Below are 239,756 nucleotides of genomic sequence, written 5' to 3'. Positions count from 1 at the left end.
AGCATTGTTGGGAGAAGGGATGATGTAACGAAAACCAAATGCTGGAAAAACTCAACAAGTCTGGCAGTATATGTGGAGAGAAAGCGGAGTCAAATGAATTTCTCTTTGCAGATGCTGCTCGACCTGCTGGCTAACTCCAGCACTTTCTGTTTGGGATTTCCAGCATCCGCAGTTCCTTTGTTTTAAGAAGTGAGTGTGTCGTGATGCCTGGGTTGCTTCTCTGACCTCCCGCCGAGAGGGTGCGCTCCGCCGCTGTTGGTCGCTCCGCTCTGTGGAGCCGCGGCGCAGGTCAGGCCGGAGTAAGCGGATCCTGGTTGTCACTGGTGGCACCAAGTCCGCGCCGTTGCTCAGTGCCGGTGGCTGGGCCATGTTGGTGTCCCGAGAACGGCCGCGCGGTTACCGTGAGGCCGCTGTTAGATAGTCCGGGCTGACCATCAGCTTCAGACCGCAGTGGCTGTAACTCCAGGCCGGGGCTTGCTCTTTGTGGGTGAGTATTGGCAGTGAGCAGTGGCTGAATCCTGGATGGAGCCAGATCAAAGAAAAATGAACTTATTTAAAGGAGATAATCATTTATTGGGGGATGTTGCGGTAACATTTTCAGTTACAGGGTAGCTGGACAGAAGAGGGTAACTCTACTGTTTAGGCCTTCAGAATTGTTTGATCCTGGTTTAGTTTGTGTCGGTTTGTGAAATCTGCATCATCATCTGTAATTTCTGACGTCGATGTTTGTGGATATTTCTCCAATCAAGATATACAATAACCAGAATGGCCAATGATGCGAATTGGGAAATAATCTTAATAATTTTAGCCATCTCGAACTGTCTTTGAACTTGTCTTAAACATATTGGGGAGCAAAGTTAGTTCTCTCTTCACCAAACACACACGCACACACACACGCAATAAATGATGTACACATTGAAATAAAATTTTCCTTCCATTTTATTTTCAAGTCTAAAGTAGCAGGCGCTTCTACATATGTTTGAAAGGCCATTGTCAGAAAATAAATTCCCAAGTTCTTAACAAAAAGTATCAAGGATTTCATTACTGCCAAAGGGGTGCCATTAAGGAGATTGGCTAACAGACTGAGCCAGGCAGGAGTTCGCAAGAACACAGCATGCCTGGCAGCATCAGGAGGTGGAGAAGTCGATGTTTCGGGTGTACCCTTCTCAGGATTTACATCTGAAACATCGACTTCTCCACCTCCTGATGCTGTCTGGCTTGTTGTGTTCTTCCAGCCTCCTACCTGTCTACTTTGGATGCATAGAATCCCTGCAGTGTGGAAACAGGCCCTTTGGCCCAACAAGTCCACACCGACCCACTCAAGAGTATCCCACCCAAATCCATTCCCCGACTTCATTACTCTACATCTACTCCTAACTAATGGACCTAACCTCCACATTCCTAGACACTATGGGCAATTTAGCATGCCCAATTCACCTAACCTGCAATTTTTAGATTCCAGCATCTGCAGTTTTTTTTTGTCTCTAACAGACTGAGCCACCATAATTTTAGGAGCAGAAGTAGGCCATTTGGTCCATCAAGTCTACCCCATTCAATAAGATCATGATTGATCTGTTAATTCTCAATCTTGGTATCATATTTATTTCTGAGGCACGCTTCTGATTGCATATCTGCAACATAATTCAGCCTGCCTATTTCTACCTTTATTCTGCCTCAGCACATCTGTAAATCCCATACCATGTCTTTGATGCTTTAGATTTGATTTTATCTAATCTAACGCACTGCTGCCCAACCTCAATGTTCTTCCCTTCCTGTAGGTAATCCAAAACTTTGCTTGCCATCTCCTTATTTGCACCAAGTCCTGGTCACCAATGACCACTGTGCTCAATGATATAGATTGACCTAATGCCTTGATGATAAAACTAATCCTTGATTTTAAATTCCACAGCCCCAATAATTTTGCCTCTCCCTGCCTCTAATTTCTTTCACTTGCACAAACTTTTGAGATAATTACCCCTTCCTAATTCTGGCCTCTTGAGCAATCCTGATTTTAACTGTTCTGATGTTCAGCTACCAATGCTCTTAAAATTAGAAGTCCTATATCCTCCCGCCCTCCTACACAAAATGTCTTCTCCCATCTCTCTATTCCTTAACATACTCCTCTTTGATCATGTTTTGACATCATCTTGAGTATTGCCATGTAAGGTTTAGTGTCATTTTTCTTCACAGTATAATACTCCTATGAAGTGCCTAAGTAAGTTTAATTATTTTAAAAGTATTATATAGGTTGTTAACTTATCCATCCAGAAATTCTCGAAGACCTATCTGCCAGTTAGGAACAGAGGATCAGGAGTATGCTATTCAGTCCATCGAAAGCCTGCTTCATCATTCAATTAGATCATGGTTGATCATTACCTCAGGATTATCTTCATATCCATTAATGTCATTAGAATCCAGAAACCTGTTGATTTCTGTCATGAGTATGTTTAATAATTAAGCTTCCACAGCACTCGGGAAGAGGATTGGTAAGATTCACTACCCTCTACGTTAAATTCTTACTCTTCTTAATCTTAAATGGCCAATTTGTTGTTTTGAGGTTATAATCTGTGGTTTTAGACTCACCATTCAAGAGAAGCGTCTTATCTATGCACCCTGTACAAACTTAGAGAAATTTACTGTGCATTTCAGTAAGATCACACACCTCTTATTCTTTTAAATGCGAGGGATTGCAGAAATAGTCTCCTTAGTCACTCATTGGAAAATTCTGCTATCCTAAGGATTAATCTGGGAAGTATATTCCTCTTTGGATAAGGGAACCAAAACTACACAAAGTAATCCAGATGAGGTCTTAGTAAGATTTATACAACTCCAGCAAGACATTTTTACTCTAGTAATCAAGTTCATTGTTATGAAGCTACATGTAATTTGCCTTCTAATGGCTTGCTCGACCTGCACGGTAGCATTTAATAACTCCTGAACAAGGATCCCAGCAATTTCCCGCTAAACCGTGTGGCTGTACGTACTGATTGCAGCATTGACTTCCCGTTCTGTGTGAGGAGCTCAGAGACCTATGCAGACAGTAAGAAAATTAGAGGGAATACTGATACCCAGATACGTACTTGCCAACCTCTCACCATTTTAGAAATATTCTGCCATTATACGCTTATTCACATTATTTTCTATCTGGTATGTCCTAGCCTAATTAGTTGTAATGATCAGTTCTTTGCTAATTTCTTTGCCTTTGTTACTCTATATGTTAGTCCATTCCTTATCTTGACAATTTGTGAATACATTTTTTTCCTGATACAAATTCTACATGTTTTACTTAGTCCCCTTGAACTAGTGTCCCTCATCTAACTTATCCAACTTATTTGAAATAATATTTAAATTTAACTTAATTTGTTTATGTACTTTTATAAGATTAATTCGCAGCATCTGTTAGACTAGTTTCTCCCTAGCCACTCATTCAGTATTCAGATCATGTGAGTTCTCTTTATTGATAAAAAATAGGGAAAGCGCTCAACTGAAGTCATACACTAGCTTCTGACTAATAAATACTATTACATTCATAGATGGAGAAACTCATTCATACTGTTGTTTTTCACAGTAAGATGCATATTCTTACAGTCCTTGAATACAGTGTTATGACTTGATTGGGAATAGTGTTCCAATAATTATATCCCACTGTACCATAATCATCACAAAACATATAAAAATCCCAATGATTTGATTTATTATTGTCACATGCACTGAGAAACAGTGAAAAGTAATGTATTGCATGCTAACCAGATTAATCTCATATTACATCAGGGTAATAGAACAGAATGCAAAATCAGTATTACAGCTACAGAGAAGATGCAGAGAAAGATCTACTGTAATATATGAGAGATCCATTCTTAGGTCTGATAACAGCAAGGAAGAAGCTGTTCATAAATCTGTTGATACATGTTTTCAAACTTTTGTATCTTCTGCCTGATGGAAGAGGGTGGAAAAGAGTATAATTGGTTTCCCGAAGCAGCAAGAAGTATGGATGGAGTCATTGGAAGGAAGGCTGCTTTCCTTGATGGACTGGGCTGTATTCACAAAACTGTAATTTCTTGCTGTCTTGGGCAGAGCGGTTGCTACACCAAGCTGTGATGCATCCAGAAGGATAGTTCCTATGATGCATCTATAAAAAGTCATTGAGGATATGCTGAATTTCCTTAGCCTTCTGAGTATATAGAGACATTGACGTACTTCTTGACTGTAAAGTCAACATGGATGGACAAAGTTAGATAGTTGGTGATGTTTACACCTAGGAGCTTGAAGCACTCGACCACCTCTACTTCAGCACCATTGATATAGACAGGGGCATATCCTCCACTCTCCTACTGAAGTTGATGACCAGCTCCCTTGTTTTTGCTGACATTGAGGGAGAGATTGTTGTCTTTATACCATGCTGCTAAGCTATCTATCTACTTCCTGTAGTCTGTCTCCTTGTTGTAATCCTCTAAATAAATGGCAGTTCCTTGACCAAATGGAAACTCTTAGTGACGAACAGCTTGGTTGGTGTCATCAGAAATTTCGTCAGAGCTGAATTTGGCCACACAGATCTAAATGTACAAGGTGTATGGAAAAGCGCTGAATATGCTTGTGGATCACCAGTTTTGAGGTTTATTGTGGAGGGGTTGTTGTTGCCTTTCCTTCCTGATTGCAGCCTGCGGGTCGGGAAGTTGAGGATCCAGTTGCAGAGAGGGGAACAGAGTCCTAGGTCTTAGAGTTAGGAGATGAGATTTGATGGAATTATGATGTTGAAAGCGAAGCTGAAGTCAATAAACAGGAGGAGAAAGTGAGGACTGCAGATGCTGGAGATCAGAGCTGAAAATGTGTTGCTGGAAAAGCGCAGCAGGTCAGGCAGCATCCAAGAAGCAGGAGAGTCGACGTTTCGGGCATGAGCCCTTCTTCAGGAATTCGTCAATAAACAGGAGTCAGACATAGGTGTCCTTGTTAACCAGATGTTCAGCGGTGAGTGTAGGGCCAAGGGGATAGGACGTGCTGTGAACCTGTTGTGACAATAGATGAATTAGAACAGATCAAGGCAATCTGGAAAGTTGGATTGATGTGTGCCATTACTAACCTCTTGAAGTATTTCATAATGATGGATGTCAGAGTCGCTGAGTAGTAGACGAGACCACCAAAACACAATTTGTCTGAGTGACTGTTACTCGAAATGAAAGTAAACTACTCTAGGTTCCTTCAGTGGCATAAAAAAAACTATTTTCATTGTATCTCACTTGAATTTAGTATGAGTAGTAAGAAAAAATATACACCTTCTAACTCCCAAACAAAAACTGAAAATGTTGGAAAAACTCAGCAAGTCTGCTAGCATCTAGGAGGAGAGAAACATCATTACATTTCAAATCCGTAATGACTTTTCTTCAGAACACACATAGCCATGATTAAGACAGACAAAAGACAAATGGTTTATGATGTAGTCCATGGGTGGGAAAGAATCTTGCGGGGTAAACAAATTTCAAAAGTCTAACCACAAGCTGTAAAGTCCTTTTTCAGTCCTTTTGATTTTTGCAGTGGTGAGCTGCAATTGTTGGTATGGTGACAGTATCCCTGGGATTCCATGATTGATCAGCTGAACTTAGATCTCGTCTTGCAAAATTATTCCTTTTCATCGTTGACATTTTCTATCTTTTTTGGAGAGAGAGAAATGCTGTCTGCAGGCTCTTGATGTTTCACTTTCTGCTGCTCTTGACACAGCTTTTTTAACACTCTTCAACTCAACCAATGAGCTGTTGCCAGGTAGAATTTCTTTAAATTGAAAGATTCTTGATTCTTTGGCTCAATGGTTAGCACTGCTGCCTTAGAGTGCCAGAAAAACGTGTTCGATTCCAGCCTTGGGCGATTTTCTGTGTGGAGTTTGCACGTTCTTCCCATGTCTGTGTGGGTTTCCTCTGGGTGCTTTGGTTTCCCCCTACAATCCAAAGATGTGCAGGTTAAGTGAATTGGCCATGCTGAATTGCCCATAGTGTCCAGGGATGTGTAGGTATGTTAGTTAGGAGTACATGTAGAGTAATAGGTTAGAGAAATGGGTCTGGGTGGGTTACTCTTCGGAGGGTCAGTGTGGACTGGGACCAAATGGTCTGTTTCAGCACTGTGGGGATTATGATTAACTTCTTCATGGAATACTTGATTTTCAAGTTGCAAATCTTTTCTTTTCTAAAAGTTATTAAAGCACTCCAAACCCCACATCTGTTTATTGTCCCAAAAAAATTAAAAAATTATGATATCTCATAACTGAAAAAATACTGACTCTGTAGTCCCCATCCTTTTGCTTATTATAGCCTTCTGATTAACTCAACTGATATCAGAATGCCACTAAACTTGAAAAATCATTTAACCTTTGTTACAAGTACATCATCTGCCTTATGCTCCCTACAACCCTTTTTATGTGGGCCTCAAAATTAAAGTGATGAGATCAAAAGCCTGCACTAACCAAGCTGTTCGTCACTAAGAGTTTCCATTTGGTCAAGGAACTGCCATTTATTTAGAGGATTAATAACTCATGTCAGAATCATGACCTTAATGTTGACTAACCACTTGCTGCCCCCTTTTTCCCCCACTTGTGGGACATGGGTATCACTGGTAGAGCCAGCATTTATTGCCTGCCCTTATTTGCCCTTGAGAAGACTGTGACAAGATGCCTTGTTGAATTGTTGCTGTCCATGTCCTGTAGGTGTACCCATAATGCCGTTAGGAAGGGAATCCCACAATTTGACCCCATGAACATGACGAAGAATGATATATTTCCAAGTCAGGATGGTGAGTGAATTAAAAGAGAACTTGCAGGTGGTGTTTTTCCGATAAAACTGCTGCCCTTCCAGATGGAAGTGGTCATGGGTTTGGAAGGTGCTGTCTAAGGATTTTGGGCGAATTTCTTCATGCATCTTTTAGACAGTGTTGCGCCTGAGCGTTGGTGATGAAGTGGCTGAATGTTTGTGGATGTTGTGCGCATTAAGCTTCTTGAGTGTGGTTGAAACTGCACTCATCCAGGCAAGTGCTGAATCTTGCATCACATTCCTGATTTGTGTCATGTGGACAGGTTTTGGGGTATTAGGAGATGAGCTACTCACTGCAATATTCCGAGAGTCATAGAGTTCTATGGCACGGAGCCCATCCCTTCAGCCTAAAGTGGGGCATGCCGACCAAAATGTCTATCCACCCTAACCCCATTTCCCTGCACTTGGCCCATATCCTTCTAAATCTTTCCTATCCGTGTATTTGTCTAAATACCTTTTTAAATGTTGGTAATGTACTTGCTTTGATTACTTCTGCTGGCAGCTCATTCCATATGTGTACCATCCTTGTAAAAAAGTTGCCCTTCACATTCCCTTTTATTCTTTCCCCTCGAACCTTAAACTGATACCCTCTAGACAATAGGTGCAGGAGGAGGTGCACCACCATTCAATATAATCATGGCTGATCATCCTTAATCAGTATCCTGCCTTATCTCCATAACCTTTGATTCCACTATCCTTGAGAGCTCTATCCAACTCTTTGTTAAATGAATCCAGAGACTGGGCCTCCACTGCCCTCTGGGGCAGAGCATTCTACACAGCCACCACTCTCTGGGTGAAGAAGTTTCTCCTCATCTCTGTCCTAAATGGTCTACCCCGTATTTTTAAGCTGTGTCCTCTGGTTCGGCACTCACCCATCAGCAGAAACATGTTTCCTACCTCCAGAGTGTCCAATACTTTAATAATCTTATATGTCTCAATCAGATCCCCTCTCAGTCTTCTAAACTCAAGGGTATACAAGCCCAGTCGCTCCAGTCTTTCAGCGTAAGGTAGTCCTGCCATTCCAGGAATTGACCTTGTGAACCTACGCTGCACTCCCTCAATAGCCAGAATGTCTTTCCTCAAATTTGGAGACCAGAACTGCACACAATAGTTCTTGATTCCCCAACCCTGGGAAAAAGACTGAGTGTATTCACCCTATCCTTGCATCTCATTATCTAATACATTGTATAAGATCCCTGCTCAGCCTCCAGCCCGAAAGAAAACAGTCTTAGCTTGTCCAACTGTTCCTATAACTCAGGCAACATTCTTGGCAACTGAGTCCAGGCAACATTCTTGTAAATTCCTTCTGCACTCTTTCCAGTAATATCCTTCCTATAGCAAGGTGACCAGACTGAACACAGTACTCCAAGTGCAGCCACACCACCATTCTGTACAACTGCAACATAACTTCCCAACTTCTATACTCAGTGTCCTGTCTGATGAAGGCCACTGTGCCAAAAGTCATCTTCACTGCTCTGTCTGCCTGTGACTCCACTTTCAGAGAACCGTGCACCAGAACTTCAAGATCCCTGGGTTCCACTACACTCCTTGAGGCCCTACCATTCACCATGAAACTCCGACCTTGATTTGACTTCCCAAAATGCAAGACCTCACACTTCACAAAATTAAACTCTATTTGCCATTTCTCGACCCACTTCCCCAGCAGATCAAGGTCCTGCTGCAGTTTCTGATAACCTTCCTCACTGTCCGTGATACCATGTATTTGAGTGTCATCTGCAAACTTACTAATCATGCATTGTACGTTCTCATCCAAATCATTGATATAGGTAACAAACAGCAATGGGCCCAGCACTGACTCCTGAGGTACACCACTATTCATAGGCCTCCAGTCTGACAAGCATCCTTCCACTATTAACTTCTGTTTCCTACCATCAAGCCAATTGTGTATCCAATTTGCCAGCTCCCCCTGGATTCCATGCGATTTAACTTCCCAGAGCAGCTTACCATATGGAACCTGGCACGGTGACTCAGTGGTTAGCACTGCTGCCTCACTGCAGCAGGGACCCGGGTTGGATTCCTGCCTTGAACAACTGTCTATGTGGGGCTTGCACATTCTCCCTGTGCCTGCGTGGGTTTCCTCCAGGTGCTCCGGTTTCCTTTCACAATCCAAAGATGTCCAGGTTAGGTGAATTGGCCAAGCTAAATTTCCCATATTGTTCAGGGATGTAGAGATGTATTAGTCAGGGGTAAATGTAGGGTAATAGGATAGGCAGATGGGTCTGGGTGGGTTACTCTTGGGAGGGTTGATGTGGGCTTGTTGGGCCGAGTGGCCTGTTTCCACACTGTAGGGATTCTATGAACTTATCCAAAGACTTTCTGAATTCACGTAGTCTATGTCTACCGCCCTTCCCTCATTAACCTTCCTCGTCACTTCATCAAAGAACTCTAACAAATTTGTGAGGCATGATCTCCCTTGCACAAAGCCATGCTGACTACTCCTAATCAAACCCTGTCTGTCCAAATGCATGTATATCTTTTCCCTCAGAATCTTTTCAAGAAACTTACTTGGCCTCTGACCTGCCGTGGAGCCATTGTATTTATATGGCTCGTCTAGTTTCATTTCATGCTGTTGATTTGAACAGATCAACACCATGCACAGTCAAGCATTGCACTCCTATTCCTGTTGAACAGTTTGTACCAATCCCCTGAAAAAATTGGAATTGTATACAATGACCCTCCTTGTTGCATGCCTCAAACATCCTTTCTATATGCCAAACCTAACTTGCAGAGTTGTATGTATTGAAACATTTTATATGTAATGTTTTCTACTGATGAATTAATTGATGAAACTCTGGAGATGCACACGCTAATTATTGTTGTACAAAAATTTTGTTAGTCCAGTTAGGAAAATAATATTTTTCTAGCATTCACATTGCATTGATAGCTCACATGGTAACAAACATGTCATTGCTACTCATCAAGACAGATTTAAGAACTTTTTTGTAGCACTTGTATAACTCACCAGGATATCCAATTGAACTTCATGTTTAACAGATAACTTTTTTGTGCAGAACCCATTATAGGGGCAAATATAGCAGCTAATTCATATTCAGCATTATCCTGCAGATAGAAAATGTAAGGAAAAATAGTTTTTTTAAGGTGATTCAGGGATAAATGTTGTCTTGGGCATCAGGAAAAGTTCTTGTACTCTAAATTTTATATTCATTACACAAATGTTTGGGACCTCAGCCAAAAGACATTTCTGATAATCCTGCTTTCTTATGTCCAATTATGTTGCACTAATGGTTTTGAATCCACAGCACATTGAACTGAGCTGACATTTAGGTTGCTTTCTGGGATTCAGGGCATTGAGTAATGTTAAGCCTTTAGCATGATTCAGACGGCTGTTGCTTCATATTTTTCAGGAGATTGTGGAAGAGATGTCTGTCATGAATCTTCTTTTAATTTTTGCTTTGTTCATCCAAGAACGGTCAAGTTGAACTCTTGGAATGTTAGATTTCAAAACTGCCTCAAGATTTAAGGCGAGCAATAAGATTCTTGTTTTAATGTTCGTAAAGCTGACGTGATTTGTAATTTGTTTAAGTGGAACTAATATTATAACCAATAAAATGCATCCTTTCTTTTTGACCCATCTCATGCAGTCTACTCAGTTGGATTGTAAATCTCTGTGGTTCTGATGCACTTCTTGTATTCTTTGCTTTAAAATAGTAACCCATCGATTAAAAAAATCACTTTTGGATTATTACAAGCATTCCTAACTTCCAGAAAGATCTGAATTGAAATATGCAGAATAGATATACATTAGTCAGTAGTCAATCTACACCGGATGAACATTAAAAGCAATCACCAACCACTGATGCAACAGCCTACTATGTTCCTACATCGAGACTTCCCCTTACATGTTTGTTTTATTATTTTTGTATTTCTTCTTGCAGGATGTTAACCTTTGCTTCATGATATCTATTTCCTCTTGGCAGTAAAAGACTCAAGGTTCAAGTTCCACTCCTGAACCTAAGCTCCTCATTGTTGCATCTGCTTTTGCTATACTGGTGGGAGTCATATGCTGTTACAGGTACTGTCTTCTGGATGTGATGTTAAAACTTTTAACAACTTCTAGTGTGAGACATGGAAAAATATTTAGTGTGTAGATTGACTGCAATCTTATATTACAATTTTGACTATGCCTGAAAGCGCTAATTAGCTTTGAACTGCTTCCAGATGCAGGATGATGTAAGTGTCCTATAAATGTAAGTTCTTTTCTTATCATTGAATTTTTTTTTATTCTGAACACATTAGTCTGACTAACATATCTAAGGTAAACTCAATGCCCTGGTTTTAAGATTGATCAGTGTCACCACAGTATTTTTAAGCATGGTCTATTTTTCTTTATTTCCCAATCTAGTTTACTGAGCTTATCAACTCTAAATTTTCAACTCTAAATGTACATTTGTCACATAAATTACCTGAATTTTCTGCAGGGTTTTTTCGATCTCTTCAGCAGAAGATTATCAGAAACAGTGAATTTGCAGAAATAGCAACAAGAATCTACTTGTTAAGTCATTCAGTGAATTACTAACTCTTGAGCTTCTCCTTAAACTTAGTCAGCCCAGTGATGTGTCTTAATTAACAGCAGCAGAACAACCCATTTGGCTTAACGGATCTGTGCTCAAACTAAGACTTCCCTCAATGCACTTCATCAAATACTATCTGCCTAATTTGAAAAGAAACTTTATTTTCTAATTGCATGTCTGTTGTAGCTTGAAACTAGGAAGTTTAGTTATAATGGAGTGTAGAGTGTGCTGTAAAACTGTTACCTATTGTTACTACAGATCTCTTATTGGAAACAGACAACACAATACAGCAGTAATAGTTGACATGCTGCATGTTCACTCTTGCAATGCCCTCCCTTTTGGTCATTTTGTGTATGTAGTTGTCACTGTTCACATTTACTGGTCTCCAAGTCTCAATAATTCCTACCAGTACCTCAGCTCCCAAATAACTGGGCATTTCTCTATGAGAAGAAAACATATACTCCAGATCAAGTAAATGGAGAGTCTATAGGTGTAGATTTCCTGCAGTAGGTCCTTTAATCTTGCAAGATTTGTTTGAGAGATACTGGGGAAATGTGAATTGAAACAAAAAGGCGGACACTCACGTACCTCCATTTGGTTAGGAAAAGTCTTGTGAAAGGAGACCACTATGGAAATGTGCATTAGGAAGAAAGATCATCTTGTCAGAAATGTCAGGGTCCAAGAAAGACAAGCACAAGGCTGGAAGAACACAGCAAGCCAAGCAGCATCAGATGTTGAAGAAGTCAACATTTTGGGTGTAACCTTTCTTCAGAATTACTTTGGGGTCTTGAAGAAGGGTTACACCTGAAATGTTGACTTCTTCAACATCTGATGCTGCTTGGCTTGCTGTGTTCTTCTAGCCTCCTGCTTGTCTACCTTGGATTCCAGTATCTGCAATTTTTTTTGTCTCTAACCAAGGTTCAAGAAAGGCACATGTTTGTATGATTTGTTCAGTTATGTATTATAATTGTGACATTAATGCTGTGCTTTCAATTATCAGATTTAGTCCTGGAAAACATTGAAAGGAATTGGAAGCAAAATGTCGATCATGGGCTTAAAGAAGAAACAACCCAAAACTTTCAAAGTTAAGGTTATCACCATGGATGCAGAGATGGAATTTAGCTGTGAGGTAGGAGAGAAAGTTTGTTTTTGTCTTGTAGAAAGAAGGAAACTTGAATTTCTGTCAAGTTTTGTTATGTCGGTGGTTTGTCTAAATTCTTTGAAGTGCTACACCGGCAAATCTGATCGTCAGTTTTTGTACAGGTATATGAAGATCCTGTCGAAGTGAACTGGAGCTAAATAGATGTTGTGAGTTGATCAGGATATGATGTAGGGACTGTGTAATGCTATCGGGGAGGCAAAGACATGTTTGGTTGAGGCATCCTGCTGGAGGTGAAGGAAATGGCAAAGGATGATCTTCTGAATGTAGAGACTAGTGAAGTGGGAAATGAGGACAAGGGGATCCTGATCAGGGAAAGAGGGGAAAGGATGAGGGCAAGAGTGAAGGAAGTGCTGGAGAATTATTATTGACTTCCAATTCGAGGCAAGATAGGAAGTAGCAACAATGACTTCATCATTGCACCAGAGAGTGAGCTGTTGTTGGAGTGTGCAAGTAAGATTGGAACAAGAAACATCCCACACACCCCACACAAAGACAGGTATGGCTGACAGACATGTGGGTACACATAATCACATCTTGGTCTTGGAGAAAGTTAAAGGACAAATTGTTTCAAGTCAGAACAGATTCAATCAAGCAAAGGAGAGCAATGAGGGTAAGGACTATTCAATTCTTCTTCCAAGGAAGTAACATAGAGCCTCATATCATCCTAATGTTGGGTGTAGATGTAGATGGATTGCACATCTATGGTGAAGAGAAGGTAGCCAGGGCCAGGAAACTGGAAATTATGGACTGGTGCACAGCTTCAGAAGTATCACAAATATAGGTGTAAAGATGAAAAAAATAGAATCGCAATAGGGAAAAAAAAAATTTGGGTGGGGAAGGAACAGGCTGAAATTATGAATCTAGGCAAAAGGCCTCCTTTCAATGCAGGCCCTTCTTACAGGATGACAAGTTTATTTAGGCAGTTTCTGTTATAAAGATGGATGTAGAAATATAATGTAAGCATAAAATTAAATACAGATCCCGCAGGTGCTCCTTACCTAGTAGTAGGAATGAACAGAGTTTCCATTTTGACATTTTCTGTGGTGGACCTGAAGGAACAACTTCACACAATAAAATTCATTTGAATCTTTTCAGTTTTTTGGACAGTCTCTGGACTATAATGGTTCTGTTTAAACAGTTGCAGTACAGGGCAATGATTCTAGAGTCTGTTGTGTCTGTACCAGTCATCATGCATCAATGTAGTTTTATCCAATTTCCCACCAGTTGACCCACTGTCTTTTATGCAACAATGTTAAACTAAATACTTCTTAAATGTGGTAATGGTTCCTGCCTGTACCACCCTTTCAGGCAGAGTTTCAGATACCCACCATACCCAGGTGAAAACATTTTTCTTAAATTCTCCAAAAACCCCCTTGCCCCTTAAATCTATTCATCTGGTTGTTGATATCAGTGACCAAGGGGGAAATCTTTTTCCAATCCAATCTATTTATATCCTTCGTAATTTTCTAGATTTCAGTATGCGTTCCCCTCAGCCTTGTGTGCTCCTAGAAAGGCAACCCTAGCCTATGTAGTCTCTTTTCATAGCTGAAATGCTTGAATATCCTTCTAAAATAAAGTATTAATATGATTCTCTCAATCTATGTTCTTTTCCTCCTAGTTATTTTTGAGTTTTCTTTCAAGCAATGCTGTGTTGCCACTGCCTGACTGTTTACAGTATTGTGATGCATCAGTTTGAACTAGCATTGTTGCATAGCTGTGTCAACAGAAGCCCGGTATCATGATCTGAACTGCAGTCACCAGTTTTGACTTTCACCAGAGCTGTCATATTTTTGAAAAAAGCATTTGCAGTAGTAAATGAGTGTGTCTAACAAAGATTTAACAAGTTACTAAATTGTTAGTTATTACCATCACCCAAGCTACATTATCCCGGTCATTTCTGGGAACAATGTGATTCACATTGTAAAATTGTTTCACACTGCTGACAGCTTTGTTAATGATTAGGGCCTTCAAGCAGTGTGGTGACAACTGATCTTATCTTTATCAAACTTATCAAAATTATTCTTTCTGGGAGAGAAATTGATTGCTGTTAATCACTGTTGTTTGCTCTTAAGTGAATATCTCGATTTGGTAATGAATGGGGCATCTATTCAATTATTGGGTGGTAAGGTTAGCTTCTCCTGCTCTCACATGATCTTTTGCACTTAGGGACACTGAGGCTATTTGAGACATTTTAATGTTTGTGTGATGTGAAATCAACAATGTTAATTCTCAACGAGGATTGAATAAGGAACCTTCCCAGTTAAAGTCCTGATCCACAGTGGTCAGTACTCTCTGCTACTGATCAATTACAGTGACATCCAAAACTAGTTGTTCAGACTAAGAAATAAATGTTTTATGTTTTTTAGGTGAAATGGAAAGGAAAGGATTTATTTGACTTGGTGTGTCGAACAATTGGATTGCGTGAAACCTGGTTCTTCGGCCTGCGATATATTGTAAAAGATACATACGCATGGCTAAAAATGGAGAAAAGGGTATTTAAAAGCGCTTTTAAGAAGTATTATTTACATAAATCACAAAGCTATTTATCAAATTTGAAAATGTTTCAAGTTGTTAGTGAATGATGTTTCAATGAAATTCTTAGATTTTTAAAAAATGTTTAATGTTGATTTTAAGAAAAAAAATTATTTTCTTGTTTAACAATGTGTTGAGTTCAATGTGAATAGTGTTTTTGTACAGATGAATCGGATACTGTTGAAGCTTTTCCCATTAAGATATTTTGCAAGAATACAAATTCAAGAGAAGCGCAGCAGGTCAGGCAGCATCCCTGGATGCTGCCTGACCTGCTGCGCTTTTCCAGCAACACCCTGGATGCTGCCTGACCTGCTGCGCTTTTCCAGCAACACATTTTCAGCTCTGATCTCCAGCATCTGCAGACCTCACTTTCTCCTACAAATTCAAGAGGAAAACCAACACTCATGTCTTTTTACTTGATAGCAGCTTCCTGTTACTAGAGATCATTACTTGTATTGCTACTGCATATTAACAGCATGAGATGGCTAGTTTCACCTGTTGCTCAACCTTTTGAGATAGCATCTTGCAGGGTAATCTGAGATATACTGTCCACTAATAAGGATGCTACCATCAAGCCAAAAAGAAATTCTATCCGTTATCTAAATGAGTAACGTGGTATATGAAATTCAGAGCAGGTGTGATGTAGGCTGCACTTCGCAAAAACTGGTGGATTGTATCAAACAGCATGATTCTTCAGTTACATCAAGCAAAGTACAAACTGTGTTTAATCAGCTCACACTTGCAAAACGAATAGTGCAGTCACTGACATTAGATGTGATTCTGTAGTTTGACAACATTAGCTAGGTATTCCTGAAAGTGTGAGGAATTACACTGACAATCAGTTTAGGATTGTCCAACGGTCAAGCACTCTGACTTACTTGTATGTACTGGAAACTACGTTTACTAATACATGGGATCTTTCAGACAGAAACTCATACACGCACTGTGCCTCAACAAAATAGGTGCCAGCCATTCACAGTTTCATTTCTTAGGGCAGTGACCTATCCAATTAGAGTTAATCTTCCTAATTTAAACTTTAATAACTCCTGTCAGTTAACTGTCATTAGCTTTCTTTTGCATTCTTCTTGACAACACCTCTACCAAACAGAGCTTACTTGTCTGTTTGATGAGCACTGTTTTCTCATGCAATTTAAATATTAGTTTCCCTTGAATTTGTATTGTTGTGAGACATTCTGATGAGTGCAAGACAGAAGGATTTGAAAAAGTGTTTTTTCAGCAATGCTCCAGTTCTGACTACCAAATTACCATTTAAATAGAATATACTGAAAGCCATCATTCAATCTTAAAATGTTTGATGAAGAGAATAAAATAGTAGCTTAATATTTTATAAACCTCAGAATAGTTGACAACTTTGGACAATGCCAGAAAATGTAACAGAGGGATGGTTAATAAATATGGTCTAAGCAGTAAGTTTGTTGGACTTGAATGCATTCCTCTTTTTTTCATTGCAATATGCATAATAACTTATGTTGTAACGTTATGCCAATAAGCTGTGTGCCTGCCTTTTGGTGTCCATAATGACTTTTGTTACGTGCAATTGGTAAAAGCATTGCAAGTTATTAACGTAAATAATAACTGGGCAGAAAGGTGGCAAATGGAGTTCAATGTAGCTAAGTGTGAGGTGATTCACTTTGGTAAGAGTAACAAAAAGGTGGGGTACTGGGCTAATGGTCGGATACTTGGTAGTGCGGATGAGCAGAGGGATCTTGGTGTCCATGTACACAGATCTTTGAAAGTTGCCACCCAGGTAAATAGTGCGGTGAAGAAGGCATATGGCGTACTGGCTTTTATTGGTAGAGGAATTGAGTTCCGGAGTCCTGAGGTCATGTTGCAGTTGTATAAGACTCTGGTGCGGCCGCATCTGGGGTATTGTGTGCAGTTTTGGTCACCATACTATAGGAAGGATGTGGAGGCACTGGAATGGGTGCAGAGGAGGTTTACCAGGATGTTGCCTGGTATGGTAGGAAGATCGTATGAGGAAAGGCTGAGGCACTTGGGGTTGTTTTCATTGGAGAAAAGAAGATTTAGGGGTGACTTGATAGAGGTGTACAAGATGATTAGGGGTTTAGAAAGGGTTGTCCAAAACAAAAGGTTTCTTTGTTTGAAATGGAAATGCTGCCAAATTCAATATCAGTTCCAGACCCAAGGAAAGAACCTGCTCCAGGTACATATTCTACCGTCACCACTTCACGATCAACAATTTAAATTTTTAAAGTTGTTCACAGATTTTTGGTATCACTGTTTGGGCCAGCATTTCTTGCCTATCTCTAATTGCCATGGAGAAAGTGGTGGTGAGATGTCTTCTTAAACAGCTGCAGTTCTTAGGGTGCTGGAACACTTTAAAAGGGTGTATTGGTGTAAACTGCTAAATTTTGGGTGGGGTAGGAGTCGGTGGGGTCTGTGGAGGAGAGGGAGGCTACAAATTAGAAATAATAATTTTAAAACTGTCAACTAAGAAATATGTAGCTAACTGGGAGCCAGGAAAATTTGAAATTACTAATGTAATTAATTCCTTGCAAATGAAGATAGGAACCCTGGCTTAAAGCTGCATAGGCTTAGGCTCTACTATAGGGGGCAAAATGTTGCATGTACTCTTGTAATGAATACTCAATTGTTAAATTGAATTTTGAGTGGCAGTAAAATGTATAATAGTTACCAGGCTAAAATGTTCTAGGTTTATGCATATGTGATTAGATTACATTACAGTATGGAAACAGGCCCTTCGGCCCAACAAGTCCACACCGACCCGCCGAAGCGCAACCCACTCATACCCCTACATTTACCCCTATACCTAACACTACGGGCAATTTAGCATGGCCAGTTCACCTGACCTGCACATCTTTGGACTGTGGGAGGAAACCGTAGCACCCGAAGGAAACCCACGCAGACGCGGGGAGAACGTGCAAACTCCACACAGTCAGTCGCCTGAGGCGGGAATTGAACCTGGGTCTCTGGCGCTGTAATGTGGAAATACATTAGTTGTGATCATACCATTCTGTGGAAATTGGTGATGGTTTTGTTTGTAAAAGTGTGTCTCAGCCATTTTCCTTAACTCCTCTTAACTTATAAAAACCAAAAGAACTGTGGATGCTGTAAATCAGAAATAAAATTTGTTTCTTGTTAGCCAATGGTCGTGATTTTGTACCAAGTTAGACATTGTTGAAATTAATGTGTTCCTTGTGTGTTATGGCTATAAATTTCATTGAGTTCTGATAATTTTTGAAGATATTGATGAATTCTTCTAATTTTGCTTCAGTATGAATCCAATACCCAATATGTCAACACAAATACAAGAGATGTTGTTAATATATGACTGTATCACCTAATAAATAAGAGAGAAAAATAGGGTACTGGGCTAATGGTCGGATACTTGGTCGTGTGGATGAGCAGAGGGATTTTGGTGTCCATGTACACAGATCTTTGAAAGTTGCCACCCAGGTAAATAGTGCGGTGAAGAAGGCATATGGCGTACTGGCTTTTATTGGTAGAGGAATTGAGTTTTGGAGTCCTGAGGTCATGTTGCAGTTGTATAAGATTCTGGTGCACCTGGAGTATTGTGCGCAGTTTTGGTCACCATACTATAGCAAGGATGTGGAGGCACTGGAACGGGTGCAGAGGTGGTTTACCAGGATGTTGCCTGGTATGGTAGAAAGATCGTATGAGGAAAGGCTGAGGCACTTGGGGTTGTTTTCATTGGAGAAAAGGAGGTTTAGGGGTGACTTGATAGAGGTGTACAAGATGATTAGGGGTTTAGATAGGGTTGACCGTGAGAACCTTTTCCAACGTATGGAGTCAGCTATTATGAGGGGGCATAGCTTTAAATTAAGGGGTGGTAGGTATAGGACAGATGTTAGGGGTAGGTTCTTTACTCAGCGAGTCGTGAGTTCATGGAATGCCCTGCCAGTAGCAGTGGTGGACTCTCCCTCTTTGTGGGCATTTAAGCGGGCATTGGATAGGCATATGGATGATAGTGGGCTAGTGTAGGTTAGGTGGGCTTGGATCGGCGCAACATCAAGGGCCAAAGGGCCTGTACTGCGCTGTATTCTTCTATGTTCTATGTAGAATGAAAAAATGCTCCATGAATACCATACAGTAGCCCTTGAGACAATCTGTAGTGGAGCCTTTTTTGAGTGGAGGTTTGGAAGTGAATTTTGAGTCCAGCTTTAAGTAAATAACGGGCATTTATTTATTGACGGACTTTTGTACACAGGTATTGGATCAAGAGGTTCCCAAGGAGGATCCAATCACATTTCACTTCTTGGCCAAGTTTTACCCTGAAAAAGTAGAAGAAGAGCTCGTCCAGGAAATCACGCAGCACCTTTTCTTTCTGCAGGTCAGTGTGTGTAAAATCACATGAATGCTTTTCTCTTGGAAGTTTGTTTTGCAAAGAAGTTTACCAGAAATGGTTTGGTTACCTGCAATAATAATGCTCAGTTCTTATCAATGATTTGGACGCTGTATCCATTGATAGTGTTTCTGAGAACTGAACCTTTTCTAAATTCTGTTTGGATTTTACATCCGGTTTTGGGATCAAGCATGTTTTTAGGTCCTTGGGAACAAGAGGTTCAGTATATATACTAGTGAAATGTATTCAGTTTTTCCACTCAGTCAAGGAAGGGCAAATCAAGATCATGAATGTGCATGTGAATGTGCTTCTTTGGTAAAATGTAAATAGACTATTAAACTATTGAAGAACAATCAAACTGTGAGAGACCAGTAGAATGGGAAGGCAGCTGAGATACTGCAGGACATTGACATTGAGATTGCATGAGAAACTGCAATTTTGTTTAAATTGCAGGGAATGTGGCATTCTATATTTTACAAAACTTTTCATGATAGAGGACTTTCTGAAACAGAATCACAAGAGAAGTCATATATAAGAGTTATTAGCTGGGCTGATTTGAGCTCAAACGTATTAAGCTTGAGGTGCAGTTGGAGGTAAAATGTACTGTTCTATAGTAGGAAGTGACTATCCAAAGCAAGGTACTGGGGAACTCAGTAGTTGGAGGAATAGATGAGTAATTTTAGAATTAAACTTTATGTTCTTAGCAATTCGGTTAAACAACGTAGAGTCAGTGAGAAGTATTTGGAGAAGACAAAGATTTAATTGAAAATTAGATTAGATTAGATTAGATTCTCTACAGTGTGGAAATAGGCCCTTCGGCCCACCAAGTTCACAATGACCCTCCGAAGAGTAATCCACCCAGACCCATTTCCCTCTACTAATGCACCTAACACTATGGGGCAATTTAGCATGGTCAATTCACCTGACCTGCACATCTTTGGACTGTGAGAGGAAACTGGAGCACCCAGAGGAAACCCATGCAGACACAGAGAATGTGCAAACTCCACATAGACAGTCGCCCAAGACTGGGATCGAACCTGGGACTCTGGTGCTGTGAGACAGCAGTGCTAACCACTGAGCCACCGTGCTGCCTTGTTCATACTGAAAGCGATATTTTAAAACAATTCAGTTTTGCAAAATAATTCTGTTTGTAAGAAGGTGGATAAAATAGCAGGACCTCAAAGTGAATCTTGGGTTTACTGCCAGAATGAATATGATTAAGACAGCAAGTGGATGGCTGTGAGTATGACGTAAGAAGAATGTGTTCAGATTCCTCGTGTTTATTTTGTATTAATACTTTGTATTAATGGGGTGGCTTTGAATGGAACAGAGTTGGGACCTATTTCTTTGCGAACTGGTTAACTAGATTTGTGGGGAAGGGTTTAACTAATGTGTTGTAGGTAAAGGAGAAGACTAAACTGTCAACTTGAAAGACAGAAGAAGTTTTAAAAATAGATCATAACACAGGCTGTACAGGACATTGGTTGGGCCACTTTTGGAATGCAATTGTGTGCAATTCTGGCTCCCTGCTATGAGTAGGATGTTGTGAAACTTGAAAGGGTTCAGAAAAGATTTACAAGGATGTTGCCAGGGTTGTAGGGTTTGAGCTGTTGGGAGAGGCTGAATAGGCTTTGTCTGTTTTCCCTGGAGTGTCAGAAGCTGAGGGGTGACCGTTATAGAGATTTATAAAATCATGAAGGGCATGGATAAGTCGACAAGGTCTTTTCCCTCAGGTGAGGGAGTCAAGAATTAGAAGGCATAGGTTTAAGGTGAGAAGGGAATGATTTAAAAGCGACCTAAGGAGCAACATTTTCATGTAAGTGGTGGTGTATATGGAATGAGCTGCCAGAGGAAGTGGTGGAGGCTGGTACGATTACAACATTTAAAAGGCATCTGGATGGGTATATGCATAGGAAGGGCTTAGAGGGACATGGGCCAAGTGCTGGCAAATGGAACTAGATGAGGTTAGAATATCTGGTCAGCATGGATGAGTTGGACTGAAAGGTCTGTTTCCGTGCTGTACATCACTATGACTCTCAGATCTGGAATATAAAGCTTTTGGGACGTATATGAAAGAAACAAAGTGCAGGAGGGTTGTGATGCTAATTATGTAAGTATCATAAAATTGCACATTTTAAAAGAAATAGTTTATTTGATGGGCAATAGGTGATATAATCTCATTGGATTTTCAGAAAAGATTTGAGAAGTTTTGTCATGGGGTATTTGTTGCACAAAGGAAATATTTGAAGATGAAATCTACCAACATAGATACAAAGTTAGTGGGTTGACAAGAAATAAAGTTAGAGTTAATGACTGTTGCTTAGACTCAAAACAGGATTGTTTGTGATGTACATCATTTGCTGCTGAGTCTACTTTTGATCCCTTTGAGGTCGAGTTCTTGCTTGAACGTACCATCTCAAAGATGCAGATGACACAAGCGGAGTTTTGGCAAATGGTGAGGAAGACAACAAAAGACTTCAAGTAGATTTAAGTTGGCAGAATAGGCAAAGAAGTAGTGAATACAATTAATACATTTTTGTGGGCCAGGATAATAAAAAAAACATGAAGTTAGCCTGTGCTTACTGCAAAGATATAGTTGTGGATGGAGAGAGGACCGCAAAAGAATCCAATCTGTAGATCAAAAGAGAGAAGACCAGGAGTAGTCATTCAGCCCCTCGACCCTGCTTCATTATATAATTCAATAATGGCTGATCCCATCATGGCCTCAACTCCACTTTGCCTGCTCCCAATTCTCCTTTAACTCACCAGTGATTAAAAATCTGTTGATGTCCTCCTGAAATGTATTTGGTGTCCCGTTGGCCACTTTAATTTGGTGCAGTGAATTTCAACAATTCATAACACTTTGAGAGAAATAATTCCTACTCATCTCTGTTTTGAATCCGCCACTCCTTAGCCTAATATTATGACCTCTTATTCTAGATTGCCCCACCAGGTCTATTTTGCCAATCCCCTTTAGTATCCTATATATTTCAATTAGATTTCCTGTTGTCCTTCTAAACCCTGGCAAGTACAGATCCTATTCTTAATCTGTCCTCCTGAAACAAGCCTTTCATCTCTGTAATTAATCTGCTGAACCTTTTCAGAACTGCTTCGAGTGCAATTACATCTTGCATCAAGTAAGGGGACCAAAACTGAACGCAGTGCTCCTGATGCAGTCTCTGAAATGACTTGAACCATTGCAACAGGACAGAACAACCTTGGTTATCCGAACGTCAATTATCCAAATTTCGGGTTATCCAAACAAGATCTCAAGGTCCCATTAATTGTTATGAACTCTATAAAAAACATGCTATGCGAAGGGACGCTTACCCACAATCACACAGGGACATCTACCAGAATGAAAACAGTTCTTTTGTAATGGCACATAAGCGACAACAGCGCAAAAAAAACTGATCTGCAACCTGAATTTCCAGTTCTTCCGGAATCTTAAGTACCTGTTCCAATCTGCAATGCTTCACAGACTAATGTTGGATTCTACCCCCCCCCCCCCCCCCCCCGGTTGCCTGTGCTCTCCTTTTCCTCTCCCTCCTCTCTCTCTGCTGGTTACTTTCTGCAGGAGAGTGGGGCTGGAACTGAAATTCACTAATTGCAACGAAACAGGAGTTGCTTTATCCTCACGAGTGGAACCACACCTGCATGAATGAGTTAATGAACCTTTAGTTCACTTTTGTCCCAATCCAAAATGTTGAGGGGGTGAAAGTCATCTGATGTCAGTCATTGCTCAGGAGTTGGCACGAATACAGCATGCTCCTGAGTGGATAATGTTCAGTTCGAATGTTCAGTATGGCTTCATTTGTTTACGATCAGATCAGTTATCCAAACAATCAGTTATCTGAACAAAATACTCCCCAGCCATCTCGTTCGGCTAATCGAGGTTGTTCGGAGTTTCCTTGCTTTTGTAATCCACTCCTTTAGTAATGAATGCGAAAATTCCATTTGCATTCCATATGACCACCTGTAGTTGCATACTAGCTGTCTACAACTTATGCACAATGATACCCAAATCCTTCACCACCGAAGACTTCTATAATTTCATGGAATATGTGTTCTATTAACTCAGCCATAAAAGTTGTGCTTGGATTTTATTACAAGATGGGGTATCGCCTTGGGTAAAGAAAATAAAAGCAGAGAGTCACAGCTGGCAGGATGCAATGCTACTGTTGGTGGCAGCAAGCAGATTATATCTCCATCTGTTGATTGCATTCTGGGAATTATGCAGTGCCACAGAGAAGAAATTAATTTTTCAGCTAAAATAGCGAGCAATATGTCTTGAAAGAAATCTGAAAAGTCACACATTAAAGGTGAAAATTAATATCTGCAACAAGTAAAGCTTGCTTAATTTATGTAGTTCTGACTGGATTAAAATGATATCAAAGCAAATTAAGAATAATGTTTCAGATTTGGATGTTGATGTGTGCCATGGGTTTTCCAATTACTTTTGCAGAGTGAGGTTATTAAACAGAATTATATATTGGTTTAAGTGACACCTCACTGATTTTTTTTCTTCCAGTGTAAATTATGAACCATTTTGTTCCAATACATTTAGCTGACTCATATAATTAAAATCATTCATGTGATAGTCAAATTATAGATTCTTAATTTGGAACTAATTACTGTTTTCACTTCTGTAGGTTAAGAAGCAGATTTTGGATGAGGAGATTTACTGTTCCCCTGAGGCTTCGGTTCTGTTGGCATCTTATGCAGTTCAAGCTAAGGTTTGTGCAAGATAATAAATTTGAAGGACTCCACTTCTGAATTTGAAAATGCAAGATTTACACCAGCTATCTTACTGCTTTTGCTTTTTCCAAAGGATTGAAGTGACATTTTTCTGTGTTAAAGTGCTAATTACATCAGGTGCTGAAGTTTCCTAACAGAAAGGTCATGTCTTTACAGTCTTAAATTAGTATTTCTCCCTTTTAATTGGGCGATTAAGCATCCCTGTGTGTGGGAGACTATTTTAATTATGGTTATAGAAGAGATATTTTGACTTATCGCCATGACCTAATTTGGCAGAGGTCCATAGAGTCGAGTGAAGTTCTAGGTGCCATATACCTAGAATAAAACTTGATAATTTGTCTTTGTGTATTGAGAGATAAAGGAAAATTGCCTTTGTCCTTGGTTGCAACCTGAAGCTTAAAGATTAAATTTGTTTCTGTGCTGCTGTCACTCCTTTCTAAACTTCATCTTTCCAGGAATCGGTTGGAAATGCACAACAGATGTTTACTGACCCCTTGAATACGATCAAAGTCCTATCCCATCTCACTTTGCCCAGATCTTTCTGATGCCCAGGTTTTTTCCCTCTGACTTAAGACCACCTTCTCGATTGTCTGTCTAATCGAGAGCATTGTCAGTAAGAAATCAACAAGAAGCAGTTTGTTCTTTTGCTTCTGTCTGATTTATTTTGCTTACTGGTTAATGCTCAGGTCCTGGAGACAGACATTCAAATCCCACCATGGCAGCTTTTGTTTTATTTATTCACAGGATCTGACAATCTTTGGCTACACTAGTGTTTATTGGCCATCCCTAATTGCCTTTGAGAAGCTGGTGGTGAAGTGTTCTTTTGAACGACTGCAGTCCATGTCTATGTTTATAAATATGCTGTTAAGGAGGGGATCCGAGAATGGTGGAATTTAAATTCAATTAGATTAGATTAGATTTCCTACATTGCGGAAACAGACCCTTCAGCCCAACAAGTCCACACCGACCCTCTGAAGAGTAACCCACCCAGACTCATTCCCCGACTCCCTACAAATGCACCTAGCACTATGGGCACTTTAGCACGGCCAATTCATCTGTCCTGCCCATCTTTGCACTGTGGGAGGAAACTGGAGCATCAGGAGGAAACCCACGCAGAAACGGAGAATATGTTCAAACTCCACACAGACAGTCGCCCGAGGCTAGATTTGAACCCTAATGGATATATCTGGTTTGAAAGCTATTCCCAGTAATAGTATTGTGGGTGAATCACCACACCCACCTTTAATTTGGCTACCTATTAAGACATCTCACAGACAATCAAGTACTGAAAACAGTGATATAAACCTTATTACAGGTAACAACCAAAGTAAGATCTCTCAAGTAATCTTTCAGTGCTGTACCCAATTAATGATGGAATCTGGCCAGAATTGCCAACGGTGTCTCTCTTTGAAAGTTTTGAAGATTATGTTGTCATAATATTAACCATGAAATTACTGTTGACTGTCATAAAAAACGCTGATGTGGTTCTCTAATGTCCTTTAAGAAAGCAAATTTGCCATTTTCACCTGGTCTATCCTGTGCTTCCAGACTCAAAATGTAGATAAAGTAGTTTTCTAATATAGCAGAGCAAGGCAATCAGTTCAACTGTAATTAATGATGTAATAAATGCTGACCTTATCAGTAACGCACACAATGCATGAGGAAATAATTTGTCTTAAAAACTACATTTAAAGCACACCAGTGCAAGTTGGTATTTTAGCCAACTAGTTTTTACAGACGTAGGCCATGTCCAAAAGCAGTAGAGTTTGAGTGACTGGTGGCCTGGTGGGGTATTGTGATCTACCAGAGGAACATCATCAGCCCTGATTGAGATCAATTCTCTGCCATTGCTTGCAATTTTGGAGAAGTGAGAAGATTTGCAATTTGATTGCATGATTGTCAGCACATAGTTTACAATATTGAGTACAGGAGTTGGGAATTCATGTTGCGGCTGTACAGGACATTGGTTAGGCCACTGTTGGAATATTGCATGCAATTCTGGTCTCCTTCCTATCGGAAAGATGTTGTGAAACTTGAAAGGGTTCAGAAAAGATTTACAAGGATGTTGCCAGGGTTGGAGGATTTGAGCTATAGGGAGAGGCTGAATAGGCTGGGGCTGTTTTCCCTGGAGCATCGGAGGCTGAGGGGTGACCTTGTAGAGGTTTACAAAATCATGAGGGGCATGGATAGGGTAAATAGGCAAAGTCTTTTCCCTACGGTGGGGGATACCATAACTAGAGGGCATAGGTTTAGGGTGAGAGGGGAAAGATATAAAAGAAACCTAAGGGGCAACTTTTTCACGCAGAGGGTGGTACGTGTATGGAATGAGCTGCCAGAGGATGTGGTGGAGACTGGTACAATTGCAACATTTGAGAGGCAGTTGGATGGGTATATGAATTGGAAGGGCTTGGAGGGATATGGGCCGGGTGCTGGCAGATGGGACTAGATTGGGTTGGGATATCTGGTCGACATGGACAAGCTGGACCGAAGGGTCTGTTTCCATGCTGAATATCTCTATGACTCGATATTCTTGTATGCCAGCATTTCAAAGATTTAGTTTGAAACTTATTTTTCACAAGCTATAATGTAGATATTATGAGCACATTGTTTATTTTTCTTAATGGGCTGACTTGCATAAATATACCAATGTGGTTTTAGGACTTTTAAATGTTCTGTAGCTACAGTATTCTTTCACAGCACATCAGTCAGCTGACCTAGGTTCCAGTGCATCTACCTCTTATTGTATTTTGTTGTGTTCAGTTGTTTGTATTTGATGGGACATCACTTGAAAATTTAAGCTTATGGTTGGTGCTTTCCTAATCTGGGTAGCTCTATTTAGAGTAAATAGGCTTGCAAAGGGAGAGAGAGAGAGAGATGGGAGTGTTTGATGTCGGCAGGTGGTAAGACAACAGCCTGAGTATACAGTGAAAAGAAAGCTTCTGCTGTGACCACTTTGGCCAAGTTAAGGAGACCGGTCATAATTCTTTCTGCAGGGAACAGTGGATTGTGTTTGGAAATAGAAAAGTTGATAGTCATGAAGTGTGTTACTTGTGCCATGCAGAAACTGATAGTTTGTGTTCATTTTTGGCATTTCTGTTAAAAGAATTAGTTGAGCTAAGACACCCTTCTGCTTGCTAGATTTTACGCAAGATGGTGTTTCTTCGCTTAGAAATCTTGAATGGATGTCAGGACAATATTTTCTTGTCTTGATCTTAGTCTGATGCAGCACCTAAGTTTCCAAAAACCTAGAGAAATGTGGATGCTGGAAATGAGGAACAGAAATTGCTGGAAAAACTCTGCATGTCTAGCATAATCTGTGGAGAGAAAGCAGAGTTAACATTTCAGGTCTAGTGATCCTTCTTCAGGACACTGGATTGAAGTTTCTACCCTGCCTATCACAGCAGGAGGATAGTATGGGACAGAGCCTCAATTTCTAATTTTGATTCTCCCTTTTGAGCTTTTGTTATGCATTTTCTTCACATGGTGGACTTGTTAATTCATGTAAGGGGATGGAATTTGTTGGATTTTATTTAGAGTTGGTGTAGATTATGAAAATACCAGTAATATTCTCGAACTATAGCACAAGAGCATGCTATTAGACTTGTCTTTTTCTCCCCGTAGAGTACAGTAACCTGTTGTAAAATCTTGATTAAAAATGTGAGCATATAGTCACATTAATAACTGAAATGAAGTCATTGGAGCAGTTATATTCGTTCTGATAAAGGATTGCACAATCAATCATTCACCTTGATGATTCAGTTACTCAGTTGAGCATTGCTGAGCTAAACAGAGCAGTAAGCCCAGTTTGAATTCTTGGCTCATGTTGTATTCACTGGGATGCCAGTCGAGCTGTTTAAATTAGTCAGGCAGTTTGAGACTAATTAAATGGCTATAACATGGGCTTTCATTGCTGGCTTTGATTCAGTTACATATGGTAGAAGGTGTGAACATCAAGTGAAGGCGCAATTAGGAGTCTGTAAACACCCAATCTCAGAAGTTAAACATACGACACCTCCAATTTTGGTGTCATCTGCAAACTTACTAACTATACCTCTTACGTGCACATCCAAATCATTTATATAAATGACGAAAAGTAGTGGACCCAGCACCGATCCTTGTGGCACTCCACTGGTCACAGGCCTCCAGTCTGAAAAACAATCCTCCACCACCACTCTCTGTCTTCTACCTCTGTATCCGAATGGCTAGTTCTTCCTGTACTCCATGAGATCTAACCTTGCTCACCAGGCCTGTTTCACACTGTAGGTAATCTAATCTAATCTAATACTCTGGCCTTGTTAGTATTAGGATGGGAGACCACCTGGGAATACCAGGTACAGTAGGCTTGGGGACTCTTGTGTGTAGTAGTGTCTCTACCTCTGAACCAGTTCAAGTCCCAGAACATGTCAGGATAGAAACTTCAATCCAGTGTCTTGAAGAGGGAGCACTGGACCTGAAACGTTCCAGAAATGTATAACAACATCTCTAAGTAGAAAGTATATAAAAATATTCTGACAAATCTCACACTCTGAACATAAGAAATATCATTAGGCATTGGCCATATAAGCCATATGAGCCTGTTCTGCCATCAAAATCATTCTACATTAACTCCATTTTCCCGCATACTCCCCATATTGCTCAAAAATCTTTCAGTATTCACCTTAATAGTCCCATTTAGTCTCTGTCAAAATCTAGTTGAATGTAAGAATACTTTAAGGTTTATAATGTGCTATTTGTGTACAAATATTGAACATGTGACATTTATTTATTTCAACAGAGTTGGTAATACTTATATTTATATTTTCTCTTTGACAGTATGGAGACTATGATCCTAATTTTCATAAACCTGGTTTCCTGGCTCAGGATGAACTACTGCCTAAAAGAGTAAGTTCTGTAATCTTGTGTTAACTTCCAAGAAGGACCAAGAAATTGAAGGCATGTTTATGGTACAGGCACCAACGTTAGCTTAAGATGTTTCTGCCAAGGTGGCTAATAACGTATCATTATGTCACGCTGTCAGTCTTTAAAAGTGACAGTTCACCACACTTACAAGTACACAACATGTAAATTTAATTGCAGCTTTTTATTTTTGTCATGGAATGCTACACAAACAGCATTATTATAAATTAAACATAGGGCATTTATAATTTATTTTATCTATTGTAAAAATTCCATGAAAATTGACTTTCAGTAAGAGATGGAAGATCCAACAGAAATGATCTTGAATATGAAGGCAGGAATACAAATCTTAAAATTGTTAACTCCTGCTTAACAAATTATTTATGAAGGAGAAATCATGCTTGACTAATCTTCCGGAAATTCTTGAGGATGTAACTCTGAAGATCGACGAGGGAGATCCAGTAGATGTAGTGTACCTGGACTTTCAGAAAGCTTTTGACAAAGTCCCTTATAGGAGGTTAGTCAGCAAAATTAGGGCGCATGGTATTGGGGGCAAAGTACTAACTTGGATTGAAAGTTAATTGGCTGACAGGAAACAAAGAGTAGTGATAAACAGCTCCATTTCGGAATGGCAGGCAGTGACCAGTGGGGTACCACAGGGATCAGTACTGAGACCGCAGCTTTTTATAATATATGTTAATGATATAGAAGATGGTATTAGCAATAACATTAGCAAATTTGCTGATGATACTAAGCTGGGTGGCAGGGTGAAATGTGATGAGGATGTTAGGAGATTACAGGGTGACCTGGACAAGTTAGGTGAGTGGTCAGATGCATGGCAGATGCAGTTTAATGTGGATAAATGCATGGTTATCCACTTTGGTGGCAAGAACAGGAAGGCAGATTACTACCTAAATGGAATCAATTTAGGTAAAGGGGCAGTACAGAGAGATTTGGGTGTTCTTGTACACCAGTCAATGAAGGTAAGCATGCAGGTACAGCAGGTAGTGAAGAAGGCTAATAGCATGCTGGCCTTCATAACAAGAGGGATTGAGTATAGAAGCAAAGAGGTTCTTCTGCAGCTGTACAGGGCCCTGATGTGATCACACTTAGATTACTGTGTGCAGTTCTGATCTCCAAATTTGAAGAAAGACATTCTGGCTATTGAGGGAGTGCAGCGTAGGTTCACAAGGTCAATTCCTGGAATGGCGGGACTACCTTACACTGAAAAGACTGGAGCGACTGGGCTTGTATACCCTTGAGTTCAGAAGACTGAGAGGGGATCTGATTGAGACATATAAGATTATTAAAGGATTGGACACTCTGGAGGCAGGAAACATGTTTCCGCTGATGGGTGAGTGCTGAACCAGAGGACACAGCTTAAAAATACGGGGTAGACCATTTGGGACAGAGAGTGGTGGCTGTGTGGAATGCTCTGCCCCAGAGGGCAGTGGAGGCCCAGTCTCTGGATTCATTTAACAAAGAGTTGGATAGAGCTCTCAAGGATAGTGGAATCAAAGGTTATGGAGATAAGGCAGGAACAGGATACTGATTAAGGATGATCAGCCATGATCATATTGAATGGTGGTGCAGGCTCGAAGGGCAGAATGGCCTACTCCTGTACCTATTGTCTATTGTCTTAAATTGTCTCAAAAGGTTTCATATCACAAGGAAAATTTGGAGTATTACAATGAAATAGCAAGGACGGATGCCGGTTCCTGTGTATGCAGTAATGATAGTCATTTCAACCAAATCCCCTACTCTTTTCCCAGTTCACGGTAGATATTTTCCCTTCAAGTATTTATCCAATTCAGTTTTAAATATTGAATGATGAGTCTGCCTCTGCACCTTTTCAGATAGCACATTCTATCTCATAGCAGTGCTTCCTTCTGTCATCTCCACTCTTGTGATAATATTTTTTGCAACAGTTTATTATTTGATAAACTACCACCTGAATGGCTGTTACAGAAAGTTGAGACAGCAAATATCACTGCAAATCTGGGAGGTACGTCAGGAATTGGCTGGAAGAGAGGAAGAAACTCATATTGTAATGACCATGACAGTTTGCTTTGAACTGTGGACTAAAAAAGGAAGATACTGCTTTAAACCAAAGATATGGTGCAAAAACATGGCTGCAGTTTTAAAAGTCACACTTACTAGAACACAGTGCGATTTGTACACAATGTTATGTTTTTCCTGGAGAGCAGAAGCAGACGGAGCAGATGAGTTCTGAACTAAGGACTAACTGCTTGACAGCAATATTTTGCTTGGCTTCTGACCAGGTGACGCTGCGGAGAACCATCCAGCCTGCAAAGAGAAAGCACCGAAAAAAACCTCTCTGTCGCTCTCTCTTATGTGGAGGTACGAAAAAATCTTCAGTAATGGCTAGCTGTTTCACACTCACTCTTCTCAGTAAATTCCCTGTTGAAGAAGGAACAAAATACTTTAAGGCCATAAAAGGATGAACTGTCAATCAGTTAATGAACATGAGCATCTCTATGCAGACAACATTGCGTGAACACCGAAGAACCAGAAGTTAGATGAAATCAAACAAAATAACATATCAATTCATGTGGTCCTGTTGTACTGTACTTTCCTGATTTATTTTTCATTTCCCATCTTTAATGTCCATGTCTAGGCTGTCTTTTTCTGACTCTATGTGAGGTGAAAATATAAGAAAGGGTAACATTTAAGTTACAGAAAGTTAGGAGCTAACAATTCGTATTTCCGAATTGCATTTAGTTAAAGACAATTCCTTATAATCAGTTTTCTTGTGAAGTACAGAAAGCTGGTGAACATTTTCTTTTAACCTGAGTTCATCATTCAAGGCAAATTGAGGACTTAGGGTAGTTTGACTGAATCTTTTCACATCTATGATTACTCCAGGAATGTTGCAGCTTGATGTGCAGGGTACGACCCCAGTGAGCCGTGACAATAGTAGTCGGTGTTATGCTAAACTGTGGAGATTTAATGAGTAGAGTGCATTAGTGAGGGGGAAATTGGGTCTAGGACCATGCAATTTCTGATTTGACAATGTAAAAAGAAACACTCCACAAAATTATGCTGTGCCATTAGCTTTAATTCGGAGGAAGAGGAGCTTGAGGACAGATATTCACATGGTCTCTTCTCCCGAGCTGCCAGTGCTGACATTTTTACAATTTGACATTTTTGCCATAACCACATAATTAGGGCATTTATACACTATGCAATAAACCTAATCTTTAATTGGCTGATGCTGAATAAAGATTTACTTCTATTTTCCACTCTTTAGGTTCTTAAACAGTATCAAATGACAGCAGATATGTGGGAAGAAAAAATAACAGCTTGGTATGCTGAGCACAGGGGAATCACCAGGTAAGCATTGCTTCACAGAAAAGGTTTTGGATGCATTTTTATGTATACTGTATGTTTATTTTCACTTTGAGTCATAGTGATGTTCAGCACGGAAACAGACCCTTCAATCCAACTCGTCCATACCGACCAGATATCCTAAACCAATCTAGTCCCACTTTTCAGTGTTTGGCCCATATCCCTTGAAATCCTTCCCATTCAGATGCATTTTAAATGTTGTAATTGTACCAGCCTTCACCACTTCCTCTGGCAGCTCAATTCATACAGGCACCACACACTGCATGAAAAAGTTGTCCCTTTTAAATCTTTTCCTTCTCACCCTAAACCTATGCCCTCTAGCTCTGGACACTCTCAATCCAGGGGAATTATCTTGTCTATTTACCCTATCCATGCCCCTCATAATTTTATAAACCTTGATAAAGGTCACCCCTCGGCCTCCGATGCGCCAAGGAAAACAGCCCCAGCCTATGCAGCCTCTCCCCGTAGCTTACACCCTCCAACCCTGGCAACATCCTTGTAAATCTTTTCTGAAGCCTTTCAAGTTTCACAACATCCTTCCTATAGGAGGGAGACCAGAATTGCACACAATATTCCAAAAGTGGTCTAACCAATGTCCTGTACAGCTGCAACATGACCTCCTAATTCCTATACTCAATGCTCTGATTCATAAAGGAAAGCATGTCAAATTACTTCTTCACAATCCTATCTACTTGCGACTCCACTTTCAAAGAATTACGAACGTCTCTTTGTTCAGCAACTCTCCCTAGGAGCTTATCATTAAGTGTATAAGTCTTTGCCTTTCCAAAGTGTAGCACTTCAAGTGTAGATTTGTCTTTCCAAAGTGTAGCACTTCAAGTTTATCTAAATTAAACTCCATCTGCCACTCTCAGCCCATTGACCATCTGATCAAGATCCTGTTGTACTTTGAGGTAATCTCTTTTGCTGTCCACTACACCTTCAATTTTGGTATCATCTGCACATTTACTAACCATACTTCCTATGTTCACATTCACATTTACATAAATGACAAAAAGTAGTGACCCCAGCACCAACCCTTGTGGCAGTCCACTGGTCATAGGTCTCCAGTCTAAAGGGCAACCCTCCACTACCACCTTTTGTCTTCTACCTTTGAGCCAGTTTTGTATCCAAATGGCTAGTTCTCCCTGTATTCCATGTGATGTAACTTTGCTAACCTTGAGGAACCTTGTCGAACGCCTTACTGCTGTCCATACAGATCATGTCCACCACTCTGCCCTCATCAGTTATCTTTGTTACTTCACTAAACTGAATCAAGTTAGTGAGACATGATTTCCCACGTACAAAGCTATGTTGACTATCCCTAATTAGTCCTTGTCTTTCCACATACATGTAAATCCTGTTCCTCAGGATTCCCTGCAATAGTGTGCCCATCACCGATGTCAGGCTCACCGGTCTATAGTTCCCTGGCTTTTCCTTACCACCTTTCTTAAATAATGGCACCACGTTAGCCAACCTTCAGTCTTCAGGCACCTCACCTGTGACGGTCACTGATACAAATATCTCAGCAAAGAGCCCAGCAATCACTTCCCTAGCTTCCCACAGAGTTCTAGGGTACACCTGATTAGGTCCTGAGGCTTTGTGTTATAAGACATCCAGCTCCACCACCTCTGTAATATGGACATTTTTCAAGATGTCACCATCTATTTCCCCACATTCTGTATCTTCAATATCCTTCTTCACAGTCAGCACTGATGCAAAATACCTGTTTAGTATCTTCCCCTATCTCCTGTGGTTCCACACCTCAGCTGCCTTGCTGATCTTGAGGGGCCCTGTTCTCTCCCTACTTACTCTTTTGTTCTTAATGTATTTATGAAATCCCTTTGGATTCTTATGTCCCTTTTTTGCCTTCCTGATTTCTCTCTTAATTCTCCTGCCTTTATAATCTTATATGGATTCACTCGATTTCTGCTGTCTGTACCTGACATATGCTTCCTCATTTTTCTTGACCAAAACGTCAATTTCTGTAGTCATCCAGCATGCCCTATATCTACCAGCCTTGCTTTTCACCCTCATAGGAGCATTATGTCTTTGAACTCTTGTTATCGCATATTTGAAGGCATCCCATTTTCTAGCCGTCCTCTTACCTGTGGACCTCCGCTCTCAATCAACTTTAGAAAGTTCTTGTCTAGTGCAATCAAAATTGGCCTTCTTCCAATTTAGAACTTTAACTTTTAGATTCCATCTATCCTTTTCCATCACTATTTTAAAACTAATAGAATTATGGTTGCTGGCCCCAAAGTGCTCTCCCACTGACACCTCAGTCACTTGCCCTGTCTCATTCCCCAAGAGTAGATCACGTGTGGTAGGTGGTAAGTACATACACATACTGAATCAGAAGCATTTATAGAGTATTCAAATAATTGGCATTAAAAAGTCTTTGCTACAAGTCCCATTTAGATAATTCAGTAAATGTTATTCTCACATTAGTTGATCAAGGTGAACGTGATATAAACTCAAATTGTTCTATTCATGCTTACAACCAGGTTAGTCTGAAAACATCTATTGGGCGGCACAGTGGTTAGCACTGCTGTCTCACAGCACCAGAGATCTGGGTTCAATTCCCGTCTCAGGCAACTGTCTGTGTGGAGTTTGTATGTTCTCCCCGTGTCTGCATGGGTTTCCTCCGGGTGCTCCGGTTTCCTCTCACAGTCCAAAAATGTGCAGATTAGGCGAATTGGCCATGCTAAATTGCCCGTAGTGTTAGATGAAGGGGTAAATGTAGGTGAGGGGTTGCTCTTCGGAGGGTCGATGTGGACTTGTTGGGCTGAAGGGCCTGTTTCTACACTGTAAGTAATCTGTAAGTAATCTAATCTGATCTGGGAAGCTAATTAGACTCAGGCCTGGTTGAATTTGGAAGGGATAACAAGTGCTATAGTATTTCGAGGTTGTGGTTCACTTGTAGTGCCCCTATTTCTGGACCAGAACGTACAGCTTCAAATCCCACCTTCCCTTGAAGGTGCGTCATAACAGGTCTGAACAGGTTGAACGAAAAATACGATAATTCTGGGAAGAACATGCTAAAGCAATTTTCAAAGCTTGGATAGCCAATAGCAACTGATATTAAATATTGGAGCTGAGCTTCTGTTCACTTATATTTATAGTGATACATTTGCAAACTATAACCATCAACTAAAAACAATCACTTTGATACTGGCATTGGTGTATGTCCAATTATTAGCCTCTTCTTGAAAACAATGAACATTTGATGGATATATAGTTGACACTAATTGCTGTATTCCTTTTGTGTACCTTTACTGTTTTGCGATCATTATTTTTGACAGAGATGAAGCTGAAATGGAATACTTAAAGATTGCACAAGACCTAGAAATGTATGGAGTAAACTATTTTCCAATCACAGTAAGTATTGGTTCTCAAACCTGAATTATAACACACGGATGAACTTGGGCAAAATAATTTAAGGACAATCCTAATGCAATCAAGGAACAGGAGGAGTAGGCCAAAGAGTGCCTCAAACCTACTCGACTATTTAATAAGATTATGGCTGTGGTGAATGCAAGTTCCTCATCCAGAGGAGTTGAAGTCCTTTCTGATTGGAACTTTTGCCTTCCTAGTCTCAACTCAGCTCATTCTCATAGAGGATACAAAGATAATGAATCAAATATACTTTGACACTGAAGCTCCATGTCCATCAGAATTGCAGGAAGAGTCATCCAGTGGCATTAACCATGCAGAATCCCCCACCATCAGCATTCTGGGGGGTACCATTGATCAGAAACTGAACTGGGCTAGCCATATATACACTCTGACTTCAAGAGCAGGTGAGAGGTTGGGAATCCTGTGGAATCACCACCTTATTCCCCAAGCCTACCCACTGTTCACTATAAAGCACATGTCAGAGGTGCAGTAGATCGGGTTCTTTGCTTGCCTTTGTGAGTGCACCTCCATCAACAGTCAAGAAATTCAACAATATTTAAGATGAAGCAGACTTTTTGATAGTCCATCCACAACCATGGTGGCACAGTGGTTAGCACTGCTGCCTCACAGCGCCAGAGGCCTGGGTTCAATTCCCGCCTCAGAAAACTGTCTGTGTGGAGTTTGCACATTCTCCCCGTGTCAGTGTGGGTTTCCTTTGGGTGCTCCGGTTTCCCCCCCACAGTCCAGAAATGTGCAGGTTAGGTGAATTGGCCATGCTAAATTGCCCGTAGTGTTAGGTGTAGAGGAATGGGTCTGGGTGGGTTGCTCTTCAGAGAGTCGGTGTGGACTTGTTGGGCTGAAGGGCCTGTTTTCACACTAAGTATTCTCTAATCTAATAACCTTTAGCACTCATTTACTCCATTGCCAATGCACAGTGGCAGTAATGTGTACCATCTACAAGATGCGCTTAAGAAACTCACCAAGGCAACTTCAACAGCACCTTCCAATTCTCAACCATTAATCTCTAAAGACTTCTTTCAAGGCTCACACTGGACATTTATTGCTGTTCCTTCACCATTGGTTAGTCAATGTCTTCAAGCTCTCTTCTTAACAATAATATATATCTGTATCCCAACAATTTCAGTGTTGCAAGACAGAAACTCACCACCATCAACTTTTCAAGGGCATTTAGAGGTGGATAATGTACACTGGTCTTGACAGCAATGTCCTCATCCAATGAAAGAAGTTTAAAACTGACTATTCAGTTGGAAGCTATATAATATTGTGGGTTCTGGAAGTCTGAAGTTAAAACAAAAAATGTTTTAAACATTTGACAGGTGAGGAGTGAAAAGCAGTATTAACATTTCTGAATTATGTCTTTTCATCTGGCTTGGATAAATATTGGTATCTGAGTTAATTTCCCAATTGAAAATTATCTCTTGAACTGTTTGTATTTAAATATTAAATTCCAATATGAAAGTAAATGTTCCAGTTATAAACATGTTGCTGAACATTTTAAAAGCAAAACAAAAAGGATACAGACTTACTGCTTGGAGTTGATGCACTTGGCCTTCATATCTACATCCCTGACAACAAACTCTCATCTAAGAAGTCATTTGCATGGAGTGGGATCCGAAACATTTCCTACAGTGAAAAAGAGGTAGGTACACATTCGAGACTTTCTGTGCTTTATCAAAAACCTGCATATTAAAATTCTATTTAATATGCAATCCTTATTTGTGTTATGACGTTCCTGCTCATTTCGCATTCAAGTCATATTGAATAAATCATTACTTTAACTGTTACATTTTAGTAACGTTTTCAGGAATATTTTGTGAAAATTCTGAGTACTTTTCACCAGCACAATTGGGATTTGCTCTTAATTCTACATAGGCCAAGGATTATATCTTCATTATGTGACTACGTAGGATTTTGGTTGATTTGTGCATTATTGTGATTATTGCTTGTAGGAAATATGGAGCAACATTTGTGGTATTTAGCTATTGATGACCTGTTTGTTTCAGGCAATTTCTTTGGGGTATGGAACAAAAGGCGTGAGCCACTGTTCAGGGTAGACATAGGTAAATTTGTAAAGATTGAGAAGGGAAACAAGTACAGAATAATGGAACTTCCTGTCAACTGTCATTTGGTCCTCTCTTATACTTCTCTTCTGCTTCTCTCCATGACAAAATAGGTGATTTGACCTGCAATGTTTTTTACTTAACAATGGCATTTAAAATTTGTTCTTGCAGCTTAACTAGGAAGCCCTAAGCCCTGTTTTGAATGTAGTTAAATATGAAACCTAATTTCCAAGAAAGCTGTGAAACAGCGTAAGTAACAGGAAGCAGATAAGTGTATTGTTTTTAAGTGGGACCTACAGAATGTCTGCAGTTGTGAGTAGAGTGGATTCTTTCTTGGTTATATGATTTTTGAGACATGTCTCTTGATTAAACTTAAAATATAAGCCATAACTATTAATTTAACCTGTGGCAGTGTTTTGCAGAGGAATAAGACAGTGTTATTTTCTGGGTCTGTAGATTGTAAAGGAGCAAAAATGGTCTTTAGTAGAGTGATATGTATTTTTTGTCAGATGTGGGAGTTTAAAGAGAGTTTAAGGGTTACTGCAGATTATATCTGCAATAAATGCTATTGGTTGTAAATCCTATCAGATCGAATGGATCGGTTGGAGACACAGTTAGAAGTGATGAGGAATTTGCAACAGCAACAGTATGTGATAGATGGCAGTTATAGGAAGGGGGGAAAGTCTCAGATACAGTCACATAGATGGGTTAACACCAGGAAAGGTAAGAGAGGTAGGCATCTAGTGTAGAAGCCTTCTGTGGCTATACCCATTTCAAACAGGTATGCTGTTTGGGGGTGATGGATTCTCGGGAACGTAGCACGAACAGCCAAGTTTCTGGTATTGAGACTGGCTCTAATGCAATGAGGGGTACGTCGGGTTCCATGAAATCAATTGTGTTCGGGGATTCTGTAGTCCGAGGTACAGACAGACGTTTCTGTGGCCAGCAGAGAAAAATCAGAATGGTGTGTTGCTTCCCTGGTGCCAGGATCAAGGATTTCTCAGAGAGGGTGCAGAATGTTCTCATGGGGGAGAGGGGCCAGCATGAGGTTATTGGAACCAACGACATAGGAAGGGAAAAGGTTGAGATTCTGAAGGGAGATTACACAGAGTTAGGCAGGAATTTAAAAAGGAAGTCCTCAAGAGTAGTAATATCTGGATTACTCCCAGTGCTAGGAGCTAGTGAGGGCAGGAATAGGAGGATAGAGCAGATGAATGCATGGCTGAGGAGCTGGTGTATGGGAGAAGGATTCACATTTTTGGACCATTGGAATCTCTTTTGGGGTAAACATGACCTGTACAAAAAGGAGGGTTTGCACCTAAATTGAAAGGAGGCTAACCTACTGGCAGGGAGATTTGCTAGAGCTGCTCGGGAGGATTTAAACTAATAGGGGGGTGGGACCCAGGGAGATAGTGAGGAAAGAGATAACCTGAGACTCGTACAGTTGAGAAAAGAAGTGAGTCAGACAGTCAGGGTAGGCAGGGACAAGGTAGGACTAACAAATTAAACTGCATTTATTTCAATGCAAGGAGCCAAACAGGGGAAGCAGATGAACTCAGGGCATGGTTAGGAACATGGGGCTAGGGTATCATAGCAATTACGGAAACATGGCTCAGGGATGGGCAGAACTGGCAGCTTAATGTTCCAGGATACGAATGATAGAAAGGGAGGCAAGAGAGGAGGGGGAATGGTGTTTTTGATAAAGGATAGCATTGCAGCTGTGCTGAGGGAGGATATACCTGGAAATACATCCAGGGAAGTTATTTGGGTTGAACTGAGAAATAAGAAAGGGATGATCACCTTATTGGGATTATATGATAGACCCCCGAATAGTCAGAGGGAAATTGAGAAACAAACTTGTAAGGAGATCTCCGCTATCTGTAGGAATAATAGGGTGGTTATGGTGGGGGATTTTAACTTTCTGAACATAGACTGGGACTGCCATAGTGTTAACGGTTTAGATGGAGAGGAATTTAAGTGTGTACAAGAAAACGTTCTGATTCAGTATGTTGATGTACCTACTAGAGGACGTGCAAAACTTGACCAACTCTTGGGAAATAAGGCAGGGCAGGTGATTGAGGTGTCAGTGGGGAGCACTTTGGGGGCCAGCGACCATAATTCTATTAGATTTAAAATAGCGATGGAAAAGGATAGACTAGATCTAAAAGTTGAAGTTTTAAATTGGAGAAAGGGCAATTTTGACGGTATTAGGCAAGAACTTTCAAAAGCTGATTGGGGGCGGATGTTCGCAGGTAAAGGGACTGCTGGAAAATGGGAAGCCTTCAGAAATGAGATAATGAGAATCCAGAGAAAGTATGTTCCTGTTAGGGAAAAAGTGAGGACTGCAGATGCTGGAGATCAGAGCTGAAAATGTGTTGCTGAAAAAGCGCAGCAGGTCAGGCAGCATCCAAGGAGCAGGAGAATCGAAGTTTCGGGCATGAGCCCTTCTTCAGGAAGATTCATTCCTGAAGAAGGGCTCATGCCCGAAACGTCGATACTCCTGCTCCTTGGATGCTGCCTGACCTGCTGCGCTTTTCCAGCAACACATTTTTAGCTTATTCCTGTTCGGGTGAAAGTAAAGGCTGCTAGGTATAGGGAATGCTCGTTGACTAAGGAAATTGAGGGTTTGGTTAAGAAAGAGAAGGAAGCATATGTAAGGTATCGACAGGATAGATCGAGTGAATCCTTAGAGTATAAAAGCTGTAGGAGTATAATTAAGAGGGAAATCAGGAAGGCAAAAAGGGGACATGAAACAGCTTTGCCAAAGACAGCTAAGGAGAATCCAAAGGGTTTTTACAAATACATTATGGACAAAAGGGTAACTAGGGAGAGAATAGGGCCTCTCAAAGATCAGCAAGGTGGCCTTTGTGTGGCGCTGCAGAAAATGGGGGAGATACTAAATGAGTATTTTGCTTCAGTATTTACTGTAGGAAAGGATATGGAAGATATAGACTGTAGGGAAATAGATGGTGACACCTTGCAAAATGTCCATGTTACAGAGGAGGAGTGCTGGATGTCTTGAAATGCATAAAAGTGGATAAATCTCCAGGACCTGATCAGGTGTACCCTAGACCTCTGTGGTAAGCTAGAGGAGTGATTGCTAGGCCTCTGGCTGAGATATTTGTATCATCGATAGTCACAGGTGAGGTGCTGGAAGACAGGAGTTTGGCTAATGTGGTGCCGCTGTTTAAGAAGGGTGGTAAGGACAAGCCAGGGAACTATAGACCAGTGAGCCTGATGTTGGTGGTGGGCAAGTTGTTGGAGGGAATCCTGAGGGACAGGACGTACCTGTATTTGCATGGGAAATCATGTCTCACAAAACTTGATTGAGTTTTTTGAAGAAGTAACAAAGAGGATTGATGAGGGCAGAGTGGTAGATGTCATCTATATGGACTTCAATAAGGCGTTCGACAACGTTCCCCATGGGAGACTGGTTAGCAAGGTTAGATCTCACGGAATAAAGGGAGAACTTGCCATTTGGATACAGAACTGGCTGAAAGGTAGAAGACAGAGGGTGGTGGTGGATTTTTTCAGACTGGAGGCTTGTGACCAGTGGAGTGCCACAAGGATCAGTGCAGGGTCCTCTACTTTTTATCATTTACCTAAAAGATTTGGATGCGAGCGTAAGAGGTACAGTTAGTAAGTTTGCAGATGACACCAAAATTGGAGGTGTAGTGGACAGCGAAGAAGGTTACCTCAGATTACAACCGGATCTTGACCAGATGGGCCAATGGGTTGAGAAGTGGCAGATGCAGTTTAATTCAGATAAATGCGAGATGCTGCATTTTAGGAAAGCAAATCTTAGCAGGACTTACACACTTAATGGTAAGGTCCTAGGGAGTGTTGCTGAACAAAGAGACCTTGGAGTGCGGGTTCATAGCCTCTTGAAAGTAGAGTCGCAGGTAGATAGGATAGTGGAGGCGGCGTTTGTTATGCTTTCTTTTATTGGTCACAGTATTGAGTATAGGAGTTGGGAGGTCATGTTGCGGCTGTACAGGACATTGGTTAGGCCAACTGTTGGAATATTGCGTGCAATTCTGGTTCCCTTCCTATCGGAAAGTTGATGTGAAACTTGAAAGGGTTCAGAAAAGATTTACAAGAGTGTTCCCAGGGTTGGAGGATTTGAGCTGTTGGGAGAGGCTGCCTAGGCTGAGGCTGTTTTCCCTGGAGCGTTGGCGGCTGAGGGGTGACCTTATAGAGGTTTACAAAATCATGAGAGGGGCATGGATAGGATAAATAGGCAAAGTCTTTTCCCTGGTGTGGGGGAGTCCAGAAGTAGAGGGCATAGGTTTAGGGTGAGAAGGGAAAGATATGAAAGGGACCTGTGGGGCAACTTTTTCACGTAGAGGGTGGTACGTGTGTGGAACGAGCTGCCAGAGGAAGTGGTGGAGGCTGGTACAATTGCAACATTTTAAAGGCATTTGGATGGATATATGAATAGGAACGGCTTGGCGGGATATGGACCGGGTGCTGGCAGGTGGGACTAGATTGGGTTGGGATATCTGATCGGCATGGACGGTTTGGACTGAAGGGTCTGTTTCCATGTTGTACATCTCTATGACTCAATGGCTCTACTTCTACACAATTGATGTTTAACAGAATAATTTGGTACATTCCTTGAAATTAGGTTAGAACTGTGTAAAATGCTGCAACATTCAAAAAGTGTTATGCATCATGATTTATTTCAAGTTTTGAAATGCAATATTACCACTGTAGTGGCTTCAGACAAGGACACTATTAACCCGAAGCAGGAGTTTCCAAAGCACTTTTTAATACACTACATAGAATATTTTTGCATGACCCAGAGATCAGAACGAAACTTCCTGTTTCCCCCAGAATAATGATATATTTTGAAAATAATCAATTTTAAATCAAATTTAATGCAAACTTTGTTTTTGCTGTTACAGTTTACTATCAAACCCTTAGATAAAAAGGCAGAGGTTTTCAAATTCTACTCTTCACAACTCCGAGTGAACAAGTTGGTGAGTTTATTTGTTTCTTTCTTTCTTTGTGACAGGTTAAGTGTACAGCTTTTACCTTACTCTGTAATCACCACACTTGTTTTTCTTATTTCTGCTGCTTGGTACTGTTCCACTACACCTTGGAGCACACGTGTCCCCTGCCACTGTAAGCATGTAACCACTGTACTTTTGGAAGTTTGAATTTCATAATCTTATTAATTTAACTTGTTTGTTATAATAATGATGTCTTCCATCTCATGAAGTGATGGTTTGCAGCACAATGGTCAACTCTGCATTACCTAGCATTGCCCATGTAGTTCAGGAGCCCCTCTCTGATATGGCAGTTTCTGCTGCATTTGCTACAGAGGAAGTTGATGGGCTGAAAAAGTGCACAATTTGCTGGCATCTGTTTTGCCAACTGCAGTTTTCGTTCTGCTCACCTCATCCAACAGCCTTCAAACAATCAACCTCCAGACTTTGCAGTCATCAGGAACTGTCTCCCAGATGTTGGCGTCTGTGTCTACAATCTTCATATCTTAGATTAGATTAGATTCTCTACAGCCCAGCAAGTCCACGACAACCCCCCAAAGAGTAACCCACCCAGTCCCATTTCCCTCTGACTAATGCACCTAACACTACAGGCAATTTAGCATGGCCAATTCACTTGGCCTGTATATGTTGTCCAAATCGCACCACTGTGGGGGGAAACCGGAGCACCCGGAGGAAACCCATGCAGACACGGGGAGAATGTGCTAACTCCACACAGACAGTCATTCAAGGCAGGAATCGAACCTGGGACCCTGGCGCTGTGAGGCTGCAGTGCTAACCTTGCCTGCAAGTGTCCATGATAAAGGGAGTTTGGATGCTCAGGAGGTATTGACCCTCTGTCCTATTTTCTGCACAATCCATAAGACCATAAGGTATAGGAACAGAAATTAGGCCATTTGGCCCGTTGGGTCAATCATGGCCAATAGGTTTTTCTACCCCATTTTTCTGCTTTCTCCCTGTAACCTATAAGACCAAACTATTAAATTTAAATTACACCATTTGCAATGGTGGGATTTGAACCTGGGTCCCCAGCACACTAGCTGAGGTTTTGGATAAATAATCTAGTGATAATACCAGGGGGCCATCACTTCACTTGTGTATGCAGCCATCATCCATCAGATCAATGTGGTTGAGCAAGCAAAGACGTAGTTGGCTTAGAAATGAATGTATGCCAATGGAATCAGCATGCTTCAGGATGTGTGAGTTAGTGACCTTGTCTGCCAAGAGATGCCAAGGATACATCTGAGGGTGTATAGATACAGTAAAGGTATAAATTAGTCAGCTTTTTCTCTTGCCCAGCATATGTTGTCCAAATCGTACCACTGTAGAGAAATGAACAAAAGATGCAGGCTTTGTAGATCATAGTTTGGTGTTCTCAGTCACATTACTGTTGTTCCACAGTTTATTATGGTATTGTAACTTTAAGGGTAAATATAGATGGCAGTTATTTCAAATGGTTGTATGGTTTCTTTCATGGAATCAAAACTTAAGGTCATGGAATCATGAAGTGCAGCCAAAGACTCTAAGCCTAAGATTTTTTTCTTTGCCAGCTACAGTCTCTGGTATCTGTTCTTACTTACATGACAGTCAGCTTTGGGAAAATAAATTGGCATTTCAGATCCTGTTGTGCCTCAGATCTCAATCTAAAAGTCTATGTATTCCCCACATGTGGTACTCTTAACAGCGACTGACATTTTAACTTTGTTTGCCTTTAACCTGTGGTGTAATTATAGCTCAAAACTAGAGCTAATCTGGTTTGCCTCTGTTACTGTCCCTGTAAGAACAGTCATTTAAAAATGTTTGGACTAAATAATATTTTCATTTATTTTAATCTTAATGGAGACGAAATGGCTTTGTTTAAGAGATGCACTTTAATTAAATGTACATTTGAAACCTAGAATGAAAGGTGCTTCTAAATCATTATAAACCTTACGAAAAAAATTGCTAGAGATCATAGCAGGTCAGACAGCATCCATGGAGAGAAAGCAAGCTAACATTTTGAGTCCAGATGACTCTTCATCAGAGCTTAGAAACTTTTATATTGGTTCCTTTCCTGACACCCAGAGTGTAATGGAAGTCAAGGTGGCAAGTAAACATGGTTTCATCTGAATTTTCACAGAGTCTGCAGATTTCCAAAGTAAATCAAACGCCTGATTAAGGAGTGGCTGGCTCCATGTGTTTAAAATGCTGATCAGATTGTTCACCAAAGCTGCCATGAGAATTCTTAAATTTCTACTGCAGTTGTTGTAAAGGGAAAGGAAATTAGTCAGTGCAAAAATAGTCATCTATGTGTGTTCTGTGGTGCAAAGATGTGAAGTGCTTTCATTCTACTAGATTAATGTGAAGTCTGTTTTCAGATATTACAGTTGTGTATTGGAAATCATGACCTGTTCATGAGAAGAAGAAAAGTGGATTCAATTGAAGTCCAACAAATGAAAGCTCAAGCTAGAGAAGAGAAAGCCAGAAAAAAGGTGAAATCTGTTCCAACTTCACGTGTATAAAATATGCACAAATTATGTTATGTAATATTGGCCCATCAGTGCAATGCAAACTATTTTCTTTTAAAATGTGGATTTGTTTTTACTATTTCAGATGGAACGCCAAAGATTAGCCAGAGAAAAAAAGTTGAGGGAGGAGGCTGAACGAGCAAAAGAAGATCTAGAGAGACGCCTTTACCAGTTACAGGATGAGTCAAGGCTAGCCAATGAAGCCTTGGTGGGTTCACTCTCTTAGTGTTTGGTACTCTACAATATTGTCTATATTTGTCAATTGGGGCGGCAAGGTGGCTCAGTTGTTAGCATTGCTGCCTCACAGCACCAGGGTCCCAGGTTCAATTCCAGCCCCAGACAACTGTCTGTGTGGAGTTTGCACATTCTCCCTGTGTCTACGTGGGTTTCCTCTGGGTGCTTCAGTTTCCTCCCACAATCCAAAGATGTGCAGGATAGGTAAATTGGCTATGCTAAATTGCCCATAGTGTTAGGTGCATTAGTCAGAGGGAAATGGGTCGAGTGGGTTACTGTTCGGAGGGTCGATTTGGACTGGTTGGGCTGAAGGGTCTGTTTCCGCACTGTAGGGAATCTAATCTAATCTAATCTTAAAATACACATGTAGTGAGAACTAAGGTGATATTAGTCTGGCAATAATGTGCAGTGCAGACAGGATAAACTGATAACCATCAGCTATTGATGTGAATCAAAATTCAGTGACTGTAATGCATGAAATTAAGGAAGCCATGTGTAAAATTTAAATTGAATTCATCTAATGTATTGATTACGTTGTTGAATGTAGTATACTGTAGGAGATTGGATAAAAGTCTCTAAGAGCCTGAGAAAGATGGGAAAGAGCTTAATTAATTATTGTGCGGATATTTATTAAGGAGCTATTGGTCATGGCCAAAGAAAATTCAGTGACACCAGGAGAAGTGGCCACTGCTGGTACTGCTGCAGGAGTTGGGAGGGAGTTGAATGGAGCATAGATCAGCAGGCTCTGGAGGTATTTTGGGAGAGTGGAGGGTTGAGGGGCAACTAGCATCCTCAGAATATTTTGGAACAGATGAGAGAAAGTATTGTGTAAGCAGTAACTGCAAACTTTTGACCCTGGCCTTTAGAACTTTGACTCACTTGTCATTTTTAATATTATCTTAAAATTCTCAGTGTTAGTCACATGATGTTTTAATTAAATTGAACAGCAAGGCCCATTAATCAGTTTCGAACATGAGCTGTGTGATGTTTTCCTGTCCAAGCACAATGTTAACATTGATCTAATACAAGCATTCTACTTTCCAGCCAGAAGTAACCAGTTTTAATTATTCAGTTGGTATGACCAAAGTAAAGAAGTGTAATTGACCATGGACTGAATGTCTTAGGTTTTGTCAGAAGTATTGTTACTCATTAAAAAAAATTGATGGTATTTGTTAGATCCGATCGGAGGAGACAGCTGATTTACTTGCTGAGAAGGCACAGATTGCAGAGGAGGAAGCCAAACTGCTTGCTCAGAAAGCTGCAGAAGCTGAGCAGGAGAGGCATAGGCTGGAGGTCACAGCCCTGAAGACGAAGGAGGAAAAACGTCTAATTGAACAGAAGATGCGAGAAGCTGAGCTGATAGCTGTCAAGTTAGTGGAGGACTCAGAGCGGAGGTTGGTTAAATTGCATTTGCAAGTCAGTAAATTTGCGCAGGAGATAAACGACAAATGTCATATAGATTTTATTTAAAACCCTCAGGAGGAAGAAAAAAATCTAAAATTGAATGTTAGCATTAAGTCTTAGTTATCAGGCTTTCTTTCCATTTTTACCATTGCTTACCATTTGCTGAGTGGCTCAATATAAAATCAATTAGAATAAGGAAGTTGGCAAATGTATGTATCATATGTGAAGAAGCAGGCTAAAAATACTACAAAATGAGCAACTGAAAAGAGTTTATGAAAACCATAAATCCTGAAGGATCAGTCGCAAGAAACATGGTGATTATGTTGATTGCAAACCCAATCCAATTAATATTGGTCTTTCCTATGGGTAAATAGTAGCACCTCCAGAATCGTTTTCACCTTGACTGGGATTTCAGATATGGCTAATGCTTTTCAATCTCTGCACATTTCACCTGAAATAAGTTTGAAAGAAGTAGGGAAAGGCTTTTAACTGAGGTATGTGTCCCAAGTAACATTTAGATCCCAAGATGTAAATGATTTGTTTAACAACCCAGGGAAAGGATAAAAAGGGGTTAATTACTTACGAACAGGAAGACGATAGTGCACACTATAAGTTATTACCACCTTGTCTCCCAGCCTCACCTCGTTTCACAGACAGCGATATGTGTAGTTACTCATGCAGCTATTCATTGTTTGGATAGCAGCGGAAGGAATGGAACGTTGAGTGTCTGCCATCTTGCCAGGTCTTGTATCATAAACTTGTTCCAAAACAAATCAATAGTTGAGAGTCTTTGGACTTCCCTCATCAAAAAGTAGGTCAAGCCTTGGAATACTTTTAAGGCAGAGCTGGATAGATCCCTGTGAAACAAGGATGGGGAGGAGGTTATCAGGAGTAGATGGGAATGTGAAGTTGGGTTTACAACCAAATCATTATAATCTTATTAAATGGTGGAACAAGACCTATAGGGTCCATATGGCCTACTTCTGCTTCTAACTAGTATGTTCATATGTTTCACCTTTTTTTTGTGCTGACTCTCTTTCCTGGTACAAGAACTGGAAAATTGGGGCTTAGATGTGGGAATATACCTGCAACATATTGATGATCTGGTCTGTCCATATTAGGTGCTCGAGGACCTACAGAGGTGCAGTGTTCTTCTAGGTTCACTGTATTTGTTAAACACTCAAGACAGCTTTGGACAGAAGGGATAATATTGGGACATTGGTGCCATGAATGTCATTGATGGAATACAGCTTGATTCGCCTATCTGGAAAACAAAGTTACACCAGGAGGAAGTTGTGATAGTTATACTATCTCACTGAATTTGAATAGCTTCCTTCTGTCCTGTGAACCTCAATGATCTGTGAGCCTGATAAAATCAGAAGGCGTTTTTATGGGAGCTTTAAATGCTGGGCCCATACCCTTTTATTCTATGATCTTTACAAATGCACCTCTGTAGGCCTTCAAGCACTTAAATATTGATAGATCAGATCATTATTATGTAGGTATATTCCCACAGCTGAGCAGCAATTTTCCAGGTCTTGTGCCAGGAAACAGAGGCAACAAAAAAAATAGGTGAAATATATGAATATTCTAGTTAGAAGTAGGAGTAGGCCATATAGGTCCTTTGGGCCTGTTCCACCATTTAATAAGATTATAGTGATTTGATGTAAACTGAACTTCACATTCCCACCTAGTCCTGATAACCACCTCCCCCTTCCTTGTTTAATAGGGATCTACCCACCCCTGCCTTTAAAATATTCTTTGACCTTCACATTTGAAATGCCAGAATACTTCAAGGTAGAGAACAAACAGTTACTGAACTGTTCTGTAATTTTAACCACCTTTGCTAGAAAACTAGAGAACTCTAGTGTAAACATTCAGTGGTGTCTGAACCTGTTTCATTTCTGCTTCAGGACTTCAGATTTGGGATTTTAGGTACGACTTGTTGGAACATAGTCATTCATTATACTTTTGAAAAAACTTTTTATTTTACATCTGTTTTTCCATACAGCACTTCTCCCTGTATGGGTGTCCTTTGTCACATGCTATTCACTCACAAAAGACAGGAAGTCAACACACTGCAAATCTTCCTGTGTTAACATGATTGAATTATGAGGACTATTTGTAGTTCATGAGAAATAGAAGATTAAGAAATGATTTACTTGTTGTTTTTAAGACGAGTCATGTACTTGGTAGGATAAATGGAGAGAAACAATTTCATCTGGTACTGAAATCCAAAAAAGGAATATATGAACCAGATCGCAGCCATTCAGGATTGAGGTCAGGAAGCACTTTTGTTTGAGCCAAGGATTTAAAGAATATGCAAGCAAAGTATGTAAGTGGAGTTAAGGCTCACTTGGCCATGATTTTAGTTGAATGGTGGAACAAGCTTCTGTGTTTTTGCTGGAGGTACTTGAGAGTAATTCAACATGACTTGAAGTTTCTTTGTTTTTTTTTCCTCTTTTGTGGATTTGTCCCAAGACCTTTATAATGCCTTCTCACTAGATTGAGAGGAGACTTAAGGTATAATGTCTACTTCTGCTATTCCTTGAAGCAGTGCATTGGTGAGGTGCTGCCCTGCTCATGAAATTAAGTTTTTTCTCTTGAAAAATTTGTCACATTATTTAAAATGTCTTTATTTTAGATCCAAGGAAGCAGAACAACTGAAGCAGGATTTAAATGAAGCCAGAGAGGCAGAGAGAAGAGCCAAGCACAGATTGTTGGAGATTACAAAACCTAGTTATCCGGTGTGTATTGAAATAGTCACCTGAATTATGCAAACATTCTACTGAGATTTACTTGCTTCAGGTGGCACTTTCTGAGTACCTAGAATTTGTCACTGATAGATGCAGTATTGTACGATTAAACATTTTTTTGTCACCCTTGTTGCTGTAGCAGAGGAATTAAAATGTACCGGATGAAGAAAATACTAGTTAAACTAATGTTTTGTAGATGCCAGTGTTGGACTGGGGTATACAAAGTTAAAAATCACACAACACCAGGTTATAGTCCAACAGGTTTATTTGGAAGCACTAGCTTTCGGAGCGCTGTATTGAAGGTATGGAATACATTATCTGGGCTGACATGACACCAATTGTTAAAGTTCACCTGAGAATGTAACTTGTAAAAAAAGTTTTGCAATTTACATATGAAAGAATTGAAACTAACATGGTCATTCTAAAAGATGAGAGACTTAACAAACAATCCAAGTCTTACTCAATATATAATTTCAGTTACATCACACTATAAACCTTTGCTATAAATTCTGTGTCTTAGAATCTTATTCTCCACAACCACCTGACGAAGGAGCAGCACTCCGAAAGCTAGTGCTTCCAAATAAACCTGTTGGACTATAACCTGATGTTGTGATTTTTAACCTAATTAAACTAACTAGTGTTCTAATTCTGAAAATGTGTTGCTGGAAAAGCGCAGCAGGTCAGTCAGCATCCAAGGAGTAGGAGAATCGACGTTTCGGGCATGAGCCCTTCTTCGTCACTGCCCCGATGCCCGCCCCCACTCCCAGCTCCAGCCCCACACCAGGTCCTAGCTCCCAGCCCTGCTGTGTTTTCACCATCCCTCCAGAACAAGGATACAGTCCTTACTTTCTCCATAGTGTTCTAATTACCTGTTTTTTTTTCTGAATGCATTATTTACCTCCACTCACTTTATCTAATCTTATGATTTTGGTATTGCATTTATTTCCATTCCATTGTCTAAAACAATTTCTCTCACTTTAACTCTGCACTGTTTTCCATCAAGAACAAATCGCTCGCAAACAAAAATAAAACAGAAGTTTTAACTAATATTCTTTCATTAGTTTCTTGAAGCACAGTTTAAAGGCATTTTTACTTTGGAGTCCCCATAGATACCTTGAAATGAGAAGTTTGATATTTTTCCATGCTTTGCAGCCTTTAACCAAATATCTTCGCAAAACTAATGTGACAGTTTACAGTTTATTCATAAATCTAAAATGTCTTCAGAAGTAGTGAGTTGGCTTTGATAGGCTGAGATCATGAATGGCACTACAAAGATCCAAGTCATACAGCATGGAAACAGATCCTTCAGCTCAACTCCTTCAAGGTCAGTAAATGAAAGCCCTTTCTGATAGCTCAATATTTGAATCTGTTTAATTTAGACGACAACTTCATATTCTGCTCATCCACCTGCCGATGTTGGTGATCTGAACCTGGAATCTGGATCTTTTAAATTTGACTTTAAAGACACAGATATGAAGCGACTCTCTATGGAAATAGAACGAGAACGGTATGTTTTTATACTTGTTTCTTGCATAGTTGCCATTCAAGGTTGGTTATAGTTACCAAACACAGTACAGGTGTGTTATCCCCTGGCTATCACAGATAATTATACAACCAAGTTAATGATATTTGCTTTCAGATGTTGGTACCATTCCTTCTCCCCACCACCCAATGGAACACACTACAGTATTACCAATTCCTGATACTTTCTACCTTAAAGCTATCCTGCTTGACGACCCTGTGTAAACACAGCTTGACCCAATGCATTCTGTTGTCAAAATAGTCCAGGCAACTGGTTAATTTTAGAGTTATGTAACTTGCTATCAGATAGACTAGAGTCAAGGTTAGAGTGATGCTGGAAAAGCATAGCAGGTCAGGCAACATCCAAGGAGCAGGAAAATCGACGTTTCGGGCAAAAACCCTTCATCAGGCATGAGAGCTGATGAAGGGCTTTTGCCTGAAATGTCGATTTTCCTGCTTCTCGGATGGAAGCATTATTATCAGCATGGATCTGTTGGACTGACTGGTCTATTTCTGTGCTATAACATGAATGTAATATATTCAATGATTACCACAAAGGAATGTGCCCAAAACATTCTGTTAGAGGTTGCATGCTATGTAAAGAATTTGTTTGAAAGCTATTCAGTCATTGTAATTCCTGATGGGCATATTATAACTTTTTTTCAAAAATCACATGGCAGGGAGCACAAGATAGAATGGGAAGAGGCTGGGAGAGACAGCATAGAGAAAAGTAAATGTGTGGCACACAACAAAGACAGAAACAAATGTTGTGATGTTCAACAACTTGCTCCTGGACATCAGTCCTTAGCATTGGTATGTCAAATTTATTGTGAATAAAGACAAGACTTCCCTTAGCCTCAGCCTCTAGTTCAGAGTGCGGTACTGGAAAAGCACAGCAGGTCAGGCAGCATCTGAGGAGCAGGAGAATTGACATTTTGGCATAAGCCCTTGATCAGAGGCACTCAGCCTCCAGTGCCAACTCTGAGTTGCTTCCTCCACTTAATAAGATGTTGATCCTCTTGATGATTTTATAGACAGGGGGCAGTTTTAGATTGCTTGAAGCTGACACTGTGGTTTTATCCATTCTATTGATATACAGTTACCAAATGGTGCAAAATTGAATAATTAAATGTTGTATTTCAAAGCCAGTTCTTGGATAGTGATAAAGAAGTCAGTGAGAGCTCCTTTTTGAATTTAGGGGAAAGACTGACATAATGGGCCAAGTTCAACTGCATCACACACCTCTTCAAATGTTGCCAGACTGACAAATTCAGTGATTAATTCCACTTCGCAAACTTCTCCCTGCTTGAAGGAAAGTTTGAGGTTTCAGGTACATAGTAGGCTTATAGTAACTTTGGGAATTCTTGAATAGTTATGTTGGCATTGAAAGAAGTGAAATGATGCTGCAACTTCACAGCATTGTGGCATCTGTACTGTGATTTTGCTGTGCATTGAAAATGGATGATTTGTTGCAGTGAGTTTAACTCTGTAATTTTAGTGTTTAGCTGTACCATGTTTAGCTTTGCTTTAGTATTTCTGTTGTTGTCCATGTGGATTGATGGGGTTACTAATGCAAAACAAATAAAAATAGAAATTACTAGAGAAACTTAGCAGATCTGGCAGCATCTGTGTAGAGATAACACAGTTAATGTTTTGAGACCATTGACCCTTCTGGAGAACTGGAAACAGCTAGGACAAGGTATTTATGTTGGTTTGGGAAGGTGGGTGGGTGTGGAGGAGGAGGGAATGAGTGAGTGGATAGGTGGGGATGGAGCAAAGGGTGGGGGGGGGGGGGGGGGATGAGAGAGAGAGACAGACAGATAAAAAAGGGGAGGTATACAAAGGGATTGTTGGTAGTAACAAAACAGATTCTGGCAAAACTCAACAGGTCTGACAGCATCTGGGAACAAAGCAGAGTTGGCAGAGACTCCAACTCTCAGCTGGTTGGAGTCATACCTGGTGCATCGAATGATGGTCATGATTGTTGGACAGCAGTCATCTCAGTTCCAGGACATCCTCAGGGTAGTGTCTTAGGCCTAACCATCTTCAGCTGCTTCATCGATGACCTTCCCTCCATCATAAGGTCAGAAACCAGGATGTTCGCTGATGAATACACAATATTCAGTATCATTCGCAACTCCTCAGCTACTGAAGTAGTCCATGTTCACATCCCATAAGATAAATATCCAGGCTTGGACTGACAAGTGCCAAGTAACATTTGTGCCATGCAAATTCCAGGATATGACCATCTCCAATAAGAGACAATCTGATCACTGCCCCATGACATTCAGCAGTGTAACCATCAATGTCAACATCCTAGGGGTTACCCTTGACCAGAAACTCAACTGAACTCACCACATTAAACACAATGGCTACAAGAGCAGGTCAGAGACTAGGGATATTGCAGCAAGTAATTCACCTCCCGACTCCCCAAAGCCGGTTCACCATCTACAAGGCACAAGGCAGGATTGTGATGGAATACTCCCCACTTGCCAGGATGAGTGCAGCTCCAACAATACTGAAGAAGCTTGTCACCATCTATGTGACCCAGTTGATTGAGTCATCCACAATCATCCATACCCTCCACCTCCAACACTCAGTAGCAGCAGTGTGTACTATGTACAAGATGCACTGCAGAAATTCACCAAAGATCCATAGGCAGCACCTTCCAAACCCATGACCTAGTCCATCCAGAAGGGCAGCAAATACTTGGATACATCACCACATGTGAGCTGGTGAGTGACTAGAGTCACTCACCATCTTGACTTGGAAATATATCATTGTTCCTTCATTGTCATTGGGTCTAATCCTAGAATTCCATCCCTCATGACCTTGTGGGTCAATCCACAGCAGGTGAACTGCAGAGTTTCAAGAAGGCAGCTCACCGCCAGCCAGCAATGCCTACATCCCACAGATGAATAAAAAGCATTATTGTTCCAAGTCCGGTGAGTCGTCTTCAGAATCATTATGACGTAGAGTCACAGGGCTTGAAATGTTAACTTTGCTTTCTTCTGACAGATGCTGCCAGGCCTACTGAGTTTTGCCAACAATTTGTTTTTGTTTCAGATCTCTAGTATCTCAGTTCTTTCTTTTATATTGTTGATAGTCTGCCAGGGAAGAAGAGAAGCTAGGTAGATGGTAATCGGGATATGAGTAGTTACCAGTGGATTGTAGCTACGAAATTGCTTTTCTTTTCAAGACAACAGGGATATTTTTCACAATATACCAGGCAGTCTTTTGAGATAAAATTGCCTTTACAATGTTCTTAACATTCATTGTGTGTGAATTCCTTAGTGTGGAATACATGGAGAAAAGCAAACATTTGCAAGAACAGCTGAAGGAGCTAAAGACTGAAATCGAAGCTCTGAAACTAGAAGAACGACATGCTAACATGGGCATCCCTACCAACGAAACTATGGAATTTGATGAAAATACTTACACACCACTCAGTAATGTGAGTTTTCTTTCATGAGTATATTCATTTTTATGTGTTTTTTTACATGTACATAGCTTCTATGTTCAGCTTGCTGGGAGTAGCAAACTAAGGCATAGCACAGCCAGACATGGGAAGAACAGCTATAGGCAGTAGGTGTCATGGATAGGAAATAGTTAGTACCTTATTGAAAAGGGGAAATGAAAACAAGGCGAGGGTAACCTGCGTGGGGTAGATTTAGCTTGTGATGTGTACATGGATCAGAGTTGAACCATTATTTAGTTGCTAATTTGGCTCAGCATAAAATGTGTATTTGGTGTAGATTGGTGGAAGAGGTGGTGACTGTTTATTCTTGTACTGTTCAACCCAAAGACATTGTACTCACTTGATCATGTGATGTTATTCTTGCAACAGCACCTTCAGGTGCATAATTATGAAACAGATGTTATTTAAATCATTAGCAATGCCACTAAAGATCCTCGTGTTTGTTATGAACTTGTTTATTCACCTTGAAATTTGAATACCCTTTAACTAACCCTGAGCTAGACCATGTGAGATCTATTTATATAGGTGAATATAGATATATGTCTAGTGTATACTGTATACATGCTCCTGCACACACACCTTGTTTTAGTTTGAGCTATTCATATATTTGTAGCTGCATCTGCCACTTGGATTAACCTATATTCTAATCATCTGTATTCTTCATAGTAGTTCACCAACATAACTTGGTGGAATCAGTAAAGTCTGAAATGCACCCCTTTATGTCTGGTAAATAAGAAATTATTAATTAGTGTGCATGTCCTGTCTGTTCTGTGCTCCAATTCTCTCCAAGCTGGAGCACCGAACATTCTTAGTATTCAGTTTAATCATGCACCAATTAATTAAATTAATTATTTCAGCTGGTTTTGTAACTTATGCACTTTATTGCATTGTGCTCTTAAGCTTTGTTTACAGCGTCCCAGTCAGAAAAATCGTCTTTAAGCACTACTACATTTGTTTTCGGTTTTCTGTCCCTCAACTAATCTCTATAAATGCTGCAACACTCCTACCATAAGCGCAAATCTTATCAATTAGCATCCTGTTGACTCAAACATTTTCGGACCGCACAGAGGTTTCAATTTCAATACGCACTTTATTTCAGTTAAGTCGGCGAGAGATTGGCGATCGATACCCCAGAGTAGCTATCTCTTAGAAGACCATTAACAGATCTCTGACATCTAGCATGAAAGCAGTATATATTGTAGTCTTTATGTATGTGACTAATTCACTTTTTCTCATTCCCCCACGATTTAATGTTACTACCTCTAGTAGAGTTCTGATAAGTCAAAGGTAGATAAACAAAGCAGCTGATTTAAATTTAACTACAGGGCGATCCCAGAATCCACAAGTCTGCTTTCCATGGTTTGTTACCCGCGGTTTACTGCGGCCCAAACATATTATAGAGAACGTTCCAGAACCAGGGACCAAGAGGCTGCTGGGAAGGTACATTTCCCATTTAAATGAATGCGTTCGCACCTATCTGTGGTTTCAAACTTCCGTGGTAGATCTTGGAATGTATCCTCATGCGGGTATGGGGGGCACTACTGTACATCTGATGTTGTTCACATAAGTCAAAACAAACTATTGACTTAAATATTATTACATCTGGTACTGTTCTTATAAGTGAAAAGTAGATAAAGCAAGGCGGTTAACAATGTTCTGTTGATTAAAATTACATCAGCCTCGTCCTAGTAATGGGGAGAAGTGTATACAGGAACATCTCCAAGGTTATGCAGAGGCACCTGCATTCTTTTAATTCATGTTCCCATGGCTACTGTGATTGCAAACTTGTAAGGCAAATCATTTGCCATTTCAAACTTGTAAGGCAAATCATTATTGCAAATAGAGACTTTTAACCGTTGATTCCCCAATACTTTATCATCCTATGTGGCTGTTATCAAACATCTTCTGAAAATCTTATGCACAAAACATTCACTGCATTTTCTTTACTGCATTTTTCTAATTGCATCCTCAGATTTCTGAAGATGTTTGAAACATTGTAGTTAAAACTCTGCTTTCCATCAGCATCCTAGAATACATGAATTTGAGCTCCACCATTTAACCATTATTTCACCATTATTTCCTTATTTATGGTTACATTATCTAACACTCGGCACCTCTCTCTTATACACTTTCATTTTTACTGCCGTAATATTTTGTGCATAACGGGCATTATGATGTTTTTATCTCTCACATCATTGGTTGGGTTGAAATTTGATTACAATATGTAGTTTTCAGCCCTCCATTCCTTTAGATTAGCCATATGATTTCAACTCTTGGCTGTTTACTTTATTTCAAATCTTAGGATTGAACCTCGTGTCAAATGGAATGACACTATAATTGAATTGATTGGCAAATGATATGTATCTGTGTAATGAACTTGATAATTCTTTGATTTAAAAATGTTAAAGCAGAATAGCACTGAACTATTTGATAAAGTAAAACTTGCAACAGTAACGTTAAAGATTTCATCATTTTGATTCTTGTAGGAAAAAAAATTAATCTTTAATTTTATTTTTATATAAAAAATTTAATCGCTCAGAAACCACCTTCTTGTGCGTTGCTACCTCCTTGGTCTACTTAATTGACTCGGAACCCAAAACATGTTAACTTGGTGTTTTGCCTGTTCTTGCCCTCTTGTGTAACTCACAGCTTTCCATTGAACAGAAGCAGGTACAGGGAGAAGAGACTGAGCACTGAGTCATGAAAATTAAAATTGGAAAATGATACAGAGACTGGTATCCCATCACCAGGTTACCCTTGATTTACACGTGGAGAGTTCTTGACTCTCAGAGTGAACATATACTTGTTGCTTCTGACAACAGCCTAAAATCAAATTTTAGATCCTCATTGTGACATCATTTCCTCTTCTTTTTCTCAGGGGGTGGTAAATGGGATCCAAGTCAATGTCTATGTTGATAGAGTTACGGTTGGAATGCTATGCTTCTAGGAATTCTTATGCGTGTCTCTGTTTGGCTTACCCTAGGATGGATGTGTTGTCCCAGTTGAAGTGGTGTCCTTCCTCATCCGTATGTAAGGATACTAGTGAGAGAGGATCATATCCTTTTGTGGCTAATTGATGTTTATGTATCTTGGTGGCTAGTTTTCTGCCTATTTGTCCAATGTAGTATTTGTCACCATTCTTGCAAGGTATTTTGTAAATGACATTAGTTTTGCTTGGTTGTGTGTAGAGAGTCCTTCAAGTTCATTAGCTGCTGTTTTAGTGTGTTGTTGGGGTTGTGGACTACCATGTGGGCTACCAAACTTGAGAAATCTGGACAAATAAATAAGGCCGACTTCCAACAAATGAAACGAGACGGATCCAACATGCCACGCTTCTACAGATTACCCAAAATTCACAAACCAGGAGCCCCCCTCAGACCCATAGTCTCACTACCTGGAACACCAACTTACAGATTGGCCAAGGAGCTACACCAAAGACTAGAACACTTCGTAGAAAACTCACACCACTCCATCCACTCCACCCAAGAATTCCTGAAGACCATCAAAGACATCAAGATAGAAGAGGATGAAATAATGGTCTCCTCTAATGTACCAGCACCTGTTCACATCAATTAACATCAACCTGGCCAAGGAAACACTGACTACATTATTAGAAGAATCAAAGACACATACACCAAACACCACCAACCTCACCAGCAAAGACAATATCGTCAAGCTAGTGGATCTATGCCTTACCACCCACCACCTTCAACAACAAAACCTACAGATAAACCAACGGAACACCCATGGGATCTCCAATATCTGGGTTCTTAGCAGAGGCAGTAATGCAGAGACTCGAACAAACAGCTCTGTCAACCATCCAACCCAAACTTTGGGTCCGCTATGCGAATGACACCTTTGCCATTACTAAACGAAACAAATTAGAGGAAACCTTCAAGACCATCTATAATACCCTTACTGGCTTAAAATTCACTAAAGAGGAGGAATGGCAACAAATTGCCATTCCGAGATGTCATAGTAGAGTGAACAGCCAGTGGGGAACTTCACACCAGCTTCTATAGGAAAACAACACATACTGACCAAATACTAAGCTACAGAAGCAATCATCCAAACACCCAAAAACAAAGCTGCATTAGAACATTATTTCAACGAGCCACCACATACTGCAGCACAGAGGAACTACACAGAGCAGAGGAAAATCACCTACATAGTGTATTCAAAAAGAACGGGCACCCAATGAATACAATCCTCTGATTTCTCAGCAACAAATGGAAGTACACCATTTCTTAGCAGAAAAGGAAAGTCAACTTTTGGCCAGAGTATGCCTACATATGTTTTTTCAAAGCTTTAAAATTAGTGTAATTGGAGATTCAAGATGGTAGCGACCCAGTAAGTCTGAGTCTGCAGTGCTCTGTCTAAGACTCGGGCAAAGTGGGGTACCCGCCTTCACCTCACCCTTTAAATCATTTAAAATAGCTTTTGCCCAGCATAGTCAGTCATTTTGCATCAAACTTGGATAGTTTGGTGTTGTTTGTAAAATGACTAAGGGCAAAAACTCACGCAGCTCGCAACAGCAGGGACCCCTCCCCCACCTCCTCCCCCTGCAGCAGAGACGTCCGCGGCCACCACAGGGGACTTACCTGCGGAGGCGAGCCTGATCTCCGGGTTCAACAAACTTCAAGAGAAGATCGACGCCTTCATTGAGGAGTCCCGGTCCAGGTGGGAGTCAATCTCGGTCATCCTGCAGATGCATGACCAACCGAGAAATTGAAAAATTTGAGCAGCGGAGCAACAGGCCGCAGCCTTAGAGACAGCTGCCAAGTCGTCCATAGGTCAGGTCCGGGCTCTCGAGCAGCAAATCCGGACCCTGGCGGAGCGCATCGACGACTTCGATAATCGGGGCTGTCAGAAAAATTTTTGGTTGCTGGGCCTTCCCGAACAGGAAGAGGAAGGCCAGCTTATAGACTTTTTGGAGCGATGGCTTCCACAATTATTGAAGTTGAAGTTGGAGTCAGGACCTGGCCCCCCAGGTTGCTATATGCAGGCCCGGGTCGGAGCAGAGTTACTCACTTTTAACTTTGGTTTTATAAAATGTTTGAATTTGTCTACTCCACTTTATAATGCCTGGGCCGAGAGCAGGACCCTAGCTAGGAGAAGTTATGGTGGGGTTATCGATAGGTAGCTATACCCCCTGGGAGCAAGGGGGAAAAGTCTCCTTTTAAATATGTTTTGCGTTTTTTTTTACTTAGGAATAGCTTTTAATTGTGTTAGTTTAAATGTTATAAAGAATTTTTGTGTTTGTGAATTTACTACGGTCTTTATTCAAGGTTTTCTGAGTGGGGTTCTTCCTCCTGGGGGTCTTGGGCTTGCCTGGACGATCATGGCTAGCCATTCGCTTAGGTGGTGCACCTGGAATGTCAAGGGGAGTAATTCACCAATCAAAAGGAAAAATATATTATCAAGTCTCAAAATAGGAAGGGTTGATGTAGCTCTCTTACAAGGAGACACATCTACTTGACAAAGAACATTTAAAGCTACAACAGGGCGGATTTGATCAGGCTTTTTTTTCATCTTTCAGTTCAAAAAGTAGGGGAGTAGCCATTCTTATTTGGAAGAATCTTCCTTTCCAAATGTTAAGTCAGATAAAAGATGAGTCTGGATGGTATATATTGATCAAAGCCCTAATACATGGAGAGGAATATGGAATTTTGAATCTCTATTGCCCCCCGGTGCATCCCTCTAAATTCATAACGGAAGTGTTCTCTAGGTTGATGGCTTTTGGAGTCGGCTATACAATTATAGGAGGAGATTTTAACTGTATTATGGACCCAGAGACAGATAAGATACCGAAGAGCACTACAGGTATATCTCTGAGATCTAGATAACTGGCGGATCTGAATGAGGAGCTCGGGCTAGTAGATGTATGGAGGTGCCTTCACCCCCAGGGTAGAGACTTTCTACTGTAACCCACACAAGTGCCATACCAGAATTGATATGTTTTTTGCCCCCTCGACCCTTTTGAATTCCATACTGTCTTGTAAAATAGTTAATACAGCTATTTCTGATCATGCTGCAGTATATATGGAAGTCAAGATTAGGGATGATTGGATAGGCCCCTGACATTGGCTTATGGATCCCTTCTTATTGAAGGAAAGCAAATTTATCAAGTATTTTTCGCAGGAATTCAAAACCTTCTGGGAAATTAATTCAGGTACAACCAGTAACCCGTCGATGATGAGAGAGACCACTCAGGTATATGTGCGAGACTTGGTCATCTCATATTCTGCGACCCAGAAAAGACAAAAAGGAGAGCAATGGCGCCTGCTCAAAGCTTGCTCGAAGGCAGCTGAGACAGTGTATGTTGACAGGCCTTCCATTACTAAGCTACCCTTAGGGCAGCCTTGAATACCGCACTTACCCAAACAGCAAAGAGGGAAATATTATTCACAAAGCAGAGATTATTTGAATATGGCAACAAGCCTGGCAGATACCTCGAATACCTTACTAGAAAGAAAAAGGCTCCTCAAGCCATTACGTCCATTAGAGAAAGTGCTGGTACCCTGACTAGTGATCATAAAAAGATCAATACAGCATTTAGAGAGTTCTAGTTTGAACCGTATAAATCGCAGGACTGTGAAGATAGAACTGAGAAGATGGAATCCTTCTTTAAAAATTTGGCCCTTCCGGCTTAACCTCGGAGCAGGTGTCGATCTTGAATGCCCCCCAGGAAGTACTCGATGCGGTTAAGCAGCTTCAGAGTGGCAAAGAGCCTGGACCAGACGGATTCCAGGTTGAGTTCTATAAAGAATTTATAGGGGAACTGACCGGGCCACTCATAAATATGGATAATTACTCACATAGTCAGGGCTGCCTCCTGCCTTCGTTAAGAGAAGCAAATTTCTCTTATTCTTAAAAAGGCAAAAACCCCAGAAGATTGCTCATCAAATAGATCCATATCATTACAAAATTCTTTCTAAAATGTTAGCATTAAGATTGGAAAGGGTCTTACCATACATCATAAAAGAGGACTAGACAGGTTTATAAAGGGCCACAGGTCAACTAATAATATTAGAAGGGTCTTAAATATGATACAAGCCTGTCAACAGGGAACAATACCAGGTTTTGCTGTCTCCTTGGATGCAGAGAAGGCATTTGATTGGGTAGAATGACCATATCTTTTTTATACACTGGAAAGGTTCGATGTTGGAGTGTGGTATTTACTAAATGGGTTTCAGTATTTTATAATGATCCCAAAGCAGCGGTGATCACCAATGGTTTAAGTTCGGATCGCTTTAGTGTTGGCAGGGGTTGTCGTCAGGCATGTCCTCTTTCACCATTATTATTCACGCTAGTGATTGAACCACTGGCGAAAGCTATATGAATTGTCCGTAAATTAACGGCTTTGAGGGTTGGATCGGGCAAATATAAAATCACTCTACATGCAGATAATGTCCTCCTCTTCTTAAGTGATCCTTTGATATCCGTGCCCCGCCTAATCCAAGTGATCAATTTATTTGGTATGTTCTCAAGCTGTAAAATCAATTTTATGAAATCTGAGAGCATGCCGCTGAGAGGTCTTGCCAGTGTATCCAATTTATGGGACGGATCTTGCTTCCCCTTTCGGTGATCACTAAAAGGTTTCTGTACCTAGGTATTTTTATCACCCCAGTATTTGGTCAGCTGTATAAAGCTAATTTCGTGCACTTATTAGAGAAAATAAGACCGGACCCTCAGTGCTGGGGAGATCTCCCAATATCCTGGTTAGGCAGAGTAGCCCTAGTTAAGATGAATATTCTACCTTGTCTTCTATATCCTATGAGAATGCTCCCCCTGATGCTGCCGAGACAGGCGTTACTTAAGCTTTACGGCTGGCTCGGCTCCTTTATTTGGAATCATAAACGGCCCTTATCAAATTAGAAAAGCTGTAGCTCCCACAAGCAAGGGGAGGATGGAACTTTCCACATTTTAGGAGGTATCAGTTGAGCTCCTTATTGTCTTACGTAGCTGATTGGGTCCCTTGTGACCCACAATCAATCTGGTTAGATATTGAGACCTTCCAAGCAAAATGTCCCCTCATCAACCTTTTATTTATGGATAAGATGAGAGCTATCATGGACTATTGTATTAAATGCAATTAAAGCCTGGAGGATAATGCGACAAGATGAGGGTAACCTGCAAAAAACCTCCCCTTATACTCCTATAGTGGGAGCACCGGGATTCCAGCCAGGGGTGACAGATGCAACATTTAAACTTGGAAGTCCAGAGGTATCTCCTGTTTGGGAGACCTGTTTGATAGGGAGGTTATGATGTCCTTTGAGCAGTTGTACAAGAAGTTTGGACTGCCTAACAGGGACCTTTTTCAGTATTTCCAAATACGAGATTATATACAAAAAAAGACCGCACGGATTGGATAGGGAAAGGAGAGTGCTACGGCTGATGGGGCCCCCCTGCATTAGTACTCTTTATTACTCATTACATAATAACGTATCTAAGGACATGGAACGATTATTTAAAACCTGGGATCAAGAATTGGGGTTGGAAGTCTCATTAGAAATGTGGGAGGACATCTTGGAAAATGCCAGAAAGATCTCTATTTGTAATAGAACTCAGGCTATTCAATTAAAGATACTCCATAGGGCTCATATGGCACCTGAACGATTCGCAAAATTCAAGGCAGGAGCATCCCCAATGTGTCCTAAATGTAAAATAGAAGTTGGCACACTCACGCGTTGTCTATGGGAATGCCATAAGTTCTGTATGTATTGGGACAGAGTAGCGAATGCCTTGACAGAGATCTTGGGTACGGAGATTAGATTGGATCCAGTGTCTCTGCTTTTGGGTTCTTCAGATTTTCCCTCCCTGGATGTGTACAGGAGGAAATTATTTACCATTCTTTCTTTCTGTGCAAGGAAAAATATTTTAGAGAATTGGGTAGCTGAAAGCCCTCCAGGACTTTCAAACTGGTTCAGGTTAGTCATGGAATATATCTCCCTTGACTTCCTCACAAATGTGGTGCACCAAAAAATGGAATTATTCTATAAAACATGGCAGCCCTTTTTGAACTACATCGACACAGATATCTCGGCCATACTGTCCAGGGCTTTTGTCTAGCAGCTGGTAATGGTTCTGGAATCCCGTACAAATACAGGTTTTATTATGACTTGATGTAAATCTATTTTGAGCATGTTATTTAATTATTTTGTTGTTTATTGCTAGTAATGTATGATATCCTATTTTACGTTTTGGTTGTTCGTAGAATAGATTAGTAGCTAGTTGGGCTTTTCTTTTTTTTTTGTTTTTTTTCTCTTATTTAATTTTATATTGATGTTTATACTTGTTTGTACTACTGTAATTTTGTAAAAAATCTTTAAAATTTTCTTTTTTATATATAAAAAAAGTGTCATTTTATTTTACAAAAGTTCAAATCATTTCCAGCTCCTTTATTTGTTTATATCACTGAGCTGGCAGGCAGGCCAACTTACTTCAGACTTGCTGTATTCCTCTTTGAAGGTGGTTGTTTTACAGCAGCATTGCTGTAGGCCTGAAGCTCATTAGACCAGCCTCACTTGGCAATTTCAATAGAAGAAAATAATTTCTTCCCATGGGTAAACCATAATTTATTCGAAGGCTGTAGATTTTTGTGGGATAATGTGTGAAGCTTTGCTCTTGCTGTTTTAATTTTGCATGGAGGATGAGTGTGCTTGTACTTACAATCATTAAAAAAAAAGTAATAAATCTAAACGCAGTCGATAGAATTACAGTGTAATTTGCCAACATCAGCAGTTTGAAAGATGCCTGCCAGGATTAGCATGGTTCATTTGCATTAAAATAAATAAATAAATGCTACAAGTCTACACTAACTGGATGTGTGCTCAAATTCATAAAGTAAGGTTATCATATTATAAGCATTCATCTCTACAAAAATTGCATTCAGTAATGAAAAATTAATTTCTGGCATTAGCAGTAAGTGAACAATGGAAAATGTCAGCCGCCATATTAGACATATCTGTATTTTATTTCCAGAAGATGCAAAAAAGAATTAAAATAATATTTTGTATAATGCTGTAGAAATGCACCAATCCCATTGAATTAGCACGGGTATTGTGAAGGCTGTGAGGGTTATAGGTATTCAACTATTCTGATTACTGTACTATGAGGCATTTCTTCCATGAAAATCTATGTTTCTTTGAGAAACAAAAAAACTCCACAACATTTTGGGAAATGAGTGCAGTGTTTATGCTAAGGTTATTCTACTTAAATACTAGTATGCATAACAAACATACCATTCATTAAACTGGTTTACTCTGCATCTGTCATTAATTTCAGAATTGGAGAAATCCAATATTGTAAAGCAAACAAGGGAAACCTTGGATAAATTCTAAATTTAACACTGGCGTTTTAAATGTTTATCTTGTCATGTTGCCAGGATTTGAGAAGGTGTTTAGCCACTTCAAACTCTTTTGGTAAGGTGCAAACCATTCTGTCATTGTAGCTAGTTGATTTACTTGACTAGAGAAATTACAAGATGTGGGAATATGGTAATAAATTTGGTAGAAATTAGTTTGTAAGGATTGGTGAACTCTGTTGAACATTCCATTTTCTAAAGTACGTTTTAACTTTTTTAAAACTGTAGCATACAAAAAAACTGATCAATGTTCTAGTATGGCAGTATAATGACACTCAATTAGGATAAAACTACAACCTGAATTTGCACCAAGTCCAACTCACCCAAAGTCCTGCATGACTTCTGACATATACGGGGTCCCTGACTTATGAACGCTCTTACTTACGAACATGATTGCATACAGGGGTGTAACTTTATAGACCCAACAAACGAACATTTCCTGTACTTCGGAATAGCTGCTTTACATTGTCCTGTATTGTGTTCTAACATGTACAAATTCAAGAAGTGTGGCGCTGGGAAAGCACAGCAGGTCAGGCAGCATCCGAGGAGCAGGGGAGTTGATATTTCGAGCATATGCCTTTCATCAGGAATGGCGAATTGACAAAGTGTACAAATTGACTAGTGAATACATGCCAGAATGGAACCCATTTGCAACCCGGGGACTCCTTGTATACATCAAGCATTTAAATTATAGATATAAAATAGATTCGTAACTTCTCAATATTAAAAATCTCATCTTTATATTCAGATCTCTCCATGGTCTCATCCCTCTTTAACTGTCTAACTTGCTGCGATCCTGCAACCCTCAAATCTGTGCACTTCTCCAATTAGGCTTATTGTGCATGCCTGATTTCTTTTCCTCAGCTATTAGCAGCTGTGTCTTTAGCAGATTTGGCCTAACTCTGGAATTCCCTCCCTAAACTTGCCTCTCTTTCTTTTTACTCCTTTCAGTCACTTCTTAAAACCCACATCTTTGACCAAGCTTTTGCTCTTTTGTTCTGTTATCTCTTAATGTGGCTAAGTGTTGTCTGATTAATGTTCTCAGAATGTATTTTGTGATGTTTTACTGTGTTAAAGGCTTCACTTCACTTCACTGGTTTAGTCTAGGTTTCAATTAAGAACTGAGATGGAGTAAATGCTATCCTAAATTAATTTGGATTCACTTTGAATGTACTTTGTCTTACCTTTCTCCCTCAACTGCCTCTTTTTGTAAAAGAAAATCTGTTCTCTGCATTTTACACTGATGTGAAAGTCATTGACCATGGTTAATAACTTGTGAAGTATGTCAGAGACTATATTTCAACTACATCAGCATATGAATTACAAGCTTAAAGCCTCCAGGAAATTAAAGGTAGTTAATGCTGCATATGCTATTCAGGTGCTGAATGTTGCAGTTACCATATAACAAAGATAATTTTGGAACTATGACATGCCAGTCAACTCTGGTGCAGACAATTTAAGAGAAGCCCAAAATCTAATGTGTTTGTATTCCCTAACAGTTATACCATGCCTGTTCAGGATGACCTGTATCCAGACCCCTTGAAACAAGCCAGAGAATTGCAAAACATTGAGAAGTGTGACTAATGGTTTTTATTCTGATTATCTATTATATACTGTGACCGAGAGATTACTGGTATTAACAGTTGCACAAGAACTCCTTTGAGTTGAGTCATAAGTGTATTGTTCAAATCTGTTTACGGAATTCAAAAGCAAGACTTTGTCAACTCCTGCTGTGCTTTGGTAGACTAGCTTCAACAGTCTTAACATCTTGCTAAGTTTATGATAACCTGTCAGCTGGTTCTAGTTATTTTTAATTAAGCCGCAACATGTTAGCCCATAAGGTCATTTTGTAAATTGTAATTTTCTTTTGTGCGTCTGTGCAATATTTCTGTTATTTGTCCATTGTTATTTTGACTGTTTGTACCTCACTATTTTAGATTTTTACTGATTCCTTCTCAATTCGCCTTTGTGTTTTGTTCATCTCCTAGTGGTCTGGCTCCATAACGAGGACATATGCCTGTTCTTGTAGATTATTAAGATATTAATATGTTTATTGCATTCTAATTTTGTGTGAAATGCGACTTTTGATGTGATAATTTGCTCATATTTCCCATTCTTGATTCTAATGTGTGTGCAGTTGTCTTTAGAATTGAGAAAGCTTTTGAAAGGTTGTTAGAATGATTAGGGTCTTAGAATTATCGATTTTTACAGCACAGAAGGAGATCATTCAGCCCATCACACGCACTGCTGGCTCTGTGCAAGAGCTGTCAATTAGTCCCACTGTTTTGTCCTTTGTAGAATAGCCGAAGGAAATATTGTTTCACAAAGTGGCAATACCCAAACCTGTGTTGTAATTCTCCTCGTGGATAGGCAACAGTTAGTGGCTGCTACATGCACAATCCATTTGGGTTTCTTTATTGGTCTACTTGGAGAAACTTGCATGGCTTTATCCTCATTCATTTCTATGATGTGACAGTGCTCAGGAGATAGGAATGGAGTATACACAGCCTGTGAACACCAGTAACTGCTAGAATTTATTGCCCATCCTTAATTGCCCTTGAGATTGTGATGGTGAGTGCTTGGGTATTGACACAACATAAAAAGATGCAATGCTGACTATGAAAACAAATTTTCTCAACAAATGTCGTCTTCACATGACATTCTTTTGTCTGTGTTCTATATGTCCAGTATAATATAGGGAAAAGCTTGCAACATGTTCGTTGAAACCTCAGGATAAATGTAGGTATCTTTTCCCAATGTGTGGACTGTGTAAAACAGAGTGATTGCCTATTCAATCATGTTTGTTTCTTTTCCTTAAAGAGGACCCTGTATAGGTTTCACTTTAACCCAGAAACTTCATTGTTTGTCCTCAAGTTTCTGACAGAAGCTATTCAAATCTCTGTGCTGCATCCATTGGCCATTTGTTTACTGAGATAATTGGTTATTAAGCTTGGCTACATGGGATCTGTTGGCAGCCCCATTACCACCTTTTGTTATCTGCTCTTTCTAGAGGAGTTTGGACAGAATCAGAAGCTGCGTACAAAGGCATGATTTTTCAATATTAAAGATTTATGGCCTGCAAAGGGGACCTTTGTGTAGGATGCAGAAGTAAATATGTAGTAGCAGCAGGTGTCAGAGGGCTATTTTGCAATATGAGACTGTGTCCGCTAGGAATTGATGACAGCAGTAACCAGCAGGAGATATCACTGCTTATAGGATTGCTGGCTTGTGGACAAATTTTAACTTATAATCACATATTAAAATAGCTCATATATGAAATACTTGAGAAAGAATTATCTAAAAGCGAGGAAATGTGACTGCTTCTCACTGGGCTGTCAAATTATTTGATTGCCTTCACACCCAAGACTAACAGTTACGTTAAGAGATCATATTTGTAAGCAGTACATGCTGCACTGTCACCTTGTGGTGCAAACAGGAAGAAAGGGGAAAGTATAATTTAACAAAAACGTGCATTTACTGTATATAGTATCTTTAACTTTGTGAAATATCCTAAGACTGCTTCATGGGATCACAAAATTTGGCGCTGGTTCATATATAAACAAATAGTCAAAGAAATAGGTTTTAAGGGGTGTCCAAGTAGTGAAAAGAGAGGTTGAGGTAGATTTGGAGAATTCAGACGCTTGGCAACCAAACGTAGCCACCAATGGCAAAGCAATTAAAGTTGAGATGATCAAGAATTGCAGGAGGCAGATAATTCAGTTTAATCAGTAATGGAGTGGCAGCGCCATGGAGGGATTTGAAAAAAAAGGATGAGATTTTTAAATCAAGACATTCATCAACCAGGAGCTAGTGTAAATCAGAGGGCACAGGGGTGATGAAGTTAGGATGCAGGCTACAAGGTTTGGGATGGATTTATGTGCATCGAAGGTGAAAGATGAGCGGAGTACATTGGAATGGTCAGGTTTGGAAGTAACAAAGATACTGAGGAGAATTTAAGGAGTAAATGATGCAATACCAGAGTAGGGTGGACAGATGTGTACCACTCAAGTGCTTGAATCAGAACAGCTCAAATGAAAACCTGTTGAAGGGTGTTTTGTGGTCTGAGAGATTCATAAATGGATGCAGATACCTCTAGTTCAAAGCACATGCTTATAGTATGAAACAAAAACAGAAATTGTTGGAAAATCTCAGCAGGGCTAGCAGCATTTGTGGAGAGTCACTGGACCTGAAACGTTAACTCTGGTTTCTCTCTACAGATGGTGCCAGACTTGCTGAGATTTTCCAGCAATTTCTGTTTTTGTTTTAGAATCCAGAATTTGCAGTTCTTTCAGGTTTTTTTTGTCATAGTATGCTTTTGTTTCAGAGTGGTTTGTATATTAGGGATGTTTCCTTAGTAGCGCTACTTCTGTTTTCATTTTACTAGTTACTCCGCAACGGTCATTTTTAAAAACAAGCTACCACTTCTCACCACCTCCCACCTAATCTCCTGCTGACCATTCACCCAGCAAACAGCACTCCTGCTTACCACCTCCCCTTCGACTCTCCTGCCCCTCGACCCTCACCTCTTTTCCTTTTCAGCCCTCATGTTCACTGCCTCCCCTCTCAGCCTCCATCGATGTCTGCCTTTCCCTCTGATCTTCCTGTTTGTTACTCTCCCCTCCCCCTCCTCCCAAAAAAAAACTTGTTTCCTGTCTCTCAGTACCCCTGTCCTGGACTCACTGATGAGACTTCAGAAATGAGGATGTGAGAGGGAAGGCAGGAGTGGAATGTCAAAGTGATGACGGAAGGTTAGGTAGGGAAGTAGCAAATGGGATTATCAGCAAGCTGGAAGAAGTGAACTGGAGATGGGAAGTAGCAGTCAGAACATATATATAATGAGTATTTGAAGTTATTAACATTTTGTCTTGCCACTACACAGATTGATGTACATTTATCTGCCCTTGTAAATGAGAACAATTTTTATATAGTGTTCGCACTAAGGTTGGTATGTCGTGTTTGTATATTTTGTTTCATTTTTCCAAATATTATTCAGACCTATCGCTTCAAATTCTTATTTGTGCTTGAGCTTTGTACATCTTGTGACTGCATACAAGAAGCATGTTTCATTTGGGTGGAAAAAATATTTCAATACTACTACCCACAGTTATATACCTATGGTAAAATGTGGCCCCCTTGTGGTTATAAGTTAGAAAGCTTGTGTTAAGAACATTTGTGAGCTTGCAGGTTTTTAAGTTCTAATTTGGTTCAGTAGTAATATTCGTGCCACTGAGTGAATGCATCTAACTCTCAGATTGACCGATGTTTGCGCTCTCGGAAATGAAGGATATTGGGAACAGGCACACAAGTGGTATTGAAGCCCAAGATCAAACCTGATCAGAACGAAAAGGCTTAATTAGCTGTATTGTCGACTGATTTATTTCTTATCATCTTATGAAAAAGTTGTGGTTTCAAGTTTCATTCTGCAAGGGTCATCATAACAAGATGCTGCTTTGTCAAAAGTGCTGTCTTTGGGATGACAAATTAATCTGACCATTCATCATGTGGATATATGGAACTATTAAAATGAGAACCTAGAATTTTCTTCCATTGTCCCAACATTCTTCCTTTAATAAACACCATGAAAACATGAGTATAGCTGAAAATATGCATATTTTTGAGGGAATGTTGTGTGAAAAATTGACTGTAGGTTTGCCTGCAAAATAATAGTGATTGCAGTTCAACAAGTGATACATTAGTTGTGCAGGATTTTGGAAAATAGTGAGAATGTTGGAAATGCTGTATGAGTGCAAGCTCTTTCATTTAAACCAGTGCTGGCATCTTGTAGTTTGTTGCTTGCCATAGCTACAGTGTAGCAAATAGATAGCCATACAGCACATAAAAATGCTAGAATAAAACTTGGATTTATCTGCATACTTGGAAAGTATTGAACAATTTAAAATTACATCTTGTATGACTTTTTCTTTTATTTGCTTTTATTCTGCAGCTTAATCTACAAAGTGTAACAGCCAAGACACAAGTGGCCTTTCTAGAAGAACTATAATATCATTGACATTTGACTACCCAGCCTGGGAAATGGAATTTGATGACTATCTTCCTGCATTCCGGAGCCATCACAAAAGGCTGGATTTAGCAATAGATTCTTAATGAATTTCAGCTGCTACTTTTATAAGGTCCATTGATATTGCTTCAGAATATGCAAATATAACCCACTTCAACATGAAGTCAGACATACGTTTTTGTCAGCAAACTACATGGGAATTGTGCTTATGATTCCCAGTTATGACACTAAACATTAGTCCCATTTGCTGTTTATTTTACAAACAGCAACTATATGCTGTCAAAAAATCATGGATCTATTCACCAATTAAACAGTTCACTCAGCTGAAACATGACATTACCTTATCATCACTACTTCACCGCTCTTCATATCTTTATTTTTGTTAGTGCATGAAATAATATTGTGCATTTGAATTATTGGTGCCTGGCTCTTTACTTCAAAGATGTCCATCAGTTTACACACGATTATGGTTATTTCACAATGTTTTTGGTTGTTCTTTATTATCAATAATGTTTAGATATTCTTCTGGATAAATATGTTTTATACAATTGTTGCAAATATATAACGACAACAGTTTTATTAGCTGTATTCAAGTCAATGACTATTAGCTGTTGAATTCCAGTGATTGTGATATGGAGGATATTATGGCATTGTTGTAATATCACTAGTCTAATAATACATAGACCCAGGCTAATGTTCTGAGGACATGGGTTTAAATCGCACCATGGAATCTGGTGAAATTTAAACTTAGTTAATTAATCTGGAATATAAAACTAGTCTTGAGAATAGTGATTCTTAAATGTCCTTTGCAATAGCTGAGCAAGCCACTCTGTTCAGGGTGGGCAACAAATGCTGGCCTTCCCAGTCACCTCAAATCCCACGAAAAAATAACAATTATACAAGTATATAAACATAGAAAAGGTATACCCAAGCCATTTTGATTAAATTTAATTCTTTATATGCTGCAGTAAAATATGAGTACAATTGACCAAACTTCTTATATTTAAGACAATTTGAGACTTCTGGACTGATGACTACAGAATTGTTGTTACCTACAATTTAACTTCCAAGAGTACACAGTTTATAAAAACTGAATCCATTTCCCCTGTTAACTTCTTATATATTTAATATAATTATGGAGCTAACCGATAGACAACTGCTGTTTTCAAAGACATTTTTTTCAATTGGAATACCACAGTCTATTCAAAGCTAAAGTTTTGTCATTGATTACTGCTGTACAGAAAAAGACATTTTCAAACTAAAATTTTAACAGTCCCCAAAGGTTTCAAGTAAATTTGTTTCAGTCACGTTTGGTCTCAGCAAAAACAGGCTTGCTGGTCCCTACTGGATTTGTTTTAACAAACTGAGAAGTTCTGTTCAGGATTTCCATGCATTCTCTTCAATGTTGCTCATTTTTGATGACTAACAAGGTGAAGTGGATTAAAATGTCTGCACCAGGGTACCTTCTGTTGTTTCAAGCAATTTTGGCTTTCTCAAAACTGTCACTGCCATTCATACAATACATGAGGTACTGGAAGACTGCTGTCTTGGGAAATTGCAAGATTAGCAGGTCGTGAGAAAATGAAATTATAAAGGTAATGAAGTTGTCTAGTTTTTCCAGCATTCCAGTAATTGGAAGCTAATGGTTTGCTATTCTTGAACACCAAGGATTCCAGAAAGGCATTTTTAATGCCACTGAGTGTGTCATAAAATTATAAAGCACATTGGTATTTTCTGTGGATTATAGCATCTTTACTATATATCAAATAATTATCAATTGCACTCCTATTTATACAACTAGCCAGTTCTTTCTGCGCTTTGAATACCATATTTGTACTTGGAATCATTGGTTACAGCGCAAAGGGAGGCTATGTGCCCTGTCGAATCTGTGCTGGCTACTTGTACAAGCAAGTAGCTTGAGAAAACAATGTGGGAAGTGTGATGATATTAGAAAGGGGAGAAGAACTGAACTAATCAAATATAAAATCAAACACTAATTCCTTATTTTTGAGTCTTTTTATGTATGAACCAATGATGTCTTCAAAACCTTTTCTTAAGTGTTAATTAACTTATATCATCTTATCATCCTTTTCTGATACTGCTTTAATTATCATCACACTAATATTTACATTATTGGATGGTCCCTGCATTTGAGATTACATGAAGAAAATGTTGAAAGCCATTGAATTGACATGTGATTATTTATCAGGTGTATGTTATTGGTCATGATGCCACACCTAGAAATAAATTACTTTTATCCTTGCATTTTGTGATATTTTAACATTAATTACATTTGTTTGACAGTTGGTTTTTACTTTGTAGTCAGATTTACACTTGCTTTATCCTTAAAAATCAAGTTTATTTTTTGATTAATTTGCATTGTAGTTTTGAAGTATTGGGTTGCATACACATTTATTTAATTTGCATTTCATTTTTTAGGAAGAGTAGCATCGATATTTTAATGCATTCTGTTATTGTGAGAATATATGCAAACTTCCTAACACCTGTATCAGGAGATAAGAGGCTATGCTGTAAATTTTTCATTTGTATATTCCTGAACAATTATTGCTCTGAATAAACTTATCTCAGTTATTAGATTGCATAATAAACATTGTTATGGTATATTCGTCATCTTCTGGCATGATAAATAGTGAGTTCTTAACATTTTTCTGCCTTTTACATTTTCTCTATTATTAATTTAGGAATTCCTACTAGACTCACAACAGATAGGTTGGTGAGAACTATTGTCCATGAAACCATTGTGGATTCCAGATCAGGGCATTTATGAGGTGTAAAACAGGAGATCCAACTTCTTCTGTTACTCAGAATATCCACAACCCCTTTGTGGCAAAAATGAAATAAGTAAGGCAATTAAGTATATATTGTTGTTTTACTTGCAATTTAAATGCTATGATTGGGTCTTACTACTTTGGCCAAGATTCCCTTGTTCCTCCATGCAAAAGTTGTTGAGATAGCTTTTAATTATCTTCCCAAGTTGATAATTCTTTCTACGTTTAGCACCTTTTTAAAGATATGTATACTTCATAAATATGGCACCGGACACAATTCTCATTCCCAATGGTGCATAGGCTAGTAATTCATTGGTTTGACAGGGTTTCAAGGGAGCACGGGTAGGAAAGACACATCATGTCAGGTGATACTAAAAAATAAGAGTGAAAGAAACATGGACACAAAAGTTCATGCACGTAATCACATCACTGGCAAAATAAGTTTTAAGTCACATACCTCCCTTCAACTTTATCCAGCATTAGCTTCCAATGCTGATCCCTGGGTAAAGACTCAGCATTTTACCTCCTTGACAGAGTTCCTGGCGTCTTCAGGTTTTTCATTTGTGCTGTACACCAAAACACCTACATGTGTTGCTGTCTCATGCACAGACCGATTGGTTTATTGCTGCCCTGCCCCAACAGTATGCTTTAGCCAAAATATGTACAAATGGAGACACCATCTGAGGCTAACACTATTGAGTGGCGTCCCTTGAATTACATGCCGTCCCAACTACTGCATTTCCCACCTCTGAGTTCTTTTCTGTATATTCACTGGATATTTTTGAAAGGCCCCTTTTTTTCACTTAGAATAGCAGATGAAAGCACTTCTGTCATACTATCTATTATTTTTGTTTGTGTTAAGGTTTTTAGTTGTCCTATGACCCTCTGATAATCTATTGTCCTTTCTCCTTCAATGTGTATCCTTTCACTCTACTATACCTTTTCCCACTGCTTTGCTTCTCTCAAAAACAAAGTATTATGTCAGCATTTTAAAATATACTTTGTATATCACATGATCGTTAGAGCCATTGATTCACGAAATAAGTAAGATTTTGTATCAAATCAGCAAAGTAACAGGGAGACTGTTACAGTAAAAGTGACACTTCCAGGAAATGTAGAATGTATGGGATATTTTAAATGTTTTCTTATGAAATTCTGCCCCAGCACTGATAGCAGTCCATCCCCTATAGATTCAAAATGTCTGCATTACTGAGAGTTCACACAGTTAGCCTCTTTGTCCTCTGAGAGACAGTTGTAAATGTGCCAGAAGTGCAGTGAACTTCCCTAATGTCATATTGTTAGGAGGTGGAAGGAGTGAACTGTCATCCTCTCATCTTACTATTCTGTAGTCACAACACAAATTTGAGTATTGTTTGAAAAAAAAGACATTTTGTCAAAGACAAAGAGAATTTTGGAGAAAACCAATTTAAGGGGAAAACCTACATTTATACTCTGGGAGAAAACAGCACCAATACATGTTAGTGATAATTGATAATTAACCACCAAGTTTTGTTAAAGTTTCAAACCAGGCATGTTGACTGATTGGTTAAGATAATGCACTGAGAAAAAAGTGTTGAATGGCTGTCACCTGTTTTAAGTTGAAACAGATTCAGTGTGTGTATATTTTCTTTCAGTCTACAAACAACAGGATCTAGTGTGTTAATAGATGTCACTTCCAATACATACATGTGTCACACCGCAAGTTTGCTTAACCATCCTAAATTGGCTGTCAGCATAATTCCGTGTACACTGAGGATATTCAGCAAATGATGTTCGATTGCAAAATGGCACCTAATGTTGAGAATTTGTTTTGCATTTTGTAAGTGCAAGCTAGTTGGGTAAATTCAGTACTTTGCTTGTTGTGAACAGCTCAAGCTACATGCTGTTTGATTCAATTCCCTAACCTTTGGGACATTTAGCCTCCATGCCTGGTATTACATTGGTACTGAAATAAATATACCGTATAATTCATCAGTGTGATAGGAAGGAAGTCATTTTGCTTTATCCAGTTCACAATATGATTAGTTTATTAGTTTATTAACAGCTTAAAAATACGGGGTAGACCATTTAGGACAGCGATGAGGAGAAACTTCTTCACCCAGAGAGTGGTGGCTGTGTGGAATGCTCTGCCCCAGAGGGCAGTGGAGGCCCAGTCTCTGGATTCATTTAAGAAAGATTTGGATAGAGCTCTCAAAGATAGTGGAATCAAGGGTTATGGAGATAAGGTAGGAACAGGATATTGATTAGGAATGATCAGCCATGATCATATTGAATGGCGGTGCAGGCTCGAAGGGCAGAATGGCCTACTCCTGCACCTATTGTCTATAGTTTATACTTTATTAGAATAAAAGGATCTACTACCCAGGTTTCTTTAATAAACTGAAACATTGTGATGAATTATAAAACAAACTTGATTGCATGAAGGCACAAAACTGGTTAACATGCACAAACACCAAGGGAAGAATTTGGCCAATAAATCTTAATTCTTGGAAGCCAAAAGTTTTTAAATACTTAAATGGCTATTGATTTGCAGTTCTGGTACACAAATATGTAATTGAACAAATGCAATTGTCACTGGGGACCTTCGAAAACGTAGTCATTTACGAAATATCTACAAACCCAGAGGTTTTCAAACAAGACCAACAGAAAACCAACAAGTGTTGTTTTTTCTCTATATACAAGAGCTGAGCTTTTTTCAACTGACTTCGAAAGAATCCAAAACAATGCCCAAAGCAGAAAGTGGAACATGGTTATTATCCTCTTGTTCTTGTCATTCAAAACAATTCAAAGTGAAAGAGAATGTAACATATTGTCTCCATTTAGAGAAAGATTGAATTACAGAAGTGGCAGGAAATTGTGTTGGATGTTAACCTGTGTGGAAATGCAAGGCATTTGAAAAGATGCATACACAAGTGGCAGGGGCCTGGGCCCAACTATCTTCAGCTGCTTCATCAGTACAGTATCCCTTGAACATCAGTTCAGAAGTAATGTTTACTGATGAGTAAGTTGCACACAGTCAGGAAAGGAGAGATCACACCTGCAGTGAGACATCACCTGTGTGAGAATAATTCTGGGACTTTGGAATTTGGTGCAGAGCGGAAGAGGTGCATTTTGCTTGGCTTTTTCATTAATGGTTGGTAAGGCCCTTTAACAAGATAAGTAGAAGCCCAGGATCAGGAGTCCAGCACAAAAGAAAGTTACATCACACGGAAACCATATGTTCATTGGTTGGTAATTGCTGCTAATTTGCCTATTATACGTACAGAAGCCTAAACACTCAACAGTTGGTTTCACAACAGTTTCTACTCTACTGTTATTAGAATACTGAATGAACTCTCAAACCCTTAACCTTCGCCTATACCTGTGTTTTGTTTTTTGCCGGTTTACCTATTATTTCTATCTATGCTACTTAACTATGTGATCTGCCTGTATTACTCACAAGACAAAGCTTTTCACTGTGCCTCGGTACATGTGACAATAAATTCAATTCAATTCAATAATATAGGAGTTGGTGAACCTCATTCATTGTAGTTTGTAGTATCTACATCTGCAACAAATGTTGGTTGAGAAACAACCTCTCAGATTGCTGAGCTGGAGTCTGAGCTTTGAACACACAAGGGACGGGGAGAGTTCCCTGGATGCTGTGTTTCAGGAGGCAGTCATACCCCTTGGACTAACTAACTAAATTCAGCCAGGGCCAGGAGGGTGTGACTATGAATGAGGCAGGTAGAGGGATGCAAGAGGTAGTACTGAAGGACACAGAGGACACAGCTTAAAAATACGGGGTAGACCATTTAGGACAGAGATGAGGAGAAACTTCTTCACCCAGAGAGTGGTGGCTGTGTGGAATGCTCTGCCCCAGAGGGCAGTGGAGGCCCAGTCTCTGGATTCATTTAAGAAAGAGTTGGATAGAGCTCTCAAGGATTGTGGAATCAAGGGTTATGGAGATAAGGCAGGAACAGGATACTGATTAAGGATGATCAGCCATGATCGTATTGAATGGTGGTGCAGGCTTGAAGGGCAGAATGGCCTACTCCTGCACCTATTGTCTATTGAGCCTAAGCCCTTGACATTGTCTAGAGCTTTGAGATTCTTGCTCACTGTGTGGATCAGAATAGGGCTGTTAAGGAGGCTGAGTAAACTGACCATGGCGGAGGGAGCTAGCTATTCAAGGGGTAGGGGGAAGAGTTGTAATCAGGGATAGTATAGTCAGGGGAATAGCCATTTGTCTAAGTAGCCAGGATCAGGAGTCCTGAAAGCTGTGTGGCATGCCTCATGCCGGGAGTTCAGGATATCCCATCCAGGGTACAGAGGAACTCGGAGTGGGTGGGGAACTATCCAGTTGTCGTGGTCCAAGTTGGTACTAACAATATAGATCTAAAGAGGAATATGAGGAAGTATGAACAGTTATGGGCTAAAAGAAAAAACAGAAACAAAAAGTTAATAAGCCATGAGCTAATTGGTGCAAGATTAACAAGATCAAAATGGTAAATGTGTGGCTCAGAGATTGAGAGTTTGAAATCATGGGACATTGGCACAGTACTGGGGAAAGAATCATGCTGGGACCAGAGTCCTGGTGTATTGCATGACCAGGGCTTTAAACTAGTGGGGTGGAGAGTGGAGTTCAATTGCATGGAAAATTATGAATCAAGTAAAAGTAGGAGAGGGCTCAGGAAGGTTTATTTAAATTTCCAGAACAAGTAATGAACAGAGTATGTAAAGGCTCAGGAATCTTAACTTCAAGCGCAGGAGATGAGGGGACAACAATGAGAAGGGAGTGGTCAGCGTAGGACTGAGGGTGTTGTACTTAAATGCACAAAGGATATGAAACAAGGTAAATGAGCTTGTAGTGCAAATTGAAATTGGGGGTTAGACATGAGTATCACTGGAGCTGTGGCTGCAAGGGGATCAGGGATGGGAACTAAATATCCAGGGGTATGTGTCCTTTTGAAAGGATACACAGATGAGCAGAGGGGGCTAGGTTGCCTTGTTAGTAAGAAATGGAATTAAATCAACAGTAAGACATGATATAGGTTTAGAAGGTGTAGAATCTGTGTAGATAGAGATGCGGAATCACAAAGGAAAAAAAGACTGATGGGATTCATGTACAGGCCATCTAGCAATAGTCAGGGTGTGGGGAAGAAAATAAATCAAGATAGAAAAAACACTATTACAGGAGTCTTGGCGAACTTTAATATGCAGGTGGACTGGGTAAATCAATTTGGTAGTGGATCCCAAGAAAAGGAGTTTGTGGAACGCCTGAGATTGTTTTTGGAACAGCTTGGGGAGAGCCCAGTAGGGAACAGGCAACTCTGGATTTGATGATGTGTGTAATGATTTGATTGGTAAGATTTGATTAGGGAGCTTAAGATGAAGGAACCCCAAGGGGGCAATGACCATAATATGATAAAATTCATTCTGCAGTTAGAGAGGGAGAAGCTTGAATCAGATCTAACAGCATTGTAATTGAGTAAAAGGTAACGACAAAGACAGGAGGGAGGAACTGGCCAGAGTTATTTGCAAAGAGACACAGCGAGATCTTCAAATGCTGGAGATCAGAGTTGAGTGTGTTTTGCTGGAAAAGCACAGCGGGCCAGGGAGCATCCGAGGGCCAGGAAAATCATTGTTTCAGGCCGGAGCCCTTCATTAGGAATGAGGTTGGGAGACTTGGGGGTGGAGAGATAAATGTGGGAGGGGGGTGGGGAGAAGGTAGCAATAGGTGGAAGGAGGGGGAAAAAAGGTGATAGGTCGGAGAGGAGGGTGGAGCAGATAGGTGGGAAGGAAGATTGACAGGTCATGAGGGCGGTGCTGAGCTGGAAGGTCGGAACTGGGGTAAGCTTGGGGGGGGGGGGAGAAGGGAAGTGAGGGAACTGGTGAAGTCCACATTGATGCCAAGGGATTGAAGGTCCTGAGGTGGAAGATAAAGCGTTCTTCCTCCAGGCATCAGGTGGTGAGGGAGTGGCGATGGAGGAGGCCCAGGACCTGCATGTCCTCAGCAGAGGGGGAGTTGAAATGTTCGGCCACGGGGTGGTGGGGTTGATTGGTGTGGGTGTCCCAGAGATATTTCCTGAAGTGTTTTGTGAGAAGGTGTCTGGTCTCCCCAGTGTAGAGGAGACCGCATCGGGAACAACAGATACAATAAATGACAGGATTCTGGGTAATCAAAGATGGAGGACAGGAAAAATTTCTGGCTGTAACAGCTGCTCCTTTTTGGAGGTATTTTAGGTGCTGGAGGTGATTTCCTCGAATTACAGGAGCAGCAATTACTGTTTCAGAACTTTGGGAAAAGAAAGTCAAAACAACAGCAGTTTTAAAAGGGAGAAGAACAGACAAAGGAAGCACATGGTGAGGACAGTGCAGGAGAGAGAGAGAGAACCTGCACAGTTACTGCCTTTGCTGTTTTGAATTAACATATTGCTGGGCATCGGAGCGCGTCTGGGAAAATTAACAAACAGTGAAATTCACAACTAATCTTGGAGAAACCAGTTTGGGCGAAGTTCACAACACAGAATCAGATAAGTTAATCGTTTTAAGTGTGTCCAAGAGAAAGGCTGCAATAGGGAGTAGAGTAGGTTCTTTCTTGATTATATGTTTTTGGAGATATGTCTCTTAATTAAACTTAAAATATAAGCCATAACTATTAATTTAACCTGTGACAGTGTTTTGTAGAGGAATAAGACGGTGTTATTTTCTGGGTCTGTAGATTGTGAAGGAGCAAAAATGGCCTTTGCAGTGATATGTACTTCGTGTCAGATGTGGGAGTTTAAAGAGAGTTTAAGGGTTACTGCGGATTATATCTGCCAGAAATGCTGTTGGATGCGAATCTTATCAGATCGAATGGATCAGTTGGAGAGACAGATAGAAGTGATGAGGAATTTGCAACAGCAACAGTATGTAATGGATGGCAGTTATAGGAAGGGGGAAAAGCCTCAGATACAGTCACGTAGATGGGTTAATTCCAGGAAAGGTAAAAGAGGTCGGCAGCTAGTGCAGGAGTCTTTTGTGGATATACTCATTTCAAACAGATATGCTGTTTTGGAAAATGTAGGGGGTGATGGATTCTCAGGGGAACGTAGCACGAACAGCCAAGTTTCTGGTATTGAGACTGGCTCCAATGCAACAAGGAGTATGTCGGTTTCCAAAAGATCAATTGTGTTAGGGGATTCTGTAGTCCGAGTTACAGACAGACGTTTCTGTGGCCAGCAGTGAAAAAGCAGAATGGTGTGTTGCTTCCCTGGTGCCAGGATCAAGGATATCTCAGAGAGGGTGCAGAATGTTCTCACGGGGGAAGAGGGGCCAGCAAGAGGTCATTGTCCACATTGGAACCAATGACATAGGAAGGGAAACGGGTTAAGATTCTGAAGGGAGATTACAGAGGGTTAGGTAGAAATTTAAAAAGGAGGTCCTTGAGAGTAGTAATATCTGGATTACTCCCGGTGCTATGAGCTAGTGAGGGCAGGAATAGGAGGATAGAGCAGATGAATGCATGGCTGAGGAGCTGGTGTATGGGAGAAGGATTGACATTTTTGGATCATTGGAATCTCTTTTGGGGTAGAAGTGACCTGTACAAGAAGGACTGATTGCACCTAAATTGTAAGGGGACTAATATACTGGCAGGGAGATTTGCTCGAGCTGCTCGGGAGGATTTAAACGAGTAAGGTGGAGGCGGGGGGGACCCAGGGAGATAGTGAGGAAAGAGATCAATATGAGACGGGTACAGTTGAGAACAGAAGTCAGTCAAACAGTCCGGGCAAGCAGGGACAAGGTAGGACTAATAAATTAAATTGCATTTACTTCAATGCAAGGGGCCTAACAGGGAAGGCAGATGAACTCAGGGCATGGTTAGGAACATGGGACTGGGATATCGTAGCAATTACAGAAACATGGCTCAGTGATGGGCAGGACTGGCAGCTTAATGTTCCAGGATTCAAATGCTACAGGAAGGATAGAAAGGGAGGCAAGAGAGGAGGGGGCGTGGCATTTTTGATAAGGGATAGCATTACAGCTGTGCTAAGGGAGGATATTCCTGGAAATCCATCCAGGAAAGTTAGTTGGGTGGAACTGAGAAATAAGAAATAAGTCAGAGGGAAATTGAGAAACAAACTTGTAAGAAGATCTCAGCTATCTGTAAGAATAATAGGGTGGTTATGGTGGGGGATTTTAACTTTCCAAACATAGATTGGGACTGCCGTAGTGTTAAAGGTTTAGATGGAGAGGAATTTGTTAAGTGCGTACAAGACAATTTTCTGACTCAGTATGTGGATGTACCTACTAGAGAAGGTGCAAAACTTGAATTAAGGCAGGGCAGGTGACTGAGGTGTCAGTAGGTGAGCACTTTGGAGCCAGCGACCATAATTCTATTAGATTTAAAATAGTGATGGAACAGGATAGACGCCAGATCTAAAAGTTGAAGTTCCAAATTGGAGAAAGACCAATTTTGATGGTATTAGGCAAGAACTTTTGAAAGCTGATTGAGCCAGATGTTTGCAGGTAAAGGAACGGCTGGAAAATGGGAAGCCTTCAGAAATGAGATAACGAGAATCCAGAAAAAGTATATTCCTGTCAGGGTGAAAGACTGCCAGGTACAGGGAATACTGGATGAATAAAGAAATTGAGGTTTGGTTAAGAAAAAGAAGGAAGCATATGTAATGTATAGGCAGGATAGATCGAGTGAATCCTTAGAAGCGTATAAAGGCAGTAGGAGTATAATTAAGAGGGATATCAGAAGGGCAAAAAGGGGACATAAGATAGCTTTGGCAAATAGAATTAAGGAGAATCCAAAGGGTTTTTACAAATACATAAAGGACAAAAGGGTAACTAGGGAGAGAATAGGCCCCCTCAAAGATCAGCAAGGCAGTCTTTGTGTGGAGCTACAGAAAATGGGGGAGATACTAAATGAATATTTTGCATCAGTATTTACTGTGGAAAAGGATATGAAAGATATAGACTGTAGGGAAATAGATGATGACATCTTGCAAAATAGCAGATTACAGAGGAGGAAGTGCTGGATGTCTTGAAATGGGTAAAGGTGGATAAATCCCCAGGACCTGATCAGGTGTACCCGAGAACTCTGTGGGAAGCTAGAGAAGTGATTGCCGGGCCTCTTGCTGTGATATTTGTATTGCCAATAGCCACAGGTGAGGTGCCGGAAGACTGGAGGTTGGCAAATGTGGTGCCTCTGTTTAAGAAGGGTGGTAAGGACAAGCCAGGGAACTATAGACCGGTGTGCCTGACCTCGGTGGTGGGCAAGTTGTTGGAGGGAATCCTGAGGGACAGGATGTACATGTATTTGGAAAGGCAAGGACTAATTAGGGAGAGGAGAAAGTGAGGTCTGCAGATGCTGGAGATCAAAGTTGAAACTTTATTGCTGGAACAGCACAGCAGGTCAGGCAGCATCCAGGGAACAGGAGATTCGACGTTTCGGGCACAGGCCCTTCTTCAGGAGGGAGAGTCAACATGGCTTTGTGCGTGGGAAATCATGTCTCAAACTTGATTGAGTTTTTTGAAGAAGTAACAAAGATGATTGATGAGGGCAGTGCGGTAGATGCGATCTAAATGGACTTCAGTAAGGCGTTCGACAAAGTTCCCCATGGGAGATTAATTAGCAAGGTTAGATCTCGTGGAATACAGGGAGAACTAGCCAGTTGGATACAGAACTGGCTCAAAGGTAGAAGACAGAGGGTGGTGGTGTTCGGTTGTTTTTCAGACTGGAGACCTGTGACCAGTGGAGTGCCACAAGGATCGGTGCTTGGTCCTCTACTTTTTGTCCATTTACATAAATGATTCAGATGTGAGCATAAAAGAGGTACAGTTAGTAAGTTTGCAGATGACACCAAAATTGGAGGTGTAGTGGACAGCAAAGAGGGTTACCTCAGATTACAACAGGATCTGGATCAGATGGGCCAATGGGCTGAAAAGTGGCAGATGGAGTTTAATTCAGATAAATTTGAGGTGCTGCATTTTGGGAAAGCAAATCTTAGCAGGACTTATACACTTAATGGTAAGGTCCTAGGGAGTGTTGCTGAACAAATAGACCTTGGAGTGCAGGTTTATAGCTCCTTGAAAGTGGAGTCACAGGTAGATAGGATAGTGAAGGCAACGTTTGGTATGCTTTCCTTTATTGGTCAGAGTATTTAGTACAGGAGTTGAGAGGTCCTGTTGTGGCTGTACAAGACATTGGTTAGGCCACTGTTGGAATATTGCATGCAATTCTGGTCTCCTTCCTATTGGAAAGATGTTGTGAAACTTGAAAGGGTTCAGAAAATATTTACAAGGATGTTTGCAGGGTTGGAGGATCTGAGCTACAGGAAGAAGCTGAACAGCCTGGGGCTATTTTCCCTGGAGCGTCGTAGGCTGAGAGGTGACCTTATAGAGGTTTACAAAATTATGAGGGGCATAGATAGGATAAATAGGCAAAGTCCTTTTCCCTGGGGTCAACAAATCCAGAACTGGAGAGCATAGGTTTAGGGTGAGAGGGGAAAAGATATAAAAGAGACCTGAGGGGCAACTTTTTCATGCAGAGGGTGGTATGTGTATGAATTGAGCTGCCAAAGGATGTGGTGGAGGCTGGTACAATTGCAACATTTAAGAGGCATTTGGATGAGTATATGAATTGGAAGGGTTTGGAGGGATATGGGCCGGGTGTTGGCAGGTGGGTCTAGATTGGGTTGGGATATCTGGTCGGCCTGGACGGGTTGGACTGAAGGGTCTGTTTCCATGCTGTACACCTCTGTGACTCTAAGTAGCATGTAACTTTACACTTAAATAACATAATTGTTATCTTTCCTTGAAATCACATTTGTTAAATACCCAGTGCCCAAAGATCAAATTTGACAAGAAAATACACTGGACCAACTTGGTTTGAATTATACCTGCAACAGAGAGTAAAAGGAGAGTAAGGTTTGCAGTGAGTGACTCATCTAACTCTACAGAGCTTTTCTATCACTGATAAGGGACAAGTCAAGATGCAATGTTTTCCGCTGGAGAAAAGCAGCTGCAACTACATTCAAGAACACCCCCATCCAGGACAAAGAAATCTGCTTTTACATATCTCCTCCATTACCATTTAAATGAATGATTAAAAAAATAACACTTTCAGTATTTAATATATTTTAATTAAATAATTAATTTGTAAGAAAAGAAAAACTCAATCTGAACACCAGAAAAAATGTTAAATAAGTGGTTATGGATAAAAATTATTTTTGCCACTTCATTCATTAATTCTGAGTTTCCACTGAAGAAATATGGTCACCTGTACAAGTATAGTTTAAGAAAACTTAACACAGCTGTGTGACTTAAGTAGTTTATTGACTTTGGATGACTAGAGCTTTCATATTTATTCAAGTTTCTCATCCCCTTCTTCCACCTCTTTTAAGCTAAGAACTTCCAGCGAAGCCTTTCCCTTTGTTTCACCTCGGATTAGTTCATCAATTTCTCTGAAACAACCAGGATCAATCAAACACACCTAAAAAAGTAAAAGCAGAAGTGATGTAAACCGGCTGATAGAAGCATAGCAAAAAGCACTTATTACCATTAATCCAATTGTTCTCAATCCTTTTTCAATAAGGAATTATCGATTGTAAATCATGCTTAATTTTCCTCAGTAACTCTTTGTGAAAAAGATCTTCACATTATAATAATTTTGAAATACAGCATAGGAACAGACCCTTTGGTCCAACAAATCCATGCAGATTAGATATCTTAACTCAATCTAGTCCCATATCCTCTGCCTGATAAAGCTGACCCTTTGGTCCCTTTTACATCTTTCCCCTTTCAACCTAAACCTATGCCCTCTAGTTCTGGATTTATCCTATTCATGCCCCTCATGATTTAATATAGATAAACCTCCTAACCTCATTTCCACTCTGTCTGCTGAACTCTTAATATATGTATTCAAGACAGGAAAGATGTTAATTTTCAGAACTGCTCATTTTTATGGCACATCTATCTCAATCAATATCAATTGGATATCGCCATTCCTGAAATGCTAGCTATTTAAATTCCTTTCTTCCATTTTCCCCTGCTGACACAGGAAGCCTTTGTCTGGTTTTCTCTGTATAACTCCTGATTATCTCTCAACCATGAGGTAATCTACATTCATCCCTAAAAATGGTTCCACCCCAATTCTTTTTTTTGTTCTTTAAGAAAATGTTTCCTTTCATATTCCGTTTGGCCTTCCTATTTTTGTTTCCCTTCACTTTATTTTTAAAAAGACATGTCATGAGTATTATCACACGCTGCCTTTTGTTTGGAATTGTGGATTTTTCCTGCCCCAGAAAAGAAAACTCTCATATGTTTCATCTTCAGAAATTAAATTCTGATGGTCTCACATCTTCCCTGTTTGTTGTGGAAAAATATACTGAACTTCTAAGTTGCTCAGTCCTTCCGTGCTATCTTCTATGCAAGATGTTAACTCTTATGGAGTTAGCCCCTTGAGCAGAAGCAATGTACAAATCTAAACCATGAATAATGACAAGCCAGGAAGAGACAGAACCCACAGCTACTGGATTAGTGGTGCTGGAAGAGCACAGCAATTCAGGCAGCATCAGAGGACAGGCAAAATCGACATTTCGGGCAAAAGCCCTTCATCAAGAACCCACAGCTAGCCCAATGTGTGACAACTTAACATTTGCACAGCTATGTTTCCTAGCTAGGGCTGATAATGAGCAATCAGGAGTTGAAATCTATCGGATTATCTTCTTGCCATTCCAGACTAGACCAGCTGAGGACTCCAGCTGCTGTGCAGTCTGAGATCTGTGAATCCAGTGCTGACACAGCATTAAAACAGAGACAGTTGAGCAGTTTACACTGGAAATAATTTCTTTTTTCCTGCTCATCTTTGTAGGCTTTCACTTCCTGAAATCATCGGTGCTATTATTTTATGGCGATAATTTTTAAAACATTTAACAGCATTTAGAGACCGCGATCAGTGTTTTGCTGCTTGCTTTCTGCAACTTAATCTATTTACATTAAGGCTCACTTATCTATAATGCTGAATAAATCATTTTATTTCAAGTACATGACAATAATTTGACCAACGTTTGGGATAAAATTGTCCACTTTTTATCTCAAATCAGTGGAAATGAATAACCTAGGAATTGAAGTGAAACTTACAATATCTAAATCCTCAGCAAACTCTTCACTTTCCATTGCTTTAATCAATGGCTTCAGCTTTTCCTTAAGACGCTTTCCATCCTTTACTGGGAGCCTGAGTCTGAGTCTCATTTGAGCACGTTCAATCTTCATACTGTCCTTTAGCAATCTTATTACTTCAAGTGCCTTTGTAAAAGAAATGAAAAAAACATTACTTCAATCTCAAACATTAGGTCATTTATTATTGGGTAGAATTTATGACAATATCATTCCATTAAGAGGAAGTTATAATGAAACTAATTCAAAACAATTATGATTTATTTTAATTACAGTATAGTATTGATATTCGATAGCAGTTGCACAGGTCTGATTTCTATTAGATCTCCAACTTCAATTTATTTGTTTGCCTGAGGGTCCTTCAACACTAGAACCTTCTGAACCATAAACCAACAATATGTGCTAAAAAATGCAACTGATGACTACAACCATTTAGCAAACAGGAATGGGCAATAAATGCCAGTCTTGCCAGTGACTACTGCATCGAATGACTAAAAGCAGCCTGTAATAGAATTTGAACTTTGAGAAACAAGAGTGTGACCAACTGAGGCAAATGGATCATTCCAAAATGCAAGAAACTTAAAAGAAGTTCTTCAATGATTGAATTCTCAAATTTGCATTTCGAAACTCAAGGAGCAGTTCAAGACAGCAAATATGGTTTTTAAGACAAAGAAACTACTCCGATGACGTAAAATAAAAATCCTAATTTTAATTATTTCAGGTTATATTTATCTGAAGTATTTCTTCATTCTGAAGAAACCGCTACAATAACTTGTGGAAGTCTCACTTACTATTCAGGACCATGACCATCAAAATACATTCTGTAAAATCAAAAAAACCCATTTCATCCCTGTTAATGCTTCATGTTAAATTTACCTGCTGTTTTGTACTCCTGTTGGCTTTCACAGAATAGTGGATATCCTTCATGGCTCTCTCAATCAGGTTTACAGTGTAAGGTCTCTTAGTTTCAGGGTTGACACACTTCTCTACTACTATAGTTGCTATGTCTCTGAACATCTGTTCGAGCTGGGCATGTCGTTCCTTATCAGATACTTGTAGTTCACCCTTCACCAGAATCTGTCAAAGAAAACATTTAGGTATGCAAAAGATTTGAGTTTAGTTAAAAATGGAACTAGTCCTGAAATGTTATGAAAAAAACAAGTTTTATTTTTAGCAGCTTTTCTGATCATTACTGCTAAATGCATTTTTATATTTATTAGAGGCCGCTTGCGAACAAAGTGGTTGTCAAATATTCCTGACTGAACGTAGTTATGTAGTTACTACAATAGAACCACATCAATAGCTGCTATTTCTGATTACAGCCAATGTGTAAATGTAATTCCAGTGTCACAAACTAAATTAAATGGGATAATTTAATCAGTCAACATGCCAATCAAAAATTTACAACATCGCACCTACAAGGAAGGAGGGACAAATCTCAAATGCACCAAACAAGATTTTTCTTTGGTTCCCTGGATATGCATCCCTCGCTCGGACATAATTTATTGTCAATCCCTCATCATCTAGTTAAGAGCCAACCACATTGCTGAGAGTAGAGTCATGTAGGCCAGACTAGTAAGGATAGCTGATTTCCTTCCATAAAGAGCATTAGTGAACAAGTTGGTTTTACAACCATTGACAATGAAGACATGTAGGGAGCAACAACAGGCAAACGTGAAAATGAGCTGTTAAACTGGTTAAGTTAGAACACAGATCAAGTGAGCGATAGATAAGACTAAGAGATTCCACAAACAATAGATCAGATTGGAGTTCTGTGGTCCTGCAACTCACTGGAGGACGAAGCTCCACAAACTTCCACATCCTCAAAGATGGGCAAGACAAACACTATTGTAAAATATAAAAAGTTGAAGCATTTGCAACCATCTTCAGCCAGACTGGGAAGTGGATGATGCATCTTGGGATCCTCTGGATGTTTCCAACGTCACAGATGTCAGTCTTTAGCCAATTTGCCTCACGTTACATGATATCAAGAAACGGTTGAAGGCATGGGATACTGCAAATACTATGGGCGAAGTCACAGGATACTGCCAAGACAATAAGGTCTAATAATCTTCTGGCTATCGAACTGAAAGCTTGTCCTCCAAAACTTGCAGCACCCTAGCCAAGCTGTTCTAGTACAGCTGATATCTACCCAATGTGGGAAATAGCCAGAAACTGTATGTAAAAACTAGGACAAATCCAACCTAGCCAATTACTGCTCTATCAGTCTTACTCTCAATCATCAGTAAAATGATGGTAATACTATCAAGCAGCACTTGCTTATAAATAACCTGATCACTAACCCTCCATTTGGGTTTCTATGGCCGCTCAGGTCCTGACCTCATTGTAGCCTTGGTTCAAACATGGACAAAAAGAGTTGAATTCCAAAGGTGAGGCGAGAGTGACTGTCCTTGACATCAAGGTCGCATTTGACCCACCATGGCATCAAAGAGTCAATGGGAATCATGGTTATGGTTTTGGTGGTCAGGATAACCCCTGGGTATTCCTCTGGATAGTCTCCACATTCAGCCATCTTCAGTTGCTTCATCGTTACCTTCTGACAGAGGGCAGGTCCGAGGTAGGGATGTTTGTTGATGATTTCACATTGTTTAACACCATCTGTGTCTCCTGAGATACTGAAGAGGTCCATATCCAAATGGAGAAAGACCTGGAAAATATTCAGCTTTGGACTAACAAGTGGCAAGCATCAGTCAAGCTGTATGAGTGATACAAGTCACAAATCTACACCTCCAACAGGATAGAATCTAATCATCATTCCTTGACATTCAATGGCATTACCATTACTAAATCCCCTATCAACATCCTGGATGTTAACCTCAACCAGAAACTGAACGGAACTAGCCACACAAATAGTGTTTACAGGAGCAGATTAGAGACTAGGAATCCTGCAGCAAGTAAGTCAAGAAGTGACTCCTGAAAGCTTGTCCACCACCTGCAAGGTACAAGTCAGAGGTGTGGTGGAACTGTCCCCACGTGTCTGGATGAGCGAAGCTCAAACACTCCGGAAGCATGACAACATCCAGGACAAAAGACAAAACAGCCTGCTTGACTGGCACCAAATATTCAACATTCACCCACTCCAGAATAGACACAAAGTAGGAATACCATCTCCAAGGTATAAACAGCATCTTCCAAACTCACTACCACTACCATCTAGAAGGACAAGGGCAGCAGATACATGGGAACACTGCCACTTCCAAGTTCCACTCCACCATCCTGACTTGGAAACGTATTGCTATTCTTTCAGTGCTACTGGTTCAAAATCCCAAACTCTTACCAAATAACATTGTGAGGTTACCTGCACCAAATGGATTGCAAAAGCTCAAGAATATAATTCACCACTTCTTTCTCAAAGGAATTCAGGGATAAACAATACATGCTGGCCCAGTTGACAACAAGCACATCCCTTGAATGCATTAAAAGAGGCGGAGCTCAAATGAGTTGCATCTAAAGGACAGTGAAAGTATTAACCTGAAGTTCTTTGAAGAGGTAATTCTGTTTGTGTGTTGCGTTCATGAACTTGAACAAGGCACCAGATACAAGTCTGCCTTGTGAATCAAACTGAGTAAAGTTATAGATCATGGAATAAAGGGACATAGTGATTGGAAATAGACTAACGGTTAATGGACGTTTGTCAAATTGGAGCACCTCACCTCCCGAGTCCCCAAAAGCCTGGTCCACCATCTACAAGGCACAAATCAGGACTGTGATTCTTCAGTTGACGAGATGAGTTCAGCACCAAAGCAAAAAGCTCAGTACCATTCAGTCTGCTTGTTTGGTACCATATTCTTGGAACTAGATCTCTATTCTTTCAGTTTGCCAGTATAAAATTTGAAAGTCCAATCCTAGCAGTGATTTGAGCCTACCTACACAAATAGACTCCAGTGGTTCAAGTAGAAATGAACACATTGAGGGCAATTACAGATGCTGCTGCAATGCCAATGAAGCTTCCATCCCATGAAAGAATTTAAAAAAGCATATTTTTTAATTTTGTTGCAAGCAATGTCACGATCATTAAAATAAATTGAAATAATTGTGAATTTAAATAAATCTATTAACAAATGCATTAAAACATCGTTTTAACGGAGATTTATGTAGTTGATCAAAACTAACCTGTTTACATATTTCAGTCAGATCATCTGTCTGAAATGCTGCAATACAATCATCTTTCTTCGCCACTTGTCCTTTTGATACATTTGTAAATACAGTGTGAGTCTGAAGAACTTCATCAAGATCCTTTTCACTAAAAATGCATAATAATAATGTTAAGATGGGGAACTATGCTAACTCGTACATATAGAATTAAACCCAAAGATCCTTCCCTTTCTAAATAACAAAACTATCATACATTATCTATGAATGTAACATTACTAATTATTTCTATCACCATAAACCCATTTTTTTTCCCCCAAGACACAAGTCAAACGTATAATACTGGACTCTGTTAAAGCTCACATTGATTTTTCATTATTTTATTCTTTTATCGACTTTGGTTTGGAGCTGTGAACTGGGAATTGTGATCTCAAGATGACTTTAGGACTGTGGGCAACAACTTGTGTTAAAAGAATGACGACCAAGCAAGATCTTGTTTATTCATGAGGCAAAGCCTGGAAATGAATTCCAGGTTGGTTCTTGGTCAAAAGGTTCTGCAGATTCTCTGTCACCAATTAAGAGAATTGTGTTTAAAAAATAGAAGAAGTTGACAAGGTCAGACCCTGGGAATTAGTTGAACCAAGTCTGGAAAAGACCTTATATTCCAGCAGATGGTAGATGTTGAATGGTACCTGGAACCTTATGGCAGAGGCAGCCAGAGTTTGAATTGGACTATGTTTTCCTGTGAGAAAGAGTCTGGCTGTTGCAACAGCACAAACATTTGAAAGTTTCTTGCCTAACCTCCCATGAGCAGCTCTTGGAAGCTCAGAGATTAGAAAATGAAATGAGTGAGCTGCAAAGGTGACTCTGATTAACATCTTCAGAAAATCAACAGAGTAACCATCATCTATGTCTATGAAACAATGCATCATGAAAACTACTCAAGTAATCGGCCCAGTTTTTTTTTAAGTTATCCCTTAACTGTTCCTTTGTTTATCTTTTATGTGAATGGGGCTGGAAACAAAGCTTTTGGGGTGTAAAGCAGAGGCAAATTACTTTACCTTGTTTAAAAAAAGAAAGACATGCAGATACTGGAAATAAAAAACCCCAGAAATTGCTGGAAAAACACAGCACATTTAGCATATGTGGACTTAATCAGACTAAATGTTTCAGGTCCAGTGACCCTTCTTCAGAACAAAGAAGATTACCTTGTTGTTTATTTGTAGATTTGGGATTAGTTATTCAAAAGTCTGATTAGGAACTATTGGGGTCAATTTTGAGGGCACTTGATTGTTTTAATTTTACTGTTTTGCCCATCTGTACAAAGGTTAAAAAGGCTGACTGGGTTTGATTGTCTGTGTCACAACAACTCCATTGGAAATCAAACCTCTGGCAAACAAAATCATATATAAAATTCTGTTCTGAATTCACAATTTACAGATGTATGCACTAGTAAGGGTAAATAGTTGATCAAAAAGAGAATGTCTCGACCACAAAAACACAATTACTTAAGAGATTCATGATTTGATATAAAACTGCAGAATAATTAAAACCATACAATCCTGTCACGGCAGACACTGCAGGATGTGTCAAGAGTGTCGACATGGATGCCACCATTATATGTGGGGACACCACCCACCACGTAAGCAGCAGGTACTCATGTGACTCAGCCAACATTGACTGCCTATCTACCTGAGGCATGGTATATTGGCGAGACCAAGCAGAAGCTACAGCAACATATGAATGGACACTGTGCAACAATCACTAGCCAGGAGTGTTCCCTCCCAGTCAGGGGACATTCGGCCTCAGATTTTCAGGTGACCATCCTCCAAGGTGGACTTTGGGACAGGCAACAATGCAAAGTGGCTGAGCAGAGGATGATAGCCAAGTTCGGTACCCATGAGGGCCTCATTTGTGGGCGGCACGGTGGCACAGTGGTTAGCACTGCTGCCTCGCAGCGCCTGAGACCCGGGTTCAATTCCCACCTCAGGCGACTGACTGTGTGGAGTTTGCACGTTCTCCCCGTGTCTGCGTGGGTTTCCTCCGGGTGCTCCGGTTTCCTCCCACAGTCCAAAAGATGTGCAGGGTCAGGTGAATTGGCCATGCTAAATTGCCTGTAGTATTAGGTAATGGGTAAATGTAGGGGTATGGATGGGTTTCGCTTCGGCAGGTCGGTGTGGACTTGTTGGGCCGAAGGGCCTGTTTCCACACTGTAATCTAATCTAATCTAATCTAATCTAATCATCTGGGATGTTGGGTTCATGTCACACTACAGGTGACCCCACTACACTATACACACTCTCTCTCTCTCTCTCTCTGTCTCACTCTCAAACAGACTCGCTCTCATGTTCACACATACACCCCCACACAAGCACCCTCTCAGACTTATACCCCATTACACTCAGACAGACACACACACTCACAAACACTCACCCCCCCACACACATCACAGGCACACACTCACTCGGTCTCCCCTGCTCCCACATTTGTGGGGTGAATGTCTACTTGCAGAATTATATTTTATTTTGTTCAAACTCCACATGAATCTATGTAAGATTCCTTAAATCCCACTTTAGAAATATAAATCAGTCTGACCTAACATTGGGACACAGACTTTAAATTCACACCTTCAATGTATTAACTGAGTTGGGATGACACCTATTGTTAAGAGCTATCTTGAGAATGTAACTTTAAAGAAGTTCTGGCATTTACATATGAAAGAACCAAAACTAACACACTTTAGCTAAATTTGTTTAATATTACACTCAATGACACTGCAAGTCTTGCTGCTATAAGTTCTGTCTTACAATCTTAACCTCGACAGCCACCTGAAGGAGCAGCGCTCCCAAAGCTAGGGCTTCCAATTAAACCTGTTGGACTATAACCTGGTGTTGTGTGATTTTTAATTAAACCGACGAGGGGAGATCTGAATTCCCCGCGCAAACTGCATGGCCATCAGGATACTCACGCTCCATTCCTCCAGCTCATCACCTTGTTCTTGTAGCAGGCGATTTCAAAGCGTTTCCCCGCTTTCTTCATCCGCACAATCGCCACATTGGTCAGGCGGATCTGGTTCGTGGGAGTGAAGATGGACATTGTGGCCGGCCGGCCGGCGGGTGCCTTTCTGCGCGGTGCAGGCCGCGGTCCCGGGCCCCGCGCTCCGGCCTTCTCAGCCCCTCAGGGGAGCTCCAACGGCCGTAGATTCTCGACTGGAGCTTCCCGTTCTCAGTGACCCTCCTCTCCCTCAGACCGACGTGGAGCTGCTCGCTGGCTTTCTGTGAACTATGGTCAAGTTAGTGATCAGTTTAGAAACAACAGGCTCCGCCCGAAACAAACCCGCATCCGCCCCCGGTGCCGGTCCGAACTTCGGCTGGGAGTATGGGGGAGGGGCAGGCATTGTTGCGTCATTGTCAGCCCAGGGTGCGTTGTATTGAAAGGGGGGAGATGGGTGGGTGGGGTTAGTGTTGGGAGGGGGAGATGGGTGGGTGGGGTTAGTGTTGGGAGGGGAGATGAGTGGGTGGGGTGAGTGTTGGGAGGGGAGATGAGTGGGTGGGGTTAGTGTCGGGAGGGGGAGATGGGTGGGTGGGGTTAGTGTTGGGAGGGGGAGATGGGTGGGTGGGGTTAGTGTTGGGAGGGGAGATGAGTGGGTGGGGTGAGTGTTGGGAGGGGAGATGAGTGGGTGGGGTTAGTGTCGGGAGGGGGAGATGGGTGGGTGGGGTTAGTGTTGGGAGGGGGAGATGGGTGGGTGGGGTTAGTGTTGGGAGGGGGAGATGGGTGGGTGGGGTTAGTGTTGGGAGGGGGAGATGGGTGGGTGGGGTTAGTGTAGGGAGGGGAGATGGGTGGGTGGGGTTAGTGTCGGGAGGGGAGATGGGTGGATGGGGTTAGTGTCGGGAGGGGGGAGATGGGTGGATGGGGTTAGTGTCGGGAGGGGGGAGATGGGTGGGTGGGGTTAGTGTCGGGAGGGGGGAGATGGGTGGGTGGGGTTAGTGTCGGGAGGGGGGAGATGGGTGGGTGGGGTTAGTGTCGGGAGGGGGGAGATGGGTGGGTGGGGTTAGTGTCGTGAGGGGGGAGGTTGGTGGGTGGGTGGGCGGGGTTAGTGTCGGGAGGGGGGAGGTGGGTGGGTGGCAGGGCGGGGTTAGTGTCGGGAGGGGGGAGGTGGGAGGGTGGCTGGGCGGGGTTAGTGTCGGGAGGGGGGAGGTGGGTGGGCGGGGTTAGTGTCGGGAGGGGGGAGGTGGGTGGGAGGGGGGAGGTGGGTGGGTGGGGTTAGTGTCGGGAGGGGGGAGGTGGGTGGGTGGGTGGGGTTAGTGTCGGGAGGGGGGAGGTGGGTGGGTGGGTGGGGTTAGTGTCGGGAGGGGGAGGTGGGTGGGTGGGCGGGGTTAGTGTCGGGAGGGGGAGGTGGGTGGGTGGGCGGGGTTAGTGTCGGGAGGGGGGAGGTGGGTGGGTGGGCGGGGTTAGTGTCGGGAGGGGGGAGGTGGGTGGGTGGGCGGGGTTAGTGTCGGGAGGGGGGAGGTGGGTGGGCGGGGTTAGTGTCGGGAGGGGGGAGGTGGGTGGGTGGGCGGGTTTAGTGTCGGGAGGGGGGAGGTGGGTGGGTGGGCGGGGTTAGTGTCGGGAGGGGGGAGGTGGGTGGGCGGGGTTAGTGTCGGGAGGGGGGAGGGGGGAGGTGGGTGGGGTTAGTGTCGGGAGGGGGGAGATGGGTGGGCGGGGTTAGTGTCGGGAGGGGGGAGGTGGGTGGGCGGGGTTAGTGTCGGGAGGGGGGAGGTGGGTGGGCGGGGTTAGTGTCGGGAGGGGGGAGGTGGGTGGGCGGGGTTAGTGTCGGGAGGGGGGAGGTGGGTGGGTGGGCGGGGTTAGTGTCGGGAGGGGGGAGGTGGGTGGGTGGGTGGGGTTAGTGTCGGGAGGGGCGGGGTTAGTGTCGGGAGGGGGGAGGTGGGTGGGTGGGCGGGGTTAGTGTCGGGAGGGGGGAGGTGGGTGGGTGGGCGGGGTTAGTGTCGGGAGGGGGGAGGTGGGTGGGTGGGCGGGGTTAGTGTCGGGAGGGGGGAGGTGGGTGGGTGGGCGGGGTTAGTGTCGGGAGGGGGGAGGTGGGTGGGTGGGCGGGGTTAGTGTCGGGAGGGGGGAGGTGGGTGGGTGGGCGGGGTTAGTGTCGGGAGGGGGGAGGTGGGTGGGTGGGCGGGGTTAGTGTCGGGAGGGGGGAGGTGGGTGGGTGGGTGGGCGGGGTTAGTGTCGGGAGGGGGGAGGTGGGTGTGTGGGTGGGCGGGGTTAGTGTCGGGAGGGGGGAGGTGGGTGGGTGGGCGGAGTTAGTGTCGGGAGGGGGGAGGTGGGTGGGTGGGCGGGGTTAGTGTCGGGAGGGGGGAGGTGGGTGGGTGGGCGGGGTTAGTGTCGGGAGGGGGGAGGTGGGTGGGTGGGCGGGGTTAGTGTCGGGAGGGGGGAGGTGGGTGGGTGGGCGGGGTTAGTGTCGGGAGGGGGAGGTGGGTGGGTGGGCGGGGTTAGTGTCGGGAGGGGGGAGGTGGGTGGGTGGGCGGGGTTAGTGTCGGGAGGGGGGAGGTGGGTGGGTGGGCGGGGTTAGTGTCGGGAGGGGGGAGGTGGGTGGGCGGGGTTAGTGTCGGGAGGGGGGAGGTGGGTGGGTGGGCGGGGTTAGTGTCGGGAGGGGGGAGGTGGGTGGGTGGGTGGGGTTAGTGTCGGGAGGGGCGGGGTTAGTGTCGGGAGGGGGGAGGTGGGTGGGTGGGCGGGGTTAGTGTCGGGAGGGGGGAGGTGGGTGGGTGGGCGGGGTTAGTGTCGGGAGGGGGGAGGTGGGTGGGTGGGCGGGGTTAGTATCGGGAGGGGGGAGGTGGGTGGGTGGGCGGGGTTAGTGTCGGGAGGGGTGAGGTGGGTGGGCGGGGTTAGTGTCGGGAGGGGGGAGGTGGGTGGGCGGGGTTAGTGTCGGGAGGGGTGAGGTGGGTGGGCGGGGTTAGTGTCGGAAGGGGGGAGGTGGGTGGGCGGGGTTAGTGTCGGAAGGGGGGAGGTGGGTGGGCGGGGTTAGTGTCGGGAGGGGGGAGGTGGGTGGGCGGGGTTAGTGTCGGGAGGGGGGAGGTGGGTGGGCGGGGTTAGTGTCGGGAGGGGGGAGGTGGGTGGGCGGGGTTAGTGTCGGGAGGGGGGAGGGGGGTGGGCGGGGTTAGTGTCGGGAGGGGGGAGGTGGGTGGGCGGGGTTAGTGTCGGGAGGGGAGGTGGGTGGGCGGGGTTAGTGTCGGGAGGGGGGAGGTGGGTGGGCGGGGTTAGTGTCGGGAGGGGGGAGGTGGGTGGGCGGGGTTAGTGTCGGGAGGGGGGAGGTGGGTGGGCGGGGTTAGTGTCGGGAGGGGGGAGGTGGGTGGGGTTAGTGTCGGGAGGGGGGAGGTGGGTGGGGTTAGTGTCGGGAGGGGGGAGATGGGTGGGTGGGGTTAGTGTCGGGAGGGGCGATGTGGGTGGGTTTAGTGTCGGGAGGGGGGAGATGGGTGGGTGGGGTTAGTGTCCGGAGGGGGGAGAAGGGTGGGTGGGTGGGGTTAGTGTCGGGAGGGGGGAGATGGGTGGGTGGGTGGGGTTAGTGTCGGGAGGGGGGAGATGGGTGGGTGGGTGGGGTTAGTGTCGGGAGGGGGGAGATGGGTGGGTGGGTGGGGTTAGTGTCGGGAGGGGGGAGATGGGTGGGAGGATGGGGTTAGTGTCGGGAGGGTGGAAATGGGTGGGTGGGTGGGGTTAGTGTCGGGAGGGGGGAGATGGGTGGGTGGGTGGGGTTAGTGTCGGGAGGGGGGAGATGGGTGGGTGGGTGGGGTTATTGTCGGGAGGGGGGAGATGGGTGGGGTTAGTGTCGGGAGGGGGGAGATGGGTGGGTGGGGTTAGTGTCGGGAGGGGGGATGTGCGTGGGGTTAGTGTCGGGAGGGGGGAGATGGGTGGGTGGGGTTAGTGTCCGGAGGGGGGAGATGGCTGGGTGGGTGGGGTTAGTGTCGGGAGGGGGAGATGGGTGGGTGGGTGGGGTTAGTGTCGGGATGGGGGAGATGGGTGGGTGGGTGGGGTTAGTGTCGGGAGGGTGGAAATGGGTGGGTGGGTGGGGTTAGTGTCGGGAGGGGGGAGATGGGTGGGTGGGTGGGTGGGGTTAGTGTCGGGAGGGGGGAGATGGGTGGGGTTAGTGTCTGGAGGGGGAGGTGGGTGGGGTTAGTGTCGGAAGGGGTGTGGGGTTAGTGTCGGGTGGTGGGAGATGGGTTGGTGGGCGTGGTTAGTGTCGGGTGGAGGGAGATTGGTGGGTGGGCGGGGTTAGTGTCGGGTGGTGGGAGATGGGTGGGTGGGCGGGGTTAGTGTCGGGTGGTGGGAGATGGGTGGGTGGGCGGGGTTAGTGTCGGGTGGTGGGAGATGGGTGTGTGGGCGGGGTTAGTGTCGGGTGGTGGGAGATGGGTGGGTGGGCGGGGTTAGTGTCGGGTGGTGGGAGATGGGTGGGTGGGCGGGGTTAGTGTCGGGTGGTGGGAGATGGGTGGGTGGGCGGGGTTAGTGTCGGGTGGTGGGAGATGGGTGGGTGGGCGGGGTTAGTGTCGGGTGGTGGGAGATGGGTGGGTGGGCGGGGTTAGTGTCGGGTGGTGGGAGATGGGTGGGTGGGCGGGGTTAGTGTCGGGTGGTGGGAGATGGGTGGGTGGGCGGGGTTAGTGTCGGGTGGTGGGAGATGGGTGGGTGGGCGGGGTTAGTGTCGGGTGGTGGGAGATGGGTGGGTGGGCGGGGTTAGTGTCGGGTGGTGGGAGATGGGTGGGTGGGCGGGGTTAGTGTGGGGTGGTGGAGATGGGTGGGTGGGCGGGGTTAGTGTCGGGAGGGGGGAGATGGGTGGGTGGGCGGGGTTAGTGTCGGGAGGGGGGAGATGGGTGGGTGGGCGGGGTTAGTGTCGGGAGGGGGGAGATGGGTGGGTGGGCGGGGTTAGTGTCGGGAGGGGGGAGATGGGTGGGTGGGCGGGGTTAGTGTCGGGAGGGGGGAGATGGGTGGGTGGGCGGGGTTAGTGTCGGGTGGGGGGAGATGGGTGGGTGGGCGGGGTTAGTGTCGGGTGGTGGGAGATGGGTGGGTGGGCGGGGTTAGTGTCGGATGGGGGGAGATGGGTGGGTGGGCGGGGTTAGTGTCGGGTGGTGGGAGATGGGTGGGTGGGCGGGGTTAGTGTCGGGTGGTGGGAGATGGGTGGGTGGGCGGGGTTAGTGTCGGGTGGTGGGAGATGGGTGGGTGGGCGGGGTTAGTGTCGGGTGGTGGGAGATGGGTGGGCGGGGTTAGTGTCGGGTGGTGGGAGATGGGTGGGTGGGCGGGGTTAGTGTCGGGTGGTGGGAGATGGGTGGGTGGGCGGGGTTAGTGTCGGGTGGTGGGAGATGGGTGGGTGGGCGGGGTTAGTGTCGGGTGGTGGGAGATGGGTGGGTGGGCGGGGTTAGTGTCGGGTGGTGGGAGATGGGTGGGTGGGCGGGGTTAGTGTCGGGTGGTGGGAGATGGGTGGGTGGGCGGGGTTAGTGTCGGGTGGTGGGAGATGGGTGGGTGGGCGGGGTTAGTGTCGGGTGGTGGGAGATGGGTGGGTGGGCGGGGTTAGTGTCGGGTGGTGGGAGATGGGTGGGTGGGCGGGTTTAGTGTCGGGTGGTGGGAGATGGGTGGGCGGGGTTAGTGTCGGGAGGGGGAGGTGGGTGGGCGGGGTTAGTGTCGGGAGGGGGGAGGTGGGTGGGGTTAGTGTCGGGAGGGGGGAGGTGGGTGGGGTTAGTGTCGGGAGGGGGGAGATGGGTGGGTGGGGTTAGTGTCGGGAGGGGGGATGTGGGTGGGTTTAGTGTCGGGAGGGGGGAGATGGGTGGGTGGGGTTAGTGTCCGGAGGGGGGAGAAGGGTGGGTGGGTGGGGTTAGTGTCCGGAGGGGGGAGAAGGGTGGGTGGGCGGGGTTAGTGTCGGGTGGTGGGAGATGGGTGGGTGGGCGGGGTTAGTGTCGGGTGGTGGGAGATGGGTGGGTGGGCGGGGTTAGTGTCGGGTGGTGGGAGATGGGTGGGTGGGCGGGGTTAGTGTCGGGTGGTGGGAGATGGGTGGGTGGGCGGGGTTAGTGTCGGGTGGTGGGAGATGGGTGGGTGGGCGGGGTTGGGGCGGGTGGTGGGAGATGGGTGGGTGGGCGGGGTTAGTGTCGGGTGGTGGGAGATGGGTGGGTGGGCGGGGTTGTGTCGGGTGGTGGGAGATGGGTGGGTGGGCGGGGTTAGTGTCGGGTGGTGGGAGATGGGTGGGTGGGCGGGGTTAGTGTCGGGAGGGGGGAGATGGGTGGGTGGGCGGGGTTAGTGTCGGGAGGGGGGAGATGGGTGGGTGGGCGGGGTTAGTGTCGGGTTGTGGGAGATGGGTGGGTGGTGGGAGATGGGTGGGTGGGTGGTGGGAGATGGGTGGGTGGGCGGGGTTAGTGTCGGGTGGTGGGAGATGGGTGGGTGGGCGGGGTTAGTGTCAGGTGGTGGGAGATGGGTGGGTGGGCGGGGTTAGTGTCGGGTGGTGGGAGATGGGTGGCTGGGCGGGGTTAGTGTCGGGTGGTGGGAGATGGGTGGGTGGGCGGGGTTAGTGTCGGGTGGTGGGAGATGGGTGGGTGGGCGGGGTTAGTGTCGGGTGGTGGGAGATGGGTGGGCGGGCGGGGTTAGTGTCGGGTGGTGGGAGATGGGTGGGCGGGCGGGGTTAGTGTCGGGTGGTGGGAGATGGGTGGGTGGGCGGGGTTAGTGTCGAGTGGTGGGAGATGGGGGTGGGCGGGGTTAGTGTCGGGTGGTGGGAGATGGGTGGGTGGGCGGGGTTAGTGTCGGGTGGTGGGAGATGGGTGGGCGGGGTTAGTGTCGGGAGGGGGAGGTGGGTGGGCGGGGTTAGTGTCGGGAGGGGGGAGGTGGGTGGGGTTAGTGTCGGGAGGGGGGAGGTGGGTGGGGTTAGTGTCGGGATGGGGGAGATGGGTGGGTGGGGTTAGTGTCGGGAGGGGGGATGTGGGTGGGTTTAGTGTCGGGAGGGGGGAGATGGGTGGGTGGGGTTAGTGTCCGGAGGGGGGAGAAGGGTGGGTGGGTGGGGTTAGTGTCCGGAGGGGGGAGAAGGGTGGGTGGGTGGGGTTAGTGTCGGGAGGGGGGAGATGGGTGGGTGGGTGGGGTTAGTGTCGGGAGGGGGGAGATGGGTGGGTGGGTGGGGTTAGTGTCGGGAGGGGGGAGATGGGTGGGTGGGTGGGGTTAGTGTCGGGAGGGGGGAGATGGGTGGGTGGGTGGGGTTAGTGTCGGGAGGGGGGAGATGGGTGGGTGGGTGGGGTTAGTGTCGGGAGGGGGGAGATGGGTGGGAGGATGGGGTTAGTGTCGGGAGGGTGGAAATGGGTGGGTGGGTGAGGTTAGTGTCGGGAGGGGGGAGATGGCTGGGTGGGTGGGGTTATTGTCGGGAGGGGGGAGATGGGTGGGGTTAGTGTCGGGAGGGGGGAGATGGGTGGGTGGGGTTAGTGTCGGGAGGGGGGATGTGCGTGGGGTTAGTGTCCGGAGGGGGGAGATGGGTGGGTGGGCGGGGTTAGTGTCGGGAGGGGGGAGATGGGTGGGTGGGCGGGGTTAGTGTCGGGAGGGGGGAGATGGGTGGGTGGGCGGGGTTAGTGTCGGGTGGGGGGAGATGGGTGGGTGGGCGGGGTTAGTGTCGGGTGGTGGGAGATGGGTGGGTGGGCGGGGTTAGTGTCGGATGGGGGGAGATGGGTGGGTGGGCGGGGTTAGTGTCGGGTGGTGGGAGATGGGTGGGTGGGCGGGGTTAGTGTCGGGTGGTGGGAGATGGGTGGGTGGGCGGGGTTAGTGTCGGGTGGTGGGAGATGGGTGGGTGGGCGGGGTTAGTGTCGGGTGGTGGGAGATGGGTGGGCGGGGTTAGTGTCGGGTGGTGGGAGATGGGTGGGTGGGCGGGGTTAGTGTCGGGTGGTGGGAGATGGGTGGGTGGGCGGGGTTAGTGTCGGGTGGTGGGAGATGGGTGGGCGGGCGGGGTTAGTGTCGGGTGGTGGGAGATGGGTGGGCGGGCGGGGTTAGTGTCGGGTGGTGGGAGATGGGTGGGCGGGCGGGGTTAGTGTCGAGTGGTGGGAGATGGGTGGGCGGGCGGGGTTAGTGTCGAGTGGTGGGAGATGGGTGGGTGGGCGGGGTTAGTGTCGAGTGGTGGGAGATGGGTGGGTGGGCGGGGTTAGTGTCGGGTGGTGGGAGATGGGTGGGTGGGCGGGTTTAGTGTCGGGTGGTGGGAGATGGGTGGGCGGGGTTAGTGTCGGGAGGGGGAGGTGGGTGGGCGGGGTTAGTGTCGGGAGGGGGGAGGTGGGTGGGGTTAGTGTCGGGAGGGGGGAGGTGGGTGGGGTTAGTGTCGGGAGGGGGGAGATGGGTGGGTGGGGTTAGTGTCGGGAGGGGGGATGTGGGTGGGTTTAGTGTCGGGAGGGGGGAGATGGGTGGGTGGGGTTAGTGTCCGGAGGGGGGAGAAGGGTGGGTGGGTGGGGTTAGTGTCCGGAGGGGGGAGAAGGGTGGGTGGGCGGGGTTAGTGTCGGGTGGTGGGAGATGGGTGGGTGGGCGGGGTTAGTGTCGGGTGGTGGGAGATGGGTGGGTGGGCGGGGTTAGTGTCGGGTGGTGGGAGATGGGTGGGTGGGCGGGGTTAGTGTCGGGTGGTGGGAGATGGGTGGGTGGGCGGGGTTAGTGTCGGGTGGTGGGAGATGGGTGGGTGGGCGGGGTTGGGGCGGGTGGTGGGAGATGGGTGGGTGGGCGGGGTTAGTGTCGGGTGGTGGGAGATGGGTGGGTGGGCGGGGTTGTGTCGGGTGGTGGGAGATGGGTGGGTGGGCGGGGTTAGTGTCGGGTGGTGGGAGATGGGTGGGTGGGCGGGGTTAGTGTCGGGAGGGGGGAGATGGGTGGGTGGGCGGGGTTAGTGTCGGGAGGGGGGAGATGGGTGGGTGGGCGGGGTTAGTGTCGGGTTGTGGGAGATGGGTGGGTGGTGGGAGATGGGTGGGTGGGTGGTGGGAGATGGGTGGGTGGGCGGGGTTAGTGTCGGGTGGTGGGAGATGGGTGGGTGGGCGGGGTTAGTGTCAGGTGGTGGGAGATGGGTGGGTGGGCGGGGTTAGTGTCGGGTGGTGGGAGATGGGTGGCTGGGCGGGGTTAGTGTCGGGTGGTGGGAGATGGGTGGGTGGGCGGGGTTAGTGTCGGGTGGTGGGAGATGGGTGGGTGGGCGGGGTTAGTGTCGGGTGGTGGGAGATGGGTGGGCGGGCGGGGTTAGTGTCGGGTGGTGGGAGATGGGTGGGCGGGCGGGGTTAGTGTCGGGTGGTGGGAGATGGGTGGGTGGGCGGGGTTAGTGTCGAGTGGTGGGAGATGGGGGTGGGCGGGGTTAGTGTCGGGTGGTGGGAGATGGGTGGGTGGGCGGGGTTAGTGTCGGGTGGTGGGAGATGGGTGGGCGGGGTTAGTGTCGGGAGGGGGAGGTGGGTGGGCGGGGTTAGTGTCGGGAGGGGGGAGGTGGGTGGGGTTAGTGTCGGGAGGGGGGAGGTGGGTGGGGTTAGTGTCGGGATGGGGGAGATGGGTGGGTGGGGTTAGTGTCGGGAGGGGGGATGTGGGTGGGTTTAGTGTCGGGAGGGGGGAGATGGGTGGGTGGGGTTAGTGTCCGGAGGGGGGAGAAGGGTGGGTGGGTGGGGTTAGTGTCCGGAGGGGGGAGAAGGGTGGGTGGGTGGGGTTAGTGTCGGGAGGGGGGAGATGGGTGGGTGGGTGGGGTTAGTGTCGGGAGGGGGGAGATGGGTGGGTGGGTGGGGTTAGTGTCGGGAGGGGGGAGATGGGTGGGTGGGTGGGGTTAGTGTCGGGAGGGGGGAGATGGGTGGGTGGGTGGGGTTAGTGTCGGGAGGGGGGAGATGGGTGGGTGGGTGGGGTTAGTGTCGGGAGGGGGGAGATGGGTGGGAGGATGGGGTTAGTGTCGGGAGGGTGGAAATGGGTGGGTGGGTGAGGTTAGTGTCGGGAGGGGGGAGATGGCTGGGTGGGTGGGGTTATTGTCGGGAGGGGGGAGATGGGTGGGGTTAGTGTCGGGAGGGGGGAGATGGGTGGGTGGGGTTAGTGTCGGGAGGGGGGATGTGCGTGGGGTTAGTGTCCGGAGGGGGGAGATGGGTGGGTGGGTGGGGTTAGTGTCGGGCGGGGGGAGATGGGTGGGTGGGTGGGGTTAGTGTCGGGATGGGGGAGATGGGTGGGTGGGTGGGGTTAGTGTCGGGAGGGTGGAAATGGGTGGGTGGGTGGGGTTAGTGTCGGGAGGGGGGAGATGGGTGGGTGGGTGGGTGGGGTTAGTGTCGGGAGGGGGGAGATGGGTGGGGTTAGTGTCTGGAGGGGGGAGGTGGGTGGGGTTAGTGTCGGAAGGGGTGTGGGGTTAGTGTCGGGTGGTGGGAGATGGGTTGGTGGGCGTGGTTAGTGTCGGGTGGAGGGAGATTGGTGGGTGGGCGGGGTTAGTGTCGGGTGGTGGGAGATGGGTGGGTGGGCGGGGTTAGTGTCGGGTGGTGGGAGATGGGTGGGTGGGCGGGGTTAGTGTCGGGTGGTGGGAGATGGGTGGGTGGGCGGGGTTAGTGTCGGGTGGTGGGAGATGGGTGGGTGGGCGGGGTTAGTGTCGGGTGGTGGGAGATGGGTGGGTGGGCGGGGTTAGTGTCGGGTGGTGGGAGATGGGTGGGTGGGCGGGGTTAGTGTCGGGTGGTGGGAGATGGGTGGGTGGGCGGGGTTAGTGTCGGGTGGTGGGAGATGGGTGGGTGGGCGGGGTTAGTGTCGGGTGGTGGGAGATGGGTGGGTGGGCGGGGTTAGTGTCGGGTGGTGGGAGATGGGTGGGTGGGCGGGGTTAGTGTCGGGTGGTGGGAGATGGGTGGGTGGGCGGGGTTAGTGTCGGGTGGTGGGAGATGGGTGGGTGGGCGGGGTTAGTGTCGGGTGGTGGGAGATGGGTGGGTGGGCGGGGTTAGTGTCGGGTGGTGGGAGATGGGTGGGTGGGCGGGGTTAGTGTCGGGTGGTGGGAGATGGGTGGGTGGGCGGGGTTAGTGTCGGGTGGTGGGAGATGGGTGGGTGGGCGGGGTTAGTGTCGGGTGGTGGGAGATGGGTGGGTGGGCGGGGTTAGTGTCGGGTGGTGGGAGATGGGTGGGTGGGCGGGGTTAGTGTCGGGTGGTGGGTGATGGGTGGGTGGGCGGGGTTAGTGTCGGGTGGTGGGAGATGGGTGGGTGGGCGGGGTTAGTGTCGGGTGGTGGGAGATGGGTGGGTGGGCGGGGTTAGTGTCGGGTGGTGGGAGATGGGTGGGTGGGCGGGGTTAGTGTCGGGTGGTGGAGATGGGTGGGTGGGCGGGGTTAGTGTCGGGAGGGGGGAGATGGGTGGGTGGGCGGGGTTAGTGTCGGGAGGGGGGAGATGGGTGGGTGGGCGGGGTTAGTGTCGGGAGGGGGGAGGTGGGTGGGTGGGCGGGGTTAGTGTCGGGAGGGGGGAGGTGGGTGGGTGGGCGGGGTTAGTGTCGGGAGGGGGGAGATGGGTGGGTGGGCGGGGTTAGTGTCGGGAGGGGGGAGATGGGTGGGTGGGCGGGGTTAGTGTCGGGAGGGGGGAGATGGGTGGGTGGGCGGGGTTAGTGTCGGGTGGTGGGAGATGGGTGGGTGGTGGGAGATGGGTGGGTGGTGGGAGATGGGTGGGTGGGCGGGGTTAGTGTCGGGTGGTGGGAGATGGGTGGGTGGGCGGGGTTAGTGTCGGGTGGTGGGAGATGGGTGGGTGGGCGGGGTTAGTGTCGGGTGGTGGGAGATGGGTGGGTGGGCGGGGTTAGTGTCGGGTGGTGGGAGATGGGTGGGTGGGCGGGGTTAGTGTCGGGTGGTGGGAGATGGGTGGGTGGGCGGGGTTAGTGTCGGGTGGTGGGAGATGGGTGGGTGGGCGGGGTTAGTGTCGGGTGGTGGGAGATGGGTGGGTGGGCGGGGTTAGTGTCGGGTGGTGGGAGATGGGTGGGGTTAGTGTCGGGTGGTGGGAGATGGGTGGGGTTAGTGTCGGGTGGTGGGAGATGGGTGGGGTTAGTGTCGGGTGGTGGGAGATGGGTGGGGTTAGTGTCGGGTGGTGGGAGATGGGTGGGGTTAGTGTCGGGAGGTGGGAGATGGGTGGGTGGGCGGGGTTAGTGTCGGGAGGGGGGAGGTGGGTGGGTGGGCGGGGTTAGTGTCGGGTGGTGGGAGATGGGTGGGGTTAGTGTCGGGTGGTGGGAGATGGGTGGGGTTAGTGTCGGGTGGTGGGAGATGGGTGGGGTTAGTGTCGGGTGGGGGGAGATGGGTGGGGTTAGTGTCGGGAGGTGGGAGATGGGTGGGGTTAGTGTCGGGAGGGGGGAGATGGGTGGGTGGGCGGGGTTAGTGTCGGGAGGGGGGAGATGGGTGGGTGGGCGGGGTTAGTGTCGGGAGGGGGGAGATGGGTGGGTGGGCGGGGTTAGTGTCGGGAGGGGGGAGGTGGGTGGGTGGGCGGGGTTAGTGTCGGGAGGGGGGAGGTGGGTGGGTGGGCGGGGTTAGTGTCGGGAGGGGGGAGATGGGTGGGTGGGCGGGGTTAGTGTCGGGAGGGGGGAGATGGGTGGGTGGGCGGGGTTAGTGTCGGGTGGTGGGAGATGGGTGGGTGGGCGGGGTTAGTGTCGGGTGGTGGGAGATGGGTGGGTGGGCGGGGTTAGTGTCGGGTGGTGGGAGATGGGTGGGTGGGCGGGGTTAGTGTCGGGTGGTGGGAGATGGGTGGGTGGGCGGGGTTAGTGTCGGGTGGTGGGAGATGGGTGGGTGGGCGGGGTTAGTGTCGGGTGGTGGGAGATGGGTGGGTGGGCGGGGTTAGTGTCGGGTGGTGGGAGATGGGTGGGGTTAGTGTCGGGTGGTGGGAGATGGGTGGGGTTAGTGTCGGGTGGTGGGAGATGGGTGGGGTTAGTGTCGGGTGGTGGGAGATGGGTGGGGTTAGTGTCGGGTGGTGGGAGATGGGTGGGGTTAGTGTCGGGTGGTGGGAGATGGGTGGGGTTAGTGTCGGGTGGTGGGAGATGGGTGGGGTTAGTGTCGGGTGGTGGGAGGTGGGTGGGGTTAGTGTCGGGTGGTGGGAGGTGGGTGGGGTTAGTGTCGGGTGGTGGGAGGTGGGTGGGGTTAGTGTCGGGTGGTGGGAGGTGGGTGGGGTTAGTGTCGGGTGGTGGGAGATGGGTGGGTGGATGGGGTTAGTGTCGGGTGGTGGGTGTCGGGTGGTGGGTGATGGGTGGGTGGGTGGGGTTAGTGTCGGGTGGTGGGTGATGGGTGGGTGGGTGGGGTTAGTGTCGGGTGGTGGGAGATGGGTGGGTGGGGTTAGTGTTGGGAGTGGGGAAATGAGTGGGTGGGGTTAGTGTTGGGTGGGTGGGGTTAGTGTTGGGAGTGGGGAGATGAGTGGGTGGGGTTAGTGTTGGGTGGGTTGGGTTAGTGTTGGGTGGGGTTAGTTTTGGGTAGGTGGGGTTAGTGTTGGGTGGGGTTAGTTTTGGGTGGGGTTAGTGCTGGGTGGGGCAGATGGGTGGATGGGTGGGGTTAGTGTTGGGTGGCAGTGATGGTTGGGTGGGGTTACTGTTGGGTGGGGGTGAAAGGCGGGTGGGGTTAGCTTTGGGTGGGGGTGAAAGGCAGGTGGGATTAGTGTTGGGTGGGGGTGAAAGGCAGGTGGGGTTAGTGTTGGGTGGGGGTTAAAGGCGGGTGGGATTAGTTTTCAGAGGGGGTGAAAGGCTGGTGAGATTAGTGTTGGTGGGGGTGAAAGGCAGGTGGGGGTAGAGGGTAGGTGTGATGTTAGCGTTGGGTGGGGTTGACGGGTGGTGTGGGTGTTAGTGTTTATTTGGGGCAGTGGGTGAGGCTGGTGTCGGCGAGGGTGATGGGCAGGTGGGGGAATTAATGTTAGGTGATGGGTGGGTGGGCTGGTTAGTGTTCGGTGGGAATGATGGGTGGGGGTTAGTATCAGGTGGGAGTGCTGGGTGGTGGTGATTAGTGTCAGGTAAGAGTGATGGGTGTGTGGGGGGTTAATGTTGAATATGTGATCACTGCGGGATTAGTATCAGGCGGGTTGATGGCTGGGGAGAGGTGATGTGGGGCCAGGGTCTAGTTGCATATGGGAGGGATGATTAGTAGGTCAGGGTTCTAAATGGGGGTTGAGGGAGAGGTGATTAGTGGTGGGTAGGGGAAGTAACAAGTGTGGGGGGCGGAGATTAGATGTTGATAAGTATTTGTTGAAGGGGAGGTGGATTAGTGTTGTGTGGGGAAGATTGATAACTGGTAGGTACGGTGGAGGTGATTAGTATTGGAAGGAGTGATTAGTTACGGGTGGGTGATAAGTGTAGTGAATGTATGTGTGTTGGGGAATAAGTAACTATAGAGTATCTGAGGGGGAGGGTGCAGGTATCAGCAGGGATTCTGAGGAGGTAAGTGTTGCTATGTGGGATAAGCCTATGGGGGTATCATGCTTTGAGAACATAAGCTATTCCTCAACTGTAATAGGAGTGCTTGATCTTGTACTTTCCATTTAATAACCATGATAGAAAAATTTATTACATCAAAGATGTTATTGAAATGCAGTTATATTGTATTCACATTTACTTTTGAATTGTATAACATTGAACTCTGTGTATAATTTTAATCTGAATTCACTTAACCATGTGAGATTTGTGAACTATTAAAGTTGCTGGAGCGGACTGAAGTTGGGGAGTATGATTTGTTTTGACTGTTAGAGTTTCTTGAGTTCACAGAATTTCAGTGTGGTTGAAGAACAAAAGAGACTTTTCATATCTGTGCTGACTCTCTGGTGGAACAGTGCAATTTGTACCACTCCCCCCACCTTCTCATTGCTCTGCATCTTTCTTCCTTTTCAGATAATACTTCACTTCACATGTAAATGCCTTGCTTGTTCCTGTCTCTACCACTCTCTCAGTAGTGCATTACTGGTCCTAACTTTTCTTATGGGATGACAGTGTTGCTGGCTAAATCAGCATCTGTAGTCCATCTATAATTGCCCTGGAGAAAGTGGTGGTTAAATGCTTTCTTCAACCACTACAGCCATGTGGTGTAGGTACACCCATGGCACTGTTAGTGAGGGAGTTCCAGAACTTTGACCCTGTGACAGTGAGAAAACAGCTAGATAGTTCCAAGCCATGGCAGTGTGTGGCTTGGAGGAGAACTGAGTGCACGTGCAAAGAGCTAGAGGGCTGAAGAGGTCACGGCGCTGTGGCAGTGAGAAAGGGACTCGCTGAGTGAAGAGGTCACAGTGCTGCAAGTGGTGGGATACCCATTCATCTGCCACACTTATCCTTCTGAGTGGTTTGGAAGATGTGGCAGTGATGTCAGGTATTTGATTTATATTTATTTTTTAGTTTGGATTTTTGAAATGTTTCTGAAAGGCTTAATGATTAACTTGTAAGTATTTTTGTGGCAATGGTGATGTTTTTTAAACAGTATTAGAGAGTGAGTTTCGGAGGCTAATCTGAATTTATTTACATTTGGATGGTTTACAAATGAACAAAGTAAACAAAGTAGTGCATTAAGCTTTCAGATAAAATATTCTGGGAAGTTTTGGGCTTAGGAGATTTACGCACAGCTTGAAAAAAATTCTTCTTCTTTAGCTTCAGTTTGGCCAATTGTGCACAGTTCTTAGCTCAGGCTGGATATATACAGTAATTGCTCCTAAGAAAGAGAAAAAATAGTTTTGAGGTGTTAAAATTGTTTACATAAGTGTAAAAGATTTGTTTAAAAGTTCCAGACCAGAAGTGTTTGGTTAGAACCCCAGAGAGGTCATTTGAGGCTGAGAAAGTTAATGCCCAATTATATGATGAATCGAGGAAAAGGTTTTCAGATTGTAATGACTGGATATTGAAATAACGGGTAAGTCAAACCATTTGTTAGTACAAAAGGGCATTTTGTAATTGTATGCTTTTGCAATTAATGGGATTGTATCTTTACTGTGTATGTTGAACTCTTTAAACATGTGCTGTATGTAAATTGTTTGGGTTTGTATTTTATCTTCATTTCTTTTGCATCATAAATTTCTGTTTCATTGTTAAACCCAATACTGCATCAATGCATGTTTGTGTTTCACTGAAAGACCACCTTGTTAAAACTGAAGAAAAACAAAATTTGATCTATTGAACCAGATTTTAGTCTAGGATCTGACTTATCCAATAATAATATCAGCTAGGATGATAACACTTTCAAAGGAGTCCTGATGAGTTACTGCAGCACATCTTGTGTATGGTACACACTGTCAGAAGTACATGAGTACAGTGAAAAGTGTATAATTTCACCATTCCCGGTGCCATTAGGTACAAAGTAGAAAAATAAAGTCACAAAGTTAGAAGTTAAATATTAATGTCCTTCTTAGTATTAAGTTGAAAAATGAAGAAATGAAGCTAAAATTTCAATAGACTTTCTTAAGTGATTAGCCATACTGGGCTCACACTCCCTGCAAGATTTTGATCTCCTCCGCTCTGGCCCATTCCCTCGGAGACCTCAGGCTGCCTGGTCTCACCACTGCCACAGATGCCAGGGGAGCTCCCTCATTGTCGCATTGGGCACGCACTTCCTGCATTGGGCTCAATCCCTCACCATCAAAATCCCAATCCAGATTTCTGAGCTGCTGTCACACATCAGACCTCTAGCTGACTACTGAAGACCTGATCTAAGCCCCCCGTTGCTGTCGCACACCTGACTGCAGTGAGCCCCAATGCCACTGAGCGCCATAGGCTCCCTCTCTAGGCACTCAGCTACTGTCATGCTCCAGACCCGATGAAGCTGCAATGCAGTTGCTGTTACTGCCTCCACAACTGAGCTCTTTCCAGAAGGTAAGGAAAAAAACTAAAACATTTTTAAAAACAAGAAAAGAAGAAGAAAAAGGAAAAGTGAACTGAGTGGACGAGTCTATTCTGCTGACACCATCTAGTGCATGCAGGAGGAGGTAGTGGATGAAGTGTCAATTAAGTGAGATGTCTTGTCTTGGATGGTGCCGAGCATCTTGAGTATTTGTGGACAGCTTCAGTATCTGAGGAGTCAGAGTGTTGCTGAAAGCTGTGCAAACATCAGTGAATACTCCCACTCTGAAATGGAAGGGAGGTCTTTTATGAAGCAGCTGTCCTGGGTTAGGACACTACCTGCAGCATTTGCAACATGAAAAAAGTTTTTTCCTTACATTGCCATTTCTTCTTTTGCCAATTATCTTGAATCTATGCTGTCTTGTTCTCAATTATTATTAGCCATTTGGATATAGAACTGGCTTGAAGGTAGAAGACAGAGGGTGGTGGTGGAGGGCTGCTTTTCAGACTGGAGGCTAGTGACCAGTGGTGTGCCACAAGGATCGGTGCTGGGTCTACTACTTTTCACCATTTTTATAAATGATTTGGATGTGAACATAGGAGGCACACTTCGTAAGACAACACAAATATTGGAGGTGTAGTGGACAGTGAAGAAGGTTACCTGAGACTGCAATGGGATCTTGATCAGATGGGCCAATGGGCTGAGGAGTAGCAGATGGAGTTTAATTCAGATAAATGTGAGGTGCTGCATTTTGGAAAAGGCAAATCAGAGCAGGACTTATACACTCAATGGTAAGGTCATGGGAGTGTTGCTGAACAAAGAGACCTTGGAGTTCAGGTTCATAGTTCCTTAAAAGTAGAATCGCAGGTAGATAGGATAATGAAGATGGCATTTGGTATGTTTCCTTTATTGGTCAGAGCATTGAGTATAGGAGTTGGGAGGTCATTATGGGACTGTACAGGACATTGGTTAAACCACTTATGGAATATTGTGTGCAATTCCGGTCTCCTTTCTGTTGGAAGGATGTTGTGAAACTTGAAAGGATTCAGAAAAGATTTACAAGGATGTTGCCAGGGTTGGAAGATTCGAGCTATAGGGAGAGGCTGAATAGGCTAGGGATGTTTTCCCTGGACCATCGGAGGCTGAGGGATGACCTCCATAGAGGTTCATAAAATCATGAGGGGCATGGAAAGCATAAATAGACAAGGTCTTTTCCCTGGGGTGAGGGAGTCCAGACTCAAGGGCATAGGTTTAAGGTGAGAGGGGAAAGATATAAAAGGGACCTAAGGGACAGGTTTTTCATGCAGAGGGTAGTTACTGAATGGAATGAGCTGCCAGAGGAAGTGGTGAAGGCTGGTACAATTGCAGTATTTAAAAGGCATCTGAATGGGTATACGAATAAGAAGGATTTAGAGGGATATGGGCCAAGTGCTGATAAATGGGACTAAGATTAGGTTGGGATATCTGGTCGGCATAGACTAGTTGGACTAAAGGGTCTGTTTCCATGCTGCACCTCTCTATGACTCAATAACTCTGCATGAACAAGAACTTAAAAATCACACACCAACAGGTTTATTTGGAAGTGCTTGTTTCTAAATAAACTAGTTGGACTAGAACCTGGCATTGTGATTTTTAACTTTGTCCACTCCATTCCAACACCGGCACCTCCAAATCATGAATACGAAGTGCTTTCCATATCTACTGATACAGACTCCTGTTCATTTTAAATGGCACTAATCTATCACTTCTCAAAGGAAAACAGTCCCAACCTCTTCAATTAAAAAAAAATAATTAAACATTGTGTGCAATGATGGTTAGGCCTGCATTTATTACCCATATCTTCTTGCCCTTGAGAAGGTGGTAGTTAGCTACTTTCTTGAACAGTTGTAATCCATTTGTTGTAGGGAGACCCACAATACTATTAGGGAGGGCGTTCCAGAAGTTTAACCCTATGACAAATATATGGTCATATATTTCCAAGACAGATTTCCTTACAGGTGTCTCCTATATCTGCTGTCTTGTCCTTCCAGGCATGATGATGGGTTTGAAGCTGAAAATTTTCTATCTCTCCAATGCCTTCATATCCTTCCTTAAGTCTGGTACCCAAAACAGATGCAATATCCTGGTTGAGACCGAACCAATGTTCTTCACAAGTTTAACATATCTTTAATTGTGATTGATTTGGAGGAGCTGATATTTGACTCGGGTGGACAAAGTTTAAAAAATTGCACAACACCAGGTAATAGTCCAACAGGTTTATTTGGAGGCATTAGCTTTGAAGCGCTGCTTCTTCATCAGGTAATTGTGATCATACTTTATTTGTACTATAATTAATGATGTGCAATATACTTCCTAGCCACTCTTTCAACTTGTCCAGTCATTTCAATTATTTTTGTAAATGCATGTCCCGGTCCCTCTAGTGCACTTTGTTTAGAATTGCGATTTTTATATTGTATCTTTGTATTCATCCTATCAGAACAAATCACTTCCACTTCCCTGTCTCAAGTATCACCTGCTGTTGTACATGGGTCTGAAAAGATTAATATTGAGGACATTCTCAATATAATATTGTGATATAGTCTTGTGGGAGAATAGTTGAGGATCTCAGTGGGATGAGTTCTTACATTAGATCTTCCTCAAAAGTCTCTAACAATGCCTATCACAACAGTATTAGAGCTGGCTGTTGACATGTGATGAAATGGTATCTTATTCATGACAAGGAAGAGATTTTCCTCTCCCACACAAGATCAAGAAGTCTTGAGGTTTTTTTACACTTAATCAGTGTGGTGGCAGCAACTTTCAGCATGAGCAGAAGTTCATACAAAGGACTGAGCTGGCAATGGCCCATGAAACATCTGCCATTTGTCTGTCCACTGCATTCACCTTTCTGTGTTCTTTTGAGCTCATTTTGATTACACTTTTTTGAAGTTGACTGGGGGTGTTTTAGATGATGAAATGTTTGAAGTTAAATATTTAGGAGTATTGTAGATGACAATGTGGTTGGACTTGAATATCTGGGAGTGTTATAAATACCAATGTGATTGGAGTATTTGGGTGGAGTGTGGTTGGAGTTGAGTGTTTACAATTCCAGTATTATAGGTGATGTAATTTTTGAAGTAATGTTCGGGAGTATTCTAGATGACAATGTGGTTGGAGTCAAGTGGGAGTGCTACAGGTGTCACTGTGGTTGGAGTTGAGTGTTTGAGAGTACAATATTATTTTCTTTGACCATGTGGTTCAGAGTTGGGTTGCTGTAAGTTGTTGTTGTATTGGAGTTCTCCCGGCATGCTCGGCGGGGTTAATGGCGGCGCTCAGTGTGTGGCGATGAGGAGCTCGGTGTGGAGCCTGCAGTTTTCTCCCATGTTCCTGAGTTAGTGCCGAGCGGAGAGGAGCGGCTCCTTGGCCGGGATAGCGGCCATGCAGCACTTCCTCAGCCTGGTTTTACTATGCCTTTGCCGGCCGGGCTGTGGCGAACAGCGGGATGATGGTGAGTAAGGCCACTGCCGCCCCTTCCCATTGATGGGAAGCAACCTGAAGTTTACAATTATTTATAAAACATCACCCTATTCCCGATATAGTAGGGGTCTTCTGTCAGACTCTTAACTTTCTTTGGTAATCTTCCACCTCGTTCCTGAATATCTCGCCCGTCTGTTTTGTTGAACGTGTCTGTTTAACATATTGCTGGAGGGAGAGAAGTTTTCATCAATGTAATTCACTTTCTCTCGATTAAACTGTTCAAAATAATCCCCCATCTCATTATTCAATCTTTCATAATTTTCCTCCCTCTACCTAGTTGAAAGTACAATTGTTGATTACGATTTTGATAAAGAAATCCCTCTGAATTAGAAACACAAACAGAAATTGCTGGAGACATCAGCTCAGTCCAGTGGCCCTCCTTCAGAGAAGTTAACTCTGCTTTCTCCCCACAGATGCTGAAATACCTGCTAAGTTCCTCCAGTTTCTGTTTTTGTTTCAGAAGTCTAGCAACCACATTTTTATTCCTCTGAATAAGGCCTGGCCCATCAGCACTACTATGAAATGATATCCTTTTTCCTGGCTTTTATCCTTTAGTTTGACGTGTTTACTTGTCCTCTATCATTTCGTAAGTCACTTCAGTACCTGACCATAGATGACAGACTAGAGGAAAGATTAGGAATAACGTCCAAGTCTATAGTTTGAGCAATGGATTTTAATAAGAATCTTCCAAGAGGAGAGACAAATAGAGAAACTGAGGGTTAAAAGAAAGAGATTTGGATGTAAGTTTGTTTGTTGAGCTGGAAGGTTCATTTCCAGACATTTCGTCACCCTATGAGGTAACATCTTCAGTGGGCCTCCGGGCAAAGCACTGTTAATTGTTCCTGCTTTGTATTTATATATTTGGGTTGGCAATGTAATTTCCTGTTTTTTTTCTCAGGGGTTGGTAGATGGGGTCTAACTCGATGTGTTTGTTAATAGAGTTCCGGATGGAATGCCATGCTTCTAGGAATTCTAGTGCGTGTCTCTGTTTGGCTTGACCTAGAATGGATGTGTTGTCCCAGTCAAAGTGGTGTCCTTTCTCATCTGTATGTAAGGATACTAATGAGAGAGGGTCATGTTATTTCGTGGCTAGTTGACGTCCAGAAACCCTAGCCATTCTCCCCTACATCAAAGACATCTCAGAAATGACTGCCAGACAACTCAGACCCCTTGGCGTCATGGTAGCCCACAAACCCACCAACACACTAAAACAGCAGCTAATGAACTTGAAAGACTCTGTACAGACAACATGCAAAACTAATGTCATTTACAAAATACTGTGCAAGGACTGTAACAAACACTACATCGGACAAACGGGCAGAAAACTAGCTGCCAGGATACACTAACATCAACTAGCCACAAAACGACGTGACCCTCTCTCATTAGTATCCTTGCATACAGATGAGGAAGGATACCACTTTGACTGGGACAACACATCCATTCTAGGACAAGCCAAACAGAGACACGCATGAGAATTCCTAGAAGCATGGCATTGCAACCGGAACTCTATTAACAAACACATCGAGTTAGACCCCATCTACCACCCCCCTGAGAAAAAGAACAGGAAATGACATCACCAACCCAAAGAATCCTAAATATATATATATATTATATATATATATATTTTATATATATATATATATATATATATATATATATATATATTATATATATATATATATATATATACATACATACAAAGCAGGAATTATCAACAGTGCTTTGCCCAGAGGCCCACTACCTAGTAGGGTGACGAAACATCTGGAAATGGACCTTTCAGCTCAGTGAGCAAACCTACATCCAGAACCTCAACCTGAGCTACAAATCTTCTCAAAACTCGCTAAGAGATTTTTAGAGACTTTTTGACAGAGACAGCTTGGACATGATGCATGAAATGAGGCCAGAGGACTGGAGGGTTCAGGCTGAATTATATATAAAGAATTAATTTGCTTTTGTACAGTCTGCAGGTTCTTGAAATACATGTTGAATTGCAGCCACTGTTCTTTGGAAATAAAGTTAACAAAATATCCATTCACAACACAGGAATCGGATGAAGTGATCAACGTTGGATAGATCATTAGAGTGGTCTTTGAGTAACAGAATGATGTTTTTACCTTGACAGCAGAGACATAGTCTTAATCTGAAAGACAGCACCTTCAGCAATGCAGCACTGTCACCAGTGAACAGAGAGAGGGTTATAAGAGTAAATAGATGAGAGACTAAGGCAGAATTTAAAAATATAATTGTGCATTTAAGTGGGAGTTAAACGTAGATCATAGGGGATCCAACACCATAGTGTTATAAGTCACATGATGTTTACTGAGGCTTTTTTGATTCTCTTTTCTAGTTTACATCTTTGATACCTGGAACTCCTTGAAAACTTGTGCGTTGTCATTGTGGCATGTTAGACATTACATCTATTCGACAATTGTTGTTGCCATAGGAGTTTGGGCAACTGTTGAGTATTTGAGTAAAAACCACAACAAGGTAATACATTTATAAAGCTCTGTATCTGCATAATTTGTGACAGAGGTAGTAAGGTATTGAAATGTAAGTTTCTGTCGGTGATTTGAGCATTTAAAATGTCCTCATGGATGAGGTGGTGAATAGCAGTGTGAGTCAAAAGAATATCAGTGAAGATCATTTCTTCGATACTAATTTATGAGACTCAAACAATGGACAGAAAAGACAATCAGTATGTAAGTATTTTATTGTTACCTGGCTTAGTCTTTAAAACTTTTTTGTAGATTACATTTGTTAGTTTGAAAATTGATATTTTGTACAGCTATTTCTGTTTTCCATTTTCTCAAGAATGTGAAAATATCTTGATTGTATAAATGTATTTGGTTGCCTGTATATTATGAACACACTATATAATGAAAAGCATACTGCTTCTTGTGAAAAGATTTTGTTAATGAGGGGCGACATGGTGGCTCAGTGGTTAGCACTGCTGCCTCACAGCACCAGGGTGCAGAGTTCGATTCCAGCCTTAGGCGAGTATCTATGTGGAGTTTGCATATTCTCCCCAGGTCTGCGTGGGTTTCCTCCGGTGCTCTGGTTTCCTCCCACAATCCAAAGATGTGCAGGTTAGGTGATTTGGCTGTGCTAAATTGCCCATTGTGTTCAGGGATGTGTAGCTTAGTTGCATTAGTGAGGGGTAAATGTAGAATAATTGGGTACGGAAATTGGTTTGAATGGGTTACTCTTCACAGAGTTGATGTGGACTTGTTGGGCCGAAGGGCCTGTTTTCACACTGGAGGGGTTTTTGTTTTAAAAATCCAAAGAAGTTGACTGTTTGCACAAATTTGAACAGCAGAAAAATGAGGACAACATCGCACCAAACGAGGCTGATGAAGTTATTCAAAATGGACACTTAGTCCAAGAAGTAAAGGAAGTTCACATTGCTGGGGTGAAGATTTTCTTTGGCTCTCAGACTGGTACTGCTAAGGTAAGATTTTTAAAATACATACACATTTCAAATTTTAGTAAGCAAGTGTTCACCTTCACACTTTAGCTTTGATCTCACTCCATCTTAAAGTTTTATAACAATACTTCATATGTCGAAAATACACTCAAATTACAGTTTTTCACATATAATTGGCTGTAGTGATGAATTACATAGGCTTGAATTCCCTTCATAACATGAAAATAATATTTAGTATTCTAGCTTTTTACTGTTTATCGTGCATATACATTAGGAATTGTTGAAACATTCATCAAATTTCTGTTTTAATGTGGTTGCTAGCCTGTTCCAAAGTGACACACCTGAATACTGAGATTGGACCTAGGTTGGTCCAGCCAGTAATCAGCCATAGGCCCATATCTTGGCAGTTGTTGCAGCAGTGTAGACAGGAGTTGGGCATGCAGAGATCCTGTCATAGCTGACTCAGCAGGATTTGGCAGAAAAGCTTAAACTTCTTATAGGTAATTACCTCGCACCCAGACCCTGTAGAGGATTCCAACTGCCTTGAGTTTTATTGTTACCCAGGAAAGGTTAGAGAACTAAAATGTGCTGTAAAGACTGGTTAAGAATTAAATGGATCATTCTCCTAGCCTTACACCCCTGGAGCTGACTATCCTAACCCCAGTTCTCCACCCCAAACTCACCATAAACCCTGATTTGAAACCCGATTTCCACCCTCCCTTCATCTTCCTAACCTGAATCGATGCACTGCAATCACCTCCCAATCTGACACTGGGAAGACTTGATTGGACCTTCTCACCCACCTGCCATCCTTACCGTCAACCGTTTTGTATCTGTCTTAGCAATCCTCCCATATATTCAGCTGAAAAGGCTGCATCATAGGCAAGTGGATGGTTTTTAATCAATTTGGATAGGAGATTACGATCCAAATTGAAGATTCACACCTTCTTGTTTTGAAGAATGAGCGGCACTTTTATTGAATCACATAATGCTTTCGGGTGCCTGGAATGGGACTAGAACTAATGGATGGTTTGGAAATATGAAGTGTCCCTTTTGGTACAAAAATAAGGAAAATAATTTCTTTGAATGTTGTTAGCCTGTGGAATTCCCTTTCCCAAAAACTAGTGGAGGCTATGTCATTGAATTTATTCCAAGTAAAATTAGATTTTTAATAGTCAAGGGAGACAGGAAGTGGGGTTGAGATCACAACAGCTCACCTATGATCTAATTGAAAGGCAGAACAGGCTCAAAGGACAAAATAGCAGAATCTTGCTCAAGATCCTATGTTTCTTTTTTCTGATATGTTAACATCAACCTGAAACATTAGCTTAGTTTTTCTTTTTAGCTATTGCTGGGTTGTTGACCATTTCTAGCATTTTCTGTTTTATTTCAGATTTCCAGAATCTGATTTTGTGGTTTATCAAATATCTGAGCTAGTCCATAGCTCTCCCAAGGAATTGTTATTGATTACCCAACCTTTCTGGCTCATTGAGTAATTTACAAGGATAGGCAAGTCTTTGGACTGTTAGCTTGCCTTTGCTCATCTCCAGAAAGTAGAAATTTTGTTTTGCAGGGCATTTTATAAATAATTAGTCATGTTTTTGTCACCTTCAAAGATGTATATTATGAAATTTCAAAGTTGTTTAAATCCATGCTTTGATAATTCTGCATTTTTGCTCCACTGAGGAATCTGTGCTAAAAGTAATCTATTTCAAATTTCCAAAATTCAGACAGGAGCTACAAGTAAAAATAGGACTTGCTGATTTTATTTAACAGGGTGAATTGCCAGGCCTTTGGTGAAAGGCTAGAACCCCTTGAACTAAATCAGGATGCTGATAATGAGTTTGTAACTTGCATGGTTTTTGGCTGGTTTATATTCCAGCAGTATATGCACATAAGATATGCTAGAATGAAGAAAGTCTGAGATATTACGAATAAATAAAACAGAAATTCCCAAAGTGGGGGTTAGAATCTTGAATAGCATCATGAACTGAAGCTTTGGATTTGCAAGCTCTGAGTCAGCAATGTCTGCCATGGGACTTTGACAGAGCTGAAATTGCTGTATCCCTACTCAAACAGGGAACAATTTTCAAGCTTAAAACTGGGATCTCTCTTTGGAAAAAATTTGAAGCAATGAAATGGCATGGTGGCACCGTGGTTAGCACTGCTGCCTCACAGCGCCAGAGACCCGGGTTCAATTCCCGACTCAGGCGACTGACTGTGTGGAGTTTGCACATTCTCCCCATGTCTGCGTGGGTTTCCTCTGGGTGCTCCGGTTTCCTCCCACAGTCCAAAGCTGTGCAGGTTAGGTGAATTGGCCATACTGAATTGCCCGCAGTGTTAGGTAAGGGGTAAATGTAGGGGTATGGGTGGGTTGCGCTTCGGCGGGGCGGTGTGGACTTGTTGGGCCGAAGGGTCTTATTCCACACTGTAAGTAATCTAATCTAAAGTAAAAACAGAAGAAAACAAGAAATACACCACAGGTGTGGAAGTGTCAGTGGAGGGAAAAGCAGTTAATGTTCAGATCAATGAGCTTTCATTAAAACTGGAAAAAGTTGGAAAGGTTTCAATTAAGTCAAAGGGGGAAGCATGGAAAAGGATAGTTCTGTGAAAGGATGGGAAGCATGGAGAGGTTAAATGATATATTCTTGGTGGTGCAAGACCAAGATTGGTAATGGGACAAGTTAAGAAACAAAATAAGTGTTGAGAAAAATTGTGAGTGGTTGAATGATAACTGACCGCTGTCTGAAATCAAAGAAAAGAGAAAATGAACAAGGCCAGAACTTGCAAAAACAAAGGAAGTAAAAAGGGGGCACAGATTACAGTCTGAAATTTTTGAGTACATTGTTGAGTTTGGAAGGCTGCAGAGTGCCAAAGGATGAGGGTGCTGTTTTGCAAGTTTGTATCGCGAATCATTGGAACGCTACAGAAGATGGAGGACTGAGACATCAGCAGGAGAGCAACATGGAGAACCTGGGGTGGGGGGTGGTTTCTGGGATTTGTCTATTGCAAATCTGTAGCTAAAGCTTATTGTCTTGCTCTAAATCTAAGTCACCAGTAGATAGGATAGTGAAGAAGGCATTTGGTATGCTTTTCTTTACTGATTAGAGTATTGAGTACAGGAGTTGGGAGGAGTTGCGGCTGCACAGGACATTGGTTAGGCCACTTTTGGAATATCTAAAGGATGATGTGAAACATGAAAGGGTTCAGAAAAGATTTACAAGGATGTTACCAGGGTTGGAGGATTTGAGCTATAGGGATAGGCTGAATAGGCTTGGGGCTATTTTCCCTGGAGTGTCAGACGCTGAGGGGGTGACCTTATAGAGGTTTATAAAATCATGAGGGCCAGGGGTAGGGTCAATAGACAAAGCCTTTTCCCTGGGAGGTGGGAGAGTCCAGAACTAGAGGGCATAGGTTTAGGGTGAGAGGGGAAAGATATAAAACAGACCTAAGGGGCAACGTTTTCACATGGAGGGTGGTACGTCTATGGAATGAGCTGCCAGAGGAAGTGGTGGAGGCTGATACAATTGCAGCATTTAAAAGGCATCTGGATGTGCATATGAATAGGAAGGGTTTGGAGAGATATGGGCAAGGTGCTGGCAAGTGGGACTAGATTGGGTTGGGATATCTGGTCGGCATGGACGAGTTGAACCAAAGGGTCTGTGTCCGTGCTGTATATCTCTGTCTGTATGGCTGTAAATGACCTTTGCAACATTTTGGAAAGATATCCCAGCTTTTTCACCCTGCTTTTGTGAAAACGGATTATTAAATGTCCCTCTCCTGTTTGCTCCGTCATCTTTGGCAAAACAATTACCTTGTATGAAATTTTCTTTTATCTTAGTCTCTCTATCTTCAGAAATGTTGTCTGTTGAAATTTGTCTGTTCAGTCTCTTCCAATTTTTTCATCCCATAATGAAGCGCCATTTATGTTAAATGTGCTGTGTACTTTTGTTGCAGTGTGGTGAAATATTGAGAAGGAATTTCACTTCTTGTTTGGCAAACAGAAATGGATTTGTAAATAATTTGGTTCAGATATCCTTATTCAAAGTGCATGGGCCAGATATTAGAAGACACTGTTTTTTCCCAAAGCTGTGACATGGATTCGAACTGAGGCTGCTATTGCTACAATCCAGAATTAGTTCCAGACAGAATTTTTGCAGCATACAATTTCTAAATGTTGACTTCCTGAGGATTTTTCTTAATAATGATCTTGTATTTCAGAGGTTTGCCGCAATTCTTGCAGAGTCTGTACAAAAACTTGGATTACCTGTGGAAGTTATTGATCTGAAGGAATATGATCCAGATGAAAACCTGGTGGAAGAGGTTGGTTACTTAACATTGGTTAATTTGTATGCTGTTAATGAAAGTCCTGATGAAATGAAATTGGGTAACTAGCACCTTGCCACATTGCAGGGACAAGTTGGATGATTTACTATTTTATGCAGATGAGTGTTTGTCGTCAGTTTCTAAATGTAGTTTCAGACTGGGTCTCAGCAGCAAGTTTCAGCATTAAAAAGTTGCCTATTCCATTTTCCATTTGTATCTTTTCATTCCCAATTCTGGCTATCCTGAGTGGGAATGGGTAATTAGTGTCTCGGCAAGAATTTTATTGAGATTGCCCCCACACATTTCATGGACAGTACTTTTATCTCAACTTCATAACATTTACAATGTTTATGGTGATTATTATTCACTAACATCAAATCTAAGTTCTAGATCTGCTGAACTAACTTTATAACCCTGTCAGACAGAAATAAATTGGTCACTTTTAATACTTTAATGTATTGTTCCAATAACACAGAATATTGCAATCTTTAACCATCAATGACTAAAATTTATGACTTTTTAAAATTTTAATTTTGAGATGTTTTGAAATAGAAGTCCCAAAAACAAATTATTTTGCAAAGTTTCCTACAATCTGATCTTCACAATTTCTTAATATCACGACGTCAAACTCCTGGAACACCCTCCCTAATGACATTATGATTATACTGATACTAAATGGACTGCAGCAGTTCCTGAAGTCAGCTCACCACCTAAAGGGCATTTAAGGATGGGCAATAAATGCTGGCCTAGCCAATGATGCCCACATTTCATGAATTGTTTAAAAAAAATGCTTTTCAGACTCTGATTCTGAGAAAATTTTAAAAATGTTAATTTATGTAAACTGTCGTTTGACCCAAAATGATCATTTGGAAAGATGATAGATGGGCTGAGATATTACAGAGATATATTTACTGCATTAATTGGCTTATTTAGAAAAAAAATGCTTTGTTTGTGCAGGTCTACAGTAAAACTATCTGTGCATTCATGATTTCCACATACACTGATGGAAAACCAAATGAAAGTGCTGCCTGGTTTTGTAAGTGGTTGGAAGATGCAACACATGACTTCAGATATGGCAAAACCTATCTTAAAGGTTTGAGATATGCAGTGTTTGGCTTGGGCAACTCTCTTTATGAAAATCACTACAACACTGTAAGTACAGTATATTGACTCCTGCACCTGTTTAGGGTTCTACCATTTGGCTGCAGTATTTAAAAATACATACAGAATTCTCAATTTAGAATATGAAAAGAATTAACTGCCTTATTCAATTTTATTAGAGTTTGACCAATGCCAATGACCAGTAGAGGGTGGGAAGAGACTCTATAAAGCATTGTGGGAAGCAGAGACCAGTTGAGCAAATCATTCTATGTCTTTGCTGTAGATTCTACATAGCTCTGTGCTGCATAGACCTGATCAAGTTTTCATTCTTTTGTCTGTGTGGGTTTTCTTTTTAATGTTATTTCAACTTTGTGAAAACACATCAGTACAGGATAGATTGCTATTGCCGCCAAAGTGTGGTTAAAGGTGTTAGCAATGTAGTAGTAAGATTGCAGCCATCCTGAATATGTTTTTGCTCTATCGTTATGTATTGTTCATAGTTTTTGTGTACATTCCGTTGTGATGTAGTTCATGTTTTTCGGTGGGAACGAGTTGAAATCTCACCATGAAAATGAGAATTTGAATCTGGGTTTAAAAACATAGCTGATAATATAAATCTTGACCTGTAAAAATAAATGTGAAGTTGTCGGATTGATTAAAAAGCCCAATATATTTGCACACAGCTTTGGAATCTAATAGTTTTCCTAAACTGCTTTTCTATTTCATGATTATCTGTGCAGCTAATCATTGATTTTTGTTCTTAATACAAAGATTGGAAATTCTTTTTACTGATAGTTTTCTGTATACCCAGTAGATCTTCATAATTTACTTCAGCAGTGAAATCAACCATTATAACTAACTGTGCAGTGCACGTACTGTTTCAGGTCGGCAAGAATATTGACATGTGGCTGTGGATGCTGAGTGCCAGTCGTATTATGACTCGAGGAGAAGGTGACTGCAATGTAGTGAAGAGCAAACATGGCAGTATTGAAGCTGACTTTGATGATTGGCAAGCTACGTTCTTGAGCAGAGTACAAGCACTCTGCAAAGAGGAAAACAAGGAGTGTAGTGGTAGCTGCCAAAAGGGGAAATGCAAGACCAACGACCAGAAGCATAACAAAGAATTCAGTCAGAATGACGAAGTGCCAGAAAAAATGAAAGATCACAGTAGTGAAGAGGTAAACTAAATCACATCAAAGGTAACTGACTCAGTGTAACAAAGGTTTCCCCCCCCCCCCCCCCCCCACTACTCTGCCCTCAGCAATGTACTCATGAGGGATTCAGCTTACATCTGTATTCAGAGTGACTTTCCCTTCCTTTTGTTCACTGATAAGTGGTAACACAAGTTTTGGTAACTGGACTTCTAAAACCAAGCTTACCTTAATGCACCTTGTGAATGGTTAAGACCTTTTCTTCAAGAGTCAAATGCGCGCACAAGTATATCCATGCAAACACACGCATTTCAGTCCACCTCTGCAGTGTGTTTTATGTCACATAGAGAGGTCACATGCGGTTAGATTTTCACTCTAATATGTATAGACTGGGAAAAAGGAATAAATACTTTTTCTAACAGCTATTTCATGCAGAATTGTTGAACCCATTACCATTCCTAATTTGTCAGTTAAATTCTTTTATTAAAGTAGTTTTGTGGATAGAAGGTAGAGGGAGTCTGATCTGGATGTTAAGTTCAGTACTATCCAGTTACCTGAACTGTTCTATCATTCTTCTTTCTTGTTCACCACGTTTGGTTCTTCTTGCCAGTAGCTGTCAATGGAATTAGCTGTTTTGTCAGTAAATGCTTATTTCCTACCTGGCAGAGTGCCTGATTGCAACAATTAAGGTGGGAAATGAGCCTTGAAAAACATTGGAGAAGGAGAAACTCTACTGACTGCTAAAGTTCTGTTTCCCATACCCATGACCCTGAGATACTGACCTCTTTCGATGTTGATACTTGGATAAAAAGTATAGATACTATAGTTAAGGACAGTCCCTGGATCTAGGCCCTCTGTCCAATAGAGTATTAGATTACTGAGACCACCTGCAAGCCATCAACAGTACCAAGTAACTCTTAATCTTTGTTGCCTTAGTCATCAAATACTCAGACACTGTTATGAACTATTGACCAGTTGCAGGCTTTGCTCATGTTTTGGTCAGGAAAACTTGATTAAAGGTCAAAAAAGTAGAAATAAATGAGTTAACTTTAGGATAGGAAGCTAATACAAATAGGATACTAGTGATATGTTGGGGTAATTGCTCTTTACAATTTATATTAATGACTTGGGTGAAGGGAACAATGTGGTAAATTCAAATACATTTTGACTGTCACTCTGATCATGTCTACTACCATTTAATCTGATCACTTCTTTGCTTAAAGTGAGCCTAGTTTTTCCAAGGTTTCCCAGCAAGCATTGGTTTTCTGACTGCAAGAAATATCTTTGGTCCACTTATTATAAAAATTTTTTCTTTTTCTTTTGGACACTGATTACCAAACCTGCTCTGGTATTTTAATTTCCAGTTTAACTTTCAATGGTCTATCTTAAGTCTATACGTATAACTTTTACTGTTATCTTTGTCTGTTTACAAGTAATCATTGGTCTTCTGCCTCCACATCATCTTCCTTTTAAAATTTTCACCTCCTGCTTACATCTATTCATAGCCACACCCATCCTTATCTCTGTTACTCAGTCCAGCCTTCAACACTCGCCACCCTATCAAACTTTCTACTCCGTTCTGAGCTGTTACATTTCAAGAGCATGTTTTTGCTGATGGGATGTGCTCATTGCTGGTGATGCCAATGTATTGCCCACTTCTAATTGCCCAGAGTGAAGTTAAGAATCAACCATATTGTCTGGAGTCAAATGTAGGCTAGCTTAGGCATGAATGGCAAATTTCCTTCAGTGATATTGGTGAGCCAGATGAGTTTTTATGATAAACAATAGTGGTTACATGATTTGCTAATATACTAGCTTTTTTTCATTATTAATTCAAATTTCATTTACTGCAGTAGGATTCAAAGCCATTTTCACAGAGCAATAAATTTGAGGCTTAAATTACTAATCTAGTGACACAACCATTACACCACTTGCCTCCCCATGTGATACTGGCATTTGCGATCAGAACGAAGTGCAACAGTCCACTGGGGGTAAGATGCAGCAAAAATTGTTCTTACTTTATTTCAAATTGAAACTCATTCTCAGGAAGTCTCTTAATTAAGTGCAATTTCCAAAGCGGAGTTCATAAATTTCGAATTCCCTCGTTATCATTCACTTTTGCTAAGTGATTTGTTTCTAAGGCTGCTGTGCTTACGGTACTTTGCAGTTGTTTTGATATCGGAGTTGTTGCATTTTGTTCTTCTGAGAACTGTTGCCGCCACATTGATCTATTTAGTGAGCATTTTCAAACTTTCCCTTTGATAATGTGATAAAAATGTGGCATTAGTCAGCATTATCAACACAAAATTAATTTTTTAAAACTAATTTTGATTTCTCACTCTAGCGGTTTCACGTGAATGCAAATTTATTTAAGGCTGAGCGTTTGTTAAATCTTTTTTCTCATATTGCTCGGGTTGGATACAATCAGATTTAAAGTTGCCAGTGTTAATTTTGTGGTGCGCATTTAGGCATGACGTGATAACTCTTGTGCTTATATAGTATTGTCAGTTTTAGCTAATCCAAATTAAATCTGTTTCTTTCAATGCACACCAATGACTCCTGTCAAAGTTATACCTTAAATCGTGCTGCCAATCTAACTGGTCTCTGCCACTCAACTTCTTGTTATTTTGCAGCTCACTGGCTTTGTGCGTTGGCTTGATTTATCTCACATTGGATTTTTTTTTTGTGCAGTTGTTTGCTTCAGGTGTACTGCTTATCCCAAAAAAAGAGTTGCTCTCCCAACATTTAGGTATCACCTTAAACATTGTGCATTTAACCTTTAAACAAAAATTGAATAAATAATACATTTCTGTAAGGTACTTCCATCATGTTTAAAATTGTAGTCAGCAGTGTGAACAGACATTTTTCAACTGATGTATACAATCACTGGGCCAAACTTTGCAGTGGCATGACATTTAAAGGAATCTGTTTAAAGGTTTGCAGTTGAATTTTTAGGTTTTAAATTATTTTTATGTGGGTTAGTTTTCTGAAAGTTGAAGTTGATAACATCACAGTAATGGAAATGGAGCATATGGAATCAGAGTGACCAGTGCAAGGAGCACAAAGTGTGAATTAAAGGGAACGAGGGGGAGGAGAGGGAATTCAGTGTCAAATCAGACACAAAGAAAGAATGGCTGGATTGAAAATGTGGAAAAATGCAAATACAGAAATGAAAGGAGAAACCTTTTTAATTTTAAACATTTAAAAAATTTTGTAAATTCAAATAGGAAGGAATAAAAATCAATATTTGTATTAATTTTCAGTGCCAGAAATGTCAAATAGCTGTGATTAACAACAGTCATGGAATTAATATTGGACCAGAATGGACAAGGCAACATTCTTTTCACAAGTTTAGTTTGTACATAACATTGCAAATTTTGTAGTCTTGCACCATTCAGTGCATTTCACTGGGGAGTCAGATAACAAATGCTATTATTGTAAAGCTAATGATAAAGCAGTACAATATGAACAGTAAATTTGGATTATTATGAGTTTAATTTGCACTTTGCTTGAAATTGCTGCATGCTTAAACAATAGCAGTCACCATTATCTTGCCTTTAATTCGAAACAACATTCTTATGTTGATGAATCAGAGTATGTGCTGTTGAAATCGATTTGAATAGGATTGGAAGTCAACAGAAGTACCAATTTTAGAGTTTACCCAGGTTGCTCCACAGACTGAGAATCCTCTGCCATTTCATAAAGAGAACATGTATCTTCAAACCTTGAAGATGCTAATAGGTCTATGACATTGTGAATAATGTTTCGTTGGGTCCCTCCATTGGGCAGATTTATTTCTTCAACTGATATAATATTCATAAGTAAACATTTGTCTATTTAATTAACATCAATGTTGTAACTGGCAAATTGTATAATGAAATCTAATTTTAACACAGAAATCCGCAGGTTCATAGATGAAAAGCCTGAAATGATTGAAGTGAGACTTTACCAGAAGTTACTAAAGATGAGGTGTGACATGTGGATATATGTCAGTCATTTACTGATTTATTTGGTGATATATGATTTGCAGTTAACCTTAGTTGTTTCTGATTCATCTGTTTTGATTCTTATTCTTTCCTCCAGGAAGAACTGTTTGAAACAACGAGTGAAGAAGGATCTGGAGTGGAAGATGAAACTGAATCATCTGTCCTTGATGTAGAGGATCTGGGCAATGTTATGAACAATATGAAAGAAGCAAAGGTATAGGTCCATTTATTATTGTGATAAGTACTAATGCAATTAACCAAAGATGTCCTCACGTTATCAGAGTTCTTGCACGAAGCTAAACTAAGGTTCAGGAAGACTTGATTTAATTAATTACTTTCAACAGAAATTGGAGACTGCTTTTATTTTCAAGTTATTTTTTCCACAAGTGAAGAAAAGTGCCCTAGCATAACTTTTCATATTTTTTTGAAGTTCAGAGATCTGTATGATTAGTTAATGGATGAGTTAAGTGACAAAACTGTTGCCCAGAAAAAAACATTTTAACCCTGTTAAGGAAATTTTGAAAGATGAGCTTTGCAATAACTTCATACTTGAGATTTGTAACTCAAAGTCCAAAGAAAAATCCTACTATGTACTTTTCCGTTTCAAATATCAGTGTGGCTACTTATTCAACTTCCATGTGACCTTGGCTTTTGACACAGCCACTTTAAGAACATTTCCCAAGTGTTATTTTGAAATTTTATGTATAATACTGAATCTCTTGCAGAGAAACCATGAAAAGCTGCTTGGAGACTGTTGTGTATTGTTGCTAACTCTGGCCAACAGCTGATGTGGAGCAGTCTTCTTTTATTTTTCAGCTGCTATTTAAAAATTAATATACTTGTTATGCTGAAAAATTTTATATGATATTCCAAAGAGTAAAAAATTATTAAGGCTTAATGTAGTTCAGTTTTTTTATAGCAATTACAAAATAGTTTGCTGTATACATGAGCACATTACTGAAGAAATACTCCTATCTCAAGATAAAATGGACATTCTGAAATATGTGGAATTTGGAACTGAAACATGAAGGTAGTTTGACATATTAGAGTGCAAGCAAAGTTGAGTTAAAAGAGTCATATGTACCATATGTTGTAAATAGTAATTGAATGGCATCATGATATTTTCTATCGAATTTTGCATTGGAACTTACAATGATAAGACCTGGCTCCTTCTAAAGGGGACTTGGAATTTGTTATCAGAGCATATAACTGTATCATCTTAACAAAATTAGAATTACGAATTCTTGCTGAGACATGCAAGGTCTAAACTAATAGCTTTAAGTTAAATAGATAATTCAATGTCAAAATATGTCTGGAAAGCTGTACAATAAGGACAACATGGATTCAGGGAAAGGTAAAATGAACAGAAAGAAAACATTTTTAAAAAATTGCCTCTTTTAATTCTGAAAGCCTTCAACAATAATTAAACTCTGAAGGAGTGAGAGGTTATGAAAGTTAATTTTCATTGTCATTGAAGCTGTTTGCAGAAGTTGAAACTTGTCTTGCAATTAACAATTTGCTTACACAAATGGATAAGTCCCAGACTTTACAAGCATGTTTTGTGGCTTTCTTACATGTAATCACTGCAATGATAAGCCACTCCATGTGTTAGATTGTGGAATTGAGTGAAGTTTCTGAAGAGCAGGGAATTCGGACTGTAATTTTATTTTCTTTGCTTTGCGCATTTGCAGTAATTGGCAGTTGCTAATGTAGGAGAAAGTGAGGACTGCAGATGCTGGAGATCAGAGCTGAAAAATGTGTTGCTGGAAACACATGTTGCTAATGTATCCAATTTAGCCATTGTTGTATTGAGCCCTGATAGCCATTACTTTTACTGAAAAGTCCATGTCATTGCACTTGCAGTCCCAGCACTTGCGTCAAGTCAGAATACTTAGTACTGTTTACACTAAATCTGTCAAAACAATTCATCAATCATTCGATAAATCTTAAATATTTTTGTCAGAAATTCCAGATAAATTAGATTTACTGTGTTGTTATTCTCCATGACCCGAGTAATTCTGTTAAGGAGTTCTGTAGATCTGTCACGAATGATCTATTGCTCTTGATAGCTGTGCTGTTCAAATATTCACTTTTACAGGTTCATAGCAGACAGTTAAGCATTTTTGCTCAGGTTCTTAAATTGGCTGATTTGTGATTGTTAGGTTCAAATGTAGGCTTAAATGTTGATACTACATTTGCCATCTTTCAAATGTCAGATATTTGTCCATGATTTGTAGAAATCTGGAGAAAGTATTCTTTAATTACCTGAGGATTTCAGAATGTACGTCATCCTCTACAAGAATGTTATGAATATTTAATCCTTTCAGGTTTTGCGTGGTAATTTTTATCCACTTCCATATGTTATGGGTCACTAGCCTCATTTGCTATGTCTGGAATGTGTCTATAGTTGTCCTTTGTGAAAATTGCTGTGAATAATTTATTTGACTACTTTGGATCTGCCTATTGTATAATATCTTCGTCCAATTTGTCTTCTAATGTTAGATTTTTCTCCTATTAATATCGTCTGGTGGTTATTCCTTACATTTTTTTTTACTTTTTAGAGAACCTTACTGTGTATTTCCAAATACTTTATAAAAGGTACATTAGAAAAAAAGTTAAAGTAACCCTGCTGGTGTTGACCTGAAAAATATTCTTATTTGATCAGTACTTTGAAGACAACAGAAATACTTGAACATTTTAGGCTTGAAGGAAACTTTGAGTTTTGAATCATTTTTTTTCTCCTCACATCTTTCCAGAAACCAAACAAAATCTAAATGTCAAACTTGAAGTTCTTGTACAAAAATTGATGTGGTGGAATACTTGCCTGGATGAGTACAGTGCTTATAACACTCAAGCTTTATGTAATCCAGGACAAAAGCAGCCTGCTTGATTGGCATCACATCCATCACCTTCAACATTCAGTTCCCCTCCACCACGTGTGTAATAGCAGCAGTGTGTACCATCTGCAAGATGTACTGCAGCAACTCAAGAACAATCCTTCAACTGCATCTTCTGAATCCACAACCTCTACCATCTTTATGAATGGAGCATCTGAAAGTTCCACTAGCTGCTTTCAGCCTGACTGAAAGCTATGTAGCTGTTCTGTCACTGTTGCTGAGTCAAAAATCCTTGAACTTCTTTCCTAACTGCTCTATGGATAATGTGCACATATGGTTCTGTGATTCAAAACCGTGGCTCACCACTACTGCCTTTGAGGGCAATAGAGATGGGCAATAAATGCTGACCTCGTCAGAGATGGTCACATCCTGTGAATGAATAAAGATTAATGCTATTGTTAAAACTAGGAATTGAACTAAATCACTGGTTTATTTTTGGGTTGAGTGAGTAAACATTTGAGGGTTTTTAAAAAAGTTCTGTGAACATTTTATAGCAGGTGTGGAAAGCAAAGGAGTGGAATTACTTTGACAACCAGAAAAACTCTGCATCAAATCTAATTCAGTGTTGACAGAAAGATTGTAAGAGAACCGAATTTGTGCCACTGAGGTCTCATTTCAAATATGAACAGTAGTTAGCTTACTCAGCGGTGTCTTTCTTGGAAACTAAATGTGAATTGTTCAGTGGTGAATCTGTGACTGTTGAGTTGCTTCCTGATGAACTCAATAAGAATGCTGAATAGAAGATACTCATCTAATGTTGTTTTCAACAATTTTCAGGTTTCTGTTCATATCAAACTGCATCATGAGCTTTGAATGCCTGGAGGCTGCAATTAATATTTTTTGCCTGTGCTTCAATGGTTCTACAGTTATAAATTGCAAGTGTATTAAATACCGGTGAAGTTTTCCATGCAGTTCTGGTGAAAGGATTGGGGGGAAGGGAAAGTGAAAGCGACAGGGAGTATGGAGGTAAATGGAAAGATAAGCAGCAGGATAGCATGTTTCCAGGCGGATTTAAAATTGAGGCAGACCAAGAATGCAGTAAAAAGCAAGGATAACTTAGGACATATGACTTCCAACATCTCTAATGATAAGGAAGTTAGCATTAAGGCACTTTACCTGAATGCTCGTAGCATACATAACAAAGCTGATGAACTAATGGCACAAATAATAGTGAATGATTATGATGTAGTAGGCATCACAGAGACTTGGTTACAGAGGGGTCAGGACTGGCAGTTAAACCTCCATGGTTTTTCAACTTATCGAAAAGACAGAGAGGTGGGCAGAGGGGGTGGGGTTGCCTTGTTAGTTAAGAACAAAATTAAATCTATGGTATTGAATGACATAGCGTCGGATGATGTGGAGTCTGTGTGGGTGGAATTGAGGAACCACAAAGGCAAAAAAAACATAATTGGAGTTGTGTATAGACCTCCTAACAGTGGTCAGGACCAGGGACGCAACATGTACCGGGAAATAGAGAAGGCATGTCAGAAAGGCAAGGTTACATTGATCATGGGAGACTTCAATATGCAGGTGGACTGGGTAAATAATGTTGTTAGTGGATCTAAAGAAAGGGAATTCATGGAATGCTTACAGGATGGCTTTTTGGAACAGCTTGTCATGGAGCCCACAAGAGAGCAGGCTATTCTGGACCTAGTGCTTTGCAATGAACCAGACTCTATAAAAGATCTTAAAGTAAGGGAACCCTTAGGAAGTAGCGACCATAATATGATAGAGTTCAGTCTGGAGTTTGAAAGGGAGAAGGCAAAATCGGATGTAATGGTGTTACAGTTGAATAAAGGTAATTATGAGGGCATGAGAGAGGAACTGACTAAAATAGACCGGAAGCAGAGGCTAACCGGGAAGACAGTAGAGCAAAAATGGCAGGGGTTTGTAGGTATAATTGAGGACACTGTACAGAGGTTCATTCCCAAGAAAAGAAAGATTAACCGGGGAGGGATTAGACAACCTTGGCTGACAAAGGAAGTCAGGAAATGTATTAAAGAAAAAGAGAGATCCTATAAAGTGGCTAAGAACAGTGGGAAATCAGAAGATTGGGAAGGATACAAAAGCAAACAGAGGATAACAAAGAGTGTAATAAGAAAGGAGAGGATCAAATATGAAGGTAGGCTAGCCAGTAATATTAGAAATAATAGTAAAAGTTTCTTTCAGTACATAAGAAACAAACGACAGGCAAAAGTAGACATTGGGCCACTTCAAACTGATGCAGGAAGCCTAGTGATGGGAAATAAGGAAATAGCAGGAGAACTTAACAAGTACTTTGCGTCAGTCTTCACAGTGGAAGACATGAGTAATATCCCAAAAATTAAAGGGTGTCACGGGGCTGAGTTGAGTATGGTTGCCATTACGAAAGAGATAGTGCTAGAAAAGTTAAAAAGTCTTAAAATTGATAAATCTCCTGGCCCCGATGGGATACACCCTAGAGTTCTGAGAGAGGTGGCTGAGGAAATAACAGAGGCATTGGTTGAGATCTTTCAAGAGTCACTGGAGTCAGGAAAGGTCCCGGATGATTGGAAGACGGCTGTTGTAACCCCCTTGTTCAAGAAAGGATCAAGGCAAAAGATGGAAAATTATAGGCCAATCAGCTTAACCTCGGTTGTTGGTAAAATTCTAGAATCCATCATTAAGGATGAGGTTTCTAAATTCTTGGAAGAGCAGAGTCTGATTAGAACAAGTCAACATGGATTTAGTAAAGGGAGGTCATGCCTGACAAACCTGTTGGAATTTTTTGAAGAGGTAACAAGTAGGTTAGACCAGGGAAACCCAGTGGATGTGGTCTATCTAGACTTTCAAAAGGCCTTTGATAAGGTGCCACATGGGAGGCTGCTGAGCAAGGTGAGGGCCCATGGTGTTCGAGGTGAGCTGCTGGGATGGATTGAGGATTGGCTGTCTAACAGAAGGCAGAGAGTTGGGATAAAAGGTTCTTTTTCAGAATGGCAGCCGGTGACGAGCAGTGTCCCGCAGGGTTCGGTGCTGGGGCCACAGCTGTTCGCATTATATATTAATGATTTGGATGAGGGAACCGTGGGCATTCTAGCGAAGTTTGCCGATGATACGAAGTTAGGTGGACAGGCAGGTAGTACTGAGGAAGTGGGGAGGCTACAAAAGGATCTCGACAGGTTGGGAGAGTGGTCCAGGAAATGGCTGATGGAATTTAACGTGAGCAAGTGCGAGGTCTTGCACTTTGGCAAAAAGAATAAAAGCATAGACTACTTTCTAAATGGTGAGAAAATTAATAAAGCCAAAGCACAAAGGGATCTGGGAGTGCTAGTCGAGGATTCTCTAAAGGTAAACATGCAGGTTGAGTCCGTGATTAAGAAAGCGAATGCAATGTTGTCCCTTAAGAGGGTTGGAATATAAAAGCAGAGATGTACTACTAAGACTTTATAAAGCTCTGGTTAGGCCCCATTTGGAGTACTGTGTCCAGTTTTGGTCCCCACACCTCAGGAAGGACATACTGGCACTGGAACGTGTCCAGCGGAGATTCACACGGATGATCCCTGGAATGACAGGTCTAACATATGAGGAATGGCTGAGGATACTGGGATTGTATTCGTTGGAGTTTAGAAGATTAAGGGGAGACTTAATAGAGACGTACAAAATAATACATGGCTTGGAAAAGGTAGATGCTAGGAAATTGTTTCAGTTAAACGAGGAGACTAGGACCCGTGGACACAGCCTTTAGAATTAGAGGGGGTCATTTCAGAACAGAAATGCGGAGGCATTTCTTCAGCCAGAGAGTGGTGGGTCTGTGGAATTCATTGCCACGGAGTGCAGTGGAAGCTGGGACGCTAAATGTCTTCAAGGCCGAGATTGATAGATTCTTGTTGTCTCGAGGAATTAAGGGCTACGGGGAGAACGCTGGTAAGTGGAACTGAAATGCGCATCAGCCATGATTGAATGGCGGAGTGGACTCGATGGGCCGAATGGCCTTACTTCCGTTCCTATGTCTTATGGTCTTATGATTACCAGTTGAGATTTAGGTATTTTTACAGACAGTAATGTGAAAGTAATACTCTCTCAAGACACTAAGAGGTGATGTTACCCTTGAAAACTCCTGTGTTCCAGTTCAGTTTCTCTTGACACTAGGTGGCACTGCTGCTCCTTTCTCTGATCTTGCAGCCTTTAGAAGTTTTAAAACAGAAATTGAGGAGGAGATAAAAGTTTTGCAATCTTTTATTTCATGCTTATCCCATCCCTGCTCTTACCTCAACTGCTTCTTTTGGCCCTGCACTACTTTGTTTCTGGTGTTAATTGTTTTTCCCTCCTTCTATTTGTTGTACCTTGCATCATTGCTTCCTTTGAAAGCACTCTGCATGTGAGAACTTGCAAAAAAAAAAGCAACTATACACCTTAGCAAATTGGGTATATACTCTATTAGGGAAAAAAAATCCTGGGGATGCTTGCTACATCTTGGGTTTTTAGTTGTTGGTTTTTGTGTCAGTTTTAGAAGGAATTTTTTCCTGTGGTAAAAGGCAGTGAGCCAGTGGACAAATGGCACCAGGCCAGGTGGTCTCCCTCGGCACTGTAATAGCTTTGATTTATATTTGGATTTCATGAAGGTATTCGACAAGGTGCACATAAACCTGCCTCCTTGACTAAGGTTTTGCTCATGCATGACACCAACATATGTAGGAAAGAATGTCATGAAGAGAACATAAGGAGAATGCAGATATACACAATTGAGTAACTGGGCAAAAAAACTGGCAGATCAATTTTAATGTGGGAAAATATGAAGCTGTTCACTTTGATAGACAGAATGAGAATTCTGAGTGTTACTTACAGTGAGAAATGACTGCTATATTCTGAGGTGCAGAGAGATCTAGGTATTTTGGTCCCTTAGTCACAAAATGGTAGTATGCAAGTACAGGAAGTAATTGAAGCTAATGGAATTCTATTTTATTTTGAAAGAGGAACAGAACATAAAAGCTAGATGTTATGCTTCATTGGTGATACCACATCTTGAATGCTGTCTGCATCTATGGTCTCCTTATTTAAGGAAAGATGTAAATAAACTGGAGGTAGTTTTAGCAGAGGATAACAAGATTGAAACTTGGAATAACTTATGTTGTCTTATGACATGCTCCTGACTGACATGCATTTAATAAATCAGAATGAAGTTAGAGAAAAAATGTTACAAAGCATTGCAAATAAACTGAGAAAAATACCAGTGAGACAAGTCAAATAATTTTCGAAAATAACATCTGACCAATCAGTTAAGAATCAATCAGATCACACAGAAGACTTCAGATGAAATTTTATTCCATTTTTCCATCTGTATTTAGGTGTTTAAAGTTTGTAACAAATGTATATTTTGCAATAAAGTTAACATTATCAGTCTTTCCTTTTGAAGGTTCCATACTGTGTGAAAAAATCTGGACTGTGTTTGTGCGAGATAGGATTTTTTTTGAGCATGTGTGGTATACACAATTTTCTATGGAAGATGAACAGTGTTTTGTCAGCTCCATGAGAAAAATGTTTATCTTCAAGCTTTTCATTGCGACTTATTTTAAGAAAAGTTAGAGGACACACATTATTAGATAAATTGTATGCCTTTTAAAAAAAAAACTAGGTTATCAATACTCTGTCAGCTTTACTTAGCTTTGATAGGACAATGCATTGATTTTATTTACCATGGAACAGTTTTCTTTTGTATGTGAGTGTGTCTTGAAAATATTTTAGAAACAAACTGGATGATAACTTTCCATAGGTTATCCTCCCATTTATAAAACACCTTGTTGGCTGAGGAGACAGCAACAAAGGTGATTAATAGCTTGTTGCTAAAATCTACAATTTGGACGAGCAGTATCTCTGGACCGTAGGTATTTGGAATGTACTTTGTTCCTGACCAATTGACTCTTCCTTTTATTGACACTAGAACCAGAAAGTCTTTACTTTCACTGATCTTAAGTTTCATCTGGGGCAGCAAGATGAGGATGAAAACGGAGGTTCAGACCTGTCACCTGACAAGGTGCTGTACTCTGACATCACTTAGTGTTTAATAGCAGCTGAACTTTATGTCCAAAAGGAGAGAGAGTTTCTCTTTAACACAGCAGGTACTATTCTGTTGTTTTGTAGTTCTGCATAGCAGAGCATGTCAGCCACTTAGTGATCAGCGCCACAGAAAATCTACCAGTTTTAGAAAAGATGACAATAATGTTGCATTTATGTTTAATTTGTATATTAAAACTGCTCTCTATCAGCTCTGTGCTATCATGTATGTTAGTTTCTTACTTGGTTTTTTGGTATTAAAGTTTTGACTTTAAAAATTCGTGAGCTTGCAGAACCTATAGTCCCTTGCTTCCTCAGGACAATGCATCAGCCAATCAACTAACAACCTTTCCTTCTGTGACTGAGTTGTTGTAAATTTTTGATGTTCTTGCATTTGTTCTGTTGAATGCAAGACGAAAAAACTTAGATAATGTGTCCTTTTTTTCATCAATGTTTGTATGCTAGAACCATTGTGCTTTAATGATCCTTACTTCTATTTCCTGTGTAATTACAGCAGGAGAGGGAAGCTGTCAAAAAAGTAAAACAAAAAACATCGAAGCGTGCCGTTGGAAAAAATGAAGGTGCAGAACCAAGAGAAATGATTACTCCAGCACTAAAGAACGCACTTACAAAGCAAGGTATGTTTATTGCTTGATCAGAAACGCTATATGATTTTCCACATTGGAAATGTTTCAGCAGCCTCTTTGTTCAAAGCCCAAAAGTAAATACCATTTTATACAAAAAATGTAAATCACCCACAGAGGTTCTCATCAATTCTGACTCTCTCATTTTGTTGCTGTTCCTCTCTCTCGTGCGCTCAGTTGCCCATGCTCTCTCTCTTGATTTCTCTCTCTTGTTCTCTCTCTTGTGCATTCTCTGATGTCACTCACTCCTATGTGCACACTCTGCTTCCGCCCACACACGCTGTCTCCCACGCTTGTGCTCTCGCTCTCTGTCTCTGTGTCTCTTTCTTTCTCTCTCTTTCTCTCTCGCGCGCTCTCGCTCTCTCGCGCGCTCTCGCTCTCTCGCGCGCTCTCGCTCTCTCGCGCGCTCTCGCTCTCTCGCGCGCTCTCGCTCTCTCGCGCGCTCTCGCGCTCTCGCGCGCTCTCGCTCTCGCTCGCTCTCGCTCTCCCACTAAATTGTAGTCACAGACTATTCATTGTATATTGCTTAGGTTAGTGTTCCCTCGCATGGGGAATTGTCAAGAACTATCTATAACGAAGGACGTAATTAGAAAAAAATTATAACACTTGGTCTTCATGATTCAGTGGTTGATTCTAAGTATTACAAATCTCATTTGAATGTAGGTGTTTCTAGCATCTGAACTTGCATTAATTTGTACTCTGCTTGTATTTAAGTGTGTGGTACTACCCAATGCTATTTTGATGATCAGTAGTTACCTGGGTTTATGTATTTCCTATTTTATCAGAGATATATTGGTAATGCTTTGGCCTCTGACATGGATTCTTTCTCCAGAAGTGTTTATAAGATTCTGATTCCTTAGGTCTTCCAGCTGATGTTAATACACATTAAGGTTAAGTACATTATGTACATCTGTGTAAGTCACAGATGAGCACTTAAAGTAATAGATTAGAAATCCAGTGGAAGAGACTTTTGTGGCATAATAGTAGCTTCTGTATCTCTGAGCTAGGAGGCCCGGATTCAAGTCCCACCTGCTCCAGTGGTGTGTTAAAAAGATCTCTGAACTAGTTGACTTAAAATATTTAGAAATCCATTGAGGTCTCCACAAATGGGTTTGAATCCTGCCTCTTTCGTCTCTCATCCTGTGGCACAGTAGTAGTTTACCTGGTCTCTAAACTAGAAACTCTGGGTTTAAATCCTACTGGAGGTATTTCATAATGTTGTGGTTCTGTTCGCCAAGCTGGAAATTTTTGTTGCAAAGGTTTCGTCCCCTGTCTAAGTGACATCCTCAGTGTTTGGGAGCCTCCTGTGAAGCGCTTCTGTGGAGTTTCCTCCGGCATTTATAGTGGCCTGTCCCTGCCACTTCCGGTTGTCAGTTTCAGCTGTCCGCTGTAGTGGCCGGTATATTGGGTCCAGGTCGATGTGTTTGTTGATGGAGTTTGTGGATGAGTGCCATGCTTCTAGGAATTCCCTGGCTGTTCTTTGTTTGGCTTGCCCTATAATGGTAGTGTTGTCCCAGTCGAATTCATGTTGCTTGTCATCTGCGTGTGTGACATGAATTCGACTGGGACAACACTACCATTATAGGGCAAGCCAAACAAATAACAGCCAGGGAATTCCTAGAAGCATGGCACTCATCCACAAACTCCATCAACAAACACATCGACCTGGACCCAATATACCGGCCACTACAGCGGACAGCTGAAACTGACAACCGGAAGCGGCAGGGACAGGCCACTATAAATGCCGGAGGAAACACCACAGAAGCGCTTCACAGGAGGCTCCCGAGCACTGAGGATGTCACCTAGACAGGGGACGAAACGTCTGCAACAAAAATTTCCAGCTCGGCGAACAGAACCACAACAACGAGCACCCGAGCTACAAATCTTCTCCCAAACTTTGTTTCATAATGTGTTGATTTAAAAATATTTTTTATACAGCACTGATGTTAGATTGTAACATTTTTAATCTTTCATTTAGTGAGTAAATCTAAACCTGATTAAAATTGGCTTCAAGTCTCTTCCAGCATTGGGAGTTTAGCTTGTGAAAGCATTCCATCAGGGCACAGTATATTTTTTCCATATTGAATCCCAGTTCTAATGTCTGCTTATCCTAACTAAATTGTTGCAAGTCTTTTATTGTTCTTTCATTACAAGCACTACTCTTCTGTGACAACAGAGGTGAAAGTGTGTCTTTAGTATACCTACCATTCCTTTTTCCTCCATGTAACTCTACATCTATCATTGGCAATGCTTCTTCTTTAACTATCCTACTTTTTATATGTTGTTACATTCCTTGAATATTGCCATTTGTTAACTACTTTTTTTTTAATGCACTCTTAACTTCTAAAATATATTTCTGAATTTTGTAAGCTTTATTTCATGTTGCTGTATTGAGCCTAGATTCTATGTATGCCTCTTCCTAAATTTCCTTTTAATATCTCTAGCTATTCAGTAACGTCAGGTTTAGCTGCACTACTTTTCCTTATGTGAGAACTGTAAGCATCTGGTAGATGAACCAGATTGTCCTATCTTTTCAATTTATTTGGACTAATTTTCATTTTATCTAATTAGACTTTTTTTGGAGTAAAATGCTTTTATATTGACTACTTTCCTTTTCAATTTTGAAATCAAAATTAATTATGTCGTGGTTGCTGTTTTCGAGATGCTTACTGTACCTGTAAGCATTACTTGCACTTAACATTACTTACTGTCTTGTTTAATTTCCTCGAACCAAACTACCTGTTTGATCAAAAGCTTGCTGATTTGGAAGACATCAGGACAAATTCCTCTCCTCCTTCAACTCTCTTATTCAAATTAAATATTTTAATTGTTTCTCCCTGTCATTCCTGAACATTTCTGATTGTCCATATATCCCCTGCTCTGCTTCTCTTCCCTTAGTTTCTCATCCCTGTATAATTTTATGTACTGATAATACACTCTGTCTCTTTAATGCCCTTTCTATAATAGGATGCCAAAACTTCTCAATACTTATTTGGTCACTTGATAGTAAAGAATTTGAGTATCTACATTTATTCATAAAAATAGAGCTGTCGTATGAAAACAAAAAAGACATGTTGAAACATTGCACCTTTTTAAAATTTAACAAATGCATGGGAGACAATAGTTCCCTGGCACATACTTCTTAACAATGTCGTGACGTTTAAATGTCCATTTGCCAACCAGTCAACACACTTTTTCTCATGGAGTATAAATTATTGCTCTCTTTATATTTTGAAGTTCTTGCATCTGTCCTGATGAGTGTAAGAAAGAAAGCTTTCTAAATTTTTTTTTAGCGTTTCTCCAATGCTTTATCTGAGGTTTGATATTTTAAACTCATTATGTTCTCTTGTAATATATAGCTTTTTATAAAATTTAACATGATGTTAGCTTTTGTTTTGTAATAATATTTTGAGGAATTATGTATCTGCAATCTTGGGTCTCCCTGTTTATTCACACTTCAGCACCTTCCTTCTTCCTTACTCCCATAATTCTTGTCAGCATTTGATGTCATCAGCATTATCTCTTCATAGAATCATACAGCATTTAAACCGACCCTTCAGTCCAAACATTACATGCCAAATATAATCCTAAACTAAACTGGTCCCACCTACCTGCTCCTGGACCATGTCCCTCCAATCCTTTCTTGTTCATGTATCCATCCAAATGTCTTTTAAACTTTGTCATTACACCCGCATCCACCACTTTCTCAGGAAGTTGAGTCCATGAACTACCCTCTGAAAAAAATTTGCACCATATGTTTTCTTCAAATCTCTCTCCTCTCACCTTAAAAATGTGCCCCCTAGTCTTGAAATTCCACATCCTAGGGAAAAGACAACGAGCATTAACTCTATCTATACTTCTCATTATTTTATAAATTTCTATCAGATCCCCAGTCAGCCTCCTGTGCTCCAGTGGAAAATGTCCCAGCCTATCCTGCCCTCCTTCATAATTCAAACCTTCCATACCTGGCAACATTCGCGTAAATCTCTTGAATCCAATTCATAAGTCTAGATCATTTGTACACAGTGAATCTACAGAGGAACATCTGTACGCATTAATGTTACAAAGATCAAACCAGCTCAAGTTTGAAACTGCACACTTATTAAAATTATTTGAGCTTAACATTTAGTTCCTTATCAGAACTGTGAGCTGCAAACAAATTACTTCAGAGTAAATGGTGTATGCAAGTTGTGTGATACTCAATGATGAGAAAAATAAGAACAATAAATGTGTGCAGGGACAACATGTTAAATCTTAGTATCTAAATTTGATATCTCGTTTACAGCGTTGTGGTTACATCATTATGGCTACTTGTGGTTCTTTGTAGATATGTGTGTTTGTATGAGTGGGTTGAGTTACGTTTGGAGTATGTAGGATTGGATTTGTAAGTTAAAATATTTGTAGGCTGTTCTGTTTGCAGAGCACATCTACCCAATCAGTTACTAAATCATTATATTCTGAAAAGTCCTCGGTTTGATTTTCTCCTTTCAATGAAGTTGCTCATCTGAAATAGAGTAGTGATGTGGTGTTACAATTCATCTTGTTGCCCTTGGTGTAAGATGGAAAGAAAGTGGCCAGGGTTCTGGCTTTAAATGGCTACTAGCTGATGCTGGATGTCTGCATATTTGGACATCTGAGGTGAGGTTTTGGTTTGGCTAAAATGTTGAATATCCTGTTGATAGTTCCTATCCTCCTTTACTGTATAACCTAGTCAACAGTCACCGTGGTTGTGGAAGAGGAAGCAGAGAAATTGGACAGAAAATTGGTTTTAAAAATTCTTGTTGCTTAGAGATTGATAATTAACTGTGTGTCATGTAATCATGGGTTCCGGCAACTCTAGTTGAATGAATGCCTTTGCATGCATTGAACTGATAATTACAGGTTCCTTCAGCTGATGAGTCTGTCATCCCCAGATGAAGTAAGTGAATACTGACTGAATTCTGCTACCAGATTACAGACAGGTTAGATTTTCTGAATGTGCCTGCATTTCTCTGTATTTCTAATTCGCAGGATTGAATCCTGTTCTGCTTTGGTGGTTTCTGTTTTTGCATTTGCCAACTCTTGTTAAGCTAAGAAGAGGAAAAACAAAATTTGATCCAAGGTGCTTTCAAATGACCTCTTTCAAGTTTGCAACAATCTTGATAATTGAATACTCTAGGAGAAAGTGAGGACTGCAGATGCTGGAGACCGAGTTGAAAAATGTGATGTTGGAAAAACACAGCAGACCAGGCAGCATCCGAGGAGCAGGAGAATCGACGTTTCGGGCATAAGCACTTCTTCAGGAATGAATACTCTGCCAACATTTTAGTTTCAAGGAAAGATTGTGTCCATGTTCTACTAACTTTCAGAAATAAATGACAAGGCAAGATAAAATAGATTGTCCCTTTGTAAAAATGAAAATGGACTTTGAATGTTTAATACATCATTGCTGACATAAAATATTAGATACCGAGCCTCACCGGATCAACATGCATTGTCTTCCTAATTGAAATTTATTTGTTGCACTACTTTTCCTCTATCATTGGGATAGAATGTTGAATGATACAGTCTCTGGTTTTGTTACGTAGAGTTTTAGCAAGTAATATTATCTTTTGAAGGACAACACCACTGGATTAACCAAAAACAAGTGGTAGCTCAAAAATTAATTCCATAACCTTGCCCAGAAATTTAAAACAACATTATTTTAAAATAAACCTCCTTACACACTTATCAAATTCCTGAAATAGAATCGACACTGGGCTTGTGTTACTTTACTTTAAGTTGTGCATCTTCTGAATTGCTTAAAATTTCTCAAGTCACCTCTAAGTTCCTCAGTGGCAACTGCCATGTGGACTAAGCAGACACAGGGATATTTCTTCAGATCTCACTCCTGTTTCTGCTGATCTCGGCGAAGGTTTTGATGGAGATGAGGAAGAAGGAAGATTCAAATCCACATTGTTTACAGTATTACAGTTATTCTGCATCACATGTTATTCACCTATCAACCTTGTTCTTACTGATATACATTGTCTTCCCTTCCACTCACAGTACACTAAGCCTTCCTGTTTCTTCATGTCTCTTGCACATCCCATTGCTGCAATTTCCTCCTGCCCTTTAATCCCCTACTCTCTACCACATTACCCTGAAGTTGCTCTTACGACCGCTTTTTCTACGTCTCCCTTTACCTGTTGGTGACAGACCTTTCTGCTGCTTGGGTCTTCCTCTCTGAAGTTCACTCCCTAATCCTTACTATTAGTCCACTTCACTTTTCTCTTTTGAAAGAAAACATTCTCAGGACAACATAATAATTATGGATTCCGAGCTGCAGCAGCAGAAACAGCTATCTATTCCATCTAACCTCCTCCTGTTACAATTGGCCTTCATGTTATCTTTGTGCCACTCCATACGGCTCAACCACAGATTTGTCTCAGTTCTGAAGAAGGGTCACCGGGCTTATCGAAGGATGTTGTGAAACTTGAAAGGGTTCAGGAAAGATTTACAAGGATGTTGCCAGAGTTGGAAGATTTAAGCTATAGGAGAGCCTGATTGGCTGGGGCTGTTTTCCCTGGAGTGGCGGATGCTGAGGGGTGACCTTATAGAGGTTTATAAAATGATGAGGGGCATGGATAGGATAAATAGACAAGGTCTTTTCCCTGGGAAAGAGGAGTTCAGAACTAGAGGGCATAGGTTTAGGATGAGAGGGGAAAGATTTAAAAGGGACCGAAGGGGCAACTTTTTCACGCAGAGGGTGGTGTGTGTATGGAATAAGCTGACAGAGGAAGTGGTGGAGGCTGATATAATTACAATGTTTAAAAGGCATCTGGATGGGTATATGGATAGAAAGGTTAAGAGGGATATTGGCAAAGTGCTGGAAAATGGGACTAGATTAGGTTAGGATATCTGGTCAGCAAGGATGAGTTGTACCGAAGGGTCTGTTTCCGTGCTGTACATCTCTATGACTTGACTCATTTTCACTTATCTTTCTGTCTACCGTTTTAAACAATTATAATGACTGATGTAATTGTAAGTTGTTGTGACAGGGGCAGCTTTTCCTAACAAATTAGCCCATTCATTATAAATACTAAGACCCATGCACACTTGTCGGATAAAGGAGAGTATTGTCAACTGACCCATTGATTATGACTTCAGCTGCTGTTATTATGGGACAAGTCACACTGACGTTTGGCTTGCTCGATCATACTTTGTTCTTTTATGTTAATGAGGTGGTCTTTCACTGAAACACAAGCATTAATGCTGCAGATTTGGCCAAATCAAGCTATTTATTTATTTAATGGAAAGGGTTTCAAATAAAAATTCCACCTTCCAGGTTTGCGTAAAGATTTATAGCTTGGGTGTCAGTTGCTATGATTGTGGGTATGTTTGCTGAGCTGGGAAGTTGATTTGCAGACATTTTGTCCCGTGTCTAAGTGACTCTTCAGTGCTTTGGAGTTTCCTGTGAAGTACTGCTGTGCTCTGTCTTCTGGAATTTATTTGGTTCTGTCCCTACTGCTTCTGGTTGCCGGTTCTGGATGTTTGTTGTAGTATCCAGCAATCCGAACAGTATTCTTTTGCAGTACTTTTGCAACACCAGGGAGAATTTCCTTCTTTATCACATTTTTGTAAATGTGGCTTGACTGTTGCTTTCGATTCCCAGTCTTGAGAGTGTGGTAGCTTCTTCCTTGAGTTTTTACACAACTGAGCTTAGTCTTTCAGGGCTTCAAATAGCCCCTTCATGGTTCTAACCAAATACTCTTTTGATCTGAAACTTTCAAACTTAAATCCTTAACTTGGAATAATTATTTCTAACATTTCTGAGCACACACCTTATTCTAGGAGAAACGTTTTCAGATATCCATCTTCAGTTGAGACTTCTGCAAACTGAAACCAAAAGCTTCTTGAGCTAACAAAAACAAAACCTATCTCTGATCTTTCAAACTGAAAACAGGCTAATGCTTTTCAGTAATACTATTGTGTGCTGGTTAAACTTTCCCAGGACTAACATGATCCCTACTGGATTATGATGCTACTCCAGGAACTCCTTCATACTGTTTTTTAAGAAAGAAAATCATGGCTTCAGACATTCTGACGAGTTAATCGTTGAACTTCTTCATACAGACAGACCAAAACCCATATGTCACTAATCAAACTCCGAGCTATAAACCAAATGATACTAAAATATATAGATATATAACTTACACAGCATGCATCACACCTTGCATATGCATGATTTGCAGTTTGTGTGTGTTGTTATCAAAGGTTTTCATTTTATATAATGGAAAAGAGGCAATGTTATAATCGAAGGTATAGGTAATAACTTGCACAAGAACAAGTGGAGATTGAACATAGTCTCTATTGTCTTCTTTTGTGGCTCCTCCTCCTTTACTGAAAACATTCTTCTGATTCTCCCTTGCCTTTGTGCTTCCCACAAGGTGCACAGTGTTCCTATTTAATTGACACAATATAATATCTCAATGATACGTTTAAACTAAGGAAAATCATACAAAATGTATTAACACTGTCATGAATCAATCATCATCTGAGGAGCTCCATTAAGTATTCCAAATAGATTGCAAATTGTGTTGGGGAAGAGCACCATCTGAGATGCTAGTAACTGTATTTTGATAAACCTCGAGGTACTTTGTCCCCATCTGATGCTACTCCAGGACTTGTTGTCAGATCCCGCTGTACCTGCCTTTATGCAGAGAGTCCAAAGGTGATGAACTGCTTGAGAGAACAGTTGCAGCCTGAGACAGTGAATTGTGAACATCTCTTGTCATCACGACAGTAATGAAATTTTCACCAGCTATTTGATAAATTGCTCATTTTCACTTCTAATCACGTTCTCAATTATTTTAAAATAATCAACAATTCTTAACCAGGAGGTATCAAATTGATATTATTGAGGTTGTGGAACAGTAGGGCAAAGATTTTTTTTATCTGCACACAAGCTGTATCTGAAATATGATTAATGTATCCACTTTCTAACACTGACAATCCTCCTGCTGAGAGCAAAAAATCACTATAAGTGTACATTTGTGGTGAAAGTATTTATATTGACCTCTTAGCTGCCTTAATTAAAGAAAAACATTAGACACTTGCAAATGTGATAAGTATTGCAGCATTTGCGGGATGTTTATTTCCCTGACTATGAATTAGAATAAGCTGAGATTGATTAGAGAACAAATGAGTTTTGATGGTCATTTGCATGATTGAAAGTGCACCTGGAGCTTGTGATTACTGATGAGAAATTCTTTTTTGCTGCTGTAGGAGTATTTTGTATGTTTTTGTGACAACTCAGATACTGCAAACAGCTAACAGCTGTTAAGTGTTGTTATCCAATGTATCCCTTTCAAACCTGACAATTGTGGCTTTAGAATAGAAGATTTTGTTTTCGTCTTTTGCTTGGTGCAGTGATTAATTTTTGTTTGTATTTTTTATGTTAGGATCATTTAGGCTCCCATCTTCTAAAGACTTATGGTTCACTAATCACTTAATTTATCCTTCATCCTTCATCCTTCACTAAGTGTTCCTATTTAATATGAAACTGTTAGGAACAAATTTGACCAAATACTGGGTTGTATTTCAAGAACATTTGACTAATCAAAAAAGGCAAGACTATTTGAATCTTGGTAAGTTATTACTGAAACTGTTTTGAGGCTTTTGCCTTTAGAAAATTATTGGGTTTTTTTCTAGGCGGTTTGGAGAATGACAGCAAGAAGGTGTCGGGTTATGGAACTCCATGGTATTCGCAGAGATGAATTTGTTTAAGGAGAGATATTTGAAAGGTAGAAAACGTGTAACTGAGCAAGCTGTATGATGGGATGTAAATGTAGAATTTGAGTTCACAGCCTTACATTGATACTTTATAGGAAAAGCAATTAGTGATTGGGATCAGTTTCTTTTTCCTGAAGTCCTGCCATTCAACATATTTGGAAAGGATCTGGCTAAATATTTGGTTGATCTCACTGTGAAATTTGAATAGACTAATACAGAAGTAATTGATCCAATATATAAATTAAAACTTATTTTCTGTTGTAATTGTCAACCAAGAAGTTCATGGTCTAGTGCAATCTACTTTGAACAAGTATGTAGATGTCTACAATAACTGTGTATCTAAGCTGCGTAACCTTTACTGCTTGATACAGCAGATAATGAATCTGTGAAGTGGACTACTCCGGGAAGCAGCAGAAGTTTTTGTTTCTGCTTTCGTTGTGATGGCACTACAGGCTAACATATGTATACTGCCAATGTTTACATGATTAGCACAGTGGAACCAGACATACCATGTTGATATGGTATTCTTTATAATTAAAAACATCTATCTGAAAATTATCTAAAGACGACTGTTGAACATTTCAAGTGATAGGACGGTGAATGTTTCCTTTGGCAGTTTATGCAATTGTGATATTGTTGGAAAGAAAGATTGTTGGAAACAAATGATCTTTGCAGTTTGTGTGGATGACTACCTTGTGTATTTTTCCATTGCTGTTGGTTCTGCTGATGGACATAATGTAGCAGTTTTTGATGTTGATTGCCATCACCCATGAGCTGAATCTTCTTGTAGAAACGTTTAAAGAGAAAATGGATAGATATTTAAAACAGTGTGTAGGTAAAAGGCATTTTGTAACTGGCCAAACAGGATCTTTGGTGTTGCTGTGCTTTCCAGTATTACTACTACTACTTAAAACACAATGTTTCTATTTGACCCGAGTGCTGGTTTTCCCTTCCTTCTTTGTTTCTTCACCTTTTACCTCATCCTTGTTACTAAAGCTAAAAATCACATAACACCAGGTTATAGTCCAACAGGTTTAATTGGAAGCACTGGCTTTCCGAGCACTGCTCCTTCATCAGGAAGTTGTGGAGTATATAATTGTAAGACACAGAATTTATAGCAAAAGTTTACCACCTGATGAAGGCTAGTGCTTCCAACTAAACCTGTTGGACTATAACCTGGTGTTGTGTGATTTTTAACTTTGCACACTCCAGTCCAAAACTGGCATCTCCAAATCATTGCTACTAAAGCGACCTATCAGAAACTGCTAATTGTAGGCAATTGTCATGATTTTATCCAACACTAACCTTCATCACTGCTTGCTCCTGATTTCCTTCCGTTTATAAAATAAATTCACCCATTTATCTATCTAATTAAAAGTTTTACATGTGCCAGATAGCCATAGGACATGGGAAATGTCTGGGGTGTGCCAAGCATGCCAATTAACTGAATTGTCATGTTGACTAAAAATCCGCCAGTCAAATACCAGTCTTTACCAAATGAACCATGATAATTGATTTACAACTTCTACTCAGAAATCACTAGCTATAAAGAGAAAATAATCACCAAATCTCATACAAAATAAATAATTCTGTAAAGAAACAACCCAAATGATAACCTTCAGTCGTCGCAGAAGCGATTGGTTAAATAACTAAAATGTTATCTTCTGTTAAGTGGCTGTATTGTTTCCTTTCAAAACTTATTTGTGCTACTGAAATCTAAAACAAGACCCACACAATGAGCACAGTGGAAATGATGACCAAATTTAGTACTGCAGGCTTCCCTTTAACTTGGGTAAGTTTACATAACAATTCTGTAAAGAGAGGCAAATGATGATGATGTTTCAGTAATGATCTTTTCATCTATTGAACTTCTTTGTTCTATTTTGCAATGTTTGAAACAATTTTTGTCAGTAGTGTCCTCCTCTTAAAGACAGGCTTACTTTCTAGATGTTATACATTTCTTGCTCTCTATCCTCCTTATCCTCCATCATAAATCTCTATCCTCCTTATCCTCCATCATAAATCTTTCATGCCTATTTCCTCCATCCGTGTAAGAAGCTATAGATAATGCATTACTGTCATCTACCTTTGCTGCTATAATGAAATAGAAATAAAATATGCTGTTTGTATGTATGGTTGAGGGCTCAGACCTAATGATGAAAAATGTATTAATTTGGCGTAGTCAGTAGATGGTTAGTGTTAATTTGATTTTGATGGAATATTTCAAATTAGGTCTTTTTTTTTGTAAAGCACTGATGCTAACCCGAAAGCATAAATATGTACGCTCTGAGCCATGTTATCATCAGTGTTCAAAGGTTGCCATGGTAATGCGTTTTTCTAACATTGATTTTATTTAAAACCATGTACTAATTATAAAAGATGGTGACAGTGACTTAGAAACAAAACTCTTTTAAAACTGACTTCAGAAGTACCTATGGAATTGCAAGTGATTCCGACTGTCAATAGCCTCATAGAAACTAGGAGCAGGCGTAGGCCATTCAACACTTTGAGCCTGATCCACTATTCAATATGATCATGGCCGATCATCTAATTCAGTACCCAATTTCCAGGATTTCCTCATTCTGTTTGATTCCTTTAGCCCAAAGAACTACATCTAACTCCTCCTTGAAAACATTAGCTGTATTGGCCTTAACTAGTTTATGTAACAGAGAATTACACAGGCTCCTCTCTTAGTTGAACAAATTTCTCCTCCTCTCAGTCTTTAGTATCCGATCCCGAGTCCTTTGAATGTGTTACCTAATTATGGATTTCCTGTTTATCAGGAATATCCGTCTGGTATTTACCTTGTTTAGTCTAAGTCAGATTTTACACTGTGAGATTCCTCCCATTCTTCTAAACTCCAGTTTACATAGTCTTAACCAATCTAGTCTCTCTTTTATCCATTAGTCCTGCCCTTCCAGGAATCAGCCTGGTAAAACTTCATTGCTCTCCCTCCATTGCCAGAACATCCAAACCTGTGCACAGTGCGCCAGGTGTGGACGCTCAAAGGCCCTGTGCAATTGCAGCAAATTATCCCTGCTCCTCCACTGGAATTCTCTTGCTGTGAAGGCTAACTACTTTTTTTTTCACTACTTTTTTTTTCACTACTTTTTTTTTCTTCAGTCTGCTGTACCTCTATGCTTACTATTGGTGACTGGTAAACTGGGACACTCAGATCTTGTTGCACCTCCCCTTTTCCAAATTTATTACCGTTCAGATAATTTGCCTTCCTCTTTTTTTGCTTGCATATATCTGCTTTATACTTTATGCTGTGCATTTGCCCACTCACTGAACTTGTTAAAAATCACATGGAAGCGTCTGTACATCTTCCTTGCAGCTCACCCTCCCATCCAGCTTTAGTCATGAGATTTAAAGTTTGTTTAAAGTGGTTCTGCTTTATGGTGTCTTTTGTTCAAGCTGAGGTTGATGGTGAAAATCATAGAAGATAGAGACATTGAGTATCTGGTTTTCTCTTCCATTATGTGTTCAAGATATGCTTGCTACACTCTTGTGTAGCATGGTGAAGATTGTATTTTCTTGAGCTTATAGTACACTTAAAATTCAAAATGTCTAAGCAGCCTCACCAAAAGGTATCTTCTTTGTAAGAAAAATTGCCATGCATTCTTTGCATATCTTTATTAGGTTGCATGAGAAATTTATCTTGGGCATAACTCCTAACCTCATAACCTTTGCGTATTTCTGATATGTAGATGATGTGTATGTTGAATCTGCAACTGCAAGTGAAAATTTCCTGTGTGACTTAATGGGCTTCCTCCTGTGCTTATATTCACTTTGAAATGGAGCAGTCAAACGAACTCCCATTTCTTGATGTTGAACAATCGGCCAGGGATTTCTCTGACTGTTGACTACAGACCTATCTTCATTGGCCAATATGCACATTGGGATTCCCACCACTCCATGCCCTATAACGTTGGCCTTCTTACCAAACTCTTAATTAGGGCCTGAGCCATTTGTGCAATTTGTAAACTTGCTACTGAAATAGGACATCACAAAACCAGCCTATGGGATAATGGCTATCTTGATGAGGTTATTTTTCATTTGTATATCATTTAATCGTAACTTGATCAATGTCTGAGCCGTGAGCTAATTGGCACATGCAAATCTAATGAGCTTAGAGGTAAATGTGTGACTCAAAGATTGGTGTAGGAGAAATAGTTTCGAAGGAAAGAAAACTAGTGCAAAATATAAATACGTTTATACCTATAGAAAGGGGAAGGGTGTAGCTAAAGTGAATGTTGATCCCTTGAAAGATGAGACTGGGGAGTTAATAGTAGGAAACACAGAAGTTATGAAGCCTTTAAATCAGTATTTTGCTTCGGTTTTCACAGTGGAGGGCAGTAGTACCATCTCAATAGTAACAGGTCATGCAGATGTCATGGAAAGGGAGGAACTTAGAATGATTATAATCAATAGAAAAAAAGTACTGAGCAAACTATTCGGATTGAAAGCAGATAAGTCCCCTGGGCCTGATGGCTTGCACTCTGGGATGAAAGGAAGTGGCAGTAGAAATAATACTCGTCATTATAATAATCCAAAATTCCCTGGATGCTGTCAAGTTCCACTGGATTGGAAAATGCTTATATAATGACATTATTGTTATGAAGGTGTAGAGGTCCTGTACCTCTTAAGAGAGTAGAAAAGCTTACAAGGCCTGCCAGGCACAGTGCAAAGTGTTCTGAACGAAGTAACAATTGGTTGAAAACAACTCTCAGCAGCTGGGTTGCCATGAGACACAAACAAATTCAGATTCAGCCAATAAATGATGCCCCAAGATACAAGAATCCAATCAAATTTAAATTTAGTATTTTTATAATATTAAACCAATAAAACAATCTGATGTTTTGGGGTATAAAACTGGACATTTTAAACAGCTAGAAAGAGAACTGCTAAAAGATCAACACATGTCAGCTGCTAGTTCAAGAGCTCTCTGAGAGTATCTGTGGAAGGAGTCTGTACAACAGAACATCAAAACCGACTTGGGAAGAATCTACAAAGGAGGTTCGGCAAAGCTGACAGGATTTGAAATGGGATTTTTTTTTTGTACATCTTAATTGGGACTTTTTTATCGAATTAGTATTGTAGAATGGGAGGTAAAAGATAGGTTTAAGTGAAAGGAGTTGAAAATAGTTGTTGGTATTAATATTCACTTTTGGACTTAAAGTTGTTAATTTTTACTTTAAATAGTGACCTCTGGAATAGTTCTTGGCCTCTTGAATTTCAACAGATTAGACCACGAGGTGATACTTTACTGTATTGCTCATTTAAATTAGCAGTGGGGTTTACCCTGTATCATAGCATAATTCAGAAAGGGAGGGAGCCAGAAAGTAAGACATGATAGATCAGTTAATTTAACATCTGTCGTTGAGAAATTGTTAGAATACATTATTCAGCAATTAATAATTGGACATCTGAGAAGTCAAACTCCAAACAATGAGAGGTAGCATGGTTTTACAAAAGATAACTTGTGTTTGTCTAATTTGTTAGAATTATTCAAAATTGTGTAGAGTTGAGTTTTTAAATTTATGTTTTATTGCAATCTCTCAATTAAACTTTAAAAGTATTAAATATAGATACTAAGTTATCCTGGAGCAGTGTTTTTAGAGCAGTAAGACTGTACTATTTGGGTCTGTAGATTGTTAAGGTGCAAAGATGGCATTTAGTAGAGTGAAGTGCTCTTCCTGTTGGATGTCAGAGATTTGGTAGAGTTTCTGTGGTGCTGATGACTATTTCTGCAGGGAGTGTGTTTGATTGCGAATCCTATTGGATCGCATGGATCGGTTAGCACAGCAGTTAAAGGCACTAAGAAATTTACAGGAGCTAGTGTGATGAATGGCATTTGCAGGGAGTGAGAAAAGAGATCAGTATGAGTCATATGCAGTTGGGAAAAGGTGCAAGTCAAACAGTCAGGGTAAACCGGAATGAAGCGGAGAATAAGGTAATTTAATTGGATAAATTAAACTGTATTTAATTCAATGCAAGAGACCTGACAGGTAAGGCAGATGAACTCTGGGCACAGTTGGGAACATGCGAGATTGGGGTATCATAACGATTACAGAAATGTGACTTAATGTTCTAGGGTATAGATGCTATAGGAAGAAAAGTAAGGGGGGGAGGGGGATGGAGATGACAGAGGAGGGGGAATGGCACTTTTTAATTAGCAATAATAATACAGCTGTATTTTGGAAAGATATTCCTAGGAATGTGTTCAGGGAAGTTACTTGGGTAGAGCTAAGAAATAAGGAAGGGATGATCACACTATTGGGATTGTACTATGTGCCACCTCCATTAGTCAGCGGAAAATTGAAGATAATTTGTAAGGAAATCTCAGTTACCATTCAGAATAATAGGGTGGGAATGATAAAGGATTTGAACCTGCCACAGTGAAAGTGCCGTAGTGTTAAGGGCTTGGATGGAGAGGAAATTGTTAAGTGTGTACAAGAAGATTTCCTGATTCATTTTGTGGATGTACCTACTGGAGAAGGAGCAAAACGTGACCTTCTTTTGGGAGATAAGGCCGGGCAGGTGACTGTGGTATCAGTGGCGGGGAGCACTTTGGGGCCAGCGACCATAATTCTATTAGTTTTAAAATAGTGATGGAAAAGGATAGATAAGATCTAAAAGTTGAGTTCTAAATTGAAGAAAGCCAATTTTGATGGCATTAGGCAAGAGTTTTCAGAAGTTAATTGGGGGTGGATATTCACAAGTAAAGGGAAGGCTGGGAAGTGCTTTCAAAGAGCTTTCAAAAATGAGATAACGAGAGTTGGTATGTTCCTGTTTGGGCGAAAGGCAAGGCTGGTAGGGTAGGGAGTGCCTGGATGCTGAGAGAAATTGAAGTTTTGGTCAAGAAAAAGAAGGAAGCAGATGTCAGATATAAACTGCAGGGTTCAAGTGAATTCCTAGAAGAGTATAAAGGCAGTAGGAAGTATAAAGAGGGAAATCGGGAGGGCAAAAAGGGGACACGAGATGACTTTGGCAAATAGGTACTTATCATCAGTATTTACTGTGGAGAAGGACATGGAAGCTGGAGAACTTGGGGAAATAAATAGCGATATCTTGAAAAATGTCCATCTTACAGAGGTGCTGATGTTGGATGTCTTAAATCGCATAAAGGGGAATATATCCCAAGTACCTGATCTGGTGTACCCTCGAACTTTGTGGGAAGCTGGGGAAATGATTGCTGGGCCTCTTGCTAAGATGTTTGTGTCATTGATAGCCACAGGTGAGATGGTGGAAGACCGGTGGTGGCTAATGTGGTGCCATTATTTAAGAAAGGTGGTAAGGAAAAGCAAGGGAACTATAGACTGGTGAGCGTGACCTCAGTGGTGGCCAAGTTGTTGGAGGGAATCCTGAGGGACAGGGGTTTCATGTATTTGGAAAGGCAAGGACTGATTAGGGATAGTCAGCATGGCTTTGTGTGTGGGGAATCATGTCTTGCAAACTTAATTGGAGGCTTTGAAGAAGTAATGAAGACCAATTGAAAGGACAGAGCAGTGGACATGATCTATATGGACTTCAGTGAGGCATTCAACAATGTTCCACATTGTAGATTGGTTAGCAAAGTTAGATTCCATGGAGAACCTGCCATTTGGAACACAGAACTGGCTTGAAGGTAGAAGACAGAGGGTGGTGATGGAAGGTTGCTTTTCAGACTGGAAGCCTGTGACCAGTAGTGTGCCACAAGGGTCAATGCTGGGTCCACTGCTTTTTGTCAGTTATATAAATGATTTGGATGTGAACAAAGGAGGTATAGTTAGTAAGTTTGCAGATGACAGCAAAATTGGAGATGTAGTGGACAGCGAAGAAGGTTACCTGAGACTACAACAGGATCTGGGCCAGTGGGCTGAGTGGCAGATGGAATTTAATTTTGATCAATGAGAAGTGCTGCATTTTGGAAAGGCAAATCAGGGCAGGACTTACACACTTAATGGTAAGGTTCTGGGGAGTGTTGCTGAACAAAGAGACCTTGGAGTGCAGATTCATAGTTCCTTGAAAGTGGAGTCGCAGATGGACAGGATAGTGAAGACGGTCTTTGATATGCTTACCTTTATTAGTCAGTGCATTGTGTGTAGAATTTGGGAGGTGATGCAGCTGTACAGGACATTGATTAAGCCAATTTTGGAATATTGCATTCATTTCTGGTCTCCCTGTTATAGGGAGAATGTTGTGAAAGTTGAAAGAGTTCAGAAAAGATTTACAAGGATGTTGCCAAGGTTGGAGGACTTGAGCCAAAAGGAGAGGCTGAATAGGTTGGGGCTATTTTTTTCTAGAACGCGAAGGTTGAGGGGTGGCCTTACGGAGGTTTGTAAAATCATGATGGGCATAGTTAAGGTGAATAGCCAAGGTCTTTTCCCCAGCATGGGGGAGTCCACAATTAGAAGGCATAGGTTTAAGGTGGGGGTGGGGGGTGTGGGAAGATTTAAAAGGGACCTAAAGGACAACTTTTTCACAAAGGATCGTGCGTGCGTAGAATGAGTGGTGGAGGCTGGTACAACTACAACATTTAAAAGGCATCTGGATGGGTGTATGCATAGGAAGGGTCTAGAGTGATATGGGGTAAGTGCTGGCAAATAGGACTAGATTAGTTTAGGATATCTGGTCGGCATAGACGAGTTGGACTGAAGGGTCTGTTTCTGTGCTGTACAGCTCAATGACTCTGTATAACAACCAAATTGGAAAATAGGGATCTTGTACATGCAGTATATCTGGACTTCCAGGAGACATTTGATAAGGTGCTGAAGAAGTAAGCAGGTCTGGCAGCACCTGTGGAGAGAAAGCAGAATTAATGTTTCGGGTCCAGTTACCCTTGTTCAAATTCAAACTGATATTCATAGGTTAGGTGAATGGGCCAGCTTTTGGCAGATGGAGTTTAATATAGATAAATACGAGGTCATCCATTTTCATTGAAAGAGTAGAAAGGCAACTTATCTAAATGGAGAAAAACTTTAGACTGCTCAAGAGGGACTTGGGTGTCTTCATGAATCTCAGAAAACTAGCTTGAACGTAACTAATCTATTGCAGGTACAGCATGTAAAGTGACATATTGAATTTTGGCATTTATTGTTAAGGGATTAGAGTATAAAAATAGCAAAGTGTTGCTGCAACTCTACACAACATTAGTGATATTTTATAGTTTTGGTCCCCTTAAGTAGTATAGTTGTATTGGATTTAATTCAGAAGAGGTTCACTAGATTGATTTCAGAGGTAAGGGGTTATCTTCTGAAGAGAGGTTGAGTAGTTTAGGCCTGCACTCCGTGGAGTTTAGAAGAATGAGAGGGGATCTAATTGATGCTAATGGAGATTGACAAAGTACACTACTACGGTAAAGCCTTTGATAAGATTCCACATGGGACTTTTGGTCCCATGTGCACCTGCATGTACCCTGTCTACCAGTCTTTTGGGACAATCTAGAATGAGAAGTCGTTAGTTTTACGATTAGAGATATCTGATTTAAAGAATTGAGAACTTGTTTCTTTCAAAGGGATATAAATCTGTGAAATTCACTATCCCAGAATGCATTGGGTGCTAGGACATGAAGTTAATTTAAGGAGATGGACATATTTTTAATTAGCATTGGCAGTTGTGTGATTATGGAGAGCAGGTGGGAAAGTGAAGTTGAGACAGAGATTAGATCAGTCATGATTGTATTGAATGGCATAGCAAGCTCAAGGGACTGATTTTGCCTATTCCTGCTCCCAGTTCTTACATTAAAACTCATGAACAGGCCTAAGGCTGTATCTTCGGATCCTGAAAAGTGCTCTATCTACCTCTTTTTACTGTAAAAGGCTAAGATAGCTCAGAAGACTGGTATTCACCATTAACAGGATGCTGCTATCAATCCAAAAAGATGATTTGCTTGTCACACAAATGTCTGTGTGATGCTAGGTTGTAATAATATGTCTAGATCAAGACTGGCAGATCAATCTAACCAGTCTATCTCTTTGGCTGTTCGCAACAAACAGGATGCTGCAATAACCAACTGTAATTGTGGTAATTGCTGTAATAACCAATTGCCCAAACTCTCAATGCAGTGTCCAGCATTCGATGTGACTCCATGATTGGATAGCATGTGGTAAATAATCCTGAGCATGTTAAAAATATTGCTGATTCCAATTTAGGGTTATCAGTCAGGTTTGCAATGTGTGCACCTGCATATACTGAAATCTACATGTGTTTATGCACAGGGTCATGTTGTTTGCAGACTGGAAGACCATGTACACACTATGCCTGTTTCAACCCAACAAATAGGTGATAGTCATTTTCTAGTTCATTTCTCAAGTCAAATACCTTGACCAACCAGACTCAGACTGCCGAGTTTGAAATTTAAGTAAAGCTTGGTACTTAGCTGTCTATTATTATTAACTGGTACATTCCCTATGGCATTGTCTCTACCAATTGGTCAATGTGCCAAACAATTTCATATAGTTCAAGTATTCCTTTATCCTTTGCTATTTCTTTCCAATTGGAGTTGAGTGCAAAACGCAAAGCTTTGACAAAATGTGCTTTTATTTCTAGCAATGCTGAAGTTCATGCCGAACCCAGTAGTCAGCTGTGAACATGGCAAAAATTGCCACTCTTCATGTGTTTAAATTAAAGTTATTTGGAGATGTGTGTTTTTTTTCAACATAGTTGTAAAGTATTCAATGCTTAACTATTCTAATGCAGTTTTAAAAATAATGATGAATGAGGTAGCTGACATACTTTGTAGTATTTGCTTGAACAGTGTGTTGCAAGTGAAATGCAAACTATTCTAATTATAAAATGTCCATGATTTTACTTTTTTAATGACGTATGATTGAATGATTTCCATAAATTGGTACTTCTGGAATTATTGCGGATGGAGAAGAAACATGTGATGAGAAGGTTCCACAAGTAAATTATCAATCTCTCACATCCTTAAATGATGTTCGAGATTAAATTGAACTGTGAAAAAGTTAAAAGTGCCAAGAAAATAAATTGAATCTGTGGATAGTTTATTGGAACCAGGAGCAGTTAATAAAAAGTAATGAGTATGAACCATTTTATTTTTCAGGATACCGCCTGATCGGAAGTCACTCAGGTGTGAAACTGTGCAGATGGACCAAGGTAACTGATTTTATGAATTATGAATCTCAGAGTTTATATTCATCTGATCTCCTCTTCTTTTAAATTTTTATTAAAATGGGTCAACAGGGATAACTTTTAAGACCAGGTGAGACACTGCATTCAATCATGGGATTTTTTTTTGTCAAAGGTGTAGAAGTAAATGCTGCAGATCATTGACTATATTGAATATCCAGGTTCACCTGTTTTACTGCAGTGAGGTCTTTGAACAGTCCACAAAGTTTGATACAATGAATGATTCAAAAGGATCTGCAATATTTTTGTACATTGTTTCATGAATATTGGAGCTAAACCTTTGATAATCTCTAGATGACCGTATTTAAAAGTAAAAATCATTTAATATTTGCATCATGCATTACATGTACAGTAATTGGACATCTTACATGTCATATTACATCTCCAAACCTCCTCTTCTAATATTGCCACTGAGTATTGAAACGTAGTAAATTACCAAAGCATCCTTAAGTGTTTTCAGTCAAAATTTGATGCCAAATTACATCAGGATATATTAAGACAAATTTTAAGGAGCTATTTACAGAAGTGGCTGTGATTGAAGGAGTGAGTGCTAAACTTTGGAAGTAAAAAGCCAAAGTATGATTGATGGAACAATATTGCTGATGCAAAAGAAGCCACAATTGGAGAGCTGTCATAGGGTTGTGATGATGTGGAGGATTTTACAGCAACCGTGCGGTACGAAAATATGGAGACGTTTAAAAATAAGGATGAGAAATTTAAGTTCAGAACGTTTCTGAATCAGGAGCTGAGAGCAAGTAGAGGTCAACTAGCAACGGGATGGTGAGTGATCTTGGAATGAATCATGGGCCACCAAGTGTTTAAAAGAGTAACCTTTGCAATAATGGAAGATGAGAGTCTGGCCATTAGAGCATTGCAATTTGAGATGATGAATGGAGAAGACAGTCTGAACAACAGATGGAGTGAAGACTGGCAATGTTGTGGTGGTCGAAGTAAATAGTTTTGATGAAGAGATTGGGGGTCGGAAACTCAGAATGGGCTGAAATAGATTTCTCCAGTTATAATCATCTATGTGGTGAGGGAACACCATTAATCGTGGGAGCTGTAAATACTAATGTTTAAATGGTGGAAACGTCTACTGACCCGATATTGAACATCTCGGTTAATGTATTAAATGGTATGCAAATAGTTTAACAGCATGCATTTTAAAATATCAAGTGCAGAAGAATGTGCAGCAGTGGATGAGGAGTGTGATAAATCTTAGATTTGTGGATCACAAAAATTTGTTCTTTTATTTTTCCTTCTATTTCACTATAAGGTTGTTGGACCATTTCCTCCCTAAGTTTGTAGTTCATGGTTTTAATCTCCTCGTGGTGACATTGTGACCCACCAGCTTTCTGTGTTAACAACACAGACCCTTTTGCATTGCAATCAAGCTTTATTAAAGCACTACACTTCTTAGTTTGTGGTTTTGTTTGTACAAGGTGTTCAGTAGGTTACCTAATTTGTGACATTTTGACTTTTTTTAAAAAAAAAGATTTTTAGTACCTCCCTGTTATGCATAGACCTCCTGACTTCCCATTTTGTATGAATTTTGAGGTATTCCTCAAAACTTCAGGCCCACTCCCTGTTGTGTTTGTTTATTTCATTATTTCCACATCAGGTCCTGTCCTTATATTTCACACACTTAATTGCTATTTTACTATCTTCACTTTGTTACAAACAGTTGATGTGGGTTGAATTTACTTCCCTCATTTTTGTGTTTACAAGTAGGATTGTTACATACAGATTTAGATTTCTATGATGTGAAACTTAGCATATAGTTAGAAATTAATGAAGTAAGAGTTGTAAGTTTCTGTTCACCTGACTACTTTCATTATCTTTCAATGAAAGTGTAAATTTCAGTTATTACTGCATATAATAAATTTTCATTGATTCCACATTGCTTTCTTCGATCTTTGCTCAACCTGTGGTCAGATAATCACTGCAGCCATTTTATGTCCGTGTCTTTTGTTTTAAAAACCTTTTCAGTCCATGAAAGTACTGTGAATAAAAATCAGATGATGGAAGACAAAAAAAAAATCGGTGGCTCACCATTTCATTAGTATTGTGACATTTTAATGTGTGATGTACAAGTCCCTGACTTGTACTATGTTATTTGCCTTCTATATCTTTTCTACTTAGATCACATTGATATCTAGTATTTGCTCCTCTTGATTTCTAAATGTGTGTATATAATATTGATGATGTGTGAGATTTGTTGCATCTTTTTCCTTATTTCCACAGTCCATGCTCCGAGGCAGAGGCGGTTGTTACAAACACACTTTCTATGGCATTGAAAGCCATCGCTGTATGGAGGCCACTCCTAGTCTAGCCTGTGCCAATAAATGTGTCTTTTGCTGGCGGTAAGCGACTGAAGTTACACATGATTAGTTTTGTTGATTTCTTTAGGTTTTATTTGCTTATGGATTTCATGGATTAAACCAAGTGATTTAAATTATCATTGCCAACTAAATGAGAAGTAATCTTATCTAGTGTTTGAGGCACAAAAATATATACTTGTTAGGATGTCTTTTAAGTAGTCTGGTTTTCCATTGCACTGTTGTGTTCAGTACCTGTATTTATGCGATGAAGTTCATTTTGTAGGTCTTGATGATCTTTGAAGAACTAACTGCTTTGCATTGCAAAGGTTCTAAAAGCTAAATATGGTTTGGTTAAAATTCTTAGTTCTGCAAAAGGTAAATGTTACACCTAGGTTACAGAGCTCTTTTAGCAACTTATTTCACTCATCCAAAACAATATTGCATTGTCAGCATCTTTACAACAATGGGCCTACTTTCGTTAGTTTTACAGGCAAATGTGTATGTTTAGGTCAAAACTGGATGCAACCATCAGTAATAGCTAATATTTCAGAAAATAAAAATAATGAAATCATATGGTTAAAACATATTGTAATTGATGATTTTTATATTTTCTAAACATAAGGAAGTAGCTCATAAATCCAAGCTAAAGGTTATTTTATTGGAGAACTCTAGCCATTCAATGATAGAATTAATGATCTAAAATAGATTAAAGAATTATTTTGTTGGAGTGGAATTGTTTTTTTTTAAAGGGTTGCTCAGCAGAATCATCCGTTTTCATATTTTGACAGCATTTTGGAAAAAATACTTTTAGTAATCACGCTGTAGGTAAATTTTTACCATATTTGCGTCTTTGACAACTCTCAGTGCTCTTTTGAGTAATATATTGTATGTAACACACTTTTTGAGACGTTTTTAAGATGTTATATTGTTATGAGTTGTTCAGTTTTACTCTTAGTTTCTATTTTTGAAGGTAAAGGTAAAGTCGCCATAATCTTCCAGACCATAGGGCCGCTCTCTTATTAGGGAGGGATATCCCATAGTGTTTTAACCTGAGGGTCACCGCACTTCAGGCGAGGGGCGAGGTTGAATCGGAGAGTTCTTCATGGTAACCTCAGTTGCTGCAGAAATTGAACCCATGCTGTTGGTGTTACTCTACATTGCAATCCTGCCATCCAGCCATTTGAGCAAACTGAGCCCCTACTACTTGACTGCAGTTCAGTTCATTGTTGTAACATCTATTGGATTATAAGGGACAGGATGTGTAACAGAAATGACTTGTTTTCTGTCTATTAAATTTGTGTGTTTTCTTTATTGTTGGCCACAATGTACATGAAATGAATTTTGCTTTCAGCTGTTTATTTTTGGAACTGTCACTGTTGTCAGACAAGACAAAGATTAACTAATATATACACAAATTATGGATCCTGTCGATAGTCGAGAGGTGAACAAATTAACTATTTGGCTAAACCACGGAGGAAAAGGAAGGTACTAAAGTTGTTTATCAAACACTGCTATAAGCATTGACCATTGAGAAATGGCAGACTGTAAATACAGTTGAAAACAGACTGTGTAATTAAAAATACGGTAGTGTTTCCTGTAACATTGCCTCACAGTATCTCAAAACATGTTGTGGGAAGCTCTGACATTGGCAAAAGACGTTGTGTATAAGGCCTGTGAGAGGGATCAACAATTGTCAATTTGATGTCCAACTTCATAGTCAGAATATTTTGATTTGGTGAAAGAAAGTGGCCAAACATTTTATAGATAAGTTATATTAAAAGACAATCTCAGGGAAGCGAATCGTGAATGGCAATAAGGTTTGTAAGTTGTATCTGCATTGAAAATGTAAATACTGTTAATTTTCATATGATATATTAAATAAATGATCTGTGGATTTATGGTCTCAGTCATATTATTGATTGTGTGATATATCCAACTGTTATAGGCAAAGAATCAGATAGTGTTTTCAAGGTTGGTGATGTGTATTGACACTGGTTCATTTTTACATTGATCTGCGTATCATTAATGAGGTTTTCTAGAAGTACATTACACTCTGTAGGGAGACTACTAATGTAGGTAGTGGAGTTAATGGCACTGAACTAGAGTACACTACTTTAAACAACAAGTAAAAATACAGATGTTATAAATAAGTAACTATGACTGACATTGTGTTATTTTTTATGTAGACATCATACGAATCCAGTTGGAACTGAATGGCGCTGGAAAATGGATGAAGCAGATATGATCTTAAAAGAAGCAATCGAGAACCATCAGAACCTGATAAAACAGTTCAAAGGTAAAAAGTTGTCAATCAACTTTTTCAAAAGAATTTTGCAAATTATAGGCAAGAGTTTTTGTTCACTGCACAAATGGCAGTGTCATTGATTGATGAGTTAGGCTGGAAAAGAAATAGAAACTTTCTCCTCCAATTCCCACCTTGTGCTCCCATTCTGTTCATCTTTTGATTTGCTTCATAGAATATCCAACCCAAGCAGGCGATCAGTATTTATTTTCCTTAAGAGCAATAATCTTGGTCTTGGGGGAGGGACTTGGCAAATGTTTTCCATGTGCATCATTCTCTTTTATTTCATGCATTTTAACTGACATAGTTCTGTCCCAAATTTGGGTTGTGCTTTACAGCATTGAACCTCAATGGTCTTCTTCTACCATGTGTCCTCTAGGTGCTACATTTAGTTTTAAATCTGTTTCCTCCTCCAATGGAAATTACCTTTTATTGAAAAAAAGGTCTGCTATCTCCCACCCCTTTATAATTTAAAGAATGTATTTTCTATTCCAGCAAAAATGGCCCCAGTTTTTCAAGTCTTACTTCAAATTTGTATTGCCTCCTATTTGGCATGATCCTCGTAAATTTGTCACTTCAAAATCCATCCTGTTGATTTTCTTTAACTCATTCAAGGGGAATAGGTGTAACCGGGCAAGACTGGTGATTACTGCCCTGTAATGATCATGAACCAGAATGATAAACTTCATGATATGATTCTTGTATGCTATTAAGACTGGTGTTCAAGGACTCTGTTACAGGGGCAATATAAATAAGGCAGTGCATATTCATGCCAGGGTGGTGTCTGATTTGGATGCAAATGAGTGGTAGTATTGTTATGCACCTGCTTTCCTTGTGCTTCTAAGATCTGGAGGTTTAGAGCTTAAAATCTACAGAGAGCTTTTTATATGGTGCTGTTGATGAATTATAGGAATAATCATATTTTGTCATTTTGGATGATAAGTTATACTATCTATCTATTGATATTTGCTGTCCCTTTGATTTGAGAATGCCATCATCTTAGGCTTGAATTTCTGCCATAGGTCTGTCTTGGACTGAGCAGGACATTTCTGAATCCACAGATCTTTGGCCAAAGTGCAAGAATTTATTCCTTTTCTTTGTGTCCTTGCATTTGATGCAATGAAAGTGATACTGTCATGCATATTTCTAGTCCAAAACAGTATATGTGACATGCAAATTATGAACCAATTCCATGTTTATGGTACACAAATTAGAATTAAATAATCGCTATAAGAACAAATGGAAAATTGATAAGTAACTTTTTCATTTTCCTGGTAGCTCATTTTTAACTCATTGCGCACATGCACTTAATGTTTTATCTTGCTAGATTTACTGCAACTTTGCTTTCCTCTGAAGTGTAGACCTAGTTCTCACATTATTTTATTCTGTATAAAAGGCTTCAGACATTTTGACACCAGATATTAAAAAAAATTGACTAAAGTGTAATTTGTTATACTGATGACCTGTACTTGATTAAATGTCAAGAAAGTTATCTTGGGTGAAAGGATTCTGGTCCAAATACATGACAAATATTATAAATTAAAGTCTTTCATATGTATGTGTCATTTTTGCAGGTGTACCTGGAGTAAAGGCTGACCGTTTTGCAGAGGGAATGAAGGTGAAACACTGTGCATTGTCATTGGTAGGAGAACCAATCATGTACCCCAAAATCAATGAATTAGTGAAACTGTTACACCATAATGAAATCTCCACTTTCCTTGTAACAAATGCACAGTTCCCAGAGGAAATCAGGTGAGAATTATTAATTAAATAGGTAACCACTGATAGAAGAAGTTGTGATACATTCTTGAAAATTAACTTTAAATCAAATTGTATATTATTAATTATGGAGTTTTATGGAAAAAGATTGTTGGTTAAACTATCTCTTAAACACTGTGTTCGGTAAAGAAATATTTAACTAGTGGTTTTTAATTCATTAAATTAGAATATTTAAATAACCTACCACCACTTTCAACAGCAACTTAGGTTTTCACTATACCTTTAATGTACTGTAGAGTCCCACCATTTGTTGGGGTTGCATTCGTAAACCTCAATGATTTTCAAAAATCACAAAAACGCTGTGCGTTTGCAATACACACTTTCTACTTAAGGAAGAAAGTTTTTTATTTTAATCTTGTTTTCTTCAAAATCCTGCGAGTTCAAGATTGGAGGTGCAGCGGGCAAAAGGGTGTGCATTACGTTTTAAGCAATTAAGTAAATTCACAAATGTTGGACAGCAGAACTTGACTGTAATAAAATATTCTTCATTCAAAGGTAACGAAACGAGATATGGCATGAATATAAGGAGATATAAAGTCAGATGGCCAAAAACATGGTCAAAAGCTTTATGTAATATCTTACAGGAAGAAAGGAAGATTGTTTGATGGAGAGGAGTGGGAGGGAAATCTTGAGCTTAGGACCTAGACAGCAGGAAGCATGGCTGCCAACATGGCATGTTTAAAACTGGATTGCTTGAGGGACCAGAATTAAATGAGTGCTGATATCTCAAAAGGTTAAGAGAATGCAGGATAGCACTGAGATGGGAGGAGTGAGGCCTTGAAAGAATTTGAAAATAAGGGATAAAAAAAATTAAAACGCAGATGCAATTTACAGTTTGCATTGTGCATAATTGTAAGATATTTTGATTTCAGCTGGATATTGATAGTTCAGGTGATTTTAGATCTAATTTATAGTATTGATGATTTACAGGTTTTTATTTGCATGTCATGAAAGTTACCTTGTGAAGTAGCTCTGAACTAATAGATCGATATTTTAGTGCTTTAATTTGCATCACTGATGAAATGCTGTTTCTAATTTTACTGTTAATTAAACTGATGCAGAATTATTAACTTGCAGAATCTAACAATATATCAGAAACATGAAAGGTAGTTAAATTGATCTCCAAGTTTTATATTTTGAATAGTGGCTGGGAGGTCATTGATATAAATACAGGAAGTGAAAGGTAAATTTTCTACTGTGTGCAGGATAGTCATGCCGATTGAGTTTCATGTCAGATTAGCATTTTATGCAATGTAGAACAGCATTCTGGAAAAGAGGTACATTTTCACCAAAGGAAGCTGTTTAATTTTTATTATAAACATTCACTCAAAACTGTTCAAATACCATACTGTTCTTTTTTCAAGGTTAAAATAGAATAAAATTTTTTGGGAGGTCATTAACATGTCACAAAGTGAATACTGAAATAGAATCCAGCCATTTGGTGTCCGAGGACTAACTTTGAAATCAGTTCAGAATAGCTGACTACTTTCTGAGAGGAGCAAATGTGAAATAATCATGGCTAGTAGCCAGCTTTGGAGACAGTTATAAATTTAATGGTAAAGGCTGCGGTTAGGTGGCAGACAGACTTTCACTTTTCTGATTATTTTCCTATTCTAATGGAATGTGAAGCATGAGCCAATGCTCCTGAGAGATGAGGAACAGGAATCGTTTTTGTAACCATTAAAGTTGTATAGTTGATCCGGTTCAAAATGCTCATTGTTTGGGACTTTGCACAGGATGAATGTTACTTGACACTTGTTAGCCCACATCTCGACACTATCCAGCACCTGCAGGTTGAGAGTGTGGCTGAATACTGCAATTTTCAGGCAACATTCACACTCCAGATTTCTTGACAGATAATCATTAAATAAAAGTAACTAATAATGGTTACCTTGAGCGTTCTTCTTTGACAAACACTCTAATAAGGTCCCGAGATCGCGGTGATTAGCATCCACCCAGCAAACCCATCTACATAGCTGACGAGTCTCCAGTCGTTGGAGGGATTGACCTTGACTTAGAGACTTAAAGTGATCTGTTCAGATGGATACCAGGGATGGCATCACTGTTGTATGAGGTGTGATTGGTTTGACTGGGTCTCTATTTAAGAGTGCTTAGAAGAATGAGATGGAATTGGATTGAAATGTATAAAATCCTAACAGGCTTAGACAGGCTAGTTGCAGGGGAATCTAGAACCAGGGGTCACGGTGCCAGGATAAGGAATTAGGCCATTTAGAATTGAAATGGGGATACACTACTTCACTCACCTCTGGAATTCACTGCCATGGCAGCATGTGGAGGCCAGGTCACTGAGTACAGTCAAGAGAGAAGTTGATACATGTTTTCATATTAAAGACATTAAGGGGTAAAGAGAGGAATCCAGAATATGGTATTGAGTTAGAGGTTGGGCCATGATTATATTGAATGGTGGTGTTTAACAAGTGCTGCCAGCTATTTCACTTTGGTTTATTAATAGACTTGAACTCTGGTCATCATGACCAACTTTTTATTGGTAAGAAAGGGAAGATAATTATATAATTGATTTTAGGAATTTAGTTAAGGTGGAAAAATTTTCGAGTTCAGAATAAATGAAAGTTATAAATGAAGTAATTTCCTCAAATGTTGTATTCTTTCCTTCAGAAAACTTGAACCAGTTACTCAGCTTTATGTCAGTGTGGATGCAAGTACTAAGGATAGTCTGAAGAAAATTGATCGCCCCCTTTTTAAGGACTTTTGGCCACGATTTCTTGAATCCCTGAAGGCCTTGGCAGACAAGGTAATGAGATTATTTATGTAACTTGACAAAGGTACAGTAAGGCTTTTGTTGCACTGCATGTTCTGGGAATGGATGGTGCTGTTTAATGAGGAGTTGTGTTACTCCTAACACAAGGTGCTGCTCTGTCTTTAAGGAGAAGCAGCTGATCAGTTAAAGGCCTCAGTACAGCATGGCATCACAGTAAAACCAGAACCCAGCAGGTAATCACAACTGAAGACCAAGCTGAACAGAGACTCTCACTGGTTTAGATAAACAGCTCTGAGTGTAATGTGTTCACCCTCCTTCCCAATGAATTGACATTTCACAGCATTGTGAACAAATCCACTCTGATGGCCATGTGCCCACTGATGGGAAATTTCCTTCAAAGGATGGATTTCTGACATTTTGAGTTTCATTTCGAGTGACATTTTGAGGTTCGGAAGTCTGCCATTTAACAGTTTGTTTCCAAACACAAACCAGCTTTTCTGTTTAATAAAGTGAGCTGACAGTTGGTTTGCATGAAAAAATCAGCTTCTTGCTTTTAGATATCCTTGGTTTCCAGCTGGCATTTTTAAAAATAAAATGAATTGAGTGAATTCAGGGACAGGTTCTGAACATCCACATGAACAAACGTCCTAATGCCATATGCCATGTCCTGCTCCCAAACACAGCATCTGGTTTCAATATGGTGTGTGATACAGCAGCCTCTCCGTGTTAGAGTGAGAGGAGTCCCTCTCGTGCGCAGTATTATTCTCCCCCCACCCATGCGCAGTCTCAACCTCCCGTGCGCAATCTGTGGCCCACCCACCATGTGCAGTCTCACCCTGTCTCTTTCTCATGCATGATTTAGATTTTGCTCTGGTAGATAAAGGAGGGATATTTAGGAGGTTGGGATTAGGAAATGGTGCAAGATGATCAGCCATGGTCCTATCCTCTATGTTTCTATGTAATGTCTCCACATTCACTAACAAAACCATGTTGAGTGGGAGAGAAGGAGTGACGAAAGAGGCTATAAACTGATATGGACAGCATCACTTGAGTGAGCAAAGCGAGTGGCAGATGGAATATAAGAGGAGAAATATCTATTTGTGGCAGAGATTTAGAAACTGACTTGGTGACATTAAAATTCCCTTTCCCTGCCCAGTCTGCTCTTTCAGAACCAGTGAGGTTTTGTCCCTGAGGAAGGGTGTTTTCTGACTGGATTTTATAACATTGCAATATTAAGGTACTGAGTGTAACAGAGTTTGCTATATCCTATCACATCATTTAGTTTGCTGTCTGTATTGTGTGAATTATATTTAAAACAGTGGCAGATGGAATATAATGTGAAATGTGATTCACATTTGTATGTCAAAGAGAGCAAAGAACAGAATGTTTGGTTTTAAGAATGGTGAGAGACTTTTGAATATTATTGTCCACAGGGTTCGAGTGATCTTATACACAAATATCGGAAAGTTAACATGATGGTAGAACCAACAAATAGGAAGATAAATTGATTCTGATGTGGAATGAACTGCCCGAGGAAATGGTAGATGCGGGTACAACTAAAACATTTAAAATACATTTGGATAGGTGCATGAGTAGGAAATATTTAGAGGGATGTGGACCATATGCAGGCAAATTGGACTAGTTTAGTTGGACTGAAAGGTCTGCTTCCATACTGTATAATAGAAATCCTGATTAATAAAACGCTGTTAATGATGCAGTGCCAGATAACCCTGTTTCCTGCATATGGCTACATAGCTACATCGATGTGCCATGTTGATAAATAATGCAGAATTCAGAAAATATTTCTGACTTAGATATTCATAAAGATCATAATTGACTTACCTCGAGCTAAATTGCAGTTTTCATAGTTTGATGTATTAGCTTTTTATTGGTAGTTTGCTGTGTATTGTATCCAATATCCAAACCACCACATTTTCCAAAAGACTACCAATGCCCACTCCTGACCACCACCTGCAAACTTTAATTATATACAGCTCCAAATCAGTTGATGTAAGCCCATCGGAAAAGACTGAAGGTGTCCAGTATTTGATGATCTGATTGAGTATTGCTGGGGCAAGACGAGAGAGTCCTGACGAGGGAGAACTTCCCTTGAATTTCGCAAAGATGGAGAATTTAGGGAGGAGAGGACCTGTTAGAAAGTGAATGACATATGGAGGAGAATCCACTAAGTGGCACCTTCCCTATGGCAAATCTGCCACTGGCCCACAGAGTGAAAATTGTCAGGATTGGCTTTTCCTGTTACTGGTTAAATCCCAATGGTGTTGGGGTGAGGTCCCTAGGTGGTCATTAATGGCCACTTAAAAACTTCAGTTGGCCCAGGGCTAGTTGGACAATTGAAAACCTCCCCTACTTCTGGGAAAATTGTGGTGGGATTGGGTAGGACGTAGACATTGTGCCCATGGTATTTTGCAAGACCCTCCACCAACATCATCCACCAACATGTATAAAGTCTAGCCCTTTATTAACCATCGTAACTTCCCTGTTACTCATTTGAAATCTGGTGAAAACGGTGTGTAATTCCTTTGGGAATGCAATTGACATGAGGTTTTTCCCAGCTAATCTTTCAGTCTTGGGTGCAAACAGCTCTAACAACGTCTGCCACCTCAATTGGGGATAAATGTACTTCTAACGTGTTTGTTTTTGACTGTAAGAATGAGTGAGGCTCCAACTCTAAGGGCAGATGACACTTCTGTTGTTTGACATCAGGCTAATGTGAACCTTTAAAAGTAATCTGATTACGTTATGAGATCATTGTCACATTACATATATGGCAGTAAGAACATTACTGACTGGATTATTTGAAGAATACTGTTTGGACAGTTTGTTGGTGAGATTGGATTCCTTTCCTGACTGCAAGGTCTCCCCTCATCAGTTGTCACGTCTTGGAGGGGCTTCTGGTGGTTGTGCACTGAAGCGATTATCTAGCTTCATTGTTCTGTCACCTTTAAGGTGAACTATAAAATAATTAATCAGAGTAAATACTAATGTTTATATACGTGATCTGAACTCTTCATGGTGGTTTCTACTCAATATGATTATAATGCTTAAGGGAAAACAGAAGATGGCAGTTTTGCAAATTCATAGTGAATGATTTATAAGGTAAATGAGTTTGGATTTTATTGACTTCAAGTACTCCTGCAAAATTGATCTTTAGTCAAATAATTAAAAAGCAGTGTGCAGAAGTTGTTTAATGTTTCCATAAATCCAGTGTAAAATAATGAAAAAAATGTCTAGGGCATAGATATTTGAAACAATGTTATTATTTCTTAGAATAATTCTATTAATTCTCCCATGTTTATGTTTACATTTTACTTTGTGAGTACTTTGATCTAAATAATTTGTGTTCTGATGACAGTTCGAATGAAAGTGGTGCTGAAATTTAAATAGTTTTATATTATAGCTTGCATTCATTTGTTCCATGGCTTTTACTAATTTTTTTTCAAGTATCCCTAAAGGAATAGTTTTAATCTGCCAATTCAGAAATTAAATGCTATGATTGAATCATTACCTCTACATTCCATTTTTTTTGTATTACATAAAAGTTTTGAAAAAATTTTGTAATATGAAAACTGCACACTTACAGCTCTTCTGATATTTAGAGTTCCAGTAATTATTTATATAACTTCCCTTCTGCAGCAGTGGTAAAATCATCTTTTAGATACAGTTATAAAATCAAAGAATACAGAATTCTTAGATAATTTTGTCCTAAATTTGCATACAGGGTACCAGTTTAATATAAAGTAAAAATGCTATCTCCGATGTTCTAATACCCAAGAATGCTCTATTGTATAATGTTGTTTAATCCATCTGTGAATATGTACTTGTAGCTTGAACTGTTTCAACTGTCCGTATTGGCATCCGCTGATCAAAGAGAGTGCCTAGTGGGCAACTTACTGTGCTATATACAGAACAATCTCGGTTATCCAAACATAGATTATCTGAATTTTGGACTATTTGAACAAGATCTCAAGGTCCCAATACTTGGGTAAACTGTTATCTGAAATGTTCGATTTGTCTGAAACGTTCAATTGTCCCCGCCCGTGTTGTTCGAATAATTGAGGTTGCCCTGTATGTTGCGGAAGAATAAAATGGGCAACTATTAAGCTGGCAGGAAGCACCTAGTAAAACACATTTGAAGTCTAAAACTGAGCCGAGATACAACTGAAAGGATATAATTGTTTAGTTTTTGTCATGTTATCTCAATTTCATACTGTGACTGTTGTTTGGATTGTCCTTATCTCTCTCTCTCTCTTTTCACTTTTCAAAATTATCTGGCCCTTAGTTTTCCACTTCTCGCCCTTCAGGAATGATGAAGGGCTTTTGCCTGAAACGCGATTTTCCTGCTCCTCGGATGCTGCCTGACCTGCTGTGCTTTTCCAGCACCACTCTAATCTAGCCTTTGATTTACTGTCTTGTTTGACTGAGGAATGGTGACAAATGTCTCTTCCCTGATTTCTAGATTTGAATTTCTCATGAACAAGGTCATTATTGATCTTGGATCTTTCTGTGATGCCATCTATTGCATACTTTACATATCCCACTGCCTCACTCTGACATCCATGCTCAATTCTTAACGATAGATCTTTATAAACTTACCATTGTACGTACTTAATTTCACAATTACTACTTCAGTGCTCTCTTTGCTAACTATTTAGATCAGCAGCTGAGCACTAATGACTGACAATGTCAATCTTTTTCTCCCCTTGGAAGCTTTCCCACCTGATATTATTTTCCATTATTAGCACTATCTATATTTCAGTGGCTGTAGTATGGTCAATTGTTCAGATCACACTTTGGCAACATCTCCTGGTCCTCTGTTCTTTTTCCTTTGAGCACCTCATCCTGTTCTCTGGGTCTCCTCTTTTCTCAAAATCCTTGCTGTTTGTTCCACACTTGTTCCAGCATTCTGACAAAAGATCATGCATCTGCACCATTAACTGTGTTTCTCTCTATAGATGCTGCTTGATCTGCTGAGTATTTCATACATGTGACTACTTCTTCACTCCTTTTTTTTCCACCCACCCATCTGCAGATGGGATCTTGGGTGAATGTGGATAACCACTCTCTGGTACTTAGCACAGCCATTTTAGTGCATCACATCCTCCTTTTAAGTTAAGATTTGAAGCACAAAGTTAGTTGCCATATTAGTCTACAAAATAAGGAGGTGAAATCCAAAAAACTATGAACTTTTGTTGGTTATCACTAACTCTGGTGTTTAAAAACTCTCAACTCTGTTTGGATACAGTCACTTTCAAAAGAGATTGTGGATGATTTTGAAATGTTCAAACCTGAGAAGTTATTCAAAATCCAGTTAGTCTCTCTGCATTAATAAGGCACTGCTTGACTTCGTTTTACTGATTTTTCACCTCTGTTACTACCTTAACTCCTCCATTACTGAGACTGTTAGCCATGCTCAAATATTGAGAGTGTGGTGCTGGAAAAGCACAGCAAGTCAGGCAGAATCAGAGGAGCAGGAGAATCAACGTTTTGGGCATAAGGCCTTCAACAGGAACCAGAATTACACTCTCAACTTTGATCTCCAGTATCTGCAGTTCTCACTTTCTCCATGCTAAAATATGCCAAAGTTCTTGTCAATAAAAATCCATCACTATATTCCAAGATGTGTAAAATACCACTGCTCTGTCTATCCTACATAAAGTAAGGGTGGCACGGTGGCACAGTGGTTAGCACTGCTGCCTCACAGTGCCAGACACCCAGGTTCAATTCCTGCCTCGGGCAACTGTCTGTGGAGTTTGCATATTCTCCCCGTGTCTGCGTGGGTTTCCTCTGGGTGCTCCAGTTTCCTCCCACAGTCCAAAGATGTGCAGGTTAGGTGAATTGGCCATGCTAAATTGCCCGTAGTGTTAGGTAAGGGGTAAATGTAGGTGAATGGGTCTGAGTGGGTTGCTGTTCGGAGGGTCGGTGTGGACTTGTTGGGCTGAAGGGCCTGTTTCCATACTGTAAGTAATCTAATCTAATCTAAGTCCCCCCAGCAAAACAGTATTATATTATATATACTGTCCTTACGGATCTGCATTTCTCCCATGTCTCCTAACACATTAAGTTGAAAGTATGCACCTTCAAGTTGCTCCATTGGCTTGGTGCTCATTCCCTTCTCCCGATATATGTTGCCTGAATGGAAGTGCCATATGTGGTGTAAAATTATGTCCCAATACATGTGTGAATCATAATGCAACACATGTATTGGGCCAAGCAGTGGAATGTGGTGAAAGGGTTAAAATTGTGTCCCAATACATGTCTGAATCTAACCGAAAATGGAAGGTGTCGCTTAGTCCCGTGTGAATCTTATTATACACCTTCCCATGTGAATCTTCTTATCTGTATGTAACCAGAATGGAATGTGTTTTTTAGCCTTGCTCTGCTGTTCACATGAATGTTTATATCTGGAAAAGAGTATATCAGCTGGAAAAGTCTCCAGTTCGGTAGAGTCTGCTCCGGGGTTGCGTTTAACCGCCGAGCGTGGGTTGTTGGCAACCGCTCTACGAGAACTGACGGCTCCCAGTTCCGGTAACACGTAGAGTGAGTATAAACCAGACCCGTTGTAAGTACGAGACTGGTTGTGGCGACGCTGCGGGGAATAAAACACTTATATTCTAGCAGACTCGCCTCTTGGCTGTTTGTTCTATGTCAGACTACTTTCCTGCGAGCCTGGTCCTTGACCTTGAGAATTTTTTTAAAACACCATACAAGCACAAACTTGCTTATCCATAGTTTGTGAAATCGCTCTTTTAGGAAGCTAGGAAGTACTAAAAGAATTTTGTCACAAAGCTGAAGAATATATTGGTGAAGGTTATTTTGAAAGAGATTTAATATTAATAAAAAGGGCACTGTGTAAGTTAAGTTATGCTAATCGAATGTAAAGTTGACCTTTTGTGCATTTTTACATAATGTCAGTCATAAATCTCAGAACAAGGAATAAGAAATAAGTTATAAATAGAGAGTCCAGAGCTTAGCACTAAGAAAGGCTGAATATGCTTCATTAATAAACATCTACGAAGTCAAGACAAAGTCATCAAAGTCTCCATTCAGAAGGCATTTGTTTATGTTACATGGCTCCTCATCAGTAATTTGGTTCAAACAATACACAAAGTTGGTTTCCGTATTAGTCTACAAAAAAGTGGGTGCAATCCAAAGCGCTATGAAGTTATTGGTTCAGTAATTTGGAATGCCATCATTCAGCCGAAGATGTGAGAGGAATACATTTTCAACATTATTTAACTGAAAATGTATTTCAGCATTTAGATTACTTACAGTGTGGAAACAGGCCCTTCGGCCCAACAAGTCCATACCACCCCGCCGAAGTGCAACCCATCCATACCCCTACATTTACCCCTTACCTAACACTACGGGCAATTTAGCATGGCCAATTCACCTAACCTGCACATTTTTGGACTGTGGGAGGAAACCGGAGCACCCGGAGGAAACCCACGCAGATACGGGGAGAACGTGCAAACTCCACACAGTCAGTCACCTGAGGCGGGAATTGAACCCGGGTCTCTGGCACTGTGAGGCAGCAGTGCTAACCACTGTGCCACCGTGCCACCCAGTTGATTACTTTGTAATTAGATGCAATTGATGACCCAAGTAAAAATGATTGTCCTTTGTGCTTTAGAAATAAATGGATTATTCTGTGAGAATTAAGAACTAAACTGATGGGTGAGTGTGGTTTGAAGAATATCTGTTGAAACATTCAAACCTAAATTATTGTAAATTTGAGACGAGATATATGTAATAAAATAGATTGGCCACCAGGGTACCAGTGGAGCAGTGATAATGTCACTGAAGTAGTATTCCAGAGTCCCAGCTAATGCTCTGGAGATAGGGATTTGAATCCCACCAAAGCAGATTGTGAAATTTAATTCAGTTAATAAATTTAGGCTTTTTTAAAAAAAAAAACCAAAGCTGGTCTAATGGCAGCAGTGAAACCACTGTTGATTGTCATAAAAACCCAAAAAGTTAACTAATGTTCTTTCGGGTGAAAAATCTGTCATCCTCATAGCTGTGATTCTTAAATGCCCCATGAAATGATATAGAGAACCAATCAAACCTTCATGAAGTCTAAGAATAGGAATGAAACTGGACCAACTAACTATCAGCAGCATTGGCACTGGAAACAACAATGACAACTGGTTGACCCTGCAGCATCCTCTGTACTAACATTTCTGTGCCGTGCATATATTGCAAGGCCTTTCCTCCAGATTGGTCAAGCAACAGGTTGACATATCCCACTTACCAACTCATACTTTACAGCCCATTTCTCAGACTCCACCACGAACATCTGAATCCTGCTGAAAGGGCAGTATCACCAGAGGTGGCAAAACAGTGATATACAGCCAGGAGGGACTTACTCTGGGAGTCTTCAAAATTGATTCTCGACATGAGGCAATCTCATGGCATCAGGTGAATTGTGGGTGAGGAAACTTTTTGATTATTCCATATTGCTCAGACTTTCCTCAGTTGATGAATCGACTTCTCCATGTCAAACAACATTCAAAAGAAACACTGAGGGCAGCATGGGTCCAGAATGTATTCTGGGTGTCAACTTCAGGGTTCATTAGCAAGAGTGGCTCAGCAGCAGGTCTACTGATTGTGCTGGCTGGGTCCTAAAGGACATAGATACTAGATTGGATCTGTTGTAAGTGATGAGAGAAGCAAGAGGGTAAATCCTACTCTACCTCATTTCCAACAATCCACCTGTTGCAGATGCATTTGTACACAATATTAGTTTAAGTGACCACTGCACAGTCCTTAGGGACCAAGCCTGATGTTTACGTTGAAGATACCCTCCTTGTGTGATGTTAGCATGGTGCTAAATAGGAGAGATTTCAGACAGCTCTAGTAACACACAACTGGGCACCATTTGGTAGTGAGCCATCAACAGTTGCAGAATTGCCTTAGATTTCAAATTCTAACCTCCTGGCCCAATATCTACAACAAGCATCAAGCTGGGAGACCAACACTAGCTCAGTTAAAAGTGCAGGAGGGTATGCCACGAGCAGCACCAGGCATACCTAAAAATGGGGTATCAGCCTGGTGAAACTATAAAATAGGACTACTTGCATTCCAAAAATGTAAGCAGCATGTGGTAGACGGGGTTAAGTGATCCCATAGTCAACAGACCCGATGTAAGCTTTGCAGTCCTGCCACATTCAGTTGTAAATGGTGATGGACAATTAAACATCTCACTGGAAGAGGAGGCTACTCAAATCTTTCATCCTCCGTGATGGGGCAAGTCCAGCACATCAGGACAGAGATAATAAGATTGAAGCATTTGCATCCATCCTTAGCCATAAATGCTGAATGGATGATCCCTGTTTTCCTCTTCCTGAGGTCCCCAGATGCACAGATGTCAGTTTTCAGAGAATTCATCATCCACAAAGCACAAGGCTTATTAGTTGAGGAATACTCTCCACTTAGCTTGATGTGTGCAGCTCCAAGAACACCTTAAGATTACCTACACCATCCAGGATAAAGTAGCCCCATTGATTCGCACTCTATCCACTTGGCAGCAGTGTGAACTTTCTACAGGATGTACTGCAGTAACTCATCCAGGCTCCTTTGACACTACCTTCCAACCCGGGACCTTTAACATCTAGAAGGACAATGGCACCAGATACATAGTGACATATGTATCTGGTGCCATTGATAGTTCCCTTCTAAACTATACACCGTACTGATTTGGATATATATATTGCTGTTTCTTCATTATCGGCAGGTTCGATTCCTGAAACCCCCTCCCTAACAGCATTGTAATTGTATCTGCACACCATGGACTGCTGTGGTTTGAGCGCAACTCTCCACCACTTTTAAGGGCAACTTGGGATGAGTAATTAATGCTGCTCAGCCAGCACCACTCATTTTCTAATATGTGAAGAAAAGATGTAGGATTAAATTTTCAGCATTTTGAGTTAATTTACATTGCAATATTGGGTTTACGCTAATTGTAATTCAGGTTGATGCCAGGTAAATCCCTATTGGAATTGCTTGGGAAAAAATTGGAAAAAGGATTTCACATCTGTAAATATAGGATTGTTGAATGCTCTACCCCGAAGTAAAAAAATTGATACTACTGAATACAGCTTTCAGAAATGCACTGAATGCATGCTGTTACACATTTTGAGTATTGCATAAGCTATTCACTTTAGAATAATGGTATTGGTCACTCCAATCTAATCTGATCATGTTACATTTAAAAGTCCAAGTAGTCCTCATTTTACTTTGCAACATTGCCCCACTTTAGCATATTTTGTTTTTATGTAATTTATTCTTAGGAGCTCTTTTGTTTTGCATCACCCTTTTGTTAGCGGTTAGAGTGTTATGGATGCCTTCCACTCAAACTCAGAATCCAGTACTGTATTGCATGCCTACCAGACACTTTCTCTCTTTTGGCTTACAGGCAAGAATTTTATTTCTCTATTTGCCTTGCTTTCTGACCTTGTCTCTCAGCGAATTGCTTGGCCCTATCCTTTGCTTTGCTTTGCTTTCTAACTTTATCTGCTCCCCAGTCTATCGGCCAGCTTGCTCCATCCTTGCCTCATTTCCCATGGGCCTCGTCTCTCTACAGCCTCATTCTACCCAGCCCAATAATTCTTGTCTTTTAGACTCTAGGTTGGTCTTCCCTTCACTTCTGGCTACATTCCTGGTTGCTTTCATCCTTCTTAAATTTGATCTTGGGTCCTGGATTCCACCTAGTGGCAAAGGTCAATCACTGCAGGTAGTCCTGGGCATCCAGCTGCACTGACTGATTTCTATCACTAGATGGGGGTGAGAGCTTAAAAATGTGTTGCTGGAAAAGCGCAGCAGGTCAGGCAGAATCCAAGGAGAAGGAGAATCGACGTTTCGGGCATAAGCCCTTCTTCAGGAATGAGGAGGGTGTGCCAAGCAGGTTAAGATAAAAGGCAGGGAGGGGCATTGGGAATACGATAGGTGGAAGGAGGTTAAGGTGAGGGTGATAGGCCAGAGAGGAGGTGGGGGCGGAGAGGTCGGGAAGAAGATTGCAGGTCAAGAAGGCGGTGCTGAGTCTGAGGGCTGGGACTGAGAAAAGGTGGGGGAGGGGAAATTAGGAAGCTGGAGAAATCCGCATTCTTCCCCTGTGGCTGGAGGGTTCCTTGGCGGAAGATGAGTCGCTCTTCCTTCAGGCGTCGTGTTGCGATTGTCTGGTGATGGAGGAGGCCAAGGACCTGCATGTCCTTGGTGGAGTGGGAGGGGGAGTTAAAGTGTTCAGCCACGGGGCGGTTGGGTTGGTTGGTGCGGGTGTCCCAGAGGTGTTCTCTGAAACGTTCCGCAAGTAGGCGGCCTGTCTCCCCAATGTATAGGAGGCCACATCGGGTGTGGCTGAACACTTTAACTCCCCCTCCCACTCCACCAAGGACATGCAGGTCCTTGGCCGCCTCCATCGCCAGACAATCGCAACACGACGCCTGGAGGAAGAGCGACTCATCTTCCGCCTAGGAATCCTCCAGCCACAGAGGATGAACTCAGATTTCTCCAGTTTCCTCATTTCCCCTCCCCCCACCTTGTCACAGTCCCAGCTCTCAGACTCAGCACCGCCTTCTTGAACTGCAATCTTCCCAACCTCTCCGCCCCCACCCCATCTCCGGCTTATCACCCTCACCTTAACCTCCTTCCACCTATTGCATTCCCAATGCCCCTCCCCCAAGTCCCTCCTCCCTACCTTTTATCTTAACCTGCTTGGCACACCCTCCTCATTCCTGAAGAAGGGCTTATGCCCGAAACGTCGATTCTCCTTCTCATTTGATGTTGCCTGACCTGTTGTGCTTTTCCAGCAACACATTTTTAAGCTCTGATCTCCAGCATCTGCAGTCCTCACTTTCTCCTACTAGATGGGGGTGGTCAACGTATGTGCTTTGCATAACATTTCATTTAGAGTTTAAATTAACAACATAAAATTATTTAACATACCAATGAATGAAATTAACCATTTCAAAGTATAATTCATATTGAATTTTAACTTGGAGATGCAGCTATAGAGTTTCATTTTTTTTCTGATTTGGAGATGCCGGTGTTGGACTGGGGTGTACAAAGTTAAAAATCACACAACACCAGGTTATAGTCCAACAGGTTTAATTGGAAGCACACTAGCTTTCGGAGCGACACTCCTTCATCAGATGATAGTGGAGGGAGAAACTTGATGTCTGTGTCGATATGTGCAATCTTCTTGGAGATCCTCTCCACTTTAAGCCAGCGGTTAGTGGTGTCAATAGTAGTCATAATTTGGAGATGCCATTTTTTTCTGAGTTTTATCAGGGTGGGACGCTGGCTCAGTGGTTAGCATTACTACCTCACAGCACTAGGCACTTGGGTTCGATTCCACCCTCGGGCAACTGTCTGTGTGGAGTTTGCATTTTCTCCCAGTGTTTGTGTGGCTTTCCTCCCGGTGCTCCGGTTTCCCCCCACAGCCCCTTACATGTGCAAGTTATGTGAATTGGATATTGTAAATTGACCATAGCCATCAGGAATGCGTAGGTTAGGTGCATTAGTCAAGGGAAATGTAGAGTAGTAGGGTAGAGGAAGTGGGTCAGGGTGGGATACTCCTCGGAGGGTTGGTATGGACTTGTTGAGCCAAATGGCCTGTTTCCACACTGGAAGGATTCTATGATTGATTACTCTGAGAATTAATACTTGACTTAATCACAAACCTTTCTAAAAAAAACTTTATTAGAAATCCAATCTCAATTTTAACTGAGATCATACTTTTTAATTGTCCTGCTAAATAATTGCCATATGTTAGAGATGTAAGAATAATACCCACTTGTGATTTGAAAAAGATATTTATGCACTAGTGAAAAGACAAATAGAGTCATTTAGATGTACTGCATGGAAACAGACCCTTCGGTCCAACTCATTCAGCCAACCAGATATCCTAAATTAACCTGGTCCCATTTGCCAGCACTTAGCCCATATCCCTCTAAACCCTTTCTATTCATATACCCATCCAGATGCCTTTTAAATGTTGTAATTGTACCAGCTTCAACGACTTCCTCTGATGGCTCATTCCATATAAGCACCATCCTCTGCATGAAAATGTTGCCCCTTAAGTCCTTTTTTAAATCTTTCCCCTCTCGCCCTAAACCTATGCCCTCCAGTTCTGGACTTCCCCACCCCAGGGAAAAGACCTTGTCTATTTACCCTTTCCGTGCCCCTCATGATGTTATAAACCTCCATAAAGTCACCTCTCAGCCTCCAGCGCTCCAGGGGAAGCAGCCCCAGCTGATTCAGCCTGTCCTGTAGCTCAAATCCTGCAACCCTGGCAACATCCTTAAATCTTTTCTGAACCCTTTCAAGTTTCACAACATCTTTCCTATTGCAGGGAGACCAGAACTGAATGCAGTATTCCAAAAGTTGCCTAACCGATGTTCTGTACAGTCGCAACATAACCTCCCAACTGCTATACTCAGTGCTCTGTCCAATAAAGGGAATCGTACCACACACCACCTTCACTATCCTATCTACCTGTGACTCCGCTATCAAGGAATGCACTCCAAGGTCTCCTTGTTCAGCAACACTCCCCAGGACCTTAGCATCAAGTGTGTAAGTCCTGCCGTGATTTGCTTTTCCAAAATGCAGCACCAAAATGACAAAAAGCAGTGGACCCAGCACTGATCCTCATGGCACATCGCTGGTCACAGGCCTTCAGTCTGAAAAACAGCCCTCCACCACATGTGTGGCACATTCCTGATGAGCTTATGCTCGAAACAACTATTCTCCTGTTTCTCAGATGCTGCCTGTGGGTGGCACGGTGGGTGGGTGGCACGGTGGCACAGTGGTTAGCACTGCTGCCTCACAGCGCCAGAGACCCGGGTTCAATTCCCGACTCAGGCGACTGACTGTGTGGAGTTTGCACGTTCTCCCCGTGTCTGCGTGGGTTTCCTCCGGGTGCTCCGGTTTCCTCCCACAGTCCAAAGATGTGCACGTCAGATGAATTGGCCATGTTAAATTGTCCGTAGTGTTAGGTAAAGGGTAAATGTACGGGAATGGGTGGGTTACGCTTCGGTGGGTCAGTGTGGACTTATTGGGCCGAAGGGTCTGTTTCCACACTGTAAGTAATCTAATCTAAAAAGGCTGTGTTTTTCCAGCACCGCACTTTTTGACTCTGGTACACCACTGGTCACAGGCCTCCAGTCTGAAAAGCAACCCTCCACCCTCTCTTCTACTTTTGAGCCAGTTCTATATCCAAATGGCTAATTTTCCCTGTATTCCACGAGATTTAACCTTGTTTACCTGTCTACTATGAGGAACCTTGTCAATTGCGGGTGGCATGGTGGCTCAGCGGCTGGCACTGCTGCCTTACAGCACTAGGGTCCCAGGTTCGGTTCCAGCCTAGGTGGCTGACTCTGTGGAGTGTCCACATTCTCCCCATGTCTGCGTGGGTTTCCTCTAGGTGCTCCGGTTCCTCCCACGCTCCAAAGATGTGCAGGTTAGGTGAATTGGCCATGTTAAATTGCCTATAGTGTTAGGTGCATTAGTCTGAGGGAAATGGTTCTGGGTGGGTTACTCTTCGGAGGGTCAGTGTAGACTGGTTGGGCCGAAGGGCCTGTTTCCACACTGTAAGGAATCTAATCTAAACGCCTTACTGAAATCCATATTGATCACGTCCACCGCTCTGCCCTCATCAATCCTCTTTATTACTTCTTCAAAAAGCTCAATCAAGTTCGTGAGATGTGATTTCTCCCGCGCAAAGCCATGGTGACTATCCCTAATCAGTCCTTGCCTTTCCAAATACATGTACATCCTGTCCCTCAGAATTCCCTCCAACAACTTGCTCACCTCTGAGGTCAGGCTCGGCGGTCTATAGTTCCCTGACTTTTCCTTACCATGTTTCTTAAATAGTAGCACCACATTAGCCAACCTTCAGTCTTCCAGCACCTCAGCTGTGACTATTGATGATACAAATATCTCAGCAAGGGGCCCAGCAACTCTTCCCTAGCTTCCCACAGAGTCCTAAGGTCCTGGAGATATGCCCACTTTTATACCTTTTAAGTCATCCAGCACTTCCTCTGTAATATGGACATTTTTCAAGATGACACCATAAATTTCCCCACATTCTATATCTTCCTTGTCCTCCACCATAGTAAACACTGATGGAAAATAGTCATTTAGTATCGGTTCAACACATAGGCTGCCTTGCTGATCTTTGAGGGGCCCTATTCTCTCCCTAGTTACCCTTTGTCTTTAATGCTTTTTAAAAACCCTTTGGATTCCCCTTTAACCCTATTTGCCAAAGCTTTCTCATGTCCCCTTTTTGCCCTCCTGATTTCCCTCTTAAGCATAATCCTACTGAGTTTATACTCTTCAAAGGATTCACTTGATCTCTGCTGTCTCTACCTGACATATGCTTCCTTTTTCTTAGCCGAAACCTCAGTATCTCTAGTCATCCAGCATTCCCTACACCTACCAGCCTTGCCCTTCACCCTAACAGGAACATATTGTCTCTGGACTCTCGTTACCTCATTTTTGAAGGCTTCCCATTTTCCAGCCATCCCTTTACCTGCGAACATCCACCCTCGATCAGCTTTTAAAAGTTCTTGCCTAATACTGTCAAAATAGGCCTTTCTCCAATTTACAATTTCAACTTTTAGATCCAGTCTATCCGTTTCCATCGCTATTTTAAAGTAAATAGAATTATGGTCGTTGGCCCCAAAGTGCTCCCCCACTGACACCTCAGTCACCTGCCCTGCCTTATTTCCCTAGAGTAGGTCAAGTTTTGCACCTTCTCTAGTCGGTACATCCACATACTGAATCAGAAACTTTTCTTGTACACACTTAACAAATTCCTCTCCATCTAAGCATTTAATATTATGACAGTCCCAGTCTATGTTTGGAAAATTTTAAATCCCCTACCATAATAACCGTATTATTTTTGCAGTTAACTGAGATCTCCTTACAAATTTGTTTCTCAATCTCCCTCTGACTATTAGGGTGTCGATAATACAATCCCATTAAGGTGAACATCTCTTTCCTATTTCTCAGTTCCACCCAAGTAACTTCCTTAGATGTATTCCCAGGAATATCCTCCCTCAGCCTTGGAATCATTTGAAGAACAGCTAGAAATTGCATAAGAGGGAATGTAGGATCTTTATGGAAAGCTGAGCTGAGATTTGACAAATGTTTTTCGTATTTTGTGACTGGGACTTATGATGAGCTGGTTGGCTGTGAAATTGAAATTTCGGAGTTCGTTGATGAGAAATTTTGGTTTTTAGGTTTGTCCAAATAGTCTGTACAGATGTTTTTCCTTTTTGTTTCTGGCAAGATCAGCATTTGTTGCTCATTCCTAATGGCCTTTGAACTGAGCGGTTTGTTGGGCCATTTGCAAAGGGCAGTTAAGAGTCAATCACAATTTTATGGATCTGGATTTACATGTAGGTTGGATAAGGACTTCAGTTACCCATGTGATTTATGCAGTTACATGGCTAAGGATTTTGGTTTACGAGATGGATTTTTAATGATAATCCTCGATCACCATTATTAAGACTAGCTTTAAATTCCAAATTTATTAATTCGCTTTAAGTTCATTGTTACCATTGTGACAGTTGAACCCCTGTCCCCAGCACAGCATATTAGTCAGAACCTCTGGATTACTAGTCTAGTGACCTAACCTCTTCATCTTACTTTCAACGTATAGCTAGTCTGTTGTTTACTAGCTTCCAGTTTGTGGGATGTTCTGAGCAGATCGATTCACAAATGTTCTTGACTATTGGTTTTGAACACTTTCACAGAATTGCTCTTTTCTACATTATTATTCTCTCGATTTGCTTGCAGTTGATCATATCCACCAAGCTATTCAATCTTGATACTTTCCCATACAATAATTCTCATAGCTTTGACCATTAGGAAACCAATTAGCTAAACAAAGTTTGGATACACAAATGTTTTGTGCTCCACTTCATTTGAAACTAGTTGTCCTGTGCCCTTGCGTCCTGAGAGAAATTGGCTGTTTTGACACCTCTATTTCAGTGAATTTCTTTCAGTTATAAGTGAAAGTTGGTTGCTTAAAAGAAACATTTTATTTGGGGATGACATGGTATAAAATGTTTATCTAGAATAGAGAATTCACCAGGAAATTAAAATTGGAATCTGATGCTTGTGCGTTCTCCAGTGTGGAATCTGTGCAATGTGGATAAGTGACATGTGCCAGGTAATAGTCTTGTTGAACAGCAGAAAGCCAATTGTCTTCCCATAACAACTATTGAGAAGCCCTTCACCATCGGTGTCTTAGGATCACTATTGATCAGCGATTGAACTGGATCAATTAAATCAGTACCATAATTACAAAACCAGGGCAGATGCTGTCTGCTGTGTCATTTCACTTTCTAACGCCACAAAGTTTATCCAGCATAGAGTCATAGAGTACAGCATGGAACAGACCCTTCAGTCCAACCTGTCCATGCCAACCAGATATCCCAACCCAATCTAGTCCCACCTGCCAGCACTCTGCCCAAACCCTTCCTATTCATATACCCATCCAAAAGCCTCTTAAATGTTGCAATTGTACCAGCCTCCACCACTTCCTCTGACAGCTCATTCCATACATGTACCACCCTTTGTGTGAAAAAGTTGCCCCTTAGGTCTCTTTTATATCTTTCTCCTCTCACCCTAAACCTATGCCCTCTAGTTCTGGACTCCCCGACCCCAGGGAAACGACTTTATCTTATCCATGCCCCTCATGATTTTGTAAACGTCTATAAGGTCACCCCTCAACCTCCGACGCTCCAGGGAAAACAGCCCCAGCCTGTTCAGCCTGTCCCTAAAGCTCAAATCCTCCAACCCTGGCAACATCCTTGTAAATCTTTTCTGAACTCTTTCAAGTTTCACATAGGAAGGAGACCAGAATTGCATGCAATATTCCAGCAGTGGCCTAACCAATGACCTGTACAGCTGCAACATGACCTCCCAGCTCCTGTACTCAATACTCAGACCAATAAAAGAAAGCATACCAAATACTTCCTTCACTATCCTATCTACCTACGACTCCACTTTCAAGGAGCTATGAACCTGCAGTCCGAGGTCTCTTTGTTCAGCAACACTCCCTAGGACCTTACCATTAAGTATACAAGTCCTGCTAAGATTTGCTTTCCCAAAATGCAGTACCTCTCATTTATCTGAATTAAACTCCATCTGCCACTTCTCAGCCCATTGGCCCATCTGGTCAAGACCCTGTTGTAATTGGAGGTAACCTTCTTTGCTGTCCACTACACCTCCAATTTTGGTGTCATCTGCAAACTGACTAACTTGTACCTCTTATGCTCGCATCCAAATCATTTATGCAGATGACAAAAAGTTGTGGACCCAGCACCGATCCTTGTGGCACTCCATGATCACAGGCCTCCAGTCTGGAAAAACAACCCTCCACCACCATCCTCTGTCTTCTACCTTTGAACCAGTTCTACATTCACGAGGTACAAGTAAAGAATGTAATGGAGCGCTTGCCCCTCGTGGATGGATGTAACTGTAATAAAATACAAGAAGCCCCATATCATCCAGGCTTTGTTTAATTGGTGGTCCTGCCTTATCTGCAGTATATGTGCAGGAAACACTGGGTATTGGTTAGCTCAGTTGACTGGGCAGTTGGTTTGTGATTCAGACGATGCCAACAGCACCGGTTCAATTCCTGTATCAACTGAGAACACCATGTAGGTGGCTGCCTTCTCAACATTGCCTCTCACCTGAGCTGTGGTGAAACGCAACACCAATCATGTCTTTATCACTACTGAGAAAGCAGCCCTTCAGTTCTTGGGTACTACAGTGATTTTATGCTTTTTGCCCTACCTGTGATGCATGCCTTTTAGTAATACAAGCAGCAATGACATGGGAGCCTGATTCATTCATCATAGAATCCCTACATTGTGGAGGCAGGCTGCTTGGGCATTCAGGCAATATGTACTGACTTTGCTGTATCGCACTGCCACTGTTATCTCCATATTCTGCAATTCCTTATTTATCAACGTTCCATGAGCATCATAAACACAGATTTCAGTGTAAGGAAGGAGGCTCAAGACCATACTCTTCTCAACTAAAGATGAGCAATAAATTAGCTTACTCTGTTTTTGATTGGGGTTTTCTGGAAATACAATCTGGTGGCAGTAGCATACTAAAAGATTATCAAGTGGTGCTAAGGCACTGAGATCTGACAAAAAGTGAATGAAAAATAATGGGCTTGATAAATATTAATTTCGCGCTGAAGAAGACTAATTGTTTACAGAAAGGGACATAGCACAGGTGGTACAGGATCAATTATGGATGTGGATGTGTATGGAGTTCCTCGTTGAATTTTTATCAAAACCATTCAAACCCCTGGACACATCTAATTTATCCCTACCATCTGTTTATTAACATTCGGAAAAAAATCACAACTTGTACTTTAGTTGAGAATCTGTGGCGGCCACGTAAATTAGGGTGTTGGCAAATATTTTTAAATAAAATCCTGCCATTTTGCAGTCCTCCAAAAATAAATTTCCTGGTGAATATATCTTTTAATATGAGAAATTACAAATTTACAAATGAGTGATACTCTTTGCTTTGAATGTTTTGCATAATCTTTCTATATTTGGCTTCATGATCCTTCATTCTTTGTTCACAGCATGGATCCTTGTACTATTTTCAACATAAAGTTAAGTTTCATTATTTTTAATAAGTTGAGGGCAAACATTTTCCTGTGTGCTATATAGACAAACATGTTTGAGTTCCATCTGTTGTCTGTTCAAACAGCGCAAACGTTATATCCTGAATCATATACTTCCATTCTAGGGTCATTTCCATTACTTCTAATTGGTGGGTTAAGAGGGTCTAACTTTACTAAGAGGCTTAAGGTATAAATATACAAATTTATTGATAACAGGAATTTAAAATGTACTAATAAAGAGTAAACCTTTGGTCTAATTCCCTACCAATGAATGTATAATCAAACGTAAATTTTCTTTGGCATTGTCACTGTGAGAACAGTTTTCTAGCTCCGTTCAAATGAAACCCACAGGAGAACGATTCATATCTTTTGCTGACAATATTGGGCATCTATTCCTATTGCTCTTCCCACTGCCTGTCCAATGTAGAATAAAGATTAATTTATTATAAAGAATATTAAGCGGCTGAGTGGCCTACTCGGCACCTACTCCTTATGACCTTGTATCTTCCTATTAGAATTAAGATGCAGAAAGGCACTAGTTGTGACTTTTTCTGAAAGCAAATGTCAATATTTTAATTGCTGAAACCAGTGAAACAGGGACAACTCTCTACTAAATTAGATATTTTTGACCTTTGAAGAAAATCAAGTTTTTTGAAGAAAATGGAGGTGGAGAGGAGAGAGAAATCAGGAATAAAGGTTGAGGAAGGAGAGACTGGTTATCTCTTACCAGCTGCCATCAGGAAAATGAGGGTCAAATGGATGGAAGTTAAGAATGTGATAAGTGACAGTGAAGCAAGTGGAAGCTAGTAATTCAAGGGCTGATTGGATATTTTAAATGGGACATTTTAAAGGATATACAGTGAGAAATCAATAGCGTAGGGATCAGAGGCAAGAACAAAGAATGAGTGACAGGCAGGATTAAAGAGTGCAGCTGAAGTGGAAATGTTCATAGCAATCTCATGATAAAATAAGAGCTTCTTGTACAGCCACCCTTCCACTGGGTAGCTCCATGTTATATTGTTGGTGTACTACTGTCATCAGTTCTCCTCAAGTTTTAATGATTTTTGCACAGGTTTTATGTTCATCGCCATGCTGTTCTTTTCCTGTTATTAAATATAAACTGTTATTGTAAGTCCCTTTCGAAACTGAACTATTAATACATGAACTCTTTTGAAATCTTCTGAACTTTTGTCATACTAACTGCAGTTTGTAACTTGTGATTGATGTTTGACTCTAATACCTTAAACTACCCCATAAAATAATTCAATTCAACTTGAGGGTTGTACAATGTGTCTTGAACACAAATCATACTAGGAAATTAACCTTGTTCTGCAGTTTTTACAGTATGCAATGTGGATATAAAGTCAATGGTATACCTTAGACAACCTGGATTAAGGTATATTTTAACAAATGGCAATAAATTCTTTATCTAAGCCATTTATATTAGCACTGTTTGAAATTGTATATGATAAATAATGTTAATGTTTCACTATTCAGTTAATCAGCTATATAGTTGATATCCAGGCAAAAGAACCATGACAAATTGCTTTTAAAGAATTTTACATGACTAATGTTTGATAGTGCAGTTATGAAAATGGTAAAGAGATGAAGAGTTTCATGCTCAACCTAGCCTTGCTGTGAGCAAATCTAAACAGCAGACTTTGGAAGAACTTCATGCTGATCTGTATTGTCTAGTTTAAACCTGGTAATATTTCATTGTGTAATGACAACAGGTTGAAATTCAGAATTCTGTTTTATGGTTAATCCTATTTTTCATTGTGTGTTAGTGCATTTTATTACTGCATTAGATAAAACAAATCTTCATGGTTTAATGAGTGGTATTTAAAGAGGATTATAAAACAGTTTAAAGCAATTGATTCTTCACACTGATTTAGGTTTCATGCAATATATCACCTGTTGCCAAGCTGTGAATAATGAAGACTGTGATTAATGATGTTTATTATTCAAAATATTCAGAAAACTGGGCAAAGTAATATATGGGTCATTTTCAGGTTGGCAGATTGTCATTGATGTGACACAAAATTCCGTGTTTGGTCCTCAGAAATTTATAATCTGCGTCAGAGACATATCCAAGTTGTTAATACTGTAGATTCAAACCAAGCTGGTCAAACAGAAACCAGAAGGACCAGACTGTTCTTGTGCAGCAATTTTCTTGACTATATTAGTCACTTGTCCAAGTCCAATGTTTCCTCCTTTGTGTATCTTGATACCAATTAATATGCCATTACCCATAGTGGGCGGCACGGTGGCACAGTGGTTAGCACTGCTGCCTCACAGCGCCAGAGACCCGGGTTCAATTCCCGACTCAGGCGACTGACTGTGTGGAGTTTGCACATTCTCCCAGTGTCTGCGTGGGTTTCCTCCGGGTGCTCCGGTTTCCTCCCACAGTCCAAAGATGTGCAGGTCAGGTCATGCTAAATTGCCCGTAGTGTTAGGTTAAAGGGGTAAATGTAGGGGTATGGGTGGGTTGCGCTTCGGCGGGTCGGTGCGGACTTGTTGGACCGAAGGGCCTGTTTCCACACTATAAGTAATCTAATCTAATTTAACCTTAATTGCTTGTTATCAGTGCCAGCAAAAATATCATTTACTATTAATATGGTCTTCCAGCAAATAGTGATTCTTTTCTTCCTTCCAAGTCATCTGTAATTCTACCATCTTAACCTTGATCATCTTGCCCAGCTAACAGTGCTTCCACAATTTTTGTGATGTACTAATTTTCAGCTCTATCGCAGCATTCTTGAAATAAGGCGTGGCATTGCTGAAAGAAATTTGTTCCTTATTCACTTCTGGGTTTAGTCAATTGATCTCCCAATTGCCACTTAGCACCTTTCTTTTACAGCTTCATTAGTAATACCCAACCTCTATCACTGAAACATTTTGTTCAGGTTCAACTCTCAGTACCATACCTGAATATTAAAGAGCCATAGCTTCAAATGTTTTTTTAAAAAAATTGTATAAGACAATAGTTAAATTAGAATTGGATATGAATTGCAATTTTAGGCTCTTTCTTACAAGAGGAAACAAAGTGGAAAAATTGAGAGAAAATTCACTAGGATGTTATCACAGATGAGGATAATGGAAAAGTGGAAACTTGAGTAGTTGAGCTTTTCTTCAAATTGGAGCGAAGATGTTTGAAGAAGATTTTCTTTCAGGCTATTCTAACATTATGGTCTTGAATTGCATGGTACTGAATGGAAGCGCAATATTGAAATGAACAAAATGACCAGATGGTGTTTTAGTGGTGAAGCTTAACAGGTAAGTGTTGGCTTTTACACAGCAAAACATCTCTGCACTTAAATAGTGTCTTGAGATTCATTATGTCGAAGTGAGAAAGTGAATGGAACCATGCTTAAAGTATCATCTGAAAGGCCACATCTCCGAATGCAGCACTCGCTTCTTACTAAAATGAAGCCATCCAGTAATATCTGCTTTACTGCGTAGAACTTAAACCCACAAAAGTCTGACTGCAAGGCAAATGCCACAATTAACTCAAGGCTGACACCTTGTTGTAAAAATCTGTAGATATTTCCGTGCCACTTATTTGCACACATTTATTTCCTCCATTTTTGTTATAAACTTCTGAAATAACTGCACACAGGTTGGTACCCTGTCACTAAATCACCCTTTATTTACTTGTGCGCAGTGGACTGGCTATGGCTAGCCAGCTTGGAGTCCTACACAGAACTGAGGAGATTCTCATCTCTTGGTTATGTTAGTCAGCCAGGGCTTTCCTGATTGCCCCAGATTAACAATCCCAATCAATGAGCTTGTAGTCAACGAGATCAACCTGGTTCTAATTGCTACAATTTCTCAGCTTCAACAACATGTCTCTGAGTCAATTGCATTATTTCTTGCATTAATATTTTAAATATATATATATATTCTTGACCGTCATGCATGAGATGTACTTGGTGCAATGCATGCGTAGATGCTTTTTTTCATGATGCCCCTTTATCCATTATCTTTGGAGAATTAATTTAGGAGTTGAAAAAAGAATAAACTAGGAAGTAACCACTTTCATAACCTTCTCATTTTGAAAATTTTGCCTGGTTACTGGTTAAGGATAAAGTAGGATAATCATATTTTGTTGCGAAGAATACTTCGAGGCATTCTGATAGTATTATAAGCACAAGTTATTATAACTATTTATAAAGAAAAACTTTCACGTGACTTTCTTCTATTCCTTTCCTCCTTTTGTTCGGGAGTGTGATCTTGGGTTGGTAAAATTCAGCATGTTTTGTCAACATGTGTTACTAAACACCTTGGTCTTGTGCTCTTTCTAAAAATGCAATTCCCCAGCAGTCACAAGTTTCTAGCACATCTCAAGTGAGACAGCAAGCCTAGGATTAGCAAATACTCTTTTGAGTGCTGTATTGTGTGGGATGTTCAGCACTTTTTCCCACCACTTTCAAGAGGTGGAAATAAGCATGGCATCAACATATTGACTAAATTAAAAGGCTTATTTCTATCTAACAGAGAGCAATAGTAAACCATAATAAGAGTTCAAGATTTAAATACTGTACAATAAAAATAAGATCAGCCCTCATTGAATTACATAACATAATTCCTATTGTTTGGAAACCCAAAGTTGATCTCATGTTATGGGGATATTGACAGCACGTGGATTGTAACTGTTGAAGAAGATTTCATGATTTGATGTTATGTAGTTTATATCTGCAGGAAAAATGATGAATGTGTTCTCTAAACTTGTGTTGGAAAGTCTCTAAAGTTAAACCTGCCAGTCATCCATGATTAATGGCACAATGGTAGGGACTAATGAGCAGATGCTCACACATCATCTTGCTGCTGCATGCCTGCTAATACTGTAACCATACATAATATGATTCACAGTTTGACAAAGCTCCTTTGTCCTGAGAAAATGTCCAAATCAATCAATTTGACTGAATCCCATACTCTCCAGGCTAATTTTGAAGCTGGATAAGCAAAACAATTTATGTTTTGATCTGAGCTATTTTAGAGGTGTATCAGACAAAATTTCAGACTATTTTATAAGTATGAGAACAGTGGTCAATTATCTACACGCCTGGAAGTTTCTATCTATTGCTTTACCCTCTGTTAAGTGAAACTGAATGTTTATCCCTAAAGAAATGGATATGAAACTGTTTATTTAGTTTCACATTTGCTTATATCAATCATTTCTTCTGTTTACCCTGCCTAAGTATCAAATAACTTCTAAGTCAAGGAAATGTTAGTAAGTCAGTTTGCTCTAATATATGCTTAACAACTTTATTAATAACTTTTCTGGTTTTAAATAAACTAATGGAGTTTAAACCCTGATGAGCAATTTATTATTCGATTATTAACATGGTGAACTGCAGTAGAAATCTTCATGCTGAGGAGGCTCATTATGCTTGAACAGTCAGTAAGCAAGTTATTCCACAGCTGAAACAGTGATTAACAGCCTTAAATCGTGCTAAAGTCTATGAGACAAACCTTTTTGCCTTTATTTCAGCATCTGAGTGTGTTGAAACTGCAGCTTGCTGGGAAATCTCTATCAAGAGGTTAGTTCAACTCACTTGAGAAAGACGCATGATCAAGATTTGTGCCAGATCGAGAGCAAGGGAGGGAAGTCAAAGGCATGTTGTCAGAATGTCCACAAATATCCTAAATTGGGACACTGCAGATCTCTTAATAGAATTTAATGTATTTAAACAATGTTCAGACCTATAGTTTCCAGATACAAGAAAACAAACCATTAATATTTGCTTGACACTTGGCGCAAAGGTCTATTACAGACTTTGTGCCAGTATTAACAACTGAAAACATAAAGTATTCCCAAAAGATATGACCAAATTGCAGTTTGATTAAACTTCCATGTTCATCCCAAGAATTCATGTCATTTTGATAGAAGCCTATAGAATCCATAGAACACTTTGTGAGTAGATGTAGAGAAAAAGTTTATTATGTAACATTTCACTTGGAGAGTTGCGATCACATCCACCCCCATGGACACTTTCCAGAAAGATTTGCTGGACAAATCTATGGCACCGAAGAGCTTTTAAATTATGGGGCTAATTATGAAGCCATCCTCACAGGCTGATGAAACTTACAAGTCCTAAGTACAAACTCAGCAGTTGATGCAGTTATGAGACCATCCTGTCATGACAAGACATGTGGAAGGTGTGGTCTTCTGCACCAAGAAAATACCCAGCTTTCAGTCATTTTTCAGGGGACGTGCAGAAAAAAAGCCTTTGACAGGGCAGTAGATCAAAGGCTGATGCGGCTACAAAGAGCTGAGCTTTAACACAAACAGAGAGCACACAGGAGAAATACCTTCAAATGACAGTAACCCCATCTGAAATCCTGCTAGAGGCTTATAAATGAAGTAATCCACAAATCAGAATCTGATATGTATAGGTTGAGGCAGATTGGTGAATATGTGTTTCACACAGTCAATCTCAAGAAAAACCTCTGTCATGATACTGTCAAAAATGTTTGCAACAAGTTAAACTATCTGTCCTCAAAATCGATGACTTCATTATTGGCTAAGATAGAGGGGTAAATGCCAAATACCACCCCAATGAATTGCAAAAAAAACATGTGCAGACTTTGGAATCCAAGACAAAATGTGCAAATGTAAAACTTGTAGCATACAGCAGCTCAGCAATCTCATGTGCAGAATCAACATTGCTGGAGTGCAAGCACAGTCAAGCTGCCAGAATGCCACATATGTTGTACATTATAGAGACTGTTAGACCAACAATTGCAAGTATACCAGCATGCCATGTCGTTACACCAGTCATAATCATGGAATCAGTCAGCTGTCAGAACAACAACAAAAATTACAGCAGACCATTCAAGAAACACTTGAACTACATGTGAAAGAAGACTGGAACGCTTCACTATTTTCTGAATTCATAGAATCTTAGAAATCCTATAGTGTGGAAGCAGGCCATTCAGCCCGTTGAGTCTGTACTAACCCTCTGAAGAGCATCCTTATCCAGACACACACCCTCTCCTTTATCCCTGTAACCCTGCATTCCCCATGGCTAATCCACCTACCCTGCACATCTCTGGACACTGCGCAATTTAGCATGACCAATCCATCTAACCTGCATGTCTTTGGACTGTGGGAGGAAAATTGAGTGCCCAGAGGAAACTCATGCAGACACAGGGAGAATGTCTGTGTGGAGTTTCACAGTCACTTGAGATTGGAATTAAATCCAGGTCCCTGGAGCAGTGAGGCAACAGTGCTAACTGCTGAGCCACCGTGCTACATGTAACCACTGAGTCCTCATTTCCCCCTTAATCAATTGGTAGTGCTAAATGCTGTATTCTGCTGTCGAAAGAAAAATGAAATTCCATGGGAAAGGTTGAACAATGAGGTTACTCGAGAATATCATCTCTCAGATGATGAAATCTTTAGGGGATACCTCTCCTTAGCTTTCAAAGATTAATCAAGAAATAAAGTGGAGCGATGCTCCAAAGACTCTGTATCATAACTCCAACGGAAAGATTGCTGGATTGCAGGAAGATATGGAGCAACATCTCGCATGTAAAACACATCAAGCTGAGCTTAGTAGCTTCAGAAATGTCATTTTGAACTCCATGCAGTGCTGCTGCAGAAAAAAGTGGGGCTGCACAGTGCACATGACAAGGAGTTGCAAATCACCCAAGACATTTCTTTTAGAAATAAATGCAGCCTTCCTCTTCCCAATGCTCATAAACCATTACCACCTCCCAGGTCTGACCTGACTGATGAAACCGTCACCTACTGTATCTGAGCAGTCATTCTCTCCCTACATGACCTCACTCAATCCATGTCCTGTCTTCTGCCAGGCTGCCCCCCCACCCCCTGTGCTCAATATCCATTCCTCCCCACTTTCTGCTGGACCTGATTCCGCCTATTCCAGCCTAACCTAAATACTGTATCATTTCCCTGCCCTCTTGCCACTCTATTCCCTTCCTCCGTATACCAAGCTGTCACCCTTTCCCACCCTAACAGGAGTTCAACTTTGCACCCGAATGCCTATCCTCTGCCAACATGCCCAGTGTCCCATATTCCCTCCCCAACCAGAACTGCATTTATCTGAACCCTATCCAGGTGGCACTCTTACTCATCTAATACCCTACATTCCCAGCGCCCTAACATCATATTTACCTAACCTTGCCTTTGACAGTCAATGCTGAAGTGTTGGTCAAGACCTTTAAGTTTCAGAATACAGCAATTGACTGGGGTTAAAGAGGACCATAGTTTGCTTTCCTCCAATCATTCCGTGCTGCGAAAGAACTGTCAGAATAGGAGTAAGAATCCACATTTCTGAGGATCCTTGGGTGCAGTGTCCTCTGAGAAATGTAAAACTCCCTTCTTTCATTAAACAAAAAGGCTGGAGTGGTAATGACTTCCCAGAAAATCTGGCCCAAAATATTTTACTATTTTAAATTAACTAACTTACAGTTAGAGCACAGCAGTTCAGGCAGCATCCAAGGAGCTTCGAAATCGACGTTTCGGGCAAAAGCCCTTCCAGCACCACTAATCCAAAATCTGATTTCCAGCATCTACAGTCATTGTTTTTAACTTACAGTTAGACCATCCCTATAAATTAATTATTAGATCATTATCGTTATTCTGACAAAAATGATCAAATAGCTGATTTTAAAGATGTTGAGAAATAAATTTTAATCAGGAAAACAGAGCTAACTGCCCAGCTGTTTGATTTGATGCCATCGAATCTTGCATCCGCTTACAGGGTAAATGCAGTTTCAGTTAGACAACTCATCTTAAAGAGAGCACTTCTGCCAGTGAAACACTCCCTCAGAGCTGCATTGGACTATCAGCCTGGATTTTTGGTGTCTGGAGGTAGGAATGATATTAACTGATTATATATGATACCAGGATGAACAAGTCCTTCAGGAAAGTAGGGCAGACAATTTGGAGGACAGAAAATAAAGGATTTTAAGAAATCCCGTGGAAGTGTAGGGCAAATAGCCCCTTGAATCTTCACCACCACTCAGTGAGATCATGATAAATCTAACCTTGACCTCGACTGCACTTTCCAGTCTGTTTATTATAACCCTTGACTCCCTTGTAGTTCAGTAATCTGTTTCAGTTTTGAACACATAGGTATGGCAGTAATGTTGAGAAAATGGAGACATTTTTTCTTGAAAAATGTACAGAATCTAAATCATTTTCTTATGATATCCTATCTCCCATTGATAAATTCATATCATATGTTAATATTGAGGATAAATTCTGCATATCTGCCAATACAAATAGACAGCACCACTGCAGACTCCAAAGTCACTATTTAAGACCTCTTTCCACCACCCCCTGCTTCCAAATTCTGCTGATGTTAATGTGGTCAGTCAGGTTTTATGTTCCTGACTGAGCCGAATGAAAAATGTCAACATTGTACTGCACTCATAACTTGTGGATAATTTATCTTGGATTTTCAATTCAATAGACTTTTTTTTAAAAAAATGTTGAGCGCAGCATTAAAGAAATGTACTTTAGTCTTAAATGGTGAAAAATGTCAGGTTCTTTTTTAAATGAAATAGAAGTCTTTAGTAGTTCAAACATTATTTTCCCCTGAATATTGATGTGTTGCTCACAAGGTGCTCATCACGTTCGCCAAAATGTAGAGGGACAAAGAATGTCATTTTGAAAAATTCAGTTTTGCAGTTGCAGAAAAGGTCAGATAACAGCTTTTTAGTTCTCAAATTTGAATGACAAATCTAGTGGATACAGAGCTGTCTGACTAATGTTTGTCATCAGTTAAAAAGTTTCAAACCTTTGGTTTTTGATGGATATGTTGGCAGATTGCACCCCATCTAATGCCTTCTCATTTTCTTCCGGGGCCACTTGATCTATTCGTGCATATAACTTAAAACTGAAAAGATATGAAATGTGAACATGGACTAGGTTCATTCAATCCTGTTTTCAATATACATATCTAAATATGTACAGAGGAACCTCAATTATCTGAACAAGATGGGCGGGCACTGTTTTGTTTGGATAATTTATTATTCCAATAATTGATTTTACCTTAAACGGAATCCATGCTGATCTATAGCTGTGCTGTACTGGCGAATTTATTTAAATCTATAATTTTAATATATTGAGTGCAAGAGGACACATTTCACGTGATGAACAAAACAAAGCAATGATAACATGAGAAAAAGGCAGTGGTAGCTACCATTTGGCAAGGAGTGGTGAAGATAGCATTAAACAAGGTCCCGACCAGCTTCTACGATTGCAACTGCATTTGTCAGTTTACCGGAACACAGTCTTGTGATAGAAAATGGAAGGACTGCCTTACACATGCATTTTCGTTCTTGGCCTTTTTTTGTTTGAAATGAACGGCCTAGTAAAGTGATGGGAATATCTGTGCAGTAATGTAAAACACTTATATTTGCAAAGGGCTGTGTAACAGCCCTTACTATAAAGAAATCCAGTCGCTGATGCTTGAGCTGCTTGTGTTTCTATGTTTTTTTTGCCAGCATTTTCGCATATTCTTCAGTACAGGTAAGTCAAATACACTTACCTCGTTGACATAACGTTTTGGCGGGATCTTGAAATCATCTTCGAATAATCCAAAATTTGGATAATTGAGGTTCCTCTGAACATACATACACAGTTGATAAGGTCAGGTTCTGATGGTAGGTCATCAATCTTTCTTGGACCTCAAATGCTACTTGACCTACTGAATATTTTCAGAATTTTCTGGTTTTATCTATAGTGTTTTGCTTCCCGGAGTTGTGTGTTGCCCAAAATGTATGTTTTTTTTTTCATTCGTTCATAGTCATAGAGATGTACAGCATGGAAACAGACCCTTCGGACCAACTAGTCCATGTAGACCAACTTTCCTAAATTAATCTAGTCCCGTTTGCCAGCTCTCGGCCCATATTCCTCTAAACCCTTCCTATTCATATACCCATCCAGATGCCTTTTAAATGCTGTAATTGTACCAGCCTCCACCACTTCCTCTGGCAGTGCATTCCATACATGCACCACCCTGTGTGTGAAAAAGTTGCTCCTTGGGAGCCTTTTAAATCTTTCCCCTCTCACCCTAACCCTATGCCCTCTAGTTCTGGACTTCCCCATCTGTGGGCATCACTGGCTGGTAAGCATTTATTGCCAATCCACAGTTGCCCTTGGGAAGGTGGTAGTGAGCTGACTACTTGGACTGCTGCAGTCCCTGTGCTGTAGGTTGACCCACAATGCCCTTCAGCAAGGAATTCCAGGATTTTGATCCAACAAGAGTGAAGAAACAACAATATATTTCCAAGTTAGGATAGTGAGTGACTTGGAGAGGATTTGCAGGTGATGGTTATTCCATGTATCTGCTGCCCTTGTCCTTCCAGGTGGAAGTGATCATTAATTTGAAAGGTGCTGTGTGAGGATCTTTAGTGAATTTCTACAGTACATCTTACAAATAGTGCACTGCAGGTATCAAGCATTGGTGGTGGAGGAACTGGATGCTTGTGGATGTAGTACTAGTCAAAAGGGCTGCTTTGTGCTGGATGGTGTCAAGCTTCTTGAATGTTGTTGAAGTTGCACCTACTCAGGTAAGTGGGGATTATTCTATCATACTTCCTGGCTTGTGCCTTGTCGATAGTGAACCGGCCTTGGAGAGTCAGGAGGTGAGTTATTCACCACAGTATTCCTAGGCTCTGAATTGTATTTGTAGCCACTTTATGCAGAGATCTACATTGTCTGGTCAAATGTTGCTTGCTACTCGTCAACTCAAGCCTGATTATTTTTCAGAACTTGTTGGATTTGAGACTATGGACTGCATCAGTACCTGAGGAGTCATGAATGGTGCTGAACATGGTGCAGTCATCAAGAAGCATCTCCAGTTCTGATCTTATGATGGAGGAAGGTCATTGATGAGACAGCTGAATATGGTTAGGCCTAGGACGATACTCTTGACATAAGCTAAACAAAATGGTCTGAAGTATTTATGAAACTTATGACGAAGGATCACTGGAATTAAAACATTTCTGTTTCAAGTGCTGCCAGACTTCCTGATTTTCTGCAGCAACTTCTGTTTTTGTTTCAGATTTTCAGCATCCATGGTTCTTTGCTTTATTTTAGTAATGAGCTATTATGATTTAAGTTTGCCTAAAAAATACTGAAGGGGAGCATGGTGGAAATTTTGAATACTCTTAACCTCTGATTAAAACTTTGCTATTCTGTTGAATACTTTACCATTGAACTTGTATGAACCAGTGTAATCTTTTGTTCTATAACTGTTTCAATCTCTCTTTCTCCCTAAACTTTGTATCATTAACAGTGCTGTTACAATGTTTTTTGTTTTCTTTTGTGTCTGATTTTTAGATGTTTTCCTTTATAGTGGACTATAGTTGCACCATCTGCAGCAACATTCATTATTCCTCAGGTACTGAAGCAATCCAGGGTCAAATCCAACAAGTTCTGGAAAATATCCAGGTTGGGTTGACAAGTAGCAAGTAACATTCGATCAGACAAATGCCAGGCAATGTAGATCTCTGCAAAAAGTGACTGCGAGTGCAGTTCAGAGCCTAGGAATACGATGGTCCACCATCTTCAAATATGCAGCGACATATTAAGCACTCAAAAGGGATGTAATGTATTGCATTAAGCAGATACTTTACAAAAAGACAGTTGTGGAATGTAGTCTTGCATAGATTAATCACCAGGAGGGCTGTAGTAATTTGGAAGCAAGTTAGAACTCTTTTATAAGAGGATAATTTAAAAACTAATTAGTTAAAATAAATTTAATATATCTAGAACATGCAATGAGTATTGAGGCCATATTATAGTAGCTTATTCAGTAGTACCGTAATCAGCACATCACCATGTGGGGGACAGCAGATGTTCTTAATTACATTTAGCTCTTTTTATTGAGCCTGTGTTTAACTGTAACAAAGTTACTGCTTATGCGATATTTTCATTTGGTCAAAAAAAAATTCAAACAAAACTTGATTGCAGTAGTGTTATTATTAGGCTGCTGAAGCATTGAGAATCTGTTGTTTCTTCCTTGTCTCTCACACTCAATTAAGTTTAAAATATTTTTCATGTTTTATCCACAATCAACCCCACTGCATCTCCGTCCTGATCCAAGGTATGACCTTCAGGCACTTCTGTTGCTTTTGCACTTTAAATATTGCTTGTCATTCCCCAGTTTTCTTTCTTGCATACGTTGTATTTGAGTAAATCTACATTAGTTTCCTCTGTCAAATCAAAGTAATGAAAGGTCTACAGTTCTAGATTGTAATGGATAGCACTTCCATGATTTACTTTTAATTCCTAGGTAAGTTATGAATGCACCACTGCCCATGTATCACAGACAAATCCCTTTAAAGATGACAAACTGGACCTCTGAGCTTAACATTTAGAAATCTTTATTCTGGGGTCATATCAGAAACAAATATAAACCAAAACTCCCTCCAAGATAAAATAACCAATATTAGTTAGTTGTAACACATATTAGCATCCAGTGATTTTTGAGAAGATTTGTTGCTCAGGTTGATAAATATGTCAGTTAGTTTGTTGAGCTGGAAGGTTTGTTTTCAAATGTTTTGTCACTATGACTAGGTAACATCTAGATTTAGATGGGATCTAAATCAAAACTATCTCTAGTTTCCATACATACAGACAAAGAAGGACACCACTTTGACAGGGACAACACACACATCAATTCTTAGAGGCATGGCATTCTAACCAGAGCTCCATCAATAAACACATTGATTTAGATCCTATCTACTTTCCCTTGGCAAAAAAGAACCGGAAATGACATCACCCACCTTAAGAAACCAAGACCTATAAATGGAGAAGCGGGACATAGCACCAGTACTTCACCTGAGACTCTCACTTATGATATTACCTAGTCATGGTGATAAAATGTCTGAAAACAAACCTTCCAGCTCAGTGAGCTAACTTATATACTTGCATTAGCACCCACTCTAACAAGATCCACATTCTCACAAAACAAAGTTAAAAATCACACAACACCAGGTTATAGTCCAACAGGTTTAATTGGAAGCACAGTAGCTTTCGGAGCGACGCTCCTTCATCAGCTAGACAATATGTTGAAGGTGTTGGCCCCTGTGTTCTCTGTCTATTCCATGATGTTTAGATTGATTCTAATCTAAAAAGTGAGATAACGGAGTTTTACACGAATGCATGCAGTTTTTGAGCAAAGTAAAATGTAACCCTGCAAGTACAAGTTCACCCCACAAATGTATGTGGGTCTTTGTCTGTGTGTGTGTCTGTCTGGGTTGGGGTTTGTGAGTGTGAGAAAGTGTGTGTGTATAGTGAGTGCAGAGTGTCTTAAGTCTGTGAGGGGGTGCATGTGTGAGTGTGGGAGTGGGTGTGTGTGTATAGTGCAATGGTGGTCACCTGTAATGTGACATAAACCCAAGGTCCCGGTTGAGGCCCTCCCTATGGGTACCGAACTTAGCTATCAGCCTCTGCTGCCTGTCCCGAAGTCCGCCTTGGAGGATGGTCACCCGAAGGTCCGAGGCCGAATGTCCTGGACCGCTGAAGTGCTCCCCAACTGGGAGGGAACCCTCCTGTCTGTTGATTGTTGTGAGGTGCCCATTCATCCGTTGTTGTAGCCTTTGCTCGGTTTCCCCAATGTATCATGCTTCAGGGCATCCTTGCCTGCAATGTATAAGATAGACAACGTTGGCTGAGTCACATGAGTACCTGCCATATACAAGGTGGGAGGTGTCCCCACGCGAAATGGTGGTATCGATGTCCACACTCTGACACGTCTTGCAGCGTCTACCGTGACGGTTGTATGGAGTTGTCCTGAGAGCCGGGCAGCTTGCTACGCACAACGATCTGTTTGTGGTTTGGCGGTTGTTTAAAGGCAAGTAGTGGAAGTGTGGGGAAGGTCTTGGTGAGGTGCTTATCCTCATTGATAATGTGTTGCAGGTCATGAATAACATGGCGTAATTTTTCAGCTCCTGGGAAATACTGAACAACGAAGGGTATCCTGTCGGTTGCAGCACGTGTCTGAGTCCTGAGGAGGTCATTACGGTTTCTTGGCACATCGGAACTGGCGGTCGATCAGTTGGGCATTGTACCCCGTTCTTGTGAGGGCATCCCTGAGTACTTCCAGGTGTCTGTCACATTCCTCCTCATCTGAGCAGATCCGGTGTACGTGTCGGGCTTGTCCATAGGGGATGGCTGTTTTAATATGTTTTGGGTGGAAGCTAGAGAAGTGTAGCATTGTGAGGTTGTCTGTGGGTTTGCGGTAGAGTGTGGTGCTGAGCTGTCCATCCTTGATGGAGATGCATGTGTCCAAGAATGAGACAGATAGTCGAGAGTAGATCATGGTGAGTTTGATGGTGGGATGAAACTTGTTGATGTCACTGTGTAGTTTTATCAGTGACTCCTCGCCATGGGTCCAGAGGAAGAAAATGTCGTCAATGTACCTGGTGTATAATGTTGGTTGGAGATCCTGCATAGAGAAGAAGTCTTGTTCGAACCTGTGCAGAAAAATGTTGGCGTATTGGGGTGCAAATTTGGTCCCCATAGCTGTTCCGTGTGTCTGGATGAAGAACTGGTTGTCAAAGGTTAAGACGTTGTGATCAAGGATTAAGTGGATGAGAAATCCATAGTGTCGCGACAGAGGTTGGAGATCCCCTGTACAATAGGTTTCAAGATGCCTTCCACATAGTCGGAGAGATTCTCACATAGGGTCCCATTGCCCGACACAATGGGACGTCCTGGTGCGTTGGCTTTGTGTACCTTTGGAAGGTAGTAGAAGTCACCTACACGAGAAGTACATGGGTTGAGGGCACTACACGAGAAGTACATGGGATGAGGGCACTAAGGAACTCTGAAGGACTGGATTCAAGTTCTGATCAGTGTGTTTAATTCACGGGTGTGTTCTTTGGTCGGATCAGCTGGTAGTTGCCTGTAGTGTTCCTGGTTGTTCAGTTGTCGGTACACTTCCTTGCAGTAATCTGTTCTATTCTGAATGACAATGGCTCCTCCTTTATCTGGTGGTTTGATGACAATATTGTGATTGGTTTTGAGAGCCTGGATGGCATTGCGTTGTGAACAGATGATATTTTGCTCTACCTTGTGGGTACGGCTGATGAATCTGGCATTTATATATTTCCTGACGGTTTGATCATACATGTCAAGCCCAGGGCAGCGGCCCTCCGGTGGGGTCCATGTTGACACCTTCTTTGGTCGCTCCTCTACAGATTCCTGTGATGACTGTTCCAGTTCATCAGTGGGCTCATTGGGATAACTGCTGATACCTTGAAAGAATTCCTGGAGTTTCATTCGTCTGATGAACTCTCCGTGTCTGCTGTCAGAACCAACGGGTCCATTTTGGTGGTGGGGCAGAAGTTGAGACCCCTACTCAGGACTTCAATCTCTTCCGGTTGAAGGGTGTGGTCCGATAAGTTGATAATAGACTTCCCCGCAGTGATAATGTTGTCTACTGTGGTTCCAGGGTGGGCTTTGCTATTACTGGTGAGAATGCAAAGTTTCTCCAGTTTTTTGTTCTTGGTGTGCATGTACGTGGTGTAGTTTTGTCGCCTTGTCTGTTTAGCAATGTCACGTAATTGTACTGATGCATCCTGAGTGCAGGCTGAGAGTGTGGACTCCATCTGAATTTCAAGATTGTGGTGCCTGCTGTAGAGTTGGTGCATGAGATGATTGAGGAGTTTACGAGAGGTACGGTGGCAAAGTCTCTCTGCATAGTCTGTGTTGTAGGTCGACTTAAGTGGGTTCGTGATCCGTAATCCTTTTGGGATCTTTCCTGCTTGCCTGCATTCCTGTAGAAACTTGACGTCCGTGTTGATATGTGCGATCTTCTTGGAGATCCTCTCCACTTTAGGCCGACGGTTAGTGGTGTCGATAGTGGTCATGATTGTTAACAGCGAACCCGAGAATGCAACTTTTTTTAAAAAAAGGTTTTGTTATTTACACATGAAAGAAATGAAACTATCACAGTGTTCTACAGGTGAAAGGCTTAACAGACAATCAACTTTTCAATGTATAATTCAGTCACCTCACACTGTAAATCTTTGCTATAAATTCTGTGTGTTAGGATTGAGCCCTCCACTACCACCTGATGAAGGAACGACGCTCCAAAAGCTAGTGTGCTTCCAATTAAACCTGTTGGACTATAACCTGGTGTTGTGTGATTTTTAACTTTGTACACCCAGTCCAACACTGGCATCTCCAAATCATTGCAAAACAAGGATTGCTTTGTGACAAAATGGCTTCCACATAATTTGTGTCAAGTCTTGTCAAATTTCCTTCCACAAGAATGGAGATCAGGAGACACTTTATTAGCAAGGGAGTGGCAAATCTATGGAATTCATTGCCACAGAAGGCTGTGGAGGCCAGACGATTGAGTATATTTAATACTTGATTGTCAAGAGGATCAAGGGTTATGGAGAGAAAGTGGTAGAATGGGGTTGAGCAGACTCAATTGGCCGAATGCCTAGTTTGCTACCATGTCGTGGTCTATAATGATTGCATAACAAAATTTCAAGGTTTCAGATTTTTTCTATAAAACTAAAAATTACATTGACTAAATGCTATTTCCCACGCAATTTGTCCTCTAAAATCCAGAAAAGCAATTCTCCCTTTTACTGCCCACTATGCTTAGATTTCATACTGTCCTTTCAGTGCACATTTTAGTCTCCAGGAGCCAGTCCAAGATTATTCTGGATTCCTGACAACTAGCTTCCTTTTTCCTTTTCTTCTTCAGATGCTGTCTGACCTGCTGTGCTTTTCCAGCACCACTCTAATCTTGACTTTTACCTCCTACCCTCCGCCCTCTAACCGAAATTAAATAAACCTTTCAGCCATCTTCAAATATGAGCATAAGCTCATAAATTTGAGTGAGAGTTTCCACTTACATCTTATGCAGTGACCAACAGAATCCGTATTTAACTGGTTTCAGTTTCAGGATTGGCTTTTTCTATTCGCTGCTTTTCTGACTCTCAGATTAGTGTAAAAAGCTGCCTTGTGTGTCTGAGAATTCATGGAAACCCTGACTACTAAACTACAGGCACTTATTTTGGACTCTTCTTTTCCCAAAGCCCATCTCCAAAGAAAGATGAATCATATAGACCAGTGAGCCTGACATCGGTCGTGGGCAAGTTGTCGGAGGGAATCCTGAGGGACAGGATTTATATATATTTGGAAAGGCAAGGACTGATTAGGGATAGTCAACATGGCTTTGAGCGTGGGAGATCATGTCTCACAAACTTGATTGAGTGTCTTGAAGAGTTAACTAAGAGAAATGATGAGGGCAGAGTGGTGGACATGATCTGTATGGACTTGAGTAAGGCATTTGTCAAGGTTCCTCTTGGGAGACTGGTTAGCCAAGTTAGATCTCATGGAATACAGCGAGAACTAGCCATTTGGGTACAGAATTGGCTCGAAGGAAGAAGACGGAGGGTGGTGGTGGAGGATTGCTTTTCAGGCTGGAGGCCTGTGAACAGTGGTGTGCCACAAGGATCGGTGCTGGGTCCACCGTTTTTCGACATTTACATAAATGATTTGGATGTGAACATAGGAGGTATAGTTAGTAAGCTTGCAGATGGCACCAAAATTGAATGTGTAGTGGACAGCAAAGAAGTTTACCTCCGGTTACAACGGGATCTTTACCAGATGGGCCAATGGGCTGAGGAGTGGCTGATGGAGTTTAATTTAGATAAATGTGAGGTGCTGCATTTTAGAAAAGCAAATCTTAGCAGGACTTATACACTTAATGGTAAGGTCCTGTGTGGTGTTGCTGAGCAAAGAGACCTTGGAGTGCAGGTTCATAGTTCCTTGAAAGTAGAGTCGGATGTAGATAGGCTAATGAAGAAGGTGTTTGGTATGCTTGCTTTTATTGGTCAGAGCAAGGATGGATGTTGTGAAAGTTGAAAGGGTTCAGAAAAGAGTTACAAGGATGTTGCCAGGATTAAAGGATTTGAGCTACGGGAGAGGCTGAATAGGCTAGGGCTGTTTTCCCTGGAGTGTCGGAGGCATGAGGGGTGATCTTATAGAGGTTTATAAAATAATGAGGGGCATGGATAGGGTAAATGGACAAGGTCTTTTTCCTGGGGTGGAGAAGTTCAGAACTAGGTTTAGGGTGAGACGGGAAAGATATAAAAGGATCCAAGGGGCAACTCTTTCACATAGGGTGGTGCATGTTCGAATGCGCTGCCAGAGGAAGTGGTGGAGGCTAGTACAATTACAGCATTTAAAAGGCATCTGGATGTGTACATGAATAGGAAGGGTTTAGAGGGATATGGGCCAAGTGCAGGCAAATGGGACTAGATTGGGTTTGGATATTTGGTTGGCATGGATGAGTTAGACAGAAAGGTCTGTTTCCATGCTGTACATCCCTATGATTCTATGTGGGCCTTGTGTCTAGGCAGAATGCTCATTTGCTATTCTGCATCACTTCCAATTGCATTCTAGTCAGACAATTCAAAGTATAAATGTTTACAATGCTTGACATTCCTAACGCTTCCCTAAGAGACTTGAAGATGAGCAGTCTTAGAGTCATAGCACTGTATAGCACGGAAACAGACCCGTCTGTCCAATTCATCCATGCTGACCAGATATCCCAACCCAATCTAGTCCCACCTGCCAGCACCCAGCCCGTATTCCTCCAAACCCTTCTATTCATATACCCATCCTGATGCCTTTTAAATGTTGTAATTGTACCAACCTCCACCACATCGTCTGGCAGCTCATTCCATACACGTACCACCCTCTGTGTGAAAACGTTGCCCCTTAGGTCTCTTTTATATCTTTCCCCTCTCACCCTAAACCTATGCCCTCTAGTTCTGGATTCCCCAACCCCAGGGAAAAGACTTTGTCTATTTATCCTATTTATGCCCCTCATGATTTTATAGACCTCTCTAAGGTCACCCCTCAGCCTCCACTCCAGGGAAAACAGCCCCAGCCTATTCAATCTCTCCCTATAGCTCATCCTTCAACCCTGGCAACATCCTTGTCAATCTTTTCTGAACCCTTTCAAGTTTCACAAGATCTTTCCAATAGGAAGGAGACCGGAATTGCACGCAATATTCCAACAGTGACCTAACCAATGTCCTGTACTGGCGTAACACGACGTCCCAACTCCTGTACTCAATACTCTGACCAATAAAGGAGAGCATACTAAACATCTTCTTCACTATCCTATCTACCTGTGACTCCACTTTCAACGAGCTATGAATCTACACTCCAAGGTCTTTTTGTTCAACAACACTCCCCTTATCATTAAGTGTATAAGTCCTGCAAAGATTTGCTTTCCCAAAATGCAGCACCTTACATTTATCTAAATTAAACTCCATCTGCCACGTCTCAGTCCATTGGCCCATCTGATCAAGATCCCGTTGTAATCTGAGGTAACCTTCTTCACTGTCCACTGCACCTCCAATTTTGGTGTCATCTGCAAACTTCTTCTTCTTACAGTTATCAGCAATGCTCTTATATAGTCCACAGGTACAATCATCTGTCAACACCATTGCAGTGAGACAATCTGGACCTCCAGTTCATCTTGAACAACCAAGCCACCCAGGTTTGTTGTTGGTCAGAATTCGGAGCCGGTATTTTGACATCCTTCATTCTATCATTTTACTTGAAGGAGCATTATTCAAATATGACCGATTTCTGAAAATTTCATCATTTGCAGGTCTTGGGAAGTAGAACACATTGATTTAGATAAAATCGATACATATAGGTAGGTGATAACCGTGTGGTGTTATTGCTGGACTATTAATCCAGAGACCCAGATGATGTTCTAGAGACCTGGGTTTGATTCCTGCCAGTGATGTTCACACTCTATGATTGAATAAAACAGAATTAACCACTCCAGGCGTTATCCTGTAAACAAGACTGTAAGGTACAATAATATACTGGTAATGTTAGTGGACTAGTACAAGAGTTTGAATCCCAGCATTTAAATTGAGGAATTTAAATTATATTTGCTAAGTAAGTCTATGCAAGCTAAATAAACATAATAAGAGGCTGATATTAATATTGGGGACTGTGATACTGTGGATTGCGACAAAAATATTCTGGTCAGGTGAAGCCAGAAAATAGCAGTGCTGGTGCACTAAACATCAGAAGATTCATACTTTCGAGAGAGATGAACAATGGATCAAATTTAAGCTCTGCAATTCTGCTACATCAAGTCACAAATAATGGCAGCCAGATAAGTAAGTAACAGGAGGAAGAGGATCAACGAATATCTGCATTATTGCTAATCGGAGAAGCCATTTTCAGCCAGAAATGCCAAGTGGATATAATCTTGGTCTCCTGGTACCCTAGGATGGTAGAAACTGGTGCTACTCAGCATCACACCTGATTACAGCTTTGCTCCAAGCATGGGGGAAAATGTAGCTAGATTCTGAAGGCAAAGTAAGGCATGAGAAATTGCCTGTTATATTCCAAGGTAGACTTAAATGAGTGGCAACAAGGAGTTTGACTAAAATTGAATAAGCAAATTACTGCGGATGCTGGAATCTGAAACCAAAAGAGAAAATGCTGGAAAATCTCAGCAGGTCTGGCAGCATCTGTAAGCAGAAAAAAGAGCTGATGTTTCGAGTCTAACTGGCTCTTTGTCAAAGCTGGTCAGTTAGACTCGAAACGTCAGCTCTTTTGTCTCCTTACAGATGCTGCCAGACCTGCTGAGATTTTCCAGCATTTTCTCTTTTGACTAAAATTGAAATTGGTAGGAAGTGGGGAAAACTCTGGGGTCTTTCCTCACACAAAGAAAAGTGGTTGTGGTTGTTTGATGCTAATCATCTTCGGCCTCAAGACGTTGTAACAGGAGTGAGGAACAGAAAATCGAAGCACATTGTGCCTGTACCAGCCAAGAGAGAACAATCCAGAATCTCTGTCATCCTTGGAGAAGTTCATAGCCTTTTAGGTTGAGGTGGTTCCAGATGCATGTCCAACTATCTTTTAAATGCATTGAAACCTTCTGCCTCTACCATCCTTTTAGACAGTCATTTCTAAATCTCTGAGTGAAAACGTTCTGAGTGAAAACACATTCACTAAAATGCAAGAATTAAACAGGCCTCCTGTCACAGCTTCAAACTCACAAATGAAACTCTAAAAATGACTATCCATATCTTCCTCTTTTGAACACTAAATACAAAATTGAAATTTAACTTGGTTATACATTATTCTGAACAATACTCTTTCAAAATTTTACAATTCATAATTATTGTAAGGGCCTGTACCACTTCAAATGTTGATGTCAGTTGTTAATTTGTCTAGTCTGAATTTGAGATGTAAAGATCATTAACCCATCTCCCGCTTGCTGACATTTAATACTGGCCAACATTTTCTCGCACTCTTCCATGAATTAGAATGAGAGAATATTACTGTGAATTAAGAGGTGAGCCACATCATTCTTAGAGTGCAATGCTATGATTGAATATTATTTTACTGAAAGTTTGGAATGTTTTATGTCCATTATACTTGATGAGTCTACCTGTTTGACCCCAGCAATTTATTAGCTTGACTGTAAATAAAGTTAAGAACTGTATTGATGCACTTAATGTCCAGGAGTGGGTTTTTTTTCAGTCTGACTGAGCAGCGAGGTATTTATACCCTGATCAAATTCTTGATTAAAATTGCCTACTTAATGAAAAATCATTCAATTCAAAAATCAAATATTGATTGAGATAACTGCTGGCTGTAAAGATACCTACACCTGTGAGCAGTAATTGATTGAAAGGGATTATTGTACTGGAAAATGTCTGTTTCCATGCAGTGCACTGGATCATATGTTGAAAGGAAAGGGCTATTGAAAGAAATGGTGCTACTTCAGCAGGATGGGAGTCAAACTATTTATTGAAATAGTCTATTGGATGACAAGATGTAGGAAAGGTATTTCACATTCACCAGTAAATGCTCCTGACTGGTTCTTCTTATTTGTGCATTGATGTTTTTAAGGGGTAACCTTTTGTTTAATAAAATGCATTACAAGGGCTACTTAATTTTAAAGTTGGTAAGTTTCATTTGCAATCTTATCATTTGTTTGACAAATTCAATTACCCGTTTAAAGTTTTGGCCAAGAATAAATTTTGCTCATGTGCTTAAGTTTTTAATTTTGTGCCTTTGCTCATCACTTCCGCTTAAGTAGTAATGCTATACCTGGAAAAGGTGTCTGCAGAATGCCACATAAAGTGGATCTGTCTTGTTGCATTGAGTGTGCATAATTCTAAGCAAGGTTAAAAAGAATGACAGTTTAAGTATATAGCGACCTGAGCTTGGTTCATGCAAAGTAGGAAGCAGCACGGTAATTAAATGAAAATAGAACTAAATACTGCGTTGAAACAAAGAAGATCACAGTTTTGATTTTGCTTTGAAGCTGAATCTTAACTGCTTTTCAGTCTTTGTGGTGACTTTCTCCTTTAAATGTGTGGGCAAACCACAGGAACAAAATGTGATTTCAGTTCCGCCTATGTATAATTTTTTGAAAAATATATATTTTTATACACCATGTTTTTAATATGCACAAATTAGGAAACTTTGTATGGTATGTAGAGGAACTTTAGATACTAAGTTGTTCAGATGGTATAAATGCAATATGCTTTCTCCAAGGAAACTATGGAACTGCCTTCTAGAACCACCTTCAGCATCAGAATTTTGATCAATTTGCTATAAGATTGACTTAATTGAATTTATGTGCTTGTGTTTTACCTTCTCCACAAATACTTAATTTCTATGCAACATAGCTTTACATGAAATTATTATTAATGAAATCAGTGAATTTGAACCTGTTTTGAAACTTTGAAAATCTTAACATGTTGGAACAATTGACAAATTCCTCCTGAGTATCATGGCATTTATAGTCCCGTTTCTGTTGGTTGGTGGTTGGAAGATACTCCTTAAGCAAAGTCATTTGGTTCATTTTTTTTCTGGCTAGATAATCTGTTTACCCTATCACAAGTTGTTGTTTGAGTAGTAAGCCAAAACCTTTTGTCAATCATTCCATCAAGATCTATAAGGATGATACCAGAGATGAGTGTGTATATTAGGAAAGAATGTACAGGCTGCGTCTCTTTTTCTCTTTAAGAAATTGAGGGTTGACCTAATAGAATATTAAAAATGACAAAATTTTGATTGAGAGAATTAAGAGGAAATGTTTGCACACTTGGGGAAGAGCAGAAAAGAAAGCCATCAGTTTGTGGTAAGTCACCAAGAAATCCATTAGAGGATTCAGAAGAAATTTTGTTTTAATCAGAGTCTTGAGTATGTGAAGCTTGCTGCCACAGGGACTGGTTGAAGTGATTAGTATAGATGAGGAAGAAAAAACTTGATAAGCATATGAGGGAGTGGCGACAGGAGGGCTACAGTGGTAGATTTTGTTAAATGTCATCATAGACTGATTGGATTAATAGCCTGCTTCTCTTCCTCATATCCTCTGTAATTTCATTTGTCTTTCATTCATTTTGTGAGAAACTATTTTTCTGGTGTTGTCAGGTGTAACTTGGATGTGTTTACCAGTACTGCCTACATAAGATCCTAGGCTTCACATGGAGTAGTAACATTACTGATTGGCTAATTAACTACAGACGATTTGTCAAAGGTTGCCTGTAGAATTTTAAGACAGACAACTGATACTTGAAGGCAGATTGTTCATCCCTGGACTTGATGCCCTGCAAAAATGGTAGAAGAGGATTTACCATCAGCCTGGAGAAGATGATGGGGGAAGCCAAAGAAGATCCAGCAAAGTACAATTAAGGAAGAGCTACAAGATTGGCATACCACTTGGAAGCAAAACAAATTGTGACTACCTAAGGCCAGTGGCAGAATCTCCCAACCCATTGTCCTGCCACAGTTCCTTTAGTACTGTCAACTTTATGGCTGTAAAGTATTGCAGAGAAGGATGTCATAAAGTTGAAGCTGGAAATGTGTTGCTGGAAAAGCGCAGCAGGTCAGGCAGCATCCAGGGAACAGGAGAATCGACGTTTCGGGCATAAGCCCTTCTCCTGTTCCCTGGATGCTGCCTGACCTGCTGCGCTTTTCCAGCAACACATTTCCAGCTCTGATCTCCAGCATCTGCAGACCTCACTTTCTCCTGTCATAAAGTTGAAGACAGGCTTGAAAATGAGTAGAATTTTGAATGCAATGTGATGGAGAACAGGGTACAAAGGGAAAAGTACATTAACTATATGAAGGTCACTTAATGTGGAATAGAACAGATCAAGTACTATGGGTATGACATATTTGGAGTGGAGGGGTGGGTGGGGAGTTCATATAGAAAATTGAGAAAGTTGGACCTAAAGTTATCAATGAAATGTCTAATGGAATATTCTGGCCACTGAGAAATTTACAACTGTTTTAATATAGAAATTTCAGCTGTGAGTTATAACATAACTGAAAAGCCCATATGTAAAAATTATTTTTGTTTAGCTAATTTGATTAGCTGCAAGGAAAAATAAAAGCCCATCTCAGCTCTTGCCAAGATTTTCAGTCTTTTGAATGAGTGATGTAGTCATCATAACTGAGTATTGATTGTTCCATTTTGAACTTAAGACATGTACTGACTGCATGTAACTTAGAAACAGATTTCACAGTAGGAGGAGATTGTTTAACTCTTGCTTTCACTGAATTTAGACATTCTCTGTTATGAACCAAACCAGGCCCCCTCAAAACATTTCAAGAAGGTAGCCCACACCCTAACTTTGCTCGTTGCTTTAAGCAGGTCCAAAGTGGATATTTTAGGAGTGTTGCAGCTGGTCAAAACCTCTCAGGTTTTAAAGAAAGCACAGTTTATTCACGGAGTACTGACTGAAGCACAAACGAGAGAGAACAGAACACAGAATAACTTAACCTACTGAAAACCCAATCGACTCTATCACAACTTAATGATGCTGTTCCAAATATTTGCAACATTCCTATAAATGCTCCCTTGGCACAAAAAGTAAAATCAAACACAGATTTTTATTGGAGAGATGTCAGAGAGAGAGAGAGAGAGAGAGAGGATCAGCATGGAGCTGTTTCCTTGACCAGCAGCTTCAAAAATTGACTGTTTGCTAAAACCAAACCAAACCAGAGAAAAGCTGAGCTGGGAAAACTGGCCACTCCTATTTCATTATGTAATTGTTTCTTTTTAAATACTTGAAAGCCTTTGCCTGAGGAAGTATGTGTTAGCTATATTCAAATTGGCCCTAAAAACCCATCCAAACCAAACACATCGGCACTTCTGCGTTTACGACCCTTCTGAACAAAAAGACCAAAGGCAACCTAACCTTGTTAAAGCAGCAGCATCACCACAATTCTCTGTACAGATTTAATTTTCCTAATTTTCTGAGTTCTGCCCCAAAACGTTATTTCTGTTTCCTTTGAAGTAATCATCCTGTAACCTTTTTGTAGACTCTGAAACATCAGTGATAAATTTCACAAAGGATTTCAAATTCCAGAAACTGGTTTTATTTTATAAATTTCCCCTTTCTGTACCAATGCGCATTTATGACATCATGGCCTATTTATTTTGATTAGCCTAATGAACATTAACAGTGTATAAATATTATTTATTTAAAGAGCACACAGTTGAAATTGTTCATCTTACATATGTTTGGACTTGAATGCAAGAAACAAAATTTGAAGAAGACACTAATTTATACAGCAGAATAGGGTATTGATGGGTTAGGCCATTGTTGCTGTTAAGATGCAGCCAAGCAGTTAACTGTCAAAGCAGAAAATGCTGGAGAAATTGAGTGGGTCTGGTGACATTTGTGCAGAGACAAACATGTAAAGTGTGTAGGTTTGCTCGCTGTGCTGTAGGTTTGATGTCCAGGCGTTTCATTACCTGGCTAGGTAACATCATTAGTGGCGACCTCCAAGTGAAGCAAAGCTGTTGTCTCCTGATTTCTATTTATGTTTGTCCTGGATGGGGTTCCTGGGTTTTGTGGTGATGTCATTTCCTGTTCGTTTTCTGAGGGGTTGATAGTTGGTATCTAGATCTATGTGTTTGTTATGGCGGTGTGGTTGGAGTGCCACAATTCGACTGGGATAACACATCTATCCTGGGACAAACTAAGCAAAGACATGTCAGAGAATTCCTAGAGGCCTGGCACTCCAACCACAACGCCATAAACAAACACACAGATCTAGATACCATCTTTCAATCCCTCAGAAAACGAACAGGAAATGACATCACCACAAACCCCAGGAACTCCATCCAGGACAAACATATAAATAGAAAGCAGGAGACAACAGCTTCGCTTCACTTGGAGATCGCCACTGATGATGTTACCTAGCCAGGTAATGAAACGTCTGAATATCAAATCTACAGCTCAGCGAGCAAACCTACACCCTAAACCTCAACCTGAGCTACAAACCTTGTACAAACATATAAAGTTTCAAGTTTGGCATGACTTGTTGAGAACTATGTTGCAGACCTGAAGAGGAGTCATATCAGACTCAAAATGTTAGTTTTGGTACTATCTCCGCAGATGCTGAATTTCACAAGAGCTTTTTGTTTTTATTACAAGTTTCAAGCATCCAAGATTTTTTTGCTTTTAGTTAACTGTCACTCTTAGTTCTCAGACCAGGCACATTAACTGTGCTGGCATGTTAACTCTGCTAGGTCAGGGGGTTGAGATGGGGATGCATAAGAGATTGGCATTTTCCCAATGAAAAAATTGAAATGCATGTACAAATTCTATTTGTCTACATAGAACAAAGTCCGAGATATAAATATATGTAGGTTCTACCATTTTACTGTGAACCTGATGTTATTAAATTGATACAATCTTAGCACATTTGGATTATTTAATAAATGTTACATAACAGCAAAATAACATCTGATGTATTCCGATGTCCTACAAACATGATCAGTATGTTGCCTGCTGTAAATGGTCAAAGCGGCATGTTCTTTGATCTGCTCTCTTCCACCATTGTGGGATCTGATCTCCTTCTTGCTCATTACCAGTTCCAACCTTGGCCTTCACTAGCACACCCACACACTGAAGTAATTTTTGAAACCACTGGATGGCCTCAATTCTAATATGAGCTTCCGCCCCTTGTTTCATTGTAGGATCCAATATCCACCTCTGATCTTTACCTCAAGTTTTACTACATGTAAATCCTACGACTAGGTTTAATTCAAAACTCCCATCATCTCCAATTTGGAGTTCTTTTCCCAGATGTCACATACCTCTTTTTGTGTGCAATTCTAACATGAGCTGTTAGTTCTTGCATTCCCTCCTCTGGATTGTAATTCCCCCAAAATCCATCTTTCCCCTACCAACTGACTTTCTTCTCCTTTTCCTTTTCCTTTTCTGCTTGTTGCTCCTGTAACATTATCTGTAGGAATGGGAATGTTTCCATTTTTGTTCTGACAGTACTGAGCTCTATCTTCTCAGCACAACCTTTGACAAGCTGTCTAACAGCTTGTCCAACATTAAATTATGGATAAATCAGATCCTTTTTCAACACAATATCAGTAAGGCAGAAGCCATCCCATCTGGTTGTTGCCAATAGCTCTGTGCTTTAGTTCCTGATTCAATCTCTCTCACTACAGCTATAAATCTAACTGTGCAAACATGGAAGTGCTAATTCTTTGAGTTTATGTCCTATCTGCCACCTAGAACATCTGTTTGTACTACTGCAGCATCCCTTTTTTTTGTACTTAATATCATCATCTGTAAAAACCTTCATCCATACTTTTATTGCCAAAATATAATTTTTATTTTCCAATGTTCATCCAACTGTCCTCTTAAGTGATTCCCCAACACAAAACACATTCAAAGCTCTGTTCATATTTTATCCCGAATTAAAACTGCAAAACTCAGTTTTCCCCCGATACCATACAATCTATGTGGTGGTTGGTGTTATACCTGACACACAGGAAGATACTCACTCATGGTTGTTGGAGGTCAGTCAGTCAGTTCAGTCCAGGACATCTCTACAGGAGTTCCTCACGGTGGTGTCCTGGGTCCAGCTATCTTCAGCTACTTCAGCATAAGGTCAGAAGTGGGGAAGTTTGCCAACAATTGCACATGTTCACCATTTGTGACTTGTCAGATACTGAAGCAGTCCAGGTTCAAATGCAGCAAGATCTGGACAACATCCAGGCTTGGTCTGACAAGTAGCAAATAACATTTGCACCCCACACATGTCAAGCTATCACCATCACCAATGAGTCAATCTAACCACAGCCCCATGAATTCAGTGGTGTTACCCTCAGGCAATCCCTCACAAGCAACATCCTAGTGGTTATTATTGACCGGAAACTCAACCGGACTTACCACATAAACACAGTGGCTATAAGCGCAGGTCAGACACTAGGAATACTGCAGCGAGTAGCTCATCTCATGAATCCCCAAAGCCAGTCCATCATCTACAAGGCACAAGTCAGGAGTGTGATGGAATACTCCTCACTTGCCTGGATGAGTGCAGTTTCAAAAAGCCTAAAAGCTTGACACCATCCAGAACAAAGCAGCCCGCTTGATTGGCACCATATCCACAAGCATCCATACCCTCCACCACCAATGCTCAATAGCAGCAGTGTGTACTATGTACAAGATACACTGCACAAATTCGCCAAAGATTCTCAGACAGCACCTTCCAAACCCACAAATTTCCATCTAAAAGGACAAGGACAGCGGATAATTGGGAACACCATCACCTTCAAATCCCCCTACAAGCCACTTATCATCCTGACTTGGAAGTATATCACTGTTTCTTCACTGCTACTGGGTCAAACTCTTGGAATTCCTTCCTTAGAGATATTGTGTGTCAACCCACAACAGGTAGACTGCAGCAGTTCAAAAAAGCAGCTCACCACCACCACCTCAAGGGCAACAAGGGACATGCAGTAAATGCTGGCCCAGCCCGCGATACCCACATCCCACAAATGAATCTTAAAAATCCCATTGACTGACAAAATTATGAGTGACAATCTCCAAACACTTCATTTACAAAAACACTTTCACAATGTCTAACCTTTGGCCATTCATTAGACACATTTGCTGGTTTGCTCAACTGCACCTTCACCTCTACTTTGATGCCCTAGTTCCCAATGAGGGAGTACATAAGATGAAGAGATAGGGACATGAGGCAACTATATGACCCAACAGCCTGCTGCATCATTCAGTATGATGATCACTTATCTTGGGCTTCAACTCCACTTTCAAGGCTGCTCTCATATTCACGGATTGCCTGAGAAGCTAAAAAAAATCAGTTAATCATTGCATTAAATATAATCAACAATTGGAAATTCACAATCCTCTGGGGTAGGAAATTCTAAAGATCACAATTTTTCAAAACAAAATTCTGCTCTTCTCTCGGCCAGCATTTATTGCACGTCCCTTGTTGCCCTTGAGGTGGTGGTGGTGAGCTGCTTTCTCAAACTGCTGCAGTCTGCCTGTTGTGGGTTGACACATAATATCATTAGGGAGGGAATTCCAAGAGTTTGACCCAGTAGCAGTGAAGGAACAGCAATATATTTCCAAGTCAGGATGATGAGTGGCTTGTAGGGGAATTTGAAGGTGGTGGGGATCCAATTATCCGCTGTCCTTGTCCTTTTAGATGGAAGTTTGTGGGTTTGGAAGGTGCTGTCTGATCAAACTCTTAATCCTGAGACTGTGTCCTCTGTTCTAGGTTCCCTCACTGGCAGAAGTAGCCTTTGTGTCAAGCTCTTCAGAATCCTGTATGTTTTTGAGATTGCACCTCATTCTTCTAAATCCTGGAGAATATGGGTTCGGTTTACTCCACTTCTCAAGTTAGGACACCAGTGTGGTCCGAGGGACCAAAGTGGTGAACCTTCCACAGTGTAGGGATTCTGTGAATCCCCTATCCAATACTGCCTCCAACCTAAATAAGTCCTTCCTTATGGAGACCCAAACTGCACAGCTTGCTCTCTCTGACCTGATCATTTTCTGATGTGTTTGTCATCTCTAGTTCCTCAGGTCCAAGGGGTACAAACTTACAAGGATCTGGCAGAAAACTCGTTTAGCTATCCACTGCCAAATCTGCTTGGGCTACAAAGCATTCTTGAAGCTGGTTCTCGTCTACTAGAACTGCTTGCTGTCCTAGAAATGCAAAAGGGATCCCATTATCTTCTCTTTTCTGCCTTGTTAAATCTCTTTTCTATATTTCCTTTATTTTCATCTCTAACAATATCTGAGGAGCTTCTTTGTCACCAAGGTACTTTGCAGCCCTAACTTTAGTGGATTGGAAATGAAGTGTTACAAGATTTTGCAAAAGTACACAAAATTTCCTAATGTACTTATATTTTAAACCCATGTTGACAGACAGCATGGTCAGATTTCTATACTTAACTAGAATGACTATTTATTACAAATAAATAGATTCCAACTACAGGTAAACCATTGACATGTAATTCTAATTAATTTCACCTTTCAATACAGGCAGACACATAAAGAACGTGGGTGGTATGTTTGGAGGGGAAAAAACTGGCAATTTAAAGGTCCATGTGATGCTACTTGCTGATCTCCCCTCGGTACTTTCACTTGCTTGCAGGAGGAACAGAATGACAGTTTCACACTTCTAAAGTTACTGACTTATTGATTGAATGCAACAACTTACAGCAACTGGTGAGAGAAAATAAAACTGACTTTTTTTTTCAGGCTTGGGGTGAGGTTTGTTGCAGAGAAACTGACTAAGCACTCTCACTACAAGCTGTTCAGCCATCTGGGAGCCAGTTGCACACTTGGAAGTTAGAAGGTCTTTGTCATCGACAACTGGTCACCATTTCACAGATAACCTGCTATTTGCCACTGGCCAAATTTCATTTAGTATGCAACCCAGCTTGTCTGCATCTAAACCTTAGCTGCTGCTCGAACAAACAACAGTGTACATAGAATTACAGTGAGTGGGGAGTAACTTGATGTTAAAAAGTACAGCAATCCTTTCCACAATCCTTAGTTTTTAAAACAGCCTTTAAAACTGTCCAAAATCAAAAGTACAAAATAATGAAAGATGTGATCAGATAGCTGCCTACCACATTGCATCCCTTCCTTCCACTATCCTGTCAAGTTGAACTTCCTTGAAGTTCTCCACTGCCTTAAATGAAATTTCTGTATATTGTCCGATCTCCTCTCATACCCTCCTGAACTCATTCTTGTACGTGAGACTCACCTTGCGTTCCCTCAAACGTCTTCCTACTAAACTGCTCGCCACCCAACATCCCCTCCTGGTCCCCTGTCAGAAAACAAAGGAAACAACTCCCTGGCTTTAGGTCTTGTTCTTTCTGGCCTTTAAATCTGCCATCTTCAGCCCAATTCTCAATAAAATTAACAATTCATCTCAACATTCTTGCAAAACTACAATTCTTCCAATTTTCTTTTCTCTTCAGAGCCCTTGAATGTAATGTTGTCTCCCCAATTTGTGTCTATCTTTTCCTTAATGCTGTCTTGGAATCTCTTCAATCAGCTTTCTACCCCTATCACAGCACTGAAATGGCTCTTATCGAAGACACAGTTACATCCTAAGTGACTGTGACAAAACTAAGCTACCCTTGTCTTCTTAAGTAATGTCAGAGTTGGATTCGTCCAGGTAAGTGGGGAGTATTCTATCAGAAAGTGAGGACTGCAGATGCTGGAGATCAGAGCTGAACATGTATTGCTGGAAAAGCGCAGCAGGTCAGGCAGCATCCAAGGAGCAGGAGAATCGACGTTTCAGGCATTCTCCTGCTCCTTGGATGCTGCCTGACCTGCTGCGCTTTTCCAGCAACACATTTTCAGCAGTATTCTATCAGACCCCATTATGTGTCTTGTAGATGATGGACATGCTTTGTGGGGGGTCGGGGGTGAGTAACTCACAGCAAGGTTCCTAATCTCTTATCTGCTCTTGCAGCTGCAGTTGTTAAATGGTTAGACTGGTTTAGTTTCTGGTAAATGGTAGCAAAAGCCTTTATTTACTTAATACGAGCTGTTGCACCAAACCCTACCATCTTTTTACCTTCATCTGTTTCTTTTGTCGTTTTCCAACGCTTACCATTTGAACGCTTACCCAAAGTTCTTTAGATATCAATTATTTTAATATTCCAATTTTTATTTTTTTTTCTTTATTGTCTGAAGGACTGTTAGCCTGAACTTTGTATATCTTTAATTTTCTAATTTATTACTGTTTGATACTTTTGAAGATGTGTAATGCTGGACTTGTAATTTCTTTATTTTCTAATTATTTTTTCCTATGAACTTGTACTTCGGAATCTGTACCAGGTATCTTTGTACATAAGATGGCGGCATAAGCGGTAATTTGTAAATTTTTAACTGTACTCATGTGACAAAGCTAATTCTAATAAAGGTAATTCATATAGTTGCCTGTGATTATTGCTGTTTTTGCAGATGTTAATTCATAAGTATTAGCTGTTGGATGAATGTGATCAACTCTTAAGTCAATACTAATATTTTGTTTGAATTGTCTACACAGATGTAAGCTTCCTCCAGTAAAGCTAGTATGTTGATTGGTTTGCCAGATGATATATCTTATAAGCTGAGGAGTTCTGTCTTAGAGAATTGGAGTCAGAACAAATTGGTTACTACACTGCATCAGTTCAATGTATCCATTGATGAATCTTTTACCAAGATCTGCATTAAAGCTGAGGCGCAGATTCAATTAATGTTGTGGAGCATGACAATAACCGATTTTCTTTCTTGAAATATAGAGTAAAGATATTTTTGTCAAAAGAAGCTGATCGATACATTATACCTTAAATTGTGCTTCTCTTCTTATCTTTGCAGAAACAACGCACTGTATATAGACTAACTCTGGTAAAAGCCTGGAATGTGGATGAACTTCGATCTTATGCTGACCTGATTGAGATTGGGAAGCCTGACTTCATTGAAGTTAAAGTAAGTCAGAGTATTAGTATGTTGTAGAAAAGTGCTATCATATGCTGCTGTTCCTTGTATATCATATATTTAAATTACAAAATTGGAAAGGCATATTTATGCTCTTGGAAAAAATAGTTAGCTTCTTCCCCAATCGTTTATCAGCATCAGGTTTAATATAATGGTTCTAATAATATGTTCCATCCAAGTACTGAGGAATGTCTTCTCACTGCTCCAGCTTCTGTTTAAGGGTTCATTTCCAGTTCGGAAAGAAATGCTACCAAGCATAAGTTTTCTTATTTTAACTTAAATACATGTTTAAAAAGCCACAACATTTAAAAGACAAAAAAAGCACAAAATAGCAATATGATTCACAAATGGCAAATGCTACAAATGTTCAGAGATCAGCAAATGTTTTCTTCATTGAATTCTTATCTCATATTGTGCTGACAACAGTTCTTTTGTTACAAAGCCATGTGTCTCTGCCTTTGCATTAGTAAAGCTCTGAGAAATGAATTAATTCTTTGTGATTTATTTAAAATAATACTTGTTTACAGAGCTTGCAATTAATATTGTCTAGACATTGTCCCTCTGCATGCAAGCCAATTTGTCATTTTCATTTTACTTGTCATGGTATGTAAATTCATTAAATGTAGGATAATAGAAAAATTTGAAGGCTTCCAAGTCAATACTCTCAATGAAGATTTTTTTTATTCATTCATGCGACTTGGGCATCACTGATGGAGGTAGACACCACCACATGCAAGTTCCCCTCCGAGTCACTCACTGTCTGGACTCTGAGTCTCTGAGTCACAATCCTGGAATTCTTTCCCTAAGGGAATTGTGAGTCTACCTACATCAAATAAACGACAGGGATTCAAGAAGGCAGCTCACCCCCACCTTCTCAAGGGCAACTAGCGATGGGAAACAAATGCTAGTTCAGCCGGCGATGCCCAAGTCCCATGACAAATTATTTGTGTACGTTGTGTAGAATGTTTTAGAACAGAGAGCTTAGAAATAAACTAGTCTTTTTTGATGTTCAAGTTCCACCAAGGGGTTCTCCCATTTCCTCTGTCAAATCTTAGTCTTTCAGTATATCTTTCTATTCCCTTTTCAGTCATGTACTCATCAAGCTTCCTTTCAAAGCATCTAAACCAGTCACCTAATTTATTTCCTGTGGTAGCGAGTTCCACATTCTAACTACTCAGTGAAGGCATTTCTCTTTTCATTACTGGATTTATTCATATGTTATTCATTATGTTTCTTAAAATTGCAGTGAGCAGTTCTCATTCAGGCTGTCCATGATGTTATCTTGACAAGTTTGTCACTATGAAAATTTATTGTATAACTATATTTTCTTTACTGATGCAGGTTTTGAATTCTTAGTGACTTAATGTGCTGCTTTCAGTGCCAAATAAATCAAATTTTACATGTTTCTGTTGAATAATTTGAAAATTTAGATGTATATCAGAATATAAACTTCCCCTGGTAATGTCTACCTCCAGATGCTCGAGGCCGATAGGTCCTTTGTGATTTACTTTTATACAAGTTGTAGCCAACTGAAAATAAGTAATGTCCACAGAGAAGTAATAAAGGCATGTGACACAGGTTTGTTAAACACTTGTAATGTACTTGGATTGAGCTGAAAATCAGATCACAGTATGGCATTTCCATGTGTTCTCTGTCACAAAGAGTGAAAAGAGTTTAAATTATGTTATGGTCACTTTTCTTGTCTTTAGCCCAAGGTAGTGAGGTTGATTGTTTGACTTAATAATTTCCCATCCCTTACTGAAGTCTGCTTAAGGATGACCCCAGGTGCTGGTTTTTGGATTCTAGTCTTTGAACTGAACCTTTTCAAAAAAAATCTTCAATGTGAAGTCAAAAATCAGGTTTGTTATCAGAAGAGTCAAAACTAAGAGGAATTGCTTCACCAGTCTCCCTATCCATTCACACACACTCGCACATGTATGCATATGCCTGAAAATAAAACAGACAGGACAGAAAAGGGTTTTCATTACAAATGATAAGTTTGGTAAATCCAGAGGTATTAAAAATCTGTTGACATGACTGATGAGTTCATGGAGGTTAGTGTCCAATAATATTTTCCACAATTAACTGAGCTTTATAGTTTTTCCTTTGGGTGGGTAAAGTTTAGGCTTCTTTAGGAGACAGAGATGGAAGATCTCAAGCAGACTTCCAATTCGATCTGAAGTCCCTCTGGAGCTCAAACAGTAACTGACCTAGAATCCCTGAATTTGAGGAACCTAGTTTCTTATTATGAGAAAACTTCTTTCATGCCAGGATGCAATGATGATAAAGTGTTGACCCTTGATGCTTGTTCATATCCTGATCAGGAAGGCTCCTGGACATGCATCCCTTTTGGCTCAACTTTGATTTCAAAGTTATTATTTAAGGCAAGGAGAAAAATGAATAAAGAAGACTGGATACTTCGCATCTACTTAATCATTTTGAGGCTTATTCATCTCTTGATTACTCTACAGCTTGTAGTTTCTGTGCTTAAATTTTGCCTACAGCATTCCCACAAAGACCTTCCTGTGGTTTGTTTCAAGTTGATCTTTGACATTTCTGATCCTTTCCTTCCTTGAAATCATTGCACATTGGGTTATTAACCAAAACTCTGGGCAAAAGACAGTTTGAAACTTGACAGCAAATGTGTTGTAACTACACAGAAGATTTACCAAAAAATCATTGAATCTTTGTTCTTTCAACTCCGCCCCTCTGTCCTGCAGGGACATTCTTGGTGTTTTCTTGTCTCCCCTCCCATCCCTTGGAGAACTGTGGGATAATGTTGAAGCTTAAATTACACATTGGTTTAACTTGATGTCTCTGGTGTACAGTATCAGATTCACTAAGAAGAATATTGATAATATTTTCAATTTTTAGGGAGTGACATATTGTGGTGAAAGCTCAGCGAGTAATCTGACTATGGCTAATGTTCCATGGCACGATGAGGTTGTATATTTTGTCCAGCAGCTGGCTGATCTTCTCATAGATTATGAAATTGCTTGTGAACATGAGCATTCAAACTGCCTTCTTATAGCACACAAAAAGGTGAGTGACATTTAAGTTCTGGTATATAACCTGGAACTGTGCATCATTTGGTTACCTTAAATCTAAAGTTTTGAGTATAGATGTAAATCTATTTTAAATACTTGTATGATACAAAATTATACAAAAACTAATAAATTGAGTGATTTTATATGACTATTACATTCTAATGTCCAGCATTTTCTGGGAGCTTTTTCAATTTGTCTTGAGCCTTGATATACAACGTAGTTTGCTAACGTACACCTTCTTGAGACAACTTATTGTGCGATGTTGGTTGTAATAAAAATTAAAATATTCAGCAATATGTAAGCATTTGCTGCTATAATAATGTACTGATTTAAATTAAATTTTCCACTGATAATGTGCTAAATATATAGCAAAGTTTGGGAGAAACTTTGAATCATAAAACACTTAGTATTAGGAAAAAGAAGCCACTTGACTTGGCATAAACAGGTTGAATCTCTGCAAGGGCACCTCAATTAATCTGTTCCCCAACCTTTCACTCATTGTCTGTTATTTTTCATTGCTTCAATTCCCTTATAAAAGGTGAAATTGAATCTGCTTCCATCACATTCTCAGGCAAGCTTTTTCTCCATTCACTTTTTTGGTTCTTTTGCTATTTACCTTAAATTGATAATACACTGATGTGACATTATGATCAGTTCAACAGCTAATCAGATTTGTGTTTGAGTTTTTTGGCTTGTAATTCTTGTAAGCAATTAATCCAGTGTAGTTTTTTTATTGAATTTTGCACAAATCACACCTAAATAGAACACTTCTAGTGTCCTTTCACAAACTCTGGCAGGTTAACTTTGGACAAGGCGAAACAGCTCAGCTGCATTGAATATAATTAGGAATTGATGTTGCAGTAAGTTCAAAATTGCACAAATTAGAGTACAATTTATATTGCAATTAAAATGTATTTGAATAATCTATGATGATACTATGGCTTTAAGAGGTGCTTTTTTTTTTGAAGGAAGGTATAGACAGAGGTAAAAAGCAGTCTGTTCAAAGCAAATAAAGTAAACAGCTTGTGAGGCCTTGGGTTTATTTTGAAAAGTTGGAACAATACAAGCAGCTTGAATAGGTGGGGTCAAGCTCCCACAGAACCCGATTTTAGTTTTAGCTTTCTGCAGTGGCTGGGGTCTTGAAGCTGGATGAGGAAGCTCTTATTCATCTCTCTATTGTAACTAAAAGCTGGAGTTCTCGTCCTGCTACTAGAATTGTACATGAGACATTCTATTTTATTAAATTTCCTTTGCCAAGAGTATGTTTATGCGATGCTACTATATTGGAACAGTTAAGTAGGAGTAGTTAATATAAGAATTATTTTAGTAAGCATTTCAATAGAGTTGCAGTTAAGCCAATTCTTTTAATTTTACTTTCTGTATTTAACTGTGTTGTAAAAATAAAGTGTATTTTGCTTCAAGTTGAGTAGTTTGACCAATCAGATTGCATCTGGAGCATAACACCTTACACTTACCTTTAAAATAAGAAAAAGTTAGGATCTAGGCTATCTTAATATATTTTGAGAGGGTTTGGTCTGGTCCATAACAAATAAAAAATGCAAAAATAATCAATGGAAGTGAGTGCAATATTTTATTTTTGCTTACTTCACAAAAAAAACTGGCTTCATATATTTAAGAGTGGTAACCTGGTGCACTTTCACGAATATTTAATACAGTTAAGAATGGGTTCATCACCAAGAGTAAACATTTGTAACAAGTATTAGAGATAATTAAAAAGTACCATGCAGCATGTTCCTGCCGCTGTCTGTCAGATTTTCTTTTACGCGTATAGATAAAGCCTATAATCATCCCTACTTAGTACAATATCATTATGGTATCAGTTATATTTAAAGTACAACTTATCATGAATTCAAATGTTTCATAGTGGTAAGGTAATTTTGAAAATGAATTAATATAAAACACTAAGTGCATTAAACTCTGATCCTGTATCAACTGTGATGTTATTGAATGGTGGAAGAGGCTGCAGTGATAGGACGACCTAGTCCAGCTTATGTTTCATAATATCTGTTTCTTTATTTTCAAACATATTTAAGAACTCTCATATGTTAATTTAAATAATTTGTATCCCAGATATCAAGAAATGCGCTTTTCTGTGCTTGACTTATTACCCATTTGAATTTCTATTTCTGAATTCTGGACGGGAAAATCAGATATAATTGGGCAGGAAATGGAGCAGAAAATTATTTTCTTTTAAGTTTTTTGACATGGCCACTGAACTATTGCTTAATTTGAAATTTATGAATTGACATCACATATTTGCTTATGTTTTTCTAAACCTTTTGCCATCTTACATTTGCAGGAAAATCTCTTGATGTGCCCAGAGTCCTCTATTTATCAGTTATTTTCTTGACTTATTTTCTATTTTAAAATTTTTGATTTTATTCCTGCCTTTGTTTGCATGTGGATCTGATTGTGTGAATCACCAACCTCCCTGAATTTCAGAACGATATGCCTGAAGGCTTCCTGTCCCAGTAACTAATGTGTTTACTTATTCACTCAGCATTTAGATTCTGGATTAGTACACTTTTTAATTACAGAAAAGGGTGTGCCACCTCCGTAAACAGATTTGTGGGGATTAATTGAATAATAAAGTCATAGAATAATACAATGCAGATCATGATTCAGTAGAGCTACCCACTTAATTTAACCCTCCCTCAGATTTTCTTTCCATATGCCTTTAAAATCAAACCCAATACATCAACTGCGGCCTACCCAATGATTGGTGTATGTTTAACATTACCTCTTGCCGCTTGTAAATGTAATAGAATATTTTATTTCCTGCACGGTGGCTCAGTGCCTAGTACTGCTGCATCACAGTGCCAAGGACCCGGGTTCGATTCCACCCTTGGGTGCCTGTCTGTGTGGAGTTTGCACATTCTCCCGTGTCTGCGTGGGTTTGCTCTGGGTGTTCTGGTTTTCTCCCACGGTCCAAAGATGTACAGGTTAGGTGGATTGGCCACCCTAAATTTCCATAGTCTCCAGGGATGTGTAGGCTACATTGATTAGCCATGGGAAATGCAGGGTTACAGGAATAGGATTACGGGGTGGGTCTGAGTGGGATGCTCTTTGGAGTGTTGGCGTGGACCTGATGGGCTAAATGACATGCTTCCTCACTGTGGGGATTCTGTGAACTTTATCTAGAACCCTAACGTATTCAGGCTACATAATATATTGAAAACTCCAAAGTGTTCTATTTATAATCCAGACATTGTTGTACATTTTCTGTTCCTTCTCAGAAAGGCTTTCAACACTAGTACACCTGTCTGTAACATATGCTGCAGCAATGTGATCCAACAAATCCACAACACTATAAAAGAAGTGTTCTCATTCTCCGTAAGAAAATCAAAGGATTTGCAGCACAAAGGATGTTTAGGCTTTTCATACTCAACAAAAAAGGATGAATGAAATAGTCAAGATTTCCAACAGTTTACAGCAACAGCTTCTGTTCAGATGCCAATAGGAATTTTGCATGCAGTTTTCAGAGGTTAGCTTGTAACTAATTTACGTCATAACTAAGGTGCATATTTGGATGTTCGCTGGAGGGTGGGAGTTGAGAATTGTCCATATGTGAAGTTAAAAGGGCAAGGGCAATTGAAGGGGGCAGGAGTTTCAGAACTCAAAATATCTTAAAGTTTTTGGGATGGAAATCCTTAGCTCAAAGTGAAGGCAGAAGGAGACTGAAAAATGAAAGGAAATGAAGTCCTGGAGTGCACATAAGCTGTAAACCACTTTACCTGGAAGTGATTATGCCTCCAAATATGGCCTTCAAAAACAACTAACGTAAGGTTATTTATAAGGAGTCATGCTTATCAACATGCACAGTGTGTTTTGAAGAACTTATTGATTGAATAGAAAAAGTCAATGCAGTTGGTCTCAATAAAAATTCAGAAGATAGACAGGGTGGTGAAAAGGCATTTGGCACACATTCCTTCATTGCATAGTCCATTGAGTAGACGAGTTTTGGGACATTATGTTACAGTTGGTACAGCATATTGGTGAGGCCACATTTGAAGTACTGTCTACAGTTCTGGTCATCCTGCCACAGTAAGGATATTATTAAACTGAAAAGGGTATGGAAAAGACTTGCAAGGATGTTGCTGGGACTGGAGGGTTTGAGTTATGCAGAGACATTGGGGCTACTTTCCCTAGATCATCAAAGGTTGAGGGGTGACCTTATTGAGGTTTATAAAATCATGACTCTGAGAGGGAGCATAGATAAGGCAAGTAGCAAATGGCGTTTTCCCAGGGTAGTGGAGTTCAAAACTAGAGGGCGTAATTTTAAGATGAGAGGGGAAAGATTTAAAAGGGACCTGAGGGGCAAAGTTTTCACAAAGAGGAATGAATTACCAGAGAAAGTGGTAGATGCAGTGCGATTAAAACATTTGGACCGGTACATGAATACACGGTGGCACAGTGGTTAGCACTGCTGCCTCTCAGCGCCGATTCCCACCTTGGGTGACTGTCTGTGTGGAGTTTGCACATTCTCCCAGTGTCTGTGTGAGTTTCCTCTGCGTGTTCTGGTTTCCTCCCATAGTCCAAAAGATGTGCAGGTTAGGTGAATTGGCCATGCTAAATTGCCCGTTGTGTTAGGTGTAGGGGAATGGGTCTGGGTGTTTTGCTCTTCGGAGGGTCGGGATGGACTTGTTGGGCTGAAGGGCCTGTTTCCCCACTGCAAGTAATCTAAAAAAAGAAATGAGCCAAATGCCTGTAAGTAGAACTAGTTTAGTTTAGGAAACCTGATCAACATGAATGAGTTTGACCAAAGGGTCTGTTACTGGACTGTGTGACTCTATGAATCTAAGCCATTCAACAAGACTCAACAGGTGGTTTGTTACAAATGATCAGGTGGAAGGTATAATTTAAACTTTTGCAATGCAGTGTTATTGATTCCATTTAAATCTGATTAGCTTTTTAAACCCATCTGAGAAAATTGAATTCCAAATGTTATGAGAAGGGCATATTCTGAATGCTGATCAGATTACAATTTAGGTAGTGGCAGTGGTGGAGACGTATTGCATTCCTGGTATCTCGTGCAGCAGAGCTACAGTAAATGGTGAGAAGACAGAATTCAGCTAGTAATGGTGACAGGGAAATAAGATTATGGAATAGGGTAAAGATTAACTTCAGGGTGCAGTGGGAACATGAGTGCTCATCCTGTTGACAACAGTACGTTGAAGTTTATTGTTTCAGTTGTTTTCAGAACTGTTGACAGTGATTGTTATTAAGGAGCGACAGTCTGTTACGAACAGATGTAGCACTCATCAGGTGACCCAGTTAACTGCACCAAAATGGCATTAAGCTACTAATTATGTGTTAGTTTTTAAAATTCCATTAAATACTTGTTCCTATTCTTCATAGGTGCACTTTCTGCATAAAAGAAAGCCTTGTGGAAAATGGCAGGGGGTATGAGGTTAGCTGTATGTTTCTTGTTATTTATTTAGATTTGCCTCCCTGGAATTATCTAATGTAATGTACCGTATTCTACAGAGGCTTAAAAGAGGGTTCACAGAAAATTTGCTGAGAGGATATTAGGGATGAGACACTTCAGTATGAGGAGGAACTGAGGAAACTCGATCTGAGAAGGTTACAAGATATAAAAGCTGCATTCAGAATTGTGAAGAAATTTAATATCTGCACATTTGGGAAAGCTATTTCCACTACTCAATGCGTCAGCAACCACGGAGCATAAATTTAAAGTCAGCCCGAAATAAATTACAAAATATTGTTAGTAACTTTAGGAATTGGGGCTCAATTTTGGCTTTTGACATTAGCCAAACTCATAGTAAAATTCCTTCCCTATATGTCAGTCAGGTACCTTACCCCTTAGCTCATAAAGAGCTACTATTCTGTATAATTCCTGCATAGAAAATTATGAGAAACACTGAATATTGTACTTGGCTTAAAAACAAACTAATATTTTATATTCTCAGTTGATTTTTTTGATGTTTCTCAAACTCAAACTGACAAATTTATTTACATATTTAGCCCCTAAATTTGAGCTTGGATATGTGATGAGACATTAGTATGCACTTGTCGGTTCAAGGCATGCGTTGAATGATGCTGTCTACAATTTAGGAATATCAAATTTCTATGAATCGAAGTACATCCCTTCACAGTAGCTCATTTACTAATTATTTTAATGCTATATTTAAAGTTCATGAATAATTGTTATGACTGGTTTCTGCACTAAAATTATATTATCAGAGTGTACTGTAGTGCAGAAATCAATCTTCTATTTTACCTGACACAAAACAGCAATGAAAAATTGTGTAAATTGAAAACAGGTGAGAGAAATACCCCGCAAAGCCAGCATAGGTTATAAAGTTAAATGTTTATGAAAAATATTAATGATGGTTACTTTGGATTCCAGTGTAGTGTACAGCAGTGACGTCAAGGCAGCAATATCAGATCACTATATTGATGACCTTGTGCGTTTTCTGCGAGTAATTGTCCTTCATGTTGGGACCAGATTGATTTGTATTTTCAGATTTGGAGTTGAGCATGCAACAAGTGAAATGAGAAATCATGAGTTTAGCAATCAAGTGCCATCTGTTGCTTCTGTCTCCGAAATTGTTTCAAAGTTGAAGTTACATATTCAGTTCTATTCTCACTTTTCCATCTTGTGTCATGTGTTAGATAGCCCATTGCTTCCCGAATGTTTCCCCGCTGTGTCTCTATTTTGAGTCTCTATTAAAGGAAAAGTAAATGACAAAATAATTTGAGAAAACTTCAGTCAGCATTAAAAATTGTAATTATTTATTTATCTGTGTGAGATATGGGTATCGCGAGCTGGCCAGCATTTATTGTCCATCCTTAGTTGTCCTTGAGAAGGTGGTGGTGAGCTGCCACCTTCAACTGCTGCAGTCCACCTGGTATGGGTTGGCCCACAATGGCATTAGGGATGAAATTCCAGCATTTTCACCCAGCGGCAATGAAGGAACGACAATAAATTTCCAAGTCAGGATGGTGAGTGGCTTGGAGAGGAACTTGAAGCTGGCGCTGTTCCAATATGTCTGCTGCCCTTGTCCTTCTAGATCCAAGTTCGTGGGTTGGAAGGTGCTGTCTGAGGATCTTTGGTAAATTTCTGCAGTGCACCTTGTAGATAGTACACACTGCTGCTACTGAGCATAGATGGTGCAGGAAGTGGATGCTTGTGCTGATATAGTGCCAATAAGCAGGTTACCTTGATGCATGGTGCCTTTTGTTTGTGCTCACTTCTCCAAGGTGATCCCCAATGCCTGAGGAAGAGGTGGAGACAGCTTCACTGTCTGTACTTGTAGCTAAGCTGTCAAATTTCTCTACTGGCTGCTGACCTAGATGTTGCAGGAACATCCTCTGTCATAAGTACTTAAATATAGATGAGGGGTCAGATAGGTGAAGGATGTCCTCAGTGTGCCTTGAGGGGTTGTTCCCCATCAGCCTGTTTGATTGCTTCAGTCTTTTCATGGTTCTACTGTATACAGAAGGAGCCACTAGTTGGGACACATCTGACGTCCACTCCAAGCATTTCTCTACCATTAGTGACACTGAGTAGTCCATGCTACAAAGTTGTCGTATTCCTGTGCATTTCAGCACTGAGTGGCACTGCATATGGTTTTCCAAGAGGTTGACCACTCGCTGAATTGGAATCCCTCTGAGTGCAGTGCTTCTAGAATCTCCAATATTCAAGAACTCAGACCATGTTTCAGAAAGACTGCCCTTTTTTCTGATACCAAATGCCCAGAACCTTCGCTCAGTGAAGCATATTTGTGTCAGTTTCCATCCTCCAAATGAGAAGTCCAACTCCTAACTTTGCCTCAGTCTCTTCTGCCTGATCACCCAGTGTTCCCCATTCTAACCTAGATAGAGGCCTGACTTAGGTGAGTGTACCTGCACTGGTGGATAGTGTGGAGGTATGATGGGATAATGCAATCTCTGACGTTGCTACCGTATCCTGCCAACTACCCTGTGGAGGAGACTTGTGATGTCTGTGCAGGGTCACTCAGTTCCCTTCCTGCTGTGTACAGGGAAGCACAAAAATGTGATGATGAGAATTCGAGCTATTCGCAAGTGTATCATTACAGCCAGCCCCATCAACGATGGCAGTTGAAGATCTACATCTGTCACTGAACCGGCGTATCCTCCATGGTCGTCTGCGAAGGATAGAATGATCAAATGTCCCTACTTTGCCATCCCACTATTTCTCACAGTCTCATAATACTGTCACATTGTCCAGCATCACTGCCTCAGTTGGTGTCAGATTTGTGCAAGCACACCACAGAATATTTTCCCGTTGTTCTGCACACAACTTGCTCCTCATACTTCAGGAAAGGCGTGTGACAGCCTTGCCTCCCTAACCTACTGAAGCATGGCATTGAGACCTGTTGTGGATCTCCTTCTCAGTTGTGTCCGTCATGGTTTAGTGATATAACTGGCTACTTGCTTTAACAGGGGGTGCTGTGTATGCTTTCAGTCTGCTCAGCTTGATTCTGCTGCACGCAGATTTTGAGGCCTGTTACCTGCTGTTTTCATCAATATCTTTGATACTGGACTCATGTCATTCTGGTCTACTGGTGGTGTGCCCGAGTACTTCTGGGCAGAATTTTCACTGGCCCTGGGGAAAAACATCTCTTCCCCCCTCCTTTCAGCAACTTCCTCAGTTAAGTCCTCAAAAGAGGCAACCATCAGCACCCATTTGTGCCAATACTGGCCCTTTCTGAACCTCGTCAGGTTCAATCTCCTCAGCAAACAGCTACAGCTGCTCTTGCCTTTTCAAACAGCTCTGTATTTTTAGATCCCATATCTAGGCTGTGTCTGGTCCGTTCAGGCACTTTGCATTTTAGAGTTGTGATGTGGGGTTAGGACCTGAAAGTATTCAGGGCATCAAGTCTCCAATTCCAGACTCGAGCTGTGTGGGTGTATGACACTTAAGTGTCCCGTTCAGAACCGTTTTGAAATGCTTTGGAAAGTTTAAAAACAATACATCCGTTGTGTTTACTTTGTCAGGATACTCTGACTTTTTAACCAAGAACTATTTCTTCTAATAAATCCAGCCGGCTGTCCTTAATAAACCCACCTCATCTTGCGTGAGTTTTTTTTAGTCATTCTTCAGAGTATTGACATAACTAGCAAAGCTGTTCACCATTCTTAGTTGTCCTTGCGATAACAGAGTATTCTTCCTGAACTGCTGTAGTCAATCTGTTGACAGTGCTGCAACAATGGCTTTAGATGAATAGCTCCATTATAGATTCCTATGTCAACATTTATAACAGCAGGTATCTATTCCTGTTCTTTTAATAACATCATCTCAATGTTGCATCACTAATAGTCATGATTTGGAGGTGCCGGTGTTGGACTGGGGTGTACAAAGTTAAAAATCACACAACACCAGGTTATAGGCCAACAGGTTTAATTGGAAGCACTAGCTTTTGGAGCACCGCTCCTTCATTAGGTGGTTGTGTGATTTTTAACTTTGTACACCCCAGTCCAACACTGGCATCTCCAAATCACACAACACCAGGTTATAGACGTACAGGTTTATTTAGAAGCACTGGCTTTCGGAGTGCTGCTCCTTTAGCAGATGGCTGTGGAGTATAAGATCGTAAGACACAGAATTTATAACAGAAGTTTACAGTGTGATGTAACTGAAATTATATATTGAAAAAGACCTGAATTGTTTAAGTTTCTCATCTTTTAGAATGAACATGTTGGTTTCAGTTTTTTCATATGTAAATCCCAGAACATTTTTAAAGTTATATTCTCAAGTGAACTTTAACAATAGGTGCCATGTCGGCCCAGATAATGCATTGAAGGTGTGAGGTGCCCTGTGTGATTTTAAACTTTGCATCACTAATATTGTGATTACAATGTGTAAACTTTATCTGAAGTTTCTCTTACACACTTGGGTAGACATTTTTAATAAAAAGAGCCAAATTGTGTTTATTGCTGAAAATAAAGGCAGTATATAACTGTTAAAATTGGGACTGGAACATGCTTGTGCAGTCTAGTCCAATTTTTCCTCCTCTTAAGCTTATTTACCTGGAGAACCGTGCTCCACTTGGTTTATTAGAAGTAGTTTTAATCTCAGACAATAATGTAAGATAGGTCAGCTGCTGGTTTTATAGCTCTCCAGATTTTGATTTGCAACAATATTCGATATTGTCCTTTTTACACCATTGCCTAAAGTCAGAAAACCCCTTGTATTATATTTGCAGGACTGGAGGTCATCAACTAATTTTTTTAAAACACACTTGGTATCTAAAGTCCTGCTGCAATCAAAGAACTGATTTTGAAATCATGACATGTTTGAGGTAGTCATTTCACAGCTCTCTGCTTGGAGGCGGCAATATTTAATGTAGTTAACAAATTCCTTAATGGATAGATGTAATGACGTTGATAATTTTTGATAGTCAAAAAGATTTAATTATGCTGACTACTTCTCATCAGATTGCCTTTTTTCAAAGACAATAAAATTGAAATCCTCATTTAATGAGTTGCTCTCATGATAAATGCTGACGGATGACATTTATTGAAATGAAGAAAAAGCATGAGAAATGCCTATTATAAGCCATAGAGCTTATGATCTGTGGAATATACAATGCTGCAAGATAAAATATAAATAGCAGTGACCTACTTGAAAGAATATGCATGTTTACTGGCTAGTGTGGCAAACTGCAAAAAAGACTAGTTGATGTTCATGAACCATGTGATCTCATTCTGATCAGGCTTGGCAGTGCAGCATTGACAATAGTTATCTTGAGATGATACTGCTAGATGGAAAGGTAGTTGGATACAGAATTCATGTTGGGGTAATGCATACAAAACAAATGAGATCCATATTTTTGTAATTGTGAAAAGTTGACTCGCTCCCTGAGAATAATTCAGAGGAGCAAATTAAATGAAAATAAATTGAAGTGCAGCATGGTCTTCCTAGATTACTCTGTTTCTAGTTGAACTGTATTTAGGTTGGATCAAAATTAAATAAATATGTCTGCTGTGTAAGTTTGAAGACAGAAAATCCAAGGATAATTTTCCAAAAATGGAAGTGATTTGTCACTTGGTAGCTCTGTCTTTATTGGTCATTTGTAAAAGATTCATTTTTAAAATGTGTTGACAGCAAAACAGTCACTGAGTACCAATGTTATGAAACTTATTGAACGCAAATTTATTGTTGGACAAAGACATTTTGATTATCTGATTAATAATTAAAGGAAGTGCATTTTTCATAGGATCGTCATCAAGTTGTTTCTCTCTCCTCAGCTCAACCATTTAAAATCATTATTATTCTTCCATTTCCAGTTGCACAGCATTCGTTCTGCTCTCCTCTATAGAACCATAGACATACGGCACAGAAGAGGCCCTTTGGTCCACCAAGTCTGCATGAACCTACTGACACTTATCGCACTTCCTACCACTTGGCTCATAGCCTTAAATGTTGTGACATTTCAAGTGCTCATGCAAATATTCTTGTAAAAGTTGAGGTTTCCCACCTTTACTGCCCTCCCAGGCAGTGCATTCCAGATTCCTATCATACTTTGGGTGAAAAATGATTTCCATAAATCCCCTCTAACCCTCCTATCCATTGCCATGAAACCATGCCCCCTTCTTATTGACCCTCCAACTAAGGGAAATAGCTGCTTCCTATCCACTTTGTCCATGATCCTCATAGTCATATCCACCTCAATCAGATCCCCTTCAACTTCCTCTGCTCTAAAGAACATAACCCAAGCTTATTCAGTCTCTTCATAGCTTAAATGCTCCAACTCAGGCAACATATTAATATATCCTTATTAATAGGTTTGTTGGCAGGATGCGAGCTTTGTTCCCTGACTACAAACCCGCTAGCATAGCTGACTCGTTATATATGTTTCTTATTGACCTTATTGAAAGGTCGGGAAAGAAATTTCCAGGGCTTAGGGCTTGGGCAGTTGAAGGAATGGACGCCAATATTAGACTAATTAAAATTGGGCAGTGCACAAAAGGCCAGGTTTACCAGATTGTCAAAGGGTTGTTAAATTGGAAGTGAATCCAAAGACACGCAGGAGGTGTGACTTTAGTGAATTTAAAAGCAAGGATAAGCATTTTAAAATCAAGATGTTGCTTGACTGAAATAAATATATGTCATGTGCACAGAGATTAAAGTGGAAGAGGATTTGCTACAAGACAAAGGAGTCAGTTTTAAATGATCTCAAGTTTATGAAGGATAGAATATGGTGTTAGTGGTTGCCTAATTATGTTGCTGAAGAAACACAAGTCACCACTGATTTAAGGACTGAAGAAACATATATAACGAGTCAGCTGTGCTAGCGGGTTTGTAGTCAGGGAACAAAGCTCGCATCCTGTCAACAAACCTATTAATAAGGATATATTAATATCTGTGTCTTGCTTACTTCACCATCGATCTTGGATTGATTTATCATGTTGGAGACCAGCCAGGATTGCACTGGAATGGTTGAATCCAACAGTAACAAAGACATGTACTTGCAACAGATTTAAATAGTAAATAAGCTGAGATAGAGTGAAGTTGGCCAACAGGCAGTCTTAGTAATGGCACAAACAGGGATCAGAAAATTGCCTTGGGATCAATTGCAACATAAATTTGAAATAGGCTTAATTTAACATTGTTCCCAGGGAAAATGAAGAAGTTAGTAACGAGAGAACGGAGTTTGAAATGGAGACCAAACCAATGGTTTCACAGTCCGTAAATGGAGGAAATGTACTTGACAAACAACAGTGACCCTGAAGTGCTCCTTTATTCAATATGTTATATTCCAGAAGCAGAATGCATATTCTGTGCCTACTAATCAACCTTGTGGATTAGTTACTACAGATTTCAGTAATTTGTTTCATACAATCAAAATAAACAACATTCATTGGGCTCTCCCTGATCTTAACAAGGCTTTTGTTTTCTCAAAACATTCAGATTGGTCAGAGTTATTAAACTTTATAGATGTGCACAGTCTGATTCCTTTATCATGTTTACTCACCTATTATTTAAATTATTGTTGCTAAGTTGAAATTTTTCCTTTAATAATGCTGGTCAATTCTCATTAGTTTCCTTATTTAAGTTGAAAGTTTTAGACAATTTTCATTTTTTGACCTCATGACACACAGTGGATTCCAATAACACATCTACATCCATTAACTCATTCTTCAACACTAAACTGGAGATTCACTGAAAATTCGTACAGTCTATTTTTTACTTGAGTAGTTATATTAATAGAAGTTTCTGTTCCTTATTTTAGTTTAAAGTAAATGGAGAATGGTGGACTTGGATAGACTATGACCACTTTCATCACCTTGTCAAAGAATATCAGGAGAACAATGGCAGCAAGATGTTCTGTGCAGAAGATTACATTGCAAAGACACCACCTTGGGCACTCTTTGGAGCTAAGCAGAGGGGGTTTGATCCTGTTGATACTCGCTTCTTAAGGAAAAGAAAGAAGGACATCTCTGGCTGTTAAGACTATTTGATTGAATATTATGCATCATTTGTATTGTTCCTTAGAATAGCTGTTTATTAGTGATTTAACTCATGTAAATTGAAAAATTTACCAAAGATACATATGCAGAATAGGAACTGACATGCATCCCAGGAAAATGGTATGTCGTATCCATGCCCCACAAGCTGTCAACTGACAAAAGTAAATGGCAACATAATCTGTATAACTGTCTAAAGCCTGTATATGTTACTGTCATTATTTTCATTTTATTTTATATTCAGTTTTCCCACTTGTTGACAGATCCCCACAAACCTATCTTCATCTGAGTTAGTTGCCTGTGCCATTTTCTTTTTGTACTATTCACCTCCAACACAGCTAGTGAACCTAGTCAGGATTGGAACAACAGTATTTGACTTTCCTCTATATTCACTCATTTGATGGTAATATATTTGTATGTCAGGCAGTGCTGAAACCTGAGTCTGTGGAATATTTATCATCATCTCATGCAGTGTGTTGTTTGATTTCCTGCTTTTCCCTATATCAGCCAGCCAAATGGCCAAGTCTGACCCACAATATTTTCCATGGCTAGTGTGTCTCCATCTTGTGAAGGTCATGGCCCAGACCAGAACAAACTGACGTTCTGAAAAGTACCCCCAATGCTTAAATCTGATTTTTGATTGTGCCCCTTTTATAACATTCACCTTTACTGTCAGGAATTTTCTCTTCACAGTTAGCTTCAGTAAGAATTTGAATTGTTACTATTGTCCGAAATGACCTGTTTCTTTTTCTAGTTAAATTTTAAACTTTATGGTTGTAATAACGTGGATACAGAATGTGATAATAAATTCTGTTATAATTTCCATTTTTTTCATATTGGTGACGGTGGTAATTTATTGATGAAATTATAATCAGACAGTTATGCATTGTCTATGCACTTCCTAAGGGCTACCAGTTAATCTCATGCCCTTGCTCTTTCCCCTGCAATTATTTCCTTGTTACATGTATGTTCAATTCCCTTATTGTAGTTCATCCTCAGTTAATTGCCAAGCAGTGCATAACAGTCTGTAAATTTGTGTCTGCCTCCCTTAGAGTACTTATATGCAATGTCGCTGAGACCATTGAAGACATGCAATGATCATCTGACAGGTACTTATGGGTTTTTTTTTGTTTTGCATGCAATTTCACCAGGCAATAGCTTTTTCACAAAATAGTCCCAGAATGGTACCCACATTGGAGAAAACAAAATTTCATTTTCATAACACTTAGCACAAAGTATAACATTTTTAGAAATGTTTGAACTTGGTATTCTTTGTATGCATTGTGATACAATGACTATTTACTTGTGCTATCTGCAAGTGTCAGAAAGGGCTATTGCGAATATTAGGAATATGAATTTAAAGAGAATTTGAAATACTGAGCATTTATAGATAGAAAGATTTAAGAGTTGGATCCTTTGAGCCTTGTTAATATGCAAATTTAAGCAACAGCCATATAGTTAGTATTACAGCGCTGCAATGTTTGAATTTACTGCCAGCATAAGCACATATTTATCAGAGCCTGTTATGAACTATTCTTTGCATTGTTTTTGGTTTCAGGCTTACTTCCAGGGGAACAGTTCTGCTTAAGACATTTGTATCATTCTAACCCTTTAAAGTACTTATGTAACCAACACCATTTTATTTCTGGTTTTCAAGTAAGTTAAATCTTTATATTTTGTAACACAAAGTGCAAACAGCATTCTGAAGGAAAGT

General features: G+C 41.2%; 3 protein-coding genes across 11 annotated transcripts; 2 read left to right on the top strand and 1 right to left on the bottom strand.

The window, feature by feature from the left end:
* Positions 1-280: 280 nt before the first annotated feature.
* LOC122564085 (NF2, moesin-ezrin-radixin like (MERLIN) tumor suppressor b) lies at positions 281-73,461 on the top strand. Of its 6 annotated transcripts, XM_087977420.1 has the most exons (19): positions 281-487; positions 10,239-10,294; positions 10,751-10,845; positions 12,345-12,473; positions 14,873-14,998; positions 19,270-19,392; positions 24,057-24,140; positions 28,975-29,043; positions 32,330-32,412; positions 35,730-35,805; positions 37,346-37,483; positions 42,812-42,886; positions 45,271-45,384; positions 45,506-45,628; positions 46,831-47,048; positions 49,703-49,805; positions 51,194-51,321; positions 54,630-54,789; positions 71,124-73,461. In XM_087977420.1, the coding sequence occupies exons 4-19, from the start codon at positions 12,384-12,386 to the stop codon at positions 71,178-71,180; spliced, it is 1,767 nt and encodes a 588-aa protein (XP_087833546.1). In that variant the 5' UTR covers positions 281-487; positions 10,239-10,294; positions 10,751-10,845; positions 12,345-12,383; the 3' UTR covers positions 71,181-73,461. The 6 variants fall into 6 exon arrangements, with proteins under 6 accessions (XP_087833546.1, XP_087833549.1, XP_043574551.1 ...); XM_087977423.1 differs by lacking the exon at positions 10,239-10,294 and having other exon boundaries at positions 10,751-10,822; XM_043718616.2 differs by lacking the exon at positions 10,239-10,294.
* An 11,618-nt stretch (positions 73,462-85,079) lies between these two features.
* sbds (SBDS ribosome maturation factor) lies at positions 85,080-94,610 on the bottom strand. The gene is made up of 5 exons (XM_043718613.2): positions 94,218-94,610; positions 91,271-91,400; positions 88,013-88,213; positions 87,101-87,265; positions 85,080-85,451 (listed from the first exon to the last, which is right to left on the bottom strand). The coding sequence occupies exons 1-5, from the start codon at positions 94,343-94,345 to the stop codon at positions 85,323-85,325; spliced, it is 753 nt and encodes a 250-aa protein (XP_043574548.1). The 5' UTR covers positions 94,346-94,610; the 3' UTR covers positions 85,080-85,322.
* A 19,629-nt stretch (positions 94,611-114,239) lies between these two features.
* tyw1 (tRNA-yW synthesizing protein 1 homolog (S. cerevisiae)) lies at positions 114,240-238,876 on the top strand. Of its 4 annotated transcripts, none has more exons than XM_043718611.2 (16): positions 114,243-114,436; positions 116,813-116,952; positions 117,782-117,913; positions 122,111-122,212; positions 123,173-123,367; positions 124,201-124,494; positions 128,551-128,667; positions 137,874-137,997; positions 158,807-158,859; positions 161,137-161,255; positions 163,400-163,509; positions 165,090-165,267; positions 167,932-168,067; positions 221,397-221,507; positions 224,391-224,558; positions 237,808-238,876. In XM_043718611.2, the coding sequence occupies exons 1-16, from the start codon at positions 114,367-114,369 to the stop codon at positions 238,024-238,026; spliced, it is 2,268 nt and encodes a 755-aa protein (XP_043574546.2). In that variant the 5' UTR covers positions 114,243-114,366; the 3' UTR covers positions 238,027-238,876. The 4 variants fall into 4 exon arrangements, with proteins under 4 accessions (XP_043574547.2, XP_043574546.2, XP_087833544.1 ...); XM_043718610.2 differs by having other exon boundaries at positions 114,244-114,436; positions 117,779-117,913; XM_087977418.1 differs by lacking the exon at positions 117,782-117,913.
* The last annotated feature ends 880 nt before the right edge of the window (positions 238,877-239,756 follow it).

This window comes from Chiloscyllium plagiosum, unplaced genomic scaffold (genome assembly GCF_037043375.1).
Source record: "Chiloscyllium plagiosum isolate Xiang-an unplaced genomic scaffold, Cpla_swu_hap1 HiC_scaffold_31, whole genome shotgun sequence".
NCBI classification, from domain to species: domain Eukaryota; kingdom Metazoa; phylum Chordata; class Chondrichthyes; order Orectolobiformes; family Hemiscylliidae; genus Chiloscyllium; species Chiloscyllium plagiosum.
This window is presented reverse-complemented; position numbering and strand designations above follow the sequence as displayed.

Bases quoted from the DNA above. Each gene is read 5' to 3' on its own strand.
- LOC122564085 (XM_087977424.1), top strand. From the start codon at position 12,384: ATGTCGATCATGGGCTTAAAGAAGAAACAACCCAAAACTTTCAAAGTT. The intron at 45,629-46,830 runs GTGGGTTCACTC...GGTATTTGTTAG, and splicing joins GGCTAGCCAATGAAGCCTTG to ATCCGATCGGAGGAGACAGC. The intron at 49,806-51,193 runs GTGTGTATTGAA...TGTTTAATTTAG, and splicing joins TTACAAAACCTAGTTATCCG to ACGACAACTTCATATTCTGC.
- tyw1 (XM_043718610.2), top strand. From the start codon at position 114,367: ATGCAGCACTTCCTCAGCCTGGTTTTACTATGCCTTTGCCGGCCGGGC. The intron at 137,998-158,806 runs GTATGTTTATTG...TTTATTTTTCAG, and splicing joins GAACGCACTTACAAAGCAAG to GATACCGCCTGATCGGAAGT. The intron at 168,068-221,396 runs GTAATGAGATTA...TTATCTTTGCAG, and splicing joins TGAAGGCCTTGGCAGACAAG to AAACAACGCACTGTATATAG.
- sbds (XM_043718613.2), bottom strand. From the start codon at position 94,345: ATGTCCATCTTCACTCCCACGAACCAGATCCGCCTGACCAATGTGGCG. The intron at 91,401-94,217 runs GTGAGTATCCTG...ATGCATTTTTAG, and splicing joins ATGAGCTGGAGGAATGGAGC to TGAAAAGGATCTTGATGAAG. The intron at 87,266-88,012 runs GTAAATTTAACA...TCTTTTACAAAG, and splicing joins ACAGGAGTACAAAACAGCAG to GCACTTGAAGTAATAAGATT.